This window comes from Rhinolophus sinicus, linkage group LG13, assembly GCF_036562045.2.
Source record: "Rhinolophus sinicus isolate RSC01 linkage group LG13, ASM3656204v1, whole genome shotgun sequence".
Classification (NCBI taxonomy): Eukaryota; Metazoa; Chordata; class Mammalia; order Chiroptera; family Rhinolophidae; genus Rhinolophus; species Rhinolophus sinicus.
The window spans coordinates 29,913,996-30,158,330 of NC_133762.1; the positions used below are offsets into that span (position 1 = coordinate 29,913,996).

The 244,335-nt window shown below is 47.3% G+C and overlaps 5 protein-coding genes and 1 long non-coding RNA gene across 19 annotated transcripts; 1 reads left to right on the forward strand and 5 right to left on the reverse strand.

Moving 5' to 3' along the window:
• Nucleotides 1–6,999: 6,999 nt before the first annotated feature.
• On the reverse strand, nucleotides 7,000–38,691 carry MYBL2 (MYB proto-oncogene like 2). The gene is made up of 14 exons (XM_074317918.1): nucleotides 38,446–38,691; nucleotides 35,484–35,577; nucleotides 31,870–31,941; nucleotides 30,913–31,005; nucleotides 30,455–30,675; nucleotides 27,996–28,158; nucleotides 22,562–22,849; nucleotides 19,165–19,578; nucleotides 16,967–17,106; nucleotides 12,423–12,522; nucleotides 10,930–11,043; nucleotides 9,528–9,632; nucleotides 8,068–8,217; nucleotides 7,000–7,522 (listed from the first exon to the last, which is right to left on the reverse strand). Exons 1-14 carry the CDS (start codon nucleotides 38,463–38,465, stop codon nucleotides 7,394–7,396), a joined length of 2,103 nt encoding a protein of 700 aa, XP_074174019.1. The 5' UTR covers nucleotides 38,466–38,691; the 3' UTR covers nucleotides 7,000–7,393.
• Nucleotides 38,692–40,736: 2,045 nt separating this feature from the next.
• LOC109456468 (uncharacterized) lies at nucleotides 40,737–44,399 on the forward strand. The gene is made up of 3 exons (XR_002138871.2): nucleotides 40,737–41,066; nucleotides 42,530–42,659; nucleotides 44,251–44,399. It is a non-coding gene; the product is annotated as an uncharacterized LOC109456468 (long non-coding RNA).
• Nucleotides 44,400–44,408: 9 nt separating this feature from the next.
• Nucleotides 44,409–70,744, reverse strand: IFT52 (intraflagellar transport 52). The gene is made up of 14 exons (XM_019748786.2): nucleotides 70,326–70,744; nucleotides 67,953–68,077; nucleotides 67,211–67,298; nucleotides 65,194–65,323; nucleotides 64,868–64,943; nucleotides 63,699–63,770; nucleotides 60,657–60,783; nucleotides 57,549–57,635; nucleotides 56,259–56,327; nucleotides 52,581–52,735; nucleotides 48,879–48,966; nucleotides 47,786–47,894; nucleotides 45,889–46,034; nucleotides 44,409–44,683 (listed from the first exon to the last, which is right to left on the reverse strand). Exons 1-14 carry the CDS (start codon nucleotides 70,344–70,346, stop codon nucleotides 44,636–44,638), a joined length of 1,341 nt encoding a protein of 446 aa, XP_019604345.1. The 5' UTR covers nucleotides 70,347–70,744; the 3' UTR covers nucleotides 44,409–44,635.
• Nucleotides 70,745–71,953: 1,209 nt separating this feature from the next.
• On the reverse strand, nucleotides 71,954–93,451 carry SGK2 (serum/glucocorticoid regulated kinase 2). Of its 11 annotated transcripts, XR_002138877.2 has the most exons (16): nucleotides 93,158–93,444; nucleotides 88,590–88,728; nucleotides 87,756–87,824; nucleotides 86,923–86,972; nucleotides 86,319–86,376; nucleotides 86,046–86,129; nucleotides 85,047–85,178; nucleotides 83,849–83,961; nucleotides 83,525–83,561; nucleotides 82,435–82,521; nucleotides 81,146–81,241; nucleotides 79,959–80,114; nucleotides 77,863–77,952; nucleotides 74,946–75,130; nucleotides 72,590–72,725; nucleotides 71,954–72,344 (listed from the first exon to the last, which is right to left on the reverse strand). XR_002138877.2 is itself a non-coding variant. In XM_074317920.1 (15 exons), exons 2-14 carry the CDS (start codon nucleotides 88,674–88,676, stop codon nucleotides 74,966–74,968), a joined length of 1,206 nt encoding a protein of 401 aa, XP_074174021.1. In that variant the 5' UTR covers nucleotides 88,677–88,728; nucleotides 93,158–93,449; the 3' UTR covers nucleotides 71,954–72,344; nucleotides 74,946–74,965. The 11 variants fall into 11 exon arrangements, 10 of the variants coding, with proteins under 10 accessions (XP_074174021.1, XP_019604375.1, XP_074174020.1 ...); XM_074317920.1 differs by lacking the exon at nucleotides 72,590–72,725 and having other exon boundaries at nucleotides 83,849–83,943; nucleotides 93,158–93,449; XM_019748816.2 differs by lacking the exon at nucleotides 72,590–72,725 and having other exon boundaries at nucleotides 85,047–85,175; nucleotides 93,158–93,448.
• Nucleotides 93,452–97,590: 4,139 nt separating this feature from the next.
• Nucleotides 97,591–123,897, reverse strand: L3MBTL1 (L3MBTL histone methyl-lysine binding protein 1). 4 transcript variants are annotated; one of them, XM_074317353.1, is made up of 22 exons: nucleotides 123,492–123,897; nucleotides 117,537–117,682; nucleotides 117,146–117,372; nucleotides 116,654–116,795; nucleotides 116,205–116,355; nucleotides 115,936–116,068; nucleotides 115,453–115,534; nucleotides 114,878–114,966; nucleotides 114,258–114,362; nucleotides 113,219–113,354; nucleotides 112,729–112,880; nucleotides 111,557–111,708; nucleotides 111,073–111,149; nucleotides 110,452–110,537; nucleotides 110,174–110,284; nucleotides 109,609–109,723; nucleotides 108,636–108,735; nucleotides 108,262–108,459; nucleotides 108,122–108,171; nucleotides 105,300–105,457; nucleotides 104,803–104,865; nucleotides 97,591–100,348 (listed from the first exon to the last, which is right to left on the reverse strand). In XM_074317353.1, exons 1-22 carry the CDS (start codon nucleotides 123,545–123,547, stop codon nucleotides 100,250–100,252), a joined length of 2,628 nt encoding a protein of 875 aa, XP_074173454.1. In that variant the 5' UTR covers nucleotides 123,548–123,897; the 3' UTR covers nucleotides 97,591–100,249. The 4 variants fall into 4 exon arrangements, with proteins under 4 accessions (XP_074173454.1, XP_074173453.1, XP_074173456.1 ...); XM_074317352.1 differs by having other exon boundaries at nucleotides 97,591–100,384; nucleotides 123,492–123,896; XM_074317355.1 differs by having other exon boundaries at nucleotides 97,591–100,384; nucleotides 112,789–112,880; nucleotides 123,566–123,895.
• Nucleotides 123,898–132,059: 8,162 nt separating this feature from the next.
• On the reverse strand, nucleotides 132,060–135,892 carry SRSF6 (serine and arginine rich splicing factor 6). Its single transcript, XM_074317275.1, has 6 exons — nucleotides 135,646–135,892; nucleotides 135,268–135,416; nucleotides 133,871–133,995; nucleotides 133,529–133,737; nucleotides 133,193–133,276; nucleotides 132,060–133,088 (listed from the first exon to the last, which is right to left on the reverse strand). Exons 1-6 carry the CDS (start codon nucleotides 135,750–135,752, stop codon nucleotides 132,725–132,727), a joined length of 1,038 nt encoding a protein of 345 aa, XP_074173376.1. The 5' UTR covers nucleotides 135,753–135,892; the 3' UTR covers nucleotides 132,060–132,724.
• Nucleotides 135,893–244,335: the final 108,443 nt, after the last annotated feature.

Below are 244,335 nucleotides of genomic sequence, written 5' to 3' on the forward strand. Positions count from 1 at the left end.
GGAGTTGTACAAAATGAATGATGGTACAGCCGTACAAGGAAATAGTATGCTGCCATGAAAAAGAGTGGGGAAGCTCTTTCTGTACTAAATATGGAACAGCTAAGACATATGGTTTAACTCAGAGACTGGCAAACTTCTTCTCTAAAGGGCCAGACAGTAAATATTTCAGGCTTTGCAAGCCCCATCGTCTCTATCACAACCATTCAGCTCTGCCTTGGCAGCCTGAAAGCATCCCGACAACATATAGACATGAACGTGGGTTCCAATAAAACTAATTACAGAAACAGCTGCCAGGCTGGATTTGGCCTTTGGGTCAGCTTGCCAACCCCCGGGTTAACTGATAAAAGTCAAGTCTCGAAAACACTGTAAATTGTGCCACCATTTTTGTAGTTGTGGGAGGGGCCATGTGTAGGTACGTGCTTGAATTGGCATAAAATTTCTCTAGGATACGCTAGAACGGGTCTGCCCACAACGACTACAATATTTGCTGTCTGATCCCTCACAGAGAAAGTTTGCTGATTTATTCATTCGAAACACGTATCAGCTGCCCCCAGGGGAGACACCCAGGTGACTGCAGGCCCGGAAGAGAGATTCAGCTCTAACCCTTTCGTACTTCTTACATGTGAATGCATTCTTTGGTCAAAAACATTAAAATACTTTTTACAAATTAAAAAAAATAAATACTGCAAAAGACTTAAGTCATTTGTAAGTCTTCTCAGGAGGAACTCTTAACTAACTTTTAAAAAAATAATCATAACTTTGCCACCCCTGACCCCTTTGGCTATTTCTACAAGGGACTAAAGATGTCTTCTTGGAAAAGGAAAAAAAAGTTCTGGGTGCTGGCCTTAGAAACTTCATGATTAATAAAGTGCAGACTAGAGAATTGCATGTAGGAAGCAGTGAAATACAGTGATGTGGAGGGCATATGTCTGCAAACTACAGGCCAACAGGACCAGGAGAATGAAAACGTCATTGAGTTTGGGGTATGAATGAAACAAATTCATCATGAGTTATCATTGTTGAAGCTGGGGGGTGGATAAATTTTGCTATTCTCTCTACTTTTATATAAATTTGAAATCTTCCATAATAATATATATATATATATATATATATATATATATATACACACACACACACACACACACACACACACACACACACATATAATACTATGTACATATTCATATGTACGTAATATATATAATTAATGTACACATATAGTAAATGCAGTATGATATCCTGGATTGGATCCTTGAACAGAAAAAGCAGTGGAAAGACCAGTGAAATCCAAATAAAGTCTGTAGTTGTGTTAGTGGTATTGTACCGATGGTGATTCCTTAGCTTTACTAAGTGCACCATGGTCTTGTAAGATGTTAACATCAGGAAAAGCCGGGTGGAGGGTACATGGGACGTCTTTGTACCATCTTTGCAAGTTTTCTATAACTATGATTTTGAAATAAAAACTTGAACCACACAGAGCAAAGGGCGACACGATGGATAAAAGGATGGACTTTCAAGCCATATAGCTTATTGGCTGCTAGACCTCCGGCAATTGCCTAACCTCTCCGTGATTCTGTGTCCTCATTCACAAAGTCGTCATGATAAGCTCCTATGACGGCGTGGAGAATTAAGGGACTTAACACATAGAGGATTGTTAGGACTTACGATGGTGTCTAATACATAGGAAGCCCTCAATTAACACTAACTACTAGTAGTAGTAATGGTGCTGGTGGCACTCGGAAAAAAGAAAATGTAATGGAGTATGAGAAACAGTGATAAGTAAATTTATAAAATAGGTAAACAAATTTAATCAACTAAGAAAATCAATTGGCATTTAAAATGATAAAACTTCTAGATCAAGACAGGCTGGGGAGGGCATTGCTCAGAAGAATAAAAACACTGAATAACAAATGTGTACATTAGAAATTTAAAAATAGTCTCTAAAATGTGAGAAATATTTTTTTGTGTTCCAAACCAGGCAAGAGAAGAGATCAGAAGATTACAGAAAACTTTATAAATTCAACAAAAAATGGGGAAAGGGAATAATACAGAGAGAAACCAAAATTAAATGGTAGAAATCAATCCAAATATATCATATAAATGTAAAAGGATTAACTCACCTATTTAAAAATATTCTATCTGTAAATCAACACATCTCCATTTTGATCAATACCTTTAAGCCAGAGATAGCAGTAAATATGTGAAATGCCACCACTACCTATTCTGTGCACATAACAGACATAACTAATCAATCAGAGCACTCCTTCCTGAGCCTGGACGATACCTTCAGACTTCTCAACACAGTGCTTCAGGCTGCCATTCCATAATGAGAGAAGTCAGCTCTATTTTGACAGAGCCCCCAGTAGGCAGGTTCACAACTTGGCCCACTCATAGACATCAGGTGATTCAGGAAGAGTAAGGAAATAGAGGAACTTAACACGTTGTGTACGGCGGGGTTTAAATCCCTCATACCCCTCTGTTCCGGCAGGTTTTTAAAAGAAACTACTTTAAAATGCACTCTTCTCTTTAAAGCGTAAATGCTTCTATGTCATTTATTATTTTTCTATGGAATTTTTTAGGATTTACTCACCTATGATGTTAGTAATCCCTCCTGGTGTGATACTGCAGAAAGCAGCTTCCTTTTATTAACGAAACACAAATAATTCAATAAAATGTGCAAAGTAAAAAGAGTCAACAATAAAAACGAGAATTCTCGTTATCCGTCCTTAACGCATGGCTCAGAAAAAAACGAAGATTCTCGTGATCCGTACGCAACGTGTTAAGAAAAAACTCCTGCCTGGAAATCTGGGGGGAAAAACCAGGCAAGAGAGGAATGTATGTTCTACATTCCTGAGCTGGATCTCAGCCAGCTGTTCCTTCTCCTTGGTCCTCATTCTTTGCCTTTTCTGGGCCTGTCTCCAGAAAACATCTGCTGCTACCATGTTTCCCCAAAAATAAGACCTAGCTGGACTATCAGCTGTAAAGCGTCTTTTGGAGCAAAAATAGAAGACCCGGTCTTATTTTACTATAATACCAGGTCTGATATATGATATGATATGATATGATATGATATGATATGATATGATATATGATATGATATATGATATGATATAATATAGTAATACCGGGTCTTTTATTAATTTTTGCTCTAAAAGACGCATTAGAGCTGATTGTCCGGCTAGGTCTTATTTTCGGGGAAACATGGTAGCCACACTCTCACCGGGACCATAAAAACACTTATTAGCAGTGACAGTGACCACAAGCTAGTGCTGGGCTGGGCGCCAGTGATTGAATCACAAAGGAGAGCTGCCAAAAGGCCAGGGAAAGGCAGTCCCACAAGCCCTGGGCAGTGGGCAAGGTTTCCAAGTTCATGTTGAGTATTTCTGGCAGAGGGGGTGCCTAGCAGAAAAGCCGTGCCCTAGGATAGTGGGGCTCTGGCATGGCAGGGGAAGGAGGAAAGAGGGGAGCGACACTGGGACCAGATGCCTTGCAGATAGTATCTTATTATGTCCTGGCCACAACACTGAGGGGCAAGTATTTTTATTTCCAATATACAGATATGAAAAGTGAGTCTCAGAGAAGCTATATAACATGCTTCGATTCAGAAAACCAGTTAAGCGGCAAGTGGTCTAATTAAATTGGACCTATCTCCAGCAGTTCCACGCCTAGGTATGTATAAACCAGAAACGTGTACATGGATTTGCTAAACGGTGAGGACAAGCCATTCATAACAGCACTATTTGTAACAGTCAATCCAGAAACACTCCACATCCTTCAGGAAACCAGGCAGACTGTGGGAAAGTCACACAATGGAACACTATGTGGTCATGGGAATAACTATATCCAAATCAACATAGGTAAATCTCACATAATGTAAAACTCAGTTTACACGTTTAAAAAACAGGCAAAACAAATCTGTGGTGTTTGAACTCAGGATGGTGGTCATCCTTGACGGGGTGCAGAGGGGGTCTCCAGGGTGCTGGTCGTGTTTTATCTCTTGATCTGGATGCTGGTCACGAGTGTGTTCCCTTTGTGAAAATTCATCCAGGAGTTCACCTCAGATTTGTGTTGAACGTCCATGGAAAGTCTTTAAAAACTGGCTTTACACCTAAGCTTATGCTTTTTCTACTGCACCACACAGACTGAACAATGTTTACAATGTAGCCTTCATGCCCAAGGCTGGGTTCAAGTCCCGACTTGACTACTGTCTAGTAATTTCCACTCAAAACACTCAACTGGACACTGACGTCTCCTTTGCAGGGCTTATTGTGCATAAAAAAGGAAGAAGAAAGCATTTGATGGTAACATCATAAGAGCCCATATTTCCTAAGGCCCGAGTGTGTGCCAGTGTTCTCTCCAATCCCTTCAACAACTCTCAAAGGTTAAGGATTCTCCCCATTTCATAGCAGGGGGACCCCAAGGCTCACAGCAGAAAAGAGACACAACTAGTAATAGCCAAACCAGGACTCACATCCACGTCTGTCTGATCCAAAGTCGGAGCTTTATGCACGTACAGCTACCAGGAGAACCATGCAAAGCTTACCAGATGTCCTAGGGAACGATCTAAACACAGGCATAGTCACAATGGCTCGGATTCCAGAATCTCTCATCCCACTCATTTCCAGCAAACACCCGGGTTACTCTCTGGACAGGGTCCAGGGACTCAGAGGGGCAGACATCCTCTGAGCTAGGCCTTTCTGAAGGGCATTTGAACCTATCTTTGCCAGACTGTCCCATCCGTTCTGTACTTTAACCTAAATACCAACGGGTCAGCCCTGGTTCATATGTACGTAAAACGCCTTCATCCCGAGCCTGCTGGTCTTTATCCGTGAAGTTTGCATCTCGGCTCTTTCCAAACTCAGCTTGAATTGTTTTCAAACACATGTGGCCAAAGGTGGAAACATAAAACCCATCTTAGAAGGGGTTAAATCACTATCATTATAAATCAGAGCCACAGTTGTCTCTGGAAATAGCGAGAACACAGAATTGATTCATGCTGGGGTCTGCTGAGAAAAATGGCTCATTTAACAGATTCTCAAGCTAATCCTGACCTGCCAAATGCCTATTCTGGGACCCCAGTTTCCCCACAAACCAGCTTCCCATGTACCATAGTCATTCCTTTTGCTTTAGACATGACAAAGGGGAAAGCTGTTTTCCTCTGGATAGAGAATAATTTACTTCACAATCGCTGTCCAATAATGGAGCTGGCTGACAATAATAGAGTCACTTCTCCCCGTAAGTGGCGGCATCCAAACAAAGACCAGACAACTGCTTGAGAAGGATGCCAAAGAAGGGCCCTGAAAATCAGAACAGTGCTTCAAAGACCTTCTGAAACCTTCAAGATACGGCTTCAGTCCACTTTACCTGAGACTGCAAACACACCAATGACCACCAGGTGGCGATAGAGTTGCACCATCACTGCAAAGTCTTTAATCGCCCAGAAGACAGCTTTTGGTGAAAATACCACAAACCTAATTGAAACTAAACAATTAAAATTAAAAATAGGATTACCATATGATCCATCAACTCCACTTCTGGGTATACATCCCAAAGCAGGATCTTTTCTAATTAAAAAAATAGACAAATATTAATGAAAGCATCTTACAAAACAATTTGCTTTATTAAAGGGTTTATATAAAAATGTAAACTGTGCATTACACATCTCAAACATTAAAATAAATGCCCTGTCCCTAAACATATGTTGCCTCAGCTTCACTGAATGTCTTTACCTCCCCTACCTCTCACTAAGGGGGCTTGGCTTGCTCTCAAACCCCACAGCTTCGAGTTGAGTTTGATTTGGAGGTGAGCTGCTCATTGTCAAGCCCTGCTCCCCCACCCTTGTGCTCGCCCAACCCAGGCTTGAGCATCGGCTGTGGCTGCCCCCTGCCCCCAGTCCCTATCCTCCCCTCACTGAGGACCAGGACACCTGACCAATTTACCCTGGACTCTGCAAGTACCCACCGAGGCCAGTTGCCTATGGCAGCACCTGTATCAGTTAGCTTCTGCTGTGTAACAAACCACCCCAAAACTTAATGGCTTAAAACAACACTGATTATTTCTCAAGTCCATGGTTAGCTGGGCAGTTCTTCTGGATGGAGGTAGATAAGCTGAGGCTTAGGGTAGCCTCACTCATGTCTGGAATCAGCTAGTACAGCGGGGAATTCTCACCTCCTTCAGCAGGCTCTCCCCATCCCTAACATGATAATTGTGTCATGACCATTGCACACAGCGATCATGACCTACTCACAGGTATAGCTGCAGGGGGCAGTGACTCATTGGGGCCACTTCTGGAATAATCTCCCACAGGCTCTATGCCTCCAACCCTTTCACCTTCACCTCCAGGCCCTGTTAGCCACCAAATGCCCAGCCACCATACCCAGGAAAGAGGACCTGCTCTAAGTGGTGCCCATCCTATGGTGAGCTGAGACCTCAGTCCCCAAGGAGGGCCACATGCTGTCTCATGAACCCCAGTGCTGGAAACATCACTCCAATCTAGACGTTCTCAGACCTAGAAGCTGCCCCTCTTCAATCCCCAGAGACTCTTCCCAGCTATCAGCCAAGTCCAGACTGCCCACTGGGCTGTGACCAGGGTGGTCTACAGCCCACGCTGCAACAGTTGCCATGGCCGTGGGAAGTTAGGGCCACTTTGGCTAGGAGGTTCTGTTCAGCTGCCCGTCACGTCTTGTTTACCAGTCTGACCTGGGGGCTGGGCTCACTGCGGGCCAGGTCAACCATCCAGAGTGAGGGCCAAGCCAGGCCCTTATGTATCACGTATTCACCCCCACCCAGCAGCCAAAGTCCTCACAACTTTGAGACATCCTCTGGGTACAAAGACAAAACTGCCCCCAGCACACTGTGGGGGGGACAGAGCCCTGGGCCTGCGCTGTGCAGACAAGGCTGAACTCAGGATGAGGACCCAGGTCCCCACATCCCTTGGGGCCCCAATGACAGTCGCCAGGGAACCACAAGCAGGGCCCAGGAGGAAGGCAGAGTCCGGAGTAGCACAGGAAAAAGGCAATTTTATTCTTCCAAGAAAATATACGAACAGGGTGAAGCAGCAGCATGCTGGCCACATGCCCTGTCCTAAGCAGGGGTCTGAGATGAGGCCGGGCCTGACCAGAGCTTGGGAGCAGCTCATGCGGCTCCCTATGGCCCTGGGAGGAGAACCAGGCAGGGCCAGGGGTGGGATTTTGTTCTGTTAGCACCAGGAACAGCCGCAGCTGCATGAGACAGGACTGGTGGCCCTGCCAACTCCACCTGAGCAATCCGGGGAGGGGCTGGCTGCAGAAGCCTCCCTGCAGGTGGTCACCTGAGTGTGATTCTCACATTCAGACCAATCTTGGTCCCCAAGCCCCCTGTAAACATGAGAATGGGCTCGTGACTGCCAAGTCCCTCAGGACAAGATGAGGGTCCGAGATGTGTGGCTGGGCTTCAAGCGGCCCAGAAGCTGCCGGGCTTTCTCCTGCATGAAGAGTTGGTCCCTGGTGCCCCCACAGGCCACCGTCTTCCAGGCGCTGGTCATCTAGGAGGAGGCAAGAGTTAGCATCCAGGAAGGGGCAGTGTGTTCCTAGCAAACCCTGGTGAGTCCAGTCTTGTGTTCTCCCCACCTTCCAGGTGGCCCTGGGGAAGTTGTCCATGTCTGGGCTCCCTCAGAAATGAAGCAAGCAGGCTGGACCAGAAAACACAGCCATGCCCCTTATGTGGACCAGCCCCCATGTGGGGAAAAGCTACAGCCACAGAGGCTAGTTAGGAGGAGCAGGGAGGGGTTCATACATGTAAGCAGGCAGGGCAGCCCCGCCCTCGAGGACTGGCACGTGCTAAGCAACTAAATCCAGAGACAAGAACTTAATTACAAGTGAAACCTGTGCCATAAAAGAGGGGCTTGAATGGAGGAGGGTCTGTAGCATGTGGGTTCTCTGAGCGAGTGGCATTGGGACTGAGATCTGAAACCTAAGTTAATCAGGCGTTCATTCAGGCAGAGGCAACAGCCTCTGCAAAGGCCCTGAGGTGAGAAGGGCAGCAGAGCAAGTCCCCAAGGGTGATACCGCATTCAGGGCCGGCACTCACTGGGGCAGGTGTTGGCAAGTGGCTTCGGGGCTTCTGGGCCGTCGCCAGCCTTTCAGGCTTGGCCTGCAGGAAGCCCTCATTGAGCAGGCTGTTGTCCTCTTTGACGCCTGGGAGGGTGAGGCTGGAGGTGTTTGATGGGACATGTGTCGGCTGAAATCAAAACAAGCCAAAGACTAATAACCATTTTGCCACAAGTTCTCAGTGGGAAGGAAAAATCCTGCAGTCCCTTCCGGGCACCATCCCCTCCTGGCTGTTGAGATCTTGGGCAGGACATGAGCTTCTCTAAGCGTCAGTTTCCTCTTCCAGATGGGGAGTTAGTTCATTTAAAGATTAAGAAAATATTTGGAAAGTGCCCATTTCAGCGCCTGGCACCTAGTAAATGCCTGATAATGTTGGGTCCTTTTACCTGAAGCTGGCTATTCCCCCACAGTTGTAGGCGGAGACAAGAGTGCTTTGGTTTCTCCTGGGACCAGAAACACCCAGGAGCGGGGCTGCAGCTACACAAAACGCCCTGGGCCTGTCCAGCCTCTCTGCTCTGCTTGGCCTTTATTTCCTGACAGTCTGCTGGGCTCGATGCTGTTATTACAGACAGGAACCTGAGGCTCAGATCCCAGAGAGCAAGTGCTGGTGTTACGACTCCAACCAGGCCCACTCCCTCCAAATCCTGTGCTCTTAACCACTTCCCATAACATTGTTCTTTTTGGTAATTATTTTACGTGCCCGATGCAATGCCAGAAGTAGGTCTACCATGAGGGCACTAAGTCCCAGCCTGGCAGGGATCGCTGACCAGAGTGAGGGAAGTTTCTTTGCAAGCAACTGTGGGTGCAGCAATGGTACTTGTAAGATCCGGTCAGGCAATCTTTTGTCTCATGACGTCTACCACCTCTCACTGCCTCCCACTGGGCACCAGAGCAAGACAGGCTTGCCCCATTGTCATCTTTGAGGAATCAACCTTGTGGCATGGTTTCTGGGGACCCAGCCTGTGTAGGCAACAGCTCCTGTGCTGAGCTCAGCCTGGAAACTGAACAGCACCCCTCCCAGGGCTGATATGCCTCAACCACCTGGCTGTGGCTCGACACATACCATCAGCCCTCTTTGGGGACACCCCCATGAGCAGGATGCAAAAGGAGGTGCCAGAGACCCACATTCATGGTATTCAAATGTCCTAGTAAATACAATTCCTGCCAAATAAAACTTTCTGCAAAGACAGGAACAGAAAGGAGCTGCTCTGACTGAAGCTGGGGGTGGGGGTGGGGGGGTGCCTACCCTCACTGCTGAGCTGGGAGCCGGGAAGCCCAGTCTGAGCGAGAATCACCAGACCGCTCCACCCCCAGGTCTTCCCCTCAGCTAAAGGGTCCCTAAGGCAGAGACCTCCAAGGACAGTCATCCTCCCTGGGGCACAAGAGCCTCTGCAGTTCTGGGGTGGGGGGTGGGGGGACAGTGTCTCTCAGACCCCTTACCAAGGACAGAGCCTTGGGCAGCGTGGACATCATCAGCTTCCCGTCCTCGTCCACGATGTCAAGAGCCAGGGACTTGCGGACTTTCTTGATGGGGCTGCGCCGAAGCTGTGGGCGGAGGGAGCAGGCGGTCAGGGCTGGGCTGGGCGTGTCCAGGGGCCCCGCTGCCCTCAGAGAACCTGGCCGACTGCAGGACGTGCCAGTGGGGATGGGGAGCGGGGGGCCAGAGGGACCAGGAGACGCTGCCCCATCAGACTCTAGGCCCAGAGAGGACTGTCACGCCAGATGCTGCAACAGGAAGCCAGGACACAAACGCCAACCTCCCCCCAGAGACCCGCTCCTCATCCCCAAATGGATGTCCCCTAGGACAGCCCCCCGGTCTCAAGTATCCCTCCTAAACAGGCCCAGAAAATCATCATCTAAGTTACAACTAAACCCCCCACCCTCAGGCAGTAACATGGAGATGTAAACCCCACGGGGCCCAGGCCATCCACCAACACTTGTGACGAGAATGTGTCAGCACCATCCCTGTGCCTTCTGTACAGCTCAGGGTTCAGGGTCCGGCTCCAACACCAGGGAGGGGGTCTGGGGTTAACTCACCCCCCCACCCAGCAGTGTGCCCCACTCAGGTGCTGCCACAGCTGCGGACCACCATCCAACACAGAGCAGAGGCCCGGGAAGGCCTGCAGTCAAGTTCTCACTACCTACATACCCAGGGGCCTAGTGGTGCCTCCCAGCCTGACTGCCCACCTGCCCCCTATAACCTCAGCCTGCCACCAGGGCACATTCCCATTTCCCTGCCTTTCTCCAGAGAGCATCCAGGAAAAGGGGGCACAAAGAAAAAGGGGGCATGGAGTCTGCCTGCTATGGAGACTCCAAAGGGCAGCAAGGGGAGGCGGGCCTGAGACAGCCCCTGCCATCCTCTCCACCCTACCTGACTGACATCCCCACCTGCCTCCCACGGCCCAGACACCTGACCGGCTCCTTTTCACTCGGAATCCTGTGTCCCTTTCTACGCCCTTAATGCTAAGTGTACTGAGCGTCACCAGTGTCTCTACCCACTGAACTCGAGGAGGGAGTGATCACATCTGGGTCTTCATCACGGCTCTCTCCACCCCACCCAGCCCACAGGCCACTTCAGAAGGGCCCAAACCTAACGCTGAAAAGCTAAGGGACTGTTCAGAGGATGAGGGGAGGGTCCCAGGCACCAAGCCTCCCCTCGGCAGGTTTCATGGATAACCACTCTGGGAGAACAAGCGCCTGGGGCCGCAGCTGCACTTCCCCCACGCATCCCTTTCACCAGCTGTCCCCAGACCCACTCCCCACCCTCATCTCACCTCCCTGCAGCTCCTGCCCCCGTGACCCAGGCTGGCAGCAAGAGGCTCTCCCGCCCCTGGCCACTCACCCCCGGCTTCCTCTTCTGCTTCTCGGGCCTCACTTCATCTTCAATGATGAGCTCAATGCCGGCCTCAGAGCGCAGAACCTCCTTCAAATCCTCCTCCAGATGTGGGGTCTGGGGCTGGGGGTAGGGGTGGGGGCACGTGAGACTCCCAGGATGGAGGATACGGGGCAGAAGCAGCCACACCCCGACTGTCTCAGGCAACACGGGAAGGAGATGCAGGGACGCTGGCCTCACATCCACTATTCAGAACCATTAACTGGCCCACCTTGGACAAGCAGACCTTGGCCTCAGTGCACGGAGGGCACGCTGGCAGGAGCACCCCCACATCGCCCCAGCAACCCTCACAATGCAGGTAACAGCCGTCATCCTCTGCAGGACAGAAACAGAGGCTGAGAGCAAGAGCCCAGCCCAAGGTCACGCGGCTGTGCAGTCAGAACCTGGACACACTCAAGCCCAAACTCCTTTACCCTTTTGTTCCACACTCATGGGGATGCTTAGTTCCATTTCCCTTTCTCAGGCCTGAGGGCTCCGCTCCAGGCAACCTCTCCAGCCTTAGGCGGCAGAGGCCAGAGGAGGGAGAGCGCTACTGAGCAGCAGCAGGTGTAGGGTTCAGCGATGCCTCAGGTCACTCGGAAAGCCCCTGTGTACTTTCATTCTAGTTGCCAAGGTCGGGTTTGCCCTCACACACCTGTTTGGCGAGCACGTGGATTTCGGAGCCGAGTCCCCTTTGGACAGGAAGGGGTAGTGCTGACCATAACTGGTACCTGGCCTGGGCCTGTCAGAGGGCGGGGGAGGCTACAGTCCCCTGACAGGCTTTCACACAAGGACCCCACGCAGTGCAAGGGGAGAGGAAGTGAGGGGAACACGCTGTAGATTTTGCTCATAGGTCCAATGTTTCTCTGCAACCAGCTTTTCTCTTACCTTCAACCGGTTTCTAAAACACCTGCCTGTCTCAGAAAGCCCCAGGTGCCAGCTCTCGTCACTGGAAAACCATCTCACGAACTGGGAGTAGGGGGAGGGTAGTTGGCACACGCGCCACGGAAGGTGCTTCCTCACGGGCCATCTCAAGCCCACCCCCGAGTGGCTTTCCAGTGTTTTGTAAAGAACCAGCAGTTAGGCAAGGGCTTCAGCGTGAGGAGCAATTTGCCACTTCCCCAAATTAGCCACAGCATGTGAGCGAGTCTTTCTCCATTCCAACACCTGCCCGTTTCCTTCCCAGCACTTACAATGCACTGGTAGTATCTGGTTATATAGGATGCCACTGGGTCTCCAGCACCAGCCAGCACCTGCCTAGCACATGGCAGGGGCTCGGGAACTGTGATGAATTGGTAGGTACATCAGCCTCAGTTTGCCTACTTGTAACATTAGGGTATCTGCAACTTCTCGGGGCTGCTGGGAGACTCCAATGAGATCTCAGAGGGAGAGGGCTCTGTGAAGCGTACATGGCTGGAACCAAGGAGGCCACACTGGCAGACCCACCCGACCACACCACATACCAGGGGCTTTAGTGGTCCGTACTTCTCCAGGGCATTCTTGAATGGGGTAGGCGTGTGGGGAGTGTTGTCCATGGAGTACTTCTGATCTGGGGTTACAAACCTGCCAGGGCCAGAGAACGAGGCTTAGGGACGGGGTTCGGGGCAGACAGCAGCCACTCTCCCGCCTTCCTGCCACCTGGACCGCTGGCATCGGCAGCAAGAAGGAAACCCCGGCTTGCGCTCTCTTCCCTGCTCACTCATCCACCCACCACACCACCCACAAGGGTGTTAAATAGGGACTGAGAGGAAGGGGCCATCCTGGGAAATAGGAAAGAACCAGAAGAGGCTAGGAGGGTCCCGGAGACCCAGGCAGGTGAAAGAACAGTGGAGAAGGTTGGTGGTCATCAGTCTATAACGAGGACTTTCTATGAAACAAGGCCAGGCCTGTGGCTGTCAAGAAAGGGGCCAGGGGCGGGGGTGTAAGGCGGGAATCCTGGAAGACCGCATCCCTCCCAACACCTCTCTCCAGACATCGAGTGGCAGCAGTGCCATTAAGGCAGGGCAGACATCAGGTACGAGATGGTGAGGCCAGTGTATGTGCTTAACTTACCCTCTTCCCAAGTCTCCTCAAAATGATCACAGGGGAAACAGAAACACGGAGGGAAAAGCTTTAGCAGAGAAACCTAGGGAGGGTCCGGTGCACAAGCAGAAATACTAAGCTTCTACCAGATGTGGCCCCAGCAATGTGTGATTTCTGCCTGCAATGCTGGGGAAGGGACAGAAGAGGCACCTCAAACCCCCAGTACCAGGGCTACAGGTACGGCCCAGCCCGCTGGCTGCGGGCAAACTTTGGTTCTGATGGCAGGTGCCAAACTCCACTTGCACGAGGCCTGTGAGACTTCAGTCAGCGGGAGACGCCCCCATAGCAGGCTCCCAAAGCCTGACTGGGGAGGTCCGAGGACATGGAGAAACACCCCCAGTGCTCAGGAATGCAGGTGCCACTCCTGGACAGGGCCGCCTGCAGCTGCCGTTCCAGTCACTTCCCTCAGCCTGCCAGGCATTCCACAGGGAGATAAAAGGCTAGAACAAGTACGAACCATACTTTTCTTCCTCACGACTGAGAGACTAGACAGGGATCCACCCAATATGTTCCCATGTCCTTGTTATCTGCCCCCTGGAACCCAGGGACCCCTCTAAAAGGATGAGCGAAGCCAGATAAGCACTGGTCAAACAGAAACACCTCGCAGTTCAAATGGCGGTTCAAAGGGATGACGCCGACCTGTGGTCCAACGTCTCTGTGGGCCATGGAGCTTCTGCAATCAATGTGAGAAAACGCGAGAACCTCTCTACGTCATAGCATCAGCAAGAACTGAGAATACACCGGTGTGAAAAAACGAAGGGAGGACAACTTGGTGAGGGAACACACAAGATGGCTTGGAGATGGAAACCATGTTCTTCGGGAAGCCGGCGGACTCAGCAGGTGGGGAACTGCAGAAAGCCAAGTGGATGAATAAGAGGGCAATCCTACGACGTTCTCCCCGAGTTCAAAGGCAACCGCTTAAGACAATGAATAGGAATATGAAGGTGAAAAGAGACAGAGACCAATGAACCTTGGTAGGAAGAATTCGAATTCCTAAGGTAGGAGGAAAGGGGCAGAGAGACGTCAGAGAAACAAGAATAAAAGAAATAACAGCACATTTGCTCAGTTCAAAGTTTAGTATTGAGTTTGAAATAACAATGGGGGGTGTGGAGGGAATTAACAAAGAGATAGCACACCTACATGTAGCCTGGTAAATTTCAGGAAGAACTGAAAAATAAATAAATAAATAAATAAAAACCACAAAAACAAATAACCCCTACAAGGATCCAGGGAGAAAAAAAAGATTTCCTACAAAGGAAAAACAGCCGGATAATGTCGGAAGTCTCCACACCATAAACGCCGTAAGAAAAAACAGAGCAGAGTCCACGGCTTAGGGTCACAACTATTCTCCCTCTGGATTTCTACTTCCAGCTCCTGTTGTTGAAAAACAGGGTATAGACAACCCAGACCTCAAAAAGCACAGGCCTCATACCTTCTGAAAATAATGTGGAAAAACACTCCATCTAACCCAGAAAAAACAAACCAACAAAAACGTAACATTTTAAAAGAGGGAAAGGTTTGCTCTTATGAACCAGTAGTCTTAGGGGTGTGTGTTACACAGCTCAGCCCAGGCCTCCCCCCCCACACACACACACGGCCCTGGTGACCCTGACCTCTCTCTCCTGTACTTCTCTACACCCAATGCACTCTAAACAGTGGCCTTATTTTAGTTCTTAAAACACAAAAGCGTGTTTCTACCCTGGACCCTTTGTCTCTGTGGTTCACTCTGCCTGGAATAATTCTTCCTCAGAATTCTGCCCGGCTTTTCCCCTGAGGGGACCGCCCCTGACCTATCTAAGTGAGAAACCCCTTGCCATGACTCTGTGATCCCCAGACCTGTATAATCTTCCCTGTCGTTTCCATCACCACCTGAAATACCACACACTGACTGTGTTTGGTTTTGTGTGTTGGTTAATGAACTGACCCTTCCGATAAACCCTAACTTCTATGGGGGGGAAACAATGGGGATATAAATTCAGTGGGCGAGGAAACCAGTCAAATTTGGAATTAAGTCCAAAGACTTCTTGCCTATAAAGTCTTGCAAATGTCACAAAGAATTTTGAAAGAGAAAATGGGAAAACCAAACAAGTCTTTTGTGCCAGTCACGTGGATGTGAACACTAAGAAGCAGACTTCCACTTCTGGCCAAAACGGAACATCAGGGACCAGATTGCCTCTCCCACCTGAAACAACAAAAATAACACCACAATCGATGAAACGATGGGTTTCAAGACACAGGACTTCCAGCAACAGTGACCTGAGAGACGGGAGACAAATGAGGTGAGCTGGCAGCACCGAGATGCCGGGCACAGCCTGGGGCAGAGGAACGCAGGTGAAGCTGGCACGGTCCTGAGTTGCAGACATGTGCAGAGCGTCCTCCTCAGATATTCATCAGGGCAGTAACTTATGCACACCTGAGCAGAGACGGCCTGAGACCAGGGAAGAACCACCAGAGGAGATCAGAGGAAACAGTGCGCGACACTCACAGGGCTGGACCAGAGCTCACGCCCACCAGCCAGCCTAGAAACCCTCCGCATCCTCAAGGCACTGGGTTTGGGATCGGAGGACCCTGAGCTAACCGCTACTCTGGTCCCACCTCATAAATCTTTAAAAGACCCAAAAGGATCAAACTATTTCAAAAAAATTAAGAGCATCGCAGAGAAGGCTCTAAAACAGTTACAGGAATACACAAGTATACAGCACCCAGCAAAGGAGAACTCAGGTCTGGCACCAAGTCAGATAATACCGGGCCTATAAAGCAGCAGAAATAACAGGTCAAGCAAGACCCAGGATGAGAGGGAAAACCCATCAACTGAAACTGAGACACACGCTAAAATCTGCAGACAAGGAAATTCAAACAGTTACTGGGGATGTATTTCATTATGTTCAAAAAGTAGAGATAGGGGAGATGTTTAAAAAGATCCAACTGAGCTTCTAGAGAAGGAAATACAATACCTGAGATGAAAAATGTCCCGGCTGGGGTTCCTGGGAGATTAGATGTGGCAGAGGAAAAGATTAGTACACATCAAGATACAGCAATAGAAAGCACCCAAAATGAAACAGAAAAAAATGAAGAATGAAAAAATGAGAACATTAGTAAGCGTGGGACGTCAAGTGGCCTAACACTTATGTAACTGTGGAGTCCCTGATGAGGACTGGGGATGGAAGGCCCAGGAAAAAATATTTGAAGAAATAATGACTGTAATGTTTCCAAATATGAAACGTTATCTATGTTAAATCTCAGGTCAACTGTCAAGAGACTGATCTCTGACCAAGGGATTCCTAAATCTTTTCAGAAATGCGTTATCGTTACGAGGGCTAAAATTCCAATCCCATAACTTGCTTGTGAAATAATAAACGGCAGTGCTTCTTCTGCAGCAAATGGAATAAGCAGAGCACAGTGAAGCAACTCTCTCTACCTGGAACTGAGTCACCATGACACAAGGAAGGAAACGTATTATGAAAGCCTTTCCCTAGAAACCCACAGGTGAGCAGCCTGCACAGGCTTCAGAAGGTGAAACGCTGTGCTTTGTAAGCCTGGGAGGCAGGGAGGCAGCTCCGGTCCTGAGAGAACTGAGGGAGTGTTTACAAGCACACATGTAAGGATGTGTGCTTGACACGTATGAAAGACACAGAGATTAAGTTTGTTATGGCAATTTGGACTCTCTCCATTCCTGAGATTAGAAAGCCACCAAATTAAAAAATAAATGAGTTAGGACAATGGCAAAGCACCAGACTACACTGACAAAAACGAGGTGTGGTGGCCACAAGGAGGCCACTTTCTTGAGTCTCAGGTGTTTTTCCAAGAGTGCCCTGCCCTCTTCAGTGATCCTGGCCCGACCACGCTGGCCAGTGCTGGGGGCACGGGTGGGCCCTATGCTCCTGGGCCAGCAGCGGGGGAAACGGTGGGCAGACACAGCACTCACGCAGCGTGTTTCTGATGCAGGGGTGTCTTATCCCGGTGCAGGGGCGTGGTGACCACCACCTTCTGGCTGCACACCGGGGTGGACGTCAGCGAGGGGCTCTCCAGCTCCAGTGTGTCCTGTTTGTTCCAGAAGTTTAAAAACTACCAGGGAAGACAAGGGAAACAAAACGAAGTGGTGACCTGTGGGGTGAGGTGAGACCCTCAAGACCCTTCCCCACCATGGCTACTCTGACAGGTCCCCTCCTGATCTAGGAGCGCTCCCACCGGTCAGGCACCAGAGAACAAGGGCTGGATCAGATCAGCAAGTTCACGTGGACCCCTGTACTCGTCATCGCCCCAATATCCTGCTTTGCCAGGTTGCTGGGAGGTCCACCTGCCAGCCCCATGTGCTGCTGCCAGTGAACGTAAGACAGAGAACAGTGACTGTGTGGGAACATCTCTTCCATGACCTGTGATGGACAGGGCACGGTGACAATGGCAGTGCAGATGCTGACAGTTAGACAGCACCTTGCCCTGTCAGGGCCAAGCCCTTCACACCAAGAATTTCGTGGAGTTTTCAGACCTCTGAGAGGTAGGGACTATTACAATCCCCTGTTTAGGTAAGAAAACCGAGGTTTACAGGAATTTATGAATCGATTCTTATGCTGAATGCTTGAGGACTCAAATCCAGACTTGAGCCAAGTCTGAAGCACTGCCCTCTCCCGCTCTCTGTCCTGGAGGTACCCTTGGGAGGGCCACTGCCCTGTGTGGGGTCCTCAGAGCAGGGCAGCCACCACGCCACCGTCCTGCACTGCTATTTGGCCAGCTCAGAGCTCTGCTGTCTTCCTTGTCCAGCCAGCCGTCCTGACGCGGGGACAGTTAGGGGCTAAACTGTGTTCTCCCAAAATTTATGTTGAAGTCACATGACTGACTGTATTTGGAGATAAGGCCTTTAAAGAAAGGATGAAGGCCCAATGAGGTCATGTGGGTGGGCCCTGATCCATAACACTGGTATCCTCAGATTATAAAAGAAGAGATTATAAGATTAGGATACAGACACACAGAGGGAAGCCCCTGTGAAGACACAGGGGGAGAAGATGGCCATCTGGAAGCCACAGAGAGAGGCCTCAGAAGGAACCAACCCTGCCCACACCTTATCTTCGACTTCCAGCCTCCAGAGCTGTGAAAAAATACATTTGTTAAGCCAGGCAGTGTGTGGTACTTTGCGATGGCAGCCCTAGCATAGCCCTCTTGGGAAAACCACTAGCATCCCCAGCACGTGGTCTCCCTGCAGCAGATGATGGGGCAGCCTCCTGAAATGTGCCATCTCTGCCTCGCTCTCTCACATCCTCATGAAGGGAGCCCACCCAGTGAGACCCAAAGCCTCCACCTGCCCTGCTCCTGCCCGGGACAGGGAAACGCTAAGACTTGTCTCAGCCAGACCCTCGTCCCTCAGCCCTACTACCCATCCCCCCACAGACCCAGGAGAGTGCACACCCCTCCGTTGCACCTATGGCCCCGTCCCCATCCTGCCCCCCACCCATCACTCACTCTGGACATCACACCTCTCACTCTGCCCTCTCCGCCTGTGTCTGCCTTTGTTCAAGGCAACTAACCCCTAAAACCCGGCTCAGGCACAATTCTTCAGAAAGCCTGAGGCCGCCCCTTGACCTGTAGGGAGGAGGGGCCTCCTGAGCAGCACTCAGAACACAGGAAGGTCTGAATGGCTCAGTAACCGCTGGCCTCAGAGCATGTCCCACCCTACATTCCCACCAACTGTTACAAGCCTCTCCCCAGCACCCGCTGTCCTCTTTATCTTTGCTCCCAGTGCTCGCCAATCTGGTAGGAAGTAGGTGCTCAATAAATAATTCTTTTAACAAATACTGAGTCCCTTCCCTTCGTTGCCCATGTGTCCCCAGCTCAAACAATTCCTCTTCCTCATGGAAGGCTTCCTGGATGACAGCCTCTCCCCAGACTAGATGCACTGCCCTTCATTCCATGTCTCACGTTTATTTGGTCTTTTCTTACTAACTGGTCTTCCTGCCAGAATGTAAGCTTTGTGAGGGCAGAGCCAGGCTTGTTTCTGCTCACCCCTCCGTCCCCAGCCTCTCACCCAGCAGACAATCCATGAGTACGTGTTGAATGAATGGCATGTCTGCATGCCAGGCCCTGTACTGGGTAAACAGAACCCGGTGAGGAGTCGGGGTGGGGTCCACACACCTGGGAGGGCGAGAAAGGCAGGGTCTTGACAGGTGTGCTCTTGGGGGTGAGGCTGTTGCAGGAGTCCACGAAGGACAGGCTGGCGCTGTTCTCCGTGACGGGGGACAGGGTGACGCGCCTCTTCTTCTGCCGCTTGAGCACAGAGGGCGGCGTGCCAATGCCCAAGCCCCCCACTTCAGTGTTGGGGGAAATGGGGATCAGCTCACCCCGGCTGCCACGGCTCAGGTCGGAGATGGTGTGGCCGTCCAGGCGGTACTCTGTCACGCTGGGCCCGGCATGAGCGGACTGGCGGGGCGGTGGCACCTGCTGCTGCTGTGGTGGCTGAGGCTGCTCGGGGCTGCTGCTGACACTGCCCTCTGCAGACGGCTCCTCGGGGAGGTCAAATTTACTCAGGTCACACCAAGCATCGGGGTCCTGCCCAGAGAGGGGGGTTTAGGAGTCACTGTAATTACTCTGCTCCTCTACCAGCTGATACAAGGACTCATTCATTAAAGGAAAACACATGAGTGTCACGTACAATCCCACAGCCCAGAAACAATCATTAACATTTTTGCACGGATCTCCGATGTCTGTGTATTTATGTTTGGAAATATAAATAGAAGACATGTTGTGCATATGGCTGCTTGCTGTTATTTTAAAAATGTGGGCAGCTGGTTGGCTCGGTGGTTGGAGCGCAGTGCTCATAACACCAAGGTCGCCAGTTCGATTCCCACATGGGCCAGCGAGCTGCGCCCTCCACAACTAGACTAAAAACAACTTGACTGGGAGCAGATGGGTCCTGGAAAAACACACTGTTCCCTGATAAAATTTTTAAAAAATAAATAAATACATAAAATAAAAATATAAAACGTTCCGTATACCATTTAAGATACAAAAGGCACAAAGAAAAATACAAAGAAAAGCCCGATAGCCAACAATAAGCGAAAGAAATAAAACCTTATCACTGAAGCCCTATGTCCACCTCCCCTCACATCCTCTGACTATAGATAAGAAACCACTATCAGAATTTAGAATTTACCATCCTTATGCATTTCTTTAGCATTTTCCCATGTACGTGTTCCTAAATATCTAGTATTTTGCATGTTTTTCATCATAGTATAAATCATTTCTGTATCTTGCTTTGTTCCATTTAAAATTTCCATAAAGCAGGAATAATAATACCTAATTCTATTACCTATGAACTCAATGTTTACTATTAATTAATATTAGCTGTTATGGTGAAAATTTTTCAATTCTTATAATTTTTATGACTGCAAAACGTCAGCATATGACTGTCAGTTACTTCACTATTCCCCTTATGTTGGACACTTAGTTTTCCCCCTAATTTTAAAAAATGAATCTTTATGAACATCTTAAAAATCTGCATTTCTAGTTATTTCCTTAATACAGAGGGGAAGAAGCGGGAGTTGTGGGCCCAAGTCTGTCCCTGGGTTTCAGGGTCTTCATTTGCAGTCACATTCGAGAGGAAGCAGTGCTTGGGCTCTGACAGCCTGTCAATCATGGGTGCCCCCTAAGCCACTTCACCGAAGCTATTTCCAATCCCACAATGACCCTGCTAGGGAAGCAATATGTCCCTCTTTCATACTGAAGACCCCAGGCCAGAGAGGGTACGATCTGCCCAAGGTCACTAATTTTCTGAGTAACCCTGAGAGGCATACCCAGGTCTTGGCCCAGCAAATTACACCCCAGCCAAAAGGCTTCTGGACAGAAGCTTCCATTTGGGTCCCTGGAGGTGTGATCCTGAGTAGACCCAGATGCCCCTAGTGACGATTTCTGACCCATGGGACTCCCAGCAGCCTGGGGCAGTCCATTCCTAAGGGCCAGCTCAGTGCAGTGCTGACTTCGGTCCACACTCCCAGCAGACCCCAACCTGGGGGTGGCCCCAGAACTGATGGCATCTAATAGACCAGAGAACATCCTGCAAGGACTTCGGAGGCGCTGCAAGGGAGGCACCAACAGCAGCATTTCTGCAAATGATGTAACAACTGAACTCCACTGGCTGCTGAAAGTCATCGTGGAAGAGCCCCAGGTTATGCCGACAGCGGGGCCTCATGCGTGGCCCTGGCACTCACCAGCTGTGATGGCGGACAGGCCTCCTAACCTCTGCTGAGCTCGGATGGCTCCCTGGAGATGAGACCGCCACCCACTTCACAGGGCTGTTAAAGGACTACCAGAGAGCATGTGTGTAGGTAGCAAGTCACAAGCCCAGCACATAGTAGGCACTCAAATGCTAGATACTATAATTACTAAGCCTTGCAGACACTGGTGCTCAATAAAAGTGAGCTCCCCTCTCCCTTTCTCTGTGCCCATCAAGTAGAGGAAGATACAGAAGAGTCTGAGGATGAAGGAAGCAACAGCATGAAGTACCTACAGTGCTGGGAACAGAATGGGCCCAACTCTCATCTCAACACTCCCGAGGGCCCAAGGGAGGGACCGAACACGGCAGCCTCTGGGCTATTTGCTGCACAGACTGAAGCTACTCAGAAGTTCCTTGGAGTGGAAGGGACACTACAGATGGACCCTGCAGCTGGTGCTAAGAGATGAGACGCAGCGTCAGAGGGACTGAGAGACGGCCCCCCCGGAGACAGTACAATCCAACCCCACACTGAGGAAGACAGTGAAAGCACAGCACACAGGTCAAGACTACCAAGCTTACTCGCTGTGTGACCCTGGGCCCATGTTTGACCTCTCTGAGCCTCAGTCACATCTACAAAACAGAGAAAGGACATACCTCACAGAACACTGGATGGACTGTACAGTAAGCTCAGAACCTGGCTTGTCATGTTTAGCAAGGAGAGGGAAGACCAAGTGGGAAGGTGAATGCGGGGCACCCCCCTCCCCTGAATTCCACTGCCCCTGCTGGCCAGGCCTCTGGCCACTATCTTCTGTGATCTGTTCCACACCATGACAGCTGGGGATGCCACACCAAGAAGGGGGTTCTCACCACAGAGCTCTCTGCCAAGGGGCACAACCCACAGCCAGCTCGGCCTCAGGGCCTGACACACGAGTAATCAGAACCCACTCATTGCTCCAGCCCCAGCACTTTCCAGGCCCCTCTCTAGGGACACCCAACCATCAGTGGTGCCACAAACACCAAACTCAACTGTGCCATTATTGGCCTCAAACACCCTCCCCCGTCACCCTCAAGGATGCAGCGCCAGTGCCCCCTCTTCTGGGGAGCCCTCCCACCCCACCCTGTGGGGTACAGTGTGAGTCAGGAGCTCCTTGAGGACAGGGACTAGACAGCAACTATGTCAGTATCCCCAGGTCCGGGCTGGAGGCTGGCACTTAGCATCAGCTCTGTAAATGTTATTGGGATCATAAGTGAACACCCACCGGAGGACGCCCTGCTGGGGGGTGCTCCGGGCCCACGGGGAAGTGCTGTCACCAACATTACCGACTCAATCAAGTCCAGGGCTTCCGAGAGGCTGGACTCCACGGCTGGGATGAGGAGGTTTGCGGCCTCCACCACCCACTTGTAGGGCAGGCTGCTTTCTGGAGAGGAGCCCTCCTGGTCGTCACGCGTGGGGATGTCGTCCAAGGGCTCTGGGGTGTGCACTCTGTCCAGCCCTTCAGGGACAGCGTCCTGCTCCTTAGCAGGGACGGCTGCTGTGGCCTCTTCCTCACTACTTTCCTCTTCCTTTATGGCAGGGAGCGCCGGGGGCCAGTTGGTCACAAGACTTCCCTGTGGGACACAAGGGAACACTGTTTGGAGTTTTTGTTATGAGATCGGGACTATGCTGTATTCCAGCTGAACACGCACAACCTGAAGCGAATAAGGAAACTCGGATGAACCCAAATTAAGTCTCAAAGAGCCGGCCTTCGAAAATATCCCTATCGTGAAAGGCTAAGACAAGCTCATGAACTGTTCAAGATAAAAGAGAACAAAAGAGATGACAACTAAAGGCAATGTCTGATCCTGATTGGATCAGGGGTGGGGAAACACGGAATATGGGCTGTAGATTTCAGATATAAGTCCTGAACCAGTGTTACATTCCCTCAATTGGATAGAACTGTATTGTGGTTATGTAAGTGAATGCCTTTGTCTTTAGGAAACACACACTGAAACATTAATGGATAAAGAGGCACCATGTATGTAACCGACCATCTAATGACTCAGATTTTAAAAACATAACACGGATATATATAAAGCAAGTCTGGCAAATGTTAAAAACTAATGAAACCAATAGAAGAGGTCTTTGTACTATTCTTGCAGCTTTTCTGTACGCTTACCGTAATACTCGTCAAAATCAAAGTGGAAAAATGAGGGTATACTAATTTTGTGACAGAAAAAAATACATATAGGAACATCCTTTGTGGCAATAGCTCTCCTGGCAGAACCTTGGAAACAAGCTTGACGGTAGCCTGAGAGACCCCAGTGCAGCCCTGAAAACGGCACGTGATTAACAGAGGCCACATGGGGAGTGAAAGCGCGGAGCAAAGTCCCTGCTGATGGGGGCGCACTGGAGTCAGGGAGAGGGCACTGGCTCTGATTCAGAGCTTTGCCATTTATGAGCTGACCTGGGGCGAGCTGTGTGACCTCTGAGTTCCCGTGTCCTTGCCTGCAGGACAACACGTAGGCTCCCATGCAGGGGCGTTGTAAAGCATCCAACCTAAATACCAGCTATTACTACTGCTGTTGTCATCCAGTGCCCTGATGGAAATGGTTTGTGACACAAGCCAAGGGAAAAAAGCCTGTAAGAACAGATTTGATTAAAAGCTTGCAACTGCTATAATTGGAGGGACGAGGAAAATGTCACGAACATTGTGGGAATCCTGCTTCGGAAAAACAGCCACTTTGAAGAACTGTTTGGCAATTTCTTATAGAGTTAGGTACACACGTTATCGTATGACCCAGCAGTCCCACTCCTAGATTAGGTACCCAAGAGAAATTAAAAGTTATGTTCATAGCTCTGGACTTTCGTCTTTCGCATGTTCTCCTGATCCTTTTTCCACTATCCCACGTGGCCTCCTATTTTCTCCTTGTATCCTCCTGCACTCACGCTCCCACCCCCCGTGTCCGTTCCCCGACCTTTCCCGTGTTCTCCCCGCCACGCACCCACTTGCCGGGCGGCCTGGCCGCAGACACGCTGGACGGCGGAGCGCCAGTGGAAGGCCGAGTTCCACCGCTGGAGCTCCTACATGGTGCACTGGAAGAACCAGTTTGACCATTACAGCAAGCAGGATCGCTGTTCAGACCTGTGACCCAGGCGGGACCCCACGTCCCGCCGCCTGCCCGCCCTCCCGGCCCACTAGCTGTATATACTATTTATCTAGGGGCTGGGATATAACAGAGGAGCCCTAGACCCTCCCCACCCCGACTTTCCCCCTGGGTTCCCGGTCCTCTGCATGTCTCGGCCGAGCCCCCTCCCCCGCGGTGCCTTCGCCCCTCTGGGCTGCCAATAAACTGTTACAGCCACAGGCGTGTAAAAAAAAAAAAAAAAAAAAAAAAAGTTATGTTCATAAAACCCATACACAGATGTTTACGGAAGCTTTACTTGTAAACCCTAGCTGGAAACAGTGTCCCTCGGCTGGTAAACAGATCAACTGTGGCACAGCCATACAACAGAATATCGCACAGCAATAAAAAGCAACAAACCACTGATACATGGAACTCATGGATAAATCTGAAAGGCATGATGCCAAGACAAAGAAACCAGACACAGAAGAGACCAGATTGTATGGGACTCCATTTATGTGACTTTCTTAACAAAACTGCAGAGACAGAAAACAGGTAAGTGGTTACCAGGAACTGGGGGTGGGAGTGGGGGTGGGATGGGGGGTTGACCACATGTGGGACTTTTTAAAGGGTGATAGAAATCGACTGTGGTGATGGTTACATTTGTCCAAACTCACAGAACTGTCTACTAAAATGGGTGATTTTTTTACTGGCAGTAAATTATACATTTATGAAATGAAGGGATGAGGAAGGTACCAAATAAACTGGGAAAAAGTTACTCCATGATAAATGGGTAATATCCTTAACACTTAAATAAAAGTTTACAAATCAATGAGAAAAAAAGACAAAAGGCAAGTCAAAAAATTAAGGAAAAAAGGTCAACCGCACCAGCAATAATAAATAAAATAAAATAAAACCCAACCGATATTCCATTGTAGCTCATAAAACCGACAGACATTTTTATATAATCACAGCCAGCGGTGACAATGGTGGGGGAAAGCAGGCAGTCCCATGCTTACTGACAGAATAAAATGGTGTAGCCCCTTGGGTGGCAATTTGGCTATGCGTATACACTATTTGACTGAGTCATCCCATATCTGTAAAATTAACCCACATAAATAGGTACATGTACAAAGAATTTGAACGGGGATGTTCACTGCAACACATTGATGGATATAGTGACAGATGTTCACCAATAGCTACAATGGAATATCGGTTGGGTTGTATTTATTTATTCATATGGTCAATTCAAGAATGGTCTATAGACACGTGACACGGAAAGAGAGAAGTAGAAAAAGAAATGTGTAAGAAGATAGTGTGAGAAATCACATTGGCTCATTTTAAACTTACTACCCTTAGTAACAAGTGTTGACAAATATACTAAACAATATGTTGGTTCTCTCTGGAAGTTGAGATTAGTGAGCTCAGCCTCCTGTACTGTTCAATTTTGTCAAGTTTTTAACTCTACAGTGATCGGGTATGACTTTTGAGGCCCTGGGGGACATTTACAATTGCAAGCATTGACCAGTGAGTGGGGAACACAGGAGGTGGTCCCATCCACAGATTAACAGGCAAACATTTCCCATAGGCAATCTAGGAAAATGTATTAAGTTTTTAAAGAGTATGACTGTCCAGCCCTAAGAATTTCTCAAGAAATAATTGAGTAAAGGAGCAGTGATTTAGCTACAAGGTCAACCATCCGTTTTGTTTTCTAATAACAAAAAGTCAGTTATAACCTTATTTAAATAAATAAGCAACACAACAGAACCATTAAAAGGAATGGGGGTACTCAGGGTCGTGGTCTGGGGCTTATCCTTGCCCTGCGCTGGCCAGCACTCCAGAGGCAAAGTGCCAGGGGACAAAAACCAAGTTCTAAACCGACTCTCAGCCACGTAGGATTTTCAGAGACTAAGGAAGGTCTGTATGCTCTTCCCTAGGCAGCGCCTGGTTGGCACCCCCACAGAAGAGGCTTCGCAGAGTCCCCAGCCTCACCTTTACTTGACCTCCCTATAGTTTAACAATAGATTGATCCCCTGTGGCTTGATCTCAGAAGGTCCCCTGTCCCACCCAGTTCCCTGTTTTAGAAAATTACCCTTATGATTAATACCCTTAGGCTTATTGATCACAATCTCTATGGTCCAGCATTCTTTCCAGGCTACTCCCATCATTGTTCCACCAGAGAATCGCGTGGCCAGAGGGAAGGCTCCAAGCAGACCCCAGGAACCATCAGGTGGCCTTTAGAGGAAGGCCCAGATTTGCCCTTAAATACCCCCAGCCCCTCTGAGAACATTAAGGCAGTTTTTGGAAATGTTAACCCACTGCTTTCTCAGACCACTGGTGCTCTGATAATATACTTAGTCTGTGACCCAACTCGTGTGTCAATCTAGTGGCTGAGACGAGCAGGCAGCTCGGGCCCGGGACTCAGTTTGACCTCTGAAAGATAACTTCTCCATGACTGCTGATGCCCACGGTTTCTTTGTTATGGCATGCATGCTTTTTCTTCAAGTAAAAGGATTAAAAACAGTACTTAGATATACAAGAGTCAGAAGTAGACTCCTCTGGTTAAGGGACGTGTGGGGAGTTGACTGGGGAAGAAGTCGCTTTACGTTTCATTTTATACCTTCCTCTACCATTTAAATTTGTTATCCCAGAGATGCATTTGTAGAAGAGAATCAAGAGACATTCTCTGAAGCTGAAAAATCAAGAAATAGAGGCAAAAACATTATGTAATGTTTCAGCCGGGAACTGGAGCACTACAGTGATGAACAAGTTATATCCAGTCCCCAGTAAGAGAAGGGGACCAGAAAAATATCATTCAATAGCTCATGATTACGGAAAAGATTAGAAAACAGTGTAGAAGTGTGTTCCCAGACACCCAGCACTGTCAGATATTTACATTTTGACATGTTTGTTTCAAATCTTCATTTTTTAAAGAATCACGAGAGATACATTGGAAAAATATCAAAAAATTTGCTCTAGGGTGTGGGACGGGCCAGGATAACATATGCATGTTGGTTCCATTTTTACAATTGCAAAGCAAAATACCAAACGATTTCATTTAAATGATCTTCTAGGAAACCATATTCAAACTATAGAGACAAAACAGGTCAGGGGTGCCGGGGCTACCGGTGGGAGGAGGGCTGACGAAAAGGGGTGCCAGGGAGTTTTGGGGGTGATTGCAATGTTCTGTATCTTGATTGTGGTGCTGGTTACATGACTTTTTTGTCACAACTCAGAACTATACAATAAACACAATGAATTTTACTGTGTGTGAATTATACCTTAATAAACCTGTTTGTTTTTTTAAATTGCAAACTTGCTTTTAGTACGAAAACGCTGAGAAGAGCAACAGATAGGAAGGAAGCCGTTGCTAAGGACAAAGGCTGAGAACAATCCTCAACTTTGTGTGTCAGCGTACTCTGTCATGGCTTCACCTGTGGGCAGACAAGTGCCAGGTAGGTACACACGTGTGTGACAAAGAAAGATCCTAGTGAGACATACGGCCACACCGAGACCCTGTGGCAGGAACTAGTGAACAGCTGTGGGGAAGGTAAAAGGGAAGCATAGGTGTTAAACGAGCCAGTGTTGGATAAACGTGCAATCAAAGCAACCCAGAGCCACGCCGAGGCTGAGCCCCTGGGCAGCTTCTCACCTGGCCTTCCGCAGGGTGCACACTCTGGTGGCCGTCCTTGTCCTCGAGCTCCAGCAGCAAGTACACGGGGGGCTTGCAGTCTTTGGACTCGTTCAGGAAGCCTCCCGTGTCCACCTTCCTTTTGATGGTGGAGTTCCAGTGATTCTTCACAGCATTGTCCGTCCTGCAAGGGCACACGGGGACCTTTGAGCCCCAGCCCTGTGGCCCGTGTGCCACTGGGCACGTCACTAACCTCCCTGAGCTGAGCTCCTACTTCTGTAAATGAAGGTGCAACCTGAGGAAGTCTAAGGTCTCTTTTAGCTCTGAGATGAAGCCGCACGTGTCTAACCCTTCACGATTTACAGAGCATTTCTGCTGAGTAACAGTACATAGTAGTACAGAAGTGCTGGCACACAGTAGGCACTTCTTTGAAGCTCCAAGCAGAGTGCTTTTCCTTTGAATTGTGAACAGAGAATAACAGCTTGACTGAGCAACTAGTCTAAGAGGAGGGTCTGTATCTTGGATCACTCCCACTGCAGGTGCTCAGGACATATGGACACCTCCCCACACACACACACATACATACACACAGCATATATCATCAGGTCAGACTTTACCTGAGACCCCATCCTCTTGCTGGACCCCTTCCCTATTCTTGTCCACTCCTCCTCTCACAGGTGAAAGCCTGTCCTTAATAAACCCCAGGAGTGGGGCCAGCCCGGTGGCTCAGGTGGTTGGAGCGCCAGGCTCCTAACACCGAGGTTGCCAGATCGATTCCCACATGGGCCAGTGAGCTGCGCCCTCTACAGCTAAGATTGTGAACAACGGCTCTCGCTGGAGCTTGGCGGCCGTGAGCTGCCAGGAGCAGCCAGTGGCCAGCGTGAGTGACCGGCAGCTAGCGTGAGTGACTGGCAGCCAGCATGAGCGCCGGCAGTCAGCGAGAGAGGCTGTGAGCTGCCTCAGCCCAGGGGAGCGCAAGGCTCATAATACCAGCATGAGCCAGGGAGCTGTGTCCTACACAACTAGACTGAGAAACAGCTTGACCCGGAGTGGGGAGGGGGGAGGAAGGGAACACACACAAAAATATATATGTAATATTGCATGTCAACTGTCACTGAAAAATACATTTAAAAATATATATATATAAAAAATAATAAACCCCAGGTGCCTTAACCTCTGGGTCTCAGGTTTTGCTTCTAAGGAAACACCTCCCAGCCCTCCGGCCCCCCATGATCAGATCTGGGGTGCTCCAAGCTTTAATGCACCTCATCCTTTTACTCACATATATTTATGAAGCTCCCATTACGTGCCAGGCATTGCTCTAGGCACTGGGGATGCACCGGCAAGTAAGACAGGCGATTGCATGTACAGAATCTACGCTGGTCGGGGAAGCGGGCATTGTGTCTAATTACAACTGGGATACAAGCTGCTCAGAAGACAGCAGGGGCACTGTGACAAGGTCACTGGGGACCGACTACAGTCTGGAAGGACAGAGAAAGCTTCTCTGAGGAAATGACACCCCCATGGAGAACTGAAAGATGAGAACACGTTGGCTACACAATGGGCGCGAGGCAGAGGGCATTCTGGACTGACAGAGGTATACAGACGCGTTCTCAAAGAGTTCGGAGTCTGAGGGCCCGAGTGGAAGGACAGGCGAGCAAGGATGGACTGGATCAAGGCAGTGCTGGTGGCCTGAGCTGGGCCATCAGGCCACATGGGTAAGGAGGCTGGGTCCTCAACCGAAGTGCTAGGAGAATCGCCAAATGCACACCACGCTTGAGTTTGAGTTTTGAACATAGACCATGCCAGACATCAGGGGAAAGACACCATCCGGCATTCTAGCTCCTCTCCCTCCCAGAATCACACTGCTGTGATTAAAAATAAAACAAAATAAAGCAAAAATGCACCAGGACAAAGAGGACAGGGAGGAGGACAGCAGCAAATAAGATTTTTTCTAAGTTTCCAGAAGATGGAGAACAGTTAGGGGAGAAATGAGCCCCTTAGGAGAGTGAGAGTTGACCCGGAGGAAGATTCTGGCAAGAATGGAGCCAAGTCTCCCCATTGCTCCCTGTAGAACCCCAGGAGGCTCAGGGCTGGGAAGGACAAGGCCCAGTGAGCAGCAGCTGAAAACAGAGCAGGGGTTCAGCTGTCCAGCTCCTGCCCCTGACCTCACAAGCAGGAGGGAGGTTTCTTCTCTAGGAAGAAAGGACCAGGTGACCATGCCATAGTAGAGGGCAGGATGGGCCACACACAGAGCTGAGGCAGGGACCCAATGACAATCTGACACGGACCGGGAGGTCCCCAGGCCCCTTTCCCTCCCACCAGGCCCAGGCAAGAGTCTGAAGGACTCACGCAGCTCTGGGAAAAGGGAACAACTCCAGAGAACGCTGACTTGGAATGTGCACCCACGAGGCTCTCGCCGCCTGGGAACCTCACCCTGCCTGTGCCCGTCCCCAAGCTCCCAGGAGGACTCGGCTCACCTCCCCGGCAGCATCTTGGCGATCTCGGCCCAGCGGTTGCCCAGCACCTTGTGGGCCTCACAGATGATGCGATCCTCCTCCTCGGTCCAGCAGGACTTCTTCACCTCGGGATTGAGGTGGTTGTGCCAGCGCTCGCGGCACTGCTTCCCCAGCCGGCCCTTCAGGTGCTTGGCAATCAGCGTCCACTGCTTCGTGCCGTACTTCTTAACCAGCTCGATGACCTTGGAGATGAGCCTCTGTGAAGCCAGCGGACCTGGCCCTGCCTCAGCCCCCCCATAGCACCTTCTCTGCACCTGAGCCTCACGGCTGCCCTGAAAGGTACGACTAACTGACCAGCAGATGACACACACGACCTTCAGCTTGACCCCTGCTGACAAACCCAAGGGCAGCCCCGAAGCCCCTTGATTCGCTAGGTGGGTGAAGGCCTACTGTGTACAAGGCACTGTCCCAGTAGTTACCTTCTCGTCTTCTTCTTTGGTCCACGGCCCCTTGACGAGATCTGGATTCAAGACCCTCAGCCACCGATACTGGCATTGCTGGTCAGTGCGGTTCTAGAAGGACAGGAATGTGTGAGAACGAGGAAGGCAGCCTGGCATCCTGATTGACGGCTGGGCTCAGGGAACTGCGGCCTGGGGTTTTGTCTTGTTCCTGCACCCACCACACACTTCACGCCCACATGCCAGAACATGTGTGTTTCTCTTTGCTACAAAAGGGCATGGATGGAACTGGGCAAACTCAGAACCCTGTGGGAAAACACCTCCCCCACGCTAACACACAGGGGCTGCCACTGTGAGCCTTTAAACTCCTGTAAAAAGCCTGTGGCGTATGTCAGGGACATTTGCTTGCTTCTGGGAGAGTGTTATTTCCCTGAAGGTTTCAGCTCACGTGGAAGAGGCAAATGAGGAATAGGGAAAAGGGGTGTTGATCCCTGAGCTCCCTGAGTGACACAAGAAATAAGCCAGACAGCAGCTTCTGCCACACAGCACCCCCAACCAGACATCTGCAGTCCTGGGACTGGGGTATCTAAGGGACACCTGTACCACCAGGAGACTCTAAATGCTGGATGTGGTGGCAGCTGCTAGCTCTGCGGGGGTGTCGCTGTGAAACCTGCTGGAAGTATCGTTTCCCCTCAGTTTCAGTCTCACGGTTAAGAAACTGAGCACCAATTTGCTCCTGACTTGCAGGAAGAAATGCAAATATGCTACTGATCACATGTCGCCAGCGTCAGAGTCTAAAGGCTGCTGAGGCTGCTGTGTGGAGGTGCTTTCGTCTGGGGGCCTCAGTGGGCCTTGAATTCCAGTTTGGGAAGAGAGGGCCTGGGAAGGGGCTTCCTTTTCTCCTTGGCAGCAAGTCTGTCCCAGGCACATTGGCTGGTCACCCAGGACCCTGTCCCTGGGGGAGGGGGCTTCACTCACAGGGAAGTGGCTGGCCAGAAATTTCCAGTCTTGCTGTCCGAACTGCCTCACCAGGGTCCTCAGCTGCTCATCCTGACAATGCCAGAAAGACAGAGGGCTCAGTCCACACGGGTGCAGACAGCAGCTGTTGGTGACAGAGCCCTCTCCAGAAGGAACAGCCTCATTCATCCATTCAGCCATGACTTGAGTACCTACTAAGCACCAGGCACTACAGACGGAGCAAGAGAGCAGCTCAACCTCCTGGGACTTACAGCCCAGCAGGAGGCAGATGCTAATCAAAGGCTTCCACAGATAAAAAGTAAAGCTATGACACTGGGAGCATAGAGGGGTATGTGGGGACCGCCTATCCAGGGAGAAAAAGGGATAGGCCCAAAGGACGTCTAGTGTAACTGCAATACAGGAAGCAAGGGAGAGGGATGCAAGATGATTCTGGAAGGGATGGCAGGGGCCAGGCCACACACAGGATTGACTCGGGCCTGTGCATCATGCAAAGCCACTAAGGCACCTGAGCACTGGGTGGTCACGGTCCAGTGTGCTTGTTGTGAAGTTCACTTTGGCAGCTGCAGGAAACAGGGCCGTAAGAGGGCAGGATGGATGAAAGGCCATCACAGGCACCCAGGCTTGAAATGACAGTGACACAGTACCACAGATGGGGAGCAATGAAGGACAGTCAGAAGGCAAACCAGTATCTATTAAAATAGTCTCCTGGAAATGAACTACTGATTCACGCAACACAGAATCTCAGTATCATGATGTCGAGTGAAACAGGCCCGAGATAAAAGAGTGCGCTCTGTATGACTCCACACAGGTGAAATCCTAGGGAGTGTGAAATAAAAACCATAGGGACAAAAAGGTAGTCAGTGGTTGTCTGAAGTCAGGGGTGGAAGGAGGGAGGAATGGACAGTAAAGGGAGCCAAGGAATGTTTGGTGGTGATGGCAACGTTCTCTAATGTGATGGTGCTGGTAGGTCCACGGTAATACATCTGCAGAAACTCAGCCATTGCACTGTCACTGGTTATAGTTGATTGAACATAAAGTATTCCTCAATCAAATTGATTTTTAAACACACACACACACACACACACAAGATGTGCTGTATCTATACAATGGTTATTGTATCATTCAGCCTTAAAACAGAAGGAAGTTCTGACACATGCTACAATATGAATGAACCTTGAAGACATTATGCCAAGCGAAATAAACCATTGATAAAAGGTAAGTACTAGCTGATTCTGTTCATATAGAGTAGCTAAAGTAGTCAAAATCAGAGAAACAGAAAGTAGGAAGGTGGTTATCAAGGGCTGGAGGTGGGGAGACGAGGAATTAGTGCTTAATGGGTATAAGATTCAATTTCGCAAGATGAAACAGTTCTAAAGATCTGTTGCACACTGGGAATACACTTAACACTGCTAAGCCATATACTTAAAAATGGTTACAATTGTAAATTTAATGTGTTTCTTCTCTCTCTCTCCTGGACAGAAAAAAAAAGGCCACCACAGAAATCCAGGCTCTCAGTGGCAGCTTGGCCACAGTCCAGCACCAGCTGGGCAAAGTCCCCATAAATTCTGTAGCTGAGCCACCCACACCCACCCGACCTGCCCGACACCCTGCCCTCCTCTGCTACCCAGCATGGCCAGGCCCACCCCTGCCTTCGTCCTCCCACGTTTCTCACATCCATCTCCAGCACCACCCTCCTCCCTGACAACTGGCCATTTCTCGTCTCGTCTCCAACTCCTCCCGAACCCCATAGGTCTCCACCACCTGTTAACCCCACCATTCACTGCCCTCGTCTCTCCACAGCCGTCTCTTCTTGCCTGCTTCCCCACTCCCTCAGCACTGGTCCCTCGGCCCCAGGCTACCCCCAAATCTCTTATCTACCCTACACACAGCAGGTTAGCTCCCCTGAAGCCTGGCTATGCCCACGTCACTCCCCTGCTTTAAAAATCTTCAATAGCTCCGCCCCGCCAGCTGAACAATCCTACACTTCTGAGTTTGGCATTTAAGGCCCTCCAAGATTTTGGCCCCAAGTGATAGTTTGTCCCTGTCAACCACTCTTCCCCTTTAAGGACCCTTCGCTCCAGCCAACCTGGGGCTCCTCTACTGGCTTTTCTTCACCAACAACCCATTTCCTATTCTGACTTGCCCACCGTTTTGCACACTTCCCTGACTGCTGGATTTCCAAATCCTTATCCATGAAACTTCCCCTCATATCTTCAAACAGTAACCTCTCCTCCTAAAGGTATTTCAACAATTACCGGTGCCTCCTCTGTGCTAGGAGCCTTAGTGCAAGCTGTGAAGATACCGTGGTGAGCACACAGGGACAAAGATCCAGCCCACACTCTGTGGATGACCACAGCACACCCACGGGCCTGTGTGTGGTCTTATCGCTCCGTCCCAGGCAGAGAGCTGCTCTGGGGACGGGACCCCGTCTTGTTTGTTCTTGTAAGCCCGCAAGAGCTGAATGTAGTCCCCAGTCCACAGTGAGATGAACAGAAAAGGCTGGCTTAGCACTCCTCTGCAGAAACATCTTTTATGATTTAAGAGGGGTTTACAACTCCTCCAGTAAGGGGGAAAAAAAAAAAAAAACAGACCTAAAACTAAACACATCCAGGAAAACGAGGTAGAATAAAAAGATAAGGCCAGTAGGAGTCTAAGACGGTACAACCAATTTAGAAAAAGGTCTGGCCGTTTCTATAAAACTAAACATACACCTATCCCATGACTATACGTAAATATCCTCTCCAGAGAAATGAAAGCATAATCCTCAAAAAGACTTATGCAAGTGTCCTCACAGCAATTCTATCCACAATAGCCAAAACATGCAAACAGCCCAACTGTCCATCAACCAGTGAAACACACTGTGGTACATGCATAGAATGGGATAATATTCAGCAATATAAAGGAACAAATTAGTGACTTACACAACATTTTGCTGAGCAAAAGGAGCCAGATAGAAGAGTAAAGCTCTAAGATTTCACTGACAGGACATTCAAGAACAGGCAAAACGAATCAAGCCAAGAGACATTAGATTAGCGATTGCCTAGAGATGGGGAAGATGGACCACGAAGGAAATATTTGGGGGTAATGAGAGTGGTGCGTACGTGAGTGCACACATTTGTCGTAACTGTTGGAACCATTCATTTTTAAAAGGTGCATTTGATTGCATATAAATTATACTTCCATAAAGTTAATTAAAAAACAAAGTCATTTCAGAGCTTGATGTCATAAGATACAACACAATAACAAAGAGGAGGGTTGCAGATTTGGCTAAACCTTCTAGCGGTCAAAGCAGTTAATGTCCATGATACAAAACACACTAGCTTCTAAGAGACACAACAGCAATTGCTGGCCCTGAGCTCTGAGAGACACATCTTCGCCAAGAGTCAATGGAGTCCATGCTCTGAGAAGAGGCCCTGGGGAGAACCAGAGGACCACTCCCCACAGGGAGTTGGGAGCTCACTAACCTTCTGGGAGCACCTGACATCCCTGGAGGTGGAAAATCGTTAAACCAGAGGACCATCCACTTCTTTCATCAGATGCCCCTTTTCATTGCACCCATTGGGGCCTCAGGCGCACACACACCCCAGCTGGAATGGCCCCTCCGGGTCACTCACCTCCTCGTGGGTCCATTTGACCTTGCACTTGCTGTCCCGCTGCTCCGGCACATCTGAGTCTGTCTCCTGGTAGTGCAGCTCCTCCAGCTCCTCACTGCAGGGAGAGCAAGCTCAAGGTCAAGAACATGTGTCTCCAAGTGACGGATGGACAGTGTGTGGGCAGGGGCCAGTGACCGCTAGGGAAAGGTTTTGGGGGGAGGCAGAATTCTACTTTCTGCTTTCAAAAATGTAGTTACTTCCTCCCTCATCTTTTTCAAGTTTTTTAATGAAATGGGGTAATGGGCTCTTTTATTGTCTTCTTTCTTCTTTATTTTCAAGAACAGGATGTCAAAAGCTACAAGAAAAAAAGCAGTGGAGATTTCACCAAGAATATTGTGATATTCAAAACCCGACACCCATTTAACATTTTCTTTTCAATAACAAAACTTCGTAAACTTGCATGGATAGTCTAAGGATTAAAGCTGATGACATATGCAATAATCAAGTGCCAGAATTTTAAGAAATATTAGTTATTTGGGAAAAACATTTTAAAATACATTATCTTAGTAACTATGTCCATTTTTGCATATCCCCTCTCAATCCTTGGGAACACACAGGCATAATTTATGGAGAGAAAAATCAACTGTTTGAATTCCTGATGTTTTTATTTTCCAGCAGGCAATTTTCCAAGTTGCTCTAAAATCTTCATCAGGTTTAATGATTCTTCACCTCCAGGGACGTCAGGTGAGCCCACGTTAGTGAGCTCCCAACTCCCTGTGGTGAGTGGGAACTGTGTCAGGTCACCAGTCAGGTACATTCCTAAGTCAGCCATTTGGAAGTGAGAAAAGCCTACACTTCTCCAAACAAGCAAGGAAAGTACAGGCCCAGTGTGAAAAGAAGGAAGAGGGCTTCCTTCCGTGTTCAACTTCCTTTCCCCTTCTCCAGAAGTCAGTATCTCCCTGTGCTCCCAGGGCACCTTGGCCATCATCCTATCTCAGAATGTAGGCCCTTAGGCTACCTGTCTCCTTGACATCTCCACAGAGGTCAGCTCCACCTCCACAGCTGCAGAGCCTTAGGGGATTGGTATCAAAAGATCTTAAATGTTTGCTCAGGGAATGCCCGGTACCGGGATGAATGAATAAACACACAAAGCTGCTGCCTATTAGTAGATAAGAAATAGCAATTAAAATAAATTTTTTAGAAGTAGGAAAGGAAGGGTCTAAGGGTGTCTAATCCCAGCAATACATTAGTCACAGGAGCTGGAATTCCTGACCCAATTCATGGGGTCCTCCACCACCGCAAAGCAGGAGACAAAAATTCTACAAGACACTTGTAATAGAATGAAGCTGGCTTTAAAATCAACTACCCCCAGACTCAGCTGGGCGAATTCTGAGATAAACTTCTATCACCAATATAGTGCTAACCATCCACTTCACAGGCATTCTCTTTATCCCCACTCAATAGATGTGGAAATTGAGGCTCCCTGGGGTTATGCCACTTGCCAAGTCCACTGAGCGAGGCTCCAAACCCACACTTTCACGTCCTGCCCTCATAATCCCAGCTGAAAAGGCAGAGGCCAAGTCAGTGGTGGCAACCACATGGAGGTCCAACACACCCTTTCTACACCCTTGGATGTGCTGGGCTCTGCTCCAGGTGGGGTGAGTCAGAAGCTGAGCGGGAAGTGGGGCACCAGTGCAGAGAACTTACAGCAAGTGGCCAAGAATAAAGTGGAGGGCTGTGGGGTGACAGAGTGCAGGATGGGGTTCCTACACTGAGCCCCAGGGGAGAAGTGGCAGAAGGCCTGGGGGTTGTCTGGGGCTTTTATGGCTCCCTGGAGTAACATTCCCTGAACCAAAAATCAGGAAAGGGTCTGATAAGTGCCTGACCAGAAAACTCCTGAGAAGTGGAGCTGACCTAGGAAATTGTGGCCTGAGGAAGAGGCGCCCTGACCACTGCCCAGGGATCAGATGCTTCTGTGCTGAAAAGAACTCTGGGGAAAGCCTGCAAAGAGTGCTTTTCAAGTCCATATCCTCAGCCTGAGAAGGCAAACACCATCCAGAGAGGGTTTTAAGGTTATCTGGGCTGCATGAATCCAGGGAGGGCACAGGGCAGGAGCTCATTGTCCTCCGACTCCCAGGCTGGCTGAAAAGCCCAGAGCTCACGCCCCAGGCACACAGGTGTAAGAAGGGCACCTGGAGCCCACAGACCAGGTCTCAGGCTCAACCCTACCACTTATTCTCCAGGGGAATAAGTAAAATGGAGCCGGCAGTTCCTGCCTGGGCCCCAGGGGCTGCTGGCACAGAGAGATCTTGATACACATCAGTCTCTCTTCCCCTCACCTTTAACCCCAGCTGCGCAAAACTCCTCATGTGGAGCAGTTAAGTCTCGAAACTCAACCCAGCTGGGGCCGCGAACCCAGGTGGTGGGGGACAAAAGAGGCCCTCCTCACCCCCTGGCACTCTTCTTAGGCCGGGGAGAGGACTTCGGGTGCTCTGTAGTTTCCCGAATGCTGAGAAAAACCGCCCACCAGCAAATCTGAACCCAAAGAGGCTTGAACGACAAGTGTCTTCCAGGTTTGGCCTCTCGCGCGCTGTGACTTAGAGAATCCCTTTCCCTCTCCAGGGGTCGCCTGCCTCCCCGGTAATGGCTCTTCCAGCGGACACCGCCGTCCTACCCCCAACCCGAAATTAGGCGGGAGGCAAAATGACATCATGCAGGGATTGGCCCAGGGCCCAAGAGACCCGCCCGCCCCGGCTCCGAGGCCCAGCAGGCTCGGGAAACTGAACGATGGGCCCAAAGAGACCCCCCGGCTTCGCGCGCCCCCTGCCTCGGGCGGCCCAGGACTCAGCATTCCCGCGGGAAACCCCCACACCCGCCCGCTCGGAGGGACTATGATGAGGATGGGGGTAGGGCAGGGGTCGGGATGGAGAAGGATGGGACCGGGGGAGCGGGTAGGGGCCCTAAGCCTCCTGGCTCTGCTCACCCGCGCGTTCGCCGAGACATCCCCCCGGCCCGGGCCGCGCCGCGCTCGCCTGCCCGCCGGCTGAGCCCGGAGCGGGAGCCGGGCCGGGGTCAGAGCGCGGGCTGCTTTGGCCGCTCCGAGCCCCGGGGCCGCGCTGGAAGGCTTCAGCGTGTCCGCAGGTCCCACCGCGGCTCGCAGGAACTGCAGCTGCCGCCGGCGCGCGCAGAAGCACTTTCCTATCTCCCGCCAAGCGCGTCGGCACCGCCCGGGCCTGGCGCGCTGGCGAGCGGGCGGCCTTGGGGGCGGGGCCTGATGGAGGCGGGGCTGATCCCCGGCCGGGTAGGCGGGCGGGCGGCGCACAGCCCTAGAGCCCTGAAGCTCCAGGGCAGGTAGGGCAAGGCCTGTGGCACCTTGGGAGACAGGGCTCTGAACCCGCTGCCAAGTGACAGGCTCACGCCAAGTGTGGATCGGAGCCGCCCAGGAGTAGCCCACACAGCAAAGATTAAGGCTAGGGAGTGAGCCGCAAGGATGGGAAAATCAGGCTGGGACACCACCCGTGCAATGACCCCAGGACTACTCCAAGCTGCTCCTACGGTCTATAGCGCCCCCACCCCCACCCACAAGGCGGCCAACTCACCTAGACCAGGGCTGTGCCTTAGAACCGTCTCCCTGCTTGTCTCCAGCCTCGAATTCAGGGGCTCTGGCTCCTCGGCTGGGCTCCTGGCAGCTCGAGAGAACCTCCTAAAATGCAAAACTGATCTAGCCTCTCCAGAACTTAAAACCTCTGCCCTCACTCTCTGAGTAAAATGCACCTTAATCAGGTTTATAGGATTCTGCCAGACCACCACCTCACCCCTTAGCCATAGGAAACTCACTGGGCTCCTTGCCTTTGCTTGGGCCATTACCTGGGCCAGGAACACTTCCTGCCCCTCCCACCTGACTATTTCCTATTTATCCTTGGGGTCCACTGCCCACAATCTGTTTATAAACTTGTGCGCCTCCCCTTTGAACTGTAGGCATACTGATGTCCAAGTGGCCCCTGCGTTCACCACCGGATCCCCAAGACCCAGAATTCAACTGTGGAGTTGAATTGTTTCCCACGCACGTGATTAAACTCCTAGAGGCTTAGCAAGGATTTGCTATTTTAAGTTGCCATTTACCAAGTACCTTCCACACCCTGCCCCCTGGGAGGAGTGCTGAAAGCAAGCAAAATGAACTATGAGACAGGAGCCTGGGGAGACCTGGCTGAACCCCACCCTCTTAGCCCCTGCGTATGCCTCAGACCCCTCTTCCAGAAACTGCTGGACTCCTGGGGACAGTCCTGCCAGCTGGTGCAAACCTCATTTACCGCAAAAGGAACACTGACATCTTAAGTGTTAGACGTTTCCACAACAATTAATTCAGGGCTTATCTCACCCACCTCCCTCTTAAAGTAATTCATATAGACATCACATCGTCATTGCTAGGCCATAGTATTTAAGAGTGCAGGCTCTGACGCCAAACTTCCTAAAGTTTGATTCCCGGCTCCATCATTTAGTACCGTGTTTCCCCGAAAATAAGACCGGGTCTTATATTAATTTTTGCTCCAAAAGACGCATTAGGGCTTATGTTCAGGGGATGTCACCCTGAAAAATCATGCTGGGGCTTATTTTCCAGTTAGGTCTTATTTTCAGGGAAACACGGGAGTTGTGTGGTCTTAGGCAAATTACTTAACTCCTCTGTGCATCAGTGTTCTCACCTGTAAAAATAAGATTTTTCAAAAACTTAGATAGCTTTTCCTTATGTGCCAGCCACTGTTCTGTATGCTTTCCAAATTTTAATTCATTTAATCCTCATAACAACTCTATTAGGTAGTATTAATATTATCTTCTTTTGGTAGATGGGGAAACTGAGACACAGTATCCACAGTCCCCTGCCCCCCATGTCACACTGCTAGTAAAGGGCAAAGCAGGGATTCAAAGCTAGGCTGTCTAGTTCTAGTCTATGCTCTTAACCACTACACTGGTACCTACTTTGTAGGGTGGTTGTAGGATTAAACAAATTAATGTATAAACCACTGAAAACAATCCCTGGTACATAATAAGTACTGTATTACTTTTAGTTGTTATTATTTTTATTATTACTCTTCAGCTGCCCTCATGCTTGTCCTTTGAGGTTCAGGAAGTTGCTTTGCACACTGTACACACTCTCACAAGCATTATCAGTCTCTCGCCGCCCGCGACGACCCGGGGCAGTGACCTGACCCGTTCTAAGCGCCCGGAAGGAAACGGAGGCCTAAGACCCGGTGCTGTCTGACTGCGGGTCCCACGCCTCCGACCACAAAGCACCCACTTAAGGCGCGCGCGCTCCGACTCAGGCACCGCGCGGGGCATCGCGGGAGTCTCCTCGCTACCTGACGTCACCAGGGGGCGCCTGCGCTCGGGGTCCGCTTGGAGCCCCTGGGGTTTCGGCAGCTTGGCCCCCCGCAACTGTCTCGCCTTCGATCCCGCCAGCCCCGCGCCCCCCGAGCCACCATCGCCGGGAGACCTCCCTTGACGCCTGCCTTTTGGGGTCGTGCGGAGGAAGAAAAGCTCAGCGGATGAGAGGGAGCAAGGAGGGTACATCGCCGGCCTCTGACATTTTGGTGGTCACAGGAGTTCGCGGTTAGTAATCGCCCCGGCCCAGAGCCCTGTGGACCCCATTCTGCCTCTAGCCTCCCCTGATGACTCCCCGTGTGAGTCAGCAGCTCTGGACAAGCCCCTAACACTGCAAATTTCCTTTATGCTGTTTGTCACCGTTTTCTACTCTTAGGAGGTTACTTTCTCTCCCGGATTAGATTATGGGCTGCATGCAGGAGCGCAGCCCTGGGGTGGAACAGTAGGCTTCAGGTTAAAATTTGGCATAAGCAAGATTTTTATTTTTAAAGTGTGTATTTCTTCCTGTCTCTTAAAGGCGGGGGGGGGGGGGGGGAGTTGATAATACTGGTTGCACAAAGGGGAACTGAATGCCTGAAAAGGGTGAAATTCTTTCTCTTCATCCTTCAGTTCCGTTTTCAGTTATTACCTAAATTTTTTTAAAGAAATTTTTAAATTTTGTTAAGGCATACGTAGTGCCCTGTGACCTTTTAGGGAACAGTAACTTAACGAAAGCCAAATAGATCTATGAATCATAAGATACCACAAAATTTCCTCCTTGCTCTTAGGGAGAGAAAAAGATGTTTTGTCACCTACGCACATCTCCCCTTTCTCATTGTTATCTCCTCTTCTTTTTGACACTAATGCTTCTCCAGTCAGAGGTGTATTTTACTCCAACAAATAAAATCTCCAATAATAAAATTATGCCATTACCTGCTAGGACTAGTACTGTAACTTTTTTTTTTTTTTTTTTAAGAATGAAGTTGAACCACTTGTTCAAGTCAGTTAACTTTTTTATCTCAAGAGGCTGGAAAAAGTTTGTGCCACAAAAAGTTCGTGCACATAGGTGAACAGCAACTGGGGTTAAAAGGCCTTCTTATATTAATAGTTCATGTTTGAATTTAAAGCACCCCTGCTCACTACCTTAACCAAGTGATTCAACTTCATTTCACTAATAGAGGTCCAATCTGACCTTATACACAGCATCACCTACGAAATAGTCTTGCCAAAAATGTTTACTTGAAAGCTGGTCAAGCCTTTAAACCTAACCTCCAGTTTGCAGGAAATAAAGGAGATAAAGGGAGAAGTTAGTAGACACCATGATGAAACTGTCAGATAAACCCAGAATGAGGGACACCTAATTTAATCTCATCAAAAAGTCAATGCCATTAAAAAAATAAACAAAAGAGGTAGGCAGACTAGAGACAAATCGAATGTGTGAACCATGACTGGATCCTGGCTTGAAAAAAACATCTATAAAACATACTTTGGGGACAATTTGGAGGCATTTGAATAAGCATTAAATAGTACATGTAATAATGGTATATTGTAGTTATAGGGGTAAAGTGTTATATCTGATTTAATTTCAAGTGTTCAGTAAGAAACATTAACATAAAGCATATATGGCAGTATGTTAATTTTTGAAAATAAATGGTGGGTACTGGTGTTTATTGTATTAGTCTTTCCACTTTTCTGTTTCAATTTTTCATCAGAAGCTGGGGAAAATACATCCTTGCCAGAAGGCATCCATAGATGAAGGGGAAAAGCCAGCTGACCCATGGCTATCCAGGCCTTGCCCCTCCAGGCACCTTCTCCAGTTAGGAGTGGTGGGAGAAGCCCCAGGTTAGTCGGAGGCCTGTCACTGCTCCTCTGTCCCTAGGGCTCCCTACGCCTCTGTGTCCCCTTTGGAAAGTGAAACTTTGTATTCGATTCAGATCCAAAAAGTTCCTCCTAAAATTGTAGGTATCTAGTTATCTATTGCTGCATAACCAATTGCTCCAAATTAATGGCTTAAAACTGCTATTATGTCTGAGGAGTCTGTGGGTCAGGAATTCAGAAAGGCCACAGCAGGGACAGCTTGTCTGCTCCATGATTCTGGGGCCTCAGGCCAACTCAAAGGCTGGTGGGGGGGGGGGGGGGCTTGATGCTGGGGAAAGAATCATTGGGAGGCATCTTTACTCACGTGTTTAGAAGTGATGCTGGTATACAGGTTGGGACCTCTGGCTGGTGGCCAGGACACCTGAACTTGGCCTATCCATGTAGTCTATCCAAGTGGCCGCAGACTTCTTGCATGGAGGTTTGTGGCTCTAAAGGTGAGTGTCCCAAGAGAACCAGGCAGAAGCTGTGTATCTCAGAAGTCACACAGTGTGTGTCACTGTCACCATAGTACCAGATTAAGAGAGGGAACATAAGACCTCACCTCTCGATGGCAGGAACATCAAACCCACAGTGTAAGAGAAGAGCATATGGGTTGGGAGATAATTGTTGAGTACATTTTTGGAATGCATTGTAAATACTACATTGCTACAACATTCCCTTGTTGTTCTATATCTGCTTGTCTCTTGACTGATCCCCAAATTGTGCCTTTGGAGCAAAGGGGCCTCCCCCTCCCCCAATACTCTGCTCTGGCTTGACTGCTCTGAATAAACCCTGCACTAGGGCTGCAGTAGGTAAGAGAATGGGAGCCCATGAACAGAGCTCTAACATGAATAAATTATCTGAAATTCAGGATGTGACTTAAGCCTTTCTTCCAGACTAGACATCTTTTCTAAGCCCCACTTAGGGATTTCTACTTGCATGAACTGCCATTTTCTCAGCTGGATTCTTATGCTCCAAAACAGCTCACCCTTCAGAATCCCCATCTCCCCAAAGCCCCAGCACCAAGCAGTCAGGATCAAAATCCTGCCAACCTGACCTTCAACCCCCAGACCAAATCTATTTCAAAATACCACCTTTCCTATAACAGCACATTAGTCCACAGCCTCATAACTTTCCCTTGGGGTTAGCGCACACTCTCCCTCTAAATTGGCTTCCTTCCACAGTTTTGCTCTTTGTAAGACAAGAGCCCACCTGCTAAGCTAGTCCCATTGCACGACATCCCTTACACTCTGGCAGTGGCTCTGCAATATTCTGTCTGGTTTCAGGGTTCCCCGAAGCTGGTTCCCAGCACATCATACACAGCCATGAATTTCCACATCCGCTGCTCCATTCAAGCAGGTATAGTCTCTCCCATTGTCCTTGGGACAGACGATCACATTTTGCCTTGCACTGTACCCCAAAATGATAGAATGGAATGCTTCAGGAGCTCAGAGGACCTAGTGTGGGTGGAGATAACAGGCTCCAAATGGTTGTGTCCTGTGGACAGCTGGGAGATGAAGGGGTAAGTGACCTCTGTAAGGAAGATACCTACCTACTGTTTTATTTTTTTCATTAGGTGCAGTGGGGCAAACAGACTGGGGGGTAAGTTTGTTCTGCATTCTTTTGAACTCCAAAAACTATATCGTATTCACAAGCCTGAGAGTTATTTATGCCTTTGATAAAAGCAACTCAAATCCAGAACTGGAGTTGAAAGAAAACACTTCAATGAGACTGTTTCATAAATTATAAAAGTACAGATTCAATCCGATTTAATTTTAAAAAATGGAACGTATCTCACATAAGGATCTTCTAAGTTAGAAATGCTATACCTACGGAAGATACACAAACCTTCCACAGCTCATAGAAGAAAGAGTGTATTTTGATAAAGGAGTTCAGCAACAACTGAAAAATAGTTTACAAAGAGAACCAGGAGGCAGAAAATGCTTCCGGAGGCGCGGTCCTCAGAAATGGCTCTGGAATGCAGTTTCACTTGTATCAACATCATGTTCCTGGATGATGGAATAAGACAGAATTTTAGTATTTCAGTACACAGCCTGAAATGTGACCTCTTTGGCGTTTTGGACTTTGATAGAGATTCTGAATGATCATTAATTGAGACACATAGGTAATCGGTGGCCAAATCGAGCCCCAGGGTCAAATTTTCACTACCAGGATAGGCTTTTGACCACTGCCCATCACCCACCATGATTAGTGGGGAGCAAATGCCATTGAAGGCGCTGATGCAAAGACCCACCAGACTTCTTACCTTGGCCTTGGGGGCTTGCCCCTGCCTTGCCCCCAGGGCAGCATTATTGGGAATCTACCTGAGCCCCCCATCTCACATTTCAGTGCTGAGCAGCTATATGAACACCTCACTTCCGGGTACTGTTTATTCCAGAGCACTGTAATTGCCCGTATAGTCTCATCTCCCCCACTCCATGTAGCTCCGAGACAGCAAGGACTGCATTCACCCTGCTCACTGCTAAAGCCCCGACATCTAGCACTATGCCTGGCACATACGAGGCATACAGTATGAGTACTCAGCAGAGCCAGCCCCTTGCCAGCAGAGGCTCAGACCCTCAGGATATAAATTCCTAACTGTATCATACGAAGAAAAATGGACTCTCTGTACTGTTTTATAGCCCTTTCCTCCCACCCTATTTACTATATCGTGAATGTCTTCCCAAGTCGTTAAACACACTTTACACATTTTTTGATCTTATGGATGCTCCTTAGGTATTTAACCAGTTCCCTCCCGATGAAGATTTTGTTCTATTAAAACTGTTGCACTGAGCAAGTGGGTGCATGAATCTATACACATTCAGGGTTATATTATTAAGACAAATGCTGAGGATTAGATTGCTGGGTCAAAGGATACATTTTTAGGGCTTATGAACGGTATTATAAAAAATGTCTCCAGAAAAGTGGGACCAATTTATTCTCCCATCAGTAGTGTATGAATGCTCATTTACGAACAGTAGTTGGGCATTTAATTTTAGAAATCCTGTCAAGGGACCGACAAAACAAAGGCCAGGTATAATTTTAAAGTTCTTGGTCCCCAGTCCAGAGAAAGGTGTTTTGTTCACGTAGTACATAGCACATACTTAATAAACACTTGCAGAATGAATGTATGGCCTAAAACACAAGAAACCCAGTACGGATGATACTGTCACTCAAAGGGCTCCCACTTCTGCGGGCCTTCTAGGCTCTGTACCTGGTTCAATTTCTTGAATTCCACCACTTGGAAGAAGATGTGCTCAAGAATATGTTTGGCATCTTGTTGGTCCTTTGGTAGTTTACTGGTTACTCCAAGAATGTCACCACACTTCCTGACATAGAATTCCAGGTCTTCTTCAGTACCTAAGCACAGTTGGGGCAGTTAGATAAACCCTTAACTTCCCCAAGTACAGACCTACGGTTTAGTTATCCCCTGTTAGGTTCCTCCATCTCAAGTTCACGCACCTCTTCCTAGGGTAATGTCACCACAGGACTTAAACAGTGACAAACTGTAGAGATTTCTGATGTGCTGCTTTTATAAATTAGGGCACTAGTGTGACACTCCTAAGTAGAATGCTGGACCGGCCCTGGCTCTCCTAGTCCCAGGTCCAGCATTCCTACATTACAAAGAATAGCAACCAGTAGGAAATAAAATTACCATTCTCTGAATGCAGCACGGACCATTATGAAAAGGGCATATGGGTATTTTAAATAGCATTTATTACACTATCCCCACCATTATTACCTAGGGTAATTACTGCCACGTATGCCTATATATTTACATATGTGTAAAAAATGGGATTAAACAATAATAGTTCTGTAAGTTGCCTTCATCATTTAATGATGTAACATGAACATCCCATGTCAACGCTTATGCACCACATCTTTCTTTTAACAGATATATAATACTTCACTTTATTTCATATATTTTTTAACCAATCCCCCTACTGATGGACCATTAAACTGTTGCCAAGTCTTTGAGTGCTACAATTCATATCTCTGTAGCTGTATCTTTTAGTTCTGCATTTCACAAGGATTTCTGGAGGACAAGTGCTAGAAATGGAAATGCTGGGTCAAAGCATCTGATCCTTCACAGGTCTATTATTCCTACTGGACTAACCACTATGTCTTGCTAATTGTTGATTGCCCAGCACCTACCACAGTGCCTGGCACAGAACAGAGATGCAATTAAGGTGTTTCACACTGAACGATGTTCATTTTTACATACTCCTTTCTGGTCTCTGGACACATACGGGTATTGTTCACACAGCTGGAATCCTGCTAGACGTGCAGTTTCCTATCTTGCTTTCTTTATTTAGGATTCTCACTTAAATTCTATAGTGTCACTCGCTGGCCTTTGGAAACCTCTTTAGTAATGACTACATGTTGTTCCATCGACCGAATGTTTCACAATTTACTACCAGTCTCGTGCTAGTGCACAAACACTAAGGTTATGCCCAATTGTATTTTATTTTTTAAGTAATGCAGTAATCATCTGTGTACCTTCATTTATCTCCTTAGATTCCCAGCAGTGGGGTCACTGCCTCATAATGAATGGGGAGTTTTATGCCCCTGAGCACGTGTATGCAGACCCAGTTGCTGTGCTGGGGGCGGTGCACGGCAGGGAAAGCACTGGGCCCCGAATTAGAAGTACCACCCATTGTGCAGCTGTGTGGCTGGGGACTCGTTTCCACATCCACATGTCAAAGTGGGCACCCTTGACTCTATTCCTTCCAACTGGAAGTCTAATTCTTTTGGCCCTGACTGAATTTTCCTATTTAACAGCTCCTATGACCAATGACTGAGATTTGCTATGTGGCAGCCAGGGTCAGAATTCACCCTATGGTAAGTCACTGAGAAGGTCAGAACTAAGGACCTACAGGGATTACAGCTGAGACTTTGGCTTCTCCATAGTACCACGTTCTAACTCACTGAGCTAACTGGCCTCGAGAGAAATAATCACCATCATTTATGTGAAATAAACAAAAATTGTAACTGTATACTCCTGTTCATATTTTTGTTCTCCCTAGACAAATGCTAAGCTTTCTCTCATGGCATATCTCAGAAGTTCATAATTAAACAAAACTCATAAAGGCAAACGTGGCCACACTTACACTTATTGGTAATCTGAGCAAGCCGTGCCTTCTCAGAAGAGAACGTCTCATCTAAGTCAAACAGCTCCAGTGGAGGAGGTGGCAATTCCCTGAAACTGGGAGGGAAGACCTAAAAGGAAATAAAGTCTGTCATGGAAGAGTATATCCAAAGCTGTAAATGACTGTGATGAGACATAAGGGAAATGAGAGGCCAACTCAGCCCTTCCCTGGGATGAACCCCCGCAAACACCTATCACCTCCTCCTGCCCTAACCCATTAGACCACATCAAGGAAGACGTCCAGCCCATGGTAAACAACCAAGCAGAACCAGCTCTAACTATACCGCTACACTGACCAAGCTGGCACACAGTGCCCATTAACTCGTGCAACGCACAAAGCCTGGGGCATGTTAGGCTTGTCTGTGGTGAACATTTGATTGTACAACTTATTTCTCATTTAATCATGAGATCTTTAAGGACAGAAATTGGGTAAGCAGATGTAGATCGGTGTAGAAAGCACTGAACTTAGAGCCGGAATTCACAGGTATGAACCACTGGTATGGATGTATGTTTAACTACCAGTTCTTAATACATAACACAACAAAAGGCCTGATGTGTAACATTTGTCGTTTTCTGTCATGTAAATCCTTCCATCAGTTTCAAGCTACCAAGATGAAGCCAACTGGCTCATAATATTCCAGAATGTGGTGGGATAAAATAATTTTGAAGACGAGTTAATGCTGGACTGGAATGTTGAAAAATCACCTACATACACATGACAATCCACTGGGCTGTTAGAACTTGGCTCTAAATCTGAGTGCCTATTGCCTGGAAAGCTGCGGCACAAAGCTTTTTACCTAGAAATTCTCCAACCCCAAGAGCTGGGAAATGTTTCACAGTCAGAAAAGTCCACGCCCTTGATTTCTGAGCTGGGAACTACACCAAATGGAAGTCCTTGTGGAATGCTAATAGGTTTGCTCTCTGTGCACGTTTAGAGCCAGAGAAATGTGCCTCCATGAGGAGTGGCACAAATGGCATCGGAGGGATCCACAGGAGGGGCCCAGCTGGCAAGGGAAGGGCAAACAGTGGGGTTCTGCAGCGGCACACCTACTCACCGCTGGCTGAAGGGCTGGCAGCGGCGTCTCAAACTGAGGTTGGATGAGCTGGAGAGGTTCATATTTCACATTTAGCTGTTCATGAGCCCTGTGTTAATGAGACAAGAAAGCAGGGAGCAAGATGAGACACTGCAGAGAACATATGGCTGGTCACAGTCACACTGGGCTCTTCTCCATCAAATCAGGTGGTTCAGCATTTTGGAGAAAACACAAAATGTGTTGTTATATGTAATGTAATGATCCTTTCATGAATCTTCTCTAGGGTATCACACAGTATGACTTTATTGAGAACTGAAAGCAAGTCCTTTCAGTTTCATGTCAGGCTGCTCTATACATAGGCTTTTTAGTTTTACCCAATGAACACTGTGACTCTTGGAACTCACTGTTTCCTTATTTATTTTCACCATCGAGACAGGAGTCAAATCTGAACTGTGCTTCTGGCAGTTGAACAGATAGATCTGTACAGTATACACTTCATATTTGTTGATTATTCAGTCAACAAATATTTACTGAGCATATACTACGTACCAGGAAATTTTATTCACCAGCAGTAGAGCAACAGTGAAAAAAGAGACCAAGACAGGCCTGTGTGGGACTTACATTCCTGTGGAGGAGAGACACATAATAAACAAAACCAGGATGCCAGGTGTTAGTGAGCATTATGAAGAAAAACGGATCAGGAAAGAGGTCACACGGTTAAGAAATGACAAAGGCAAGATTAGAACTGAGACCTGGCCTATCCCTGCCAAACAGAAGCCCCATGACTCAATCTGTCTGAAAGCAGAATGTCATTGGGGCAGTTCTAGCTCAAGACCCCACCACTGAACACACATACAAAGAATCCTGCTGCCAGGTCCTGTCCTCAGCCATCCCAGCCGTGATTTTCTGCTTTCTGTCCCCAGATGGAGCTGACTGTGCTGAAGCCCTGTGTTAATAATAATACCAATTCCATCAAGCCTTCCCTTTTCCCATTCAGCTCACCACCTGCCCCTATCGTCGTCCTTCTAGTAGTCAACGTGTACTTGATGAAGGTGGGGATGGGTGGAGAAACTATTCTTAAAACCTAGCAAAACCTAATTCAGAAAGCTGATCTGTATGGGGAAAAGGAAAGAAAAAATACCAATGCTGAATACAAATCTGTGAAATGGGGCTGAGCTGTGTATGTCCAGAACGCTGTGGCCCGACCGCTGACACTGCATTTTCACCACCCCATGTTTCAGTCCCCAACCCACTGGACCATGAACTTTGCGGGCAGGGGCTCCACACCACTTATCTCTACCTCATAGCCCACAGGCAGCAGTCAACGCTGACCAACAGATGAAGTTACTTCAGAGCTACACCCTACAGACGACAGAAATATTTAAAGACTAATTGAATTTTTACTCAGAAAAGAGAAACTGCGTTCAAAAGACATTACTAGCAAATAAAAATACCTCAGAGCACCATATAGAAACTGTAAGCCAGGAACTACTGCCCTTTGCGATGGCATGAAGACAAATATAATTAAAACAGCCGTCCAAGCCTCTGAAATATCCACTATTTGACTCTGCTGACCCTGAAATAGCAGACAGCTCTAATCAAGCCCTCATTCAACACTGCACAGCGGTCACGGTAGCCCGTCTAAACCACATCAGGAGAGAAGCAGGCTGAAATGGCAGGAGCTGGGTGACTGTAACTGGCTAGTGAGGCAGCCTGATGTATCTTCATTATTCTGAGAAAAGCCCTGCACTACAGTGGAGGAGCCCGTGGCCCGACTCCGGCCTCCCCACTTCCGTGGCACTGCCTCCTCCCTGGGCTCCCAGGGACGCTGCTGTCCACAAGCGCGGTCCTGCCCCTCTGGCTGCTTTTCCCCAGCTTGTCACAGGCCCTCCTCTTCTGCCTCTCAAACATCGGCAGCTGTGAGGCCTTGACTCGAGCCCCATTCCCACCCTCATGCTGCGCCTGGGTGTCCCCAGTTTGTCGCGGTTTCCCCCACCGCCGTATGTAGATGCCTCCGTGTCTACACTAGTATTTCCACCTGCACATCTTCACAGGGAACCCTCTTGGCTTCATGGGATGGAAAGTGCCTGGAAAAGAACTCATTTCTCTGTCCTCGTCCTGCATTCTTCGTGCCAGTTCTCAGCACCACCAGTTACCTACATCCCTAAGGGAGAACACAGCCGCTCAAACATTTCCATCACAGCCTCCCGTGGCCCAGGTCTTGCGATTCTTTCTCCCCAAACACCTCTCGAAGTCACAGCGACTTCTCTGACTAGCTCTACCTTTCAACCCCCCTGCTCTGCTGTAACAGTCTCCTAACTGGTTTCTTCCCTTCTACTTTTCCTTTATCCCAAAGAATTGTACAAATTGTTGCAAGAAATGGTTTTGGGTTGCTTTGGAAAACAGATTCCACCATGTCCGTTCTCGAGAGGTCCTTCCTGGTACCCCATTTACAAATCTGACCCTTGCCCTGAGCCTCAGGCGCTTTGTCTTGACTTACTTCTGTAATGCTCGGGCATGTCTCCTCAAGTGCTGGCACTAGGGAATGTGGGACAGTAGGTTGCAGGTAACTTCAGAGGACCGATTTTTAAACTATTACCGAGTTGGCCTTGTTAGAAGTCAAGGCTAAGTGCAGTCCAAAGGGCATTTAGGAGGAATGTTCCTTGCGTGGACACACCTGCATGTGTGACTGTCCGGGGCTTTGCTCACATAAGTTACACTGCTGCAGGACGCTCTCTTCCAACACATCCACCGCGTCCTGACATCCTTCTCACCCCTTAAAGCACAGCACCCAGCATAGTGCCAAGCAGACGCAAGGCCGCCAAAAAATGTTTGCTGAAATAATCAATGCCTGGCTAAAAGGGCCCCTCTTTCATAAAGCTTTCCGTGCTCGGCCCAGTCAGAATCAAATTCACTTTCATCATTATGCCCGTGGCCTCCAGTTTTATATTTCACATTTAGCATTAATATAATAACCTAGTATCATGGCTTCTGTCTCCTCCGTAAAACCACACACTTTAGTAGGTATAGTGCTTCGTATGGTAGGAGCTCTATAAGCATTTGTTGAACTTGAACGTAAGTGTAGGGGTAGGAAGCTAGACAATCATCTGTAGCTGCACCCTCAGCCTTTGGTTTATTCAGATGTAGATTCCATGCCAGGCCAACAATACTCAAAAAAGTTAGTCGCTGCCCCTGTATTAGGGATGAACAACAACAAGCGGGCAATAAAACAAGGTAGAGCCCTAGCTTAACAGTCATTCAGGCCTGGCTTGAATCCCTGCTACCACCCTGTGAGGATACCTTACCCTCTTTAAGCCTCAGGTGGCAATGAGGCAGGTAACTCAGAGGATTCCCGCAAGTATTAAGTGAAGTGACAACGTGGAGTGCTTATAGGGTGATTAACTACCTTGGTTTACTGAGGGGATGCCTGGGACGGGGGACTCTGTGCTAAAACCAGGAAAGTCCCAGGCAAACCGGAACAAGTTGGTCACCCTAAAAGCCTGACACAGGCCTGGCCTACAGGAAGGGCTAACAACAGCTGGCAGTTTTGTGTGCGTCAGCGCCTCCAACCCAATACCCCAGCTCTCTGTCGGCCTCGTCACAGACTTGAGCACATTTTGCATACCACATTGGCCGTGACCCTTACTCCAGTCCCCAGGCTCATTTTCAAACCAAACACTCAGAACGGAGTACAGTGCAGCTCAAAGAGCCACAGGTACTGACTTGATGACCTTGGGGAGGGAGGTGGTATCCAGCTGGTGAACAGAGAGATCGAAGAGGGTGGTAAAGTCCCGTGGGTTCTCATCGCCCTCCTGGAGACACACTCGAAGCCGCTCGGACAGGGTGGCCGTGTCGGGCAGCATCATGTAGTCGGAAATCTGAAAGCCACAAGAGGGTTCCTTTCAGCAAGGCAGGAACAAGAATTTAACTTGTCAAGCCGCCAATGTCTCAAGCCTAAATGTGCAATATTTACACTCGCTTGCCAAACGATTTCACTATTCATCATCCCAGATAACTAAACCTTAAATAAGCCCCTTTATGTGGAAAGAGGAACAAAAGTCACTTGGCTAAACCCCAATGCGGGCTAAATCCAAACCTCCATTTACTCGTGCTGGTATTCACAAGCTGAACACAGCCGGAGAAACACACCACCAAGCAGACTGGTCTGTTTTTAATTTCATGATCATTGATCTTGAGTGCTCAGCAATCAACTATATTCCCCCAGTCCATCCACGTTCCCCTTCTCCTAGGCAATACTTTCCTTTTGTCACACCAACCATGTAAAACGATTTTCCCTTTCTTGATTTTAGCTGATGACCTTATTTTCTAAGTCAGTGAGAAAATAGAAGCAATCACAAAAGAAAGTCCACAAGCTCCCCCGCTCCCACATCTACCCACCTACCAGCACCTGGCCCCTACACTCTGCATTCTCTCCCGTTACATGTACGAACCCCTGTGTCTCCAGCACAGACAACCCCTAACTTGGACCCTAGATCCCAGCCTTCTCACCAACCAAGGACACGCCTCCAGCACTGCTGAGAGCCCTTAATGATGACACATGCTGTGTGTTGGTAACAGAAAAACCTAAATGTCCATCAGTAGGAGACTGGCTACAGTACAAACAGTGAAAAACACACTTAAAAAATGGAACACATAAAAGCTCTCTGTGCATAAATATGGAAACATCTCCAAGGTATATTGGTAATTTTAAAAAGTAAGGTGCTGGACAGTGTCTACACACACTGTACATAGTAGCATTTGTGTAAAACAAGGGGGAAGTAGAGGGTACACATCCGTATTTCCTTACGTATGTATAAGGTACTTCTGGAAGAATGTACGAGAAACTGCTAAGATTGCTGTCAGTGGGGAGGGGGTCAAAGTGGCTGGGGAAAGAGAAGGCAGACGTTCACTGGGCATGCCAAGCTATGTGAATGCAGTCCCTATTCAAAAAAAAAAAAAGTGTTTGGATTTCAATAAAAGCATGCTGGCAACAAGAACTTTATTCCTAATTGCCCCTTGAACTGCACTTAGCTTTCAGTTCTGACAAGGTTAACTCGGTCATAGTTTAAAAATCTGTCTGAAGTCACCTGCGACATACTGGTCCACATTCCCTAGTGCCAGCACTTGAGGAGACATGCTTGAGAATTACAGAAGTAAGAAGTCAAGACAAACCGGCTTGCTTTTTTCCATATCCCGAGGGCTAAAAACTCCCTCAATCCTCAAATGCTTTCATAGACAAGAAAGAAGGATAAACAAGTAACTGCTCTTCCCTGTAATATTGAGCTGTTTTAGAGGCTTCGACCCTCTGAGGTGACAGGGGGCTGAGGTGAGAGTGACGACAAGGGCTAGGGCTGTGCCAGGACACCCAGAACACAGCACAGAGATCAGCAATGGGCCCAGCAACACCAGCGGCCCAGAGGCTGACTCTCATCTCTGCACAGAGGCCTGCTACAGACTCCGAGTTCAGAAAACCATCAAGACCTTAGGTGGCCAGACAGAAACATAAAAGTCCTCCCCCCACCACTGGTTTTCACAACTTCCTAGCAGATTCTGAGGTTAAAACTTGTTACGTAAATCCCTTTGACTATTGAGCTACCATTGTCTTTAAGTACCATTTGAAACTGCGCTGTATTGTCTGGGTTTGAAACCTGTTCGGATAGAACAAGATTTGATCTGAAAACAGAGGAAGTTCAGGTTTTCAGAATTTACTTTGCAATGCTACTGGATCCAGCCTTTTACTTTCCAAAGCCTTACAATACAAAGGACATTTTTCACCAGGTCTCACATCTGGAAGACACGTGAAATTGCCCGGTTTTAGAGCAAGGCTTTCACAACCCTATATCCCTCTGCCTTTCTACTGCTGCTTCCCTCTGCACCAGTCCAGTGTCGCACGTGGTGGACAGTGAACAACAGAGAAAAGGCACAGGCTCCGGAATCAGCCTGAGTGGGAGTTAAAGTGGCTTGGCGGGGACCCTGAAGAATTTACTTACTTCAGTTTCCTCAGTTAGAAAACAAGACTGACAGAAACTTAGCAACAGCAAGGTAGCCACACAGAACAGGAGGAGATGCAGCGTGCCTTACTGCTGCTTCCCTCGATCCACGACACTGACTAGGAGTGGCAGCTGCCAAAGATCCGTCCACTCAGGGCTGGGTCCTGTGAGATCTGAAAAGCGAATTCCTGGCTGTACCCAGTTCTTTTATTTTGGGGGTTCACATCACTTTTCAGGAGGAATTTAAGCAAAAGAGCTATATACTTAATGCTTCCATATACAGGAGTACTTTAGACATGGGGCTCTCCTGTTTCCGAACTCAAGTCAGCCCCTGGAGGCCATGTCCTCAGCTAAGGGAGGAAGCAGGCAGGAGGCCACCAGTTCTCACTGCCTTCTCACGCACCCCCTGCTGTCCCTAGCCAGGAAATCATTTTCCTGACATTTCAGGGGTTAAGAAACAGAGAAGCGATTGCAGAATGAGTACACTTGACTCAGAAGGCCTGGGTTTGGGTCCTGGCTCTGCACTTGCTTGATATCTGGACATACTGCAATCTTGCAGAATCTCCATTTTCTCATCTATAAAATGGGAATAAGACCATCTACCTCCCAGGGCTGCTATGAGGCTTAAATGAGATGATTTCTGTGGAAGTATAAGATACACAGTGCCCGATATATAATAACTACAAAAAGTTTTTTTAAAGTCTTATAGACATATAGTACTTTTTACACCTTTTAGTTTAATAAGTAAATTTACATCTATGCATTTAGGCCTCACACTCAACCTGTAAGGCAGAGAACACAGGCAGTAGTGCCCCCTAGAGAAAAGGTCAGGATGAACAAAGTTCAGAAATAACCTCCTCAAGGTCCAAGGGCAAGCAGTGGAGCAGGACTAGAGCGCAAGGTCTTGGTTCCTAATCCGGCACTGGCTTCCTGACCTTCCCTAGTCTGATAAATATTATCCAATGCCTTTAGGGTCGTTATTCCCAAAGGCAACAAAATTACAGTTTAAAACTTATATTCCGATGATCTTGTTTCTTCATGAAAAATTATTTTTATATCCTTCATATTTCTGAAAGAAGTATTTCTCCATAGATACTGACTGTGAAAGTTTGGGTCAGGGAACATATTTTAAATTCTAGTTATGATAGATAGATAGATAGATGATAGATAGATGATAGATAGATAGAGTCCCACCCCAATTAATTCTACGAATAATTATATAATTTATTGATTTATTATTTTTTACAGCGTGGCCTTCATCTCCCCAAAAAGCATCACTTCTGTCCATCTCTGTCTTACAGATAAAGTGAAGTAAGAGATACACATTCCTTTGCAACTATTAGAAGTGATGCTGAGGGAAGCTGGACCCGTTCTTCATTTAAAAGTTTTTTAACGACTCACAACCTCCTACCTCTGGGTCCTCAGCATCAATCTGGTTTAGGTGGATGTCTTCTGTTGTGAGCCACTGGACAACAACATCCTGGATTTAAAAAAATAAACCGGATCAGACACTTGGTTATGTGAGAAAGCTGAAGGAAGGAATAGAGAATTAAATCAATCAAGAAAAAGTGATAAAGGAAAAAAGACAAAACCAGTGATTTGGATAAGGGTAATCACCCTTCTCTTTATGAAATCATATGAAAACTTCAGCTTTCCTCACAATCCTGCCACTTTTATTATCAGAAATGTATTATCTTAGGGCACTCTAACCTCTAATCACAAGCCAGCATTTATTAAAACGTTCCCAGTCCCAACACAATCCCGTTCAATGTGCTGATGACAGAACTTAAAAAGTAGAATACATCTAGATCCCTCCAGAGTATGTCTAGTGACACTGGAACTTCATGTGGATTCCACAGAAACAAGAACTTAATCAATCTCCCAACACATAGAGCCTTGAAGGCTTCTAGGTCTCCAAGGCTGAAGGACTTTATTTCATTAAATGAGAAAGCTCAGTGGGAACTTCTTCCTCAGCAAGTGACTCACTGGAATGGCACTGATGTATAGCTTCGCACGGTCTATCATCCTTCACAAGACAAGTTGCCTTCACACTATTCTGACTAGCAATTGCAATGCCTGTACCTCATTCCCCACATCAATCAGTGACCAGGACTACCATAACCGCGTCTAACTACCACTCTTGCCCACCAGCCCCTCCCCTCTTTCACACCTTCACTACCTTCCTTCAGGCCCTTGTTCCTTCTTGCCTGGTTGACTCCCCCAGCCTCCTAATCCTAACTGGCTCCAGGCTCCTCCTCCTTCCCACCTTCCATATGCCTGACAGAGGGGTCTTTCTAAAACACAGATCTGATTATGCCCAGGGGTGCTGAGCACCGTACAAGAGATCCCCGTGGCTTTCGCAGAAAGTTCAAGCTCCTGGGCTTTACACACAAGGCCATGGCTGGGCTTGCTCTTCCCTACTTCCCCACGGTCGGCTTCCACCCCAAGCTTGCATGCTTAGAAATGCTCGTCACATCCTTCTCAATTTACTTCTCTGTCTCTCATGCGCTCCCTCATTGTGCCATATAGTCTCAAAGTACAGACTATGCCTGAGCCAACTTTATATTCTTAGTGACTGGCTCATAATGGGCTCTGAACAGCTGGTTTTAAATGAATAGATGAACTTGGCAGTATTTTTTTAAATGATATGAAAATCGTACTGACACATTATACATTAATAGCACGAAATAGGAAAGCTTACCATGATTTTGCTGTTTTCTTCTTTATCCAAATATTGGTCACTGAACATGTGACATGAGCCAAGCACTGCCAGCTTCCCACCTTGGTTCTGTCGATGACAAAGCAGGGTCAGAGGCTCAGATCCTAAAACACACTGCATGCATCCTAGTCCCCAAACACTGATCACAATCACGTGAGCAACTGTCTTATATACGAATGTGTCAATTCTCATCAGGATTTTAACAATCTAGAAGTATCAACTATAATAACCACATTCCAATCTGCTTCTCATTGTAGACACTTCTATATTCTATTTGACTGTAACAAAAAGCCTTATGAATTGGTTCTATAGCATTGTCCCATGGTTAGTTATCTTATGAATGAAGATCATGACCTTAAAGGGAAAAAAAAGATAAATCCAAAGATAATCCACAAAGAGTTAAAGACATTTACAAGTATTTAACTAAGACCCAAACAGGAAACTAAGCCACGAGCATGATAAATTCATAAAAGAAATAAGTGGTTAATAAAACAAATTTAATATTAGTAATTTTAAACAAATCAAAACAAAGTATTTTTGCCTATTAGATTATTAAATATGAAAAAAATGACTACAAACAGTGTTGGTCAGGTTTCAGTGAAATAAGTTCTTTCACACATTGTTGCTGAAACTCTCAACAAGTGCAAAAAAGCAGTCTGAAATATAAAAAAATTCTATGTACTGTTTGATAGTCATAATCACAAAAAATTAGAAATAAGTCCAAATGTTCAACTACAAAAAAAATGGTGACGAATAATGCAACCTCCTCCAACTATTAAATTATATATTACAACGAGTTTTCAGTAACATGTAGGGGGAAAAGTACACTATAAATTTTACAGCTATCCTAGTTGAAAGCTTGTAAGGCAAATAAACAAAAATGAAGCACAAGCAAAAGTGGGAGAAAATGATCAAAACATCAGCCTGGGCTGCCTCAGAGTAGCACAGTGCGAAGCATTCTTGTTTTCCTCTCTGCATTTTTCAATTTTTCTATAAGGAGCACATATTACTTTTATTATATAATGAAAAAGACAGTACAATATTAAAAATACAAAATGAAAGCAGTTTTTCTAGCAGCGTCACACACAAGGAACAGGCACAGTTATGGTGGCATTAGGACAGAAGTACACCTAAGCCAGAGATGTCAAGAGATGCAAACACGAATTCCATAAATAAAACAAAATTTGCAAATAAACTTTCTTTGACTTATACTACACTAAAAGCAAATGCTTCATAGGAAAAGTAATACTATTACTATACCATCACTACTGAAAATAGATGTTACTGAGAACAGGAAGTGAATTGGGTGGAATTCTACAGAAAGGGCAAGTGACTGAATGAATTCGGCTGTGATCTGAATCCACACATGTAAATAAATACAGGAAGGGAAGAGAGAGTAAAGGACTTTGCTTTCTCACGACTACGACAGTTAGGCTTATTGTTTCTGTTCTTTATCTTCTTTTCCTTACCTCATTTATTTCAAATAGATTACAGATCTTCCTTTAATCCTTTTATTCTGTCCTGACAGAGATTCTACCATTGTCTTTGGCTTTCTTTTCCTGCATTTGTCTATAATTTGTTCCAATTAAGTAAGAGTATGTTCACTCAAGGATCGATTTGGCCCTTCAATATTAACACGTCTATCCCAGTAAACCAAAGACCTAGAAAGGTTCATGATAGGCTCAGTGAATGGCCTCCGAGGAGGCAGAATCCGCCCCCCGCCCCCGCCACCCCAGCGCTTGCCAGTGCCTGCTCATGGTTTCCAAAAGGATGGACAATGGCCCTCACTCTATTGGTTCATCTCTCAAGCTTCGGAGTGACAGGCAACAACCTCTGTGAAAGACAATGTTTATAAGGCAGGACTGAGGGCCTGTGAGGAGGACACAATGGGCCTTAAATGGCAGGTGATGGGCAGATGATAAACTCCTGAGTTCTAGAAGGATCATGACACTTAACACAGAATTCTGTACCCAACAGATGCTCCATAAAAATCCACTGATTAAGCCAGGTAAAATCTCTGTGTGCAGTTAAAACATCAAATAATTATAGTTCTAATGTTCAACTACCAGAGGTCCCCGTCTCATTACTTGTGTGCTTATAAACTGACACTTCATGTAAACCAAATCTTGAATCATTTAATAATACTTTAATTTTAAAACAAGATTTCCAGCTGTTTGGGAATAACTATCATAATAGCTATATGAATTTTGTCTAAATATCATCTTCCAAACATAGCATAGACATTTATTTACTTCATAATAACACGACGTCAGAGCTTTTAAATATGGGAGGGAAAGGTAATACCTCGGTCCCACAAAGAAAAAATAGTGTGTGAGGAATTAGAGACATCTAGGTCTCTGGAGAAAAACTAAGAGGTCAGCTGGTGGGTTCTCCATCTTGATGGGCAGATTAAGGTAAATTCAGCAAAACCTGAACTGAAAAGGCAGTGGAAAAGCTGGGTCATGATGAGGAGGGCTGTGTTCAATGGGACCACCTGGTCCCATATTTTGTGGGGTTTCCAGGATGAGAACTGGACAAAGCCCTCTTCTGATCTGTTGCCCTGGGATCATCTAAAATAACAGCTGCACAGTTCTGTGCAATTTGGTGAGTCTGTTAACTTGACCTTTCCCTGAACAGAGTCCCTTTCACTGAGGGTGAGCCTGTAGTCAGACGGGATACAAAGCTATTTTAAGAGTTATGATCCAGGTAGCTTCATGCTATAGTGGAAAAGCTTGGATTTAGAATGATAAGAGCCAGGGTTAGGCCCTGACTCCATCGATTATCCCCATCAGTAAAATGTAGATAATTAAAATCCTACTTCGCAGAACTGCTTTGAAGACCAATGAGAAAATACATGAAATTCCACTGGAAATGGTAAAGTAGTTTTTACTATTTCAATAAAAATAACACTGTAATAACTGTGTATGGTGTCAGGTGGATACCAGATTTATTGGGGGAATCACTTCATAAATTACATAAATGTCTAACCACTGTGCAGTACACCAAAAACTAATAAAATAATACTGAATGTCAATTATAATTGAAAAAGAAAAAAATAATAATAAATAACATGTCTAAGAAAGGCTGTACCTTCGAGTGATAGAAAGCCAGAATGGGTCTGTTAAGCGGGAAACAGACAGAGCCTGTGGACAGAACAGCCACTGCTGGTTTCATGACACTCAACGTGGCACCAAAAGGATAGACAAAGGTAAGAGCCCTGTAAGAAAGTAAAGAAACATTCAAATTAAAAAAAATTTTTTTTAATGAATAAAAATTTTTTAAAGATAATCTCAGTGGTTCTTAAGCAGTTCATCCATCATCAAACACAGAATTCCTCTAAGCTTTGATTTATTCACTGAAAATTTGGTGTAACTCTAACTCCAAGTTTAATAAGCATTTTAAGAAACAGGAACATAAATTAACAATTTCCAATAATACGTGTAAGTAATGATAACTGGGAGAACTACAGGAGCCCCTATGGATGGGGAGGAAGAGGACGCCTCATGGAAGAACTGAACTAGAGCTGCACGTGAGCCTGCTGTGTATAAGAATGGCTTCGAGGTGAACATTTGCCTCTTCCTCATTGATTTGACTGGTGCTGCCACTAAGAATGAGTGTCTGTCATCCGAAGGGCATTTACTAGTTGAGTGCTTACATGAACAGAGGCATGTATCGACCTGACATCGGACACTTGTACACAGACCTGCCTTGGGGTCCCTCCTCTACTCTCCACTGTCCTAATGAAGACTTAGAGTATCTTGAGCAAATCAGTCTAACTTGGGCAAAGTGCTCCTGGGAAGGGGGTGGGGTAGAGGCAGGCAAGGAAAGGGCGCAGATCCTGGGTGAGGCCAACCCATGCAGGAGGAGTTAGGGTTTCACTGAAAGAAAGACGGAGCTTTGCAAAGGTAGTTGTTTGAAGGACATGCTCTCCGAATGAAGGGAAACAGGAATCTTAAAACCAGAGCATAAAGTTAGAACTTGGGGGGTGGGCCTGAGGAGTCGCTTATAAACATTTTAATTTCCCTTTTCCTTTGGGCCATGAGAAAATTCTTTATAGCTTAAGTTAAAATTATTTCCTTCCAGTGTTAGTTTTCCCTATCCCTTCAGTAAAGTCTCATCTACTCCTGTTACAAACCACATCTGAATGCGTAAGATTAGTGGGGCTAAAAGTTTGGGAAAGAGCCTTCCTGGAAAAGGGCACAGATATGTAAAGACCCTAAGTTGAGAACAAGCTTAGCATATTTAAGGAATGGAAACAAAACCTGTGTGGCTACAGCAGAGGAAGAGAAGGAAAAAGGGACATGAGCATCTGAGACTCCAACAGGCCAAGATATTTCCAAGCACAAAGCAGGACTGGCGAGGAGAATCTCAAAGGTTACCAGGAAGCTGTGCTGCTTCCCGAGGACCCAGGAAACAAATGACCAGCCACTTGCCCTTCACTGCAATTACTGACAAGGTAATAACGCCAACAGCAGGAAAGGTCCTGGGCCTTACACCTCACTCACAAGGCACCTCCACAAGTATCACCTCATTGGAGTGTGTCAACAACTTTGTAAGATTACTATTGTCCCCATTACACAGACATGGAAACAGAAGCTAAGAGTGACTCACTTTACCCTGGGTCGCCCTGCAAGTAGGACATGAAATCGGGAACTTCTAACTCCTCCTCTTAACTCCAAGTCCACAGTTCTTTTATCTACAACTGGATGAGCTAATACAAAGCTCAAGACTTAGGTTGACTCAAGACTTAGGTCAAAGTGTTAACTCTATGATATATGTTGCTATACATTTTTCCCCAGTATGACTTTCCTTGGTTTCATAGTAAGAAAGCTCTTCCCTACTCTGAGATTGTAAAATACTCATCTGTTTTCTTTTAGTGCTTCCATGGTTTCATTTTTAATATTTAGAATTTTAATCCATCTGAAATATATTTTGGGGTGTGGTGTGAAAATGGAAATGTCTTTCCAAATGGTTAGCCAAAATGATGCTACCCATTCCTCAGTAATTTGAAAGGTCAGTTTTACTATACACTAATAACCCCCACCTCCATATATATTTTGGGTCTGATTCCAAGTTGTCTCATTTTTCACTATTTATGCATTAGTACCACATTACTTTAATCACCATAGCTTTGTAATATGTTTTAACTACATAAAGACATTCAACTTCTATGGAGCAAAATACCCCAAAGTAAAAAGGTAAATGAGGAAAAATATTTGCAACGCCTAGAGGTCTTATAAGTAAGAAAAGACATACCATCAATAGAAAAATGGGCAAAAAGCAGTGAACAGGAAATTCACAGAAGAAATACAATCAGCCAACAGACTTTAAAGGCCATCCCACTCACTAATAATAAGAAATGCAAGTTAAAATAAAGAGATGTCATTTTCACCAGAATACTCCATGCTGACAAGAGAAGAAAAAGGGGTGTGTTCAGAGGGATGGAAAGGGCTACAAACAGCCAGGAGGGCGATCTGGCAATGTATCACATTTGACAAAGCATCAATTGGAAGACTTTGACCCTGAAATTCCAATGCTAAGAATCTAAACTACAGTGTACAAAAATTGTACATACAAAGATGTTTACTTTTTGCTTTGTTATTTACAACAAATATCAAACTGTTTATAGTAACAATATGGAGCAGACTGCCAAGGTTTGAAACTAAGTTTTGACATTTGTCAAGTGGGCTTGGGTAATTAACCTCTCCGTTATCCTGTTTATAACCTTATAGGATTGCTGAGGATTAAATGAGGTAATACATGCCTGTCACATAGTAAGTGCTTGATAAATGTTACGTGGTATTACTAAAGCGAAACATCATCAACTACCTAAATGTTCTAATAATAGAAGACAGGTTAGATAAATCAAGACGCATCTAATTTTATGCAGTCATTAAAAGGATAAGGTTTCATTTTTATATATGAAAAAAAAAATCTAGAAACCTAAACACCATACTGTTAACTTTGGCATAGATTTACAATGGAGGGCTTCTATTTTCTTCCTTTTGAACTGTTCTAATTGGTTTTGGGGTGAGAATTGCTTCTGTAATCAAAAACTCTTCATTTTGAAAAACAAAACTCTTCAAACTGACAAAGCCATCCTTTTCAGGTGGCCTCAGAAAACACACTCACTGAGCATTGTTTCCACTGCTCTCCTCATCAATGATTCCAGGCACGGCCTTCCCTGCAGCTCGGCTAATTTCCCTTGAAGAAAAAAATTAAAATCTAGTAAACAAAAAAGTGTAGGAATTTCACACTCCATTCATTAATAGTATGAACTAGAAGCAAGGACTTTGCAGACCCGTTCAAGATACAATGCTTAAAAATTAAATAAAGGTACACCCACACCCCCACACCTCTTTTGGGAAGTTTGTCAAGTTAACATTAAAATATAAGGATCAGTCCCTCTTGCCTGAGTCCTGACGGAAGGGTCCACATACTAGACCCACATTCTAGTCTTGTACTCTAGACTGTGTATCGTCAGACCCAGCGAAGTGCCTGGCATGTAGCAAGTTCAAGCGTGGAATGAATCCTTTGAATAGAGGGAAAAGCTCAGAGGTCACCTGACGGTGTTGTTCCCCTTCTACACTCATTTCCCACTTACCCAAAGCCTCTAGGATCCAGAGGATCAGAAAACAAAAACAAAAAAATTGACTTTATCCCAGGCTCCAGGAGTGAAGAATATGACCTTGCTATGACATCAAGACATTCTCTGCCCTCTGCCACAGTGACCAGTTTGAGGTGGGCAAGTGGCCTCGGCCAGCTCAAACAGAGCAAATCTCAGGACGCCTCTTGCTGGGACCAAGGCACGGTCTTGCCCCAGACGGTGCGGCGTGGGGATGTGAATCTGGGAACAGTCAAAACTATTCAGCCCACACACGGAAGAGCAGAGCCAAGAGAATTACAGAGAAATAGCATTGGAACGCTGATGACATCATGAATTTTCAGTCAATCCAGATCCAAAGCCTGTCCTATTTCTAGGCTTTTCAATTACATGAATCAATAACATCTCTTTATTGTTTAATCCCATTTGAGTAGGGTTTTCTGTTGCTTGAAGCGGAATGTATTCTGACAAAATGGTGAGGGTGGGGGGTAAGGTGTCAAAGGATGAGAGGAATATAATTTGATGGATGAGGATATAATAAACTAAAATGATAACATAATAAAATAAAACAAAAAGGAAAGGAAAGGACAAAGGAAGAAGGGCCAGTGAAAAGGCTATGTGAGAAGAGCGGAGGGAAGATTCATGTAGGAAAGAGGAGAATCATTTGTAAAGACATTTCTGCGTTCAACATGCTTACCTATTCAAGACTCCATTGGAAACTAGAGCTTCTTTAGGATGGAAATACTTATAATACACATTTCTAACCACAGCATCTTTAAGGGGAAAAGAGAGGAAGGTGCATTTTAGATAAGAAATAGGTCTGATATTGTGGACGCATAAAACCTTGACCTGAAAGGAACCCTGGAACTCTGTCCCAATTCCTCTCCTTTTACAAGTGGAAGAAGCCTAGGCCCAGAAGGTGCAGACTCTGGTGAGGCCAGAATGCTGGACCCTGGGCCCTCACATCCCAGGGCTTTTCCCATTGTACTATCAGGCCCATATTAAAATAATACCACTACTTACCATTATTAACCATGATTCCATATTCTTCTAGGAGAAAGTTAATATTGGTGTCAAATCTGGATTCCCCACCCTCTCCTAGCATCACAAGGATATCTCCACCGCCATCAAGGAATTTCTTCAGGACTTCCAACTACACACACACACACAAAAATCTATAAATACACCCAAAAGACTTGTGTCCAAAACACTATGAATAAGATCTTAGCTGGCTGAAAAATAAACACTTAAAATCTGTAAGGCACTTAAATATACATGTGTGTAAGATAATATAAAATTTACTACGTGGGATTTCCAAGGTTGTGTTAAAACATAAAGCTCCAAAATAATCCAACTGAATTGACACTTTCCAAGTCAACTATCTGGACAGCAAACCCAAAGTGGAAAACTATTGGCTAATGGAAGCTCACAGGTCTCCTCCATTCAACAACATCCCTGGTGTCCACTTACTAGATGCCAATTGCACCTACCCTCTCCTGACAACCACACGTCTCCAGGCATTGCCGAGTGTCCCCAAGCACTGGTCTCCGACCCTCTCTGGATGCTCTCATTTGCCTGAGGCTGCTTGCTCTTTGGCAAAGACCCGGTCACCTCTCTGTCTTCCCCAGGTAGAGAAGGGAGGTGGGGAGAAACTATATTAGAGTTTTAGGCCAAAGCCCAGCAAGTAATAAAGGATTCCTTTGAAGTCCACTGCCTGCTGTGTAAACATCTCCCAGGGTCTCATTGGGTAGGGTAGCTGGTCACCTCCACCTTCCCAATGGTAAGGCCTACTCCTTCTTTCAACCTGATCAAACAGTTACATCTCTCTCCATGCTCTTCCCAGATGAGGTGGCCTTGCAATCAGGCTGAGAAAAAAAAGGCAATAGAAATGCTCCCCTGTGGACCTCCTCCTCATGGCCCCACCCAAAGTAAGAGCAGGAGACCTTGGACTAAGGCTTCAGTCTAAGGACCACACTGGCCCACCCTGCCTCGGCCTCCCTACTCCCCACAACCCTCCCTGAGCACCAAGGCACTTCCAACTCTCTGTGGGAAAGGCTCTTGCTGTGTTATGGGTTTTTTGTTTTTCTAATTGTCATAAAATACACATAATATAAAATTTACCATCTTAACCATTTTTAAGTGTACAGTTCAGCAGTGTTAAATATATTCATATAGTTGTGAAACCAATCTACAAAACTCTTTTCATCTTGCAAAACTAAAGCTATATCCTTTAAACAACACTTGGCATTTCCCTCTTCCCTCCAGCCCCTGGCAACTACCATTCTAATTTTTTCTCTATTAATTGGACTACTCTAAGCACATCATATAAATGGAATCATACAGTATTTGTCTTTTTGTGACTAGCTTATTTCACTGAGCATAATATCCTCGGTCATCACGCACCTTGTAACATGTATCAGAATTGCCTTCCTTTTTAAGGCTGAATAATATAATTTATTGTATGTATTACACCACATTTTGTTTACCCATGTTGGTGGACACTTGGGTTGCTTCCGCCTTTGGCTATTGCGAGTAATGCTGCTAGAAACACAGGTGCACAAATATTTCTTCGAGATCCTGCTTTCAATTCTTTTGGATATATATCCAGAAGTGGGATTGCTGGATCAGATAACGATTCTATTTTTAATTTTGAGGAACCACCATACCATTTTCCATAGTGACTGCACCATTTTATGTTTTCGCCAACAGTGCACAAGGGTTTTAATTTCTCCACATTCTTGCCAACACTTGTTATTTGTGTTCCTGGTTTTACATTTATTATTCTGTGTCTGTTCCATGAAATACAAAACAGCTTAATTTTCAATGGAATTTTCTTATTTCAAAGCAAAAACGTGGCAAAGAAGCACAGCTAGTATTTAATTAGCCTGCAGTATGTGTCTGGCATTTTACATGCACTATCTCATTGAATCATCACAACAACTCAGTGATGAAGAGAGAGACGAAGTGACTTAAATCCAGGATTTCAGAGCCCATGCTCCTAACCATCTCCTCATATTTCTTCTTGATGGATATTTCTTACCTCCGCTGCAGTAAATTTTTCCCTTGGCCCAGCTGAAATCCACAGTTTCACCCCAATTAACTTCTCAGATGTGATTTCATCTTTTAAGCTACAAATACGATTTTAAAAGCAAGGGTTAGATCCATCATTTAAACCAATTTATGAGCTAGTTTAGCCTCTAGACTGTATGCAATGAGAGGCCATAGAGGCCCAGAGATGAAGGGATTTTGAGGTACCCAGTCCAGCCTCTCTCCCAAAGTGAGAATCCCCTCTGCAGGTTTGCCCCAGAATCATTGGCCTCTTCTCAAATACTTCCTATAAGCCAAATTAAACTATGCTACAGTATAAAGAAGTCTTCCAACTACTAATTCAATCAGCTCTACCATTAACTTGTATGATTATATCCTTACCCATTAAGAAAAACTACATACACTCATACAAACCAAGAAATATTCTCATTTTTCCTTTCTCTCAACTGAACAACTGACCCAAATTAAAATATGGAGAAAGTCTGTGACCTCTTGAAAAACTGCCTATGTATAATTAGAGTAATTTTTTTATTTGTGATTTGGGGGACAACTTAATAATATGCTAACTGCCAATTTTCAAAAGAGGTGCTTTAATAATAATTGATTTACTTCTGAATGATCTTTAAATTGAGCTCCTCCCACCTGAACAATCTGTACATAAGAAAATAAAGACTTTCAGTTTTCTCAGCAGGTTATTACTATTACTTAGAAGAGAAAACAATACATGAGGTCACCTCTGAATCTTCCAATTGCTCCGAAGTCTCTTCTGCATGGATTTATAGCCATTGTTGGTGGTAAATACTTCCTTTTTGTATGCATTGAAAAGAATGGTGTTCCGCAGCTCTTTCTCCATGGTTTCCTATGGAAAAAAAGAAAGGATTAGGAAAAGGGAAACAATAAACAATATTCCCAAAGAAAGACCCCAAAAGGACTAGTCTACTTCCTCTAATTTACTGAGAAAGGGTATGCAGCTGCAACTTAGCTAGGGAATCCCTACAATTCTCAAAGGTTGAGAGTGAAATGCATAATTATAGCTGCAGAAACCTAAGGCGAACCCTGACTTTGACCCCCTGGTTGCCCTGGCCTTTCCACCAACCTACTCCCATGGCCCTGCCCTGCCATCACCCTATCTCTGTGGGAGACCATGTTTCCAACCTGCTAACTACTGTTTCCAACACTGCTAACTACTGTTAACTGTGGGGTATAGTCTTCTAGATTCTTTTTATATACACTCAACTTATAGTTTTATTTACAAAGTAGGATCTTGTCATATGCGGTATTTTACAACACACTTTTTTCACCTAACCTTGTATCTTGCACATCTTTCCATATCAGTACATATGGCTCTACCACATTTTTTAAAATTGCTGCATAGTATTCCATTTTATTGACGTACCCTAATTTACTTAACCAGTTACATACAGATTGACATCTATTTTGGGTTTCTTCCCCCAAAATTTTCGCCAGTAAAACAATACTACAATCATCAATTCTCCTTGAACACGATGTTTTTGTGCTCTTTCCATATTTGTATAATTCCTACCTGCTGAATGGCAAAGTAAATTATTCCCAAATTGCCCTCCAAAAAATTGTACTAATTTTTACTTCCATTAATACTATTACAGTTGTTCCCATATAATCATAAAACCAATATTTTTCATCTTTCCTAATAAGATAGGCAAAAAAAAACACCTCATTATTGTTTTAATTCTCACTTTGAAATTAGTGAGATGACCATCTTTCACTGTTTATATTGGTCGCTAGTATTTCTTCTGATTTTCTTGTTCATGTACTCTGCTCATTTTTCTATTGGGTTTAATATTTTTCTAACTGATCATTAAACAAATACTTCCACAGATTTGTCTTTAGACTTAACTTATGGGAACTTCTTTGGTTTGGTTTTGTTTGGTGGAATTTTGCAGGCCATACAGAAGGTTTTAAATTTTATAGAGTTAAAAGTATTAATCTTTTCCTTTCTGGCTTCTGGATTGCATGACATACATAGAAGAGTTCTTGCCATGCAAAGATTATTATTAATACATCCAACAAACAATGCTTTCTTGCAGTACTTTTATGATGTCATTTTTTTAAGATTTAAATTTTGGTCCTTTTGGAATTTATTTTGGTGTTTAAATGAATTTTGTTATTTTTTTTAATTACTAGAGAGCTGCCTGATGTCAATCCAACTTTTCAATGCTGATTTTAAAACACCACCTTGAAAAAATATATGTGTGTGTGTATATATGTATATGTATATACATATATAAATATATATTCAGTGCAATAAGTAAATAAAATACCACCTTGCCTATGTAACAAATCCCTACAAATATTTGGATCTTATTCCAAATTTTATATATTCTATCTGCCTGTAAGTTGCTGCTCAGTTCCATACTATTTTAATTATTGTAGCCTTATAATGTTATAATATCTGGTGGTACTGGAGAGCTAATTCCCCTTATTACTCTAAATTTTTAAATAATTTTCCTTGCTAGTCTCACATATTTATTCTTCCAGTTTAACTTTTGTCAGGTTAAAAAAATGCCCCCATCCTACCGCAGCTACCTTTTCATGTTCCATTCCATCCATGCACATGTTCATTTTCAGTGTGTATACACAATATTGTATTCTGCTTTCTCAAGTTTTCTGAAAGAAGTCTTCATGATTAGGCCAGTGGTTGCACAATCTTATTACATAATGAACTGAACCACTGCCTTCATGGGCACCTTTTCAATTTTTTGCTATCATAAATACTACTGGAATTTACATATTTCTACTTTTGCCATTAATTATTTTTGCTGTGGAGCAGATTCTGAAAAGCAGGATTCTAGGAAAAGGGGATGAGACTAAGATCTTACGGGTCCTTGTCCAATGCTTTTCCATACTCAGCAGGACGACTGAAATTCCGCGTAGACGGAGACGATGGAAACTCAACCAGTGCAAGGATTCAGGCTTATATCCGCGCCTCTAGTTTACTTTACCCCAGAAGACCTCAATTTTCTATAAGACTGTCCCAGAGGCCCCGCGGAAAGTCCGGCGAAGTGTTCGCCAGCTCCCAGGCCGCCCCAACGCCCCGGCTGGCCCATCACAGTCGGAGCTCTTCTTACCTGAGGCCCAGTGAACACCATCTTCACCTGACTCCGCTCAGCATCCCCCCGCCAGGTATCCAAGGCCACTTAGCAACGGCGGAGGCTCAGCGCGCTGGGAAGGCGTGGACCGGGGCGTGGATCTATCTCCGGAGCAACAGGACAACGACGGAACGGAAGACGACACTTCACCTCGAGCGTCGGGGCGGTGGTGGTAGGGGGCGGGGCTCATATGGGACTGTACCATTATTTTGGGTGAGGGGTAAAGCCAAACAGAACGTGGATTAACGTGGCCAAAGATAAACCGATTTCATTTTTCCCTTTAGTATCAAGTCTTATTAAAGCCTGATAAAAATAGTAGGTTCCAAAGGTCCAAACTTCGCTGAACCCCAAGGGAGAATAGTGAAGTCTTCCGGCGGAGGATGCGGAACGCCCCCGTCTCGATCCCAAGGGCGCAGGCGTAGAAAGGCAGGGCTGGCGGGGGGCGGAGCTTTGCTGCTGAGCCCCCGGGATGGGGTTGGACTACCCCGAACGCCTCATTAGAGGTCTGCTGGGCGATGCGGAAGGATTTCGGCTCCCTGGGAGGCCGGAGAAGACTTCTGGGAGGAGGGTGGACAGGTTTAGTGCTGAGAAGGGTAACGCGAGATGGTTCTTTCTCTCTGATTAGCCCAGAGTGCCAGGCGGTGAACTCGCCCTCTAGGCGCGCCCGGGCACCCCGCCAGGACTAACACCCCGTTAGTCCTACCCAGATCCTACAAAAAAGTAAAAATATAAACTGTATTAAGGGAGCTGTGAGGGGCCGGAGCTGAACAGAAAGGCGCACCCGATGAGCGTAGATGTGATAAAAGAGTGGTATTCGTTAAGGCAAAGCTGGGAAGAGCGTTCCGGGCAGAAGGAACGGCTTATGCGAAAGCGCCATCGCTGTGAAAGTGAGAAACCAGAGAAAGGTAATCACAAACGGGCCTCCTTCTCTCCAGGCCCTGAGAACATGTGGACTTTTGTGCAATGCCACCGCCACGCTGGCTCAACCCGGTGAGAGCAGAGACTTAAGACAGCTTCGATTTGCACTTATGTTTGTTACACTCTTCAACATGTACAGAGTGGTAGGAGTTTGGGAATCCTAAAACAAACACACACACACAAAAAAAACTTGTTGCCTTTTAACAACTCTTGTCATTGCAAAGTTAAAACGTGGAGGAGGGTAATTGAGAATTCTCTTCCTGGGGACACTGTATTGTGTACAAAATTGGGTGAATACAATCTTCAGTTAGGGATAAAAATGGAAGGAATGTATTTCCACTGTAAACAGAGTAACCAGTGCCACTTAAATGTTGGCACAGGTCTTGGGATCCTTCTGCCTGATGTGCAGTCTATGTTTGCCAGAAGACCAAAAGAATACCTGCGCAGAGCACTTCTCCCACTGTTGAAGGTTGTAGAAAGAACAAGGGTCTTAGAATCAGCTGCCACTAAGTTCGATTCCTGGCTGTGCCTTATACCAGCTGGGTGACCCTGGGCAAATTGCTTAATCGCTCTGAGCACATGTTTCTTATCTGTAAAGTAAGGTTAATAATTTCTAAGTGCTGGCTTATTGTGAGGATTGTAGATAATGTACATAAAACTCAGAATGTGTTCAGTAAACAGGCGTAGCATGATTAATATAGTTTTTCTTTATTTTCTATTCTGGTGAAAATTTTGTGATCTTTTAGTCTTAGAACAGATAGAACCATTATGAGTGTCACAATCCACAGCAGATTGTGTACTTTTGACAATACTATCATGTTTCTGACAATTACACACTCTTGCTTTTTGCTTTGGGAATTTTGGCTTCTCCCTCATCATGTTCCACATTTGTCAATTAAGATAGACACTATTAAGATAGAAATCAAATCAGAGTGTTTCAGAGTTCTCAACGCATGTCAAAGCGTAACAGTAGCTCTTCCTGACCCAGCTTTGATCTCCAGTAGGTCAGTGTCAGTGCATTGGCGTATTTTCCATGGTATTCAGCTTCATGCCCTGTAATGCCTGGGGTAGGGGGCTGCCCTGGAAAAATGGAAGGAAAAGAGTGGGACGGAATTAAGAGGAAAAGGCAATAAAATTACCAAAACACACTGACGTAAAGAAAGTTCCCCTTTTGTCCACAAATGAAAAAGCTAATAAGAGCCCCCAGAAGCAGGTGGTGAACCACAGTTTTGTGAAAAAGAAAACCACTTTCCACTGAAATAAAGCAGCATGATCCATCCTACAAGTGCAGGGTCTCCTGAATTCAGGAGGTGTTATGTGCTCACATTCTGTCCAGAATTATCCTGAGAAATGACTAATCTTGAACACACGGAGCTCCATAGGTATCTGGGAAGCTCTGGTCACCAAGCCTGCACCAGCCTCCAGCCCTGTCCCAGGCCTGAGCTCCTCATGGCCATAGACCTGCCAAACATACAGGGCAGGTGAGGTAGAGCACAGCGTGAACTTGGCAGCCAGGCTTAGACCATGAGCGTCCAGTTGAATGACTCCTTTTCACCACCTAGCTTATTCCGGCCAATTCCTGACTTGGCTCTCTTATTAGAGATTTTGACAGCCATTCCCTTGGACCTAACAAACAGTGTAAGAGGCAGACCAACACAAAGGTTACATGTGAGAGCCTATGTGGCGCTAAGTCCCAGTATGGCCCTTATTGGCTATGTGACCTTCAGGCAAGGAATGGCTTCTCTGACCCTATTTCTTCATTGGTAAAAGGAGATAGTTTCTACATTAGGGTGTTTGGTTAAAAACTGATAGTAAAGGGCCCGCACGGTGGCTCAGGTGGTTGGAGCTCCATGCTCCTAACTCCGAAGGCTGCCGGTTCGATTCCCACATGGGCCAGTGGGCTCTCAACCACAAGGTTGCCGGTTCGACTCCCGTAAGGGCTGCACCCCCTGCAACTAGAAAATGGCAACTGGACCTGGAGCTGAGCTGTGCCCTCCACCACCAAGACTGAAAGGACAACAACTTGAAGCTGAACGGCACCCTCCACAACTAAGATTGAAAGGACAACTTGACTTGGAAAAAAGTCCTGGAAGTACACACTGTTCCCCAATAAAGTCCTGTTCCCTTTCCCCAATAAAATCTTAAAAATAAAAAAAACTGATAGTAAACTTGAAAGAGTCTAGCACAGAAACTAGTTCAGCATAGGCTGGTGTTCCAAAGCTCACTGGCCAATTAAGCCAAAAAGGAGGGTGTTAAAAGGATCAGAAGCTCTGAAAATCATTGGAAAGCTAGAGGGTAAGGCTCAAGGCTTCCCAGGAATGACGCTGCAGCACTGATCTGATGAGGAAATTGCTGCTGCTGCCACTGAGTCCCAGTTGCTGCAATTTGCTCTGTTACCACTTCTACACCAGGAACTTGGTTTTGTGGGTGCTGTCACCACAGCTACCACATGAAAGAGAGCTCCCAGTCCCTTCCTTTTGTCAAAATCTGGCACAGGTACATACATCCCTGGGCCACAGGCATGGCCTTAGCTGCAGGGGAGGCTGGGAAAGTCACTATCGAGAATTTCAGCTACTGTAAGTGGAGGTAGTTATTGCCCCTCATCCAGGCTCATAAACTAGGAGATTCCCTGAATATAGGAGGGGTTCAGACGCCAGGAAGACAAACCTCACAACAAATGTCTCCTACTACCCACAACAAAGAAAAGAGGATGTTGGGTGGTACTGTATGGAATTGTCACAGCTCAGTCATTTTACACTGAGATCAAAATCCAAACACCAAGAGGCCCTCTGTTTGCCTACCCAACATTTCCCCCTTCTCCCTTAGAGTCAGAATGCCTGTGTTATATAGTAATGTGCCAGCTAATAAATCACATATCCCAGCCTCCTTTACAGGTAAGGGTGGATGGCTAATGAGCAGAAGTCACTGGGTGGGGCTTCTGGGAAATTGTACCTGTTCCTTTCCTCCTTTTTTCCTGCCCAGACACAAAAGCAGTGGCTAGCACTCCAGTAACCACCTATGATAATGTAGCAACTAATATTGCAGCTGTTTGCCAAGGATGGCAGAGCAAAATACAAGAAGCTTTTGAGAACCTGGTGAGCTGTCAGACCAGCCCTGGACTACCTAACACCATTTTTTTTTTTTTTTTTTTTTTAAGATTTTATTGGGGAAGAGGAACAGGACTTTATTGGGGAACAGTGTGTAAGGACTTTTTTCCAAGTCAAGTTGTTGTCCTTTCAGTCTTAGTTGTGGAGGGCGCAGCTCAGCTCCAGGTCCAGTTGCCATTGCTAGTTGCAGGGGGCACAGCCCACCATCCCTTGCAGGAGTCGAACTGGCAACCTTGTGGTTGAGAGGACATGCTCCAACCAACTGAGCCATCCGGGAGCTCAGCGGCAGCTCAGCTCAAGGTGCCGTGTTCAATCTTAGTTGTAGGGGTGGAGCCCACTATCCCTTGTGGGACTCGAGGAATAGAACTGGCAACCTTGTGGTTGAGAGCCCACTGGCCCATGTGGGAATTGAACTGGCAGCCTTCAGAGTTAGGAGCATGGAGCTCCAACAGCCTGAGCCACCGGGCTGGCCCCACACCATTCTTTATGTGCTGGAAAAAAACGAATCATTTTAAAGCCATTGTTAACTTCGAGTCTCTGTTCCTAGCAGCTGAAGGTAATTCCTTGTAGATACCAGTGGTTTCACAGGCGCTTCTAGCCATCCATGACGGCATCATCCTCTGGCACATAGGAAAATCCCAGGAATGCACTTGAGGCCCCGGAGCTGCTGGCCACAGTGTCAGGAGTGCAGCCAATGGACTTTGACACGGCTTCCTGGGTGAACTCAGGGTCAAAGTTTTTCAAGTCATCAGGTCCAGCCTGTGAATATAAACCAATGATGAGACGGGAACAGTGGGGTCAGAACTGCCGAAGGAACCCACAAGCCCTGACAGGGACGGTAGGCCTCCCCTCTGGGTGCCTCAGGGACACCCTTCTTAACTATCACTTACCCATGCATTTACATTAATTATTTGATTCCACAAGGCCCAACTACCACATATCAATTCCTCTACCCCCCTGGCGTCCTGCCTGCTCCACATATATTTACTACATATATATTTAAATAGTCAACATATATTTACTGAATGCCTCCCAGGCACGGTTCATGGCACTGGGAATACAGAGAAACAAAACACAGTAGGCTCTTACTTTCATGGAGCTTATATAGGGAGTAGGAAAATTGGTAATAAGCATGCTTACAAAGAGAAAATTTTGGGTGTTAATAAGTCCTATGAAAAAGATAAAATAGGGTAGTATGGTAGAGAGTGACTGGGCTGCTTTAGCTATTTTGGAGGAAGATCTGTGTGAGAGCTTGTGAAAATGATCACAAATTCTCCATTCCCATCCAGTGGTGGAGTCTATTTCTCCACCCCTTTAATATGGGTTAGCCATGTGACTTGCTTGGGCCAACGGGACATTACCAAATGTGATACCATCAGAGGCTTGAAAAACGCACACTGGAAGTTCTCTCTTACTGCATTTGGAACCCTAAGGCCACCATGTGAATAAGCCCAGGCCAGCCTGTTGACGTACAAGAGGCCTCATGAAGGAGAACCCAGTTGTCCCAGCTGCCGGCCAACTGCCAGGTACATGAGTGAGGCAATTCTAGACTACCAAATGCCAGCTGACTGGCTAGCTGACCACTAACATGAGTGAGCCCAGGAGAGACAACTGCCCTGGCCCAGGCCAAAAAAACCACACAACCATGCCATAGAATCCGAATGAAATAAGCCACCCAGTTTGGGGGTGGCTTGTTATAGCAGCAAGAGCTAACTGATACAACCTATCGGTGGAGGAAGCACGGTCTGGGTTTTATGAAGTAAGCAGGTGGGCAAGTGGAAGGGTCCGCAGACCTGCTTTAGTATTCAAGCCTTAGGCTGTGGAACCAAACAGACCATGGCTTCCAGCTTCTTAAAAGGCTACAGAGCACAGTGGTTCTAGCCCAGGGCTTAGCGTTCCAACCAGAATGTGAATCCTGGTCCTGGCCCTTGTTAGTCAGCTGTGTGACCCGAAACAAGGCAGGTATTTTCTATTTTTTTTACAAATGAAGACACTGATGCTAAAGAAACTTATTGAAGGTCTCACAAGGGGTAGGTGGCAGAACCAGGAATTCATTCACCCCTAGCATGTCTGACTCTACAGTCCATGCATTGCATTCTATTACCTCCTTGTCTAGTTTTCCTCTGTATTATTCTCTCTTCAGGGTGTATGTCCAATATTATACTCAAGGTCTTTTTTTATCCCCAGATAAAGAAATCTTGCAGGTGCCTGGACTGAGTGTATCCTATCTGACAACTGATGTCAAGAGTCTGATGCTCAAAGACACGTTCATGAACAGGTATTTCACCTAAGGAAAGATGTAAATAGCGAACAACATTGGCAGTGTTGAGGTGTGCAGGCTGCCTGGATGGATGGGCCCTGACACTGCTCGACACGTTACAGGTAGCCAAGAGAACCTGCCGTGTCCACCTCAAACGGGGCTCCATTCATTCATACTACCACTGCTCATTAACATTTAAAACCAAACACCTTCACTATGAATGAAAGAAATACAAATTAAAACAATACAAGAGGCCATGTTTTTACTCAACAAAGTTGCAAAGTAAAGAACAGCGCACATACATGCTGCAGAGAATAAGATGACAATTCTCCAGCAGAACCTACTGGTGGGAAGTAGACGGTCCTTCCTAACACCCAGTGATGGCGGCATGAGTCAAGAACTGAAAAACGTTCACATTCGTGGAGCTGTGATTCCCTATCTGGGATCCAACTTCAGGAAAAATCAGAACTCCAGGCAAAGATGGACACTTACAGATGTTCATCAGTACATTGTGATAAAGAAAAAACAATGGTAATAACCTAAAATTCACCATTAGGAGCACGGTTGAATAAATTATGTCATCAACGTAGGGTTGAGATAATAGGAGCCACTTAAAATGATACTTATAAAGTTTTATGTGACTTGGGGAAATAATGACATAGCTTTTAGCAAAAAAAAAAAAAAAAGGAGGGGGATGGGAGAAGTAGCTCTCTGTATATGACCTATGTAAAAAAAAAAAAGCAAATAGAAAAAAGACTGGAAGGAAACGTGCCAGCTATGGTTTCTCTTGGGTAGTGAGATAATAAGCTCTTTCTCCCTGCTGCTTTACACGTCTCTGTTTCACACGCTTTCTTTCTACAATAAATACATGTCATTTTTATTATCAGGAAAAAAGCTAACTATAGAGAAAAAAATATCTTTACAGGACTTGGCTCTGTCTAGGTGTGCTATGTGACACAGAGCACTTTAAAAACTGTAAAGGATGGTGCAATGAAAGTTATTGGTGCTAAAACATAAAGGAGCAGAAGCATGGCTCATCACACAGAGCTGAACTGGCAGTTGTGACGTCTGGGTTCTAGACCCAGTTCTGCCTCTAACTTACTGTGCGGCCTTGGACAAATCATGGAGCCACTTGGAGCCAGTTTTCCCACCTGTAGAGAGTTGTCACAGATACCCTCCAAACTCCCACCAGCCCTGGGTACACAGAATCTGGAATGCGGTGACCTCTTACCACGTTTGGGTTGAAGGGTGGAGTCAGCCTCTTGTGGTACAAATCATCCCAGTTTATGGGGCTGAAGAACACGTGGTTCTTTATCTCAAGCTGCAGGAAGAAGGTGCTGATCAGAAGCAACCCTCCCCATAGGCACTTCCAACCCACACCCACATGGCCGGGAGCTCCAACTCTACTGGCCATTGGCTGTCAAGGCCTAAAATCTTTACTGGGAAAGTAACTTGCACCTCCAGCTGGTTTCCTAGGACACAGGTGTATCCCACAGCCAGGTCTCTCCCCTTCGCCATAATCTAGAACCCAAACCCTTCTCCCCCACAGCATTTGTTGATTCCACAACTATGTACTGAGCACCTACTCTGTGTCAGCACCATGGTAGGCTTTGGAGGTATGTCGCTGAACAAGACAGCAGAACCTGCCCTTAGGGTTCCCGGGGGGTCTTGGGGGCCCTGCTCCACTCTGCCTCAGTGTATCTTGACTCTTCCAGAATGCAAACCAGAGAAATAGACCAAATGAACTCACTAAGGAAGGTTTGGGAGGTAAAGCTCCAAAAAAAGCTACAGGTTTTCAGGGACCCAGATCTGCATATGTTTCACCCCTTCTTCAAATCAATCTTGGCACCAACTGCTTCCTATCCCAGCAGGACCCTCTCTCTATCAGCCTTTCTCAAAAAATGATTTTCTGGCTCCCTATATCAGAACACCACACCCCTGGGCTTGTTAAAAAGCCAGATCCAAAATATTTCCAGAATATCCAAGAAACTGGTGACATTGGTTGCATCTAAGGAACTGGGGGGCTGGAGGGACTTTTTCTGAATATCCTTCGAATTTTGATCTATGTGAATGTATACCTTATTTTAAAAAATTGTACATATTTTTAAAATACAAATTTCCACCTGGAAGGATGGGACGAGCCTTCCCTGAAAACCCTTTTCTTTAAGCTGGCCCGGGACGGATAGGCAAATGCCCTAAATGCTGTTACATTTCACAGTACCTGGCATGTAGGGCTGTTGGTCAAAACAGTTAAAAAGCACTTACTATGTGCCAGGCACTGGCCTAAGTGCTTTGCATATCTTAATCCGTTTTGATCTTGGTAGCAGCTATGAGCTAGGTGCTGTCATTACAGATCGGGAAATTTGCCCACGGTCCTGCAAATAGTAAGTGGTAGAGGAGGGATCTAAACCCAGGTAGCCTGTCTCCTCGTCCAAGCATCTCAACCACTATTGTAGAAGGGAAAACAAACTTCTAAGGAGAACAGCACTGTGGTCTTCCTTTTATAAATCAGAATGATCTTTTGTTGAGTAGAAAAACGTAAGATTATTTTTAAAGTGCTACTTTAATTAAAAAAAAAAAGAATATAATGAACTTGTTAAGGGAATGGACTGTGGAATTATTCATCTCTATACCCTGAGTGCCCTGCTGGGGCACTGGCAAAGAGGAAGCGCTCAGGTATTTGTGAAAAGCAAGTCCCGTCTGCACAGAAGTCAGAGGGAGTTCTTAAAACTTAAATTGGGTCTTACCACTCCCCTCCTCAAAATACCCTAAAGTGTACCACTCTCTTCCTCATTCCCACCACAGGACTTTTGCACATGCTGTGCCCTATGTCTGGGATGCCTCCTCCCAGCTCTGCATACGTGGTTCCTTTTCATCCTTCAAGTCTCAGCTTAATTGTCACCCCCTCAGAGAGGACCTACCTCCCTGACTGTGCCAGTGTGAATGCACCTCCTCCCATTATTGATGCTCTCAGCTCATTGTTTATCTCCTTCCTGATATTTGTCATACTCTATAATAACTGGATATGTCTGTTTCTTGTCTGCCCTCCCCCACTAAACTTAATAAGGGCAGAGACCCAGTCTATTGAATCCCTAGCACCTAGCTCAATGTCTGGCACTTAGTAGGTGCTCAGGAAGTATTGGTTGAATAAAACAACTAGACTGGAGGTCGTAATCAAGCGGCAACAGCTATAAATTTCCAAATGAATGAATTAGCAGTGCTTGGTTTTACAGGACAGCTGGATGAGGGTCATTGTGCTTCTGAGCTGCCTCTACAGGAAGCTGACAGCCCAAAGAAGGGCCATTGCTCCACTGCCCGGTCACTTACAAAGTCTGCTTTAGAGCCCAGCCGCTGCCTCTGGTCCTTGTGGAGAAGGGCTTGCAGGAGGTCACAGGCAGCCACCGTCCGGCCCCCCGGGATCTGTAGCGGCTGGTGCAGAATGTTCTCATACATCTGGGATATGTCTTTGCTGTAGAAGGGTGGCTGGTGATAGAGGGAGAGAGCTGGAGGATCATCTGTGTTCCAGGGCACAGGTCGCAGGGAGACTTGGAGAAAAGCTGGGTAGCTGGAAGGATTCAGCCACACCCGTGTCCTGTGCAATGGCTCACTTGGAAGACTGGAGAGAGACAGAGACCTCTGGGCTTCCAACACAGTGGAGAGGGCTGCTGGGAAGGCCAAGGGGTCTCCCCCCACCAGTGTGAGGCCTAGGGACCTCTCAGGAGCATCGCCTATCCCACCTCTCTTAATCTAGCTTGTGCCCCAACTTTGCACTTGGCAAAGTTGACACTTTCCCCTTCATCATTTCACCCCTGCCTCAAAAATGCCTCGAGACAGTAATTTTTCAGATGAGAAGACAAGGTTCAGAGAGAATAAGCCTGTGACATAGCACAGAAGCGAGCCGGGCCCCAAACCGTATGCGGGGTCCATCTTCCTTGAGGCTCTTCCTCCTACGTCCTCCGCCAGGTCTTCCTGCTCCGGACTCCACAGAGCAGTTCCTTCATACCCACCTCTCTCTCTCTCTCTCTCTCTCTCTCTCTCTCTCTCTCTCACACACACACACACACACACACACACACACACACACACACTACATTCCCATGACTTACTTATTCCCACCAAGCTCTCTTGGTAAAGCCACCCCAGCACGAAGCCTGAGCTGGAGCGAGTCTGCAGCTGCCTCCAGGAAGCAGGCAGCCTAGGCTTCAGTCCAGGGCTGGTTCCGCAACCTACCAGCACTGTGACTTGTCTGGGTCTCAGTTTCCCTCTCAGTAAAATAAGAACAACTCCATTTCCTGCAGCAAGCCTCCAGAGGCTGTTTTGAGGCACCAAGGGAGTAACATAGGACATGGGGTATTGAAAAAAATATATGTATCCTTGTAGAGCAGTGCTGAGTCCTCTGGAGAGAGGACTCGTACAGTTCCTTGAGGAGTCTGAGCAGGTGACACAAGGGAGAGACCCGCCCCCATCTCTCCCCAGAGCCAGATGTCCCAGGCAGACAGCTCCACCCCACTCACCAGGCCGTGCAGCATCTCGTAGAGAACAGCCCCCAAGCACCACCAGTCTACCGCCCGGTCGTAAGGCTCTTTACGAAGCACTTCCGGAGCCAAGTACTGTTGAGGGGAAACACGCTTATCTGAAAGACCCTCAGTCTGTCTCCCCACTTGTAAACAAGGCCCTTGGAGGAAAAGATCATGGAAGAGATAACTTGTTGGGGCCCTGTCTGCTACACAAGCCAGGGTGCCATGTCCCCTGCTCCCTGCCCCTGGCAATGTCTCAGGAAGAGACGGTTGGGCTGTCAGGCTTTGGGAGGCCAGTTCTGTCCAGCGGACACCCTGCCATACGCAAACACAGACAACGGCTCCTGCTCAGAGAGGTTATCTGTCCATCGGCTAAATTGAGGAGACCCAGCTGAGATCTAACACCTGGATTTTCAAGCATAGGGAGAAGAACAGAGCGGCTAAAGTCTTGCCCCCCCTGCCAGGTCGGGAGGAGTTTCCTCATCCTGCAGCCTCAGTCCCCACCCCCACCAGAGCATCTGGGAACCCCTTTGGGTCCAAGGTCCAAAGGTCAAAACAGGTGGGAGTTCAAGGAAAGGTTTGAATCCCAAGGCTGCATGGAGGCCTTGCCAGGACAGATAGACATGGATGAATTACTACAGAGACGCATGCATTTTAACCCTCCAGGCTCTTGGTGGCTGGAAGAGGACAGGAGACCAGTGTTTTGCATTTGCACGCCCCCATCTTAACTGTCAAGCCAGGCCCTCCTGCTACACATGAACTTCACCTTGTAGAGCAGTGCTGTCCAATACAGCAGCCACTAGCAACCAGACACTTGAAAGGTGGCTGTTCTGAGCTGAGATGGGCCATCAGTGCAAAATACACACCGATTTCAAAGACTTAGAAAAAAAAAAGAATAAAATGTCTGAACAATTTTATATTGTAGGTTGAAATGACACTGTTATGTATGTAAGGAGTTAATTAAAATATATTATTAAAATCAATTTCACCTGTTTCTTTTTACTTTTTAAACATGGCTGCTGGAAAAATTGTAATTGCATATATGGTTTGCATTTCTGTTTCTATTGGACATCACCATGGCAGAGTCACCAGTAGCTGGCTGGGTCCTAGCAGGCCCTTGAGCTAGTGCCCCTGTTACACAGACGAGGAAACCAAGGCAGAGTGCACAGGCAGCTCAGGGGACGTGTTTGGGTGGAAGGAGTGAGCCCCCTCAGGTTTAACCTGTTGGCTCTAGGATCTGCACTTAACCACCCATGGCTAGCCCTCTCCTAGGAGGTTTAGCTCACCTCGGGGGTGCCACAGAATGTGGACGTGGTCTCCTCTGGCTCTACACCTTCCTTGCAAAGGCCAAAATCCGTCAGTACCACGTGTCCCTGTGGAGGAGGGAAGGCAGGGGCCGGAGAGTTGTCTAAGGAAGGTATGGCCAGGCCTAACCCCAAAGCCCAGATGCCACACCCCAGGGCAGCAGCTATGGGTTCGATGTCCCTGGCATAGGCTGGAGGCACCACTCAGAGACCCAGGGCTTCCGGACTAGATGCTGAGAGCAGCACAGGGGACAAGGTGGGGAGATGGCAGACCACTGTCTGCCCAGCTCACCAGACTCAGACCTATGCCCTATAACAGTGGCAGCTCAGAATGCCCTTGCTGGAGGGGTTTGGTGGCAGCAACCCCTGTGACAGAAGGCTAGGGACTCAGAAAGCAGCCATACCCTGTGGCAGCTGGGTGGGCGGGTGGCTGGTGGACGTCATGGAGTGAGAGGATACTTCAGGGTTCTGCCCAGCTCTCCTCTTTAAGTGCTGTCACGCCCATGCCCCATATGGGACACTGCCCTCACCCAAAGTTATGCCCCTGCCAAGGGGCTCTCCCCACCCAATGACTGACTAATGTAGGCACTCAAATGCTTAGCCTCCTTGCCTCAATTTGGAACGGCCATCTCAGCTCAGGCCCCCTCGCCCCGTAAGATCGGCGGAGGGCTCACTTGCAATCACAGGGCAGGTGAGCTTCCTCCTCGGCCCAATCCTGCCTCTTCATCCCGCTGAAGTAGATCTCTTGATACCCTTCTGCCCCCAATGCTTCGCCTCAGAATCTGTTTCCAGGGAACCCAGTCTAAGACATCGAGGGACTACAAAATCCACAAGCCTCTGCCTGGCTCCACCCCTGCTCCCCACAGACCTCGTGTACATATGTGTGCACATGCACGTGCATGGGCACATGGTCTCGAGTGCACATGTACACACATGTGCACATGTATACGCATACTTCAATGCATCCCTATTCATATGTATGCATGCACAATGCACGCACACCCGTGCACACACCCTTGTGGGTACACAGCACACATGTGTAACTATACACACACACACACACATACACAACCTGGTAGTCCAAGAGTATGTTCTCTGGTTTCAGGTCCCTGCAGAAAACAAGAGAAAAGTGCACTGTGATGGCTCCGCCCCTTAGTGAGGAGAGCTGGTCCTGGAGGGAGGACTATGGTAGAGGCTCACAGAGATGTCAAGTGAGAGCCCAGGGGGGACGGGTACCTGTCCTATGAAGGAGGAGGCTCCTACCCTACCCGCTTGTAGATCCTTCTCAGACAAAGGACCAAGTCCACTGGGATTTCATCACGATTTAGGCACCCACACACCCATGGCTGTGGAGACAGAGGGCTGGGCCTGGCTCTGAGCCACAGGCAGGCCTCACCTGTAGATGATGTTGAGGGAGTGCAGGTAGCCAATGGCACTGGCCACCTCGGCGGCATAGAACCGAGCCCGGGGCTCCAGGAATCTGCGCTCCCGCTGCAGGTGGAAGAAGAGCTAGAGGCGGGGGAGGTGTGTGAGAGGGTTTCCTGGGGGCTCTAGCTGCTTGAATGCAGGGTGGGGGGCAGCTGGCCAAGTCACCCCTTCTCTGAGCTGCAATGTACTCAGATGACAAAGGGCATGCCAGGCTCCCTCCCCACAGAGCAGTCGTGGGTGTCCAAAGAGTCAGCAGGAGGATGCATTAGCATGGATTCAGCACCTACTGTGTTCCAGGCTCCAAGCCAAACCCTTTCACATGTCGTATCTCATTTAACCCTCAAGATCACGTTTAAAGCATCAAATATAATGCCAGTTTCACCTAAGAGGTACCTGGGAGGGGCCGGAGCCATCAGGTGACTTGCCAAGGTCACGGAGCTCACCATGGGCAGAGCTGGTGTTTGTAACTGGGTGGTTCAAAGATGTGTGTTTCCTCTAACCCAGATGATAAGATTATTATGGCTGAGTCAAACTGAGCCCAGGTTAGATCTGCCCATGGGCCAACTGCTTTGGTCTATTTTGCTGGCATGGAAAACTCTTCACCTCCACCAGGGCCTTAAGGATACAGGACAAAAACTCCCCCCTTGGCATCAGGCCAAAAGGCATGTGGTCACAGAGATTACAGTTGGGGTCCCTGAGGAGGCCCACTAAATTTTGCCACTTGCCCAGAGAGACAGCGAAGTCCAGGACGGAGCTCAGCTTATCTAGCTGTGCTTCTGAGTCACCAGGTGGCCTCAAGTCTCTGTTCAACACGAGGACTGGTTACCTCCACCCAGTGGCCTCTGGTGTACAACGAGAGCATTAGAAATCTCGATCACAATGCTTCTCGGCCATTGACCTGTCCCAGGTCCACCGAAGTGAGTCTGGACAACTTTGTGGGAGGAAGTCAATACAGACCCACGTTCCAATCCTGGCTCTGCCAGGTACGGGCTGGGTGGCCTAGAACAAGTGAGTCAGCTCCTGAGCCTCAGTTTCTTCAGCAATAAAACAGGTCTGTGGTCATGAGTCAGTGAGAACATTCCGGAACCTGGTACACAGTGGGCATGTGGGATGGGCAGCTCACAGCTAAGCATTAGCCCAGGGGAGCTTCCTGCGGGCCCACCTACCTCTCCCCCATTGACATAGTCGAGCACAAAGTAGAGCTTCTCGGGTGTCTGGAAAGAGTAACGCAGGCCCACGAGGAAGGGGTGCTGCACGTTTTTCAGAAGCACATTGCGCTCCGCCATGATATGGTTCTGCTGTGGAGTCACACAGACAGGGGTCCGTATCACAACCCACGTGGCCTCCCTGGTCGCGGCTGCCCTGCCCGGGATCTTCTCATGCCCCTCCTCAAATGCCCACTGTGGCTCCTTGTTGCCCTCAGAGCCAGGCCCCACTCCTTGCCTAGTATTCAGGGTTCTGTGTGGGCAGTCCCCGTGGGTGCAGCCCCAGCCCCTGGATCAGAAACCCCTGCACCCCCACCCTGGGGTGACAAGCAAAACATATGTGATTGCTGCACAAATGAGTCCACATTCATGCCTTTCTTTGTGCTGTTTCCCCTGCCTGGCCACCCTCTTTTTAGACCATCAGAGTCCTACCTTCAAAGCTAGCGGCAAGGCCACCTCCCTCAGGAAGACCTCTCCTACCCACCCCCACGATGTCCATTAACCCTAATTCCTTATCCCGAGTCCTCTGATTTGATATTCAATCCTCTCTCAGGACCTGCTCTCTCCTCCGAACGGGGTTAGACTTAAACAGACTCAATTCAGCTGAAACATCTGGAACTCCAAGATGGCTGTGGCTTGAAGGGTCTTTGGAGAGTATAAAGTGTGACCCCACATTGCACAGATGGGGAGGCTGGCACCTAGACAGTGCAGAGGATTTGTCCACTGTGGGGCCCTGAATTTCCCAGGGGAATGCAAAGAGCTGGGACTGGGTCCTCCTAAAGGTCATATGGGTGAAGTCCTTGAGAAGAGTCAGCACCCCGGGTACCACCTGACCGCCTGCTGTGACCCCCTCTGTACTCAGCCCATGGGCCTCTCATAATTGGGGCCCATCTTGGGAAGCCACCCTAGGCTGGGGGTTGAGGAACAGGAGAGGAAATGCCTATGTCCAGACTCTGGTACCTCTTTATTCTTTAAGATGGATTTTTTCTGCAGCACCTTCACTGCATAGAACTTCCCGTCGGACTTGCGCTTGGCCAGTAGGACCTAAGTAGAAGCACAAACGTAAGGTCCCACAGGTGACTGCTCCTCGGTTGGCCCCCAGCTCTAGCTCTGCGTCCATCCATGATTCTGCCGGTTGTGAAGTCCCTCTTTGCACATGCAAGTAACAGGCAGGGGGCGGAGGAGGCTGAAGAAAAGGAGACCCAGGCCTCCCACCCTCACCATAGGACTCACCTTCCCATAGTTCCCTTTGCCAATGACTTTGAGGAAGTCAAAATCTGTGGGCCGGGCACTGGGGGCAGAGGCAAGAACACAGGTCAGCATTTGCAATCGTGGGAAACCTCGTCCTGAGATCCACGCCAGGCTTCTTTTTCACTTTGAAGCTGGGGAATACAGGGAGCTTTCCAAGACTCAAGCCTCCCTGCTGTTGAAGGATGCCATGTTCTCCTAACCAACAGGGGGCTTGGACTACTGGTCCCTGCCCCTGGGGATCTCGCGATTCAATAAACAACATGCAAGGTGGGGAGAAAACCAGATAAGACTGCAGAGAAGGTAAGGGATCTGGCTTCAAAGCCTGAGAAGGGCCTGGGGGTGGGGAGGTGCTGACCATGAAGACTTGGGGGGGCGGGGGTGTCCCAGGCACAGGCCTTGGCATGGGTGAAGGCTGGGGAATTTGTGGGAGATAAAGCTGGGGGTCGTCCTGGGCCCAGAGGCCAGAGGGTCTTGAAACTAGACCAGAGAACTTGGATTTTATTCCCAAGGCACGAGGAGCAGGTATGAGGGGAGCCAGGTATGAGGGGAGCCAGGGAGGAAAGTTGTTTGAGAGACCAGAACTCACTTTGGGTTGGCTGAAGGCCCCAGGTTGATGTTCCCATTGGCTCTTGAGAGCTAAAGACATTTACAAAAGAGGCGATTAAAATCAGCACGTCCCCACTCCCTGACCCCATCCCTTTCCCCTGGCCCAGGCCCCATGCCTTCTCCAGCATCGCTACTAGCCTGCCTCCTCCCTCCCTCCCTCCTTCCCTCCCTCCCCCCCCCTCCTCCCTCCCTCCCTCCTTCCCTTTTCCCCTCCCTCCCTCTGTCTTTCCCTCCCTGCCTCCTCCCTCCCTCCCGTCCTCTCTCTCTCTTTCCCTCCTTCCCTCCCTCCCTCCCTCCCTCCCTCCCTCCCTCCTCCCTCCCTCCCTCTGTCTTTCCCTCCCTGCCTCCTCCCTCCCTCCCTCCCTTCCTCTCTCTCTCTTTCCCTCCTTCCATCCCTCCCTCCCTCCTTCCCTGCTTCCCTCCCTCTGCCCACCCAGGCACCCATCCACCATCTCACCATGCTTCTCACAACAGCCTTGAGAGGCTGCTGGCTGTCATGCTAATTGTGAGCATGAGGAAACTGAGGCCCAGAGAAGAGCTGTCCAAGGACTTACAGGCAACCCCATGGGGATTGGAACCCAGGTGTCCTCAGGGACAATCCCATGATTTTTCTACCTCATTTACTTCTTGAAGCCTTTCCCAAGTCTCTTATTTACCCTGCAAATGGCCCACTTCTGTGAGCTCAGCGCGCCTCCTGTCCGCCCCCCAGTCCTGTCTGGGAGTGCCCACCAGGCTGGTGCGTGATGCTGTAGATTTCCTCAGCTGTGGAAGTGAGCCCCCTGGTGGTGGGTGGGAGAACCCAGACCCACTCACCTGTGTACGAGCAGTCCCAGCCACGCTAGTGCTATGGTCCGCCATTCTGTAACAGTGCTCAGGGAGATACTGGGGGTACAAAGAGGAACAGGTATGAGAGAGATGGCTGTGGAGTTAGGGTCACCTGTCTAGGGCTTCAGGCACCGCTGCCCTTGCCAGCCCTCACCAACCCCATCAGTGCTTCTAACCCAGAGGCCAGCAACCTCTGCACGGGACAAGACATGATATCCCCTGGACCCAGGCTCTCTAGTGAAACATCTCTGGAGGGAAGGAGGGAGCACGGTCGGGGGGGGGCGCCTTCCAGGCTGAGTTGTCAAAGGTTAAGGATAGCCAGGGTACAAGATCCCTGTGAGCACGGCCAGCTCCAGATGTCCAGGATGACTAGGGCTGGAAGGACACTAGCAGAGCATAAAGTCTGAACCCTTGCTCCCATTTCACAGATGGGGAGCCTAAGGCCTAGAATGGGACTTGCTTAGGGTTGTGTGCCCAGGCTCCCATACAGGCATGCTGCAACCCTGAATTCCTATAGACAATCCCAGGCTGGGCTCTGTGCTATTATCTCTCTGCCACAGGGACTTCTGCCTAATGCCCCTGGAAGAGCAGCTGCCCTGGAGGCCCTGGGCTGGATCCATAGAGAGACCTAAGCCTGGCCAGTGTCTGTTTGCGATCAAACAGACCCGCTGCTCTGTGCAGCCAGGAGCAAGCACAGTGTCTTTCCTGCCCCGACCCTGCAGGGTAGAGGAAGCTGGCACACCTAGACCTTGGCTCAGGGTACCCAGGGCCCCACAGCCTTACCCCTGCTTGGAAGGGCAAGGCCCAGAGCCAAGATCTCACCTGGCAGCCCATTGGCTTGCAGGGACTGCTGGGTACTGGGCATCCCAAGACCACAGCCTTGGCCCTCTGTGGGTAGACACTGCCCATCTTTATTTACAAGGGGGCTCCTGGAGATTCTACCCCATGGCCTTCTTGGGAGCTGAGAAAATGACCACAGGGGAAGGGAGGGAGTCGCCCAAGCCAGGCTGTTTGGAGAGGCCCAGCCCTGCAGAGCCATGAGAAAGTAAGCGGCACAACAGCCCGGTGCCCCCTCAGACAGCCCACAGAGCTGCCACACCCTCTGCTCTGCTGACCCTGACGGCCCCTCTGCCAGGCCCTGGCCTCCCCAGCCCCACGTACCTGCGGCAGCCTGAGGAGAGGCCGCTGACAGAACCAGCAGTTGGAGTCAGAGGATGGGCAGTGGAGAAGAGAGCCTCTCTCTGTTCTCCCAACAAGGGCCAAAGTGTCTGTGCCTGGCGCCGGCCTGGCCCCAGCTCGCAAGTCCGGGCAGCAGCGAGGTGGCTGTTGATGTCATGCAGGACCCAGCAGAGCTTAAGATGGGACCAGAGACCTCTGTTCTCGGGGACATCGCCTCCCCCTGTGGGGTGGGCAACAGCTGCAGGAGAGCCCTGGAGACTCTTGGGGCTCGTTAGAGTGTGTGTGAGTATGTGGGTCAGGGTATGTGTGTGTGATGTGTTATGTGCAGGTGGTTTGTGCACAGATGTGCTTCAGTGCGTCGGTGTGTCCGTGTGTCCCTGGATGTCAAGGTATTTGTGTCAGTGTGTGTCTGTGTGTAGATGATGGCATGTTCTGTGGTTACTGTGTGTCACAGTTGGATAACCGTCAGTGTATCAGTGCATCCATGACTGTATTTTCAGTGTGCATGTATGTGCTTTAGGGAGTCTCTGTGTAGTGTGTCAACACGTCAGTGTGTATATTTATATATGTTAATATGCTTGTGTGTGTATGAGTGTGAGTCTGCATGTCTACATCTGTGTCTACTGATACGTGTGTGGTACAGTATAACCACCTGTGTGCATGTAGGTCATTGTGTCCATATTGATGTATGTTGGTAAGTGTGTGTGTGTGTGTGTGTGTGTGTGTGTGTGTGTGTGTGTGTGTAGGGGATCTGTCTGTAAGAAGATATGCTCCCTGGGGCCTACCCAGGCCCAACGTAGAACATCTGGGGCTGAAGATGAGGTCCTATGACCTTAACCACGGCAGCTGACAGCCCTCTGCCTCCCAAGAACCTGCAGATGTTCCAGAGGAATCTGGAGCCCGTGTGCCCGGCTCCATCCAGCTGGCCTTGGTCTTTGACTGCCAGCACTTGGCCTTTTGGCCCTTTCCCTGCTGACCCCTCCAGGGCTCTGGCCTGCTGTCCCCAGGGCAGGGCTGGTTGTCCCACAGCTCTCTGGCTGTATAAGAGACAGGAAACACCGTCCCAGCCAGCATCTTGGCTCTTGAAGTTTTTGCTTCCTGATGTGATTATTAGTTATTCACAGGGTCCTTCCTCTCCCCTGGAGCTCATGAGGGGTGTTCAGAGGAATGAAGGAGTTGACAGGGCCTGACACAGCCCCTGCCCTTCTGGAACTTTCTATGTCGCCACCACATGCCACACCCAGACCTCTGCAATTCACCTCAGTGGAGAAATCCATGGGGCTGGGGTCAAAGGGGTTGGTGAGGGAGGGACCTAAGCTCAGTGATCTGGGGGTTCTCTGTGGGTTCTGACACACAGGGCGCCTGGGGGTATCAACTGAGAAAAACCCAAATGAACACTATCAGAGCCTTCCATCTTCCAACAAAATAGAAATGTTGAACCAATACACAGATGGGCAGGATGTCATGTTGACAAAACATACCCAGAACAAGGACGTTTCTTTTCCATAACAAGCCCGGCATGGGGCCTTCTTTTAGCAGCACTGTTTAGAACAGGAAAATAACGGTGACGATAGTAACAACCTAAATGTTCCACCACAGGCCACTTTGGAATACCTCCTGCTGTAATAGCTCCCTCTCTCGACCTCACATCCCCCTCCAGGCACTGTCCATTTCTCTGTTCCCCCTTTCACTTAAACTCCTTGAAAGAGTTGTCTGGACTCAGTCTCCATGCCTTTTCCTTTGCTCTCTTGAACCCATTACAAAGAGGCTGTCAACCCCACATGCCACCAAAACAGTGGGCCAGTGACCTCTGTGTGCCAGAGCCAGTGATGAATCCTTCATCCTCCTCTCCCTCATCCTCTCAGAGGGAGTTGACACACCCACTTCCCCCACTTGGCTTCAGGAGCTCCTGGTTTTCTTCCTACCTCACTGACTGCTCTTCCTCCATCTTTCTGCTGGATCCTGTCTCTTTAGACACTGGCCTGTCTCAGGGCTCAGCCCTTGAACCTCTGTCTACCCTTGTTCCCTAGTTGATCTCAACCAGTTTAAAGGCTTTAAGTACCAACTATACTCGACAATTCCCAAACGTGTCTCCCTAGTCCTGATTCTCTCCTGAATTCTGGATTTCTATGCCCAACTGTTTCCTTGACACTTCACTTGTTAGATACTCAGAGGCACCTCAATCTCAACATGTCCAAAACAAAAAAGTGTTCACTCACATTCCTTCTACTCTGCCCCAGCCTCCTCCTTCCATCTCAGTAACGGCCCTGCCACCTACTCAGAAGTTCAAGCCAGCCACTTGGAATTCATCCTAGAAACCGGCACCCTCGCCCCACCTCCACTCCATCATGCAATCCCACTAGCCGCTACCTTTCAAACACATGCAGAAACCCCCGCTCGCATCAGTGCATGGATTACTGCCATAGCTTCCCTTCTGATTCTGTTTCTATCTTTATTCACTACAATCGTTCTCCACCAAAAGCCAGAGTGACTCTTTTAAAATGTAAATCAGGTCATGTGACTTTGTTGCTCAAGACTCCAGTGATGTGCCATCTCCTGGAGGGTCAAAGTCCGAGTCTTCACTATGGTCTAGGAGATTCCATCTGAGCTGGCTCCCATCTCCACCTCCACTTTGTCTCCACCGCTCTCCCCCTCATGACGCTCCCGGTTCTCGGGCTTTCTTGTTGGCCCTCTGGCCTCCTGCCCCTGGCAGTTACTTTTCCCTCTTCCTAGAAGGCTCTTCCCCCAGATAGCTGCATACCTGGCTTCCACTAACTAATGTCACAGACAGGCCTTTTCTGATTACTGGTGACCGATTGTCCTGGTTTGTCTGTGACTTAAAAGTTTCCTGGGATGTGGGACTTTCAGTGTCAAAACCAGTACAGTTCTGGACAAACCAGGATGGCTGGTCACTCTAACAAACCCAGGTCTGCTCATTCCCTATCCACTTTTTCTGCTTTCTATTTTACTTCATAACACTTATCACTCTCTGACACCTTCTCACGCAACTCTTTATTGTCTGTTTCAAATGAGAACATCAGTGCCATGAGGGCAAAGACTTCTCTTGTTCACTGTTGAATGCCCCACAGCTAGAACGGGGCTTGGAACAAAGTTGGTGCTCTGTATATATTTGGCTAGTGAATCAAGGAATGAATTGATAAGATAAATGATGGGACATGTGTAAAATGGAAAATTACCCAACAAGAAACAAAAACAATATACAAGCCTACATAAATGGAAACAGGAACATATGTGTACTATGGTGTCAAGCAAAAAAGGCAGATTTCAACATGGTAGGTCTACCAGGGCTACCTTCTTTGTAAAGGAAACAAACAGACCTGTACGCACACGGACATTTGTGTACAGCCACAGAAAAAAAGGCTGGAGGGCCATGACCCAAGGTGACAGTGAATTAGGATATTTTGTTTTTTTAATCTTTGTACCATTTTATAAAGTTTCTTGAGGTGTTGCCGTTCACATAATACTCAGGTACTAAGTCCTGGTGGAAACTTTGACTTGCCCATTGCCCACCATCACCCTTGACTGTGACTCCCACACTTGAGCAGCTCTCTGCTCCTAACACTTCTTGCTCCCTTCTCTGCACCTGTTTCTTTTGTCCACACTCTACTGTAATTGATTCATTTACATGCCTGTCTGCCCAGTGCAGGCCAATGACATACCAAGTGCCAGCTTGATCTGATTTTATTCCCACAATGCCACGGGTTAGGAACTATCGTCATCCCTGTTTGAAGGAGGAGGACATTGAGGCCTGGGGAGGTACAGTGACGTGACCAAGCCACATAGCTAGTAAATGATATAAATGGGATTTGAACACAGGCAGTGCGACGCCAAAGCCCATGGCCTGGAATGTCAGGAAGAGGTTAGGAATTTAGAAAAGGAAGGCATGGAGTTAGTGGGAAGGAAGTGAAGAAGTAAATGGGTTAGTTAGGAAGCAAATCAGGCAACTGAGAAGGCAGAGAGTTAGTCAAGAGGGAAGGAAGGAGGGAAAGGGGGAAAGAAATTAGGAAAGGAGGAAACAAGGAAGGGAGAGAAGAGTTAGGAAATAAAAAAGGGAATTAGAAAGGAGGGTGTTAGGAAGGGAAGGAAGTAAATAGGTAGTTAGGAAGGAAGGGAAGGAAGGTAACCACTTAGTCAATTTGGCAGACCAGCAGGCTGGCAGGCAGGTGTCTGCTGACAGCTGAGCCTCTCACCTGAAAATTCTGGGTCCCAGCTCAGGTCCTGGGGAGCAGCCCCTAGCACAGCTCTGCCCTCCTGTCTCTCTGCATGGTGCCCCCAGTCCTGAATTGCCGGAACAACCTTTCCAGTCAGGAGTGACCTGTCACACACTCGCTCTGGCTCCCAAACCAGCTCAAGTTCAACTTCCCAGTTCTGCCAGCTGGGAGCTGGCTACAGCGTCTTCCGGTTACTAATTAACTGCTGGGCCTGAATCACGATGCTGGCTGCCCTGACTGGCTCCTCCATGGGCCCTGCCCTGGGGACCCTCTGAACTTTTAAAAGCTACTGTACACCTTAAGTGGTGTGACCTTGGGCAAGTGACTTCACCTCCCGGAGCCTCAAGGGAATTGGTGACGATGGTGCATGTCCTGCCTCACAGGGAAGGTCTCTGGGGTCCCTTTCAACACCATCACATTTCTATTCTCTGAAATCTCACCCTCACCCTCCCAGGTCCAGCTCAAGTGCTGACTCTCCCACATAGCCTTCCCTGATTGCATCAGCTGAATCCTTTCCCTGTCTCTTAGAGGCTGGAGAACTGACCACCCAAAGGGCTTGTCTCATACAACTCTCCCCGCCTCCCTGCCCCTGATGGGACCTTCAGCCTCGGTGGTTAGCCCTTTCATGGACACCTCCAGGGAGGCACAGCTCACACCCTCCTGAGTCAGCCTCATGACTGATACCTCTGGCACTCTCTTGTGTAGCCTGCCACCCAGAGCTCTCCTGCTCTGGCACTGCCGGCACCATCCTGGCAGGAGAGCCACGGTTGAGCTGAGACCCAGGCCCCGCTCTGCCCTTCGGAGCCCTCAGTAACCAGGGCTCAGCTCTCCCCACCTCACATGGAAGGAAGACTTTCCCTGGTTGATCTGAAGCTGCCCAGACTGAGGGTTCTAACTCAGGGCAAATTCAAGGCCTGGCCTGCCGGCCAGGTGAGAAAAGCTCCACCCAGTTACCCCTTCTCAGGAGGCAACTCGGAGTGTGACTGCCACGCCCCTTCCTCCATTGCCTTTTCATTAAAATGTCAACAGCTACCCAGTCACGCTAGTGCTTTTAAAACTGGCTGTCTCATGTGCCCTGAAGGAGCCCTGTATGCCCCACTCCCCACCTCCACCACTCCACCCATCAGCCTGGGACTGTCCCCCCTCCCACCGCCCCCAAAAGAGGCAGCAGCTGGCTCAAGTGCACCAATCAAATCACAGCCTCAGGTCTGCCTGCACCAAGCAAATCACAGCCTCAGGTCCTGCCTCTTTCCAGAGCTGTCACTGTTTCTGTTCCACCAAGCTCCTCCTCCCCTGCACTGCCAAAGCCGGTTTTAAAAAAAACTCCGCATAATGGTATTGCTAAAACCAAAGAATTCCAACATATGGAAGAATGTGAAATAAAGACTGGAAGCTTCTCCTCCGACCCATCTTCAATCTCATTTCCAGAGATAACAGCTGTTTACTAAACAGTGACTATCTTTCCAAACTTTTGTGTTATAGCCTAATCTACATCTCCTATACTCCCCCCCCCCCGAAAATGGGCTACATTATACATATTGTTCAGCCACTCCCTTTTTTTTTTAAGGAGGGCGCAGCTTATAGTGGCCCATATGGGGCTCGAACTCGTAACCTTGGTGCCACCAGTACCATGCTCTAACCAACTGAACTAACCCGCCATCCCTGGTTTCAGTTCTTATATTTAGGTCATCGATCCATTTTGAGTTCATTTTTGTATGTAGGCATCCAACTTTTTTTTTTCACATGTGGAAATACAGTTGTCCCAGTACCATTTCTTGAAGAGATTGTTCTTTCCCCCATTGAATGAACTTGACACTTATCAAAACTCAACTGGCCATACATGTATGGGTTTACTTCTGGACTCTCAATTCTATTCAATTGGTCTTTACGCCAGTATTACACTGGTTTGATTATTTTATCTTTGCAGTCAGTTTTGAAATCAGGAAATCTGAGTCCTCCAACTTTGTTCTTTTTCAAGAATGTTTTGTTTTTTTGGGGGCCCCTTGCAATTCCATATGAATATGAGGATCAGCTTTTCTATTCCTGCAAAAAAGGCCATTGGAATGATGGTAGGATTTGCATTGAAACTGTAGATCATCTTTAGTACTATTGACATTTTAACAATATTAAGCCTTCCTACCCATGAACACGGATGTCTTTCTATTTTTTCTAGGTCTTCTTTCATTTCTTTCAATAATATTTAGTAGCTTTCAGTATAGGTCTTTCATCTTGTTTAAATTTATTCCTAGGTATTTTACTCTTTTAGATGCTATTGTAAGTGGAATTATTTTCTTACGTTTTTTTTTTATTGTTTTTGCAGGTATATAGAAACACAAGTGATTTCTGTGTGTTGATCTTACACCCTGCAACTTTATTTACTAGCTCTAGCAGCTTTCTTATGCATTCTTTATATATAAGATCATGTCATCTACAAATAGAGATAGTAATTACTTCTTCCTTTCCAATTTGGGTGACTTTTATGTCTTTTTCATATCTAATTGCTCTGACTACAACTTCCAGTCCAATACTGAACAGAAGTTAAAATGGGCTTCCTTGTCTTGTTCCTGATCTTAGGGAGAAATCTTAGGGAAAATCTTTTACCATTGAGTACGATGGTAGCTTTCAGTGCTTTTTTTTTTTTGTAGATGCCCTTCCTAATTTTCTGCTTGTGTTGTGAAACAGTGTTGTATTTTGTCAAATGACTTTTCTGTATCAATTGAGATGATCGTACGTTTTTTTTTTCACTTTCATTCTAGCAACGTGGTGTGTTACATAGACTGACTTTCTTATGTTGAACTACCTTTGCATTCCTGAGGCTCTTTCTCTTTTTCTACTTACTCTCTCATTTTATTGGGGCATATCCACCAATGGCTCTCAGAGGAAAAGTGCACAGGAGGTAAAAGTTTGAAAGCCGGTATGTTGGAAAATGTTGCCTTCACATTTGATTGACAACTTGGCTGGGTAGAGAATTCCAGGATGGCAATCATTTTCCTCAGAATTGTGAAGACATTGCTCCACTCTCATTTCCAGCATTGCTGTTAAGAAGTTCGATGTTATTATGTTATTATGATTCCTGTTCCTTTGGGTGGACCTGTTTTATCCCCTCTGGAAGCTTTTACATCTTCTTCGTTCTAATTATTCTGACATCTCACAATTATGTAGCTTGGTGTCATTCCTTTTATATCTATTGTGCTGGGCATTCAGTGTGACCTTTCAATTTGGATACTAGTGTCTCTCAATTCTGTGAAATGTCCTTTTTTTATAAAGTTTGTTTTATATACTTTGTTTTCTCTGGTCTCTCTTATTGGCATTCCTATATCGGACCTCCAGCTAGTCCTCTAATTTTCTGCTTCTTTCCCATTTTTCATCTCTTTGTCTTTTTATTCTTCGTTTTGGGCAATATCCTCACTTTTATCTTTCACTTTTGCTGAATTATTTTAGCTCTGCAATCACATTTTAAATTTCCAAAAGTCCTTTCTTGTCTCTCAGTGTTTCTTTTCCTCTTTTAGCAGCCACGGCTGGTAGAGGATTTAGCTTCTGAGAAGTGGAAAAATCAATTCTTCCGCTGTGATAGTTAGGAAAGAAGGGAGAATGGAGGGAGAGCTAGTGGGAGGAGACTAGCAGATGAGGTAGCAGGCAAGTGACCGTATTCCTTCTGATGACTTCCGTTTTCTCTGTAACATAGATAGTGAGGACACCTCCTGAGACAACAGGGGAGGTAATGGGGTAGAAGGTTTAAGGAGCATGAAAGAGGAAGTCAGAGTTATCCCCCTACCCAAAACCTAGCTGCTTCCTGGGCAGCCCTGAGGGTTCACATTAGAGCTAGAGACCATCAGTCAACTGTGGCACCAAATCTGCTTAGTCAGATAAGTTCCTGGTCAAGGTGTGGAGAAGAAAGGCTCTTGGACAGCTCCATGGTTGGTGTTTTTATAGCCAAGGAATCTGGAAAAGCAGCAGGGCAAAGGAATTAAGGATATTGACAAGAAAGGGGTAGATGTCACTGAACGTGGCATTTCTGCCACTTTCTCATCAGCTCACACGGTCTCTGGGAAACGTAACGAATTCTAACTGTTCAGCTTGACATTTCCCCACCTGAAAGTTTCATGTTATTTTAAAAACTGAGGGCTGCATTAAATGTTCTGCCCTTGACCATTTGCAAACTGTCAAGGACCAGGCCCTTTCGCTCCGTTCTCTGAGGGTTCCCACTGTTTCTTTTTCTCCATGCAGACATTATACGCATTTATCTCCATCCTTTGTTTCTAATCTTTAAAATAGAATAAAAATCAAATTGTTTGGAATCCCTAATAGCAAAGAGAATGCTTTATTCTCTTCCTTAATAGTAGCACTGATACTCACTTTGTGCTTTCTGGATATTTTACCGTGAAAACAGAACGGATTCTTACCGCATACCATCCAGTTGTTCAAGTTTATTGATGCTGTTTCAATACACTGACAAAACACACCACATTTTGTTTGTAACTTTTTCTCCCTCAAGAGTTAAAAGTCACTTTTATCTTAAACCAGAAGATTCTCTTAAAGAACACGTGTGTGCATGCACGCCCGTGCACGTACACACACGCACACACACACAAAGTACAAAAAAACCTAACTCCACCAAAGTGCATGTGAATGAAAGTGCAAACAGGCTTCATTTTCAAACTCTGGGATCATTCTCTCTGCTTCAGAAATGAAACAGCAAGGTCCTCACTGGCCTAGGCTGGGGCTGGGCGAGGCTGCTGGGGTCAAAGTGTAAGTGGTGCCTGCCCTAGAGAGCAGGGCAGAGGGCACATGGCACCAGGCACCCGCCCACTCCCGCCCCTCACTGCATTCCCAGGTCAAGGTGCAATGATCTCATTTGGGGACAGGATGGGGGTGAAGGAGTAGTGGGATGAACGGAAGACGGAGTTCTCTCCTCCCTCTTATGATTTGGTTTCTTTCCAAAGAGTTTGCCATTGGTGCAGAAAGTGCTGAGGCCTCAAAGGTCAGACCCCTGGGGGCCCTTGGTTCATCCTCTTTCCCGTAGGCCAGCAATAGGAGCGTGGCTGGCAGACCCACATGGCAAAGCCATCCCAGCCCAGCTCTGCGTCCTTTCCTCCTCTCCTCACAACACAAAGCCAGCATCTCTCCTCAGCGTCATAGATGAGGAGACAAGGCCAAGGAGCTGGTGAGTTTTGCCATCACCCAAGCAACCAAGATAGAGGCTCAGACTTGCTCTGCCTTACTCTTGGCCAAGGGGGCGTCCATGCCACCCTCTGTAAACCCAACCCTCAGCCCGAGGCAGGGCCTGTCCCCTTTCTTCCCAGGAAGGTTGTGCTCAGAATTGCCTCTAAGGGCTGACAGGGAAGGAACATTTAAGCCCTGCGGGAGTTTGGATGGGGGTGCTGAATGGCTGCCTTGGCAAAGCAGTCCAGGCTGGGCCAATGGGAGAGAGGGCCCCCTACTGGGCTGGGGCAGGAAATCAACAGAGCTTTGGGTTTCCCTCTTCTGTGGGAAAGATAGTTTCATATTTAAATGGTAATAGCCCTTGACACTTTCCCAACACCGAGCCTCACATTAGCACCCTGTCAAACACTTCTGAGAGTGTCCTACACACACACACACACACACACACACACACACACACATCACATGACGGACAGAAGGGGTCTGGGGCAGGCCCCCCTCACCACACCCTGCAGGCCCATCTCAGCACCTAGGGCCACAGGAGCTTGGCAGCTGCTCCTCACCTCCCATGGGGCTGGCTCCCGGGCCGGAGGCAGGTTTGGCAGTGGTTCAGTGGAGGCCAGGCCCCCACTTGGACAGAAAGGTCAAAGTCCCCGCAGGCACCCGGCGGGCAGTGCAAGACAGATGAAAAGTGGTAAGAAAGGCATAGGGACATGGAAAATTCAAAAGACAGAATTCACCTTCCCAACTCCCAGTTTCAAGTGGTCTTTGTAAAACGCCTCAAGAGCAAGACATTTAAGGGGCAGGCCAATGTGACATTATAGGGTGTGTGTGCTACACAGAGTACTACGTTCCCATGGCAGGAGGTCTGGCAGGCATGCGGTCCTCACCCACAGGGCAGTACCTTGGCTGAGACCCATGGCGGCACAGAAAGATGCTATGCTCAGCTTGGGGAGCAGCCAAGCTTGTTGGGGCTGCCCCTCCGGCCAAAGAACCTAGATTGTCTCACATACTCTTGCGCTGGCCTCGGCTACCTAGGCAGCCAGGCTGCCTCCTCCCTACACCCGACACAGTGAGGTATGGGGGACATCCCTAGAACCTTAGACTCTGCTGCAGAGGTAAAATGCTCTAATCACCTACTCTGCTGGAAACAGGACTTGGCACAGGACACTATAAAATGCCAAGTGGTCCAGAACTGGGCATGTTTAAGAAGGCATCTTGGCTCAGAATCCCCCACTTCTGGGTAAAAGGAAGAAAGACTCCCATGGATCCTATGAAAACATGTTTCTGTGGCTCACCGACCTAAGGGGAAGAGCCAGTGGGGTCCGGCTGGGCCATGGTGGGGGCCGCTGCCCAGGAAACGGGGCAGCAGAATGAGGGCAGCAAAACCAGCAGACAGAAAGGGGGAGGTGTCTTTTTGAGTAAATATGTTTGCAGCAGGGTCACTTCTCGGTCAGAGAAAAGGGTCAAGGAAAGAAAAGCAAGGATGCTGAAGAGAAAATGGCCTCGGATTGGAGGATTCCCTTTCTACCAGATTGTTCTTAACTGCTAAGAAAAAAACCCTTTGGTGATCAAACAAGTTGGCTAGGGGTGTGGGACTGCCGCAGGCAGAGGACCCCCAACCTACTACATCAGTGATGCCCCCCCCAGCCCAATCACACCCTCATCAGTGTGTCTGGTGGCAGATGAGTTCCAGGACTTGGGGGCTAGGACTCCATCTTGCCCAGGGCTCCTCTGCTCCCATGTACCATGTAGGAAGCAACCCGGTGAAAAGAGAAAACACCCCTGGTAAGATATGGAGGGGGATGGGGGTACAGGTGGGACAGGAGGAACTCAAGTCGAGAAGGAAGCATCAGCTGCAGAAGGGAGGCCCAGCGCGGGCTGGAGGGGGGCCCAGCCCTGCGCCAGTCACTTTAAGGTGTCATCGGCGTTTTTGAACATGAGAATGGCGTTATAGATCTTCAAGGCTGGGCCCAGCTTGACGCTCATGATCTTCACAATGTCCGCCTGTGTCAGCAAAAGGAAGGCCTCGCCGTCAATCATCTGAGGGGTTAGGGAAGGGAGGTGGTAAGTGGAGAAGGTGGGGAGGGGATGGGGAAGGAGTGAAGGGAAGGTGGGGGTATGCATGGGGAGGCGGAGGGGAGAAAGAAAATTGGAGTAAAGGATATATGGGGGGAAGGGAAGGAGGAGGGAGAAGGGAAGAGCAAGGCAAAGGAGAAAGGAAAAGGGAAGGAAAAAGGAAAAAAGGAAGACAGCCATGGGGACAGAGAAGGAAAGCAAGAGATCCACTGGTTTCCCCATGTTCTCTCACACACACTCTTTCTGCTGACCGATCTGGATTTCAGTGTATATGTGCATAATGTTTTCTGAGTCCTCACTGACAGTGGCTTCAAAAACCTGCTCTTGCTGTCTCCACCACCGGTCAACCTTAGCGCTACTAATAGCCATTGTGGGCATTTCGATGTGATGCATTGGAATGAGGTACACAGTATTACCCTCTGAGCTATTTTTGAGAGAGAGAGAGAGAGATTTAAACTGAATCTAACCAGGTCTTTGGACCTAACTTCCAGTTTATAGGAATGACAGGGACAGTGGAACAAGTTAAGCAACACGACACGGAAGCGACGAGATAAATCTAGAAAGATTTTTCAGTGGTTCCTGTGCCTTACCTGGAGGTTTCTCACCACTGCAACTGCTTAGGCTGATTCTAGGTTCTTCAAAGCAAAGATTGGCGTTTGTGGTCTAGCAATTTGGGACTACGTAACGGGACAATGGGATTATTCCAGAACCAATAAGATGGGGTATGTGTGCTGGTCTGTACGGGGGATGTGAGCTATAAGATCAGAGAAAAGGTCATATTTGACCTTGAAGTAGAGGAATGCAATAGGAAATGAATTAAATGAGCGAAACGCAATAATCCACAATAAGCAATAGGCCACGGTGCTGTGGATAGGACCAGGGAATTTCCCAAGTTAACCTAGAAAGATCCTTAGAGAGCCACACGTGTAATGTTTACCAGAGGCTGAGCTACAAACAGTACTCAGTACTGTCAAGAGAGACCTCTGTGCTGTCACAACAGAAAGGCATGGGCCACAAGGAATCGAAGAAAAAGGGACATTCAGGAAACAGGAAGTTGCCAGTGTTTACCCAGCTGCACGGTCAGCAGAGCCTGCTGGCCCCTCTCTGTCCCCCCACCTCCTCTGAGCTCCCATCACACCTGGCACACACCTCCCTCGGAGCCCTTACCGCACTCTGCCAGAAGCAGCAGTTTGCAATTCTGTGTTCCCTACAACGTGGGAGCCTCGAGAGCAGGGACTTCTCATTTATTTCTGTATCCTCCTCACCTTATGCTGGGCGAGGCACAGAACAGATGTCAATAATTAGTTGCTGAATCCATCAAATAAATACCCAGGGCTACAAGAAAGATGACTACGAGGGGACTGGACAGGCTTTCCTTAGCACCGTGAGCGCCAACCACCAGACTGAACAGGCGGCCCACAGACCATCTATCTGCTTTGCTCTAATTCCTCACTCATGAAACATCCCTCTCATGACTGCTCTGTGTGCTGGCTGGAGAGCATCTTGACTGGTGTCCTTGAATGCCCTGATGGCATCAGTTCAGCCAGAGCCTACTCCCCGGGGCATGGTCTTGCCTGGGGAAATGGAAGATGTGGACCAGACCGTGGAGAAAGCAAACCCCAGCCCCCACAAAGGTCCTGCTCCACACTGAGACTCTATTTAACGCTGGCGGTCCATGAGCACACCTTCCCCCCCACGTTGGCTGTTGCTTTTCTATATCACAGACCATGCTGAAGCGAGACATACAACAGATGTTACTGGGAGCGACAGCCCGTCTCCCAACAAGCGGACAACACAAAGCCCGGCATGGCTCAGAGGACCAAACTCTTAAGTGGCTCTGTAGCTAGCTGAACAACTGTCTTCAAAGAGCATCCACTTATGACCTGTTGTCACCTAAAGGAAGATTTTCATGGGTGCTACGTGGTTCTGCTCTGTCTCATTCAACACCTGTGGTAAAGACCTGGCTTAAAATACAGAAGGCTTAGTTATCAAATGTACAAGTTAAATTGCAAGAGGCTGGAAAGGCTTATTAATATCAGAGAGGATAGAATCAAGATTTAAAACAATGAGACTATGGAACCACCAAGATAACATTTAATAGGGAGAAATGTAAAGTTTTACATTAGGTTAATTAAAAAAAAAACACACGGGAAAGTTTGGTTAGATTATAATGGATAATTGATATAAAAGACACTTGGGGATTTGAAGGAACCCCAAACTGCCGTGATGTGGCTATAATAAAGCTATTGCAACCTCAAGTTTTGCTAATAAAAATATAGGGTTCAAATTGAGGGGAAGAGAAAACCACCCAAATGTCCGTCGACTGTAGGACATTCATAAAATGGAGCACTACTCGGCAATAAAATGAACAAACTACTGGTATACACAATGACTGGAACGAACCTCAAACACATTACACTGAATGAAAAGAGATGGATAAAAAAGGAGTCTGTGCTGCATGATGCCATTTATATGAAGTCCAAGAGCAGGTAAAACTAACCTGTGGTGCTAGAAATCAGAACACCCGTTGCCTAGGAGGGTGGGGACTGATGAAAAGGGCCAAGGAAGAACTTTCTGGTATGATGGCAATGTTTTATATTTTGACTGATGTACTGGGTTCAGGGTACATGCATTTCACAAAACCTGTGGAATGGGTGTATTTTAAGATGGGCGCATTTCGCTCCATGTACGTTTTATCTCCCTTTAAAGACATCTAAGCGTCGGTTCATCAGTTGTAACAAATGTCCCACTCTGGTGAGTGATGTCGGCAATGGGGGAGGCTGTGCCTGTGCAGGGGGCAGGGAGCGCACAGGAAATCTCTGGACCTTCCTCTCATTTGTGTTGTGAACCTAAAACTGCTCTAAAATAATTACCGTGTTTCCCCGAAAATAAGACCCAGCCGGACAATCAGCTGTAATGCTTCTTTTGGAGCAAAAATTAATATAAGACCTAGTCTGATTTTACTATAAGACCGGGTATAATATAGCATAGTATAGTATAGTATAGTATAGTATAGTATAGTATAGTATAATATAATATAATATAATATAATATAATATAATATAATATAATATAATATAATACCAGGTCTTATATTAATTTTTGCTCCACAAGACGCATTAGAGCTGATTGTCCAGCTAGGTCTTATTTTTGGGGAAACATGGTAAGTCTTTTTAGAAACAAAAACTGAAACCACACAGGGGAGCAGCAGCCCAGTGTGTTCTGTGTTGGTGACAGGGAATCTGAAACACAGGGCCCAGTTCTGGAAACACACATTATAAGATCACCAAGCCAGAAGGCCAGGCAAGCGCCCAAAATGGGGAGGAGACAGGGAGCTCTACCACACAAGGAGGATCTGATGGGAAAACTGGCCCTGTTGGGCCTGGATCAAGAGATTCTTCCAGGGAAAGGGGGCAGACATCTCTGTCATGGGCACCCACCTGGAGGCGGCACCTGTGGGTAGCAGGGACTACACTCTCCTGGTGAAGGGGGATGCATGTGTTCTTTAGAAGTATGTAAGACCTAAACAAACTCAAAGGTCGCTTCCGGTTTCAAATTCTACAAATTAGAGGAGAGTCATGATCAAGTGCTTCATTTAAGGACAACGACCCATTAAAAGTCACAACTACCACTGACTGAACCCCCACTGTGTCCGTCATTCTGGTAGAGGGACATGATTTCTACATTACTCTATAACATTACAGATATGATATTAATATAGAATAATATGTATTATTCTGTAATATTAAAATATAGACTAATGGTATAATGATACTAGACATTCTGGTACAATGGTCTGTGTATCATTTCCAATGCTCGCAATGGCCCTGAAAGGGAGTCACCATTACCCGCTTCATTACCATCATTTTACCTTCATTTTATAGATAAGAAGATGCAGGATCAGAGGCATAAAGAGCTCACACTGGCAGAACTGGGATCCAAACCCAAACTGTCTACAAAACTAGTGTTCTTTTATCTACAACTCACTGCTTCTTACCTTTGGTAAGCTTTTGGGTCTTGACTTTGAGTGTAGGTTAGGGTCCTTGGAGTACATGGCAACACCTGTGCCACTCCAAATATACGTACTTAAATTACTGACTGTCACTGGTGAAGCTAAGTTTGGAAAAGAAAAGATTGGGCAGAGGGCAGAGGAGTGAATGGAACCTGGTCTCCAGGGCGCGTTTTTCCTTCCTGAGGGCAGTCTCCACACAGAGGGTTCCCAAGCTGGGCCACGGTCCATACCAGATTTTTGACCAGCCTCACCCGGATGGGACAACAGAGGGCCCCCCTTGCTGGGGGCGGCGCTGGTGAGGGCACCTGCTTCTTGGCATCTCGGTGCGTGACCCTCCTCTGTTCCCACTTTGCACTTGCACCTCACTCACCTCATCTTTGAAGAGTCTTGCTTGGTCCTCACAACCTGTCAGGGTCTGAACGAAGCCGAAGACCTTGGAAACCGAAGAAGACGTGTTGCCAGAGGGACGGGGGCTTGGGAGGACAGGGGAGAGGTGGGCCTACACAGCCTTGGTGTCTTCTGGGCTGAGACAGTGTTGCTTTTGCTTATCAGCCTTTTTCTTATCACGGAGATCCTTGTGTTTCTGTGCTGTTGGCTGTGCGAGTGAGGCCCTCTGCTCCTGAGGCTCGGGGCTGAGACAAACCTGCCTCTCCTGATGGATTTCCAGATGGACTAGCAGCACAGCCTTCTCCCATCCACCAGGATGGGCCTATTGAATAGTCTGTCTGTCAGTCCCCACTGGGCAGCTAGCAGGGGAGGGATGAGCAGGAGGTGTGAGGGGCAGCACCCAGCTCTGCCTGACGAGGGCCTTTCTGGAGCTCTCCCACCGGGGTGTGGGGAGAAGGCAAAGTGGGGGCAGATCCTCACCTCATCGATGGTCCACTTGGAGACGGTGGAGGCTGAGATGCCAGCCACTCCCGGCAGGAGCTTGCAGTGCTGCTCCCAGCACACTGAGAGGGAACGGTCAGGGTGGGCCGACAGGGCTGACATGAAGAGAGACTGGTGCATAACGTCGCTCGTTAGGGCTGGAAAGCAGAGGCGGAGGCTGGCAGGCCGATGCCAAGCACTAACCTAGCCCCTGAAGCCCGCTCATACCCACGCCGCTCGGGAGAACCACAGCCCCCTTCTGACAGCCTTGCAGAGCCAAGAGGGTGGTCCAGATCTGCCTCCTCACCGGGGGGCTACCTCCTTCTGCTAAAGTGGGTTCCTCACTTTATTGACTCTCAGGTGGGCTGTTTGGAATGACCCTCCCCCATCCCTCGGAGGCTGCATCGCCCTGGGCCCTACAAGGACGTTCTCCTGGAGCTGCTGCAGCATCCTTGCACCACTCTCTAGATACCTCGCATTGAAATGGCCCCCAACACCCAAGCAAGTTCAGCCCTGACAGCGGAAGCCCATTCCGTGTGGCCTCCTTTTGCTAAGTCCTTTTGGGCCCTTACTGACTTGCTCTTTAATCCTTGGGCAAGTCACATAACATGGGCCTCAGTTTCCCAACCTGTAACTGAATAGGTTGGGTGAGGAAAGCTCTGTGGTTTCCTCTTGCTCTTCAAACGGCTGACACTCAGGGGGCTTGAATGGCCCTGTGAGCAGGAAAAGCACAGCTAAGTCTTATCCTCTGCAGGCAGCCTTTCTACTGGAGCTGTTTACCAGCAGACCCCAGAGCCCACGCTGAGGAGGTCTACCCATGGATGTGTGAAAAATCTTCGGAACAAAATCCAGAGTGATCAGTGTCCCCTCTGTGAGAGGGCCAGCTGGTAGAACAAGGGAGCCCTGTACTGAGGTCAGGGACCTTGGCTCTGTCCCCTGTTCTACCCCTGAAGTGCCTTGGGGTCCTCTCTGGGCTATAGTCCCTCTCTGGGAAGACTTAACTTCCCTAGTCCTCAGGATAATTCTGGAATGAACAGAGTAGACAAGCGCCCTCTGGTGGTCAGAACATGGCTCTGCAATGGAACCTAACCACGTGTACCATGGGCAGGTAGACCAGGTGCCCACTGCAGTCCCATCCATGGAAGACCTAACTCTGAGGACCTGGAGGCAGGCCAAGACCCTCCTCAGTCAGGCCTGAGGCTGCAGGAAATGTATCCCGTTTCCACCAAGAGGAAACAGTATAGAGCAACAGCAAGAGGGAGCCAGGCAAGAGATCAGGACTAATAATAATTCCAGCAGGTTATTAAGCACTTTAGATGACCATCTCATTTAAACCTTTTAAGATTGGCACTATTATTACTGGCACTTTACAGATGAGGAAATTGAGGCTCAGAGAGGTGGCATCACCCACTCAAGGTCTCACAGCCCGTACAAGGCAGTCTGACTTCAGGGCTGTTCTTTTAATCGCTATGCTGTATACTGCCCAGGTTACAGAGTCTTTTCCTGAAAAAGAACTGGAATAGCTTGGGTCCTGCCCAGAAACTGTGCGATGAACCGGGTGATTTCTCATGGTCTCTTGTTGCCTTAAAATGATGTGCATTCAACTCAAGTGAGGCAATACCCACAGTGCTCCTGTGCCACTGGCTGAAGATGTGAGATGAATTTATCACACAGTGGAGAGCTCAGTCATCTATCCTCTCCATGGAGCATGCTATGGGCTGAACTGTGTCCCCCAAATTCCTATGTTAAAACCCCTAGCCCCTAGTATCTCTGAATGTGACTAATTGAAGAAAGGGTCTCTCAAGAGGTGATTAAGTTAAAATGAGGTTGTTGGGGCGGGCCCTAATCCAACCCGACTGGTGCTCTTATAAGAAAAGGAATTTTGGACACACAGAGAGACTCGGGGGGCACATAGCCATAGCAGAAAGACCATGTAAGGACACAGTGAGAATGCAAACCTGTGCAAGCCAAGGAGAGAGGCTTCAGAAGAAACCAAACCCCTCCAGACTTTGATCTTGCACTTTTAGCCTCCAGAAGTGTGAGAAAATAAATTTCTGCTGTTTAAGCCACCCAGTCTGTGGTCCTGGGTTGTGGCAGCCAAACTAAGACAAAGTGGGTTGAGAAGCGAACTGACAGGTAGGTTAGGTGCTTTATGTCTGTTTTATCAGCAGCACGTAGCAGGAGGTCAGACCCAAGTTTGAACCCCAGCTGTGCCCTGTACAAAGCGAATGACCTTGGGCAAATGACTCTCCCTGAGCCTCCCATTCCTCTTCTCTCAGAAGGAAAACAATATACACATGACAGGATGCTTGTGAGAGTCAGTGACAGTATATGTACAGCACCTGAAATACTGCTTGGCCTATAGTGGGTGCTCAGTAAATGGCAGTAGTAACCAGTATTCTTTCAGGTAGTTGACACCTGAAAGGCAGTTATTGTTCATGTTTTCTGATGGAAAACTGAGGCTCAGAGATGTTAAGTGACTTGCCCAAGGTCACACAGCTACAAAGTGACAGCCATGGATCCTCTCCCAGGAAACCTAGAATCAAGAACAGCAGAGCCAGGGGCATCATCCTGCCTCATAGTGGAGAACCAGAGGCCCAGACAGGCTCTGCCTCTTTCCCACAGACTCACAGCAAGGCTGTGGGTGAAATGGGAATGGAACCTGCAGCCACTCAAGGCCCTATCCTATGCTCTTGCCACTGCTCTGTGCTCCCTTAAATGAAGAGACAGGGCCTCCCTGCCAGCTTCTCCTCCTCTGGGCCCCCCATCCCACCATTTGTAAACACTTTGTGGGACATGGGAGTAAACAACCCTGGACTTACTTGGGAAATCTTCTTGTGGGATCTTCCGATACTTTGGAGGGCGTCCAATCCTGGAGAGAGAGGGATCAGGTCCATGGCAGGGAATCAGTGCCTAGCCTGGCCCAAGAGGACACGAGGCCCTGCACCCTTGCCCTCCGCACCGGCCATGGTGACGAGGCTTCTTCCTTAGGGAGAAGCCCGAGAGGTTCCTCTTACGGGCCGAGGCCTCTGTGTCGGACAGCTCCGCCTTCAGCCGGCTCTGGTTCCTCTCAGCCAGCGGGCAGCCCGAGAGGCAATGGTGAGCTGTGAACTTGCCTGTGACGTGGCCAGACCCGTCACAGCCAGGAGTGGGGCATTTCCTGGGGAAATAGAAGGCTCAAGTAGGGCTCAATCCACTTGTGCTCATTAACCCTTCCCAAACAGGGCCCCATTTGGAGAAGGTCTTGGTGAACCCTAACTGGCCGCACACAGTAGGTGTAAAACAGACCCTCCTGAACAGTGCTGGAGGGGCTCTTAGCAGGAGCCCTTTCCTCACCGGTGGTGGAAGCTGTACTTGGAGGTCCTAGTGTGAGGCAGGCTCCGATAGCTGAGAGGGGGACAGCCCCCAGGGGAGACAGAGCTGGTCTCTCTGGGTCCTGGAGGAACAGGAAGAAAAGAGTGAGCTCAGGGTGCTGGGGGTGAGGGTGGGGGCTGGGAGGAGCCGAGGGCATTGAAGGAGCAGTTTCCCCCGGGAAGGTCAGCACTAGGGACCAGTTCCCCAAGTACAGCGGCCCTGAGTTAGGATGTGACACCACTTCCTGCTACTGGATCTACCCTCTTTAAGGAACGATGTACACTTGGGTTAAACCTGCTGGCCATTCCCTGTTTCCTGGGGAGAAGATCAACTCAGAGCCAGTGTGGGCACAGCTGTACCTTAGCAGCCACGTCAGGCAGATTCATGTTACTCTGTTTGTTTCCGTTTCATTCCCCAGACTTTGGTAACTTTTTTTAGGCTCGGCCCATGCTTGGAGAACAATCGAGAAGGATCAACACCCGATGTGAGACAGATGTGGCGTTGGCAGCAGGGAAATAAGAGTGGGGAGCGCTGCGGTGAAAACTGGGGCTGAGCAGTCCAATGACCTGACCTCTAACCCCTGCCTGCGGGGACCAAGATTTTACTTAACGGAGCCAGCATTTGCTTAGCAAATGCCACGCATGCTCTGTGTGGCTCTGGTAGATGCTGAGGGAACTCCCTGGTGTATAACTACCTCCTAAACTTATGCTCCCAAGTGAGCTTCCCCTTCACAGCACAAAACCCCAAACCCAACAACTGGGGAAGCCAGAAGCACTGCTTAACGTAGCAGAGACTTCTGGGGCGGGGAGGATGGGGGATCCTAGAGCTCACGGGGGCCATCAGAGTCTTGTGTCAGACCTGGGCATGCTTTGGGGGGGGGGCGTTGTCAGAGCCTGGGGGGAGGGGCAGGGCTGGACTTCAGAAGGAAAGGGTCAGGTGCCCTAGGGGTACACACGGAGAGGAGGCTGCAGGGGGTGCCCTGTCTTGGAGCACCAGCCGGCGGGGTGGATGTCTGGGTGGTCGGCATCGATCCAGAAGTCATAGGCATGACTCCAGCCATCAAAGTGGAGCTGGGGAGGAAAGGCCCTTGGTGGTCAGGCGTTCCTCATGAAGCCCCATCCCTGGGGCCTGTCAGAAGCAAGATTCTGGATTGGAAGAACCAAGGAGCCAACCCCACAATAATCTGTCTTGGCCACCACATTTTCCAAGGGCTTCACTCATTAAGCTACTGGCATCTCCCACCAATGCTTGGGCAGAACAAGGATTATTAGGCCCATTTTGTAGATGGGAAAGTTAAGGCTCAGACAGGGGAAATGACTTGCCCAAGCCTACAAAGGTAAGTCATGTGTGAGGCTAGAACACGACCCAAAATCTTCAGCCTCAGGTTCAGAGCTCTTCCCCACAACATGCAGCCTCCCTAATACCTGGCTCATGCCATACCCTTGACCTCTATAACCAGCCTACAGATTTCCTGTCCAATCGGCCTGTTGAATCCCCCAGCACAGGGGTCCCAGAGCCACCTTTATCCGATGGTTCTCCACGTCCTCTACGCTGGCCACACGAATCAGGGCTGGGTTCCTACGGTCCACGGCCTCCAGCTTCATGTTGACCAGAAAGCTGTGCGGGGGTCGCTGCAAGGGGGACAGCGGCCTTCAGGCCAAGGCCCAGCTCAGCAGCACCAAGGCCCCAAGAAGGGAATCCAAGTGCTGTGCCTGGAAAATCGGGGCCTGCCAAAAAGGGAGGCCAGGGCTCCATGCCTTCCCGAACTCAGCTCTGGGGGCAGGGAGAGCCCACTCACCACCTTGAAGGCCCAGGCGGGCACAGCAGCAGCCCCCGTCTCTTCCAGATATTTCTCCCAACAGAAGCTATCTGGGTCTGGGTAGTCTGGAGGAGAGGAGGAGAACAATGTGTCAGCACCCAGGTATCCTGGAGGAACTCTGGGCCTCCAGGCAGGACCAGGAGCATGGCAGAGACAGAGGTCGTGGAGGACCAGGTCCCCTGCATCACCACAGCCAGCTCCTCACAGGGAGTCCCCAAGGCAGAGGGGTGCCAGGCAGAAGCAAGCACATCACCACCTCACAGTTCACAGGGTTGTCTGGGGACACTGCTCCCACCCCGCTTGTTGGTCCTATTGCTCTAGGTCCAGCCCAGCCCCATCTGAGCCCCTGCTGTATGTGGGCCAGCGTAATGGTCCAAGAGGAAAGGATATACTTCCTTCACTCTGGACTCCTGCCCCCTTGCTTGGGGGGTGGGGTGGGAGGGGGGTCATCTACCTGTCTTCCCTTCAACCTCCACATAGTCAGGGTTTGATAAGACTCCTAAAATCAAAGAGTTCTCACGTTGCACACAGGTACGGGATCAGGGAGAGGGGTGTGGAGCCTGGCCTGGGAAAGGGCATTTGCTGAGGTGGCAGAGTCACCTTGTGGAGGGGTGAGGGGCTTTCCTTGCTTCTGGCACCAGCCCACCGGGTGGATGTAGGGACTGCTGGGATCACACCTGAAACCCAAGGATATTTCACTGTTCCAAGTGAAACGTGGAGGCCCTGAGCCTGCTGTTCTATGACAGTACGGTGTCAGGGTCCATCCTCATTCTACTTCTTAGTGAACGTTAGTGGGCTGATAAGAAAGTCAGAAAACTGCAGCATTAACTAAAAACACTAACAGCACCCCCGCATATCGAAGGGAAAACCATGAATCGCAGGGGTGGGCTCCTCTTGACCTTGGTATTTTTAGACGAACCTCTAATATTGAGTTGTTTCTGATATAGCTCAAATCCACAGAACATTCAACAAATATGAACGCCAGGGCTGGGGGGGGCCACATGGTGCCTAAGGTTTGAAAGTCTTGCCTTCCACCCCCCGCCACCCTCTCACCCCCAAGGCCGAATCTGGGCCCCCCCACTACCAGTAGTCATAAGTATCGTCCCAGTTGTCAAAGTGCACCAGGAAACGACTGTCCACCACGTCGGTCACACTGGCCACGCAGACGAGGGACGGGTTCATGCGGTCGACAGCCTCCAGCTTCATGCCCACCTGGAAGCCCAGGGGTGGGGGACTCTGGGGGCAAGAAGAGGGGCTGCCATGGCCAGAGCCAGGCAGACTAGTGCTAGCCCAGAGTGCACTGGCGAGGATAAGGAGGGGATTCTCTCGGGGTTATCCTGGGGGTTGGGGGCTGGTCGGGGGAGAAATAGGCAGAAGCATAAACCCCAGCCCCGAGTCACTCAGGAACTTCTGGCCTCCAAGGTGCACTCAGAGGAAGCCTCCCTATGCAGGAAGATGAGTGAATGGCAGGAGGGTACACCTTCGCCCAGAGTGTGCCAGGCTGTGCCAGGCTAAGCGCAGCCTCCCCCACCCTACGAGACTGCTGTCATCATCCCCATTTTAAAAGTTAAACAACTTGCCCTGACCACAGTGCTAGTCAATGGTGGGGCCCGGATTTAAAGTTTGACTTAAAAGTCTGCATCCCTTGTTACAATAGTGGGTAGAACCACACCAATCACTTGGAAAACTGTGAGTACAGTCTCTGGGGCTGGATTGGGGGAGGGGGCGTTGGGAGTAACTGCCTGAACAGCACAGTGGAGTCCCTGGCCCAAGGGACCCTAAACTTTCAATAGTGATATTTTTAATGGGGGTTCCCCATATCTCTCAGACCTTTCGCTTGGTTGAGATTAGGAGATACTTGAACTGCTGGAGAAAGCTGCCAGCTGCCTTTAACAGGGAAAAAGGCGAGAGGTTCAGCTGCTGGGACTAAACGGCAGAGCCTCAATGTCGGGCAAAAGGAAGGAAAAAGCAGCTCCCATAATAGATAGGGGCTTGGACCCCACACCAAGAACTGCAGAGCAAACCAAAGCAAGAAACAAGAACAAAGACATCTGAGAGCCCAGGCTGAGCTGGGGGGCCAGAGACTCCGACGGGACATGTGGAGGAGAGGATTTCTGTAGAGGGAACTGGGGGAGAACCTACGGCCGGCTTCCCCCTCTGGCCTTGGCCTGCCCAGTGTGCCCCTCCCATTTGGGATGAGACGGGAAGAGGGCTGAGAGCACCAGCAGACGAGCTCTCCTCTGATGAGTCAGAGACCTGGGTGGGCTGCAGCGGCTCTCCCTGGGGCGGGTGTCCACTCTGGCTCTGGGGACTCACGTGGCTCTGGTTCACAAATAGGTGCTTGGGGGCAGCCTGAGCTCTTGTGCTGCGCAGGTACTGGCTCCAGCTGAACTCTTCTTCCTTGTAACCTAGGCCCCTCAGGGGGCGGGGCGGGGGGTGGATGAACAGAGTGCCATGCAGACCGAGGCTGGGCCGCGGCGAGGGCACCCCACACTGAAGCAGCAGATCGGGCAGGCCTGAGGACCCCACATCCCTCAGAAACCGGCCCAGGGACCCCTTGCCAAAGCAGGACATGACCTGGGTGGACACTCAAAGGGCAAGGGAAAAACAGAAGCCATGGGGCTGAGTCATAACAGGAAGTAACGAAGAGAGGCTGGGTGTGCATTGGGGAAAGGGGAGACCAGTGGAAAGAAGGGATGGGTCTGAGGGCCACTGCCTCGCTGTGACCAACCCACCTAGGCCTTACCTTTGGGGGGCTGCAGCTTGTGTCCAGTCTTCTCGAACCAGCCAGCGGGGTGAATGTCAGGGGAGTTGGCATTGATCCAGAAGTCGTGGCACTCGGAATACCCGTCAAAGTGCAGACGTAGGCGGTAGCCACACACCTGGCCCCACGAAGGGGAATCACATGGAGTCCGATGCCAGCAGACACCCATTCCCTTTCCCTCACCTCTCCTGCCCCGCCTGGGGCTGATGCCAGCAGGTTCCCCACCTCTCTTTGTTCCCAGGTTGACCCCCATGCTGAACCTTGTCCCACGCTCCCCTATCCTGCAATGAGGACAGTTCATGTACTCGTTCTGGGTATAAGACAGATACAGTCTATGACAGCCTCCTGCCCTTCTGAGACCCAGCCAGAACCCCGAGGGCACCGACCAGGGCTCAGACCTGCCCAGAGCCCCGATGACCTATCCTGCTGCTCCCTTCTCTCACTGCTCCCCACTCACACGCTGCGCTGGCCTCCCTGAGCTACTTCATGGCAGCTCCATGAACAGGTGGCCTGTTCCCAGCCCCAGAGCCTCTGCTCACGTTGCTGCTTCTTCCTGGAACACCCTACTCATTCACAACTCATCTCTCAAGACTCAGCAATGGAGGCCCATCTTCTGGGAAGCTTCTCCTGCCCCCTCCGTGTCTCTCTGCGCATGCCTGTCCCACACCTGTGGGATGTTGCTGGCATGTTTATTTGGCTGATTCCCACACAACTAGGAGCTCCTAGAGGACAAGGGCCTTGCTGGACTCATGCTCACATCCTGCCCTCGTGACCTCCTCAAATCACCCCAGCACTGAAGTACACACCATTCAGCCCTCCACCAGCCCTCACGCTTCGTCTGGATTTTGTTCATTTTTTTGGCTTTCTGTGTGTTCCCCCTTAATCCCCTATTAGATTGTGTGCTCTCTGCATGCATGGCAGTGTCTCCCTCCTCTGAGTCCAGGCCCTCCATGCCCCTGGCAGGCTCCATCGATCTATCCTGAGAAACATCACCAACACGGTGGTGCGAACCTCAGCTCACCTCGGCCACGGTGAGGACGAAGTACATGGATGGGTGCTGAGGGTCGATGCCTTCCAACTTCATGCCCAGTCTGAAGCCATTCTTGTTATGAGTGACTGCCTGGTACTGTCAACGCACAGATTGGACAGGACCCAGCTTCCATCCAGCCTTATCCTTGCCTGGTGAGCTTGGGGTGAAGGAGCCGCCTTTAGGCCTCACCCGCCTGGTACTACCAAAGGGATAACTTAACTGGGGGTCTTAGTGCAGGGATCCCGAGGGGGATGAAGAGCTCCCAGATCCCTTGAAAATTGTGGGCTGAGTCAGGGCTGGACTGAAGGGCTCCCTCTCACCCAATCATTGCGAGATCAGCATACACAATTGAGTAGAAGGTGCCAGAATTCAAAAGTCTGCAGGCCTGCTGATGGGTGAACCTGGGTTCCACCTCTGTATTTCTTCCCACCCTGGAAGCCCCTTAGGGTGGGCCCTTTTCTACTCTGGGTCCCTAACCGATCTCTCCCCTTTCCATTCTGACAGTCCTTTAAGGGATATCAAACACAGAAAACACCAGAAGGCCTGAGTTTGGTGGTGAGTCCCTCAACTGGGAATACAAGCACTTCCTAGGCGGAAATTGTCCCACTCACGTCCTGGAAGAGGCTGACCGGGGCAGTGACGGCCTTCTGCTCCTCCAGATATGACTCCCATGACCAGCCTTCCTTCTTCTCCCCTGACACTGTGGGCAGGAGACAAACAGGCTGACATGGAAAGTGGAGACGGTAATGGAGAAGGCCCGAGGGCCTGAGCTCACTATGATGAGCTTTGTTCCATTTTTCTTAGAACCAAAGGTCAGAGTGGGGGCCCAAACAGCAAGGTCCGGCCAGTGAGCCGTACAGACTTGCTCACACCACCAAAGGGAAGCAATGGCATGTGATGCCATTAAAGCTACTCAAGTCTTTGGATACTTAGCCTGGCAATAGAGCCTACTCACAACTGAAGAAAGGATAAGCAAACACATGGTAAAACCCCCAAGAACCCATAGCCACGAATGCATAAACCAGAAACACTGTCGTCCTCTCATTCTCTGTGTCTCTCACATTCTAACTCATGATCATTTATATATACACAACACACCATCACAACCGAAACCCACCCTCCCAGCCTCACACCTCCAAATGTGTACACACACGTCACATGAATATGTACACATAGGCCACCATACCAGGCTGGCTGCTGCTCCACTCCTCACTTTCTGGGGTGTGAGCAGTGGGGTGTCCCTCTGGATCCTTTCCTTCCTGTTTCTCCTGTGGAAGGGAAGCCTGATTCCAGATTCCTGTCCTCCTGGGTTGGTGAGAAGCCCCAGTCTCTATTCCTGGCCGCTGTCTGGCTCTCTGGCCACAGGTGTTTTGCCCCAAACAGGTGGCATTTCTTCTAGGACACCAGCAGGAACACAGCTCCAGCAGACCAGCCCCTACCACTTGGACACAGACTCACATAAGCGACACAACCTGACTACAATTCCCCTCCTTCCCAGGTGGGGAAACAGGACACAAACCCCTGACTAAGGATGAGACCCGCCCCAAAATGATGATTGAGTCATTGTCTTCTCTCACCCCACCCCAAGACCTGAATTGATGGAGGGAATAGTAGGAATTGAGGGATAGCATCTAGCCTCCCCCTTTCCTCCCCACAGCCCTCTTCCTACCACGGTGTCTGGCTCTGACTCCTCCTCTGAGGGGCTCTGGTATTCCCTGTACTTCCTCTTCTTCATGGGTTTGAGGAGCTCAGAAGTGCTGGTGCAGGAGTTCTGGCCAGAGGCATTCTCCACTATGACTGACCTGAGGGAGGGGCAGCCTGAAGGAAAGAACCACCCACCCACCCGGCACCACCCAGCCCCTCTCCTAAGCCCGGAACTGGAATGCGGCTTTGGGACCCAAGAGCAGAGCAAGTAGAGTGGTAAACCCTGCCCCTTACCGCTCCTGGAACAGCTGGACGCAGCCATCATTGGAGGAACCAGGATCTGGACCAGAGCCTTGCTGAGGCTCACATGCCTGGCATTGACAGTTGCCATCATCCTCTCGGGGGTCCTGAGGGGGATATTCTGGAGGGTCTTGGGGGAGGTCCCCTGTGGGGACCAAAGGGGCCTCAGGCCACCCACCCCGTCCCAGCCACACCTAGGCTCCGCCCACGTCAGCGCCCACGACCCCGAGGCCCTGCCTTCACCGTGGTGCCAACTCCTCTGGCTCCTCGACTGGACAGGCTCCTGCCCCCCCAACCTTCTCCACCTCAGGACCAACCCTTGGGTGCACGTGCAGGTACCCGGGGCACGCCCCCTTTGGTCCTGCCCCGGATCGAGGCTCCTTAGGGAGCTCAGGCCTAGATCCAGCCGCGCAGGGACCCAGCTCGGGGCCTGGGGCTCCTACCCGGCTGCTGAGTGCTCGCATCGCCACCTCCCGCCGAGGCCTCGCTAGCTTCGTACTCCGCCACGCCTTCCTGCCGCAGCTCGGGGCTCGGGGGCTGCTCTGCTCCCACCATATTCAGTGGCGCATACTCGCTAATTCGGAACTGGAGCGCAGGAAGGTCTGAGGACGGCGACTAGGGTACCGGCCCTTGTGACCCACCTTCAGTCCGTACCGGACCCCTCCCGCTGCTTTATTCAAGCCACGCGCCCAGCAGCCCACAAGACTCCGCCCCTGACTGCCCCAAACCACGCCTCCAGACACCTGCAGGCCTCGGCCCCAGGGCCCCTCACTCCAAGCCACGCCCCCAGAGCCCCTCACTCAAAGCCCGACCCACTTAATCCTTCACCTCGGCCAACCTCCTCCACCTTCAGTCTCAGGCCCCGCCTCCGGGCCCGCAGGCTCCGCCCCACAACTGCGGCTCGCTAGGCCCAGGCAATCCCCAGAGACACTGACCCGCAGGCCGCTCCCAGGAGGCGGGACCGCGGCCTCCGTCCACTCCAGAAGCCGCACTGTGCTGACGCTAGAGCTGGCCGCCGGCCCCGCGCTTAACTGCGGCAGAACGGTGGCCGTGACAGGTATGCTGCCGGTCACTCGCTCAGGGGTGCCCACATGGATGGGATCCCGCGGAAAGCAGGACACATCCAGGGCACTGCTGGGCAGGCCAAGGGTGGCAGAAGTGGCTGCGAACAGATACACGGACACAACACAGGTGAGCCTGGTGGCTCTGCCCCAATCCTGCCATGCATGTGTGTACACAGGTGAAAAATATCTCCTCCCCAGGATCCACACCTGCTTGGGCAGGTATGGGGATGCTCCTCCTCCCCAGGCCCCTGGCTTGGCCCACCTGGAATGATGAAGGCCGCAGTGGGCAGGTGAGGGCTGGAACCTGGGCTGTCTTTGGCCACCAGATGCATGCTGACCTCCCCTGTGGAGGACCCCTTCAATGTCCTCAGCATCTCCATTTCAGCATGCCCCTCCATCCTGAAAGGCCTACAAGTGGAACACAGCCCCTAGGGTGATCAGGGAGGGAGGGGGCTTCTTTGAGGAAGAGCTGCCCACCCTCAGAGAAAAGGCTCAGCCCTGAGGGGACTAGATATATTAGGAGCTTAGCATCAACTCTGGCTTCTGGCTGTAATCAGGACACTCAGGTGAGGACTCGGGCCAGGCCCTACATTTCTCCCAGTCTTGTAAGGTGGGCATGTGTGAGGGTGCCTTTGTAAACTGACATACAGAACTGACTCTGGGGAGAATGTCTCAGGCCAAAGTTCTATCTGGCCAGCTGTCTTCATGACATAGCCCAGGCCAAGTCCAAAGTTCCCTCTTTCTCAACCCCATCTCCATTTCCACTGGAATCACTCTCTTCTCCCTCTGGGGACCCAGAGCCCTCAAGCACCATGTTCTCCCTCACTGGAATGTGTTCTTTCCCACACCCTGTCCACCACTCTCTCCCCAAGCACAGTGGGCACTCAAACATCTGTTGAACAAATGCATGATTCTGAAGAGCAAAGAGGTAATATATGAGAACCCAGGCAGTGCATGATTTTGCTTTAATAAAGCAAGGGCGATACTGGCATTTAATAAAGAGGTATTTGAACTGGGAAATATAGGGGGGGAAAAGACCTAATAAATATACTTAATATACTTCAATATCCATCATTACTTAACTGCTAAAATGTGTGGGCCACTGTCCTAGATGCCTTATTAGCACTGTCCAGTAGAAATTTCTGTGATGATGGAAATGTCCTGTACCTACATTGTCCAACACAGTAGCCACTGGCCACATGTGGCTACTGAGCACTGGAAAAGTGGCTCGTGTGACTTGAGGAATGGAATTTTTAATCTTATTTAATTTGAATTAATTTAAATTAACCACAGTGGCCATAGTTATGTATTGGACAGCACAACTTTATACATATCATAATTGCCTGTTGCCTCTACCTCCAAAACACATCTCAAAGTCTGACCACTTTTCTCCATCTCATTGCCACCAAGCTCGTGCCAACCACCATCAGCTCTCCTTGGACTTCAGAAATTGGCTCCTAACCCATCTCCCTTCCTCTTCTCCTGCCCCCTACAGTGTATTTTCCAGTAAGAGAAAATTTTAAAAATGTCAACTAGATCACATAATTTCCCTATCCAAAATTCTTCACTGCCCTTAGAATAAAATCAAAGTGCTTTACCCTATAGAATATAACCCATCTTCCTCTCTGACCTCATCCTCCACCCTCTTCCCCATGTTCTCCACCCTCGACAGACTGGTTTCCTTCTACTGCTTGACACATGTTCCCACCTCAGAGCCTTTGCCTTTGCTGTTCCCTCCGCCAGGAATGCTCTTCCCCAAGCTCTCTGCTTGGCTACCCCTTCCCTTAGGCCTTAGCCCAGTGGTCACCTCCTCAGAAGGTCTTTCCTGACCACTCAATTTAAAGCAGCACACCCCTCACCCCTTCTTACTACTGCTTAGCTTATTACAGTGTTTATTTCCTTCACATTCTTCGTTATAATCAATGATGATTGTGGGGACAGAGCCCCAGAAAGCAGTTTCCAGGCTCTCGGCCTCACGTGGAGGGGTGCTGGCTCGGGTAGTAGATGGCCGTCGGCTGTGGCTAGCTGACCATCAGCTGTGGCCGGTTATCCAATTGGCCACCGATACAACTACCACGGCTGCACTGGGGAGGGGAGTCGGTCGGTTGGCAGAAAAAAAGACAGCAGGTCGCACATCGTGTGAATCCAGCCTCCAGTGAGACTATAGTGGTATGACTCCCCTACCTATGGCTCTGTGGGTGTTCCTTTTTGGCCTAGCCACATCCTGCATTCTTATGTGGGGAGCGGGACAGGAGACCCCGCAGGACGCCCCACAAGACACATAGTGCTGTGAGCAGTATCTCCCGCATGACAATGATCTTTATTTATTTGTGTCTCATCAGTCATCCTCATATAAATGTAAGTTCCATGAGGGCAAAGACGTTATCAGTCTTGTTCACTGCTATATCCCCAGCACTTTGAATGGTGTTGGGCACACAGTAGGTCCTCAATCAATTTGTGTTGGATTTCAGTAATTTAAATTTGTTAATGAAAAGCAGTGTTGATACCTGGTTGCTTTAAGGTGTTAGCGTACAGGTTTTTGGCATACAGTTCAAAGGAAAGAACATGGGCCTAGGCTTAAGACAGTTAAGAAAGTATGAATCTCCACTCCACCACTCAATACCTGTGACTCTAAGTAAACGGCTTACCCTCTCTGAACTCTGTTTCTTCATGTGTAAAATGAACCTGGTAATGGTATCTACCTCAAAGGGCTCTGATGAAGATCGAATGAAAAAAATAAGTGAAATCTTGATACCAGCAGGCATTCAACAACTACTAATCCACTCCCTTTTAGAAGAAATTCAGGGAAATTCCAGGGAGCTTGGTAGTTTTTCTGGCCAGTAACATGTAAGTTGCTTGCTTGCAAAATCAGTTTGCAATCATTGCTGTCTCTCCATCCTGCTGTGCTCATGCATTCATTTATTTTCCAGCTTTTCCTCCCTAAAATACAGAGTCCATCCTCCATATCATAGCGTACATAATCAGGTAAGCAAAGGTGAGCTATGTCATCTGCTTAATTAAGAACCATTCACACCGAGGTCTGTTTTCCCCTTTTTTAAAAATTGTAAAATTCGCTGAATTTCAATTCCAATTATTTTGCTTAGCACAGCTGACATACTTGTACCATTTTAAATTCTTTTCAATAGAGCCAATCTTTTTATTCAAAACATTGGCAGTCATTAAGAGTGAATGTGGTTACTCCTGAAAGAATTCCATTCTGTTTCAAAACATGTCACATGTTTCAGGTCTATCAAGGAAGAATGATGAAAATGACTGCCCTTATGTTCAGGCTTGCTGCCTTTTCTTCAGCACACATTGGAGGGTCAACTAGGTGACAGCACCATTCTGTGCTCTGGGAATAAATATAGTCTCAAATAAGACAAAGTGTCCTCGTGAAGCTTATGTTCTAGAAATATGGAATAAGGTTAAAGCTGGAGATATAAATTTGAAAACTGTCATGCATAGATGGCACTGAAAACCTTAGAACTGAGAATCAGGAAAAAGGTGGGAACCTTGGAGCTCACCAAGACTTATAGGTTGTGAAATGGAAGATCTAGCAAAAGAGACTTAGAAGGAGCCTGCAATGAGGTGTGAGGGCACACAGAAGAAAGAGTCTGGGCTTCTGGAGGACATGTGAGGCAAGTTTTCAGAAAGTGGGACTGCTCAATGGTGTTAAATGACATTGACAGATCAAGTCAAATGAGGGCTGAGAGCTGACCACTTTAGCAATAAGGAGGTCATCAGAAACTCTGACGAAAGCCATTTCAGAAGAGCTGTGGACACAAAAACCTGATCCGAGTGGGTTCTAAAGAGAAATCATCAATTAGTTCAACATTTACTGAGCACCTAGTATGTGCCAGGCACTGTTCCAGGCAATGAAGATTTGTCAGTGAACAAAATAAACACCCCTGTCACAGGGTCTACATTCTAGTGGGGCAGCTGACAAAAAGGATTGGTCCTGTAGAAGAATGGGAGAAAACAAACTGGAAACTATGGGTCTAACAATTCTTTCAAGGAGCTGGAATGTGAAGGAGAGCATGCAAATGGAGGTTGGTATTTGGAGAGGGATGGGTCTCAAGGAAAGGTTCTTTTTGTTTGTTTTGTCTTTTTAAAATAGGAAATGTTACAGCATGTTTGTAGCTGATGAAAATGAGCCTATAAAGAGGAAGACACTGACAGTGCAGGAAAAAAAGAATAATTCTAGATATAAAGAAGCCATGTCGAGACTGGCTATGGAAGTTTCATACGGGTTCTTGTATGTACGATATACTTCACAATAGAACATGTTTAGAAAAAAAAAGAATAATTCTAGAAGACAAGGCCTGAATGTGCAGGAGCGGAGAGGAACTAATGCACCTGTGGTGTTGAAACTCCTAGTTAGCAGCACCTACTGTTTCCATTCTTTCTCCCCAACTAGACCATTAGCTTTTCTGAGGCCTGGAACTGCTTTCTCTATGATGTGAATTCACCCCTCCTTTACGACTACCACCCTGTGTATTTGCAGCTCACACAGCATTTTCATAAGCATTGTCCCACTAGGTCCACAGCAGCACAACACGTCTGCTATGGCTCCCAGGCCTGAGCCACGTACAAGAACCCCACTTCTGTGGTGGCTTCTGCACATGCTGTTCCTTCTGCTTGGAACCTTTCCACATCCCTTATTTCTGGAAAATTCCTAATTGTCCTTCAAGATTCAGCTGAAGTGACACCTCTTCTTTGAAGCCTTCCCAGAATCCACCTCGGAAAGTTAATCACTCCCTCTCTTGTGCTCCACTCCACCACAATCTAACTATGCATCAACTGTTCTGTCTCCCCCAGAGACAGAACAAGGCACCTGATGTGCAAAGAGCCTAATCCAGAAAGTACACTCCACAAATAGCCACTGCATGAATGAATCAGAGCTAAGAGTAAAGAGTGGTCAATGATATAAGAAACAAATGGTACTGAAATCCATAAATGGCGTAGTCATTCTTGCCTTTGGGGCTAGAATAGGTACTCTTTCCTCTTTCAGTGCAGCTCAGGGGCTGGAGGAGGGGATAAAGTGGGAGATCCCAACTACTGTGAAGGCTGTCACTGGTAGCCCTCACCTGTCAGCTTCTCTCAGAATTGCCCTCAGCCAGGGGAGCTGCCTCGCCCAACTGCCCTCTCCTGGAAGCGGGTATCCGTTGACTAGTTGATACCGGGTATAAAGACCCCGCCGCCTTGCCTCTATTTGGGACATCTCTGCAAAGCCATCTCAGCTCCAGAGCTTCGTATGGGACAGGCTGAGGCCTCCATTGAGACTACAACGGTAGTTCAATTTCTCCCTCTGCCCAACCACCCTACTGTCCTCACTCCTCTACGGGCGATATTTCCGAGGGCACCCCCATAAACCTACACTCAAACCTCCCTCTCAGAGAGTCTGTTTCCAGGGATCTGAAACATTGGATCCCCAGCCCAGAGCGGTGTCTGGCACATAGCACGTGCTCAATAAATATTTACTGAATGAATCTGCTGCGGTTGTTTTTTTCCCTCGGTCTGTCAGCCAAGGGTTCCCCCACCCTCTCCCCTTCAAGGCCTCGTATACAACAGACGCTCAATAAATGCCCTCGCTCTAGGTGGTGGGGGTGGGGAGTGAGCGCCGCAGATAGATACCCCCTACGCTGCCGGGACGCCCCAGGGGGTGGAAGCGGGTTCCAGGGTCGCGACCCGCCTCCGCCTTCGGAGTCCTCCGGATACTAGTATAGACTGTGGTAGGCGGGGGCGGTCACTGATCCTTAGGTCCCGCAGAACGATTACTTTTTAAAACTCCAAAATGGCGGAATTCTTTTTATTCTTTCCCTTTATGGCAAAAATCATCATCATCATCATCACCCAATTTCCCGTTATAAAAATCGGAAATGAATGGAAGGGAAGAGAAAGTTTGTCAAACGACCCATTTCCTAAGAAAACCCAAGCCCCGCCCTCTACTACACCGTTCCTTCCATTAATGAAAAACTCTTAATTGACTGCATTTCTCTAAACAAGAAGCCTCCTCCCTCTGTGCTTCCAAATCGCGGCCCGCAGGAGCACCGCAGACGCGTCCCCGTCGCCCTGGAACCCCGCACCCACCCGGCCCTCCGCACCCCGCCAGACCCCCTTCCGCTCCCGCTCCTGCGAACCTCCAGCCCAGCCCGCGCCACCCGCCGGAGGCGCTCGGAAGGAGCCTCGAACCCGGGCCGCAGACCCGAGTCCTCACCGTGCGAGGCTGGGCCGGGTGGCGCAGCAGTCCCACACTCCCGGGTCCGACCCCATGGCCCACGGATTCCCTACCTGCGAGGCCAGCCTGTGGCCGCCCAGCGCGGAGCTACGGTCGGAGCCCCGCACTGCACGCGCCTGCGCGCGCTGGGGGTGGGGGGGGCGAGCCCGCCTCCCTGCAGGACGCGAGGCGCGGACCGCGTTCGGCGCGGGTTTGGGGGACACGGCCCGCGGGTTTCGCCGCGCACAAGCCTTCTTGCCTTCCTGCGAGTCCCGTCCGCGTGGGCCTAATGTCTCCTCCCCGCTAGGGCCAGACTGCTGCGCGGGCTAGGCGGGTGGAGATTCTTGCTGCCTCCCACCCCCTGCATCACAGCACGCAGGGGTTGTGGGGATCACCGAGCCGGAAAAGGGAGCTTGGTGGGCCCCCAGGCTGAACCGTCGGTGGCAAAAGACGAGGCTGCACTCCCGCATGCACCCCGGCCGGGTCGCCGCGCTGTCCAACGCCTTCCCACCGTGCTTGCTCCCCCACCTGCAGAAGGGAATCCGAGGAGCGCCCGAAAAGGCCTTAGGAGGGGTGAAGCGCTGTACCTCCAGAGGAGCCGAGACCCTGCGCGGCGCGGGTTCTGACCCTGGCCCTGCCTGGGTTAAAAGTGGCATTAGCCGCGCCTGCGTTTGGATGACCCCACTGCCATTGGCTGATAGTGTGACATGGGGCACATCACTTTATCCTCCATTTCTTCCTTTGTGAAGACTATCACCCACTTCATGGGCTGTTTTCAGTAATGGTTCCTGTTGTGGTATTGCCTGGAGTAAGTCACTGCTCCTCTATGCTTCGATTTCCTGGGCTGATCTCTCTGCCTCCATAAGATCTAACTAGTCAACCTCCTTTTACTGGTTTCTGTAGCACAAAATCTCTCTCTCTTACGCATATCACAGAGATTTGTGTAATTCACGAGGTCCAGAAATCGCAAGCTCCAAGATGGAAGGAAGGAAATAGTTCTTTTATCCCTAGCACCCAGCACAGAGGTGGGTGCTGGGTGGGTGTTCAATAAATAAACATCTGTTGACTACATAATGTACTGCATGCAGATGGAAACAGAGCAACTCTTGGTACATTCCAGAGCCCCAGTCCCCTTTCCCACATCAATGATTTAATCGAATCCCTTATTTTTCAGAAAAGGACATTAAGGTCAATGTGGCCTAAGGTTTAGGCTCCTGACTTCAAGTTCAGATGAGAAAAGGGTTCCTAATTAATTGTAGGCAAAATCCCCAAATTGTGATCATCAGGTTTAAATTTATGCAGACTTTATTCTGGTTACTATGCCGGTGTGTTGCATGTGTTCTTCCTAGCTGCAATGTGAATTTTTTAATCCCTTCTCCTATGATTGGGAACAGGATTGCATCAGTTGAGGATGCTGGTTGCCATAACAATAGAAGTTTCTTTATGCACATCAATACACACACCATCCGCTCATTTTTCTCTCATCTCTAGCCAGACTGTGCTTGTTCTGGATTCCCAAGGGTTTATTTTAGGTATTCAGAAGATTAAAAGAAAGTGGTGAAACTTACACAAACACATGGCTTCTCAATAACATACATCTTTGAGATGGTGATTAAGACAAACAAGCAGAATCTGAGCTGGGGGACCCAGGAATGAACAATTAACACCGATTTGAGTTGCTGAGACATTTTTCTGCTCATTATCAGTATGTTGGTGTTCTTCATTCCTTTGGTGGGCTTGCTTGCTTGAACACCTTCAGGGATGGAGAGCCCCGCCTCCCCCCCCCCCCAAGTTGATGAGATCTGGGGAAGGTTCTGCCTCTTATATAGCCAGTTTGCTCTGCTGGTCCAGTGTACCCTTGGGAGCAAGTAAACAGATCCATTCCTTTCCTCAACTCACAGCCCCCATCTACAAGTTAATAGTCCCCAGTGTCTTCTCCAAGTTAGCCCCCTGCTCAAGAACAGACCCCAATGTTGAAATGTTGATGAATAGAAGCACTGAGAAAGCTATTGTTTGTAAGCAGCCCACACTTTTCTGTTCCTGTAGATTTTAATTTACCATTGGGGCAGTCCATGTATTTTAAGAAAATCATCAGGATATGTATGCCCTTGATGTAAATGTGGAAACACTTCTGGTTCCAGTAACTGCAAACTTTGGTAATAGGGAGCCCTTTCTTCTAACACAAACACCCCGAAATCCTGGATAAAGTATTACAAGGAAGCAAGCAAGCCAGCCAAGGAAGGAAGGAAAGTAAACTTGCAAGAAGAGGAAATCAGCACGAATCAGAAACAGAGGGAAATAGCAAGGAGGGGATGGCCTGAAGTCTCCCTTGTCCTGGAGGTAGTTATTGGAGAAACGAGCTGCTAGGGACTTGGGTTTCATCATGCACATAATGACAGGAGATGGGATCTTGGGTCCACGTGATACTGAGTTGGATCCGAACCCTCTACACCCCGACTATAAACTTGTGGGCCCCATGGTGGGAAAGGCAGAGGAGGCCCAAGTTTCCACCAAATACAGTTCGCTTCGGGTCCTGCTTTCCTCTCAGTATGGGTGTATGTTACCCAGCACATCACAGACTGACAAAAATTTATATTTGGCTTTGGGCATTGAAACTTATATTTGTAGCCACTAGAAAAATTTGTCTCATTGAGGGCCAGAACCTGCAGCTATTTCCCTTACCCCAAACCTGCTCAATATCTGAACCATGTTCTCAACCTACTGTTAGGATTCATGTTTTATGCTGCTGAGGCACCCAATGAAAAAATCAGTTGATCCAACTGTATTCGTTTTCTATTGCTGCTGAATACACATTATCACAAGGTTACCGGCTTCAAACAACACAAATTTATTCTCTTGTACTTCTGGACATCGTAAGTCCAAAATGGCTTTAACTGGGTCTTCAAGGTGTCAGCAGAGATGCATTCCTTTCTGGAGGCTTTAGAATTTGTCTTTCATTTCTAGACGCTGTCCACCTTCTTTGTCTTGTGGCCCCTTTCTCCATCATCAAAGCAGGCACTAAAGTGTTTTTTTTCACACCACATCATCTGATTTTTGCCTTTTTTTTTTTTTAAGGACCCTTGTGAATACATCAGGATCACCCAAGTAATCCAGGATAATCTCCCTATTTTGAGGTCAGCTGATCAGTGAACTTAATTCCATCTGCAAACTTAATCCCCTCTTGCCATATAAAATAACACTCCCAGGTTCCAGGAATTAGGAAGTGGACATCTTTGGGGAGCCATTATTTTGCCTACCACATAAAGTTAACAGTAAAGTGGGTCAAGTAACTGATCATCTTATAAAGTGCCAGCAGTCATCTTCATAGGGTCGCTGTGACGTGTATTATTCTTATGGCCATGGCAGAGGTGCTTAAGAACAAATCCAACTGTGTAAGTGCTTCTTAAGCCTTTAGGTAGTTGTTTCTTGTAGCTGCAGTAACACATCACCACAAATTTGGTGGCTTAAAATAATATAAATTTATCTACCAGTTCTGGAGATCAGAAAGCCATACTGGGTCTCACTGGGCCAAGATCAAGGTGTGGGCAGTATTGTGTTCCTGCCAAAGGCTATGGAGAACTGTTTTCTTGCCTGGTGGCCCCTTCCATCTTCCAAACTCTCTGTGCTTCCGTTTTTACCTTTTTCTGACTTTAGACCTTGCAACCTCTTTATTTATAAGGACCCTTGTGATTACACCAGAATAATCTCATTTCCAGACATAAATTTAATCACCTCTGCAAAGTTCCCTTTCACCATGTAAGGTAACATTCACAGGTTTCAGGGATTAGAAGGCAGACATCTTTGGGAGAGGGGAGGACAATATCTAGCCTAACCAAATGTCACGCTTGTTAAAATTCCATGGTCAAAATCAAAGGACAGGAAGTACTCTGCTCATCAAGGGGAAATAGGGCTATGTAGGAAAAAAACACGCATGTGGAAATATATGTAACTATGTATATACAGTGTAACATTTCTGACAATAATCTAATCTACCACACATCCAGCGAGGCCTTTAGTATTTCCTGAAAGTGACTTTGGACCCCGGTGTTTTAAGGTGCTATCCTCGGATGGCTTCCTGAAAACATCTCTGAGCATTGATCGTCTTACTACAATCACAGCCACAGATACCTGGACTTGAGTTACTGCTAGGTCTGCAGGGCAACGTCATCTACAGCAAAGGTGGATGAAAGCTGTCATTTAAGATCTCATTTGCTCATTCCAATTATAATGCTGTTATCTACTCTAGAATCACACTGAAATGTAGGTTCTGAATTTCCTTCTTCCTCTATTATCCAGAGCAAGACGACACATGTTTTAAACCCTCTGAAGGTGCAGCAGACGTTCTGCAGAGGTATTGTTTCCACACCCTTATGCCAGAACTGGCCCCGAATTCAGCTGAGGAAGGATCTAGTAGGACAGGTAGGTCTTGGTCTCTGCTCTGAGTACGTTAGAGCAAACTGGGAGTGTTATGTCTACTGGTGGGCCCCACTTCCTAAGAGGGATAATCACAAATCAGAGTACAGGATACCTCCCGGGCCAAGACTGGGGTTGCTAAACACCATTCCCAAATAAAGATAATCAGGGCTCCTTAGAGAAATGGCTAATTCCAGATATGAAACTAAAAAGATGAACCTGGAAATCTTACCATATCAGAAAGCAAGGAAGCTGCTAAAATTAGGGTTGTTTCAAAAGAACTCAGTAGGTAACTTGAGTTGACTGCCACTGACCCAAGATAGAGCATATTCTTCTCATCTATGTAACAATTGCCTCCCAATTCCTTTTGGACGCTGAGCTAGGGGAGTCACTCTCCTGCTTTCAGCTGCAATGGAGTGGAATCTGATGCCATCAAGGCTCTCCCTCAGGCAGCTTTTTCCAAGTTCAAACTGATCGGCTCCTCTGCTCCTAGTACATACAAAGAGCCATGACATAATTTAGCCAATGATGCAGGACCACTGAAAAAAAATACGGAAGGCATTATAGGACAACTGATGAAATACAAATTACGGGCTGCAGATTAGACAACAGTATTTCAAAGCTAATTTCCTGGTTTTGACAGCTACTAGTAAGAAAATGTCCATTCCTAGGAAATACATTTGGGACAAAACAGCAAGATGTTTTACTTCCAGACGGCTCAGGAAAACACATGTAAATGAAACAAATTGAATGGGGAAAAAGGTAGTTTTTGTACTATGAAGTTTTTCATTTGAAATTTTATCAAAATAATTTACTCAGTCTTTGAGTCTCTTATCCTAATTTCTTGAGTGGTTTTCACTAAGTATCTGAAATAGGCTGTTTTAGAGGATACCCTCTGCATATAAATCTTCATGCTAATATCCTAGAAATGACCTCAAGAACGAGTGTATATATATATATATATACACACACAGATGTTAATGTAATTACGAATAGCTACCTCATTAGTGTAAGTAATACTTAGTATCACTTAAATTTTTTCAGACGAGGTATAATGAAACTATCCGGGGGCCGTGAATCTTTCTAGATTTGCGTATCTAGAAGGATGCATAAGGAATAATCCTGGTTTCCTCCGAGGGATCAAAGGTGGATTCTACTGTTACTTTGACATCTTCTGATTTTTGAACCATGATTCCTTTTAAGTGTGAAAAGTTAATTGCTCAAGTTTAATAAACTATGATACTGGGGGCAATCTGTGGGGTTGCCGTAAGTTAAGCAATTCTAAACAAGCTATTCAGGATCTAGAAGAACAATTATATAACTGTATGAACTAATCCTTTTAACAAATAGAAACAGTGTTAGGGATACAAATATGCATCTTATTCAAGATATGGTTGCTGCCCCAAAAAGCTAAAAAATTAGCATAAATTGGTAATTAACTCGACTAGGTTGCTGAACTAAGAGCTCTAAAATAGTTTCATGGTATGCAACTGAATGCTAAAAGTAATTTTTTTCATTCATGTTGTTACGTAAGTCAAAGGATTACTGACTTGAAAATAGTTGCTACTGAAAAAAGACATTTACATCCATTGCATAGTGTACTGGTCGGTGAATTAAAGCAGATCTATGCATTATCATATATTAAGTAAAAACAAGTTGCGGAACACGACTCATGGTATGAACTGCTTATGAAGGGCACAAGCAGCACGACCCGAGAAGCCTGGGCAGACACAGACACAGTGGCTACCTTAGTCAGTGGGCTCCAAGGGAGAGAGACTGTATATTCAAGTATATATTGCTTTTGTAATAAATTAAATCAGAACTTAACTAAACATTCCACTGTCACAGGAGTGACAGTGGATGAAGTCAGAAAACAATGCTTTCTGAATGCAAGGTAAATAAAAAAAATGTGATGGTTCATAAGCATAAATTGCCAAAATTTAGAGTGCTTCAAATCTAAACTAAGGACTTGGGAAAAGATGATTAACTCTTCCTAGTTTATCTGAGAAATAATTGTCATGGAAAATGTTGACACCGTTACAATATAAAAATGTGCAAATTTTATGTGAAAGCAAGATTAATACAATTTAGTATTTTTAATCCTTCACAACAGCTAGCAGGTAGTATTTATGATGGTACTGTTCTAAGTATTTTTCATATATAAACTAACCTTTAATCTTCACAACCCACAAGGGTTTATCCCTACCACTTCATGGATGACACTGAAAACACAAAAAGGGCTAATGATTATGTTGATCCCAAACTCCTGTCCTGAGAAACTGAAAACAAGATCCCTTTTCTCATATTCAAGTCAGGAATGGCAACTCCAATTCAAGACCACTTGCCAAGAATTTGGCACTAAGTGGGAATACACAATAAATTCAAAACAAGCCTTTCCCTCAATAAGCATTTTATTAAGGAGATAAAGCATAAAATAGGTTAACAAAGTGGGAGAATGATGATACCAAAATGAAAGATGGTAACAACACAGGAGGAGCAGACAGGACTTAAAATGGCCCGAGGCACTCTGGTGACAATAAACAGTCAGGTAAAAGGAAGGGGAACCAAGATGTCGCTCACTTCTATTCTGCTATCAGCTTAATACTCCATCTAGTCAGATCAATATATGGCATGTTGGACTGTAGGATTCAACTAACAAATCAGCAAGGAACTAAAGTTTATCAGTCAACTCAGTTCTCACGTGGGCTGCTATAAATAGTGGCTTAGCATATCTAATAAAGTAGGCTCACAGGTATGGAATAAGACTAGATTTCTAGTAAGTTGGTCTTTGCAATTGGAAAACTTTTATGGGTACAGGAACTTACCTAGCCCACTATGAGGGAGCTAACAATGTAGACAAACCTGCCTATTACACTACGTGATGTAACATTAACAAGATGTTGCATAATTTTTAGTGTCAAATTTCACACTGTAACATCCTCTCTCCTCCTTTTAAATGCTTTTCTTTCCCTGAAAACAAGAGAACTTTGGTCAAAGTCAAGTTTCAAATTAACTTGTCTTAAACACCAAATTATGAAAAGCAGTGGAGGCTTGCCACTTCATTAAGTCATTAACTCCTGTTCTTTCAAATAGACAAAATAACGAACTATAATTACAGACACCATTTTCTTCTCTGAGATTTATATTGGGAAAACCCGACTTCCTACAAACATCTAAATTAAAAAGTTATTAAATAAGGTCATGGACGGAGCATCAACCTTTTGGGGAACTATCATCCTAAGATTAGGTTCTAAGATTTTATAACAAAAGCCCAGGAATTTCTCAAAAACACGTCTTTTTACTCATTAAGTACTCCCAGTTACGCAGACTTTGACACCTAGATCTTTGACTCAGTTTTTTCACAGCCTTATTTTATTGGTATGCCTTCTGGATTAAATGAACCCACACACCAGCTGTATATTACGCTTTCTAGCCCTAACTATGGAACTATGAGCAGTATACCACCATGCCCTAGCACAACCCGGTATCCTTCACACCTTACACAGTGAGAGCTCCTAGAAGATACAGATTAATGAGTACTTATTTTGAATGAAATTCAAGTATCTCAACAAAGGTATAAGGTTGCAATTTCAATTAGGCTTATGGATGTATAGACTAATTGGTAACCCAGTAACTCCCACAAATTTGCAGTGTTACAATTTGGTCTCCACAGTATTCATTATACTTCATGTTCTTGGTAAAGTACAAAAAACTTAGGGCTTACCCATTTAATTGTTTTTCAAACCATCCCCATGTAAAACTCATAAGGATGATCTAAGCAATTGTCACATAACCCTAACTGCAAAGGGGACTGACTGTTGCGTGAAATTTTACTTTAACCAGCAACTGATTATACCAAGTGATGTTAAAAGTACCTGTTAAATATCACCTTCTAATAGAAAATGCAGTATTTGCTTCTGTACTTTGAACAAAACTATGCTAACTTGCTAATCAAAGAAAGCCTACTTCCATTTTTATATGACAAACATTAACGACCGTGGACTTGAACTCTTAACAAAACACTAATTATATTGACCACTTCCGGAAGGTGGGATTACCAAGTATTAGTTGTTATTTCTTGAAGAGTTCAAATACAAGTTTGAAAAGTTTCATTATTTAAAATCTATTAATTTAGGCAAAATTGTACATAACAAATTGACTACAAAATATCTTTTATTTTTAACTTAACTTGTCAAAGGGGAACATACAATGACTTTGGCAAATTTGATTCACAGCACAAAATAGTTATCCAAATTGAATAATTTATTGCTGGTCTGAGGCTTGCCTTGTTTTATACTTAAGTAGAATTTACATTGTTTTGACAAACAGCAGATATCAACATTTAAAGGAATAGTGACCTATTCAATAAGGCAATCATTTTGGTAGCAAACTTTTATTGAAATCTTACATAACTCAAGCTTTATAAAAAGCAAACATAATTGAAAAATGGGTTCTCCCTCTAATGCCTTATGTATCCAAAGCTTGAAAGTTAATTTAAAAGCAAACAAAACAAAATCCCTGCAGCAGATCCTGCTGAAATACTTAAAAAAAATCTAAGTGAGCTTAATCTTTACAAAAGTTATTTTAGCTCAAAAGCTATAAAATCAAAGTTATCTTAATTCTACAAAGAAGGGAGAAGGTCTTCATGCCACCATTTCTTTAGAACCTCATCTTTTTCATCAAATTTGGCCAAATTTCTGTGCCCTTGTTTTCAGGAGATTCCTCTTGCGGAAGAGGCCAAGTACAAATATGGAAGAGTAACTGCCTAAGCAAGTAGGAAAGTGTTCCGTAATAGTGTGCAAAGAACGTAGAGTTCTGGGTTAATCTCTGGAACTCGATCTGGACCGTGACCTTGACTTTGAATGGGATCTAGAACGGGATCTTGAAGCTCTTTTTGGTGGAGGGGACACAGAATGAGCCTTTGAGGGTGGAGCAGGTAGGGGAGAATTGGAACGAGACTGGCTCCTTGATCTAGACTTTGACTTTATATCACCTTTTCCATTTTCTTTGGGGGAACGAGATCGAGAACGAGACCTGCTTTGAGATTTCTCATACTCATCCTTAGACCTGCTTCGAGAGCGCGAACGGGAGCCCCGGTCAGACTTGGGCTTAGATTTGCTCTTGGATCTAGATTTCCTGCCTTTTGACCGAGAACGTGATCGATCTTTGCTCCGAGACCTAGATCTGAACAAGAAAAGCCAGATTTTTTTTTCAATACCTTGCCAGAACATACAAGTACTACACAAACAAGTACAGTGACATTCAGAAAAAGACCCAACGTTATTTACCGGGAACGACTTTTTGAGATACTTCGAGATCTACTGCGGCTGCTCCTGCGACTCCTACTTCGTGACCTTCTTCTAGACCGTGACCTGTAAGAATCATGATAAAATCTTACATCTCAACACGAATGCTTGTGTCACGACAAACAATAGACAAACCAACAAAATATGCAATTGCTTACTACAAATTAAATCCACTGTCAAAACATCTGGAAAAGAACCCAATGATGCATAAGAAGAAACTATGAACTGACCTAATTTTAAGTATCAACCGAAATACTACTGTTTGAATTTTCCTTTGTTCTTGGCAAATATTTTCTCCCTCTCCCTATCTTCTTTTACCTTGATCTGCTTCCAGAGTAAGACCGTCTATGGCTCGTTCGTGCTTTATCTTCAATGAGCCTAATGTTTCTGCCATTTATTTCCGTACCATCCAGTTTATCCAAAGCACGCTTCATGTCAGAGTAGGAGCGAAACTCAATTACGCCTTCATTTGTGCGTTCTTTGTGAGCATCCGCATAGGTGACTTCACCTGCTTGTCTCATGAAATCCTACAAGAGCAACAAGACAGGTCACACCCAAGTCTAAAGAAAAAGATCTACATACTGTACTTGACACAGAAATAAAACAAGAGCTTATCTTTTAAACATTAGTATCATTTTTACTTTGAATTACAGCACATACCTTTAAATCTTGCCAACTGCAACGACTAGAAAGATTTTCTACAATAAGCCTGAATTCTGTACGAACAGGTGGTCCATATTTGTCTCTGCCAGATGTTCTCCGACTGCTGTACCCACCTCCACTACCTTTATCACATGAAGGGAACAATCAGATGCATTGCAATGATAGGGATGCATAATGTTTTTGAAAGTTAGTACAAACATATCAACTTTTATTTACTGGAGTAGGACTTTGCTATTATATTGCTAAACCTCTGATACAACTGTGATTTGCCACAAATTAAATTAAGGGCAAGCCAAATAGACTAAATCCAACTAAACTTCTCCTACAATCTGTTAGAAAGTGACTGCTCCTTTATTCAATTTACCTCGCTAAGTTTTATTTTACAGAACATTGTAAAATATAAAACTTAACTGATTACATGCATTTCTACATTTTACAAAAATGTTTACTAGTTACACTAAGTACTTACATCACAGTGTGAGGTTTTTGGTGGTGGTTTGGCCACAAAACACGCAAGGTAACAGTCACCTAGTTCAGATTAACCAGTTTTGTCTAACCCTTGGAATCCTCACCATCACCCTGCGTCTAATGGCAAAAGGCTGCTGTCGTCATGGCTTCCGGTAAGGTCAGCCAAAGGGTCATAGGGCAAGGGTCACACAATGTATGGAAAAGCCAAGGCCAATCAGGAAAGGCAGTCATCTTAGCCTCAGTGGACACAGCCTCAGCCCCATTGGTCACTTTCAAATTGAAACATCAAGGACTTGTTAAAAAGTTTGAATTCAACATGCAACAATTTCAACATCAAACATTTAACATAACCAAAAATCCCCCCACCTCCTCCCAATAACATGCCCCCCACTAGTTCAAATACAGCATAAAGCTTATTGAGATGCACTCGTGGTATATACCACATTACTTGAAAATAGTATTTTCTTTGGCCCCCGCCAATTTTAATAACTCTAAGACCTGAACTTAAAACTCCTCCCCTTTCCCCATCCCCACCCCACCTCCACCCCAGCCTATCCCCAAATTTCTACGCTAAGACATTCACATTTCTAGCTAATGCACTGACAGGTAAGCAAGGGGGATACAACAAATACAGCCATCCCTCACTTCCTCCATGGGCAGAGCCCACGACAGTGCTGACAGGGGCAAAGCACAAGCCACCCCACCCCCCCAACTTAGCAAACCCCCACCCCCCAAACCCCGCGCTCCGGCGTCCCCTGGTTGCACCGGGCAGGCGTGAAGGGAGCGGGGCTCCGGGACACCCCAATTAAACGACATCGCCCACCGCGCCTGCCCGGGCTGGGAGGCCCCACCCCGCCCCCTCTAGGCCTGCGCCTTCCCACCCCACCCCATCCCAAGGACGCGGAGCGCGCGGGGGTGGGACTCACTGCGGCTTCCGTAACTGTAGCCGTCACGATCGCGGCGCGGGCCCCGGGCGTGCTCCACAATCACGCGCTCGCCGCAGAGGTCCTTGCCGTTCAGCTCGTAAACGGCGTCGTCGGCGTCGCGGGAGTCCTCGAACTCCACGAAGCCGTACCTGGAAGGCGGTGCGAAGGCCGGGGACAGGCGGGGCGTCGTTAGGCCGGGGACGCGCACGCACCCGCGGCCACCGCCCCCCGCGCGCACCCGTGGCCCCGCGCCGCCGCCATCTTGGAGGCCCTGCCACGCGGCGCCGCGGCCTTGGCAGCCTCTTCCGTTTTTAAGTGCCCCGCTGTCCGCAGGCCCGCAGCAGCGAGGGCGGATGCGGCCGCGCAAGTCCGACTCACCCATTTTTGAGGTCTATTTCGAGGAGGCGGCCATAGCCACTGAAAAAGCGCTGGATGTCCTTCTCCCGGACGTGGTAGCTAAGGCGTCCTATGTAGACGCGCGGCATGTCCGTGGCGGGCGGGGGGCCCGAGGGCTGGCTCTCCCAACAGCGGACCGCAAGGCAGAAGACCGGGTGCGGGGTCGGCAAAAACACGAACACGCGCTTCGCACGGCAGCGGCAGCCAAGTCCAGCCACACAATGGTGCGCGCGCGCGCCAGGGTTACGCTATAAGGGCGGGCGGGCGGGGGCGGGGCCCTGCGTATGACGTCACTGCGCAGCACGTACCCTCCCGCGCTGGAGCCTTGGGCTCAAGGGTGACTTGACTGTCCGCCGCCCGCCGGGTTTCGAGGATGTGCGGTTCTACTCGCTCACAGGATTTTCTCGACCCATCTTTGTAAGCGTAGTATTCCGTCGTGCAGACGAGGACTTGTCTTCTAATTTGCACCTCCTAAAAATCTGTTCCTCTGCGTTATTTCTCCCAAGACTGGCGTTAGGGAGGCCGGCTAGAGAATCCCCGTCTTTCATTGGTTCTCGAGGTTGTCATAATAGACCTCCGTAGTCTCTGATTGGTCCCCTAAAATGAGGCTGCGTATTTGCTCCACGGATCAGTTCCCGCTCTCCTGGGTGGAGAATGCGCTCTCTGACACAGTTGATTTAGCCCATTTCACAGAATCCGAGGTTGGTCACCGAGGTCGTGGTGACCTGGCCGGGATCGCGTCACAAGCTCACAGCCCTGTTGGCTTCTGTCGTCTCGTTCACACCCATCCTCAGCCTTCACCACTTCCCTGCACGTCTTCCTCTCCCTTTGTGGGTCTTTTCTTGGAGCAGTGGCAGCTGGAGTCACCTGTAGATTGCTTTGTACGTGGCAATCCCACAGTTGCCGTAGGTGTTCACAAAGGGAGCAAGGCCAAGGCCTCTGGCCCAGGAAAGTTGAGCAAGACCTGGCAGCCCTCCTGCAGAGGTGTGTGCACTCTTTTTCTCCCCCATATGGAGAGTCTGTTGCCAGCACGCCATCCCTTCCTCCACTGGTTTGGAAGGCACCTTATTTATGTGGTAGAAATATATGTTTTTGAGCTTATCACTAGAGATGCTATTTAAAGCTGGAGAACTAGATGAAAATCTCAACAGAGTCAGTATAAGTGGAGAGCAGGAGACCCTGGAATACTCTGAAAGTGCAGGAGAGGAGACCAAAGAGGTGGGGAAAAAACCTAAGAAAAAAGGGTACCACTGAGATAATACCGGCTGTTTAGGTATTTCCGTATATTCCAGCTCTTCTTGAGCAGTGCAATCTTGGTATTCTTCAGCTTCTGGTTGAAGGGGGAGTGAATTCCCCTGGGGACATTTAGAAAAGTCTGGAGGCAATTTGGTTGTCATGACTGAGCTAGGGTGAGTGTTAATACTGACATCTAGTAGTAGAGGCTATACTCTCTTGTTTAAAATTAAAATACATAGGTATATCTTTAAAAAATTCATGGAATATAGTAATTAGGGAAAGGGGAATTCAATGTGATAACATTTTTTTCACTGATCAAATTGTTAATACTTTAAAATTTGTTAAAATTCATTATTGACTAGAGGAGAACCAGAAAATGGCACTCATAGTGTTGGTGGGACTGAACATTCTTTGGGGGTAAAGGGGTAGCACTTATTAAAAAATGCATATGCGTATACACAGTGAGGTGTTGCCGCCTCCCTTTTTGCAGTTCATTTACCCAAAGGGAAAGATGCAACTGATATTGTCCTGTCCTCCGCTTCCTCTCACCTCTCTTTCCCCAGAGCATAGTGGCTCCTCTTAAAAAACCCCAATAGCACTGGCTACAGAAGAGGAAACAGTCTCAAATACCATCACTGAACGGAGTGTGGGGCCATCAGCATTTTGTGGAGTCTCGCTGATGATCTAACTCACCTTTGTTGATATTTTGGAAGAACAACGCAAAGGAGAAATGTACAGCCTGAGAGCACATTTCCTTGGACACCTACAGTTATGGCAGATAAAGATCACTCCACTGCTCATTCTAAAATTGGGGCGGTAACTGCAGGAGTCGATTTATCAACAAGAAAGGGAGGGTCGCCTCATCCTGATCCAGAAGAGAGTTAATAACTTTGAATCCATAATTACCCAGATTGTAAAAGACAGTGTAGAGCGTACAACTGTGGTTTTCAATTCAATGGATATTCTTACATAAGTTAGCTGGAAACCAAAAGAATTTCCCCAAGCACCATGTGATTCAAAGTGGGTGTAAACTGGATTCTGATAGGTTTTTCTCTCTTACATCTGAAAAATGTACATTCCAGAACTTGTCTCATCTTGAATGGATTTTGGAAGAACATGGTTTCTGCTGAAAGTCACCTTATCACTCTTCTAACCACTCATGTTATTTTTCCCAGCTTCATTGAGATATTATTAACACACAACATCTGTAAGTTGTACAGTGTGATGATACGATACAATGTGTTACAAAATAATTACAGTAAGGTTTAGTTACTACCTCCATCACCTCACATAATAACCATTTGTGTGTGTGTGTGTGTGTGTGTGTGTGTGCGCTAATACAATTTAAGACTCTCCTAACAACTTTCAGGTACCTAATACAGTATTGTTAATTACATTCACCATGCTGTGAACTTACTCATTTCATAACTGAACTTACTCATAAGTGGAAGTCTGTATCCGTTGACCAACATTTCCCAATTTCCCTCACCCCTGAATTTCTGATAACTACCCATTCTACTCTCTATTTCTATGAGTTTGGTATTTTAGATTCCACGTATAAGTAAGAACACACAGCATTTGTCTTTTCTATCTGACTTATTTCACTTAGCATAATGCCCTCAAGATCCATCCACGCTGCGTTAAAGGACAGGATTTCCTTTTTTATGGCTGAGTAATATTCCCTTGTATGTACACACCCCGTTTAAAAAAAAATCCATTCATCCATTGATGGACACTTAGGTTGTTTCCATGTCTTAACTATTGTGAATGATCCTACAATGAACATTGGAGTGTGGCTATTTTTTTCGAGGCAGCGATTTCATTTCCTTCAGATATATACCCAGAAGTGGGATTGCTGGATCGTAGGTAGTTCTATTTTTAATTTCTTGAGGAATCTCCATACTGTTTTCCATAGTGGCTGCACCAATTTACATTCCCACCAACAGTTCCCTTTTCTCCACAGCCTCACCAACACTTCTCATATCTTGTCTTTTTGATAATAGCCATTCTAACAGGTGTGAGGTGATATTGTAACCACTGATTATAAAATAGCATTCTCCCTGCACGCTATGATCTTACCCTGTTTTATTTTTCTTTATGGAATGTTCATCACCTGACATACTTGTTTACTGTCCCCCCCCCCCCCCCAGAACCTAAGCTTCATTAAAGCAGGGATGTTGTCTGGCTTTTCTTCACCTTTACATCCTCAGCACTTAGGAAAGTGCCAGGCACACAGTAAAAGCTCAGTGAAAGCTGCACCTTTCTGGTAATTGTTCAGAGCCTATTAAGGGAGGATCTCCATTCGACAGGTATCTGTGCTGAAGGGCTGTGTGCTGGTAGGATGGAATCTTCCACCTCCTGGTTCATGCCCACCCACACCTGCTGCCCCCCCACACCCTCAGACGGCTCAGAGAGGTGCAGCAATGCTCCCTGCAGATCCCACATTTCTCCACCAAAGCTTATCTCTCATCTGTGGGAGTGTAAATTGGTAGTCACTTTGGAAAAGGGAAGAACTGTCTGCTAAATTTGTCTATTAAAGATGGAAACTGCTAGTGTCAACCCCATGACCTAGCAATTCCACACCTAACAGAAATGCGTACATACACTGTCCATAAGGAATGTACTAGAAATTCCTAGCAGCATTATGTGTAGTAGCCCCCAAACTGGAAACCACTCAGATGCATATCCACAGGAGAATGGGCAAATTGACTGGTTTATTCACACCACACACTACTACACAGCAATGAGAAAACCATAAAGATCTGCAGCAAAATCAGTGGCTCTCACAAATGTAATTGTCTAAGCAAGACACAAAGGAGTCCCTATCGTATGATTGCATGTATGCAAAACTGAAAAACAAAACTAATCTATGGTGTGAGAAGTGGGGGGGGGGAGGGGGGAGTGACTAGAAAGGGGGCTTATGGGGTTCTGGTCATATTTTGTTTCTTCAGCTGTGCTGGTTGCACAGGTGTGTCCTGTCTGTGAAAATTCATTGAGCTGCACATTTATAATTTATGCACTTCTCTCTATGTATGTTGTACTTTGATGGAAAAAAGTTTTAAAAAGGATAATTTTCAAAATATTACCTGATCATGAGCCCTCTGGGTTGTGCTGGGGACTAAAGCTCTACTGAGGACTTCATTCATAGTCTTTGCCCGTGAATGTTAATTTGTCGGAATCAATTGTTTATGGTTTTTGTTTGTTTGTTTGTTTCCCAATTAGGTTTCGTCCGCTGAGAATTGCTTCTTGGTGCGGAAGATGTCGCTTTGTCGCCACCTGGTGGCTATCACTGTGATTACAGTGATAGATACATGCTGTCGGCTTCCTTATTCATGCGTCAGTGAAACTCAGAGGTAGAAGATCTTTGAATGTCCCGGAATCCAAATCTTCGAATTGCCAAACCTTCTTCACCCAGAGGTTTTCTGGCCCTTACCTGAACACCTCTCCTGATGGAGAGTTCTCTGCCTTACCAGGCAGCCACGTCTATTCTTGGACATGTCTCACTGTGAGTAAATTCTTTATAGAAAGTACAAAATTACTACCTTGAATTGTCTACCAACTGTTCCTGGTAGTGCCCCTTAAGCTGTTCAATTAACTATATCCGTTTCCCACAAATGGGTCTTTCAGATGTTTGAGGGTAGTACTCAGACCCTCTGTTCGTGTCCTCTTCTCTGGCTAACCGCCAGCAGTCCCCCAAACATCCCTCCTGGGACCTGCTTTCAAGTCCACCAACTTTCCATTGTGGGCCAAGTCATCTAATGCTTCTGAGCCTCATCCATCGTCTCTGAAGTGGATGTAATAATAGGATGAGCCTCAAAGAGTTGAGTCGAGAAGTAACTAAGATGGTTCATCTTCGGTGCCTGGCGTGGTGTTGGCACACTTTTTCTGTAAACGGCCAGGCATGGAATGCTTTGGCTTGGTGGGCCGATGGTCTGCGTTGCACCGACTCAGATGTGTTCTCATAGTGCTCAAGCCCCCAGAGCCTATATGCAAATATTATAAAAACAGGTGCTGACCCCTGGGGTAGAGAATAGGCGGAATGGGGAGGATTTCATTTCTTCCTCTTAGATGGAAGAAATGTTTCTTACTTATCTTTGTGTCTTCTTTTGGGCTCAGCACAGGGCCTGGCACATAGTAGGTGCTCAGGAAATGTTTACAAAAGGAAGAGAAACAATATGTGACATAGGGAAGAGAATAGCCTTTAGAGTCAAACAGACTCTGGGTCCAAATGGACTTATTCTCTATGTGACTTGTGTTAAAGAAAAATTTATTCATGATGCTTGTTAATAAAACGGTCAGGCAGACTTTGTTCAGGAGGCTATGGAGATAGATGTAAGAACTCCTGCAATGGGGGAGAGAGCTGGAGCTCAACTTCAAAATACAATATGGAAAAAAGCAGGGTGGGGGGTGTCAATGGATGGAAAATTGGACATCACCTGGGAGATGGCAGAGGATGACCACGAGCAGATATTGAGGGTGGGGTCTTCTGGTGACACCAACTTAGCAAGAGTCTTGCTAAAATTGTGTGGATTAGCAGAGACAGACACAGAAGCCCCAAAGTCAGGGCCCAGTTGGGAAGAGAGTTCAGAGTTTGGTGCAGGAGAAACTCTGTCACCTAAGCTACACCACTTCCCCTCTCAGCACCTCTTTGCCTGTAAAATGGCCCCATAGCAATACCTGCTGCATAAGGTTGTTGCGGGTATTAATGGAGATCATTAACAAAAAGTGTGGGTGCTGAAAAAATATTTTCTAACAAGAAAACATGAAAAATGTTTCATCTTCCATGATTTTTAACCCCATGGCCTTCAACCCGTCCTCCCACCAGATCAAGGGCCATTTCTTGTCTCTTCCAGTCTGCGCAGAGAGCCTTCACTGGCCCCTCTTGGGCTCTGGGGTGGGGCGGGATGGCACCAGAGAGAGGAGCGTTGGTAAAGGGGGTGAGGGGAGAGTCATGCTTCCTGTTCTGAATTCAGGGCCAGGCTGGCAGTAACTGCAGACGTTCAGGTTTTGCCCCAAGGGCTCAGTGTCAGCTGCACAGAATTAATGGCCAGGAAAGCTATCTGCCAATGATTTCTCAATTCAAGGTGCAGACATTAGAGAGAAACACAGCCGAGTCTGTTTCAGATCCAGGCCTCCCAGTGCTGGCTGACAGACAATTACATCCCCTCCCACCCCCCCATCAAGTTCCCTCCCGGGAGATGCTGGAGTCAGGGGTCAGTCCTTCCCAAGCATGCTCAGAGTTCCAAGTGTGTGTGCAACGTTCTGTGTGTCCACAGAGAAAAGAATAAGGGAAGGACACATGTGTATCTTGGTTTGGTTGCCCTAGAAGCAGGCCCTGAGATGAGGCTTCAAGTACATGAAGTTTATTTGGGAGGTGATCCTAGGAAACACCAATGGGAGGCTGGGGAAATGAGATGGAGAAGAGACAGAGCTTAGACGTGTGTTATCGAGCCAGTTACACTGTGGGCCATGGAGCTTAATCTCACCTGGGGCTCTGGGAAATGGTGTAACACATACACCTCAAAATCACCCCATCCGAGGGTGAGGGAACTGGGGTACTTATACACCGGCTCCTGTGGCTCGTTGACTGAGGGCTGCTCTCGGTGTGTTCATTACCTGACAGGTCCAGCCTGTCTCACGTGGTGGCCAAGATGTTCTTCAGGTAGGAAATGCAGGTGCTGGCAGCTGGCCTGCCCTGAACGGTGAAGGCCTTAGGGGTCCGAGCCAGGCACCCATAGAATCTACTACAAAATGGGCTCAGGCCTGACTCTGGTCCAGGCTCTTAACAGCTGTTTGTGATCTCCTTTAGCCTCTTACACATCCGAGACTGACTCGCAGTTAATCTCCTCTCCCCAGACCTGCTTCTCAGCACTGGAACTAGGGAGAGGTGGGTGAATCCCTCGGGCCAAGCGCAACATTTCATGGGGCACCCAAAACTGCAGCAGTCAAGTCATATTTTAATGCAATCGTTGAAAAAAAAAGTGAATGCAAAAAAAAATCCATGATGAACAAAAGAGCAGAATTTTAAATTAAGGCAGGATCAGTCACCATGCTGAGCTGAGCCATATCGAACCCCGAGGCAAAAGGGAAAATCAGTAATACCGATTTGTTCCGTGTGGATTTGTTTTTGGCATTCATTTTTATTTTTCAAAACATTATTGCGCAGATGACACATTCTCTATCTTGACTACTGAGTTACATGGCACACACATGTATTTGTGCTTCACTTGTCTCACCCTAGCCCTGGCCCTTGTCGTCTGACACCCATTTCCCCCCACCTGGGTATATTGTACTCAGTCCACTCAACTGCTCAAGCCAAAAACCTGGGGTCTTCCGTGGCTCCTGTCCTTTCCTCACTGTTTCCTGATGGACCATTACTGACTTTCAGCCCCACCTCCAAGCATCCCTCAAGTCTGTCCTCTTTCCGCCCTCTCCAGGCAATGTCTGTCTCCTGTTCGCGTTCTCTCCACGTCTCCCTACTTGTTTGTTTCCACCTCTAGGCCAGGAACAGGTCACCTTCTTTTCTAGAGGAGTGGGCACTTTCCTGACCTCATTTCCCGAGTCCTATCTCACGACTGTTTCTAATAAACTCCCACCTCAGACCCCCAAGCTTTGCCCTTGATGTGTAAAGGGAAGGTTCTGGAATTAAGAAATTACCTTTTTGTTTTTCCCCTCCCAAGGCCAGGTTTCAAGAGTATGGCCTCTAGACAGACTCAAAGCCACACTATGACCTCTTTATTGCAGGTGGTGTCTGCATTCCCTGTAAAGTAATACATGTCACTGACCCAAAAGCGAGGAGGATGGTGGGAAAAGGGACCCAGAGTGTCATGACTCAATGGGGATAAAAAAATAGATCGATCCATTTGATAGTTTCAAAAACATCCCCCCCTTATGCAGTCAGATGGGTCCCCAAGTTCCCAATACTTTCGCTCATATCCTTGGCTATCTCTATTTCTGGAGAGTTCCGATAAGTTCTCCCATTTAGCATTCCCCCCCACGTCAGGGTCATGTTTATCTTGGACTCCATGCCCCCTCTGCTCACTTATTTAAGTTCTGAGTGGCCAAAGAAGCTCTTTGCATCACTGATGGTGAAATCTGAAGTTCGGCTGGGCATTTCAGGGAGGCAAGGGGAGGTCTGGATTCCAGTCCTGCACCTGTCTGGGTCTGAAGTCCCCGAGGAGACAGTAGTACCCCCGTCCCCACCCCACAGGTTCCTGGCAGATTAGACAAGATAATGGGTATATATGAAGCCTCACATGGCAGCAGGCACGGACTCAGTGCCCAGTTGGTGTCTCTCCTCCCGTCGTCCACCTCCCCGACTCCTCAGCCTCCTGCCATCCCCTCCCTGCCCTTTGGGCTGAGCTCGCTGGGCCAGAATTCTGGGCTTCTGTAAACAGAGCTTAGCACTGGGTTTGTTAACCTGCTCAGCAACGCTAATTCCTCTTGAGCTCCAGCAGTGTGATTCGGCATCAGTGGGCTGCAGCGACCCCAGTGACTAATGATTAATGCAGCTTTCCCAGTGAAGAGCCAGGTGTGTCGGTACCCCAGTGCTGTGATTGACCTTGGAGCTGAAGAGTTCCTCAATGCCATTGGATTCTTTGATCATCGTCATTATTGTACACACACACACACACACACACACACTCATGTGTTTTGGGTCCTGAGTCCTGGCATCCGGGAATCTCGGGGCAGCAGAGGGGTTGGGTTAAGGGAGGTGCGTGGGGGAGCAGAAGAGAGGCTGGAAGTCCATCCAGGTACCCACAGTCCCTCCCCACACCCCACCTTTACCCATTTGTCCAGCCCTCATATCCTGGGGCTTGCGTAGTATCTGTCACACCTGTTGTGAGTATAGCACCCACAAGAGTTGTGGGACATAGTCCTGCAAATCTAAGTGTGGACTGGCCCCTGCTGACCTCTTTACTCGTAGGTCCTGAATTTTGCCTCCCCTCTGTCCTCTGTGCCCCAGTCACAGCGACCTCATTTAGATGATCAAACACGTCAACCTCTTCTCCTCAGAGCCCGTCACCTGCCCTGCTAGTCTCTGTATTGTGGCTTCTTCTTTCCTCTCTTCTCATGGCTGGATTCTTATCTGTTAGGTCTTAGCTCACTTGTCACCTCTTGAGGGACATTTCCCCTGACCACCTTGTCTAAAGAAAGTCCCTCTAAAATGATTTTTCACAGCACCTCACTTGCTACTGTCACTGCATTCATTTGAACTATTTTAACCCATTTTTTTTAAATGCGCTTTTCTGCCCTTTCCACCAGATTATACATTCTATGAGGGCAAGAGCCACTTTTGTTTTGTTCCCTATGCTTTCGCCAGCACCGAGAGTAGTGCTGGCATATAGTCGGTGCTTAATAAATATGTGTGGAAGAGCCCTTCTCATTTCCCCTTTTCATCTCATCATCTTAAAATAAATTTTGCAGGCAGCCCAAATGGGCCACCTGGTTGACCCACCTTGAGAATAATTTCTGGGGCCAAGTCTCCTCACCCTTTAGAAGCAGCTGGGTGGGCTCTTGCAGCCTGTAATGCCTGAGCCTCCACGAGAGACGCGCATTGCCAAGACTAACCCCAGCAGCTGCTTTTTCCCTAGTAAGCTCCTACAGCTGGCGAGGAAAAGTCAGGGAGTGGGAACTAGTCTTCCCTGAGAACTTATTACATGATACTAGCTCTGTGAACTTGGTAAACTAATCTCTGTGGGCTACAGTTTTTCCATCTCTAAAATGAGACTAGGATTTCTCAACCTCGGCACTGCTGACGTGTTGGGGCAGATCATTGTTTGTCGCGTGGGGTGTGTGTCCTTTGCATTGTAGGATGGTTAGCAGCATCCGCTCACTAGATGCTGGTAGCAAACCCAGTTATGGCAATCAAGAATGTCTCCAGGTGATGCCACATGTCCCCAGGGGGTAAAATCCCCTCCCTCCCTCCCTCTCCACCTCCCCCTCACCCCGTTGAGACCCACTCCAATAATACCTGCCTTATGTTAGCGTCGTGGATCGATTAAATGATATAGGTCATGTTAAGTGCTTACTAATATGCTTGGCACAGCGTAAGCATTTAATATACTATGTGTTTGAAATCTGTTACTGTTGTTACTATTAACATCATTACACTGAAGGCTACCAGGAGTTTCAGGGGAGAGAGGTGCACACGGGACAGGCAGACCCAGGAAAATCTACTCTTCTGCTCATGGTGTGTCATCTTGTCCCTGCTTCCAAGCACTGATTGTTACGCGTGCAGGAAATTGACAAACCAGTTGTCAAACACAGCCAACCTTGAAATTGGCAATGGGGAGAGTATTTACACCACGGGAATCAGCAAGTGTTGCATAGCAGAATTTTATTTTCCGGAGCCACCCGGCTACCGCAGTGCTTCTTTTATTAACACATCAAATGACAAGATCTTGTGGTGGGTCTAACAGCTACCGATATTTTAAAATAGTGATGAACATGACATTTTGAGATGTCAGCAACAGCTGTAATAGGATAGGAAAATATCTGTGATTTCCGTTGGCGATAAAGTGCCAGGTACTGGTTTGCTGCCCACATTCAGATTGAAAGGAAATGCTAAATTTATTAGAAGTGGGAGAAAATAAAGATGTAATTTTTTTTTTTTTTGTCCAGAATGCCTTCAGATGCTGCCAAATTTTATCCAAGGACTTCAGTTAAGAACTTCTGCTCTAGTGGACACATTCAGTGGTTAAGTGTAAATGAACCTGGGCCTTAAAAGCAGACAAACCTGAGCTTGAATCCCAAGCCTGCCTGTTACTGAGCTGGGCAAGTCTTAATTTCCTCAGTCTCTAAATGGGAATCTGAACTTAATGGGAGGCAGAAATTAAATAGAAGACTGTAGATAAAATGCTTTAAGAGGGGCCCAGCAGCCAGTAGTGTGTGTGTGTGTGTGTGTGTGTGTGTGTGTGTGTGTGTGTTGTGGGAGGAGGGGAGATACTTTGTAATATGTCTCCCGCATCCCCAGGTCTCTGCAGAGATCTCTGCATTTGAGCGGCAGAGGTAGTACTAGATCTCACCCCAGATGGCGCTCCTGGTTCATCTTTATCTGCATTGTCTGCGTGTATGAAAAATACGGTATGTGTATGCTGGGCAGAACAAATAGAATTATGACTCACTTTTCACTAATTGTGTAGTGGGTTTCACATACTTTCATGCTTGATTTTCCACCGTGTTTCAAACTGTTTCAAAAATGGGTCTTTTCCCCTCCTCGTCCTCTGGGACATTGGGACTCGTGTCCCAGTGGGGAGAGGGCACCGTGTTTTCCCCTCTTCCCTCCTTGCCTTCCCCAGGGCACAGTGAAGAAAGAACCACACTGTCTCCTTTCCTCCGCCTGGGAGCTTCATTATTCCTCGCACAGGACCATTTTTCCAGCTCATTAGAACCTGGAGCTAAGATAAAGGAGGGCAGAGCCATTAGGTAGCAATTTATATGTAAATGTGGAAGTTACCAAAGAAAGAGTCCCGAGTGTTCTTTAGGAAGCATTCAAGTTGGGACTCTTCTGGAAAGCAAGCCTCAGCTCCAGAGCCAGCTCCTTAATCCCCACCACCCTTCTGCCAGGCTCAGGGCTGAGGCCAAGGTCACACAGTCAGTGACACGCAGGGCCAGCACTTAAAGCCATAGGTGGACCCCAAAGGCAGCGTGTGGCCACTTTATTAGGCACCTCTAAAGGGAGGAGGCCCCTCAGACTAACCTGCAGCCTCACACTCTCCCGTCTTCAGCTTTTTCAGCCTATTCAGGCTCATCTGGCTTGGGAGTGTGGTGCTGAGAGGGGAAAGGTATATTGTACACTCCATTCATAAGATTTAATTCAACAATGACTGTGTCAGGCTCTGTGCTTTGTATGTATAGAGGACAGTTACTAGCAAAGGAAGCCTCGGGGTTGGGCTGGTCCTAAGCTCTGAGATTGAGGAGTCAGGAATAAAATGGGGGTCTATAAAACAGCCAGAGAGAAACCTCCCTAAAGCTAAAGAAAAGCGGGCTTTATCCCTTGTCCTCTCTGTGCTCAGTAGCCTCCAACCAGCCCAATCTCCATCCTCTTGACAGTGGCAGTGTCAGAGGGACTAGTGAGAGGGCAGGCTGTCACCCTAGGAGAAGCAGCCCCTGCCCTCTTCAGCCACCTGGCAAGTAGTTTTCTGAGGCAGGAAAGACGTCTTCACCTCTGCCAAGTGTTCCAGCTCTTCAGTCTATGCCATATGCTAGCTTAGTGCCCTAGACCTTGAGCTGGGCCCAGGGGAGTCGTCCCCCTCTGGAGGGGATGTGTGGGTAGCTGAGCATATCCTTAGGCCAGTATGTTACAAGTAAGAGTTTGATCTTGGTCTTAAAAGCACTGCGGAACCCTCAGTGAGTTTTAAGCAGACAAGTGATGTGTTCAGACTTGTGTTTTAGAAAGATCTCTCTGGCTTCTATGGGGAATGAGTGGGAGGCAGTGGATAGAAACATGAGTTAACGGGCTGCTTTAGTCATTGAGAACAGAGATATGGCACCTGAATCGAGGTAGCGGTAGTGGAGGGGCAGATAAGAGGATGGATTTGATAGAGACCCAGGAGATAGGCTCGATAGCACTTGGTGATTAATGACTGGATATGGGGGTGAGAGAGAGTAATGATACCCAAGCATGTGGCTTGAGCAGCCGGGGGATGGCGGGGGGGGGGGGACGACAGTGACGTCTGCAGTTCCCCAAGATTGTGCTGCAGGAGCAGAAGCAGTAGGTTTTGGTGGGAAACACGATGGGGTTAATTTTGGCCTGTGGGACATCCACATGGAGCTGTCCAGTTGGAGCACAAGAAAGAAGCTCGGGAGACATCAGCATATAGAAAGTGATTACATTGAGAAAAGGAAAGGTCTGAGGACAAAATCCAGAGGAAGATGGTGGGAGGGCTGGGAAGAGGCAGGTGATTTCACAAAGGTGACTGAGACGTGATGGCCAGAGAGGCAGGAGTAGAGAAGAGAGTGTCTTGGAAGTTGATGGAAGAGAGCATTTCAAGGAGACAGGGTGAAAGCTGGTGAGAGGCCAAAGAAGATAAGGACCTGGCAGGCGCAGGGGTTGGATCTGGTTGAGGGGTGAATGGAAGGTGAGGAGGTGCCAACACTGCGGTCAACCCCTCCCCCCTCACCTGCCTCCCTCCCTCCCCGCTCCCATCTTTGTTTCCTTCCAACAAAAAGAAGGAAATAAGAGTCACCTGGAATCCTCCCACCATTTTTAAGTCTTGATGCCCGCTCTTCTGTGCGTCTCTAGGTAGCACACACTGCATACATATAGAAACTTAAACTGCATAATGTTTTCGAGATTTATTTATGTTGTTGTTTGTACTTTTTCATTGCTCAGTCGTATTCTATTTTATGAATACATAACAGTGTGTTTCTCCATTCTTCTGGGCTGTTTTCAACTTTGAGTATTCTGAAACACTGCTATGAACATTTGTGCACAAGTCCTTTTAAAGACACATACTTTCCTTTCCCTTGGGTAAATACCCAGGCGTGAGACCGCTGGTCATAGGGTAGGTGTATGTATGGTCAGCTTTATAAAGGTCTACCAGGTTCTTTTTGCAAAACGATTGTACTGTTTTACCCTCCCCTCAAAAAGGTGTATGATCCTGTTACACTACATTCTTTTTTTTGAAATTATATTTTATTTATTAGTGTCTTTTTAAAAAATACTTCTCTATTAGGAGCAGTTTCAGGTTCCCAGCAAAATGAAGAGGTGGTACAGAAATTTCCCACGTAGTCTCTATCCCTGTACACGTGTGGCTTCCCCTATTGTCAACATCAGTCACTAGAATGGTACTTAAAAACAAAACACAAAACAAGGATGAACCCACACGGACACATAATAATCACCCAGAGTCCACAGGGTACCTTAGGGTTCACTCTTGGTGGTGTCCATTCTATGGGTTTGGACAAATGTATAGCAGCCTGTATTCATAATGTCACACAGAGAAGTTTCACGGCCCTAACAGTCCTCTGTCCACCTATTCATCCCTCTCCCTCGCCACAACCCACTGATCTTTTCACTGTCTCCCCAGTTTTGCCTTTTCCAGAACGTTACAGAGTTCGAATCATACAGTATACATCCCTTTCAGGTTGGCTTCGTTTACTTATTAATAGCATTTAAGTTTCCTCCATGGCTTTTCATAGATTGATAGTTTGTTTGTTTTTTTAAAAATTTTTTTCCTTTATTAGTTTCAGGTGCACCAAACAATATAATAGTTAGTCATTTATCATTTATATCCCTCACACAGTGACAACCCCCCTCCCCCCATCCACTACCCCTCTCACATCGCACACAGCCAATACACTTCCACTGTCTCTATTCCTAGTGCTGTACTCCGCTTCCTGTAACTATATATATGTATATCTATATATACGTATATATATATGTGTGTATGTATACATATATATGTAAAATTGTAGTTGACATTGATTATTGTTCGGCTTCAGGTGTACAGTGCATACACTACATTCTTAACAGTTGGTGGTGTTAGTCTTTAAAGGTAACCATTGTGGTAAATATGGAAAGGTATCTTACTGTGATTTTAATCTGCTTTTCCCTGATGCCTGGTGATGTTGAGTGCCTTTTTATGTGTATACGGGCCACTCATGTAATTTCTCTTGTGACGTGTCTGTTAAAATCTTTTACCATTTTTTAATGGGCTGTGAAAAAATTATGATTGAGTTGTAGGAGTTTAAAAAAATATATGCTATGAATACTGGCTATTTGTCAGAAATACGTTTTGTGCATTTCCCCCCAGTCTGAGAATTCATTTTCCTAAAGATGTCTTTTGATGAACAGAAGTTTTAAATTTTGACAAGTCTAATTTAGAGATTTTTCTTCTTTTACAATTATTGCTTGTACGATTATTCTTTTATGATCGTTTTAATGGTTATTGCTTTCTAAGTCCTTCCTAAGAGACCTGCCAACGAAGCCTAGTCCCTCATTTGAGAAGGAAGTCACTTCCATTTTCTTCTAGAAGTTTTATAGTTTCAGCTTCTGTGTTTGGGTCCGTGACCCATCTTGATTTGACTCTTGTGCACGGTGTGAGGAGGTAAAGGTTGAAAGGTCACTTTTTTTTCCATATTGGATATCCACTTGTCCCAGAACTATTTGTTGAAAACTTTTCCTTCTTTACTAGATTGCTTTGTCAAAACTCAGATGACCCTAAAGATGAGGATGTATTTCTGGGCCCCCTGTTCTCTTCCACTGATCTGTCTCTCCCCTATGCCAGCATCGCCATGCCTTGATTACTGTAGCCTCAAAGGAAGTCTTCACGTCAGGTTGTGTTAGTCCTTCAAGTCTGTCCTTTTGAAAGATTGCTATGGATATTGCCAGGTCCTTTGCCTCTCTATATAAATTTTAGAATCAGTTTGTCAAATTCTACAAGCTAGACTGATTGGATTTTCGTTGGGATTGCATTAACTGACATCTTAAAATCACTGAGTATGCCAATCGAAACATTTGGTATATCTCTCCATTCATTTAGATCTTCTTTAATTTATCTCAGTAATGTTCTGTGGTTTTTCATGTACAAGGTTTTAATGTAGAGGTAAAGTCTTTGGTTAAATTTATTCCTAAGTATTTCATGTTTTTTGACTATACAGTAAATGCAATTGTTTTTCTAATTTTACTTTCCAATTTTTCACTGCCAGAATATAAAAATACAATTGATTTTTGTATATTGGCCTTGTATCTATAGGTTTGCTAATGTACTTATTTGTTCTAGTCGATGTTTTGTAGATTCCTTAAGATTTTCTATGTAAACATAATTAGTCTGTGAATAAAGACAGTTTTACCTTTCCAATCTGTATGCCCTTTACTCCTTTATTGTCATCTTATTTCACAGGCTAGGTATAGTGATGAGAGTAAGTGGTGAAAATGGATATCCTTGCTTTATTCCCGATTGAGAGGGAAAGCATTCAATATTTAACTGTTAAATATAATGTTAACTGTAGGTTTTTTGAACATGCCATTAATCAGATTGAAGTTTCCTTTCATTTCTAGTATGCTGGAAGTAGTTGGTTTTTTTTTTAATGAATGGCTGTTGATCATTTTTCAAATAATTTTTCTGTATCTATGTGAATAACTCTTTGATTTTTCTTTTTAGTCTGTGAATATTGGCTTTGCATAAGTTAAACCAGGCTGATTCCTGGATGCACCTGATTTGGTCATGAAGCATTTTGCTTTTTTATATGTTGTTGGATTTGATTTGCAAATATTTTGTGAAGGATTTTTGCATTTATGTTCATACAGGATATTGGTCTGAAATTTTTTATTTTTGTAATATTTGTTAGGTTTGTCACTAGGGTTATGTTGTTCTCATAAAATAAGTTGGGAAGTGTTCTCTTTTCCATTTTCTGAGCTTTCGTAGGATAGGAGTCAATTCCTCCTTAATAAAATTTGCTGGTGAAACCGTATGAAGTTTTCTTTGTAGGAAGTTTTTTGTGTGTATGGGTCTGTGGAAAGGTTTTAAATTATGGATTCAATTTCTTTCTAGGTATATGACTATTTAGATTTATTTTGTATCAGTTTTGGTAACTACAACTATCAACTGTAGTTTTCAAGGAATTTGTCTATTTTTCTAGGTTGTCTAAATAATTTTTGGCATAAAGTTATTTATAATATTCGGTTATTATTCCTTTACTATCTAGGATTTGTAAGGATGCATTTCTGATATTGATAATTTGTATTCTTTCTCTTGGTCAGTCAAGTGTGGGGTTTATTAATTTTATTAATCTTTTTCAAAGAACCAACTTTTGACTTTGTTGATTTTCTTCTATTGCTTGTTTTCATTTAGATGATTCCTACTCTTTAAAAAAAAAATCCCGTTTCTACTAACTTTGGGTTTGCTTTGCTCTTCTTGGTCTCGCTTCTTGAGGTAGAAATTTAGGTCATTTATTTCATATCCATTTTATTTTCTAACACAGATAGTTAAATTACTTACTTAGTTCCCTCTAAGTACTGCTTTAGCTGCATCCCACAAATTTTGATATACTATATTTTCATTATTCATATAAAAATGGTTTAAAATTTCCCTTGTGATTTCTTTATTGACTCAATGATTGTTTATAAATTTTTTGCTTAATACCCAAGTATTTATTTTTTCTACATATTAATTACTAATGAGTTTAAATTTAATTCTGTTATGGTCAGAAAATGTCCTCTATATTCATTCAATTTAATTTTATTGAGATTTATTTTATAGTCCAAGATATGGTCTGTCTTAGTGAATGTACCATGAGCATTTGAAAAAAATGTGTATTCTGCTATTGTTAGGTATATTAATGTTCTCTAAATATAAATTAGATCATGGTGGTTTATGACATTGTCCAAATCTATATTTCTTTAAATACATTTTTAAATTTTTAAATTACAGTTGACATACAATATTGTATTAGTGTCCTGTCTACAACATAGTAATTAGACATTTATATAATTTACGATAAGTCTAGTACCCATCTGACACCAGACATAGTTATTACAATATTATTGACTATATTCCATATGCTGTACTTTACATCCCCATGACTATTTTGTAACTACCAATTTGTGGTTCTTAATCCTGTTCCCTTTTTCTCTCTTCCCCCAAACCCCCTTCCATCTGGCAACCATCAAAATGTTTTCCGAGTTTGTTTCTGTTTTGCTTGTGTGTTTATTTTGTTCTTTAGATTGCACATATCAAACCTTCTACATTTTTAATAATTAAAAAAATCTAGTTCTAGCAATCACTGAGAGAGGAGTGTTATGTTTTGTCAGTTTTTCTCCGCACATTTTGAAGCTCTATCATTAGGTGTAATTATAATTTTTATGCCTTCCTGATGAAAATGGACCATTTTACTATAATGAAATATTCCTTTTTATCTCTTCTAATACTCTCTGTCTTGAAATCTCCTTTATGTAAAATAACATAGCCCTATTCCAGCCTTCTAATACCCTGAATTTATGTTGTATGATATCTTTTCTCATGCATTTCCTTTCACCTGTCATATTGTTACATTTAAAGTGTGTCTTATAGTCAGAAGATAGCCTGTTCTTTTTTTGGTTTGTGTCGGTGTTTTTAAAAAAATCCATTCTGAAATTCTCTCCCTTTTAGTTGGAGTGTTTATTTCATTTACAGATACTGTAACTATAGATATGATTTGATACAGGTCTACCATTTTATTATTTGTTATATATGTTTTTGTTTCTATGTTCTTCTTTTCTGTTTTCTTTAGGGTTTAATAAATAATTTTTAGAACTCCATTTTAATTTGTTAATTGGCTTTTCTGTATTGGCTTTACTTCTTTGCATTTTTCAAAGTGGTGCTTAGTGCTTACACTATTCAATCTTAACTTTTCCCACATTCTGCTTAGATTTAATATTTTACCACTTCACACAACATTTAAGAGCCTTGCACCCATGTAGGTCCATTTATCTCACCCCAACTTTTTTACTATACTTATCATGTATATCACATGTATATACGTTATAAACCCTACAATGCAATGTCATAATTTTTGCTTTAAATAGTCATATGCATTCTTTTTGGACATTAAGAAAATTTTAATATTTTATACTTATATACATATTTAACATTTCCAGGAATTTTCATTGCTCCTTGAAGATCAGAGTTTCTGTCTATGTCGTTTTCCTTCACTTGATGAACTTCATTTAGTATTTTTGTAGTACAGGTCTGCTGGCAGTGAATTCTCTTAGTTCTTGTTCATTTGAAAGTATTTTCAACTCACTTTCATTATGATGGACAGACCTTGAGGCGAATCGCAATGATCTTGACCATCTTGTGTTCATGCCTTTATGTAACCCCCTCTCCTTGAATGTGGGTGGGACCTGTGACTTCCTTCTCACCAATAGAATACGGCAAAACTGATGGGATGCCACTCCCATGATTATATTATGTGATAAAATACTGCATCTTGCTAGTTCATTCTAGAGTTTCTCTTTCACTTGCTGGCTCTGAGCAGGCAAACTTCCCTGAAGTAATATGACCCCACAAGGCAAGAAATTGCAGACAGCATCTTGTTGCGGACAGCTTTAGTCTGATAGATGCAAAGAGATGAATTCTTCCACCAACCTGGTCAGCTTCTAAGAGGATTCATTGTTGTTAGTTAGTTTCCATGTGAGATCTGATCCCTGGCTGACCTTGACTGCAGCCTTGCACAGGACCCCAGCTAAGCCATCCTCTGATTTCTGACCCACAGAAACTGGGAGATGAGAGACGTGTGTTGTTGTAAAGTCACTCAGTTTGTCGTAATTTCTTATATAGAAATATGTTCATTTTGAAGTAGATTTTTGTGTCTTTAGAATTCTGCGTTGATGGTTTTTTTTTCATCACGTTAAAGATGTCATTCTATTGTCATTGGCCCTCCATTATTTCTGATGTGAAGTCAGAAGTCAGTCAAATCATTGTTTCTTAGTACGCAATGTGTAATTTTCCTCTGGCTGCTTTCACAATATTTTCTTTATCTTTGGTTTTCAGCAGTTTGGTAGAATGTACCTGTAGAGCTGGTTTTCTTTGTATTTTTTCCTGCTTGGGATTTGTTGAGCTTCTTGAAACTATAAGTTTGTAACTTTCACCCAAATGGGAACATTTGGCCACTATTTCGTAAAAATTTTTTTTTTTGGTCTCATTCTCTCCTTGCCTTCTGGGACTCCACTTATACATAAGCTAAACCATTTCATATTGCTCTACAGGTCTCTGAGATTTTGTTAAATTTTTTGGATCTTTTTCTTTCTTTTTTTCAGATCGGACTGGATAACTTCAGTTTATTGACTCTTCTGTCAACAATCTCTTGGTAAACCCACCCAGTGAACTTTAAAAGAAAATTCCAGATATTGTGTCTTTTAGTTCTAGAAAGTTCACTTGGTTCTTTACTGTAGTTTTTATTTATCTGTTGAAATTTCCTATTCCTTTTTTGAAGCATATAGTTTTTTAGATCCTTGAACCCAGTTATAAAAGCTGCTTTCAAATTATTTTATGCGGGTTGGAATTTCTAAGATGCAGATCCTGAGACAGAATTAGCAGGACAAAAGATGTATTGTGGAGTCACCTGTGAAAGGAAATGGAGGAAGCATGATTGGACAGGGGGACCATCACATCATGGTGTATACCTAATACTGTCTCTGCCAGCTTGACAAGGGCGCTCTGAAGCAACAATTGACTACTAAAGGAGCCCTGCGTTGGGCAGGAATAGCTAAGCCCTTGTACCACCGCCTTGCCCACTTATTGCCTGGAAGCCACCCAGAGACGGTGGGGCTAATATCTGTTCCGTTCATTTAGCCTCGGCTGGTTGTGGTGCCTTTGCAATGTGTGAACTTGGCTAGGCTGAACCACATTCCATAAATTCCCTTACCTATATATTTCCTGTTAAGATCAGCCACAGAGCTTCTTATGGGAGATTTGGAGGGCACAAGTGAAGCAGCAGCCATTTTGTAGCTCAGACACTTTGTCATCTATCTGCTGGCTCACTTTTGAGTTCTTGAATATCCTTGAGTGTCTTTCCTCCATCCTATCATGTGAATCATTTCTCAGCCCGGCAGTCCTTTTGTCTCTGGACTTGAATAGGCTATTCAGATCTTCCCTTAATTCAGGGAAAATTTCTTCCGGTGTGAGTTTAATTATTGCCTCTCTTCCTACTCTTATTGTCTCTGTCTGGAACTTCTATTTTTTGCCCATTAGGATTCCTGGATCTTTCTTCTCAATCTTTTATCTTTTCCCTCATGACTTTTATCTCATCGTCTTTCTTCTCTAAGCTTTAAGATATTTCTTATACTTGATCTTCCAGGTTTCTGATTCAGGGCTCAACAATGTTATCCTTTCCTTTAATTCATCGACTGGGTTTTTTTTTCTTTTTCTTTTTCTTTTTTTTAAAGCTCGAAGTTCTTGTTTTTAAGCTTCAGAAATTCTTTTTGCAATAGGTTTGGTTTGTTTTATAGCCTGCTCTCATTTTTTAAATTCGGGTGTTAATTGGTCTCTTCCAGCTACAGTTCTATTCAGTGACTATGTGGTCTGACTGTTCGACCTCATCCTCCTCTGACGTCCCTCTGTTGGGCTGTTACCTTTTGCTGCCTACTTCTTGGGGTTTAGATGTGGCTGAGAAATGTCAAGATGGGCAGGAGAACAGGCTCTCTGGTCCTGAGCACCTGTGGTTCATGTAGGCTGTCAGCCCCCTGCCAAGATGTCCAAAGCACGTTTCTCTGCTTCCTGGTCTCTCTGAACTCTCCCAGACTTGAGGTGGGTAACTCAGCCCATGTCAGCAACTTCCAGGCCTTTTAAAGGTCCGGAAGGCACAGCAGCTCGGGCAGGATCTGTGGATCCCAAAAGCCCAGCTTTTCCCTGAATGGCCACTTACCTGGAATCTGCTCAGGAGTTAACACCAGGAGGGAGGGAGCGCCACAGTAGTGATTTCTTCAGTAACCAGCTCCTGCCTGGAAAAGGCAATAGCCTGCAATGGGGATGGGAAGAAAAGGCAGTCTGATCAGGTTCCATTGTCTTCAGAATCCCCATGTCAAAGGATAATTTCCAAATGTTGAAAACTTAACTTTCCGTAAAGTGAGCATGTGTCAAAGATGTAATTAACTCCTTCATGAGGGAGCCAGCAAGATGGTAAGGAGAGTTCAGAAAAGCTTGAGAGAGACAGAAATATTTATAGACACTTAAAGAATGTTGGAATAAGATTGCTAAAGAACATATAAAAGAAATCCATAAGCTTTATGTTATGATCTTTTCATTTGCATCTCTCCAGGAGAAAACTTCACTGATCACTGCTGATTTTCTAGGGTTAACATCTACACTCTCAGAGTTGTAAAGTAGCCTAATCAATAGTAAATACAGTGCACATCCCGAGAGTCATGGAAATACAATGTGAGCCCCCAAAGTAAGCCACATATATTATACAATTACTCATTTTATTTCCTTTAATTCAATGTATTCAAAATAGTATCATTTCAACATGTGTCATGGGTTGAATTGTGTCCCCCCAAAAGGACATGTTGAAGTCCCAACCCCTAGGACCTCAGTATGTGACCTTATCTGGAAATAGGGTCTTTGCAGAAGTAATTAGTTAAGATGAGGTCATAATGAAGTAGAGTGGGCCTTTAATGAAATAGAGATGGTGTCCTTATAAGAGAGGACGATGCCACGTGACAACAGAGGCAGAGATTCGAACCAAGGAATGTTAAGGATTGACAAGCACCACCGCAGGCTGGGACTAGGCAAGGAGCGGCTCTCCCCTTCAGGTTTCAGAGGGAGCGCACGCTGCTGACACCTTGGTTTTGTACTTCTAGCCTCCAGGACTGTGAGATATGACTTCCTATTGTTTTAAGCCACCCAGTTTGTGGTACTTTGTTATGGCAGCCCCAGGAAACGAATACAAGGTGTAATGTAAACATTGTTAATGAGATATTTGACATCTTTTTTTTTCCTTGTGAAGTCCTTGAAATCCAGTGTGTATTTTATACTTACAGCACATCTGAGTTCAGACAAGCCACGTTTCTAGTGCCCAGTAGCCACGTGTGACTAATGACTGCTGTATCGGGCAGCATAGTTCCTAGAGAATCAGATAACAGGGGTGGGCAACCACTTGGCAACACCCAACACTGAAGGGACACCGAAATTTCTTTGTCCCATTTCCAGTTGTTGGCCAATTTTCCTTAATGTTGTCCTCTGCCCATGACAGCTGTGGAGCTGATGGTATAAGCTGGTGGAGAACAGGCTAAGGAAGAGGTGACTGAGTGAGAAAGGGCCCTGAAAGAGCACGGGTGTCTGAAGTGTTACCCTCAGCGGACAGGGTTCCTACTTTTGTACAAATTTGAAATATGGGCCACTCCGGGAGGGGTGAATTAGAAAAGGCATGCATATCTGGGCATCTCACGTCAGGGTGTAGGACTTGGAAAACAAAGACAGGTTGGATTTCTGTTCCTGCTGACATCTTGGTTAGGTGCCCTTGTGCAGTGTGCAACCTGCACAACTGCAGTGGCAGGCCCCACCAGGGATGAGTACCAGCCTCAGATGGCAAAGTGATGGGCCTGTTTTCACTCTGGCAGGAAGGAGGGTGGGGGAATGATGGCATGTGGCTGGGAGCAGCACAGAGGGAGGGAAAGGGTAGAGGGGGCTCTGTTTGATGGCGTTATTTTCACCGTGAAGAAGGAGAGAAGGGATTAGAATGAAGGTCAGAGATTTGGAGGGAGAAGCAGGTCTGAATCAGTGTCCGTGGAGAAGGCAAGAGGACAGACGGGACAAATCAGAGGGTTGTTGAGCATTGTCAGGCCCAACAGACTTTCATCTGGAGCAGAAGGCAGGAGTGGCCGAAAGTTAGAAAGTGAGCAGGGAACTCGCTGGGAAATAGACCATCCTGGGGTGCAGGGGATCAGGAGGGGCAGGAGGAAAGGAGGACGGTCGTCAGCAGACAACAGGACAAAACCCAGCAGCTCGCTTTCACCAGGTAATGTATGTCAACCTCTATTCCAAGCACTTTGCAAATATTAAGTCATTTGATTCTCAAGTGTTACTTCTGCTTAGCAGATGAGACGAGCATAGCACACAAGGTTAAGTGACTTGCTCGAAGTCACATAGCTAGTAAGTGGTAGAGCCAAGATTTGAATCTGGACCATCTGGCTCTAGCCGCTTTGTGGGAAAGACACTTTGGGGGTTGACTCTACCCCTCTAACTGTGGGAGGCCTTCCCTGCTACTAGAGATGTCTGAGGTCACGGGGTCAGCCTCAAGCAAGGATGGGGTGGTAGTAGGGGGTGTAATATAAGGTGATTTTTAAAGCCAAAAAGATAATTGTTTGTTTTGTTGAGTCCAAACATTTCACAATGTTTACATGCCCTGTGCCCACAAAGAGGATCTGGGCACCAGGGGTAGGTCTGTTTTCTGCTCCAGGCTTAGAGACAGACTGGGTGGCCTGGGGAGCAGGAGGGTGAGGTCAGGAAGTGACACCCTTCTTCTTTCATTAGCTGGGGAGGAGAGGGGTGGGCAGAGTTTAGGCCACGGAGTCCTATTTCTATACATAGAGAGAGCTCTTCATCTGAGAGAAGCCATTTTTCCATTTTCCTTTTTTTTCAATTTAGGAAAACATGCAAAAATCAGCTTTATAACAATCTCAGTACTCGTTTTATAAAACACCACATTTCCATTGAACCTAGTAGCTGAATCACTTCTGTCAGCCATCAGCCTTGTAAAAGGAATGAATGCATTTTCTGTGCCCACAATCACCCCTCTATGGGAATTAGGTCGATTTCAATGACTATCTAATAAAGGAATAACTCAGGATTGAAAAAAGAAAAAACAAAAACCAGAGTCCCTAGGAACCCTAGAGGCAAAAGGCAAAGGAAATTTGATCTGATTTCCTGTCCTAAAAGACGGAGAACTTTTTTACAGGAAAGCTTTATTATTTTCTTGTCGAAGACAAACTACATTTTAAAAATAGTAGGTTGGTTTATCAACAAATCTCTATTTAAGGAATTGAATGTGGAACTGATTATACAGCTGGCAAAACCTTACTATTCCGACACATTCTGAGATGGTCTAATTTAGTGTAAGGTCTGAATCAGTTTGAAGCGTGTGGTTTTGTAACTCTGATGTGCTTAATTACCTTCAACCCAGACTAGGCCGAGAAACTCATTCTTTCAGATTGTGGCCTCCAGAGCCTGGGGAACTTGCAGCAACAAGCTGATAAAGACGATTTGTAATTAGCATAGCAATCGTGCCATATTGCTCACCCTCTTCCAGATGTCTGCACTGTTCGTGGGGTAGGACATGGTATATGTATGCACTGTCCCATGTGTGGTCAGGTCCCTGTTGGTGTCTGCACATTGGAAGAAAGAGTCTGAATTCCCTCTCCCCCAACTCCACGGTCACCCCTGCCCATGTATTATAACATACAGATGTGGAAACAGGGGCTTAGAGAGATGGGGGTGCCTTGCTCAGGGTTTCTAAGCTGGACTGTGGCCAGAACACATCTTCTGACTGAGTCCCAGTCTCCTTTGTAGTGGATGTCAAAGCACTTGGCACAGGGTCCATACGTGATTCATAACAGAAGAGACTGTTAGAAAACTGTTCTCTGCTATAGTTTAGACATTTCCCCTATAATCTTGCCAACTGCTGATTTGACCTGTCTATGTGATAACCACAACATGTACACAGCAGTTATTAGGTACCAGATACCATCCTAATTACTGCATATATCCTCACTTAATTAGTCCCAGCAATAGCCTTATGATATATTGTCATTCCCAATTTATCTTTGGGGAATCGGAGGCCCAGAGTGGTGAAGTAAAATGCCTAAAACAGAGATTTCCACAGTTTCTTCTCTGGTCCCAGTACCCTTAGTATCTCAATAATTTTTTTCACGGTGCCTGACAGCCAAAAGAAATACCTAGTTGTTTTGTTTATTAGGTAGTTAGGTCCAAACCACTTGTAAGTATTTGTGTCCTAACTTAGTAATCATTTGAAAAAATAACTTCCGTAAATTGAAAGAAAAATTTTTTTCTGTCTTAATTAACCGGAATTACATAGTAACAGGCCGTGTGTGTGTCTTGAGCACTGTACAACTTCTCACAACTTAGAATCTATTCTGATGGGATATTGCCATCCTCATTTCTTGTTCTTTATTGATTTCTACATGCTGTTTGCTTTTTGTCACTGTAATACCTAAAAACCCAGCTTTGCAAAGATACGATGTCATCAGAAAGAATGGAGCCCAGATTAATGTTGAAACTGACTATCATGAGCTGTCGTTTGTGGGTGTCCAACAGATTTCGCCATGTTTCTCGCAAACATTTATGATAACCGGTGGTACCCCCATGTATTTGCTGCAGCGCCCAGGGGTGTCTAAGCACACAGTTTGGGAACTCGGAGCCAAAGGGGAGGGATTATTGAGAACAGGGACTGGAACCCAAGCAGTCTAGCTCCGGAGTCCAAACTTGGTCCGAGGGTATTTTGCTCGGTGCATCCCATCCAGTGACCCTTACTCTTTTAGGAAAGAGGCTCATTCATTCAGCGGATGTTTAATGAGCTGCTACTCTTGTGCTGCGCTGGGGTGGGGAAGGGACCAAGATGAATTTGCTCTGGGGCCTGTTTTTTCATAATCTTGTCACATAGGAAAAACATTGCAATTCAGCTATCGTAGAAGGATGTACAAAACACCACCTCCTCCAGAGAAGTGATCTTGGAGGTAATGTGGGGGTGGGACTGGTGTAACTTCCCTGAAAGCTTATTTAGACTACATTGATATAAATTTAGTTTTGGAAATGAAGTTCGTGCCGACCCTTCCTGTTCTGCTCAAGTCAGATCACTTCAGAATTCTGTTCATCCCGGCAAATCGGGGTTTTCAAGCATTGTCATCTCTGAAGGCTGCTGCGGACAGAGCAGATGTGGACCAGGGATAAGCCTGTGATGGAGAAAGTGCTGAGCCAGTCACTGAAGGTGTGTAGGAAAGGGTGTGTGGGCTGGGCCAGCCGGCCCTTGGGGTCCCATCCAACTCTGAAACGGGATGATTTTGTGAAGCGCTCCTATTGTCCACTTCTGTCCCTCCTTGTCACTGACTCCGAGAACCCAGCATACCTGTCACTGCCCTTGGGACAGCACTGCTGTTGTTTCAGACGTGAAAACTGCTCTCTGAAAACTGACATTGGAAACATTTCTTTTGATGCCTTTTAAATGCATTTGTTTTGGGATCTCAGCAGCGCCTCCTTTTTGAGGTCGGGGTGGGGGTGGGGGAGGGAGGATGGGCTGCTGACTGACATCTTTTAGAGGCTGGTGCTGCTGGCCCCTTGCTGGAGATGGAGGATGGGCACCCGATTCTTCTCTTTGCTGCCAAAGTGACCTTTGCAAAACACACATCTCACTCTGGCCCTCTCCCGCTCAGATTCCTCCGGCCTCCCCACTGCTTTCTGGGTAAAGTCCCACCTCCCACATTCAGCCCTGAGGTCTTCTGTGGCAAGGCCTCTACCTGACTCGCCAGCCTCATCTGTCCCAGACGCCCTGTGATCTAACCGTCTTGGGTGGCTTGTAATTCTCTGAAAGCAGCGTTCCCCCATGTTCACATGCCTTTGCTTCTGCCATTCCCTCTGCCTGGTTTCCCTTTCCTCTCTCATCTACTGGTAAATCCTACTCACTCTGGTCTGGCTCAGTCCTCTCCTTTGCTGGGGAGTGCTGAAAACAACCACCGTTCCTTTAACTCACAGCTTTGTAGTGTGGGAATTTGGGCTGGGCTCACCTGGGTGGGTCTAGGCTAGGCTGGGCTCGCTCCTGGGTCTGCAGGTGTTGGTGGGTTGACTGGGGTTGGCTGGCTTATGACGGCCTCATCTGTGATGTCTGAGATGATGGGTGGGGGTGGGGGGTCTCCCTCCACGTGGGTCTGTGTGGTCTCTGATCCGCCGGGATGCCAGCCCAGATTTCACATGGCAGATTCTAAGAGCTGCCAAAGAGGACAAGCCTGTGCCACTGCCCAAGAGTTTTTCAAACCTTTGCTTGCATCATGGTTGCTAGCATCCTATTGGCCCAAACAAGTCACATGACTGAGCCCAGCATCAGAGTGGGAGAGCCTTCAAAGTAACTAGCAAGAAGATGCAGATATGGGGGGTGGGGGATTTGGTGCCATTTTTGCAATCTTTCACAGCTGGATAGCCTTCATGCCAAGAGGCTCTTTTTAGAGCTCATTAGGCTATGAGCTTCTGGAGGCCTTGGTTTGAGATTCCTGGGTTTCCCCACGGCCTGGCGCAGAGCAGGTACTCAGTAAGTACTGACATGCTTCGGTACCCACGGGGCCAACTTGAACCTCTGGCTCAAAGGAATGGCCAGAGAACCCAAGGTGAGGCTAGTGGCAGGTCAGGGGAAATGCAGGACAGACGGTCCCTTATAGATTTTTGCTCAGCAGCTCAGGGTTGCAATTTGTCCCAGAGAACGATGTGATGTGATTCAGCCACAGTCTGGTCTCCACCTTTAAATGTTGGGAACTGCATAAATCAGCACATTTCCCCCAAAGCAGCGTCTATATACAGCACTGCCAGGCTGCTCGCTGTAATTAGGCCTCCAGCAAGGATGGGTTTTGTTCCCTGAGTTTCATCATCAGCCTCACAAGGGAAAGGAAAGGGTATGATCGTGTTATGATGTTTGTGCATAACCCCGATATTTGGGAGGTCTGGGGCGAGCGCGCACCTGGAGGCTGTGGTCTGGAGCCCGTCCTCTTCTCATCCCATCTCCAGCGTTGTCCTGCACCACGAGGGTCTCCCTACAGGCATATGGTCGCTCTGTTCTGCACTTCCCAGCCCTCTCCACCTCTTTCACCCTCCTGCAGATAACTCTTCGTTGGCCCTCTCAGGCTAGGGGTGCACACACTGGGGACAGCCCACCGTTGGGAGGAAGCACCCAAAGAAGGATTGATGCAGGTCCTGGAAGAGGCATTTAGGCAGAGAATTCTGGGGTCCTGGGGACCTGCTGCGTGGTCTAGGAGGGGGACAGGTTAAGGTAGGCGCGTGCCCTTGGTCCCTCAGACTCCTTGCCCTGTGGGAAAGGGCACTGGCCATTGGCAAGCCAGAGCAGGGCCCTCTAAAGTTGAGGCACAAAGCAGGGAGACCCTGGTCACTAGAGCCGAAGGGTGATTTTCTTAGTGTGTGTGGGGGCCTCGAAATCTGACCCTGTCCCACTGCTAGCAGGTCTGGGCTTCCCAGAGTTTCCAGGAGTCACCTGTGTGGAGCCAGGTCTGTCTGCAGTTCTGGATGCAGCAGCCATCACCCCTCGTGTTTGCACAGCCTTCTATTGAAACGAAAGACTTTCACTTCTATTTCTGTTTGGCTTTTACTGCAGACCCATAGGGTCTCTAGGAAAGGACATTGTATCCCCCACTGAACAGATGGGGAAGCTGAGGCTCAGGGAGGGACAGGACTCGCCACAGGCCACACGCCTGTGGTGGTTGGAGCGGGGCTTGAGTCCCAGTGCTGGACTCCAGGAGCCGTGCTGTTGCTGCTGCTGCACCGATCCCTGAAGTTTAGAATAGATCCTCAATGTAGCAGCCTGTCACTCCGACCGAGAATTGTTTGAACACTCCCTTAAAGGATGGTAGTTTGGGTTGTGTCCAGTTTTTTGCTGTTAAAAACAAATGTGCCGGTGAGCTGCCTTGTACTAGCGACGCAATGCTCGAGATCTGGGGTCCCCTGCTGTGGACAAAGTCACTAAAGCTTGCTGAACCTCAGTTTCCCCTTTCATATAACAGGGATAATAAATGAGTGAATGGATGACGATGACAATGGCGGTGACAACGATGGGGACATCTAGTCTACCGGACAAGTATGTGCCTTGTTGCATGTCCTGGTTTATACACCACGCTTGGTAAACTTTGTTGGTCTGACGCAGCATCTCTGCATCTCATGTACCATGGGACCTCCCCCCACCAAGATTTAACCAGTGTAGGCTCAAAATTAAGGCTCTGGTGAGCTCACCTAAGTCCTGTTATCTTCTCTATCTGCGCTTGCTCTCTGTATGACTATGGCTTTAAATACTACTTACATGCGGATGATGCCCAGGTTTCTCTCTCTTAGTTATAACCTTCCCACTGAGTTCCAGACTCATCATCCATCCTGTTGACTCCATCTTCAAAAAATATGCCAAATCTATCTCCATTTCTACTATTATAGTTCAAGCTGTCATCACCTCTCTTGCTCTCTTCCAACTTCTTTATTGAACATTTAGCTTGTTTGTATTAAATCGTTGTGGTTTTATGATAAATACTCTTTAAACTATACATTTTCCTCCAGGTATTGCTTTAGCCTATCCTTCCAAGTTTTGACATGTAGTACTTAGTTGCTTAGTTCTTATAATTTCTTTAGTAGTCCATAGATTATTTAGTCGTATATTATTTAGTTTCCAGATATAAGAGAATTTGTCAGTTACCTTTTGTTGATTTTATTGCATATGGTCAGAGAAGAGAGACTAATTGATGGTGATCTTTTAAAATTTATTTTGGTTTATTTTAATTGTCAATTTTTATAAATGTCCCATGTGTGCTGGTAAAGAATGTTGGCTGATGGTAGTATTGATAGTTCTGTATGTATATTAGCTCTCTGATGGAGATGTTTGTTTGTCTGCTTGATCAGTTTCTAGGACAGAGGAATTAAATTCTTCAAATACAATTGTTGATTGATTCATTTCTGTATGCAATTTTGTAATTTGGCATTTTTTTTTTAAATTTATTTATTTATTTTTTAAATTTTATTTTATTAAATTTATTGGGGTGACAATTGTTAGTAAAATTACATAGATTTCAGGTGTACAATTCTGTATTACATCATCTATAAATCCCATTGTGTGTTCATCACCCAGAGTCAGTTCTCCTTCCATCACCATATATTCGATCCCCCTTACCCTCATCTCCCACCCCCTACCCCCCGCCCCCCTTACCCTCTGGCAACCACTAAATTATTGTCTGTGTCTATGGTAATTTGGCATTTTATATATTCTGAAGCTATGTTTTTCTTAGTGAAAATATATGCTTGTGGTGGCTCTTTGAAAATCTAGTGTTCTCCCTTATGATACGATTATTTGCATTGGATTATGTTTTGTCAGATATTAGGATAATTACTGCAGCTTTCTGTTGGTTCATATTTGTCTGATATATACTTTTTAAAAATCCTTTTCTCTTTACTCTCTCTGCATCCATTTGTTTTAAATGTTTGCTTGTAAATAGCTTACTGCTAGATCTTGTGATGCTCATCCAACCTTGGATTCTCTGTCATTTTGATTGATGACTGCAACCCATTTATCTTTATTATAAATACTATTCTATTGGGCCTCAGTTTTGCTAACTTAGTTCACATTCTCCATTTATTGTGCTTTCCGTTTGTTTCTCTTTTTCTTTTTTATTGCTTTCAGGTTTTCTCCTATCCATCAACTGGTGAATAAATAAACTATGGCACATCTACACAAGGGAATACTACTCAACAATAAAAAGGAACAAACTACTGATAAACACAGCAGGAGTAACTCTTAAAAACATTATTTTAAGTGAAAGAAGCCAGACTTAAAAGGCTATATACCATATGTTTTCTTTTGTATGACATTTTGGAAAAGACAAAATTATAAGGACAGAATACATGAGTGGTTGTTGTGGCAGGGATGGTAGAGTATGACAAGAAAGTGGCAAGAGGAAAAGTTTTTGGACAGTGGAAATATTCTATATCTTGACTGTGGAGGTGGTTTCATGATTATATAAATTTGTCAAAATAAAATAAGTGGATTTTACTATAGGTAAATTGTGTCTCATTTGAGAAAAAAAAAGGGAAAAAAAGTCTAGCAAAGCCCTTACATTGGTTTTTCAAGATCTGTCCCCTCCACCAACGTCTGTCTGGACTTCACCAAGATATTCACAGAGCTCACCCACTACCTTTTTCAAATTCCTGATGAAAGGTCTCCTTATCAGAGAGGGTGTCCTGAACCTCTCTCCTTCCCTAACACTTTACCGCCACCGGATGTCTCGAGCCCCATGAGGGCAGGGTTTGTCTGTTTTGTTCACCACCATGTTCTCTGAACAGTGCCTGACAGGGAGGTGGAGCTCAAGGGAGAGTTAATGAATTCAGAGACAACTAAGTCCCAGACCAGTGCTGTCAACAGAAACAGAATGTGAGCCACATACGCACTGTAGTTAAAGCATTTCTTGTAGCCACATTCAAAAAGTAAAAAGGAACAGGTAAAATTAATTATTTTTTACAGTGGAAAACGTTCATATTTAGGATTAGCCAGCTGGACGCCGTGCAGATGGTCCCAGTTTTGCTGGCAACATCCAAAGCACCATAGTCAGGAGCCAGTGGAACCTGTGCCGCCTTCTCTCCATCGGGCCGATCAGGGTGCTGACCGTGGCCCCGTCAATGTCACGGAGCTTCTTCCCAGGCTGTGTGATCGGGTGCTTGTTGGCCTTGACACCCACAATGAACACACGTGTACTGTTGTCGGCTAGCTCCCTCATGCTGACTGGGCAGTTAGGGGACCTTGATGGTGGCGCAGGGGTCAAGCTTCTTCCTCCTGGGGGCGCTCTTCCCAGGATATTTGGGCTGCCTCTGGAGCCGCAGTGTCCTGGGCCTTCAGAAGGTGGGTGCCGCGCGGATCTTCTTTTGTTTGTGGCTGTGGACGCCTTTCAGCACGGCTTTCTTTGCCTCCAAAGCCTTTGCTTTGGCTTCGGCTTTGGGAGGGGCAGGGGCGTCCTTCTGCGCTTTCGGTGCCATCTTCGTGAAAAGGGTTCAGTTTTTTAAATAATATATTTCATTTAACCCAATCTATTCAAAAGGTTATTTCAACATGCCAATGATAGAAACAGTATTAATGAGCTATTTAACATTACTTCTTCCTAGCAAGTCTTTGAAATTAGAACTGCGTTCTACGTTTACAGCACATCTCAGATTTGCCAATCTAGCCAATTTTCAGGTGTTCAGTAGCCACGTGATAGTGGGGGCTACCTTATTGGACAACACAGTTCTAGAAAAGGAAGAAGACTTGTCCTAGGATCCAGAACAGGATTTTTCTCCCATGGGCCCATGTTTTATTGTGGGAAGTAATTTTGAATCCATAATGAATCTCGGATTTAAAAGTAACCGGCTAACGATGGAATTAGAACATCAGCATTTTGCAATCCTCGTGAATAATGGATCTAGGTAATGATTCTGGAGGGTTGCTGACAGCGTGCGAAGAAGCCAGCTGACGTCACCTGGTAGAACACAGCAGCCCTTCTGAAGTCCCCATGTCAAAGATCAAAACAGAATCTAAGTAAACCTCTTAGATTCAACTCCAACTGCCAGAATCCACGACTCAGAAAATCTGAAGAACATGTCAAAGGGATGAAAGGAGCAAACTCCAGACTGGGAAGTGTCAGGATACATGCCTAGGTTCTTTCAACAAATGAGTTGCAAACAAAACAACAAACAAATGGAGGGGAAACTTATGGATTAAAAATAATTCAAAGGGCACTGTCCCAGCTGCAACAGGTAGACTTGATTAGGATTCTGATGAAGAAACTAGAAAAACATTTATGAGTTCATGAGACAATGGAATGTTTGATGATGTTAAGGAATTGCCTTACTTTTTGGTGACATAATGGTATTGCGGTTACAGTGTAAAAGTATTTATTTTAGAGATGCATACAGAAACATTTAGGGGTGAAATGATCCGATGCCCGGGCTGTGCTTTGAAATGATGTAGAAGGAGTAAGTGAAAGAGGGGAAAGGGGCCAAGGAAGATTAGCTATGAAGTAATAACTGGGGAAGCAGAGTGCCGGGTATTTGGGAGTTCCTGACTACAGTTCTCGCTACTTTTGTATATGTTTGAAGTTTTCCATGATAACATGTAGGAAAAAGAAGAGTAGTCAACAGCTCATCCTCTTTTCCGGGCCCAGCGCCTCTTCATCTCCCCCCCACCCCCACCCCAATTAGCTGAGGCCTGAGGCTTGCAGGCCTGAGCTGCACTCCCAGAAAGCGCCAGGAGGTGTCGCCGCCGCCTCTCTGCTGCTGCTGCTTGGAGGGTTCCCAGCTCCGGCGAAGCCCCGCAGCAGCCCCAGCCTCCCGGACATCCCAGAGGTTTCTGGTCTTCCTTACAAGGCAGGGTATGGGGAGGAAGGACCTCGATCCAGTCGGGATCTGCCCTTTTCAGTGCGTGTTCCGGGCTGCTCTCGACCTCCATCTTTTAGGGCTATGGCCACCCCATCCACCTGCCGAGGCTGGGGGGGGGGGGTGCCTTGTCCTGGCCTTGGGTCCTGTCCCCCCACCCCCCCCACCCCCCACTCAGTCTAGGCTCCTGAGCTCCACCTTGATCTTGGAATCTCCATCCCATCTCCTTCGACCTCCCCCACCCCTGGAGGCCAAGCCCCTGCTTCCACTCCGTCCAGGTCAGGGTATCAGCCTGGCTGCCCCACACCCCTGCCGCTGCCTGCACCCCAACTCCCCACCCCAGACTCCCTTTGAGGGCTGGGCCTCCAGGTTCAAGGCCCTCATTTGGAGGAGGATGACAATGACACCCTGGGTCTGCTTGGCTGTGGTCTGGAGCTGAGTGAGCACCGGACCAGGAGTCAGTGGACCTATAGGTCCCAGACAAGCCTCCCTTGAGGAAGTCATGCCCCCTGGTTGTAACTGTAGAACAAAGGTTTTCTTTTTAAAGAAACTTTTTAAAGAAGCAGAACTCCATTTTCAGAAATCCAATATGTAAAATCAACAGGAGTGAAGCATCATGGTTCCACGTGGGAGAAGTTTAGTCGCTTGGCTTCCTCTGGCCCCCACGCCCACCCCAGGCTGAAAAGCACTTGGCTTCCGACCTCTGGATGTTTTACGTTTCTCGCTGGCTGTGAGCCCAAGAGTTCTTACCAGTTGGCCTTGTAAGAATCCATCCATGCATTCATTCAGTCAACATTTACCAAGCGTGTACTCTATGCTGAACCCCCAGTGAAATAAGTTAACCAGCGTGGGGGCTCAGTCCTCTAGGGGGCCACAGCCCGGTGAGCAGACAACATAGCCTGGGGCATGCTGGACCAGCAGGTGGCCCCAAGTCAGGGAGCCGGGGAGAGGGGTGCCTGTCAGTGAGGGAGCCAGGGAAGGCTTCTCAGAGGAGGTGGCATTTGGGTGATCTTGAGAAAAGCCATGTCGAGAATGAGTTGGAAGAGGAGAGGAGGGTCTGGAAAGTAGTGAGAAGCTTTGTTTCTTGATGCAGTCATTTAGAGGGCCCCCCCTCCAAATAAAAATGGCAGGGGAGAGCAATTACTATGGTTTGGGTAGAGACCAAGTGCTTCACCCCATCCAACAGCGCCAGGACACCCCGCCTGACACTGTTTGGATACCTTGTCCAACACTGTCCAGACATCCCGCCCGACACCATCATTGGGACACCCCACCCGATACGGCTGGAACACCCACACAGTCAGCACCCCTGAGGCACCACGTGAGCATGTCTGGAAGGCAATCCACTTCCCTCACAGTGACATTGCCAATAATTGGTGTTGCTGAGGGCATGAATAGCCTCATGTACGCAAATGAAAGACTGAACCCCAAGTGTTCCCTCCCAGTGCTGGGGTGCATCGGTAAGAAGGTGCCAAGATTTTAGAGACCCTCTTCTTGGGCAGAATGCCTCTCCATCCACAAATAGAAACTCACTAAGATTTTAATCTGGAGCAGTGTACATAAAACTCACTGCTTCTAAGTAAATAAACACCAAGCCAGATACTTCACTTTTGTGTTATGGGCTCTTAAGAGAGGGGACTAGGAACAGGAGGGGTGGGTGGAAGTACTGGGGGAGAGGAAGAGTCAGACTGAGAGGAAAAATAGGTTCCCAGCTGGGGAGGGAGAGAAGGCAAAAGGCAGACATCTATACTCTAAAGGAAAGAGAGGAGGTGAGGCAGATGGAAGGTTCTAGCTTCTCTGCCCAGAGCTTTCTTTTGTTTCAGACCCACACTTTCTTGCTTAGTTTACATGAGGTTTTGATACCTATTAGTTAGTGGGAGACAAATGCTCTTGTCACACTCAGTTTTTCCCTTGGGCTTTGTGGCAGGCACTCTGATGACGTGCTCACACCTGTTTGGCACTCACCATTCCTGAATTTGCTCAGGGGTGTCCTCCTGTGGGCCCCTGGCACTCTCCACTGCAGGGCTTTCTCTCACCCTGGTGTTTGTGCAGGCTGGAAATACTGGGGAGTTAGTGCCCCTGGAAGCAGGCTTGGCAGATGGGGGCTGTGGCATAACGGCCCAGCTCCTTCCACCTCAGGCAGGCCTGTTCCGAGGTGAGTCTGTGCTGTCTCCCAGAGTCCCCGGTAGGATTCAGCTCTAGTGGCCCACAGTGCTAAGTGAACCAATAACACACTATTAATTAGCTTCCATCCCCCGCTGTCTGTCCTCCCCCCTCCCCTGCTGGTGCTTCCTGGGGTCACCTCCCAAATAAAGGACTTGCACTCACATCCTTGTCTCAGGTCTGTTTCTGGGGAAACCCAACTCTAAAAAGGCTTTATGTATTATACATTTATTTTGAGGATCTCATTAGCCCTCCAGAATTAGGCCAAGCCTGTTTGCCATGTGGAGTGACTAATATCCTTTCATTGTCAAAGTTTTGAATTGAGGGCTTCTTTTCCTATTGCAATTTGAAGGCTTTTTTTTTGTCTCAGAAGGATGGTTTTAAGTTTGAAAAGTTACTCTGAGACTGTTTAGTCAGTTCGGGCTGCCATAATGAAGTACCAAAGACTGAGTGGCTTGTAAACGACAGAGATCTATTTCCCACCATTCTGGAGGCTGGGAGTCTGAGATCGGTGCCAGCATGGCTGGGTTCTGGTGGGAACCCTCTTCCGGCTGTAGACTGCTGACGTCTCACTGTATCCTCACATGATGGAGAAAGAGCTAGCTCTCTGGCCTCTTCTTAGAAGGGCACTCATCCCATTCCGGGGGTCCCACCCTCATAACCTAGTTACCACCCAAAGGCCCCACCTCCAAATCCCATCACATTGGGATTAGGGTTTCAGTCCAGAGCAGGGACCTTAGGTCAGTTTACCAGAAAGTACCGGATGTTTCCATTTCCAAATCCTAAAATGACATGTGGAACTGACTCTCCAGGTCACCTGGAGAGCGCATAGAAGTAAAGGTGTACATGCTGAGCCGTGTTCATCCTTCATTCATGAAATAAGTTTTTATTGAGCTGTGTGCCAGGTGTTTCTGCTCCATGAATTTCCTGTCCTGGGTAGCTTGAAACTGGATTTCTGATGAGGTTTCAGTCCACTCGGCTCTCCACGCAGTATTTCCCGAGAGCCTCTGTGTGCCTAGCAATGGGCCAGACCCTGGGCAAGGCGTGCGCTATATTTCCTGAGGGCTGAGATCCACATATAAACAATGGCGGATATGTTTCTTGTGGCATAAAGGAGAGATGAGTTCATTCTGCCTTGGGGGTTTGAAAGGGTCAGACAGTCTTCATGGAGGAGGGGACCCGTGAGCAGAGCCTGGAGCATTTGGAGGACAGTGGAGGGAGCAGAATTGTGGCAGGACTGGCCAGTCTAGGAACTGCAAATGGTGTCATGTCACCAGGCTGCAGCCAGAGTGCAAAGTGACCACAGAGTGCAAAGGGGCCAGTTTGTCCAGGCTGGAAGCGTCTTTGGTTTTAAGAGCTGGGCTGTGCTGAGAAGCCGTTCTGTCCAGTGGTCAGGGCACACGCTCTGCCTATGGGCCAGCCAAAATTCCCATCTCAGTTCTGCCACTGGCTCACTGTGTGGCTTTGGGCAAGTTAATAGCCTCTCTGAGCATCAGTTTACTCATCAGTATTATAGTGGAGATTAATTACTTCCCGCATAGAGTTGTACTGGGGATTAAATAAAACAAGCCCAGGACAGCCCCTAGGGCACAGTGAGTGCTAATAAGAGGAAATTATGTGTGAATGATTTGCACCAACGTGACCTGGCTGGGTTTAAGAACAGCTTGGGTGTGTAGGATTGAGAGTCCCTCGCTGATCTGCATTTACATTGCCCTGGAGGTTGGGGGACGTCTTTGGCAGTGCCCTGGGCAGTGAGGAGAGAAAGCAGACTAAATTGGGACAAAGGGACATCACAAATGAGGCTCTGTATGTCCTCATTGGCTGGAGAGTGGTATCGTTTCCATCCTCACCATCATCCCAGTGGTCCAGAGGCTTATCCTGTGACACCTGGGCAGGGCAGCGGAGAGCACCATCTCTGCTGGAGCCCCTGTCATGTCATGGAAGGACCCAGAGCCTCCATGGGGAGTTGTCAGTGCTTTGCATCAGGGGCATGGTGCCTGTCTCATGGTGGGGGGAGCGGGAGGAGGACAGGCACGGCCAAGTGGCAGCACTCCAAACTCCTCACTCGCCTCAAGGCCCACGTCTCACCCTTTTCAGAAGCATCTGCAGAGATGTTCTCAGCAAAGTTGGAGACCTCCCAACTGCCCACCCGTCCTGGTGTTGCTCTGTAAACAGAACTGGCAGATGGGCAGTGAGACCTGCTCTGCAGAGGGCCTGGCAGAGGCTCTGCTTTCACAGTTTGGGGACAGCCCAACCCCATGAAGATTCGTTGGATCTGGAAGATGGAAGGGACCAGAGAGAGGGAGAGCTAGGACAGCCCTCTATTTGTGTAGATGGGGAAACAGGCTCAGAGAGGCAAAGGGAGTGGCTCAGAGTCACACATCAGATGAGTGGAAAGGTGGGCTTTTGTCTCCCTAGTTACTATTCTCTCTCCACCCCTCACAGCCAGTTGTCCCACTCAACTAAGACATCTGCCAGCCACAAGGGGTTGCTAGGATCAACCAAAAACCCTCGTCATTCACCTCAGCTAAGTGTTCCTGATTCTACCTCTAGAGAACTACCATTCTGTTATTGAGCATTTGCCCATCTATCCACCCATCCCTTCTCCCCTCCCTTCCTCATTCGTTCATCCATTCATGCATCCACCCACCCACCCAAATAGCGTTGATGCTGTTTCTGACCCAGGACCTTTGTTTGGCTATACAGAGGTGAATATTGTGGGGGTGAATTTGGCCTTCCCATGGAAGCAGGAAGGGTCTGGAGTCACAGCTGTTTCAGTAAATATTTCTCCTCTGATTTCTCCATAAATCCTGCATTTCCTCATGTATTAAACCAATCTCCATCCTTTAGTAACTTGCAGTCCCTTTGACTCACATTTTCCCTTTCTCCTTCCCATGTGAAATTTTACCCTCAGTTTGAGGTATTGTTGTTGGGCGTAATGGGGGCATCCAAGGATAACTTTTGGGGCCGGGGGATCTGGTGTGGCTCTGGTTTTTCAGGGAAGATAAGGATCAGAGTCAGAGGCCACAGACCATGGAGCAGACGGGAGGGAACTTCTCTGACCAAACCTGAGTTTCCGACGAGGGTTGCAGTGGTATAATCCCCCTTGTCTCCCGACTGTTACGAAGAACATCACGTTCACTTCCAGGAGGATTATGGTGGCGAAGGGGCTTCTTTGAGCCTTGCTTGTCGAGTTAGGTCTCTTTGGTTGTAAGTGAAAGAAACTTAACATGCTGGTAATAGAACAACATGGAGACCAATAGCTCCAGAATTTGAAATATCACAGTTTCAAACCCTAAGGAGGCATGGGTTCAGTTCTGTTTGTCCCAAGTCCAAAATCCCAGGGAAGGGTTCAATTTAGGTCAAGTACCCACTCGAAGCCGACCAGCTGTGGCCAGGGGAGTGAGGTCACAGCATATGAAATGGTGGCTTCTGCAGTAACCATGGGAATAGCGGGGAAGGTTCCCAGAAAAGAGGGCAGCTGGGAAGGTAAAATATTTTTTGAATAAGCGTCCTTTGAGAATGCTCACTTGGGAGATGGCCTAGAGATACCTATGCCTTTGCTCTCAAGGTGCTTGGTTTGCCCTCCGTACATCTAGTCAGGTTTAATAAGGCTCTGATGCTTCTCTTCATTACCTGAGACCCCAAAGGGTCACGGCCACTGCTGAGGGGCCTGGCGCTGGTGGCCTGGGCTTTTAGTGCTCACGGTCTGGGAGAGACAGGCTGTGTCCCAGTCCAGCCTCCCCTCACCCCTGCCTCCCATCTTTAAGGAGTCATGGGAGAGCCAAAAGAGGTGGCCTCTGCTGTGATACTGAGTCAGGTTCAAGTCCTGGCTCTGCCATCACTAAATCAGAACTTGGGCAAGGCACGTGACCTCTCTGAGACTCAGTTTCCTCACCTATTAGATGGGGACAAAAGCAGTCACCTTGTCGGGGCGTGGGGACAGAGCCCCAGAAAGTAGTTTACAGGCTCTCGGCCTCACGTGGAAGGGTGCTGGCTCTGGTGGTGAATGGCCGTCGGCTGTGGCTGATTGGCCGTAGGCTGTGGCCGGTTAGCCGATTGGCCGCTGGTATAACTGCTGCGGCTACGAAGGATTGCCGAGGATTGCCGAAGAGCCGAGCAGAGCCGAAGAGAGCGGAAGAGGAGGGCCGAGGAGAGCGGAAGAGGAGAGCCAAGAGAGAGGAACAGAGTCGAGAGAGTGGAGGAGAGTCGTCGGTCGGTCGGTTGGTGGAAAAGCAGACGGCAGGTCGGCGTCCGGTGGGCCCAGCCTCCAGTGAGACCGTAGTGGTATGACTCCCCTACCTATGGCTCTGTGGGTGTTCCTTTTCGGCCTCACCATATCCTGCGTTCTTGTAATGGGGAGCGGGAGCAGAGACCCCGCAGGCCGCCCCGCCTGAAAGATGGCGCGGCGAGAAGGCCTCCGCACATGACAGGGGGTAAGAGGCAATTGACAGCAACTGGTTCTTACACGTGAAGGTGCATGTGAACCACCTGGAGGCCTTATTGCTGGGACCTGCTCCCCCGAGTGTCTGACTCAGTGGCTCCAGAGTGGCACCCCGCCCCCACCCCTTTAACAAGCTCCTGGTGATACGAATGCTGCCAATCTGGGGGCACACGTGGAGAAGCACTGATCTGTATTTATGGTCGTGCTCAACTGAGGGCCATTCCGCTCCCTTCTCCCACTCCCCTCACTCCACAGCAGGGGACACCTGGCAATGCTGAGAGATAGTTTTGGTTGTCATCATTGGGTGGGGGGCTGCTATTGACATTTAGTGGGTGGAGGCCAGACACACAAAACATCCTGCAATGCACAGAACACCGCCTTCCTCCCCACCCACAACAAAGAATTATCCAACCCAAAAAGTCAGTAGCGCTGAGGTTGGGAAACCCTGATCTAAAATAACGCTTTGGGCTTAACCGTGCAGCTGTGCTACCCTGGCAAAGTCACCTCGTTTTTCTGAGCCTCATGATCACGCAGAATTAGTTCCAAGAAGCTTTGTAGCTCTAACATTCAACAACTTTAGTCAACAAACATTTATTATGTACCAACTACATGCAAAATGTGGTGGCATTTCCATGCCAGGCACTTCCATAGGAGATCGCACACTTGGCAAACACTGAGTAAATGTGGTTGGGTTTTCTATCGTAATGTGTAACGATTGCTTTATAATCCTGCATAAATTGTACTATGCTTCCTTCCCTGTTCTTTGTGGAAGTTTAGATCAACGACGCCACAGCACCATGGCTTTTTATTTTCTCTTCTATGTCATAAATTAGCTTACTAATGAGGGCTTTTGGGGCACAAGCTTGCTAAGTGGTGATGGTAACTGTGGGCATATGTGAACACCACCATAATCACATTTTTTCCCCCACTTGGTTAATTGAAGGCAACCTTTTGCTTGAGAGTTAATAAAATATTTATTGCAATTAGTTCTGGTCTATAATATATTGTTAATTCACAGCAGCTCTCAGTGACTAGTGGCCTGAGGTAGAAAGTGCAGAAGAACACGTAGGAATGGAGTAGGCAAGAGCCTTCCTCGGGTAAATGTTTGGCTGTTGTCCTTGGTTTCTAAGCAGCTGTTATGGAAAACAATGGCATCTCAGCTGGAGTGACCAACTCTTCTTGGTTTGCTCAGGATTTTCCTGGTTTTAATGCTGAAAGTTCTGTGTTCCAGGAAACCCCTCTGTGGGGACAGAGTCCCAGAGAGCAGTTTCCAGGCTCTCAGCCTCACGTGGAGGGGTGCTGGCTCAGGTAATAGATGGCCATCAGCTGTGACTAGTTGGCCATCAGCTGTTACCGGTTAGCCATTAGCCACTAATAGAACTGCCGTGGCTACGCGGGTTGGTTGGTTGGTTGGTTGGCAGAGAAGCGGACCGCGGGTTGCAGATTGTGTGGCTCCTGCTTCCTGTGTCTCCAACCCAGCCGCTAGCGAGACTATAGTGGTATGACGCCCCTATCTGTGGCTCCGTGGGTGTTCCTTTTTGGCCTCACCATATCCTGCATTCTTGTGTGGGGGGTGGGACCAGAGTCCCTGCATGACACCCTCATTCCTGGGCAAACCTGGATGATTGGTTACCAGTTACCGTAGTGGAGACTGAAGAATTAACAAGAAAAGGAAGTTGATGGGTGAGGACATATCAATTAGAGGGAACAGCTTAAAGGAGGGCTAAAAAAAAAGTCACGATATATTCGGGGTAGCTTGGTAATGCTGGTGATGGCTGGCAATCCTTGGTATTTCTTGGCTTTCAGCTGTAGTCCTCTACTCTCTGCCTCTATCACCACATGACATTATCCCCTGTGTGTCTGTCTTTGTGTGTCTTCTCTTCTTATAGGGACACCAGCCATACTGGATTAAGGGTCCACCCTACTCCAGTATGACCTCATCTAAACTAATTATACCTGCAGTGATCCTATTGCTAAATAAGGTCACATTCTGGGCCAACAGCGGGTTAGGACTTCAACATATCTTCTTTTGGGGACACACTTCAACCCTTAACAGTTCCTAGAGACATAAATTCCTTGCCATGTGGACCTGTTTGTAGGGCACCTCTCAACACGGCAGCTGGCTTCTCTCAGAGCCCGCGAGGGAGAAAGTGAGAAAGCCAGAAGTTGGAAGTCTCAGTCTTCTTGTAACCTAATCTCAGAGTGATAATCTCATCACTTTTACTGTGTTAAAATATTGAGTCACTAGGCCCAGCCCACAAAGGGGAGGAGATTACATAAGGGCGTGAGTGCCAAGAGGTGGGGGTCATTGGAGGCCATCTTGGAGGCTGCCTGTCACACCCACCAAGAAGCAAGCTTGCTGGTTTATCCACCAAATCCCGTTTCTACTGGTTGAAAGCTGCACCTAGGGAGCTTTCTTTGTTTCAGTCTTGAGAGTTCTGTTTCTTGGGAAACCCCTTAGTCCCAGGCAAACCAGGATGGTTGGTCACCCCAGCACGAACAAAAACTGCTACCCGGGGACAGTTGAATCAAGAAACAAGGACATGCTAAAATCTCACGAGATGCTATGAGATTGTATAGCTGGGTCCAATATACCACCAGCTGAGGTATAGGATGGAGAAGATGGTAGCTTAGCATCCATTGTGGAACATAAATCAGGGGCTGTATTCGGAGCTCAATCAGTGTCAACACTTTGATGTGGCCCTCCAAAAAGTGAATGCAGCACAGGCATGAATGAAAGCATTGCTAAAGGAACACAATTCATGACAGTAGGCAAAAGCGAGGGCCATCAGAGATCCATTGTCAAAATCTGGGCGGACGTTGCACTGATTTGAGAGGATAAAGTAGAATTAGACAAAAATGAGTTCTCTGAGTACAGAGGGAAAAGGCAGAGCGATGGTACTAGTTATCAAATGCAGGCAGAGACAAAGGGCACAGGAATCTGATTTTACATGCAAATTCTTCAGTTTCTCAAGAAAAGATGTTCTTGTGGTGAATGTCTTGAGACCCACCAAGAGCATTCATGTTGCCATGGTGATGCAGTTGGTCTACAGAGAGAGAGAGAGAGAGAGAGAGAGAGAGCCTCTCTCTGCAGTTGTCTACTGAAGGGGTTCCTGGGACACAGGCCTTTTAGGGTCTTGTTTTTTTTCTGGTGTGACTTTTCCAGATGCCACTACTTAGGGCAGTGGAGCTCAAATTTGAGTGTGCGTCAGACCTGGAAGACTTGTGAAAACACAGATGGCTAGGTCCTGAGAGTTTCTGATTCAGTAGGTCTGGGGTGGGGCCCAAGAGTTTGCATTTCTAACATGATACCAGGTCATGCTGACGCTGCTGGTCCAGGAACCGCTGCCCTGGGGCAATGGGGCCCAAAGCGAACTTGCAGTTATATTACAGGAAATTGAAACTTATCTTTTCCACTCACATTCGTAATTTTCTCCTACTGTTCTCTCCACTGTGGAACAAATGAACGTATATGGCCTCTGAGTTCATCTCCATTTCTGACATCTCATAGTGAAGAAGCTCCCTATTAAAATCATCTAACTCTCAGATTTTTTTCCGCCAACTTAGTATTCTTGATACTGACATAATGTTAGAAAATTTTGGCTCCTTTTGATGTCTGGCCTCTACTCATCATAACTTCCTGATAAGAGAACTATACATTATGGGTCTTTTCTCTACCTAAACCCTGGCTGTACATTAGAACTCCCTGGGATTTAAATATCTCAATGTTGATCTCCAATGGATTAAATCAGGACCTGTCATGCAGGGTGGCGTGCGGGGTCTTTGGTCCCGCTCCTCACATAAGAACGCAAGACATGGTGAGGCCAAAAAGGAACACCCACGGAGCCATAGGTAGGGGAGTCATACCACTATATTCTCTCCTGGCGGCTGGGTTGGAGACACAGGAAGCAGGAGCCACACAATCCGCAACCTGCCGTCTGCTTCTCTGCCAACCAACCTCACTTGCTAGCTGCAATCCGCCATGCCAACTGCATTCCATGCTTGCTAGCTCAGCCACCATCTTCTTGCTAGCCCCCATTTGCTTCTGGCATAGCCACAGCAGTTATATTAATGACCAATGGCTCACTGGTTACAGCTGATAGCCAACTAGCCACAGCTGATGGCCATCCAATCACAGTTGATGGCCATTTACTACCTGAGCCAGCACCTTTCCACGTGAGGGCGAGAGCCTGAAAACTTCATTCCTGGTTCTGTCCTCACAGGACCTCTGGGGAAGAAAGGCGGGGCATCTTAGTTTAAAAGCGCTTTCTTAGGTGATTATCATGACACTATAAAACCAAGGCTGTGAACACTAATCTTTTCCGTATTCTCTGAAGTGGTGGCAGGCCCCGAGCAGACAGAATTCCAGCCCGTGGTCCTCAACCTTGGCTACACATTAGAATCACCTGGGGAGCTTTTAAAACTCAGTGCTCAGGCAGTCCCCCAATTATCTTAGAATCTCATGGGGTGGGATTCAGGCATCAGTATTTTTTTAATATTCCCATGGTGTTTCCAACGTGCAGCTGAGGTTGGGAACCCTGGCCTAGAAGTATTGTTTGTGTGGGACCTGCCAGGTTCCAGGCCTTGGCATTTAGCTTAGGGCACAGGAACTGTAAGGTCTGGTCCCAACCGCAAGGGGCCCATCTCCAAGCTCTGTGCTACCAACACAGCCTCAGATTTTCAGCTTTGCAGAGCCCTTCCTCCAGGCTTCCAAACTCCTTTGAAAACTGACTTCTGCGCTGTGTTTCCCCAGCCCTCAGGGTGGTAGCTGCTTCTTGCAATCACTCCTTTTATAATCTTCCTGTTCTCTTTTTGCCTTTTCGGTACCTGGCTAACACTTCTATACCCCGTTAACAATTATTTACTTTAAATTATTTCTATTCAAATAACTGATATTGTTTTTGTCTCCTGACCTGATCCTGACTGATACACTGAGATGTGGAGAAGAGGGAAACCTGTGGATAATTTCTGTTCTTGGACATAAGAAAAGAAACACATGGAACAGAAACAGTATTCATAGAGGAAATAGAAGAAAACATTCCCCAAAGTGAAGGTAGCTAGGTATTTTCAGCTCAAAAAGGGTTACCAGGTAAATTTAGTGGGGATTAAAAAAAAGCTAACAGTAAGACATAGACTCTGATGAAACCATTATATTTCAAGGATAGAGAAACACTCTGACGAGAATTGAGGCAGAAGCGGGTTGTCATCCAAGAAAAATAAAAATCGGACAGCCTTAGCTTTTCAGTTCTGACACGAAGCAGGGAAGGCAATAGAGGACAAAGGATGGGACCCAACACCTCATGCCCAGAGGTGGTATTTCCACGTGACTCAGATACTCAGGGACTTAGGAAGGACAGCATCCATACGTCCTTCTTGGGGGAATGATTGTGGGGTGGAAATACTTGAAAATGTGCTTCCGTCAACAAAGAATTCAATGAGAAAAGCATCTAGCATTCCTGGAAAGGGAAGTGGTTGTATGTGACATGTTTTGAGATCATCTGTATAGAAAATTAAACTGAAATAACCATGGAAAAATGATAAAAGAGAATGTACCTATTCTAATTTTTAAAAAACGACGCATAACAAAGTAACCTCATAATTTTACTGTGAAAGGCTGAGACAAACGTTCCCAGAGTAGACCGGTGAAAACCAGACGATGGGGTGAGTAGAGGGTGAGGAAGTATAAGGGAACTGATTTTCTTATCTTTCGTAAGGGGAGTCAACTGCTACTTTTTAATTTCTGAGTTTGGTAACTTCAGACATGTACATGAAAGCATGTGCTTTGAAGATATAAAAATAATCACCAGTAGAACTAAAAGCATTCTGTTGACCAAGTTAGCAGAAAGTAGGAAAAATGAGAAAATAAGTGTCCTAGGCTGCTGGGGCTGCTATCACAAACTACCGCCAACTGGGTACCTTTTAAACAACAGACATTTCTCAACAGTTCTGGAGGCTGGAAGTCCAAGGTCAGGGTGCCTGCATGGTCAGGTTCTGGTGAAGGCCCTCTTCCGGGTCACAGACTGCCAACTTCTCATTGTGGCCTCACCTGGTAGAAAGGGTGAGGGAGCTCTCTGGAGTCAAGGGGTCTTACGCTGAGGTCCATAATTGCCCTTTGTAAACTGGGTCCTGGGGTGAAAGGGAGCAAAATTGGCAGATGGTGGGAAAGGTGGAGTTTGGAATCCCTCAGACCTGGACTTGGGACTGGCACCACAAGTGACTGCTGTGCATCCTTGGGCCAGACACTTCACCTCTCTGAGCCTCGGTCTCTCCAGCTATAAAACCTGTAATATTTCCTCCTCTTACAGAGTTGTGTTAAAAATTAAATGCGGCCCCCTCTAGGGACTGGGCAGTACATGACCACAAGCAGGATGACAAGGCGCTGGCATCATGTGAACTCGATTATGTAATGATCACAGAGCTCCCCATCCATGTGGGTGTAGCAGCCTCGGCCTTGGCATTAGTCACATTTAGGCTGGATACTTCTTTGTGTGTGTGGCTGTCCTGTGCATTGTAGGAAGTTTAGCGGCATCTCTGGCCTCTACCCACTAAATATACCAGTATCACCGCCTCCCAGCTGTGACGACCAAATATGTCTCCAGATATTGCCACATGTCGCCTGGAGGATAAAATTGCCCTCAGTTGAGAGTTGTTGGAATCCAGAGAGATGTGGGAGAATGCTCTCCAAAAGGGGATGGTTTTTTGTCTCCAGGGGGTGAGATTGGGGGGAACTTTTCTTTTTCCATTACCCTGGTCTGCCTTTTCGAATGCAGAATCTACAAAGTGCGTGCATTCAGGTGGTGAATCAGACACATGTGTTCAGTGTTTTATTTTATTGCTATTTATTTTGTGGAACCAGAGGTGCCCGCTCTGTTCTCTGGCCCCTACGAGGAGCTACATCTTCAGACCTCTTTCGCGTGTGACTGGTGGGTGCCTAGTAAGACAGCGATCAGTGTGGGTTTCCTGTTCCTCCCGGAGCGCTTCACTCTAGGAGAGAACGGGGTGATTAGTACAAAGCCTTCGTCCCCAGGGCCCCCAGAATGGAGCCGTCTTTGTGCAAAGATGTTAGCAACTTCCTGATTTTATTTCAAACAAGCCGACTTGCAATTTGTTGACACAAATCTTCCAAAGAAGCGCACGTCAGGCAGTGATCCACCTGAGCCGCTCTGCTTGTGGCAGAAATCTCAAAGACCCCCAAAGCGTAGCATCATCGTGTTTACATCACAGCTCTGAAACGAACACGAAATGTGCCATTGAGACTGATTTCCCCATTATCCCGTGGCGTGCTGATTTTTAAAAGAGATCAAAATTCCATTTTTCCCAGAAGAAAGGGAGCGCCGATTCACAGATTTCATTACCAACTTAAAACAAATTGAGCAAAAAAAAAAAAAAGGGGGGGGATGTTTTTTTCATGCGCAGCAAGGCCTCCTTTTAAAACCAGCAAACATCTGTGCACTTAAGCACCTTCTGTTAAGGTCTAAGGAAGTCAGTTTTGGGAATACGTGAGAGTTCATTGACTCTGCCTCACTTTCAAAAACTGAATAAGAAATGAAGAAATCATCCTCTAGTTTTTTAAAAAGGGTAAAAAAAAAAGATGCATCTGCCAAGAAAAGTTTGGATGGGGCATTCAGAGCTCATAATAAACAGATGCAGAAGGCTGCGTCGGGCTGGCACTGGGCCAGACGCTGGGGCCGTACTGGGAGGTTCTGAGTTTTTATTTATGAATCTGAAAACTCACATCTAGGACTGTTTTTCTGAGTATAAAAGATATTTGTTCACGCTAGAGCTCTGCTCCCAACTACTGTAGCCACTAGGCACGGGAAGCTGTTCACATTTCATTTCAATTAATAAAATCAAAGAAAAAAAAATCAGGTCCTCTATCATGTCGCACATGCCCCATTTCAAGTGGCAGTAGCTACTTACCTACCATTTTGGACAGTGCAGCTCTAGAGAATGTGGAAAATAAGGACACGTGGGAAGGAGAAATGATAGAGGGGTCTTATTCCTGCCTCCCGCCCCTTAGAATCACTGTTGTTGAAATGTCGTGGATTTCCTCCTGATCTTTTTTTTCCCTTTTTTTTAGTACTTTTCATATGAAATTTAAGAACTTGTTTTAATTGGGCTATGTACTAAGTACAGTAACCATCTTCTTTGTAGATCTCACTTTCCACCTAACCTTTTCTCATGTGACATTTCCCAGCTTAAAATACATGCTTTGAAAACATGATTTTATAACATTTCCTGATTGGAGGGATAATGCATCCTTATTATGAGAAATTGAGGTAAAAGGGAAAACAAAAGTCCCCCTAAAATCTCACTCCTCGGAGATAAAAGTCTTTAACCTTTTGGTGAGCATTCTTTTGGCTATTTCTTTGGTCATAAGTACACAGCTGGGTGTATAAGTAGTCAGCTTTATTAGGGATAATTCCGTCAATGAATACAGAAGTAAATACAGTATTCCTTTTATTAGCTACATGTTATTTCAAGGCACAGATATTGTGTTTGACTCCCCTTGCTACATCTGCTCAATCCCTGCCCTGTTTTGCAGAGTTCTCCCCTTTCTTCGGAATTTTTTTCTTTCTTATTTTCCTTCCTTCCTTTCTCCTTTGACTCCCTTCCACACCGGTCATTCCTGTTCTCTGTGCCAGGCGCTCTGCTAGTGCTAGTGTACAGGCTAGAACAATGAAGAAAACAGTTCAGTTCCTGCACTTACCGAGTTTGTATCCTGGTGGAGGAGGCAGAAAAGACAATGGGCAAAGTGAAGCGATATTAACCAGTCACAGTTCAGTTACAGGTTAAGGGAAGTGCTGGGAAGGAGGCAGCCTGGCCGGGTGAAGCTTCTTGGGCCCTGGCGTCGGTCTGGGTGGATTCATCCTCATTCTTCCACCTGCTTCCTGGGGGGCCCTGGGCAGTGGAGAAGTCGGTGCTGCCCCAGGAGAGGGACGAAACAGAGTGAAGTGACTGTTGCTGTGGTTGGAGTGGTTGGGGCACTCAGTGGCCCTGGGGACCAGATGCTGACATTGCTCTAAACCAGCGATTCTTACTCAGGGCCGATTTTGTCCCCCTGGAGGACTTTGAACAATGTCTGGAAACATTTTTGGATGTCATGACTGGGGGGACGTGCTACTGGCATCTGGTGGGTAGAGGCCAGGGCTGCTGCTAAACATCCTACAACGCACAGGTGGCCTCTGCCACAAAGAATGAGCTGACTCAAAATGTCAGTCGTGCGAGGCTGAGAAAGCCTTCCCTAGAAGGTGCCAGGGCTTAAGGTGGAGAGGGGGCCTGAACCTGAGGAACGGGAGGTGGGGAGGACAGGGCTTGAAGAGCCAGCTTTACAAGAAAGCCGTGGCCGAGGAGTGGCAGTGAGGACCCATGAGGATGCTTCATGCAACTTTGGACCTTAAGGTGTGTGGATGTGGGGGAGGGGGCGCGGGAGCCACTTCAGCTGGCGAGGCTGCAGGGAAAGTGGGGTTCTGGGAGACAGAGAGCTTCAGCTGAGACAGAAGGTGCAGTTGCTGAGTGTTTGGTGAAGTGGTTAAGCGTGAGGGTGAGTTTGTTCACTTAAAAAAGCTGTTTCGGAGGGCACAGGGAGAAGACCTGGGAAGGAAGGGTGTGACGGAAGGTTGGTCAGACTAGAGAGAGCCAGGAGCAATGTGGGGGTGACCATGGAGGCAGGGACAGGTGTGGTCAGTTAAATTCTTGGCCCCTTTAGCAGGATCTTTTATGCTGGAGGTCAGGCTGGGATATAAATCCAGGCCTGTCTGTCAATTCACCCCGAGGCTAAGCCTGGTGGGGTAAAGGTGTCAGGGGGACAGTGGCCAATGGGCCTGTCCTGTGGGCGCCCCCGATGCTGATGTCAGGCTCCGTGGGGAGCCTGTCTAGGGAGCTTCCAGCTGCCTTGCCTGGGGAGGGGGACCTGGGTGGGGTGTTCCGGGCTCTTGGCCCCACCGGCTGGACTGCATGTCTGTGGGCAGGCAAGTGGGTGCGGGAGAGTTCGAGGCCCTTGTCCAGTGTCTGGCCCAGCTCAGACCTGGTGCTGAGGACGGGTCCGAAGGCCGAGAGGAGCAGTGGACTCACCTTGTTCACATCGTGAGTGACTTTGTATAAGAGACGAGGCTGTGAGCCAGGCGAGCCTGGGGTTCACACACTGGCTGCGTAATCTCGGGCAGTCGATCTGGCCTTTCTGAGCATTGGTTTCCTCCTTGACTGTGTTGCTGAGGGGATTAAGTAAGATGAGGTCTGAGGCAGTGCTGTACAAACTGTAAAGTGCTATCCCCATGTGAAGTCGACAGAAATGCTCCACGAAGTTTTTGAGCAATGGATGCTGATGAGACACAGCCTGGGCGGGGGCCGTGAAAGACGCTCTGGATTTTAAATGTCACCAGGATAGGTTCTTCTCTGCCTGTGATATTTCCACTCTTACTGCCCAGGGCTGAGTCACAAAGAGAACAGCTGAGAGGATTGGGGCCTTCACACTTCCGCTTCCAGCACTCCACGGAAGGGCAGCGACAGTGTGGAGATGGCAGCTGAAGGGACGGTCCTGCTGAGCAGGTGTTCTCGCTCCCACATGGTTCCTTCTGTGTCACCCGAATCCTGTGGGATGAAAGGGTTGGGACACAGTGACTGTGCTGTCCCCCTGGGGGCCACGCTCTTGACTCATGTGATATCCTTTAACCTTCACCACACACTTGAGGCTGGGCATTTTTATCCCCATTTTACAGCTGAAGACACTGAGACCCATTGGGTGAATTAACTGGCCTCAGGTCACGTGGTGTACCCTGTCCTAGGAAAGATTCCCTTTCTCTCACATCTCCCTGAAAGGGTTAGGAGTTGGTCTCGTTTTTATTTTGTATTTTTTATTTTATTTTTATTTGGTGGGTGCAAAAGTAATTGTGGCTTGAAAGATTGAAAGAAAAAAAAAAACCCCGTAAAAACCGCAATTACTTTTGCACCAACCTAACATTTTTTTTAAAGATAGGAATAACTTAAGAGCTGTTTGGGACCCAGTCCTCAGGGAGCCAGTGATTGGGACCCAAAGGCTCAGGGGTGACCTGAGCGGGGGCAGGTGGTGGCCTGGTGACTGAGCTAGAGACCAGGCATGGACGTGAGTAGGGAGCCTTTTTCCTTTTAATTGTGTTTTAACTGGAGAATTCACTGTTTGCCTGCATTGCTTCCATCAGAGTAGGGCAGTCTATGGAATGGCCTTGCTTTGGTTTCTCAGGCCACGGGTCAGACAAGGCATTGTTCCCGGGAGGCATTGCAGAGAGCCAGGCCTCCTGACCCACTCATGGCACATGTGCTCTGTGCCCACATCGGTGATCTGAGAGTCGGGCAGGTCCCTGAGCGGAGCCACTTAAAGCCATTCGAGGAAATGAGGGATAGATGGGCTTCTGCTTCTTTTTCAGTCCTTGGCTCCTGCACCGCCTCCAGCAGCAAGCCTTGTGGACTCTGCTCCAGCAGCCATGATAACTGCACACCATGCTTTGCCGGGCCCTGCACTGTGTTTTGTCTGCGTCCACGACGTGTGTGTTAAATGCATCTTTCCACGTCTGTCTCCCCACCAGTCTGGGAACGACTGTCTCCCCATCTCTGTAGCCCTAGGATGTCGCACAAGGTCTCAACACAGAAATGGTTTGCGGGAATGCATCACCCTCCCCCATGAGGCAGTTTGTGTTAAGTGTCCCATGATTGGCTATGGCTGGAGGAGTCCAGAGGGAACTAACCAACATGGATTTGGCGGGGAGGCAACGTCGGCTTACAGGCAGAGGTGGGTTCCAACATGGTTCTGAGGAAAGCTTGTGCTATCTTACTGGATCCACACCATGGTCCTGTGAGCTTGGTTTTATCCTTATTTTACAAATGGGTAAGCTGAGTCTCAGAAAAAAGAAAGATTTGCCTAAAAAGTTTCTGCCACCGAGAGAGCTGCAGAAGCAGGTAGGGAGTCCTGCGTGACTCTCCTTCTAGGGCTGGTTATTTGTCAGTTAGCAAATCGTGTTGAAAGTCTGAAGTGATGTTTCTCAAGTCACAGACCCTGGACCAGCAGCGTCAGCATCACCTGGGAGCTTGTTAGAAATGCAGATTCTTAGGCCCCCTAGACCTACAGAAGCAGAAACCCTGGGTTGGGGCCCAGCCATCCTGCTTTAACAAGTTCTCCAGGTGATCGCCATTGCATGGATCGAGCTGGGTGATGTCCAGAGGAGGTAGCGGCTGGGGGTAAGCTCGGGCAGGGGAAAGGCAGGGAGGGGACAGACTTTGGTGACACTTCCCGCGGCCACACAACCTCTCACTGGCTACACTTACCTTTTAAGATAACTTCTGTTATCTTAAAGAAGAAAAACGTCACCCCTCTGTCCACATCTCTTTCCTCTCTCCTGCAAAGAAGGAAGAAGAGTTACTAAATGGGACAAATTCAAGGTCCCATGGAGGGGACATGTTCACTCGGGGGGGGGGTGACGGGGGCTGCTATGTGTGAAAAGTGTTTGTGCCTGGGAGTGGCTATTTAGGTTCAGCTTCTTCCTCCCTATAGCCGGGTGGGTCACCAGGGACGGTCTCCTCTGGGCCAGCTAGTGGGTTGCCAGATGCCAAGATTTAGTTGAGGGTTTAGGGGGAGTTGGTAGACCAGGCGGGTTTTGTTTTCTTTTAGATATTTTTATTGAGGTATACTATACATACAATAAAACACATAGACAATCGTAAAGGGGGTCAAATATACGGTGACAGAGCAGATTTGACTTTGGGTGTTGAATACACAATGTGGTATGCAGATGGTATGTTATAGAATTGTACACTCGAAACCTATATAATTTTATTCACCACTGTCATCGCAATAAATGTAATAAAATGAAAAAACCCCACATAGATCCTTAGTTCCATGAGTTTTGAAAATTGCGTACACCTCTGTGCCCAAGGCAGAAAATGTTTCTATCAACCTACGAAGTTCCCTTGCTTTCCATTCCAGTCCATTCCCACCCCACCCCACCCTCCCTCTTCCCAGAGAGAGGGACTTTCTCGTTTCCATCACCACGAGTTCGTCTTCCAAACCGAGCTTTGTCAGGGTGACAACATAGTTGGGTTTGTCTGGGCCTCTTCTGGCTTTAGCCCTGAAAATCCTACATCCCGGGAAGCCCCTCTGTCCTCGGCAAACCAGGACAGCTGGTCACCCCAGCCACATTGTGCTCCAACCCCGGCCCCTTCCTCGCCTTCACAGAACCCATGGCCTTTGACAAGGTCCCCCTGTGGCCATCTCCCTTGGGACCGACAGGCAGAGTGTTCCTGGTTGTCCCCCAATACCATCAGACACCATCAGTGCTCATGCTTGTGTTTGGAAGCAGCAGGTGGCGGTTCACAGTAGGCCAGGTAGAGACTTGCTACTCAGTGTGGTCTGTGGGCCCGCCCACACAGACACTTGGGATCTTGATAGAAATGCAACATCCTAGCACTCGCCTCGCCCCCAGCCCCTGCCTTCCCTCCCCCCAGACCTACTGAATCAGGGTCTGCATTTTAACAGGATCCCCATGTGCTTGGTGTGCACAGTAGGGTTTTACCCTCCGATTAATGGGAATCAAGCCCCCTTTACCATCCTCAAGCTAGGATGAGTTCCCTCACCTCAAACCCACCAGTGGGTGGTCATGGAGAGTCGTTGCTGGACTCCCAGCGCATACCTATGGGAAGTGGTCCATCTTGTCATGCTCAGGTTCTGAGAAATTATTGAGCCAGGTGCAAGTTCCCTCTGTCTCTCTGAAGTAGATGGGGAGAAACATCCAGTGCATCAAGCCCTCTCCATTTTCGTTCAAACCCAAGGTCATCTCTAGTGAGGATAGAGGGAGGGAGCTTGTAGCCTGGACGGGATGCATTCTTCCCTACTCCCTAAGGATGGAGCCTTTTCTACACTCATGCCCCTGCTCAGGTGATGGATTATTGAAATCTGGGAAATGTGTATTTGTCAGTTACGTGGATTGGGTTGGGGGGGGGGGGCAGTAGCAGAGAGCAGCGCCTCAGAATAGCCTCTTTATTTTTCCCTGAGAAGTTAGAACAAAAGAAAAATACAAAGTAAAGAATGGGGATGCCCACAGCTGGGATGATAACTGGGAACATCTTGTTGTATTTACTACAAGTAGATTTTTAATCAAAGATAAAACATGACAAAGTGGAAGCACCCTTTGATTGACACCCTCAAATTTTAAATGTTACCCTTTGCCCAGAATCAGCTACTAGCATGACTATCAGGAATAGCTGGGTTTTCCTTTTGGGAAAATCTTCTAAAATAAGTAGCTTTGAAACCTTTGTATTTTTATATACACATATAATGTATTAGAAATAATAGATACATGGTATTGTCTTGTGAAAATGTTCAATATTTATATAAGTTTATATGATGTTTCAGTATTTATATACGTTTGCTCCGGGTCCCTTTACACATTGCTTGTTCACATAAGGCCATTGTGATCTCTATTCTCATTGATACATTCAGCTGTAATCCATTCCTTCTAACCACAGCAAGGTGTTCTGTCATGTCAATAAGCCATGTTTTGTTTCTCATTGCCATCTTGTTGCATGTTTCGATGATTCCCAGTTTTTCACCATGACAGACAAGGCTGCAATAGCATCCGTGCCTGGATCTCATTGCACACCTGGGGGCGTGTTTCTGTAGGGCCATGTCATGGGTATACAGTATGTGTACTTGCAATTTGAATAGGAGTTACCAATTGCTCTCTAAAATCGCTCTAGCAATTTACATTCCCAACTGCAGCATCCGGAGAGTATAATTTTCTCTACGTCCTCTCCAGTGCTTGATATTGTCAGAGTTTTCTTATTGCTGCAAATTCCGTGGCAGAAACATGGCATACCTCTGCAGTTTTAATTTGCCAGGTTGGAATAGGCCCTGGCAGGGTGGGACAAGGCCTGAGCTGAGGTCAGTAGACTTAGATTCTTCACCAGTTCTGCTGTCAACTTGAATTGGAGCTTGGGCAAGTCCCTTCCGTCTCTGCTCTTCACTGAGGTGGTTTGACCAGCCGCTCTGTAAGGGGACGTCACAAAGTGGGCAGGACTCTTCTGACTCTTGGTATTTGGAGTCTTGCAATGACCAGTCTTGCACAGGAAGGTTTCTCTATCACTTAGCACCTACCTATACGAGATCCTGGGGTCACCTTTTAGTAAATGATTCTTGAATTAGTGTAAAGGCTAAAGTGTGGGAATCAGAAGAAGCAGGTTTTAGTCTAGGCTCTCATAGTTACTTACGGTGTAGTTGTGGATGGTTGACGAGGTGCTGACAGTCTGACAGGGCTCCAGCATAAAGGTCTGTCTGCTTCCAGGTAAGGAGGCCTACACCTGGGGAGCCCAGGTGGTATGTTATTTTCCTGACAGCAACCAACCCCTGGACTGGGTGTAAGACCCAGGCTCCAAGTGCATTTCTGGCCAAGTGTATTTCCCGAAGCTGACACCGTTTGCTCTTGGCTTTGACTTAAATGGTTTTTGTGAACTGGAGGAAGTAGCTGCACCTGAGGTTGAGCTTACCTGGCTGCTTCAGGGTTGGCGGGAATTTGGCTTAAACACCTGGAGACCTGATGGGTAGTAGTACAAGGTTGCCAGATTTAGCAAATAAAATCCCTGTATTTACATGGGACATAGTTAAACTAAAAAGTTATTCGTTGTTTATAAAAAAATTCGAATTTAACTGGTGTCCTGTATTTTATTTGGCAAACCTAGGTAGGAGGTGACAAGTCACTCTATATAAGATGTGGGGGCAGAGCCCCAGAAAGTAGTTTACAGGCTCTCGGCCTCACGTGGAGGGGTGCTGGCTCTGGTAGTAGATGGCCGTCAGCTGTGGCTGATTGGCCGTCAGCTGTAGCCATTGAGTCATTGGCCACTAATATAACTGCTGTGGCTACGAAGGAGAGCGGAGGAGAGTGGAGGAGAGTCGTCGGTCGGTTGCAGAGAAAACGGACAGCAGGTCGCACGTCCAGTGAACCCAGCCTGCAGTGAGACTGTGGTGGTATGACTCCCCTACCTATGGCTCTGTGGGTGTTCCTTTTTGGCCTTACCATATCCTGCGTTCTTATGTGGGGAGCGGGAGCAGAGACCCTGCAGGCTTCCCTGCATGACAAATAAGAAATAACTGAAGACAGGATAGTCTAACTTGGCAAGTAGTGAGCCACTTGTTGCTGGAGGTATACAAGCAGGCGTTAGATAAAGCAAGAGTGGAGATGCTCTGTGTGTGTGACATAGTCTCGTACCCTCTGCTTGCATGCCTCCAAGGTGCTCAGTGCTGTTTCAAACAGCTCCCAACGTCTTGGATGGTAAGAAAAGGCAGGATATTGCCCAAGCCCTCCACATCTCCTCCTGGGAATGGCCCATAGGCAAGCCCTTCCTGTGGCTGAGGATTTCCTCTAAGGACTGTCCTCAGCAGAGCACTGAACCACCAGGGTTCGCAAAGTGTGGCCCCAGGCGCCACCTGGGGGGACTCGTCAGAAGTATAGACTCTCAGCCCCACCTCAGACCCTCTGAGTTAGAAGCTCTGTATCTTAACATGCCCTCCAGAGGATCAAGTTTGAGAACTACATCCACAGAGGATTGGATTAGAAAGCTGACCTGAGAGCCCAAAACTATTGCTTTGAGTTCCTCTTCTTTGGGGGTGGAGTGAGGCTGGGAATTGTATTTGGGGTCAGGGTGTGGGAGGGGGAGGTGTCTGATGCTCTGTGGGGTGTGTCCAGCACAGAAGCCGGAAGCCAGGCCTTTCTTTCTGAGGGGCATGCGGGGCAGCTGAGAGAGCTCAGTGAATGTTGTTAGAGAATTGCATTTTTTAACAAAAGGATTTTTAAGCATCTGTTTAGGTGAGGTGTCACGGAGGGAACTCAGTTTACGCCTTCAAGGAGTGAAATGGGTGAGACAGGTAGTTATAAAACAGGCTAACACAGACTGACAGTTGTGTGTGCTATAAACCAGGGCTGGGCAACATGGGGAGGGGAGGGGAGATTCGGTTGGGAGGATGGCTCCTGGTGGGTGCTTCGCTGCGGGTGGGCTTTGGAAGACCTTCCCGGCCACAGGCTTGCACACCGAGACCAGGGCAGCGTGGCACACTTGGGCAATAGTCTGCCGTTTCTCACCGTCGGTGAGGGCCACAGGCCGTTGCAAGAAGCAGTGAGTGCCCTGTCCTTGGAGGCATGAAAGCAGAGCCTACAGGGCCATTCTAGCGCAGGATGGAAGGGTGACCTTCGTGACCTTCCAGGACCAGTCCCTTCTAGAATTGTCCAGCCGCTCCCAGGGTCAGCTGTAGGTAGCTGGGGACTCTAGCTCTGGGCCCCTTTGTGACAGCCTCTCTCTGCACCCCATTCCAGCTAAGTAACCGTCCAACTATACATTACACGTTAGTGGGCAGAAAAGTGGCTTTAGGGCCATGCATTGGATAAATGAAAGACCACAGGGGAAAAGATGGGCGTCTCCAGCCCAAGCCGTGTGTGTTCACTAAATGTGCTTCTGTAAGGAGCAGCTTTATTCTCCCTATTTACTGCCTCTCTGGAGGGGTTCATGGATTTTCCAGATCGCCTCATACGCAGCCCACGGGTCATGGTGGGCATCTGTGTGGGCAGCTGTGTGATTACCTGCCTCTTGCCGTTCTCTCCTCTGACTAGGCTGCCAGACCCGCAAGCCTTGGATAACCTGGCTCTGGGCTGCAGGCTGCTGGTTTCCAGGGGACTGGAGAACACCGAAGCTATTTCTCTGCAACCACACATTTTCTGTGATTGTGAGCTGAAACGCTTCTCTGGCAGCTGGCCGCTTGGCACTGGGAAACATGGTCACACCGTTTGGCTCTCTTCACAGGCTCCATTTTGGTAACAGAATGTTGGCGCTGTTGAACTTGGCGCTGGTATTTTGTCCAGGTTTTCAACAGCCTCATAAACATCTACCCTCCTTTTCCTCTCTGATATTTCTAGTCCATGGTCGTGTCCAAATCCATGCCGTCTTCTCTATGACGACTGCCAGCTCTAGTAATGTTTGCCCCACACCTACCGTGTTCGGAGCGCTCCCACTTGGAATACCTAAGCCTCCGAGTGCGTGTGCGGTCTCATCTGTAAAGTGGGAGTGATGACGGCCTCCCGCAGAATAGACTTGTGCTGAGAACAGAATGAGTGAATACATATAAAGCAATGGCAGGCACTCAGGAAACGAGACCTATTTTCACTTTTTGAAGTAGGAATGATTTCCCTGGAAAAACGGAAGGGGCTCCAGTCACTTGTAGCACAGGACGATGGGGTGCTGCCCTGGGTACAGGCGAAAGCGGGGAGCATCATCTGTAGAGCAGTTAAACGTAATAATGAGACTGACAAAGCCAGTCTGCTTTTTATTCTACTGTTAAGCTCCGCTGGCAAGTCTAAACCATAGCAATGGTAAAACACTCCTTCACCCGGAAATCTTCAGTTGTTCTACCGTCTAACTTGCTGTGGTTACTGTTGCGTTTTAATACACACATAAGCTTCAAGTTAGCATATTTTAACCACTTATCCTTTCATACATATTGTATCTTATGTAGAAGTTAATCCACAGAATTTCCCATGATACTCTCATTCCTTTACATACATGGGCTTCGCTACACGTGCTCATTTTGAAAGTAAGTTCCTCAGGATTCAGAATCACTCAAGGTCACTTTGGGCGCAGGTCAGGTCTCTAATGCCTGTGGTGTACATATTTCTGCACGTAAGCCGTCGATGCAATGTCCACATTGATAGCCCAGTAATTAAATGATGCAGAACTTGAATGTGACTCACTTTGGTTCTATCGTTCCTTATGACCATTTGGAGTTCTTCTTTGTGCTTAAAATTTAGAATGGTGAAATGGGGTGTGCGTTGTGAGCTGGAAAGTTTTTGTTTGGTAAGTGCAAATTCCAGTTCCTGCAGTAAGTATTTTATTGAATCTGAAAAACATGTATGTAACATTGAATTTCTCCTTTATAACTGATCATTGCTAGTGGTTTTAAAACTAAAGCACAAATCAGGAAAGTAAAGATTATTACTGATTATTCTGTGCCTGGAAATAATTTTGACATAGAGTGTGTGTGGGGGTGGGGGTTAAATAGCAATCGTCTCTTAAGGTAATTATATTGACCATATAACTGGCTCTGACAGATCATTTACACATAATATCTCTTTTAATACCCAGGGTACACAGTGAGGGAAGGCTTCTTTTTCCTGCTGTATGATTTGAATTGATCTACTTCTGCTAATGATACGAAACTTTAAAACGTTGCTCCTTCTTACATTCAAATTTACCCCCAGTTTGTTTGTTCCCCATAAACTGTTTTATCACAACATAAGCTGGACCTCTCTCCAGTGCTGTGAAATGAGAGCACCATTCCGTCTACAATTAACTTGTCTTGCTATTAGTCCCTACTGGGCCTCTTGCTCATAGCAAAGCCCCTCTGAAGTGTCCCCTCCGTTATTTCAGAGGCCTTCTCTGCTGCCCTCGTGTGTGTGGTGGGAGGAGTATGGCAGGAGCTCGGTGCTGTGGCCGCACTGCTGCTCGGGACCCTCCTGAGAAGCCTGCTCTGGGGGCCGGGGTGTCTGTCACTGATGACCACTCATTCTCGTTGGGCTCCTGGGGCGCACTCCCCCTCACTCCCTTGGCTCCGGGCATGGGGCAGAGGTTACCATGAGCAGCCCACAGACCCAAGGGCCACCTCGGAGACTCCGAGGAGCTTCTGGCTGGCCCCCCAGGGCAGGGTCAGCTCAGCCCCCAGCAGCTGGCACCTCCAGGCATCTGTATGGCTTGGAATCCCAGCCACATCTCCTTGGCCTTAGGGGAAAGGACATCCTTTGGTCCCGTTGTCTCTAGATCTGCTTTTGATGGAACCCAAATTAAGACATGCTCCCTTCCTTCTAAAGCCCATGCAAGCAGTTGGAAGTCACATCTCAGCTGGTTCCTGGATGTGGTTTGCTCTGGGCCACCTGTGCTGCCTCCTTCCTGGCTGACCTGTTTCTCAGGTGCTCCCTGGTCAGTCCCCCAGTCCCCCTGCCTGTCCCCACCCCCATCACATTGCCCTTGTGATTCCACAACCTCAGTTCTATCTCCTGGAGCCCCCCAGCTGGTGTGCAGCCTCAGCGGAGGGGAAGTAATTGCAGAGGTACCTGCTGCCTTAGATAGTGGAGAAAGTATCGCAGTCAGCATGTGGCTTAATTGAATTAAAGAAAAAAAGTCCTGTTCCTCTCTCCATGGTAACTCATTGCCCTTGATGGGATGCAAATAGAGCTTATCACAGAAGCAGGAGTTAAGGCCAAGAGGGTTGCTAGGCTGCAGGCCTGGCCTTAGGCAGCTCCTGACCCGACAGGGGAAGGAGATGAGTGCTTGAGCCCTTGCCAGAGCTCAGAGGCAGGCCCCGGGCTTAGGCGTGAAGAAAGAAGAGTGTTTCAGGGATGATGAAGAGACAAAGGTTCTGGCTCTGGGATGGAGAGTATGACCCAGGATGGAGGTGTGACCGGGAGACCCTGTGCTCAGGGCCAGCAGGTCTAGAGAGCTGGAAAAGACTGGTCAGAGGGACCCGGGAGGGGGAGGAGTCGGCCATCTGATAGGTCGCAGGCCAGGACAGGACAGTGATTGGCTCATGGGGCGCTGTGGGCAAAGCTGCAGTGGGTGCATGTAAATCACTGCTCCCATCCCGAGGAGGTTTCTCAGGCCAGCATGCCTTCCTGCCAGCTGTGCTTCCTGGAGCTCTAAGGGAAGCGGAGGCTCCACCAGCTGTGCTCCAGTCTTGGGTCCTTGCAGTTCTATGCTGTGTGCACGAGGCGTGTGCCCAGCTCATGACAGCAGGATATGGTGCTTCCTGTTTGGTGACTGTTCTCTGATGAAGGCTCCCCGAGGAATCCTGCAGGGTGGCAGAATTCAGGCATTCTTGGGTGTCCGGATGTAATAGCATCAAGACTTCACTTCTTTTTTTTTTTTTTTTTTTGTTTTTGTTTTTGTTTTTTAATTGGGTAAGGGGTACAGGATTTTATTGGGGAACAGTGTGTACTTCCAGGACTTTTTTTCCAAGTCAAGTTGTTGTCCTTTCAATCTTAGTTGTGGAGGGCGCAGCTCAGCTCCAGGGCCAGTTGCCAGTTGCTAGTTGCAGGGGGCACTGCCCACCATCCCTTGCGGGAATCCAGGAGTCGAACTGGGAACCTTGTGGTTGAGAACCCACTGGCCCATGTGGGAATCGAACCGGCAGCCTTCGGAGTTAGGAGCATGGAGCTCTAACCCCCTGAGCCACCGGGCCGGCCCAAGACTTCACTTCTACCCCAAACAAGGGTGACCGTGATGCTCCTTCCCCATCAAAAGAGTGGGAGGAGCCGTGGGAGCTGTGGGGATGGGTCCGTTGGGGACAGAGGGGGCTCCGGGGCTAGCGAAGTCCCAGGGGACAGCCATGCACCAGGCACTTCTTTTGCTTGGGAAAGTAAACTCACCAAAGACCGAGCTTCTATTTTCTGGTTGCTTAAAGTCCTGGTGTCACAGAATAAAACAAAAGAATGGATTTTTGGTCCACTAAGAAAGAACAGCTTTTTCTCCTATTAGTAGTTTGACTATATGAATTGACTCAATCATGTGAGTTCTTGCATTCTTACTTCCTAGGCTGTCTTCTAGTTGCCTCTGCAAGAAGCTCCCTCCTCTGTCACACCCCTGAACACTACATTTCACCAAGACGCTTTTCTCCGTATGGCTGGAGAGGTAAAAAGGGCCAGATTAAACACGATCTTGACCTAAGACTGAGGAAGTTAAGAGCTATGGGCTTCATTCTGGGGGCACCTGGGATTCATGGATGGTTATTGAGCTGAGGGAGCACACAGTCAGAGCTATGCTTTGGTAAGTGAAAGAAGAGACACATGTACAAATGTAACAGGACTTGATGTGGGGACAGCTGAATGTTTGAACTAAAGGCCTTTCTGTGTCCTGGTCCCTCTGCCTAGAAGGTTTGTCCCAGCTTAAATATCACTTCTCAGAGAGCTCTTCCTTGATCCTCTTCTCATCTAAATTTGTTTGCCTTGTTATACCGTCTCATGGCGTCCCCTGGTTTCCTTTCATAGCATTTACTCCAATTTTGAAAGTTTTAATTTGTCTTCCTACTCAGAGCTTAAATTCTTTGGGCGCAGGACCCATGTTTTATTCATTTCTCTATGCCAAAGAAAAAATTTCCCTGGACAGAGTTAAGCAGGCAAGGAAGACTTTATTTAATACTGTTGCAATAGTGGAGAGAGATTTTACTCAACTCCATTGAAATAAAAGGCAGGAGGGCTTGCAAGCTCTGGGGTGAGCTAATGGAAAACCAGTGGAGGACATCTGTCTACATCATGGGGCCATTTGTGTTTGCTAATCAGTTCTTATCAAAGTGAGGCTCCTACCCTCCCACAGAGACTGGGAGACAGAAGCACTGTCTTTCTTGATGATTACATTTCTAGGGGATGGCTCCCAGGTCGTTTTGAGAAAGACGGTTCTGGGTTGTAAAACTGGCAAGAGGCTGGGAGGAGATTTACATCTCAAAGGGGTAGAGAAAGAATTTACAATTATAAGCTTTTAAAGTAAATGCTCTAAGAAAAGGAAATTCAGGAGCCTATAATCAGGAAGAAACTGTCTAACATTTAGTCAAACTGAGAGGAAGGTTAAGGCCGCCTGGGGCATGTTCGTCAGTGACCTCCCACCCTATGCTGCATTCCTCCCCTACAGGTCCTGGCAACAAAACAAAACAAAACAAAACAAAACAAAACAAAACAAAACAAAACAAAACAAAACAAAACACAACCCAGCTAATAAAGGTGTGTTGAATTTAAAATGAACATTTGTGTGTCTCTTTGGTTAATCACCATTTCCTGCTCTAAACTACGAGCCCCATGAGGGCAGGGATCGTGTTCGTTAGTATAAACCCAGCACTGTCTACTTGCTTCTCATAGGTGCTTCATTAGTACTTGTGGGATGCATGAATGAATGGATTATGGATGAAGAGACAGAAGCATCAAGAATGATGTGGGAGGAAGAAGGTCATGGAGCCAGTGCTGGCTGATGGGTGCACAAGATAGTGATGGGCTGAAGGCAGAGTGAACAGTCATTTGATCCCGGGCTGTCCTGCTGACTTCTTAAGGCGCAGGGCGCTGTCAGTGTTTGGTGCCTGAGATGGAGATGATTAAGGGAACAGAGTTGGAGCCTGGGAAGGTGTCTGCACGTGCCCATTACACTCTCACTCGTTCTCTGTTTGATTTCTAACAAGCTACAATAACCCTGGGGGAAGCGACAATGTATATGCTCTTTGGAGTTTATTTAGAAGACAGAGCTGCATGGAGGTGAGGATCCCCTTCCAGGCCACCCCACAGGCAGATGGATGCTGGTGCATGTAATTACTTTCAGGGTCAAAGCAGCGCAATCAGCTCCTTTGTCAGCAGCTTTCATTGAATAGTTTTATCGAGCGCCTGAGGGTGATTTGTTCCAGGGCTGGAGTGATTGTCCAATCAACCGCAGGCCCCAGGGGAAGGCCGTTATGAAGGAAGCATTAGCCGTTTGTGATAAAGACTGGATGGCTTCATGAATTAACAAACATTCACTGAGTACCTACTGTGTGTTGGGTCCTACTGTGTGTTGGGTCCTGCTCTGAAGTACCTGTGGATGGTTAGAGGGGATAAACTGAACAGCCCTTCATCTCATACTCATCCCGGGTGCCCCCGTGACAGCCCCAAGGAGGAAAGGCTTCCTCCTGATGGAGGGGGCTTCATAAGAGGGCCTTGAAAGATAATGCGTGGGATTGGGTTGGAGATGAGGAGTTGGCCCTGACATTCAAAGCCAGTGATGAAATTCTCTCCTTGACCCCACTAGCCCGGCACCTCTGAGCCCTCTTCTTGGCTCAACCTTGAGGCCTCAACCTTGGCCTATAAAGACTTGAGGAAACACTGACATAGCCTCTAACAGCTCAAGGCCACATCCCTAGGATGACCTGAGCCCCCCTGAAAGTGCCTGAGAAGCTCAAGGCTGCCAAGTGAATTTACCATTTGTTCCATCAATGCCTGAGGATAGGGCCCCAGTCTCCCAGGCTCTGTGGTGGTCAGTACAGGAGTGAAACCAGAAGGTGCAGTGAGCAGACCCTGATGGGTTTCACATGGCCAACAGGCCCTCCCTGCTTTGTGGAAGTTTTTGTCCCCCTGACTCTGTTCAAGCCCTGCCTCTCCCCTCCGCATTCCTCTCTGTACTCCCCCTTTAAAATGCTCAGTCACTTCTGTATAAATCAGGACAGAGCTCAGTGCTTTCCCTGGGCTGTGTCCTGATTTATACAGAAATGGTTGCTGAATAATATCTGTCTTCCCTGCTTCAACAAATGTCCAGCTGTGTTTAGCTTTGACATCAGTCCTTCAAGGGAAAATAAAAGGGGAAAACGGACCCACACCATTGTTCAAAAAGAGACCCTTTGGGGTCGAGCCAACAGGGAAGATGGTGAGAAAAGGAACTGCGGAGAAAAGGGGGAGCCGGATCATCCAGGGCCTTGTAGGCTCGAGCAGGGAGCTGGGGGTTTTGTCACAGGAAGTGGAAGGTTTTAAATTGGGGCGCCATAGGATCAGAGTAGTGCCCATCATAAAGTGAGCATTCACTAAATGTCAATTGTTGCTATTATGAGTTGCAGTTCAAAAGAACAATCCCTTTGGCTGCGATGTGGAGAGAGGATTGTGGGGAGCCAAGGTGGAAATGGGACAACAGCGGGGAGGTTACTGCCATGGTCCAGGCCAGAGATGGTATGGTGGTGGCCTCGCCTGGCTCAGCGGTTATGGGATGGAGAGAAGTGATGGATTCCAGGAGATTTAGGAGGTCAAATTGGCAGGACTTAGTGACTGGCTGGAAGCTGGGGGCAGGGGAGGGAAAGGGAAAGTGGGAGGATGGTGTCCAGGTTTCTGGTTTGGGAGAAAGAATGGATGATGGAGCTGTTCCCAGGTGTGAGAGCAGGTGGCTGGGGGCAGATGGGGACATCACTTTTTCAGATTGCATTCAGTACTGATGGATGTTCCCCGGCCCATCCAGTACTTACTGTTGGGGCTTAATAAGTTCTAAATAATGATTTTCCCCTGGAGCAAGTGGGGGTGTTTCCCGTGCTGGTAGGTCCATGGGGCTGGAGCTCTGGAGGGCAACCTTCAGGGAATAGAAGCTGTTCTCATTCCCACCTTATACTTGGCTTGACCCTGAGCTTCAGGCACAACACTCAGCACATACGTGACTTACTTTGGGTTGCAGGGGAGGAAAAATTCCCCTCTACCTTCTGAGGTTCTCCGGCTGGGCCAAGAATTAAATTGACGTAACAGGAGACATGCATACAAGTTTTATTACATTTTTATGTGTATGTGGGGCCTTCACAAAAGAATGAAGACTCAAAGAAGTGACCAGAGCCGAAACTTTTCTACCTTTTAGACAAAGAAAAGATAAATTTGTGAAGAAATGACAAGACAATGCGGTTTTGGGGAAGGGGGCAGTGCATTTTGGGGAGTTGACTAGGAGATATATTGGGGGGGGGAAACTAGTGGAAGCTAAGGGTTATGTCCGTAAGTTTGTATGTGCACACACATTTCAGCTCGAATGCCAAACCACTGCTGATAAACATGTTCTCGTCTTTCTGTTGGAAACAGAGCCTTTCTCGTGGAAAATTTTATGACCTGCTTTTAGGTAGAAAAGGGCAGGTCAGAGAGCCCTTCCTGCATTTGCAGTTTCTCAAGTGCCTTTAGCACAAAAGAATCAATGTGCCAAAGCAGCATAGTCTGGGGTGGGGCACCCTGAAACCTGTCAGACTTCTCCCAGGTTCTGAGACATGATTCAAGTGAAGGGACTTTATCTGGGAAGTGGAGGTCCCACAATGGGAAAGTGAAACAGGAAAGGAAAGGAGCCAGCGACCATGCTGGCTGATGTAGGGAAGCACATGCCTCAGGGTGACCCCACGCAAGAGGTGAGGGAGCTGGGGTAGTGGCACCCCAACTCCCCTAGTCATCGGTTGAGGGCAGCTCCTGGGAGCATTCGTTCCCAGGCATGTCCGGCTTGCCACGCGCTGGCAGGGCAGCTTTCCACAGTTCCTGGAACAGGAACCCTCAGGCACAGAGAGACAGATACTGACAGATGGAAGTCGCTGGGGGCTCAGCGAAGCATCCAAGGGGGCATGGACAGCACATGGACAGTGCGGTCTACAAAGTCTGATAATCTGTATAAATGCAATTTGTATAGCTATGTAGATTTGTATCCCAGGCTAGATGAAACCGGTCCTCTGCTTGGTTTTACGTTGTCTGGGCAGAGTTAACTGCAACCGTCAAATAAAACCCAGTTGAGATTGGAGCAAATTATATTCACAGCACAGGGGATACAACCCTAACCAACCTGTGAACTAACTGCTCCACATCTCACCACGTGGGGTTTGTTATTTTGTTAGCAGTGAACGTTTTTATTGAGCATCTTTTATGTGCCAGGCCTCGCACTGAGTACTTGATACATGTTGTCTTATTTAAACTTTATAGTGAAAATCCCTACAAGACAGGTATGACTAGACCCATTTTCTAGATGAAGAAGGACTCTGTGCTTTGCTCTTGTTGTGTCAGTTTGGCTTGGGCAGAGTCAAGTTGCAACCCATTTCCTTTCTCAACCTTGTGTTGCTGCCTGGCAGGTAGAAATTACAAGAGCAATTTTAGCTCAAGTGTTTGGCTTACCTCTGCATTCAGTATTTATTGAAGTTCCCTGGCCCATCCAGTACTGACTGTTGGGGCTTAATAAGTTCTAAATAACAATGATTTTTTTTCCCCCTGGATGAGGATAGATGCTTCTGTCAGCTGAGGCTGATTTCCACCTAATTTGCAGGGAATTTGTGTGGCACTGTGATGAGCCAAATATTTATGCAGGGAGGATGTATGTCCAAATCACATTTCCATAAGAAACATGAGGCAAATGAGTGTTTCCCATGGAAAAAGTATATTGATGGGAAAAGATGCTTGAGAGCATCAAACATTAGCCAGGATTAACCAGCATTATCCAAGAGTTAGTCATCATTAGGCAATTTCAGCATTTATGCCAGAGAAGTGTCTTTATTAAGCGTTGCCAAGGATTACTGGAGGGGAAATCATTCTTGCTCCTCAGTGTTGAGGAAAAAAATGTGGGGATATGGAATGTTTCCTTCTCCGAATGACTTACCCTTCTTGGTAATGTTGCCTCTCTCTGAGCCTCAGTTTCTCAGGCTGTCCCCTACTGGCTGGGCCTAGATGTTCCTTAAGCCTCTGCCCATTGCATGCTGTAATTCTGTGCACTATACCTGTGCCTCCATCTTTTTTTTTTTTTTTTTAAGGAGGTCGCATCTCACAGTGGCCCATGCGGGGATCGAACAGGCAACCTTGGTGTTATCAGCACCACGCTCTAACCATCTGAGCTAACTGGCCTCCCGGCCCTGCAACCCTCCCTCCCGCCTCCATCTTTTTATTTGCACTGAGGAGCAGGCTCTTGACCTTGGACCATCAGCCTTCCTACTGAGGGAAAGAAGTCAACATTTAGGCTACCTACTGTGTGCCAGGCATCAGGTAGGTGTTCTGTGTCAGTCATCTCATTCCTCCTCACAGCAGCTCAATGGCGTAGGTTTTAATTCTATTTTACAGCTAAAAACAAATAAGTTGCACGTTGAGCAACTGCTGCTTTGGGGCTCGTGCTGCACTCCTTCTCAGCCACACCAAAGTAAGTTGAACAAAACTTTATTTTGAGCTGTGTACCACATGGGTACTGAGGGGCAAAGAACATAGGACTTGGAGCCTGGGTTTGAATTCTGCCTCCGCAGTGGACTGGCTGTATGGATGGGCGAGTTACGCCACCTCTCCGAGTTCTGTTTCCTCATCTGCACACACTTTCCTTGTGATCTCCACGGAATAGGGCTATTGTGTGGATTCATTAAGCTCTTTGGTCCCAATCGGAATTGTTGGTCGTTCTAGGTTTCCCTCCGAGGGTCATGTCAGTTGGCCATGCTCACTGCCTCCCTGGTGTGGGGAGCAGCTCTGGGTGTGGCCCTGGCTTTCTCCCCAGCCTTACTCCCTTGAATTCCTTAGCCTCCTCCCACCCAAGACCTGGCCCTGCCTCACTTCAGTCTATGTGCATCGTGTGTGGCTGGAGGTGCCGGGTTCAAGCCCCAGTGGTACCAGTTTCTACTTGTGTGACCTAGAGCCACTCATTTGCTTTCTCTGGGACTCTATTTCTCTTCTGTAAAATGGGGATGATTTTACAGATGTTGTTTAAGACGTTATAGTGCCTTAAACACCATGATGTTGAAATTAATTGTACGCTGAACGGTGTTCTGCCCTCACCTCAGGGAATGACCTCAGTTTGTCTGAATGAATTCTTTGGTGGCCTTCAGAGTGCCTGGGTTAAAGAGTCCCTCTGGCTTTGTTACAGAGGGACATCTGAAGCAGCTGGTCCACTGCTGTCAAGATTCAGATGTCTTGAATAAGCAAATGGATGAACAGCCTCCTGCAAATATTGCTGTAAGAAGACTTAATTCTGCCTGGCTGAGACCGATTTTCATATAGATGTATCTTATTTGATGGTTTCAAAAGCCTGCATCTAGGCCCAAGCCGCTGAGGTCCCAGACCCTGCAGGTAGCTGCTCTGGGAAGGGAGCCAGCTGCTCACTCAGGTCCTTTCTGCTCTGCCCACTCACAGGCCCAGCCCCTACCTGGGATTCAGCTTTGCCATCACCAAGACCCACACCCAGACTTTTAGTTTCACTGTCTTCTGAGGTTGTAACATGGCTTTGGAAAGATATTTCAGGAAAATTAGAAAGTTGTAAAAAAATTGAGAGGTATGGATTCACAGGGGACTTCAGAAACACACATACGCTCGCCCTCAAATAGAAGCTTTATTGAGGTATAATTCACATACAATAAAATTCACCATGTAAAACAGTACAATCAGTGGTTTTCAGTACATTGAGAGAGTTGTTGTGCACCTAGCACCACTATCTAATTTTGGGACATTTTCATCACCTCCCAAAGAAACCCCATACCTGTGAGCAGGCAGGCAGGCCTCATACCTCCCTGGCAAACACTACTATTTGCTTTCTGTCTCTGGGACTCTGGCTGTTCTGGACGTTTCATATACATGGAATCATACAATATTGGGCTATTTCCTATGACTCTTTCACTTAGCGTAATGTTTTCAAGGTTCATCCATGTTGTAGCATGTATTAGTATTTCATTCCTTTTGTGGACGAATAATATCCATTGTATGGATACACCACATGTTATCTATTTATCAGTCAAGTTGATGTATGTTTGTGTTGTTTCTACTTTTCGGCTATTATGAATACTGCTGCAATCAACATTCATGTACAAGTTTTTATGTGGACATACATTTTCAGTTTTTTTGGGCATAGGCCTAGGAAGGGAACTGCTGGATCATACGGTAACTCAGTTTAATGTTCAGAGGAACTGCCAGACTGTTTTCCAAAGTGACTGCACCATTTTACAATCCCACCTCCAGAAACTCTTGTATAGTTTATGTTGGTTGAAATGGGTTTGCAGATGCTGACAATTTATTTGAGCTTCAAGCCCAATTTGGTTCAAAGTCTCAGAGGAACACTCAGACTGAATTAAAGGATCAGATTTAGTGTGACCAGAAAAGACCTCTCGTGTATGATGTTACACCCTAAATATCCTGTAATAAAATTCAAAATAAAATGCACTCTTGGGTTTGAGGTCTTGAATAGGAGCTGTGATCGAGCACAGGAAGGACAGTTTAGAACAGTGCCTATCTCGCTCTGAGTTCCTTTTGATGAGGCGCTGAGACAGGGATGCGGGTACACGTCATTTCCTGGGCAGGTGGTCCCAGGAATGGATTAGATGAGACAGGAAGGGAAGCCAACAAGGGGTGTGATATCAAGCAGATTTCCAGTGTGGGCAACGGGAGGTCAGCTCAGCAGGGGAACTCTGGGATCCAGTGCAGAACATGCCTTGGCCTTATCCCACTGGAGAAGCAATGAAGCTGGAGCATTTACCCACCACCAATTCCTGTCAGTTGTTTGTGGGCTGCTTCTGGGGGTATGAACTCCTTGGGACTTCCGGTTTGCCCTGTACACTGGCCTTGCCTCTACCCGTAGCCACAGGTGGTGAGTTTTAAGGTTTGTTCTAAGAAGCCTTCAGTGTGTAGAGGGGTCCCCGGGCAGGGAACAAACAGCATCAGCCACAGGCCAATCCGAATTGATACCTGAGTCACCCACCAGTGGCCATCTCTACCTACATTAAAAGGCTTGGTCAAAATGTCATATAAGGCTGTTTCTGTTGACTTAAAGGAATCAAAGTAGGGGAAATAAAATCTTTCCCTAAACCCCTCCCTTAGGTTAGGAAGCACAAAGCTTCCAGGACCTAGGGAATAGCTGGTATATATTTTCTAAAAATTGAAGTTAGAGGCTGTTCTTTAAGAAAGAAAAGCACGGGGCAATTGAAATGCACTTGCTGAAGTAATCAGAGTTGAGAGGCAGGAATAGAAATGGAAATCAGAATCTGCCTTGAGACAATATAGTGGGTAATCAAGGGCTAGGAATTATGCCAGTTCCCCACAGATCAAAACCACTGGCCTCCACACATCTTTATCTTTCCGCCCAGTGGAAGACAGGGCCCTTGGAGCAGCAGCTTCCAAATGCCCCCGGAGGCCAGAGTGACCTGGGGCACAGGATGAAAATACAGGCCTGGAGTCTCCGTGCAGAATCTCCACGGGTAGGGCTGGGGAGTCTGTATTTTAACAAGTACTCCCAGGTGTTTGTGAGTCAGATCTGGGGACCTCTGAGAAGAGACCGTCATACTGTAGATAAAGTTGCAGACATTTTTGGAAAGTGACAAGAAAATGGACACCTACCGTGCTGCTTTGTCAGCCTCCCCCAGGGCCCCACGTAGATTTCACTGGCTCATGCTTTGTAGCTTCCAGGACTTTGTTCTTCCTCTGCCTAAAGTACCCCGCAGGAATGTCTGCTGGGGTGGATTTTAATCCTGGAAACTGGTAATTTCAGACCTGCATGGTCCTCCCTGTAAGGCATAGCCTCAGACCAGCCAACAAATAAAGAATCAAGCAAACAAGAGTCTAGTCCGTTGAGTGGGAGGCAAGAGAAGTTGCTTTAACTTGAGTCTCTCTAAAAACATGAAAGGTCGCTAAATATTTTCACCCACATCAGACTTTTCTTAGTCAGTATTATGGGGTGAATTGTGTCCTCCCAAAATTCATGTTGAAGTCCTAAGCCCCAGCACCTCAGAATGTGACCTTATTTGGAGAGAATTTTTACAGAAGGAATCCCGTTACAATGAGGTCTTTAGGGTGGGACCTAATTCAATATGACCGGTGTCCTCATGCAACGGGGACATTTGGAGACAGACGTGCACACAGGGAGAAAGCCATGTGAACATGAAGATGGCCGCACACAAGCCAAGGAGAGAGGCCTGTGACACATCCTTTCCTCGTGGCCTCAGAGGGAACCAACCCTGCCACCACCGCGACTGCAGACTTCCGGTCTCCAGAACTGTGAGACGATGAATTCCTGCTGTTTGAACCACCCAGTCTGTGGGGTTTTATTACCTGGCAAACGAATATAGTCAGCTTCCTCTCCAGGAGCGCCTAACTCCCAAATTTCTCTCAGTCCATCTTTTTTTCTCCATCTTCACAGCCTTCACTGTAACCCAAACCTCCACCATCTCCCTGGACTCCTGTAGTGGCTCCTAACTTGCCTTTGTGCTTTCACTCTGACACAGTCATTTTTTTGTTTTTTTTCTTTGCCCCGCCTCCAGCATCCTGTTTTATAAACACACACGTGATCGTATCACTTCCCTGCTCTAAGCTCTCAGTCACAGGCCCTAGGTAGCTGAGCCTGGCCTTTCCTTCAGCTTTATTTTGTGTCACTTCTCTTCCTGTGTTCCCGCACCCTGGTCTTTTTCCGTTGTGAATTAGCCTTTCTTCTGTCTCAACAATCTCTGCCAGAAATGTTCCTCGCTATCCCCGCCCTTCTTGCTGATTCCCCATCTTTGATGAGGCCTCAGTTAATGCAGTTCCTAGCGGGTGACCAGGTTAGATTTTTTTTCTGTCATATGCTTTCTTAATGTTCTGAACTCTTCCATCATAGCAGCTACACATTTCTGATGAATAGTTTGTGTAATGATTGAGTGTCTTATCTGGAATGTGAACTCCTTGGAGGCAGGGATTTTTGTTTTGTTGGTTCACTTCTAGCTCCCTGACACCTGGAACAGTGCCTGGCACGTAAGAGGTGCTCAATCAATGTTTGTTGCATGAACAAACAAATGGAACAGAATTGCCAGAAGGGCATGGGCCACGTCTGTCTTGTTCATTCCTGTTTCTCCAGCACTCAGAGTGGTGTCGGGCATAGAATAAACGCTCTGTGGGAGTTGCAAGAGGGGAATCGGTGAAGGGGAAAAAGAGGGGATCAGCAGTGGGATGGGACTGAATCCCATCAGACAGAGCTGCCCAGGGTTGGACTCCCTTGCAGGAAGCTCTCGGTTCCACGTTTGAGATCCTCCTGCTAATAGACCAACATGACACAGCCTGGCATAGCTGTGATGGGGACATTCCCAGAAGACTGCCTGAACAGAGTCAAAGGAAGGGGGATCCTGGGTGGAATGGAAGAAAGGAGATAGTTGAAATGGATGCTGGGAAGAGCTTAGGGGCAATTTTGCAGCTGAAAAGCAGGCTAAGGAGACATTTTCCCAAGTTCCTAGGTCCTGCTGGCTTGAGGGCGATGTGAGGATTTAGTGGAAGAGATAAGAGAAAGCTCACCAGAGCTCACTCCCAGCACGTGAGCTCCCTGCTCAGTGGAAACCTTTGCTTGGTGGGCTGCATTTCCAGTGTTCACCACGACGTATGTTGTGTGGGGTTCCCTCAACTTCCGTACACTGTGGACGTTTCTCACGGGCTAAAGTATGGTATGTTTGTCTGAGGCTTCCACTTTAGAAGACAACTTTCTTCTCTCCCATGGGATCCAGTTCTTCTTATTTCTGGGGAGCTAGAATTTATTCTGTAGGTTCTCCAGCGGATAGGCCCTGTTATTCAGAGAGCCCCCAGTGGCCTCTTCCCGGTGGCAGGCTGTGCTCGAGGACCCCTCCTCCCTTTGCATCTCTGTCTCCTCTCCCTGCACTGCAGTGCACTTCAGTACGCTGGCAGGCTGATGGAGTTTGGATTGAGAGCAGTCAAATATGTTTTGAAGGAAGAAGAGAGGGAAAAAAAAAATTCCACCCCAACCCCACCAGAGCTTTCTTGGGCCTCCGTGGCTCAGTCTCCAGATGGCAGAGGGGGCTGAGAACAGTCCAGATGACTGAGCTGGTGAGAGACCACAGGTTCTCAGGACCCTGCGTGATCCGGCTCCTCAGGCAGGTTCCTTTGGCATCTGGAATGTCTCCTGCTTCTAGGGACGCCCTCAGCCTCTTCTGTCTCCCTCTCCCCAGCAACAGGGCTTGATTCAGGTGTCTTTGATTAAATTAGTAAGTCCTCAAGCACCACCATAAATGAGATAAAATCAGAGGGAAAGTGTAAATGAGGAGATGGGAAGATTTGCTATATTAAAATGTTCACTGCGGTATCACAGAAATGTGATGGGATAATTTACTGAGATCACTTTGTGCTTTGTTGTTGCTGCTACAGTAGACTCAGAAAGACTGGACGCCCTCCATTTTGGCTTTCGGTGTTTTTCTTCCTGTCCACGCTCTTTCCCAGTGGGTGTCTACTTGCCACCAAATGGAGCGAACTGGACTCTGTCTCTCGGGTCAACCTACAACGAAGGAACAAATACTCTCCTCCCAGCCTCCATCAGCTCTTTGCTCCAGGCTCACAGCAACCCAGCCTCTCTGTGCCTCAGTTTCTTCATCTGTCAGACAGGGACAATAATTGTACCTACCCTCATGGGCTCTTGTGAAGACTGAGTGAATTAATTTAGGGAAAGCACTTAAAACAGTGCCTGACACATAGTAAGCACTAAATGTTAGGTATTATTAATTACTATTATCGTCACAAATTTATAGAGCTGGGGGAGAGAAATAGCACGTATATCAGTCAGCATTCTCCAGAGAAACAGAATCAGTCGGGTCTATGCATCTGTATGTATATCTATATCTACGTCTATGTCTACATCTACTCTATCTTTCTATCTTTATCTCTCTCTATCTCTATCCATATTTATATACATACATTTATTTCAAGGACTTGGCTCACGTGATTGTGGGGGCTGGCAAGTCTGAAATCTGTAGGGCGGGCTGGAGTCTGGAAACTCAGGCAGAGCTGAGGCTGCCGTCTGGAGGCAGAATTTCTTTTTCCTCAGGGAAACCTCAGTTTTTCTCTTCAGTCCTTTCAATTGATTGGATGTGGCCCACTCGCATCATGGAAGATAGTCTCCTTTACTCACAGGCAGCCGATTGTAGGTGTTGGTCAGCCCTGCAGCTACTCCCCAGCAGCATCTGGGGAGGGTTTGTTGCATAAACGGGGTGTTCCAGCCAGGTCAAGGTGACATAGAAAGCGGGTCCTCACAGCTGCATGGGCCGGCTGGGTCTGAGCTCCAGGAGCGTCCGTCCTCCTGTCACACCTCTGCCTCTCCTCTAAGGTCACCCTCTCCCCTCTCGTGTGACTGTTGTCTGTCTTGCTTATTCCTCCTCGTGTATTTATTGGGGGTTGTCTTTTGGGTTCTTGGGGAGGAAGACCAAAGAGGGGTCGGGAGGCATGAAGGAATCCTGCTTCTCCTTTCTTGCTGTTGACCTTGGCTATTAAAGACAAGAACAAGTCAGACCTCACCCCCTGCCAGGGTGAGTCTCATGATGACACTCATTCGCACAGCTTTTGGAAACCCCATTAAGCCAAAAGTGTGTCTGTCTCCTTCCCAGTCTTGAATTACATGAAGCCCCACCCCCACCCCCACCCCACTGCCTTTCCTTGTCCCTTGCTCTGTCCAATTTTTTTTTCTTGCTCACAATAAATCGCAGAGGGAGGGGCCACCCCATCCCAATGGCTGGTGACTGTCGCCCAGCCTGGAGTTTGGGTTGGAAGATGAGGTGGTGGCATGCATTCCTCGGTAAGTTATAACATGTCTCCCACCTTCACCGCCCACAGGCTTATGACTCTTTAGCGACAAACTCCTTATTACACGCAGTTTGTCACAGTCTCCCCCAGTTGTAAAATTTTATTTTAAAACAGTGTATGCTAGGAAATATTTACAGATGAAATTATGTACTCGGGGATTTTCTTCAAAATACCACAGGAGGGGGAAGTGGGTGAGGTAGACTTGAAACCAGATCGACCATAAATAGTTGTTGAAGCTGGGTGGTGCGTACGTGGGGGCTCGTTATACTGTTGTCTGTACTATTGAATAGGTTTTACAATTTCTATAATGAAAAAATTAAAGAGAAAAAGAGAAAGAAAACCGACATTATAAAGTCTTTAAATATTTTTTTAAAAAAATAGTATTCCTCAAGAATACTATACTCAGGGTTCCACAGATGTTTGATTAAAATTGAAGTTTTTCTTTTTTTTTTGTTAGTATCAGGTGTACAAAACATGCAATAGTTAGACATTCCACCCCTCACAAAGAGATAACCCTCCACCCCCAATCTATTGCTCCTCTGACATCGTTTATATCTATTACAGTTCCATTGACTCTATTCCCTGTGCTGTACTCCATATCCTGTGACTATATATACATTAAATGATAGTTGACATTCGTTATTATTCAGCTTCAGCTTCAGGTGTACAGTGCAGTGGTCAGGCATCTACACTGTCCATGAAGTGGTCTCCCTAATAAGACAAGTCCCCCTCTGACACCCTACAAAATCTTTACAACATTATTGATTATATTCCCCAAATTGTCTTTCATATCCCTGTGGCAGTATTGTAGTTACCAATTTATATTGTCTAATCCCTTCCCCTTCACCCTCATCCCCACCCTACTCCCTTCTAGCAACCATCAGTTTTTCCTCTATATCTCTGAGACTTTTTTCTGTTTACTTTGCTCATTTATTCAGTTCTTTAGATTCCGCATATAAGTGAGATCATATGGTGTTTGTCTTTCTTCGACTGACTTATTTCACTTAGCGTAGTGTTCTCTAGGTCCATCTATATCGTTGAAAATGGTAAGATTTCATTCTTCTTTATGTCCGAGTAATACTCTATTGTATAAATGTACCACAGTTTCTTAATCCAATTGTCTACTGATGGGCATTTCAGTTGTTTCCATGTCTTGGCTATTGTGAGTAGTGCTGCAATAAACATAGGGTGCATATATTTTTTCGAATTAGTGTTTTGGATTTCTCTGGGTAGATACCTAAGAGTGGAATTGCTGGGTCATAAGGTAGTTCCATTTCCAGTTTTTTGAGATATCTCCATACTGATTTCCACAGTGGCTTCTCAAATCTGCAATCCCAGCAACAGTGCACCAGGGTTCCCTTTTCTACACAACCTCGCCAGCACTTGTTGTTTGTTATAAAATTAGGTTTTTAATATACTCTTAACTCTTTAACACTCAAGACAACAGGATGTGGTAGATTAGAGCTGGGGGTTTACAGACTCAGTAAAGGGCCAGATAGTAAACATGTTTACAAGAGCAGCCAGACACAAGATGCAAACAATTGCACACGGCGGTGTTCCAATAAAACTTTATTTATGAACACTGATATTTGAATGTTATATAATTTTCACGTGTCACTAAGTAGTCTTCTTTTGATAAAAAAAAATCATTACAAAATAGAAAAGACCATTCTAAACTTGTGAGCCTTACAGAAATAAACGGCGGGCTGGGTTTGGCTTGCATGTTGCCGACCATGCTATAGATGATAGTTTAACAAACTGGAGATTTTCAAGGAGCTGATCTGGCCCTTCTGGGTTAATTTGTTTTCTTGAGGAATAAAACTTCTCCTGTCACCTCTGTGCATGCTGAAAAAACAACAACAACAACAAAAACACCAAAACAATCCACCCATGCCAGCTACAGCGGCTGTTGATGGAAAAAGAATAAAAAAATTAAGGTGTGACAAAACTGCAAAAGTGAAAGTCCCTTTCCTCAATGCCGAACCCCGGCCCACTACCTCGCAGTAACAACTGGGGTCCCTGTCCTCAGGGATCCCAGGATCCCGATAGAAATGAACTGGCGTCTTAAGAGGAGTAAGCCTAGAGCAATATACTTCTCCATCCCTTCTGTTCCTCCCAAGAAGGCCAGACGTATATCAGTGCTGCTTCCAGCACCGACCAAGAGACAACGATAAGCTGAACACTTCCCCAAATATAGAGAATTATACAGTTTACAGGTTGAGGATCAAGCCACCCACTTGCTCTTAATTGATAAACCAAGGAAGAAGGGAATAGTTATAGGTCTGAACCAACAAGTGTCAGTGTTGCTCTAAAAATTATGTGGTTCATGATATCTGCAAGCAGGAGCCTCATGGGGACCCTTGGGCAAACCTTCTTCTTGCCTCATCTTCCCCGGTCTTTCTTGCCCAATGGGGATCCCCAGCTGTGGGGAGCTAAGTGATCTGGTCCATGTGTTTGTCGGATGTGTCTTACATTTTGTTTTGTTTTGTTACCCGCTACCTTCTCCTCCCCTGCCCTCTTTACTTTTCCTTTTGATTTTCTGAGAGTGGACACTAATTTGACTCTCAGCTTGCTTTCTATTTTTCCCTTAAGGAATCAAACCTGGCTGTATTTGTTCACGAGATGGTGAAACAGTGAAAGTGCCAAGAAAAAAAGCATGAGAGAGAACAGGCCTGTTGCTTTCTCTGGGATCCTTGCTGGCGCTCCCTGAGTTTTCTATGGAAAGCACTTAGATTCTCAGACGATTCTCAGAAGAAAGGGTAAGTGATGTGTATGCTGCATTTTTCTTTTAGAACCAGAAGGAAGGAAATTCAGGGGTTAGCTTGTCCAAATATATTCCTTTATAGCTGGAGAAACCGAGGCTCAGAGAGGTGGAAGGCAGGAAATAGGGGAGGGGTGCATAAATGAGAGAGAGATATGTTTGGGCAGAGTGAGCAGGTCTGGAGCCTGGAATGGATGGGAGAGGGTGCTGCAGGGTGTACAATGGATGAGAGATGAGGGGGGAAAGGGCCAGGCCAGAAGGACCTTGAATGCCCAGCTTGAGAGTTGGCTGCCTCTTGGGGGTTAAAAGCCTATTGGAAGGTTTAGGAAAGGTAGTGTTGGGTTCCATTATTTTTCAGAAATGTCTTTCTGTGGAGGAGGAATGTGTGACATGAGGCTGGAGGCTGGGAGGGAGATGAGGGAGGAGAGATGGCAGAGAGGGACATTTGGCGGTGGGTAGAAGGAGTGAGAAGCAATGGTGGCTTGGGAGAGAGGCAGAGCCAAGGCAGGGGGCTTTTGTCCAGATGGGGAGATGAGCGCATCTGAAGAGGGGCATGAAGGAATCTGCGAATGTGTGAGGGGAGACTGAAGGTAGGAGAAGGTTGTCCCCAGGAGGGAGACCTTGGAGGTGGTGACCTAGGGCCAGGTCAGGGAGAAGGGGAGGACCGAAGTGGCAGGTGTTGGCTTTGACAGCTGGACACTCAGTGGGTGAGTGGACACCCAGCCACCAAGGCTGAACTGTGACACCCCCGTTCACAGTTGAAGTTCTTATGCCAGAGGACCCTGACCATAAAGGCATTGGCCACTGAGAGGACAAATCAGATGGGCGGTCGCTGGACCCTAGGGTTTCCGGTGTCCCTTCCCAACTCACCCTCCTTGCTCCTGGAAGGTAGTAGAATCAAGGTGGTGCTGGCGACTGATGAGTGATGGTTGATGTGAGAAAGTGGAAAACTTAATGACCCAAAGGAAAAACTGCCCACTGAATGTCTGGAAGCCTCCACTCAGTGTCGCTGTGTTTATATTGACTCTTTTGGTCAGGTTCCTGACACAATGTCAGGTGCTGCTGCAGCTGTATTTATTTCAGATCCTTCCCAATTTCTGACAATTAGTTTCTTGGCCATTAAGCTGGACTGAAGCAGGAATACTTTAATATGCTTATTTATCTCTTGTTGGTTACGTAAGTTGCCTGGTAAATAAGCTCTGTGATTTCCAAGTGTCAGTGTGAAAGCTTAAATGGATCATCGGTTTCTCAGCCCGTCTTCCTGGGAGGTCAGCCTTGAAGCAGACTGTACGTTTGTCACCACCGATCTCACTGCCCTTCCATCACTTTCACCTCATTTTTGAGCACGAGGACCTGAGAATTGTAGAGTTATGGTATTGAAGTCAGTTTGAGAGAGGAGGTAGGGGCAGCGGTGGGAGGCCTTTCTTGGCTGAGGGGGAGCTGGAGGAAGGCATGGAGAGTCACCGGGGCCTGGCGTCTTCAGAGATTTGGAGCCCGCAGCCAAGGGGCTGAGACGCGAACAGGGTGGGGGTGGATGAGTGCTCGTGGCAGGAGCATGTTCCGCAGGGAGATGGCACGGGCAGGCTTCACTGCGGAAGATCATTTCCGCTGCATGGCAGAGGGTGCACGGAGGGAGGAGAGGCAGGCAACTGGGTGACCGGCTCCCACACCCCGTCAGAGCCAGCTAAGACCAGCTTCATGGTTTCAGAGCCCAGTGCCCAATGAGAATGAGAAGCATCTTATTCAAACTTCAGGAAAAGTGAAACATTACTGAGCCACATGAAGGAATGAAGTACTAATCCATACTGCAACATGGATGGACCTCAGAAAAACACGCTAAGAAGCCAGCCACGAAAGGTCACATACCGTATGATTCCATTATCCGAAATCTCCAGAATAGGCAAATGCACAGGGACAGAAAGTAGATTAGTGGTTGCCAGGGGCTGGGGACAGGGATGAAGGGGGAGTGACTGCTCCTGGGGGTGGGGTTTCCTGTTGGGAGAATGGAACAGGTTTGGAACTAGGTAGAGGTGGTAGTTACCCAAGATCATGACTGCACTAAATGCCACTGAATGGTACGGTTTAAAATGGTTAATTTTGCATTATGTGAATTTCACCTCAAGACAAAAACCAAATTCACAGGTGCTGGAGATTGGGATTTGGATATCATGTGGGGGCAAGGGGAGCATTATTCTGCCTACCCTTCTGGAATGATGGGGATTTCCTAACTCGGTCGATGCAGAACCAAATTCTTCTAAAAGCCTTCCTTTTTTGACAGGGTCCAGAAGCTCTTGTACACTTTTTAGATAAGTTATCTTTCTGCTAGTGTGTGTGTGTGTGAAGACCTGTTGGTTTATAATAGTAGCTCCTATAAAGATATAGTAGCTTGGACATTTTGGACGGATGTCATGAAATCTGTCGCAGAATCACGTGTCACTCGCCGCACTCCCTACAATTCATTCGGTCTGGAAGGCGAGAGGCTGGTAAGTGGTATAAAGGACTAAGAGACCACCAGAGCAGGCTTTGAGCTAAATTATTTAGTCCAACTCTCTTGTTTGATACATCACAGGATTCTAGAATTCTAGGAAAACTTGCCCCTGTAAGCACCCTGATGACCTTCCAGCATGACAAATACTTCGAGTGACACGAGCCCACTGCTGTCCTTGTCACAGCCGATTACCCCAAGGTTGAATATTTCAATGCCTAGAATGTTTTGATTTCCCTGTAATTGAAATGTGCTTGTCTTTGGTTTATACCCACAGGCCCTGGTTCTGTCCTCTGGGTCATACTGGTTACCCTTCTGCAGGGAGGTGAAGACAGAGACACTGTCCCTTCTTCTTAAAGCGAAATGCCCCCTGTTATCTTGTAAGTTTCTTCACAGCCCATCCACCCTCCTTAGGCACAATGAATTTATTCACATTCCTGTTCAAATTTGGTGACCAGATCGCCTTGCTCCCATACCAGTGCCGCTTCCTCTTTCCCTCTACCCAGCTCCTTCTGGGGGGGGGGTGAGGGGGGGGCTGCCCCTCCTTCTTTAGGCCATCTCACAGGAACCTGACTCTTTGCTTCCATGGTGGGGCTTGTCGACCTCCTAGGAAAAGAAAGCCCTGCCCTTTCTGAAAGGGAATGGGTCTGTTAGGGGCTGACTTGTGTCCCCCCACCCCCAATTTATATGTTGAAGTCCTAACGCCTAGTACTCTCTGTACTGGCAGCTTGAAGTTCCCACCCTAGCGGAGTGGCTGCATAGGGTCTTACGTGCCTTCGTGGGGATCATTTCTGTGGGGTGCAGGGTTCTGAAGCTCATTATTAGCTTGATGTCTGCACTACATTAAAAGCAGAACAAAGTTCGTCCCTTTCTGTGTGTTCAGCCTAGGTGGTATCTCATGCTAGGAATTGATTGTAGAAGTTGAGAAAGGTCAGGGCAGAAAGCAAACACAGCCCTCTGATTGGCTGAGCGAGGTCACCGGGAGCAAACGAGACAGAAGGACAGGAGGTGGGGGTTTAGAAGGGAGGGTCCCAGGGTGGGTCTTTATCACTGACAGCTAGCTGCCTTCTGTTTTCAGTGCTATAGGCCAAAACTAGTTGTCTTGGTTACGGAGCCCATTTTCTGCCAGGAGCAAAGGGCAGATGTATTAACGTCTGTTTGTGTCAAATGTAGGAGCTATGAAGGAAAGCGAGGAATTCAAACAGCTGGAGGTGGGGACTTTTGCCCTCGCGGAGGCAGGGTGATTTATGGGGAGGAGGGAGGGTCAGGAAGGTGTGAGAAAGAAGTGTCTGTACCCCAGCTCCTCTCAGGCGGAGCTCAGCTCTGAGCCTACTTGGGGCGGCAGTGAGCACAAGTGAGCCGGGTTCTGAGATGCTGGATTCTCTGGGCTGAGATCCCGCGCATACAGCGGCTACCTGAGCTGAGGTCGCTGCTGGCTGGACATGTCCTGGGGAAGCTTCTATGCTGTAAGGCCTAAAATTAAGGCCCGGTTTGATGTGCGGCCTTGATATGGGGTGAAACGGAGAGGCTTTGGAGAGCCTAACTGCAAGTTCCCCTCTCCACTCTGCCCCCGCAGCTAAAGGCCCCTTGTCAAGCAGCCCTCCTTATCACGGGGACCAGGCACAGGTCCTGCTTGCCACTGAGTCATGGGTTTCAGATCCTTGCCAGATCTTATTCAAATAAGCCAATCACATCCTCTCCCAGGAACCAGGGGACACCTTGCCCTTTTGAGATTACAAGGCCTGCCTCTCGCAGCCCCTGCTTTCTCCCTCTGTTCTGGGGTACCACCCCGTGGGGCCTGTGTCACCCTCACCTGGGCTGTGAGTGTATGTGCTCACCCCCCAAGTGCTGTCAACCATTCTTTCCAGTGTCGGGCATTGTGTGTTTGGCCATCCCCATGGCCCTAGGGCAGGACGCCCCCCTTCACCAGTGAGGTGAACAGGCGGTGGTTAAAACACACTCTGTCCCCAGCCATGCCTGACAGCTGTCATGTGAGGCTCTGTGGAGAGTGGAACTGCTGTCTCAGTTTAATTCAATTAAACCTTTGAGCTATTTAAGCAAAGTTCCCCTTGGGTTGGGAGGCAGGACACCATTGAGGCTCAAGCCTGGGCACCTTCACGCTGTCACCTCTGAGGTCATTCTCTGCTCCTTCCTTTGACCCAAGGCACGAGGCGCAGCCCCTTATCAGCATCACTGGCAGCTCCTCTTTTCCCTTTGGAGGCGCCGATAAAATCAGACCTCCAATGGCCGTCTTGGTATGCCAGTATTCCCATAGTTGAGATGCTTCCTTTCTGTATGAATGAATGAATGAATGAATGAATGAATGAATGAATGAGCTAGAGGGAGAATTGGCTCTGTATAATAAGGGAATTTGGCTTGATATTCCCTAGGGCTATTTATTAGTTAAGCTAAAAGGTACAGCTGCTATAACAAAAGACCCCAAGTAACATGGCTTAAAGAATAAAGCAGTTATTTGTCTCTCATACAGTAGTCAGAGGTGACATTCTAGGTCAGCAGGTAGCTCTGCCCCACACACTTATTCAGGAGCCCAGGCTGGTTAGGCCTTTGCCATCTTCATGTGGCTTCCAAGGTCACTTGGGTTATTGCTATCCCGCCAATAGGAGGGGAAAAATGTGCAAATCCAGGGCCATCAGGGCCATAAATTCTTTGTAAAGAAGTGAGATGGAAATGGCACACGTCGTGTTCACTCGTATTCTATCACTAGAATGGGCACATGGCCATCCCTAGCCTCCAGGGAAGCTGGAAGATGCCGTCCCTAGCCGGGTGGCCAAGTTCCAATCACAAAACTATGCAACAGAAGGAGCGTGGACTTGGCTGGACAGCTAGCAGTCCCCCCACAAGGAGCTGTAGGTGAAGGGACAGAGGCCCGGGAGGCAGAGCCACTGCGTCGAGTCCAGGCTTCCCCACTTGCTAGCTTTGTGCTCTGGGCAAACACTTTTCCACTCTGAGCTTCACCTTCTCCATCTGCAGAATCAAGACCACAGCCCCGTTTACCTCACTGAGTTGTCCTGAGGATCAAACTGAGATGACTTGGAAACTCTAAATTGCTGGCACGCATAAGGTAGGCTGATGTCTTTGGCCCCTTCTGGCCTTAACATTATGTGCCCCAAGGGCAGGGGCTTCTTGCCTTGATATCCTGGTCGGTTGCAGTACTCATCTTCACAAAACAGGCTGTTTGCTAAGAACCGGAGAATCACAGGGGACCGAGGTGTGTGTGTGTGTGTGTGTGGGGTAACCTCAAGTGCTCAGGGCTCTGCATCCAGCAGATCCCTCTGGGAGTGCCTACCTTAGCCTACAGCTCTAGGAATTCCTTTCCTCTTCTGGTGAGAACATGGGAAGGACTCAGCTTTAAATATACGGAGTGGAGGAAGGGAGAAGTGGGACAGGCAAGCATTTGCGCTGGGGTTTGCAGCCTTGGGCCCACAGACCTGTGCAGGGATCTATGTCTGGACATTGGGGTTGTGAAGTCCTCGGAAGTGCAGGGCAACAGTCTGTGGGTGTGGTACACATCCTCCAGGGGAGAAATTCCATCAAGTTACCAGAACCTCAAAGGGGTCCTTGATGCAGGAAGGCGAGAGTCTTGTGAATGATGGACAGTCTCAATCAACAGCCTGTAAGAAGGACGATGACCCACTGGTATATGTTTAGAGAGGGCAACTCAGAAGCTGAGGGGACAGAGAGCACATTTTTATGAGAAGGACATGTGGAGAGAAATGGGGCTGTTTGGTTTGGAGGTGAGAGGCTGGGGCGCTGGGATGGGAACGTGGTCATCAGATTTCTGTGGGGGCAGAGGAGCTCTGTCCACATAGCGTACGTGCGAGGCTCTTGAGCATGCTGGTGGCTTCCTGTGGCAGGTTCCTGCTGCAATATGGGGCAATTGACACTCCTGGGAACAACACTCAACCAGTGACGTATGGAAATTGGTGGGTAGAACCCCAGCGCCTTTCCCCCTTGGGTGGGCTAACTCTAAGGCATGTTCTGTATCCCAGGCAGGCAGGAATGTGAGCCATAAATGTGAGCCACATATGAAGGTAAAAAGAAACAGGTGAAGTCAACTTCGATACTGCATTTTAATCCAATATATCAAAATATTGTCATTTTAATAGGTCATCAATATAAAAATCATTAATGAGATAGTCTACTTTTTTAAAATTCAAAGTCTTCAAACTATAGCATCTATTTTACCCTTATTCTACATCTCTGTTTGGACTAGTCACAGCTTAAGTACTCAGGAGCCCCAGGTGGCTGGTGGCTGCTGACTTGGCCAGCACAGTGCTCTATCATGTCCCAGAGGTTCCCCAGAAGGATTATGCTACATCTGCTCACAGTGTAACAGCTCATTAGTGCCACCCCCATATTAGCCTCTTTTCTCTGTCTCAATTCCTCATTCCCCAGCTAGGGGTTCCTAAAAATACCTCCCAAGATCAGCGTCTACTTTTGGGTATCCCTTCCTAAGACAGGCAGTCAAGTCAAGACCAGGTATAGTCCAGAGGGTAGCAGGGAGGTTTTGGAGCAGCACCAGAGCTATTCATTCAGAAATATGTGTTGAGCTCTTGCTATGTGCCATGCTCTGCTGGCCGCTGAAAAGGGGAAGGGTCTGAAGCTCCCCATCACAAGAGGGGCCCAGGAAGAGGCAGACTGAATTCTTGATGGGGCAGCTCCACAAGGACTTCATGAATCGGACCAGGATTTTGATCTTGAGCTGTCTGGCATCCTTTCCAGCCTATAGACGCTGCCTTCCGTGATTCATCTGTGCCTCCGTGAAAGCTTCTCACTTTGTTAATTGCCTGTCTCCCATGGCACGTTTCTCCCTAAAGCTGCAAATCAAGGTTTTTGTGACATTTCTTCTCCAGCAGTGACTTGTGATTAGGTTGTTGTTCCTAAAAAAGGTCCATTCCTCATCATCTTTGCAATTTCCCTTTGATTTTCTTGTTTGGCAAATTGCGGTTCTCCAGATAAAGACCGGTTTGGCGTCTACTCACTTTCCTCCCTCATTACACAGCCTGAAAACACACCTACGACTTGCGTTGCTGAAAGGGATCTTAGAAACCATCTGGTTCAATGCTTTCATTTCAGAGATGGGGAAACTGAGGGCTGGGGGGACATTGGGGGACATTGCTAGCCCAAAGTCACATGGTAAAACAGTGGCTCAGCTGACATGGGAAGGAAGTGCGTGGGGTCTCTGTAATCTCTTTCCCTAGCTCTTTGCCTCAACCTGTCCTAGCTCCAAACCAAGGATCTGACCCAGCCCAAATCAGAGCTATACTTTGCGCATGTCACGTTCCCCAGGAAGGAAATGGTTCTTCTCACAATGGGGGAGAATTTTTTTCCCCCCATCCTGAATTACCCTGAGTCTTCTGAGGGGTGATCACGCAGTGCGTAGGGCTTGAATCAGGATTCCAGCTCCTCCTTTGATGGCTGTGGAACTCAAAATGGGTCTCTTGGCCTCTCCGAGCATCAGTTTCTACTTCTACAAAGGGGACGGATGACCACAGTAACTTACATCAGTTTCTGCTGGTGGGAAGTGACAGATAAATTTGTGGCTCAGCCTGGCCCCTGCTGACCTCAGTGACCCCCTTTCACGCCAAGCTGCCCATTGGTCTCAGTACCTGAGCCTCTCAAACTTTTTCCCAGTTCCCCAAACAGGCAAGGGTGTTCCTGCCCCTGGGCCTTTGTCTGTACTGTTTCCTCTGCCAACGATGCCCTTTGCAGCACCTTCTGGTTCATGCTCGTCTACTCAATGCCTGCTCGTCCTTCAGATCTTATTCAAGGGTGACCTTAGAGAAGACATCCTGGGCCCCCAGCAGAGTCCAGGCTCCCTATTCCTGCACCTCTTTTCCAGTGACTCTGTCTCAGTGTTTCGTTGCCCTCTCACAGGTGTGATCGTCTGGTTTTTGTCTGCTCCACGCACTAGGCTGACGGGAAGCGCCGTGAGGATAAGCTCACCTTGGTCCTCTCAGCATAAGCCCAGGGCCTACCTAGCAGGTGGGAGCTACACAAGAACTAGTTTGCTGAGGCTTGAATGTTAGTTCTTCTCGAAACAGAATTGTTCCTCTAATCCTTATTGTCACGTAGTAAGGAGGTGTTATGACCACATCTTGTGGCAGAGACAGCGTTGCTCCCCAAATACACCATTTGTTTTCTTATACTTCTTGGCTGCCTTGGAGTTGGTGGGGCCACGTGACTGCTCCTGGCCAATAAAACAGGAGTAGGAGTCATGTGTGTCGCTTCTGAGGTCGTTGAAAGCCCACTCTAATTTAGTTCTTCCCTTGCCATGCGAATACGGAGACCATATGTTCCAGGTGGTACAGCTGTAAGACGGCGGCGACGGTTAGAGCACAGCCCCTCCCAGGCTCACTGTGGGTATTTTCTATGAGCAAGAAATTAATTTCTGTGGGGGAGAGACATCGGTTTTGAGCTTGTTTGTTGTATAGCCTAGTTCATCCTGACTCATACACCCCCATTTTGCAGGTGAGAAAACTGAGCCCCAGCGAGGGGAATTGACATGCTCCAAGTCACATGGAGTTATGGTCAGAGGTGGGATTCTGCTCCTGTTGTTCTCTGGGAGTTGTAGGAACATAGTTAAAAATCCATTGAAAACCATAAACCGCTGTGTAAAAGATCCAATTTCTAAGGTGTTTCCCCAAAAGTCTTGTCTAGGGCTTCTGTGCTCCACGTTGCAGGATTGAGGAAATATGCAGAGATGGTACCATGGCCCTGCTGGTCTGGAGGACCTTATGCCACCTTCTGAATCTGGGCTTTTTGCTTCATAGGGACCAGTGGGTGGCAGTTAGTGACTATGGCTATTGAGGGTGAACGCTGGCCTGTTTTTTCCCTTCCTGGGACTCTTATTCTAAATGCCACAGAAGCGGAGTTTTTTGGGGTCAGATCATTCAACTGTTTACTGGCCACTATGGTCCCTAGACCACAGGCTAGGCCGGTGGTCATCTAGTCTGTATGAGAATACATTGTTCATTTCCGAACCAGGCTGGAGGTGAGTCAGATCGCCTAAACTAGACCTCACATGTCCAGCCCTCTCATCTTTCTTTTCTGTCCCAGCCTCACTCCCAGCTCTCAGAGCAGAGATGCCAGTCTAACCGAGAGCTTCTCAAAAGAAGTGAAGTACATTCAAGGCAGAGGAAATAGCTTGAGCAAAGCCATGCAGCTATCAGAGAACTTGGTGTAGAGGGGGCAGCAGTGACGAATGAATATTTTTAACTTTCTCTCTGATCTTATGGGGCAGAACTCTAGCCTACATGGTCAGCTCTTGAATTCACCTTCCTTGTACAGAATCCAGATAAAGTATGAAGCAGAGAGAAAGCACTCAAACTGTCAGAAGGTTGAGCTGATCCACCTAATGAGGAACTAATGTGGGAATATGTGGAAAAGTGAGAGATGGAAAAGCCCTGCGGTCTGGAAGGTGAGAGAGAGTGAAGGAGAGAGAGGCAGTTTGGGGTAAATGCTGTGTGTGGGATTCTGAAAGCAGCAGTGATAGGGGAGATTTTAAAGACGTTTGTTCTGTATTAAGAGTATACTTCTCTCTTTGAAATCCTTTGAGAGGTTAAGTCAATACTCGAAGTACTTTAAATTCCTCTTTGGCTGCTGGACTATTTATTTCAGTGTAACACTGTGTTGAGACCGGACCATGTGGTCCACATCCACGCTTGGATTACCCAATGTTTGGGGTGGAATCTGTGAGCGGTCAGTAGGAGCATCATTGGGGGTAATCAGGGCAGAGAACATCCATCTCTGAGGCTGCAGAGGGTGACGAGTGAATTCAGAGCAGCGCGAAGCCTGTTCGCGCTCCCTGGGTCACCCAGGTCTGCTGCTGTGTCTTTGCTGAGTGAGTGTGTGTAGGAGTAAGAGTCATAATATTTGCTCATGTTTACCGTGCACTTACCACATGACTGGAAGGGTTCTAAGAGCTTTACCTATATAATCTCAGTAATCCTCGCAACTACCCCGTGAAGTAGGTGTGATTATTCCCCTCATTTTATAGAAGAAAGAATTGAGGCATGGAGAGGTTACATGATTTGCCCAAGGTTACGCCACTTGCAAGTGGTGGAGCCTGTATTTGAATCCGGGTAGTCTGACTTTTCATAACTATCATAAGGATCAAAGCAATTGTTTTTAAAGGGAGGAATGATTTTGGAAGTCTCTGCAAGATTTTTCTTGTCCTTTTTTCTTTTTCTCCCCTCCCCTCTCTCTTTGGTGAGGGACTTGCCATCACATTATGTGAATTTATTGGATTTATAATACAGTTTACAGAGGCAATAGTTTTAAAGAAAATTGGCTTCCTTTTCAAAATGTCATGTTTCTCATTTTCTCTCAGCATCTTTGGCTTTTTTCGAGCTCCCCTCAGCTCCTAAGTCATTCAGAAGCATGCTTCACAATTAGAATACTAGAAACTCTCAACCAGCCAATTTGAGTTTTGTGATTTGTTTAAAAGGACACTTAAAATAAACCCAGGACTTGATTGTGAGGGAGAGGAATGAGTGAGAGCTAGAAAGTAGAGGAAAAGAAGCAAGTGTGAGGTAGTGGGGCGTCCACAGGGATGAGGGGCTCCATCCATCCATCCATCCATCCGTCCATCCATCCATCCATCCATCCATAAATGACCCTACCATCTGTTTATGTACCCTCCCAAAGGTACAGACATCCTCATTCATCTTTCTATCCATCATCCATACAATCATTCACACAAATCCTTGCACATCATCCATCCGTCCGTCCGTCCATCCGTCCATCCTTCCATTCATCCATCTTAGCTCTTGGTTCTTTTTGTAGCACCTCAATGAAGTGCTCCTTTATCCCAGGAATCAGTCTGGAATGGCTGATTTATTGCCATTTATTGAACATCTTCTGTATGTCTAGAAGTATCTTAGAGAGTTTATAAACACCAATATTTATAAAGATCCAATATTCCCAACAACGCTAAAAGAGTAAGGCTCAGAAAAGTTAAATATTTCCCCCCCAAGATCACACAGCTAATGAAAAGCAAAATAGGAACAGAGAAGGTGGAGAGGGAGAGTTGGAAACTGGCACAAGGTTTGCCTCTGACACAACACCAGTTCTGGGAGAAATGATCTGGAGAAAATGGGGACACAGGAAGTCCAGTCAAGTGGGGTGAGCACTGGTGACCCGAGGTATATAAGTCAGCTATTGCTGCATAACAAACCACCCCCAATTCTCACTCAGGCAATTTCAAAGTTTTAGAGGTTACCTTCCAGGAGCTGGGAACAAAGTCTAGACCTTTCTTTGGGCAAGGCCAAATTCTTCACTACACCAAATTAAAGTTTGAGAAATGTTGACTTTGAAAGAGGTCTGGAAGACAGGTGAAATCTTGTTGCTTTCACCCTCAGATGCCTCTTCCCCTTGGTAAGCTCAGAACAGAGCGGCACATTAATAAGCTCTCCATCAGTGTTGTTCAATTTATTTCCTCCTTCCTTTTTTTCTCCCCCTCTAAAGCAGAGTCCCTAGTGTTTTTCTTCTGCATAGACCCCCTCCCTGCCTGGTGAGGCCTATGGACCTCTGCTCAACATAAAGTTTTCAAATACATAAAAAATACCATGTTTCCCTGAAAATAAGACCTAGCTGGACAATCAGCTCTAATGCATCTTTTGGAGCAAAAGTTAATATAAGACCTGGTCTTATTTTACTATAAGACCTGGTATAATGTAATATAATATAATATAATATAATATAATATAATATAATATAATATAATATGATATAATATAAAATGTAATATAATACCAGGTATAATATAAGACCAGGTCTTATATTAATTTTCTCTCCAAAAGACACATTAGAGCTGATTGTCCAGCTAGGTCTTATTTTTGGGGAAACAGGGTATAGAGGATTCTAAAGGAAAGCAATTATATTGAAATACAGTTATCCAAATATTAAGAAAACAAATTTGTGATATGATGATAAATGTATTTCTTTTTTAACACTTTAACTGTCAGCCTAGTGGACGGTCTTATACATACTGTGATTTCAAAGTAGTGTTGACTATAAACATTTCAAACTATCTGAAACATACAGCAACGGTTAGGTGATAGCCATGGATTTTACCGGTGAAAGCCCAGGTCTCCCGGATACTTCTATAGTTCGTTGGCTATTTTCATGATGGAAGAAAATGCTAAATTTCAGTCAGAGATTAGTGAAAAAAGGATGTAACTTTTTTTTTTTTGCCCCAATTCATAGATCACTGAATTCTATCCACTTTTACCTGACTTGTAGAAACCAGGTTAAGAAGCCCTGCTTCAAAGTCTTACATGATATGTACTTGTATTTAATTGCATACTGACTGCAAATTCAATTTGTTTTGAGAAAAATTTTGAGAAGTTTGCAAGAGTCATTGAGATAATTGGAGGCACCCTACAGCTGCACAGAACTTGAACTTGGGCTTGAGGCACTGGTGCCTGATGGATTCATGGATCAGTGTGACTGGGGCTACTGATGGCCTTTAATCCCCACCCCTTCCCTTCCCGTCTGAAAAAACTACATTTTCTGACATCGCTCAAAGGTGGGCTTGGCTTTTCCCATTATCAGTAATGACTTTTAAATGTATTCAACACCGAAGCGCTGGCCCAGTGCCAGAATGAGGATGGAAGAAAAATAAATAAAAATTAAGAAAAGCTGAAAGAAAACCAACTGTGCACAGCCTTTGGGAAAGCCATTTGCAGCCACCCAGAGTCAGCGAGTCCATCTGGATAAAGCCAAAGTTTCACACTATTCAGGACAGAAAAAAATGAACGAGGCCCAAGAGCAAGACTAATGTTTTAAAGAAAAGGCATTTCCAGCATGACAAAGATTTTGATTAGGTTCATTTTTTTTTTTTTGCATAATTTTCACTGGCACTGTAAGACCTTCCACTCACAGAAGGGTTTTCCTCTGTGTTCCTGTTGAAGGGATGTGAAGGCAGACTTGACTGCTGGGAACATGCCAACCTCTGTCACAACAAAGCATTTCCCCAGGAACTGGGTGGGGTGGGGGAAGTGGGGGGGAGGGAGGGGGAGAGGGCAGGAACCTTTCCATATTTCTATGTAACTGCCACCAGCCCCTGTCCCCCCAGGTGACAGACAGGCTCTAGGCACAAGTCCCCTTTGGGATCCAGTCAGGGTGAAAGCCTAGCGGAGGGGTGGGGGAACATTCTTACCATTTTAATTGTCAGAAATTTGACAATGCGAAGGTGAGAGGGAGAGGCTGCCTCGCTGGGCTCAGGCTGAACCGCTGCTTCAAAGCCCACCTGACAGCATCTGAGTCACTGGAACCTTCCTGAAAACTCAGGGAATGGAAGCTGGGAGACCTCTGGGGCCCGGTGCCCTGATGCAGGGCTGAGCCCACCACACAGAGCCCTGGGAAGAGATATTATTGGCATTGGAGGGAGGAACTGAAATGTGCTTGTTGCCCTTTAAGATTGGGTTGCACTTTCAATGCATTGTGTCCAAGATGGAACTCAAGATCTCGTCCTCTAACCTGGTCTTCTCCCGGGAAGTAGCGGAGCCAGGGTCTTAGACGCGATCTTCCTCAGTCCTCAAATCAGCACACAAATGAGGACATGCAATGACATCTCCTAATTACCTTTGAAACATGCCCCTTCTCTCCTGTCCACTGCCATCACCCTAGCCCCGCCCGGTCACCGTCACCCTTCTCCAACAGTCGAGGACCTTGACAACTACTGTGGGCTCATCACCGATCTCCATGTCTCACTCTGCACCCTTCCATCGATTTTCCTGTGAGCTTTTATAAGCAAAGGAGAGGAAATGCATTTCTATTTTAATTCTTTAATGAATCAATTCATTTAATAAATATTTATTGAGTTACCTACTAATGGCCTAGAAACCGTGTGTTAGGCGTGGCAAAGTGGGACATGGGGTCACCCCATCTTTGGTGGTATTGAGTGTTACCCTGGAACAACCTCAAAGCTGAGTGTCTCCGTTCTTAGTAAATGATGATTATCTAGCTTAACCATTTTACTTTTTCATTGTAATGATGAAATATTTCAAACAGTACAAGCCGTTTGGAAAGGCAGAAAGCCAAAGACCTACCACCCAAAACAAACACTTGTGAACATTGAGTCACATTCGCTTTAAACACGTCTTTAAAAGGATAAGTAAGCGTGATGCTCACTGCTGTAAGTGCCTCTTTGGGCCCCTCTTCAATCCCCTTCTCCCTCCCTCCGGGGTGGCACTGCCCTCAGTTGATGTATGCTTCCTGCTTGTGTGTTAATACCTCATTTACATGTGGATGTATTTATAATCTCTCTTTGCCTTTGTGAAGTTAAAAAATTAGCCTAAGTGATATAATGCTATAAATATTCTGCAAGTTGCTTTTCAAAATTCAAGCAGTATGTTTGAGAAATGTACATTCATTTTAACGGCTGTGTAGTATTCCAGCCTAGAAATCCATCATAGCTGGCCTCTGTGTTTCTATAGCGAGGGATACTTAGGTTGTTAATATTATTTTCCTCTGATGCCGCAGCACACGTCTTTGTAACTCTCTCCTTGAGCACATGCATGGGGTATTTGTATATTTTCAGTCTTCATCAGAGACTGACCCATGGCTTTCTAAAGAGGCTGCTTTGTGATGTGGCAGGAAAGTTCTAGAGTTGAGGGTCAGGTGAGCTGGTTCTGATCTGATTCTGGCACCAGCTCACAGTGTGTGACCTCAGCCTTCCCCTTCCTTGGAAGGCCTCTGTTTCTCCATCATTAAGATGAAGTCCCGGACGAGCAGATTTCCACAGTTCCTTCCTTCTGAGCTGGTTAGAAAGATGTTTTGCAGAGAGATGTGCTCCCCTAGAAATAAAGAAACCCTCCCAGAGGTAGGCCTGCCGTAAGCCGTAGCGAAGGGTTTATTGTGGAAGGCACTGGACACATTTTGGAGCTCCTACCAAGGGTTGGGCACTTTTGTTTTTCATTTACTTGACTCAGGGAGATGAAATGCCTTGCCCACGACCACAGAATGATCAGAACTGGGACTTGGTCCCAGGACCGAGAGATTCCAGAACCTGACTGCGGTCTACCATACAAATGGCTCTTGCTTTGCCACAGGGCAAGTTCTTTCCCAACACCCCCATTTTGGTTGTTGAAATGGCTTTCTCCTTGGGAATCTCGATGGGCAGGCCCAGGGGCGCCAGTGCCCAGGGGCTCCGGACCTGGGCAGAGACGGAAGCCCAGGCCTTGTTGGAGGAGTGCAGAGCTGAGCCTGTTAGACGTGAGGAGGGGCTAAGGAAGAGCCCTCCTTTGGAGGGAAAACAAAGAACAAGAGGCTGAGGACATCACAAAAGCATGGATTCTGAAGGCATTTACACTCTGACCACAGCTAATGAGCCAGTGAGGAATCAGCCTCAATAAGAAGCAAACGAAACAGCAGCTCCAGTTAATCAGTAGGCACAGCTGCCTGCTTTCCTGCTTTCAATGTCAGACTCACATTATGAATTGCCTCCCTGGAGAAACCAACTTCCTCCTCCCGCCAAAGGGCCTTGATCCAATAAACCAACTTTTAATGGAGCAGCATCTTTGAATCAAAGGATGGCAACTTATCTCTGGGTCCTAGCTCTGTGGTGACACAAATTCTCTGAGCTGCCCAATCTCACTCAAGGTTAGTAATTAAGGCATAATTGAAATGAAATTAATTGCAATAAATGTGTAATTAGCAGAGCCATTGATTAAGGGCATTTGAAACGCAGTCTATGCATGAGACATTGATTGCCATGCTTTTTTGATAAATGTAATTGCAGTGATATCTTTTGTTACTCCAGAAGGTCTATTTTTGTGGAATGAATTTCCACAGGAAGGACTGGCATTGAAGCCATCTGATTTCCTCAAATTCAGAGAGATAAAGAGAATATTCCAGGCTGCAGTTGTGTTGGGCATAACTCTTTTGCCCAGATTTCGGGTAGGGTCTGTTTCAAGGTGGCCCCCTAACCACTAGGCATCTTTGTTCCAATTAGGAAAAGGCATTTGTTCCTTTGGGCAGACCCAGCTCATGCCAGGTGCACAGCTTGGCCTGCGGAGCATGGGCTGCATTTTAACCCTCACTGTTCCACCCAGCTGGGTACCTTTGTGCAGGGAACAACTTTTATATACATACACAATAGACTTAGTATCCTTCTCCAGGTAGAGGGAGGTGACAGGAAGGCAGAGCCAGACTCTGTTGGCTTGAACATTGTCTCAGGATCAAAGGCTACCGATCTTGGATATGCACCCCTTTCCCCCCATTCACCTTGACTGGTTGGATGTTATGCAGAAATTGCCAGCTGAAATGCTGGGACTGTAGCAGTAGCCTAGAGGGAAGATGGTGGGACTGGGGTAGGTGTGGCCTGGTGGGGTAGGGTGTAATCTGGCCGCAGTACTGGGTGGTGGGCAGTTCACAATTCTAACCATACCATTGGAAGAGGCATGGTGACCTCAGGATAATCAGGCTGGTGTTCATATGCAGGGGCCAGATGTGGCGAGGGGTGGGTAGGGCCTGCCAGAGGAGTTGGTGGGTAGCAGGGCTGGGATTCTCTGGGGGCCCACACTGAGTCCATGGGCAGGATAGAGTATGTTAGGGCATCTGCTCCAGGCCCTGCCCCTGGACAGGGCTGAGCCCCAGGCTGGGTGACAGGGTGCTGAAGGTCTTGTCTGATGCTCAGTGATGACCATTCCTCAGCTTTCTGGGTCTGAAGAGGGGGGGCTCATCCTGAATGATCCTGAGGCCTTCCCTGTCTGAGTGTCTGCTGTTCATACTAAGGTGTTTGTTCATTCATTCAACCATTTATTTTATTCATTCATTCATTCTTTCACAGTAAATATTTAGTGGGTGCCTTCTATGTGCAGGTGCTATGTTAGCTGCTAGAAATAAAGTAGTGACCCAGTCTCTGCCCTCATGGAGTTCAAGGTCGAATGAGACAGACAGGCTTTAAATAGTCACACAGACTTATACATCCCCTTAATTACGTGGTGGAACTGGTGCTCTGCAGGTGGCCAGACACCTTCTGTTTGCCTTTCCAGATCCACACTCCTCCCCCTCTCTCCACCCTTCTCTGCACCCTGGAGGCTGAGCACTGTCTACCTCATCAAATGGCTCTTCTGTTCTCTGTGTCAGGTTGGCCTGGGCCAATGGGGGGCCTGGCAGGAGACCAGAGGGAGGGAGGAATTGATTCCCCCAGCTCACTGGTTTTTGACTGTGTCCTTGAGGGCCTTGGCTCCCCACTTGCTCTCAGGTTCCAGCACAGCTTCCTTCCCCTCAGGTCGAGGGGTGTTATTGGGCGCTGCTGTGTCTAGCTGAGGAGCACTTTGTGTTTCCTTTACCCTGCAGGCGGTTCCTCTTTGTACACGGTCCCTCATTTAAACTCCCCTTAGTTACCTCTCCTCTACTGCCCCAGCTGCCTCATTGGCTACTGTCCACGTCCCCACACTTAGACCTGAGAAATACCCATCTGCTTGTTTCTTGGACACAGCAAGCTATTCCACTGCTGCAGTGCTTCGTACATGCTCTATATCCCACCAACAGTTCCGCCCCCGCCCTCTTCGGTGCCTGGAAAACCCCAGTGAATCTGGCAAAATTCAGCTCAGATATAGGTCACCTCCATCAGGAAAGCCCTTCCCTTCCTGGTCTTAGCTCCTCACAGCCATCACCACGTCAGGCCCCACAGAGGAGGGAGCAGAACCATGCCAGGCCCTCTAAGGTCCACACAAGGAGCCATTTCTTTACTGTCCTCAGCAGATTTAGAACAAAGTTTGAATTGCATACATGCCATGGTTGCCATGGTGACTGTAAAGGCATTTTAAATGCAGATGGTTATACAATCGCTGGAATGACTGTTTTGGAAGAAAAAAGTTTTGACCATCTTCTTGCAACAAACTCTTTAAGGACTCAAGGACAGTGGGTGGTGACTCTGTGTGGGTCACGGAGGAATGCACTTGGGCTGCAGGTGTGGTAAGACTTGCCTGCAAAGTGCCCCATGCCACCATCCAGGACAAAGCTCTCCTGTAGGTGGGAAAACTGAGGCCCAGAGAGGGGAAGTGACTTTCCCTGAGCTCCACAGAGAACTACGGCCTGAACCAGGGCTAGCTGCAGGGTGCCATGGGCAAAGGAGCCCTGAATTTGGCATGAGACGGCTGGAATACGAGCCATGGCTCTTGGAGCCTCAGTTTTAAAACTTGTGATATTACTTGTTTGAGTCAGTATAACTAATGTTGGTTGCGGTAACAAACAACTCCAAAATCTCAGTGGCTTTTCAACCATAAAAGTTTTGTTTTTTGCTTATGACACAGTGCATTGGGTAATTTGATGGATACCTCCCATGTGCTGACTAGGGAACGCAGGCTCCTTTCATCTCGTGGCTCTGCCATCTCAAAGGATTGTGAAGAGCAAGTTACAAACGGCCTCCTTCTGCTAGGTGGACACGTATGATGAGAAGGGCGGTGGATCCATCCATCCCAAGGAGGGAACGTGAAGAAAGCTATCCTCCAACCAGGAATACCTGCTTGGATTGCTACATTTTGGCTTCTATTTATTACGTAAGCCAGACTTAGCCTACTCTTATAGAAAGATGGAACGTACCTGGAGCAAAGCAAGGAGGTGATTGATCCCCATCTTGGGGGCCTATTAAAGCCTTCCACTTCCACATGACTCTGTCCCCAGCTGCCATGTTGGAACTTACCTTTTAGAGAGGCCAAAAGATCTAGGGAAAGATCAGAAACTTTGAAATCATGCAGACCTAAATTTTATCTTTGTCCCCATGTCTTGTTCGCCGTGGGATCTTGGGCAAGTCATTTACCTTCTCAGAGTTTCCTCATCAGAAAAGGGGATGATTAATAAAGATGTAAAGCACTTTTTGCCCATAGTAGGTACCCAAGAACTGTTCTTTACTTCCTTCCTGGTCTGACCTAGAAACATTTTTAGAACCTGGAACCTTACTGACCCCTCAAAACGGGGATCACTTGTTCCACCTGAGGCTTCACCTCTTTTTATCCTCATCCTGATAGCTGTGCCTGGGGCATATTCCAGAAGAGACGCTTTGCCTTCTTAGCATGTCCCTACCACTCCAAGCTCCATCCTAGAATGCTGTCAACTCAACGGCCATAGAGGGCGGGGCTGGTGGACACCTTTTGAAGTTTGTTGGAGGCCGGGAGGTGCCTGGATTTTATTCTGAGTGCAACCAGAAACCACTGAAGGATGTTACTACTGGAGGGAAGAATGACATAATTTACATTTTAAAAGAGATGCCTTTTTTCCCCCCTGTTCAGTGGAGACAAATTGTAGAGGTGCTAGCCTAGAAACAGAAGACCTGTTAGCATGGAGGTAGTTGGGATGAAGCAAGGTAGACAGGTTTAAGAAATACAGAGGGTGCCAGAAAAGTATATACACATTTTAAGAAAGGAAAACTGTATTGAAATTGTAATACTCAGTATATACTGATAACAAAAGATGAATCCAAGTCACGTGTGACTTCTGCAGTTACAAGAGGTGCTCAACGTGGTTACCATCAGCGTCCAGACACTTCTCATGACGGCGAACTACTGCCTGAGCAACGTTGACCAAAGTGTTAATAGCTCTTAAAATGTGTATACATTTGTTTGGCACCCCCAGTATTTAGGAGAGGAACTGAATGAGACTCAATGGACAGGAAATCTCCCAGAACACAAGGAGCTGAAAGTGATCAGAGGGAGAATGAAGGACACATAAGGTATGCAAGGGAGATTCAACACCGACAACAGTGTTCTTTAGCAGGAGTCAACAACTGCAGCAGGATCAGTGGTGGTAGCCACAGTATCTTAAAGGTGCAGTCATGGAAAACTCGACTGAGCTAAAGAAAGACTTGAATCTACAAATGGAAAGTGTTCCTGTAAAAATGAAAAAAGGAAACCATTCCACATTCACTGCCAGGGAAGGTTTTGGATTCCAAGGATTAAGAAACAATCTTACAAGTACACTTGAAGGGTAAACATTTTAAAATGAAAGGGAGAAGAATCAGACTAATTCGACAGCAAATTTCTCCAGAACATTAAAGAAGAAAAGAATCAGTCAAGCTTTGAAGCAAATGTTACCCCCAAATTCTATGCCCATTCATATTGGGAGAGAATTTTAAAATATTCTCAGGTATGCAAAGATAGCGACTATACCACTTGTCTATTTTTTTTCTGAAAAAAACAAAAAACAATCCACGAAAAACTGGAAAATACCATTCAACATCTCAAGGTATGAAACAAACACTTTAAGGGTGGAAAATTCAGGATATCAATGTTGGGCAGTAAGACTTGAAATAGTTTAAACCTAGCATAAATCAGAATATATTTTTGAATGCAAAGCAAGTGTCATAGACAATTCTAGAAGAATAAAAATAATAACAGCTAATGATTGGTGAACATTCCTATCTGGAAGGCACGAAACGCTTTACCCATATTAACTCATTTAATTCTCCTATCTTCCTGCGGTAGGCACTTTTAGAACCTTTTTTTTTCTTTAAAGTTCGTAAGTAAAAATTTACTTGAACACAGCCATGCCCATTTGTTTACAGAGTTCCTGTGGCAGCTTTTGTGATACAATAGCAGAGTCAAGTAGTTGTAATAGAGACTGTGTAGCCCACACATCTAAAAATATTTACTCTGTGGCCCTTTACAGATGCAAATGTGCCGACCCTTGTCTTATGTCTGCCTTGGCGCCACCCAGCTGTCACCCTACCATTTTCCCCAACACCCACGGAGTTTCTGCCATAGTCTCCTCTTTGCTGTTGTTTGAATACGATGGCCTTTGTGTTACTCCTCGGGCTTAAAATGTTTGTTTGTTTGTTTTTTCCTGCAAATATTGTTACAGCTTTTCTCCCCATTTGCTTCAGGTCTTTATTCAGATAGTATCTTCTAGAATCCTTATTTTTAAAAAGTGGAAGCTGAATATAGAGAGGTTAAGTAATTTTCCCAAGGTTACACACACACACACACACACACACACACACACACACACACACACACGAACCCAGGAAATCTGACTCCAGAGTTCGTATGACGAATTACACTCCTTCCTATACATATGGGAGGGAGAGGGTAATAAAAAAAGAAACATGGGGTGACTTTTGCAAACCTGTGCAAATAAAATTTTGTACAGGAGGAAGTTATTTTCTAAGAACCTTCCTACAACAAACACATAATAATCTTGAGAGAAAAAAATATTTTTCAGTTTTGTGTTATTTGACCCAGGAGTTCTGCTTCTATAAATGTGTCCTAAAATAACCAGTAATATACCCAAAGGTTTATGTACAGGATATTTTTTCATATTTAATATGAAGAAAAGTTGGATTATTGTCAGCCTGGCCTGTGATCTAATGACTGTTTCAAAACTGTGCGAAAACCAGGCTTTTTGCGCCCGGCATTGCTCAGGTCAACGGGAGTTCAAGGTGGAGCTCGGCCTTTTCCTCACTGTGTGGTTTCAGACAGAGTACTTACCTGCTCTGTGCTTCAGCTTCCTCGTCTGTCAAGTGGGCTGGTACAACTTCTGCCTCACAGGATGGGTGGGGAGATTGATTGAGCTGAGACGTGTGATGTGCCTAGCACACTTTCTCAGTCAGCTAGGGCTGCCATAACAACGTGGCTTAAACCACAGAGACATATTACCTCACAGTTCTGGTGGCTGGAAGTCTGAGACAAAAGTGTCGGCTGGGATGGTTTTTTCTAAGGGCTGCGAGGAAAGGATCTGAACCAGGTCTCTCTCCTTGGCATGTGGGGGCCATCTTCTCCCTGTGTCTCTTCACACAATCTTCTGTCTACGCATGTCTGTGTCCAGATTTCCCCTTCTTAATAGGACACTGGTCATATTGGTTTAGGAGCCACCCGAAAGAACTCACCTTAACTGGTTTACCTCTGTAAATACCCAATCTCCAAATAAGGTCAAATATTGAAGTCGTGTGGGTTAGGACTTGAGCGTTTGAACTGGGGGTGGCAGGTGGGGACACGATTCAACCCATAAAGAGCACTATAGCATTTATGCTAGTGTGCTAGAAGTGTTGGTCGTTATTATCACCAGGATCCTAGTGAGCTCTGACAGGCCATCTGGAGTTGTCATGGCTCTGATTTCCTGGAAAGGGGGCAGCAAAGTCTTTCTTTCTTGCTTGTGCCACGATGATGACGTTACTGCCTGTCTCCCAGGGCTCTCTCCCAGACAGGCCCAAGTGCCCACCATCTCTGGAGTGCTGGCCACTTTTACCCTGTGGGGCATGCCCGTTCAGCTCCTTCTCTCTCCTGCTGAGAGTTTGAAAAATTTATTTGTTATATTCCTTCATCTAGCAACCACTTCCATTATGCTTACTCTGTGCTAGGCATTATTCTAAGCACCTTAAAAATACTAACTTATTTGATCCTCCCAACAACCCTATGAGGCAGGTGCTATTATAATATTACCTCCTAGATGAGGGAAACTGAGGCACAGAGCAGTTAAATAACTTGCTTGAGATTTCATGACTAGCAAGTGGTCGAGCTGGGATTTGAACCCAGGCAGAGTTTTGTTCGGAAGATCTGCACTGTGAAGGGGAAGTAATGTGGGAGAAACGCAAACTCTGGAGTCAGAAAAGCGTGAGTGTGAATTCCAGCTAATGAGCAGAACTAGAAATTTCCATCACTGCGTGCTCCACCTACAACTTTTCTAAGAAGAACAGGCCCATCCCTGAGTTCTCTTGGTCATGTTCCGTTATGTCATTTCAGGCCTCTGCTGATGGGTCTGGGGTGGACATGTGGCTCAGGGGCGCCCATCTGTTGGCTGGGACCCATGATTTGGATGGTCGGTCAGATTTCTGTCTCAGGCATTTGGCTTAGAAGCTTGACTGATAAGAATGGGCATGGAAACCTTTTGCTCAAGAGGCGTTGGGCTGGAATGGTCACTCTGGGTCACGTGCAAGCCAGAATTAGAAGGGACTAGAGGACAAATGTGGGCAAGTGGAGGATTGCTTTCAGAGATGGGGGAAATGGAGCAGGGCCCAGAGAGATTCAGAGACGATTCCTGCTAGAGTAGAGGTTGTCCTTGAGAGGGGAAAACACGTGCGCGTGCAAGCACACGCACGCACAGTGTTGGTGCCCCTCCCCTTTATTGGGCAGGTGGCCTTATCCCTCAAGCTGCTGTGCATGTTGGTTGCTAATGTCTTATATGTTCCTTCTCCAGAGAAACCCTTGACCTGATGGCTTCCCATCCAGGTGGGTTCGTTCCTCCACCCCCGGCAACCAGTTGCCAATGACGGACTCACCTGGGGTCCAATAGGTCAGCCTCCTTGACTCTGCAGTGCCGTTCACATTCCTGCGCTCCCTGTGGGATCAGGCTGAAGCTGGTCTCCACCTGAGGTGACAGCCTTACTTAACTTTCTTCTTCCCCTGTCCTTGTCCTGCTCCCCCCACCCTCGCTCCCTTTCTCCTGAGGGTATCCCTCCTTCCCTCCCTCAATAAGTCACTTGCACAGGAACCACCATCTCAAGGGCAAAATGGACTCCCAAGAAACAAAGATGGATACGTTGGCTCTCAACAGATGTTCATGTTCAGGCTCCATACGATTTGGTCTCGTTGTGTTTCCTGTTCTAGGCTTCTGGGTAATCTATTTTTTTTTTTTTTTTTTTTTACAATAACCCCTCTTTGATTGGGTTAGCATGAGGTCTCCCTGTTTCTTGCAGCTCAATAAGTCCAAATTGTGTGAGCTCGGTCAAGTTCCTCTCACCCATTCTCAGTCTCACTCCACGTGGAAAACGGTGTTCATTATTCTACCAACTCAACGCTTAACAAGAGGATGTGTGTGATGGCTTCCCGCGTTGTCATTGGCTTAGAGCAGGCATTCTGTTAATGAGTTCTCATTGCTTTGCGCAAGTTCCCTTCCTCTCTCGCTCAAGTCAATTCAGGCTGGGGAAGCATACAGAGAAACTATGTCAGAGTACTCTGTGACTTTCAAAGCACCGTGGAAATGTGGGAGTTCAAAGAGGTCTGAGTTTAGACTATCAGAGATCCAAGTTCAACTCCCTCGCCCGTTGCTTCTCAGATGATAATGATCACGTATGCCACCTGGGGTCTTGTTAACATGCAGACTGGGATGCAGGAAGTCTGGGTGGAGCTGGATGCTGCCTGTGTAACAGAGCGCCAGGCGGTGCCCCCGCGGCTCATCCTCAGAACAGCAAAACTTGGACGAGCAAAGCTCTGGTCTGCCTTTTGTTCCAGGGTGATTTCCCCACCCGCTCCCCAAACAGCCGAACTGAATGGCAGCCTCTTCCCTCTCCATTCCGTTTTGCGCCACCTGCGAGATGTGGTTGGTGCCAGTAAGGGGATAGTGACAGCCGGGAAAGCTGTCAGTTGTTAAGTGTGGTGTTTTGTAAGTGGAGCTAACTGGAGGGGATGCAGGAGACTGGTGAGGGGCACTTGCTCCCAGAAAGGCCATCAGGGACGTCTCCTTGGAGGAGATGAGCCGTAGGTTTATCGCTGCATGGATACCTCCTGATTCCTATCCCCTGCTCCGTTAAGCAAGGACCATGCACCTTGAATCCCAGGGCTGCTGTGCCCTCTTACCTCCTGTGGCCTGGACTCCAGTCTGGGTGCCCTGCCTTCTGGACAAGACGATCCACACATGAGCCCACCATGTCCTTTTGGCCATGGCCTTGGACCCCCAAACTCCCTAAAGTATTAGGGGACCCAGCCTACCTCCCCCTGATCCAGGGCCTGTTTTGACAGTGTGACTGTAATGAGAAGTTCAGGTAGTTCCAGATATGAGAAAAAAATTGTGTTATTTCCACCACATTTCATGCATTTCTCTCTTCCGTTGTGATCCTGGCTGAGTCCTTATAGACACTGTCCTCTCCAAACCCAGACTGGCTTTCCTTGTCCGCGGCTGCCCTGCTGGGCTAGCTTTCCTCCAACTGCTTGTTTTCTCCGGTCGGTGCCATTCTCCTTTCCTTGTTCCTCACCTTCCCTCGGGGTTCAGAGAGTGGAGGCATTGCCTCAGAAAGGCCACCATTCCCCTGAGTAGGGGCAGACAGGTCTCCTGCTCATTGCTAAACCGTCTCCTGTTGGCATATCTGGGAGTTTGCACTTACAGCCTAGAAGTACCTGCACAGAGAACAGGCCCTTGACTGATTCATCCTCTCTCTCTCTCTCTTTTTTTTAAAGATTTTATTGGGGAAGGGGAACAGAACTTTATTGGGGAACACTGTATACTTCCAGGACTTCTTTTTTTCCCAAGTCAAGTTGTTGTCCTTTCAATCTTAGTTGTGGAGGGTGCTGTTCATCTTCAAGTTGTTGTCCTTTCAGTCTTAGTTGTGGAGGGCGCAGCTCAGCTCCAGGTCCAGTTGCCAGTTTCTAGTTGCAGGGGGCGCAGCCCACCATCCCTTGCGGGAGTCGAACCGGCAACCTTGTGGTTGAAGAGGACGCATTCCAACCAACTGAGCCATCCGGGAGCTCAGCGGCAGCTCAGCTCAAGGTGCCGTGTTCAATCTTAGGTGCAGGGGGCGCTGCCCACCATCCCTTGCGGGAGTCGAGGAATCCAACTGGCAACCTTGTGGTTAAGAGGACGTGCTCCAACCAACAACTGAGCCATCCAGGAGGCAGCTCAGCTCAAGGTGCCCTGTTCAATCTTAGTTGCAGGGGGCAGAGCCCACCATCCCTTGCAGGACTCGAGGAATTGAACTGGCAACCTTGTGGTTGAGAGCCCACTGGCCCATGTGGGAATTGAACCGGCAGCCTTCAGAGTTAGGAGCACGGAGCTCCAACCTCCTGAGCCACCGGGCCGGCCCCTCATCCTCTCTTTAACTAATGCTGAGAACCTAGGTGTGCCAGGCCCTGCTCTAGGCCCTTGGATATAGCAGTGAATAAACATGGCTCCCACCCTGGCAGTCCGGCTGGGCTTGTTACACTTTCCTTATCAGTGGGGGCACCTAACACATACACTTGTGTGCGCACACACACATTCTGGTCTTTAACCTCCTGAGTGACCCAATCTTGCTGTCTTCAGGGGAGTGGCCTCTGTCCCAGGCCCAAGGGAAACAAAAGAAATTTCTAGGGCCGGCCTGGTGGCTCAGGCGGTTAGAGCTCCATGCTCCTAACTCTAAAGGCTGCCAGTTCGATTCCCACATGGGCCAGTGGGCTCTCAACCACAAGGCTGCCGGTTCAACTCCTCGAGTCCTGCAACTAAAATTGAACATGGCACCTTGAGCTGAGCTGTCACTGAGCTCCCAGATGGCTCAGTTGGTTGGAGCGCATCCTCTCAACCACAAGGTTGCCAGTTTGACTCCCGCAAGGGATGGTGGGCTGCACCCCCTGCAACTAGCAATGGCAACTGGACCTGGAGCTGAGCTGCGCCCTCCACAACTAAGATTGAAAGGACAACAACTTGAAGGTGAACGGCACCCTGCACAACTAAGTTTGAAAGGACAACAACTTGACTTGGAAATAAAAAAGTCCTGGAAGTACACTCTTCCCCAATAAAGTCCTGTTCCCCTTCCCCAATAAAATCTTGAAAAAAAAAGAGAGAAATTTCTATAAACAAACCTCACACCTGTGAGAATGGCTTTTATAAAAAAGAAGTAAGTGTTGGCAAGGATGTGTAAAAAGGGAACCCTTGTGCACTTGGTGGGAATGTAAATTAGTGCAGCCGCTATGGAAAATGGTCTGGAGCTTCCTCAAAAAGTTTGAAAAAATTAACACTAGACTTACCATATGATCCAGCAATCCTTCTGCTGACTATATATCCCAAGGAACTGAAATCAGAATCTGGAAGAGATAGCCGCACTCCCAGTTTCATTGCAGTATTATTCACAATAGCCAGGACATGGAAACAACCTCAGTGTCGTCTGTCGAAGGATGAATGGATAATGAAGCTGTTTTATTTATGCGCGCGCACACACACACACACACACACACACACACACACACACTGGAATATTATTCAGCCTTAAAAAGAAGGAAATCCTGACATTTATGACAACATGATGAGCCTAGAGGACATTATGCTGAGTGAAATAAACCAGACACAGAAAGATAAATACTGCATGATCTCATTTATATGTGGAAAATATAATAAAATAGCCAAACTCATAGAGCCAGAGAGTAGAATGGTGGTTGCCAAGGGCTGGGGTCTGGGGGGAATGGGGAGATGGCCAAAGGGTGTGATGCAAGATGAGTAAGATCTGCAGATCTAATGTACAACTCTATGACCATAGTTAGCAGTACTGGATCGGATACTTGAAATCTGTTAAGAGAGTAGATCTGAAGTGTTCTCACCACACACACACACAAGAAGAAGATGGTAACTGTGTGACGTGATGGGTGTGTTCATTAGCTTGACTGTGGTGGTCATTCCACGATGTATACGTATATCTTGGTGTACATGAAGTTGTACACCTTAAACGTACACGATTTTAATTTGTCAGTGATGCCTCCAGAAAACTGTTAAAAACAGAGCTAACTTACTTTAGTAATTTCTTTTTATCTGGGGGCCACGTTGAGGGCAGAGTGGGAACCGCAGGAAGGTTTTAGTCCCATTGGCCAAAGACGCCAGAATGCTGGGGACTTGTTTTCTATGGAAGAGGGGACATGCGTTCTCAGAGGACCTGGCCCCTCGGTGGAGGCTGGCTGCTCTTTGATAGTCGGTAATGACATATCTGGGCACTGCATGCTTATGTACAGAATCCCATGTACAGTAAGGAGCCGCTCTTGCCTGAAGACTGATGGTGAATACAGACAATGCTCCAATCCCTGTGGAAAATGACTGCACTCAGCTCCCTAAATTCTGTTTCTCCATATTTATATATGCTGTTACCCAGTGAATACCTGATTAAGGAATGCAGCTGCCAAATGAATACATTTGTTGCTCATCAAATAGTACCATAAAGCCAGTGATGATGGGGCTTATTAAAAACCTTCTTTCACTCAGTGAAAAATCCCCCACATGTCCCAGCCAGTCTCAATAGCGCAGCTAATGAAATGGGTAACCAATACACAAAGAGATGTATTCAGGAGCAAATTAACCGCCTCAGGAATATGCATCATAAAGATTGCAGCCTGGTAAATAAATAGACAGTGTATGGGGCAAATTGGCCTCATGTTTAAGTGTTGATGGCTTGGAAATATTGGTTTTGCTTCTTGAGAGAAGCTGACAGTATGGGATCCTGGAAGGCAGACATTAGCAATGAAAAATCAATGCAGGGGCCCTCTAATTTGCTAGAACTGGGAAAGGGGCGAGGAGGAGTGAGCAAACATTTACTGGGCCATCCTTAAGTGCCCTAATTTATGTATGTTGTCACGTAGTCTTCACAGCACCCAAAGAGGTGGGACCCCTATATTTTTGACCTCACCTACCTGTGACCACATAATGAAATTAAAGAGAGATTTTTGTTTTCTCTGTCCAGACTATTGCTGCACAGCTTCTATCAGATTCTTGAAAAACAACTAACCCCCTTAAACAGCCCCCAGATGTTTCTGAGCTCCCTTGAACCCTTGCTCATCATCTCAAAAAAAAAAAAAGGTTTCCCTTTGTTTCTTCTGCTTCAAATTTTTGTTCTGCTCTCCTGCTGCCTACTCTCCCTTTCTTCTTCTCTGGGCACCTTCCAGACCAAAGGGAAGCAGCGGCCTGCAGGTTGACTGGCCATTTCTGCTACGGTTCCTTCTCGAAGACCCAAGGCTCGGTCTTCATGGTCTTCCTTCCTTCCCCTTCCCTTCCTCCCTCCCTCCCTCCCTCCCTCCCTCCCTCCCTCCCTCCCTCCCTCCCTCCCTCTCTCCTTCCCTTCCTTCCTGATCCAAGTCTACAGACACACACACAGCCTGAGAAGACCACAGTGGGTTTTGAGTCACATGGGTTTGGGCCGTGTGACCTTGGACAGGTCACCTAACTCCCCTGAGTCCCTGTTGCCCTCTGGGAAAGTGAAGACAAAATTGTCTTCCTCACAGGCCTGTCGGAAAGAATTGATGAAGTAACATGAAGAAAGTTTCTGGAATGCAGATTCCCAAACGTCACTCACTCTTGGCTTCTGACCTACTCCCCAATTTCACAGGCCTTCCTCCCTTCAAAAAGAATCAGCAAAGGGGTTAATTGAAAGGAACGTCACTACAGCTGTCGGCCCAGCATCTCTACAGAGACTGAATGAGCTGACTTAATATGCAGCTGAAAATGAGCCGAATGACTTAACCTGTCGCAAGACTGCAGGCAAAACTCAGCCGCCCCAACCGCTGAAACACATGCCCTCTGCACTTGCTCAGGCAGCATTTTCATTATTAGGTGTGTTATTTTCTTTCTTTCTTATTTTACATGAATATGTTTAATGTAATACAATGATTATATTTCGTTTTGGTCTGATTAGTATAATGATTATTTATAAAGGAAAGCTCATGAATTGTTTGGGCTTATCCCCTGACCCATCCCAGACTAATTGACAGTCAATTTCCACTTGAAGTAAACGGACTCTAAAGGGCTGTGCACCCCATTTATTTATGGGTGCATGCCTCAGATTGGGCTCCCCCAGAAGCAGACAAAGGTGTGAATGCAAGTGGTTTCCCTGGGAGGCGATCTGAGGGGAGCGAGGGGCAGGGAAGGGAAAGCATAGGGTGCCTGACTGAGCGGGTTACTGCTATTGGCCATTGGGGAACTTCTCGAAGGCAGCACAGAACACAGATCACGTTATCCCACTTGACGGGGAAGGAGGGGGTGTTTACCCACCGACTTCGGATGGTTGTTGGTTGAAGGCTGTTCCTGGGGACACTTACTCTCTAGCATTTCCAGCCTGCACACGGGAGTCACTCAAGTGAGAGCTGTAGGTGCTTATCGCAGGCAGTAGGAAGCCATCACCTCGCACAGGAATGGGGAGTGCCGAGGGCATGTGAGTTAGGCACCGATGGTATCTGCTCAAACCAAACATCTGGGATCCATAGAACACTCCACATTTGCAATGACGTGTTTCTGTATTTGCCTTTCTCTCCAGACTG

Coding starts and splice junctions, on each gene's coding strand:
- IFT52 (XM_019748786.2), bottom strand. CDS start 70,346: ATGGTGTTCACTGGGCCTCAG. Junction 60,784..63,698: donor AGCAGTGGAAACAATGCTCA/GTGAGTGTGTTT, acceptor ACTTTCTTACAG/GGCTCTTACCTTTGTCTATC. Junction 46,035..47,785: donor TGCTCAGATTACCAATAAGT/GTAAGTGTGGCC, acceptor AACTGTGCTTAG/GTACTGAAGAAGACCTGGAA.
- SRSF6 (XM_074317275.1), bottom strand. CDS start 135,752: ATGCCGCGCGTCTACATAGGACGCCTTAGCTACCACGTCCGGGAGAAG. Junction 133,738..133,870: donor GCAGTTGGCAAGATTTAAAG/GTATGTGCTGTA, acceptor TTGCTCTTGTAG/GATTTCATGAGACAAGCAGG. Junction 133,089..133,192: donor ATCTCAAAAAGTCGTTCCCG/GTAAATAACGTT, acceptor TTTCTTGTTCAG/ATCTAGGTCTCGGAGCAAAG.
- MYBL2 (XM_074317918.1), bottom strand. CDS start 38,465: ATGTCTCGGCGAACGCGCGG. Junction 12,523..16,966: donor CTGCATCAGAAACACGCTGC/GTGAGTGCTGTG, acceptor TGGCCCTGGCAG/GTTTGTAACCCCAGATCAGA. Junction 7,523..8,067: donor ACTTGCCAACACCTGCCCCA/GTGAGTGCCGGC, acceptor GCCTCCTCCTAG/ATGACCAGCGCCTGGAAGAC.
- L3MBTL1 (XM_074317352.1), bottom strand. CDS start 123,547: ATGGGGTCGGACCCGGGAGTGTGGGACTGCTGCGCCACCCGGCCCAGC. Junction 113,355..114,257: donor TCGTCCTCACCGTGGCCGAG/GTGAGCTGAGGT, acceptor TCGTGGGGCCAG/GTGTGTGGCTACCGCCTACG. Junction 110,285..110,451: donor CCGCCTGGGCCTTCAAGGTG/GTGAGTGGGCTC, acceptor TCCCCCTTGCAG/CGACCCCCGCACAGCTTTCT.
- SGK2 (XM_074317919.1), bottom strand. CDS start 88,676: ATGGGCAGTGTCTACCCACAGAGGGCCAAGGCTGTGGTCTTGGGATGC. Junction 86,377..86,922: donor GGGCCTTCAGCCAACCCAAA/GTGAGTTCTGGT, acceptor CTCTGCCCCCAG/TGCCCGGCCCACAGATTTTG. Junction 81,242..82,434: donor CATTCTGTGGCACCCCCGAG/GTGAGCTAAACC, acceptor TCCCCTCAACAG/TACTTGGCTCCGGAAGTGCT.